This window comes from Hirundo rustica, chromosome 8 (assembly GCF_015227805.2).
Source record: "Hirundo rustica isolate bHirRus1 chromosome 8, bHirRus1.pri.v3, whole genome shotgun sequence".
Classification (NCBI taxonomy): domain Eukaryota; kingdom Metazoa; phylum Chordata; class Aves; order Passeriformes; family Hirundinidae; genus Hirundo; species Hirundo rustica.
The window spans coordinates 17405813-17686558 of record NC_053457.1 but is presented as its reverse complement, the minus strand read 5'-3'; the positions used below and the strand labels follow the sequence as shown (position 1 = coordinate 17686558).

At 41.7% G+C, this 280746-nt stretch overlaps 8 protein-coding genes and 1 long non-coding RNA gene across 26 annotated transcripts; 4 read left to right on the top strand and 5 right to left on the bottom strand.

The window, feature by feature from the left end:
- Positions 1-21900: 21900 nt before the first annotated feature.
- Positions 21901-32476, bottom strand: NPY4R2 (neuropeptide Y receptor Y4-2). The gene is made up of 2 exons (XM_058421556.1): positions 32354-32476; positions 21901-26799 (listed from the first exon to the last, which is right to left on the bottom strand). Exon 2 carries the CDS (start codon positions 26681-26683, stop codon positions 25550-25552), a length of 1134 nt encoding a protein of 377 aa, XP_058277539.1. The 5' UTR covers positions 26684-26799; positions 32354-32476; the 3' UTR covers positions 21901-25549.
- Positions 32477-36136: 3660 nt separating this feature from the next.
- LOC120755810 (beta-microseminoprotein-like) lies at positions 36137-41437 on the bottom strand. The gene is made up of 5 exons (XM_040071287.1): positions 41299-41437; positions 39875-39939; positions 39427-39517; positions 38621-38723; positions 36137-37518 (listed from the first exon to the last, which is right to left on the bottom strand). Exons 1-5 carry the CDS (start codon positions 41435-41437, stop codon positions 37386-37388), a joined length of 531 nt encoding a protein of 176 aa, XP_039927221.1. The 3' UTR covers positions 36137-37385.
- A 7687-nt stretch (positions 41438-49124) lies between these two features.
- On the bottom strand, positions 49125-52803 carry LOC120755809 (beta-microseminoprotein-like). The gene is made up of 4 exons (XM_040071286.1): positions 52771-52803; positions 51208-51316; positions 49952-50057; positions 49125-49254 (listed from the first exon to the last, which is right to left on the bottom strand). The coding sequence occupies exons 1-4, from the start codon at positions 52801-52803 to the stop codon at positions 49125-49127; spliced, it is 378 nt and encodes a 125-aa protein (XP_039927220.1).
- A 10141-nt stretch (positions 52804-62944) lies between these two features.
- Positions 62945-67085, bottom strand: LOC120755912 (beta-microseminoprotein-like). Its single transcript, XM_040071515.2, has 4 exons — positions 67015-67085; positions 64546-64645; positions 64049-64151; positions 62945-63186 (listed from the first exon to the last, which is right to left on the bottom strand). The coding sequence occupies exons 1-4, from the start codon at positions 67015-67017 to the stop codon at positions 63057-63059; spliced, it is 336 nt and encodes a 111-aa protein (XP_039927449.1). The 5' UTR covers positions 67018-67085; the 3' UTR covers positions 62945-63056.
- Positions 67086-69669: 2584 nt separating this feature from the next.
- LOC120756104 (uncharacterized) lies at positions 69670-78473 on the bottom strand. The gene is made up of 7 exons (XR_005702020.2): positions 78342-78473; positions 77825-78001; positions 72552-72669; positions 72087-72144; positions 71293-71392; positions 70797-70899; positions 69670-69934 (listed from the first exon to the last, which is right to left on the bottom strand). It is a non-coding gene; the product is annotated as an uncharacterized LOC120756104 (long non-coding RNA).
- Positions 78474-78761: 288 nt separating this feature from the next.
- Positions 78762-111997, top strand: WASHC2C (WASH complex subunit 2C). Of its 7 annotated transcripts, none has more exons than XM_040070732.1 (31): positions 78762-78811; positions 78890-78994; positions 79411-79575; positions 81061-81126; positions 81571-81744; positions 82414-82507; positions 82882-82940; positions 83735-83782; positions 84993-85097; positions 85620-85707; positions 86885-86953; positions 87308-87420; positions 88877-88949; positions 89670-89726; positions 91487-91651; positions 92261-92394; positions 94158-94250; positions 94756-94860; positions 95661-95777; positions 97171-97334; positions 97757-97868; positions 98619-98804; positions 99847-100026; positions 102286-102414; positions 102626-102721; positions 104584-104700; positions 106268-106330; positions 107013-107225; positions 108968-109558; positions 110189-110363; positions 111527-111997. In XM_040070732.1, exons 2-31 carry the CDS (start codon positions 78890-78892, stop codon positions 111661-111663), a joined length of 3993 nt encoding a protein of 1330 aa, XP_039926666.1. In that variant the 5' UTR covers positions 78762-78811; the 3' UTR covers positions 111664-111997. The 7 variants fall into 7 exon arrangements, with proteins under 7 accessions (XP_039926666.1, XP_039926665.1, XP_039926668.1 ...); XM_040070731.1 differs by having other exon boundaries at positions 99847-100032; XM_040070734.1 differs by lacking the exon at positions 89670-89726.
- A 2719-nt stretch (positions 111998-114716) lies between these two features.
- On the top strand, positions 114717-135752 carry ZFAND4 (zinc finger AN1-type containing 4). Of its 6 annotated transcripts, none has more exons than XM_058421636.1 (10): positions 114717-114789; positions 115722-116024; positions 123172-123247; positions 123351-123418; positions 123935-124121; positions 127635-127782; positions 128631-129812; positions 130438-130492; positions 132687-132804; positions 134915-135752. In XM_058421636.1, the coding sequence occupies exons 2-10, from the start codon at positions 115841-115843 to the stop codon at positions 135048-135050; spliced, it is 2154 nt and encodes a 717-aa protein (XP_058277619.1). In that variant the 5' UTR covers positions 114717-114789; positions 115722-115840; the 3' UTR covers positions 135051-135752. The 6 variants fall into 6 exon arrangements, with proteins under 6 accessions (XP_058277619.1, XP_039927797.1, XP_039927796.1 ...); XM_040071863.2 differs by lacking the exon at positions 114717-114789 and adding an exon at positions 114928-115016 and having other exon boundaries at positions 128631-129473; positions 132690-132804; XM_040071862.2 differs by lacking the exon at positions 114717-114789 and adding an exon at positions 114928-115016 and having other exon boundaries at positions 128631-129473.
- An 8837-nt stretch (positions 135753-144589) lies between these two features.
- MARCHF8 (membrane associated ring-CH-type finger 8) lies at positions 144590-240728 on the top strand. Of its 4 annotated transcripts, XR_005702049.1 has the most exons (9): positions 144590-144703; positions 166073-166251; positions 204890-204940; positions 214717-214796; positions 215128-215973; positions 217858-218038; positions 221708-221855; positions 224379-227219; positions 240689-240728. XR_005702049.1 is itself a non-coding variant. In XM_040072115.2 (8 exons), the coding sequence occupies exons 2-8, from the start codon at positions 166156-166158 to the stop codon at positions 224681-224683; spliced, it is 1707 nt and encodes a 568-aa protein (XP_039928049.1). In that variant the 5' UTR covers positions 144590-144703; positions 166073-166155; the 3' UTR covers positions 224684-229390. The 4 variants fall into 4 exon arrangements, 3 of the variants coding, with proteins under 3 accessions (XP_039928049.1, XP_039928052.1, XP_039928050.1); XM_040072115.2 differs by lacking the exon at positions 240689-240728 and having other exon boundaries at positions 224379-229390; XM_040072116.2 differs by lacking the exons at positions 144590-144703; positions 240689-240728 and adding an exon at positions 146676-146694 and having other exon boundaries at positions 224379-229390.
- On the top strand, positions 236754-263334 carry ALOX5 (arachidonate 5-lipoxygenase). Of its 4 annotated transcripts, none has more exons than XR_005702048.1 (14): positions 236754-236931; positions 240689-240887; positions 242620-242701; positions 244244-244366; positions 248017-248123; positions 251050-251222; positions 251973-252119; positions 252218-252421; positions 252631-252717; positions 254391-254569; positions 257227-257348; positions 258971-259185; positions 259492-259592; positions 261402-261433. XR_005702048.1 is itself a non-coding variant. In XM_040072112.2 (14 exons), the coding sequence occupies exons 1-14, from the start codon at positions 236782-236784 to the stop codon at positions 262882-262884; spliced, it is 2025 nt and encodes a 674-aa protein (XP_039928046.1). In that variant the 5' UTR covers positions 236754-236781; the 3' UTR covers positions 262885-263334. The 4 variants fall into 4 exon arrangements, 3 of the variants coding, with proteins under 3 accessions (XP_039928046.1, XP_039928048.1, XP_039928047.1); XM_040072112.2 differs by lacking the exon at positions 258971-259185 and adding an exon at positions 262705-263334 and having other exon boundaries at positions 261402-261572; XM_040072114.2 differs by lacking the exon at positions 258971-259185 and adding an exon at positions 262364-262603 and having other exon boundaries at positions 261402-261572.
- The last annotated feature ends 17412 nt before the right edge of the window (positions 263335-280746 follow it).

Sequence of the window (280746 nt, the reverse complement as noted above, 5' to 3'; positions counted from 1 at the left end):
GTAAAAGTTGAAGGCTGTGTGCCTAATTTCCTTCTTGCTTGTCTGTTGGCAAAGACCAGCAAGCTCAGGTCCCCACATCAATGTGGCCATGGGGGAATCAAAACTGGCATGGATGCTTTGGTTTTAGTGAACACAAGATGCTTTGCCCATGGGAGCAGATCTGTTTCTGCTTCTAGTGTCACAGTAACTTCTCAGCAGCCAGTGGGCTCCCTCCAAAATTGCTTCCAGCCCACAGGGTGCTGAGTGAAGCCCCAGCTGTGGACAGTGATATAGAGAGAACAGTCTGAGAAGTTTGAGAAGTTCAGGTCTGCCTTGACCACTGGTTAAAGCAATTGATCACACTTAAAGCAATCCTTTAAATGTGCAGTTACAAAAAGCCTTTCAGTAAATGTGTTCAGTAAAGGATCCGTTTCTGAACAGGTGAGTGAAATTTTTGGCTGAGGGGCGTTCACTTCCTTGCACTGCTGGGATTAGCAGGAATCAGTGCCATGAGTGTGGCAAAGGTCTTGGTGAGTCCCGGACACAGACAAGGCTCCTGCGGGCAGGGTATCAACACACCTCAAGTGAACAGGAAGAAGAGGAGGTTTCAGTCTCTGCCCCTTTAAGTGCTCGTCTTTTCAATGAAACCCCAGTCTCCCTCCTCCTCTCTCGGCTGAGCATCAAGGTGGGGGGTTCTTCTTTCAGTTTAAGCGGAACGTGGGCCGGCTACGGGCACCAAAGGACAGGAACTCGCACATCCCTTCCGCTGGTCAAAGCGCACCCCACTTGATTTTCCACAGTCACTAGTTCTAATCGACACCGATGTTCGGGCTTGCCTGTTTAGTTTCGGGTTGGTTTTTTTGAGTCGGTTCGGGCCTGCGAGTGCCTTGCGGGGGCTGCGGCCGCGGCCAAAGCCGTGCTTACACTCCCCTCTGCTGGGGGGACCGGCACCGCGCCTCCGGGGCATCCGGCACTCCGGGGCATCCCGGGCACACCGCGCATCCCGGGCACACCGGGGGATCCCGGGCACACCGCGCATCCCGGGCACACCGGGGTATCCCGGGCACACCGCGCATCCCGGGCACACCGGGGCATCCCGGGCACACCGCGCATCCCGGGCACACCGGGGGATCCCGGGCACACCGCGCATCCCGGGCACACCGGGGGATCCCGGGCACACCGCGCATCCCGGGCACACCGGGGGATCCCGGGCACACCGCGCATCCCGGGCACACCGGGGCATCCCGGGCACACCGGGGCATCCCGGGCACTCCGGGGCATCCCGGGCACACCGCGCATCCCGGGCATACCGGGGGATCCCGGGCACTCCGGGGCATCCCGGGCACACCGCGCATCCCGGGCACACCGGGGCATCCCGGGCACACCGGGGTATCCCGGGCACACCGCGCATCGCGGGCACACCGCGCATCCCGGGCACACCGGGGTATCCCGGGCACACCGCGCATCGCGGGCACACCGCGCATCCCGGGCACACCGCGCATCCCAGGCACACCGGGGCATCCCGGGCACACCGCGCGTCCCGGGCACTCCGGGGGATCCCGGGCATCCCGGGCACACCGGGGCGTCCCGGGCACACCGCGCATCCCGGGCACTCCGGGGGATCCCGGGCACTCCGGGGCATCCCGGGCACACCGCGCATCGCGGGCACACCACGCATCCCGGGCACACCGGGGTATCCCGGGCACACCGCGCATCGCGGGCACACCGCGCGTCCCGGGCACTCCGGGGGATCCCGGGCATCCCGGGCACACCGGGGCATCCCGGGCACACCGCGCGTCCCGGGCACTCCGGGGGATCCCGGGCATCCCGGGCACACCGGGGCGTCCCGGGCACACCGCGCATCCCGGGCACTCCGGGGGATCCCGGGCATCCCGGGGCATCCCGGGCACACCGCGCATCCCGGGCACACCGGGGCATCCCGGGCACACCGCGCATCCCGGGCACTCCGGGGCATCCCGGGCACTCCGGGGCGTCCCGGGCACGGCCTCCGCGGGAGCTAAGAGGAACGGGTGGGATTTTCCCTCCTTCCCCCCTTCGCTCTCTCTCCCAGCCGCCGCAAATCCTGGCGTTCCCTGCTCCTTTGGGGAGTCAGCTCAGGGGCTCTCAGCCCCCAGCCCTCGGCGTGGCTGCGGGCTCTGCAGCAAGGCACCCCTCCGACCAGAGTCGTGTGAGGAGGTTTTACTGAAAGTATGGCCCATTCTGGTGTGTTTGGGGTATTATTTTGGAAAGGCCAAATGGGAATTACAGTCCGCCTGAGCAGAGAGCAGGAGTGATTTACGCTGCTGCGCCCACAACACCTCTGTTTCCTGGAGCTGGACAGGCAGCGAGGGAAAAGCAATCCCAGATTGGAGGGACCTAAAGTCTGACTAGAAAAGCCTACTGAAAGTTCAGCTCTTCAAGCATATTCTAGTTCAGAGTTGTGTGACGATTTCACTAAAACATTTGTGTTTGTATGGCCCCAGAGCTCCCGTTGTTGTTATTGTTATCAGGTTTCTCAGGTCAGAGGTTGGCTTCTCTTGTTGCCCTGTGCTTAGCACAGTGGGTATGGATTAGAGCTGTTTCACTGTGATCCCAATTTATTAATAACAGCTTGGGAGATGTTAAGTGAGTTGCCAGAATGCTCACAGGAGATCAGTAGTAAAGCTGGAAAGGAGGAACAACCAAGGGAAGCTGATTCTATCACTGTAATTGCTGGGAAACAAAACAATTGTAAAACATCAATGAAGATTTAATTACATATTGATTGCTGCTAAAATGTTCCCTGGGTGAACAGGTGCTTTAATAAATCAGGATCAATTCCTAAGCTGTTCTAACCAGTCTTTTCTAAGTGCAAATATTGACTTAGGGCCTCTCTATTCATTCACAGTTTTATTAACATGATTTTATTGCACAAAAATCAAGATAAAATCTTGGCAAGGAAAAGGTAACAGGGGCAACGTAAAAAATGCCCGGGACTGGTGTAGGCCTTCTGCTGCCTGTGTGCCAGCCTTTTTCTTCCTCCCGTGCTGCAGAAAGACCCCTGTGCAGGGGGTCTCCAGGGACAGCACCAACGCCACTTTGGTGTCTCCCCCTGTGCCCTCAGGTGCAGCACACACAGCAGGAGCTGTGCCACCCCTCCGCCTCCTGGGGTGTGGCTGCATCAGCCCTCGGCTCCGCTCACACCCAGGTGTACACAGGAATAGCTGTCTCCAGCTGTTACCTCTGTCCCTGACACCTGGAAAACTAGCAGAAGTCCGTTCCAGATAGGATGCTAATGCACATGCTTCGTGTTTAACCCCTGAGAGTCCCTGTTCCAGAGAAAGCTGACCTCATTTAGTCTTGCTTAATTCTCCCAGAAACGCAGAGCAGATGTGGCCCGAAACCCAGGAGGCCAGCCACAGGCAAGCAGAGGCCCTGCTTCTTAAGAGGTGTGTCATCACTGTGACTTCTGGAGAGAAGAAAAGATTGCTTTGGCTTCACATGTATTCCTATTTTGCAACAGTTTGGAGTAATTTTTTGGATAAAATATGTTTAAGTGTTCAAACTGAAGTTAAAAGAACACTGTTCCTTCCGGTCAGGAAGTGGAAGAAAATAGCAGATATCTTAGGCAAAGTGGGAGATCTCTTTATCATCTCCTCATGTTAAGGAAAGTGTTCCAAAGGCAGGAAATAATCTGAGAAAGATGTTCCGTCTTCCTTTTTCCCTGCGGTTTCCTCCCCAGCGCGCAGAGCAGAGGCAAGCCTGGCTGCTGCAGGCTGTTGAAGTCCAGGGCTGGGGTGGGTCCGGGGCCAGAGCCCTGCCTGAGGCACCGGAGCTGACACTGGGGCACCTTTGAGGCTGCCCAGACAGCTTCTCTTCGGAGCTGAGGGTGGGGTCTCCAAAACACAGGAGAGCGCAGTGTGTGGCCCGGGAGAAGGGGAGGTGGGCTGTGCTAGCGGGGATGGCTCCACGGATTGTGCTGCGGGGGGCTCGGGGGGGGCTCAAGGGCAGAGCACCCTCCTTGCTGGGCAGATGGGAGCCTTCCTGAATGGAAACTGCTGATTATTTTGCATTCCTAAATTAAGAAGTTCATGGTAAATTAGTGTTGATGTATTAACGTAAAATGCTGCAGTGTTTAAATACTGCCTGCCACAGACATCCAGATGGGATAATGGAGTCTCCCAGTGTCATGGCTTATTGCCTGGCTATCTTGGAGCAGCCTGTTTTTCTGCCAAGGTGGCCATCTGATAATAAAACATACACCTTCCTCAGGGGTAATTGTGGGGAATCTCCTTTGCCGGGAAGGTAGCAGCAAACTGTAAGATGCTAAGATGGGAGTGTACCAAAGACCTGTCAGGCTTTCCTTCAGCTTCTGCCTTAAACCCAAATGCCTGAGCTGACTCCAAAGACTCTTCACTTCTTTAGTGTCTGAGGTCAATAACTGCAGAACATCCCCATGCCTGGGATGCTAAACAAGCAAGAGATGTTTTGTTTGACACAGTGCAGCAAGCTCTTCTCCTCAGACCACATGCAAACAAGGTCACTCCGATTCTCCCCTCGCTGCAAACATTATTGGCCTTGTAAATAATTATTGTTCAGTCTTCCGGTGTCATACATTTGAACCCAAAGAACTCATCCCTGAGGTTCCAAGAAGTTGCCAGTAGTTTTTGTTGTTCACTGAAAACCTTATATTAGGCTGCAGAAATGAATTAGTAATTAGGGGTTTGCCTCTGACTGTCCTCTGAGAAGACAGAAACAGCCAGTCCTGAGGACATGGGCTCCTGTCTGTTTGGAAAGAAGTATTACTTGTTCAAGCTGTGTTTCTGTTTCCCCAACATTCCCCCCTGTTACAAATCTCAGCCATGCTGGGTCGGTGTCGTGCCTTGGACTGGTTGGAGGCTTAGAGTTGGCATTTCTGCCTAGAAGTTGTGTGCCCAACACTGAAGAGTGTCACTGTATGGGAGTTCAAAGTTCACAGGGACTTTACCCCATAATACTTTGCATTCTTCCAGTTGCAAAGAATCACTTATGGTGATATTTGTGTGATATAGAAGTCATATGATACATCCAAGCATAGTCCTGAGAAACCTTTTCTGCATTTCTGGCTGGGTAAAAGTACTTATTACAAAAGAAACACAGATGTCTGTAGGTTCTGTTCATGCAGGGACCTAACATTTGGAGAAATAAATAGCTCTGGATCACACAGAGGAACCAGTACTGTTCTCTCTGTGGTAATGAAGAACAGGATATGTTGTAGGCACAATATTATTAATAAATAGTGAGCAATGCAATATGAATCTGTAATTCAATTTAGGATTTCAGCTGAAATTGCTCTTTGGAGTTATAGATGGCAGTGAGCTCTGAAATTGAATTACAGTCCAAACAGGAACTGAGTCATGTGTAGCAATGGTCTAGGGAAGCATAGAATCACAGTTAGCACTGGGCAAGATATTATTGGCAGTACTATATTCACAGGAAAATAAAGGCATTTGGTGGACATAAATGAAATTTAACTGAGCTTATGAATTGATGTCAGGCAGAAAAATGGGGGCGGGGGGGAATGAAAGTCAATATTTACATCTATTGATTTTAAAATGGCAACTTTATTTTTAAAGCTGATTCAAGCTGAAAAACAATTATTAAAAGGTTTCATTATTCTGAAGCTTAAACATGACATTTTGGAGGGAAAAATCTTAATATTTAGTTTGCCTGAGAACATCATTTTTACTTTCTGAAATATGTCCTAAATTTTTATTTTAGTTTAAGCCAGAGAACCACAGTTTCCCCCTCAGTGGCTCAGTTTAGCCACTGAGCTGAAAGGTCCCTTGTTATTTTAGCCAAAATAAAGGCTGATGTTTTTAAAAACAGAGAGAAGAGTCATTGTTTTAAATGTCCCTAGCAATCTTCTCTAACAGAAAAGATCAGTGTTGGGGGTCTAATTTCTTGGTTTAGATGGATCCCCAAAGGTTCAAACAAGAAACAGGAAAAGTGTAGCTACAGCTGATGTCCATTTCTAGCCTTGCCAGAACTGAAATAGATTTGCCTAGAGAGGTGTTGGAGGTCCCATCCCTGGGAACATCCCCAGGAGCATTCAGGTTGGATGGGGCTCTGAGAAACCTGATCTGGTGGAAGGTGCCCCTGCTCATTGCAAGGGGCCTGGACTGGATGACTTTTAAAGGTCCCTTCCAAACCATTCTATGATTCTGTGGTAAGTTCACTTGTTCCTCACTGCTTGTCCTCCTTCTGAATCAGGCCAGTTTTCTGCTTCGCAGACATGACAGCCCTGGATTTCTAAGCCACAGCTGTTACCCTGAGCTAACTGTAAAAGCCACGTAGAGATACATCTTTACTTCGTGGGATTCTCTGCAATGAGGCTAAATTTATTAATTTCAGGCAAGTGTTTAAAATCCATTATAGAAGCTGTTAAATAGATAGGATTTTCAAGCAGTAAAGCACAAGATGGGGTTCTTCTGAAGCACCAGGTATTGTCTACAGTTAAATTGGTGAGCCAGTCACACTAAGTCTATAGATTCTCTCTCTTTCTCCTTCATCTAGATCATCCTGTAAGAAATCCACAACCACAGTGATTGTCTCCTTTCCTGCCAGGCTGGAGGAAAGACTGGTCAGAAAAGGCAGGATACTGAAGACCAGGCTACCTTCAGAGAAGAGCTTGACCAGATCATGTCAATCAATCAAATCATGTCAAATCAGTGTATTTGCATTTGTAATAAATTTCCTAACAGCTGGCTCCCAAATAAAACTCTATCAGACAAAAACTTAGGACTGTGGCTTTGGGTTTTGGTGGAAGATAGGATGAGAAGTGTCTTTTTACACCAGCCACTAGGCATTGCAACTTTTTTCTGGTTTCCTGGTGAACTTTTCACATGGTTCTAATGACAGGTCATAACTACTTTGTTGAATGTTTTAGTGACAGTAAACACAGCAAAAATAATTGTCTAGAATACATTGTTCCTTAAAGCTCTCTCACTAGTTTAGGAAAATTGTGGCTAAAAACTGTGGCATTTGGATGACCTCTCTTTTTCTGTTCTCCAGCTAATGCTAACACTCAAATCTAGTATAAATAAAGGCAAACATTAGAGATAATAAACTCTCAAACTCAGTCACTGGTTTGTTTATAGCTAGGTTGGTACTTGAGGGATCCAGTGCAATTTAAGAGGCAATAAATTGAAACAAACTCACTTGTTTTGGAGGCTGTTTATGAACCCTTTTAATTTGGTGTCATATTTATTTGGGGAGAATTAGATTATCCTATTCATTAGATGCTGTGGCCAGTGATGAATGGAACAACATTCCACATCAATGGCATTAATTGAATCCTCGCAAGCACAGATAATACCACTGCAGGAAACAGGAGAAGATGGAAAAGTTCTCCAAAGTAGGTCTGCAAATACTGCAGGGATGAGGAGCGCTACTGGACAGCCAAGACAGTTGGAAGCAGTTGAATGCTTTTCATTTTTTTGTGAGACTACTTCAAGAGTAGTTAGGATCTCCGAGCATAGAGCTAAAATCGATCTCCTCGGTGTGATGGGCGCCACGTACACATCTGACACAGAACCAAGGAGGGAGTGCAGGTCTCCTAAGCTGCAGGCTTGTGCCATAGCTAAAGATTTTGCCCCAGGGGAGATGTATTTCAGAGTGAAACATAATCAAAAAGACTTACAGGCCTTTCAGCAAAACTGATTTAAAGCTTGGGTTTGTAAAAGTACCCAGATGATTTTCTCCCTAGCTCATCAATAATGCATGCTTGGGTCTGGTGAGGATTTCTAGGAAATGTGTCATTCTTCCCGGGAGCGTGTCCTATTGATAGAGCCATAAGCCACTGCCAATTAATCAAGGCATAATGCAGTGTTCAAAAATGAGCACGAGCTTTTCATGCCAGTCCTCTTTGATTCATGCCTCTGCTATGATTCATGCCAGTCCTTTTTCAGATGAGCAGCTGTTTGTTAGGAGCAAATTACTTTGTTGTCCATGAAAGGTGAAAACCAGCCTGAGTCATTGATGGGCTTTGGTGCAAAGAGAGTAGAAACTTCATCAAAATCTCAATTTCCTGCTTGCTTCCTACGGAAGAAACTTTGCTCTCTCACATCTCAGTGGCACATAGCAGTGAACAGTGCCAAACTGGGTTGAAGCAACAGTGCCCTGGATGTGTGGGATCCCCCCAAGACCACTGATATGACCAAAGAAGTCCCTGTATTACTGATGGATCCTTCCCATCACTGATGTGCTTCCAGTCAGCAGGCGAGGGGCAGGTGTCCTCAGCAGTGTGGACAGTTCTCCTGGGAAATTCAGGAACAGTAATGGGAGGAATTTCTCCTAAATGTTCTGGTCACATGCCCCAAACACTCTTGCTGGTAAAACGAGAGCAGCAGGGCAGCACATGTCAGGAATGGTGATTACTCATGCTTAGAAAAGGAGGTACCGGATCTGGCCACTGGGAATAATGGTGACTGAGTTCTCCCACAGCATGTCCTCTGCCACAGGCAGAGAGCTGAAGGCAGTAAGTGGTACCTCGTTTTACTGGAGCAGAAACACAGGGGAGTGACCAGTTCAGGGTCAGCAGTGGGACAGCAGGGATTAGGATGCTGCTCATCAGAGCCCCAGACAAATCACCCACCTGACAACTCCACATCTTCTCACTGCTTGTGCTGGGCTGTATTTTTTTGTCTGACCTGCACTCTCAATATTGCAGTCCTAAGAAAGTGCTCTCAGCCAAGGTCTCAAAGAGGTTAAAGCAGTAATATCCAGAGAGGGAGTAACAGGGGCATCTATAAAACAAACCATTTCAGAGCACTAATTTCATCAGCAAGCTAATTGCAAATGTTGTATCTAAGAACATTTCCAGCCATCTGCAGGAAGGGAATGTCACAGTGCTTGAAAGGCATCTTGTATTTATGACTGTGTCCTGCTGATACATAAATCTGGCACAGTGAGTTTTGGATATCATTATATTATATTTGGATTATCATGCAGAAGAAACATACCTTGCTTGGGAGGTATTTGCTTGGAGGTATTTACACACCACCTTTATTGTGGTATCTGGATAATTCCTTGTGAGTGTAAAATCCTGCTATATTTCACTTCTGTTTTTGAATATGGAGACTATTGCTAATCCCTACAGTAGGACTTGACTGTGCCTGTTGTCACACAGTAAAATTGTGATCCTGCAAGGAACAAAATTACATCTTTCTGGGTCCAAGGCTGATACTCTGCCAAATGTATTTCCCTCTTATTGTGGGTTCAGGTAAATATTTACAGTCTCAAACAACTTTCATCAGACTCGATCCTGAGGTGACGTGAGTGTCAAAGGGACCAAGAAAGGGTGTGTGTCTGTGTCCCATTCTGAGTAAGAGCAGCAGCAATATCAGGAAAGTGGAAGTTTGAGCTGTGCCTTTGCTCTTTGTAATCTGTGTAAGTTGAAATTCTCCTTTCCTAGAGCTGGTGATTGTGACAGGCACCAAATCTGCCCTGCTGGAAGGTAAATAATTTCTATAAAATAAACCAGAAAAAAATACCTATAAAATACAGGGCAAGATTCACTTTGTGGTACAGTTTGGGTTGGTTTTTGATGCTCCCTGAAACAAGCAATGATGTTTGAGCTCCAAAGGAACCTGCCACCCCATTGGATAGACAGTTTGCCTTTCAGTCTACTTGGAACCAGCTCTTGTGGGAACCGAGCTTTGATGTTTTGGCTGTCTCACATAGTTCTAAACCATCTGTATTTGTCACCAATGCTTTTCAGGAATTTAGTTTCAGTAAATTTAGTTGTGCTTACCTTTTTCCTCCTGTGCAAAAGTGACTTGTAAGGACGTGACATATGAAGCTACCTGATGAGGTGGGAATGTAACAAATGGCCTTCAAGCTCGCCCTTCCACTTACCTGTTCAATAGTTATCTGTCTGCATGCAGAGTGCAGATTTTGTGAGTTGTAAGCCAAATAACTCAGAATTTGACAGCAGCACAGGTCCTACATTTGAAGAGCCAGCAGCCTTTTAAACTGACTTTAGTGAACCAGTTTAATGAAGGACATTGTCCCACTAATCCTTGTTATAACACTTGTTATGACACTTCCCTCACCTGATGATCAGTGGAGACATTATATTGTGAAGTCTTAAAAATTTGTGCTGAGACTGACGTCTTACCAAGCATAACATTTCTGTCGTGAAGACAGGGTGAAGTTATTACATCCAGGCTTAAGGCTAAAAAATCCCAGGGGTCAAGACAGAACTTGCAATGTAGTTCTTAAAATATTACCCATTAGCGTCTAGAATAAACCGGTTGGAAACAAAAACCGCACTTCTGTTCCTTGACAATTTTAGCATGCAGCTATCAGTGAGACCTTGATGTCGTGTGTGAGGGGAATAGAAACCTTACCCCAGAAACAGCTCACTTGAGAAGCATTTACTAACATAACAGTCGGGGCTCCAATCCTGGTAGATGATTTGTCTGGACAGATTCAATGCCAGGACTGAGCACAGTGGGTTTTGTCAAAGTTCTCTTGGATTTCTGGGGTCCAGTTAACATGTTCTTGAGATCACAACCTATGGTTGGAGCAGAGAGCTGCACAAAACCTTCTTCTCCCATTGACTTTAGTAAGAGGTGTAGAAGCTAAGCACCTCAAATAAATGTATGTGTGTCAAGTGCTTGTCATAGCAAATAAACAGAAGTAGATGCTGAATCACAGCACTTTGAAGGGACACAGTTGGATCTCTCATTGCAGATTCTAGCAGATCACTGCCTGGGTCCTGCTTTTCCTATAGTCTGTGTTTTGCCTGCACCATAAACATACGCAACACAAGATCTGTACTTTGAAAAGCCTAGAGGATTCTCATGTGAATACAAGGACAAAGTCCTTTTCCCACTTTACAGTCTTGACCATGCTCTGAGAGCTGATCTTCTCTTGTTTGGGGGGTTGAGCCTCTCTTACTGTTTAGGGCAGAGGCTGGATGGTTGTGCAGTTTGAAGTTTTCTCCTTCTGCTCTGACACTGCTCTGACACAGACTATGTGATCTGAAGACCTTGCTCTTACCTGGGGACACCAGATGGTTTTTTTAACACCGATGCATTAATTAAGAGGATCTCAGAGTTGCAGTTGTGAGATTTGTGGTACTGGTGACATACAAACTGTGACTGGATCATAAACTCTGCATGTCTGTTTCTCCTCTCAGCAGAGATGACCCACAGAGACGACCCAAGAGGTGAAACAGGTTGAAGACAGTAAAAAGTGGCAGCACACACTCACTCAGTCTCCACGGGCAGAAGAGCAAAACCATGAACACAAACAAAGCTTTGCCACCTGGCTTAGCACCAGGCTTCCCAAAATCTGAACCCAGCTCACTGACAAAAAAAAAAAAAAAAAAAAAAAAAAAAAAAAAAAAAAAAAAAAAAAAAAAAAAATAGCCCAGTTTATGAAGGCTGAGGTCCCAATTCAGAGATAACATTTCTTCTAGTCTTCCATGCCCCTTTCCAAAGACAATCACTGCAGAAATAACATTTCTGTCACAGCAGTAGGAGGAACAGAACCCAGTTTTCCAAAGGTGTATGAAGCAGGCAGGAAAATTTACCTCAAATCATGAGGCTCTTATAATTTAACAGAAGGCCTGTTAAAGAAAACAGGCATTACTTCTTCTAGTGTAATAATGAAAATGTTAGCTTTTGTCCATCCTAAAAGAGTGCTATGGATACGACCAAACAAACTTTGACCTTTATACTGTGAGGCAAAACACTGTTTGGAGAAAAGAACAGCAGATTCACCTGATTAGTGGACAGCATTATTAAGGTTAATTCCAAATTATGAAAATTAGATCCTGAGTTAAGGACAAAATTCTCAGCAGTCATGGAATCACTTAGTAATTAAAATCTAAGCAGAACAGTAAGTGGGAAAGGAAGTTTTGACAGAACAAGGGTAATTTGTAATACAGATGCACTTCTGTTTGTAGAAAAAACAACCTGCTTGTTTGTGCCTGAGCTCACAGTTCAGAATGCCTCAGTGAAATGAAGAGTGGAATAACCTGCTAACTAAATGTACTTCAGGATGGTTCAAAATTGCCGAGACCAGGGCGGGGACAGAGCTTTGGCTCAGCTCCCACCATGATAATGAACTGGCAGAGTTTGCACAAGGGAACCCCTTTCCATTGACTCTGATGGTGCTCTGCCACTTCAGCTAAACATCTGCTTTTAATTTAACCAGATGTTAATTCCCTTAGGCTGGGCAAGTCCTTGCTGCCTGGAATGAAAGACTCTTCCAGCCTCCCCTGCTGGGGTAGCTCCACTTCATCTGCCATAACCTTTGCCCTACATTCAGGATTGTTAAAAGGTTTTATTACTGCTTGCAAAATATTGCACCACGTTTCACTGAAAGTAGATTTTCAAGAACACTGATTGCAGTTTATTGTGGACACCTGGGTATAAAATCACCACCTGTGGCATCAGGCCATGGAATAAGGTAACTTTGTGAAATGCTCTCTAAGATACCTGATTTAGGGAAGGAAAGGAGGGTCCCAGAAGACTTGTCCTTGGTTTTTTCCTGTTTAAGGAACTGGACATGAGGCTAACAGGTTAGTTGTTTGGGAAGATTACTCTGAAAAGAAGCAGGGATAGCTGCTAATTTAGAAAGTAGTTTAGCCTTTGCTACTGTAGTGCATTTCCCCATGGTGCTGCTATTGTTGGAGATCAAACTAGAAGTTCTTTAATGTGTTGTTAATGTTCTTTTGATTTGGGTTTATTTTGTTGGGATTTTTTTTTTTTTTTTTTTTTTTTTTTTTTTTTTTTTTTTTTTTAAGGTTGGTTTGGGGTTTTTTTAATACCCTATACTGAGACATTTATTACTTATAAAATTATTTGCCTTGTGATCTGGAAGCATCAAGGTATATTTCTAGTTGAAAAGAAAAAAATTCTGCTTTTACTAGAAGGGAAGAGGAAGTGATTGTTGTGCTGTTGTGAACTGCCTGAAGACTTATGTTAGTTCCTTAAAAAGGCCTCATGTTAGTTCCTTAGCCTAGGCTAATGATGTCTTGGGGAATCCTGCCTGCAGGTAGCTTCTGCAAATGTATTTATTGTTCTCTGTAATATGTCATTGCAGGACATACTAAGGCATGGAGAGTTTGTTACTTCAAGCAAGGCTGGAATTGAGATTGCAGCAGTCAGTCAGATATCACAACTACCTGGCAGCAGAGCACAGGACTTTAAGAGCTGGTTTACAGCCATCATCTGCTACAGCACCAGGTAAATTTATTCACTGGCTAACCCGGCATTTATTCTGAAGGGTTAACATGGTTAGAAAGTACCTCAATGAAAGCCTTTCAGTTTCAAGTCCAGACTTAGCTTGTTTTTGTCTTAACATCGCCTTTTTACCTCAACTGCTTTTATTTTTCCTAATTTAATTTGCCTGATGCAGGTACAAATGTCAATTGCATCCTGAACAGTGAGGCTCTTTTAATCATTGTAGGTGTATAGATTGGCTGTTTCTCTGATCCTAGTAATCTTACTTTGCAGCCTGGTCTGGTTTCTGTAGATATTTCCTCAGTGTGGGTCTCTGTGTTCTGCCTTACGTCCTCTAATAGAGTCACTCTTGGCAGTAATTGCAATTATGTTGGTCTACAACACATCCTCAGGTTGCATTTGCACTTCTGAGAACTGACTTGTGTTGGGAGCTTGCTGCAATGCTGAGAGGACAACACTGTCATCATCCTCCAGCAGCACCAGCACTCCTTGTTTTCTTCAAAGGGCCCGATTGCATTTTACAGTGGCACCTCAGAAATATCATAGATGGGCATCTCTCTTGATGTTGTGGAGAGCAGTGCCTCAGTGCAGCCTGTGCACTTTCATTATACATACTCCTGAGATTCTGCTCCTCAGTGTTATGGTGTGTAGCTTAAAAACTCTACATCCACACAATCTTGAACTGATATTGAATAATTAATAACGTAATGTCTCTATAGCCCTCAAATGCTCAGACGTGACAATGGCACGACAATAAGGAAAGATGTAGGGAATTGTTACATGTACGCTCTGGAATAATGGTTTGCGGTGGATTCACCAATTTTCCTGTCCAGTGATAATTTACCTTATGCTGATGACTGCTAATATTTATATTCATTCAGTTATTGTCAGCTGACACTTAGGGGTATGAGTTTCATGTCAACTCCTTGTTTCTGCTCTTTTGTCACTAGGAGGCCAAAAAAAGGGTAATTTTAGCAAGTAAATATCTTTGTTTATGTTTGTTTATTCAACCCGTATTACTTACTGGGAATTACTCAACATCTTCTCTGCGGTGCTGTGTAGGACAAACTAAAAATAATGAGGCTGTCCTACTCCACTGCGATCAAGAGAGGAACTAAGCCAGACGAATACAATTAGGCAAGCTGGAGCACGAACAGCATCCAAAATACACAACTGGAATTCCCTCTGGCACAGTCGTGCTCAAAAACATACCATACATTTGCAATAACTACAGAGGGTCAGGAGCTCAGCTTTACAGCTCATTGGAGAAAATTGACTTTTCACACTAGTTCTTCTACCAGACTCAATTTGGCTTCTTGTTCTGCACTCTCCTCGGTGTTTTAAGTTGATAAAAATTACATTGTGGCAATATAGGAATGAAATTATTTTCTTTTTTTTTTTCCTTCAGCACTTAGAAGGCAAAAGTTCAATGTGGGGTACTTTTCCTCCATTTAGTATGCAGCTTAAATGTTTGTTAGAAGCTTCTGTAAAACCCTCTCTTTGGTGAACTTGTGATAATGGGAAGCAATTGTAAATAGCACAGCAATTCTGCTAAGATCAGTCAAAATACTTCTTCCAAATTACATGCTGAGTACCTTCTGCTTTATCATAACATTGTCTGCATTGTCATATGGGGAAGAATTTTTCATTTTCGTGCTCTGAAAGCCTGTTTAGTTCTACTGCACATTGTTAAACAGATGTTGCATTTCGCCCAAGAGCTGGTTGTGTTTCAATACTGGATAAAGTGGTTCCTGTAAATAAGGCTTGCAAAATGCTTTCTGTCTGAACAGAACTATGGGCCAGTTTTTATTACATGCTATTATTATAATTATAGGATCTTTTGCTTAATCAGGATGTGCTTAATTAGGATAGCCATTTAATTGGGACATCTCCCAAGGAACCAATTTAGCTTAATGTTATTAGTACTATCTAATCAGGGCAACTTAGAAAAAAAAAATTTGTTTTTAAAAAATAGGACCCTAGCAAAAGAAAAGATAACCTGGTGTTTTGCTGGTGTAAGCGTCCTCTCCATTCCTCAAGGAAGTACAGGGACGATCTCCTCAAAGTAACACAAAACAAACACAGTCCTTTTGTTGTGAAGGTATCAGACATGACCTTCACTCCTGCTGTTGGCTGCCATCTCCTTGTACCAGAATACCCTGGCAAATGAGACCCATGAACTTCATATGGTACCCAATAGGGAAATAAATTTGCCAGATATAAATGGCAAAATGGAAACTGCTGCCACATGTTAAATCTTGAAGGTATTTGCAAGGATATGAAATAAAGCAACAAGTAACAGGTTTTGAAAGGAGAGTTGCTCAAACAGAAATTCCTAATAGTGTTGGTCATTGAGGTGTTTTATTCATATTTTAGTAAAAGAAAAAAAAAAAATCTATTTGTTCTATCTTGGGTTTTGGAGTTAGTATCATAGTGGTTATACATTCAACACTGTCCACTGAGATACCTCCACCACACAAAATCTACTGTTCTAAGAAAAGAGAATCACACAAGTTAGGTCTAAATTTCAATAAGTTCAAAGGCAGTATATTTGGTAATAAAATTTAAAACTCCACGGATGTCCGCAAGCTAGTGTGATCTTAGATCACACTAGATGGGCAGTATGAGCCAGCAGCTGAACTAGAGCTGAATTTTCAATATGAAATACTAGTGAGAAACTTGGACTGAAAGAAAACAAAGTAGTGGACAGAGTTTCAGGAGGTGTAAACCAGTCACATCCCATTGCAATTTCTGCAGACATACAATTGCTGCTGGTTTTCATGTGCTGAAGATTTTCGCTTAAGACAATGAGATGAAGCAGCAATACAATTTGCCTGTGCACGATGGTGGTGGCACTGGAACAAAGCTGGCTGGGGTGGTGGTGGAATTTCCATCCATGGAGGTATTAAAACCCCACCCAAACATAGTCCTGAGTATCTTGCTTGTGTCAGCCCTGCTTGAGCTCAGGGGCTGGACAAGGTAGCATGAAGAGGTCCCTTCCACCTTCAGCTGCTCTGTGTTTCTGTGAAGTTTCTGATCAGTCCCCTCAGAACAGGTGAAGTACAAATCCAGACACTGTGGGTTTTGTTTGGCAGAATGTTGACTTTAGTGGTAAAGCTCATCTAAGAAATCCCAGTCCCCAACATTCCCCTCTGCTTTTTTTCCCCCGTGTAAAGTCACTGTCTCTTTATTTGTGATGTTAAAATTCTTTACAGGGTCACTGCATTAACTAGATCAATGATTAGACAGAGTTAAAAATAACAGCCCGGGGTTTTAAAATAAGATTCATTTTTTTAAGTCTTATTTTTAAATGCATGTCAGTTCAGCTATGCAATTCCCAGCTCAGCTGGGATGTACTGTCACAGTCCACAGGATGATGAACAAGTGAGTGGGGGGAAAGCTGAGAAAAGACCAGCATAATGGAAAAATAGGAAAAGAATCCAGGAAAAGAGGATCTTTCAGGGGAAAAATAGGTACCAGGATCCATCAGGTATAATTGCACACTGACTTATGCCCTCTCTTGCAGAAAGCAGGACTATATGTTATCTGATGTTAACTAACTGAAAAAAATCAGACCTCTGTCTTCATATATATTGAGTCCTCTTCTTATGGAGATAGAGCGTACAAAACCTTTGCTTTCTTTAGGCGGAGCTGAAGAGGTCTAATGGTTAACCAAATAAGAATTAAAATTGCATGAAAGCGTATCTATCAAGTTCTGCACATGTAGGTGCTCCTCAGGGGCTGGGTGGTTCATTAGTACTACAGAGCCTGCAAGAAATAAACTCATTCAAACTAAGTTAATTATAAAATCAAGTTACTCCCCAAGAAGGGGAATAATTTTAATTGTTCCAGTTGTGTGACTGTCCATATTTATTCAGGTCACCTTATACATCCCCATCTCCTTTCCAGCGCTCATACCCCTGAGTCTATTCTGGACTGAGCATGCTGGAGCTGCAGTTTTCAGAGATTTAGGTATGGATAAGGTGGACGTGGATCATTGATTAGTGTGCTGGTGTAGGACTAGGTTCAACAGCTGCTCAGGTACAAGCTCCCTGTGTGACTTCAGCACGTCACTTTTGAGCTGAATTTAATACTAGATTTAGATGGAGCTTGGGCATCTATACTCCAAAAAAGGATCCTCAAAGCCCTGCCTCACCTTAGCCCTTTGCTTTGTGTCACTTCCCTGGTCCCGCTGAAATCCTGCTGTGACCATGTGGGAATTCTCTTGGTTTTTGTCACCACTGATGAGCCATTCACCTTCCAGTCCCTGCTGCTGCCAGCAGAGTGGGAGCTGCCCAGTCTGTGCCTCCCAAACCCCTGCTCCATCAGGTGTGCATCAGCAGCTTGGGCAAGGCCATGCCCTTCCCTGGCACTCTCGCTGGACTGCTGAGTAGCTGATGTATGGGCAGTGCCTGTAAGACCTCTCCTCGCTCCCCTGCACAGCTTCTGCAGCAGCAGAAAGCAGAAAGCTGTACTTGTAGCACATGTAGGCGAGCAAAATTATCTGCTCATGTCTTTGAGGTTCTGAAAAGAGAAAGGTAAGGTGTACACCTACTTAATTTGTTAGTGTATTCTGTTCTCAAAAGTTAGTTATCTGCACATCCCTGCTGTCTTGCGTGTTAAAGAGCAGGCCTGTGGCTGTGTCTGCACTGTGAGTGTGTGTGAACATCTATGCCTGTCCTTGGGGCGTGTAGGAAAACTTCCAGTGTAGGAAAACGTCCCAGCTCATGTGCTCCTGCAGATGGAAGTGAAGAGTAGCTGCCTACACTTAACTTCTGTGTATCATCATGGCACTGGGAGGCCTGGAGTTTATTGTAGGAGATGCTGCTGGCAGTTATTTACAATTGAAGCATATTAACAGAGGATGCAATGCAGGCATTCTTTCCCAACAAAGCAGTGATTCGTAAACCTCTATTAAAACAGTTGACACTGTTTTCCTGAATAGATATTATAAATGCTATTAAAAAGAAAAAAGCTTGATAAAGAATGGATGTTCCTGGAAGTTGGTACCACTTATTGACCCCATACCTCTTAGTAATTTGTACTTAGTTATAAAAAGATATATTAAACAGTGTTTGCTCTTAGTATAAAATAGGAGATTGCTGCTGATAGGTATGCTTAAAATAAGCACCAGAGTGGTTATTTTCATTCCCTGCATTAACAACAGACTATACAGACAAAATTGAATGCAGCCGGTCAAGCTGACGGCTGAATCATAGCAACAGCATCAATTGATTTGTTTCCAAGTCTAAAAAAAACTAATAAAGACTTTGCATGATCTCCTAGCTACAAGAGGATTATGGTTAATGTCTTAAACCTGCGCTTTAAGCACACCTACTCTCTCTGTGTGCTCAGATGTTGCCTATTATCTCTTTCAGGTAAATTCTATTTAAAAAAATTGATACTGAGCTAAGCTGGTTGAAACAAAGGCACGTTCTTTCTTATTAAACTAAAGAGAAGCTATCAGCAGCTTAGCCATACCATTAACCAGTCACAACAGTGCATTCATGTGAGCTTTGCAGTGTTTATCACTACAGTTCCTTTTTGGTCATTCTAGTGAAACTAATGTGTTGACCTAGGAAGTACTGCACTGTAGGAAATTTATACCAAACCATTCTTATTCCTCATGTAAGTTGAAGTAAACTTTTTTTTTCTTTTTACTGCATTCAGCCTGTTTGTGGAATGAGGGACTAATTTTTTGTCCTTATTAGCTGTTGTTTGAAATTTTTCATAATAAAAAAAAAAAAAAAATTTCTCAGGGATTTATTTTTAAAGTGCACTGTGTACATTTGTTCCACGGTCCAGATCCTGAGAAACTGTGTTTATGATAGATCTAATGTATATTTTAATTCTGGAATGCTTTGCATATTGTAGTTCTAACCAATTGTGGTTTGTGGAAAACTGATGAGTGAAAGTTATGAAGCACAAAACCTCAAATTGTCCTCACTTAAACCTTAACCTTTGCAAATCTGTAATGTAATATATTCATTTTGCAGTGCAAATAATTGAGCATATGCTGGATTAGGGTGTTGTTTGCAAATACTTTGCCTGCTGCTCTGAATACAGGTAGAACACTTTCTTTGATTCCAGACAATTCCTTGCTTCCTTCCTACAAACAATAAGATACTCCTTATTTAGGTGTGTCTGTAAGCAACTCACCCAGATGCTGAATGCAACTACAATGCCATGAAGCTTTTCCTTACGGTGCATGGAAAGCATATTCATCCTATCAAGAACTACCTTTCATAGACTGTTTCTGAGGCAGAGGAACAGTATTAGCAATTTGTAGGTTTAACAGAAGGCCTTTTTGTCTGTCCAAGGAGATGAGCTTGCCTGGATTGAGGCTGTGCATGCCTGTGCGCTGCGTCATTTGCCGTGTGGGACTTCTGAGGTGGCTTGGGGAAATATGGGTTATTATGAAAGGACATTGCGCAATCTGGGACCGTAGGGCTGTATCTCCCTGATGGATTTCAGCACAAGCTGAATTTGAAATGGGACTGGTGGTATTAGTTCATTTCACCAGCTTTAAAAACCTTTACCACAGTGATTTAAAATCCACAGTGCTAGCCAGTTTCTGCTATTTTTATAGCCTGGGAGCCTTCCCAAAACATAGCCCTGGGGGTGGGTACGTGTGCATTATGCTCCTGGAGCAGTCTTTGTATTTGTAAGTTTAAACAAAAGGCTCTGCTTGACTGTGTAAATCCCTTTGAGTTTAACATACATGCTGGGAAGGCCATAATTTTTCGGCTCTCTGCTGTGAATTCAGGGTCTTTCAGAAAGTGGTTACATTGGTCTTTGGGACATCAAGAACTTTTCTACAATCTATCTTTAATATAAAGCAAGATATGGTGCATGTAATTAATTTTAGTCATTGAGTCAGCCTATCAACCAGATGAATCAATGCTTGTTAGCTTACTAAAGGCATGGCATCAGACAAGTGCTTTTTACATGCAATAACCTCGTAGAAATGGAATCAAGACAAACACTTACGAATGACGAAGTAGTATCTGCCCACTAGCTCCCAACAGGGAGGACTCATATGCCCATAGACTGCATAAGGGACACAGTAGTTCATGGACTACTAGTAGTTCAAAGGACAGAATTTTTTATCTGGGAATTTAAGAACAAAACCTAGTCCTGTTTTAAAGAGTTACAGTGCAAGTTCCATGGTCTCTGTTAGCATACCTTTTGATTGAAAATCCATCTTTCTACTGTCAGTTTGCATCTCGTGATATTCCACTACAAGTACTTACTCATATTAGTATTATGCCATCGTTATATGTGTATCATGGCTATTTTTTTAGTATTGTATCTGGTAATCTGTGTTGCAATTTCTATTGAACAAAGTACTTTCTATCATATGTGATGAATACTATAGAACTATTTAACTGAGTATTGTTTTACAAAGGGGGGTAGGTCTCATCAACTAAAGTTCTAAAAATAAAAAACAAAAGGCAGTCATCTCTGGAATTAAATTTCTACACAAGTTTCCATTATAAAATCTCTGTGCTGCTACTGGGCTTATGCAAGTGTTTATTGGAAGGACAGCAAAATAATTCTGACTAAGGTCTAATGAGCATTGTCTGGCAGGAAAGGCATAGTACCGAAGTATAAATCTCAGGCTTATTCTACTTATGACTTTCTGAGTTCAAGAAGTGACTTTTTAGAGCAAACTGAGAAAGGGAGGGATGATCATAAAAGCTCTGTGAATTTTGATGCTCATACAATATAAACCCAGATTACACATCGTGCTAAGCATCAACAATTTACATTGAAATCAATACTGGTATGAAAATCAGGCCAGTGTTTGGTCAATAAGAAACCTAAAGAGAATGGCCTGTAAAATGAAATGCCGGGTGATCTTGTGAGAAGACACACAGGTCAATGCAAAAGGATCTCTGAAGTGACCCTCAGGTTATGACATCTTATTTCACAATAATTTCTCTCAGACTGCCAGTCCTCAGCTCTGTGTGAACTCTGTGTTTGCACACAGCAAACCTGCACTGCAGACGTGACTGATGGCTGTCACAGCATTGCTGCCAGCCACTGCAGCAGTTTATGCCACATGCCACCCGTGCAGGCAGGCAGATACTGCTATTGCACCCCTCCCCTGTATGTGCAAGTGTAATAAAACAAATCTGCTTATTGCATGATCTGCAGTCATTTCTAGTACCTTGGCTTACTTTCTGTCAAGCCAGGTAACCCAGGCCAGAGAAATTTACCCATCCTTTTAACCCAGTCAAACCATTTTATGAAGTTCAGTAAAATTTTGTTAAATGTCTCGCATTGGTTTTCATCCCAGAGTGTCAATTGCTTTCTGGCTGTGGTTCTGGTCAAGGGTTCAGGACACTGTGCCACGAAGGAGCCAGCTCACTGTGCAATCTGAAAAGTCTGTGAAAATTATTTGAGTTCTGGCATCAAAATATTCCAATGTTCCATGTTGAATTTTTGCCTGTCCTCCATTGTTGGGTGCACTGCACCATTGTCCTTCAGAATAATGTGTCAAATTATTAATCCTTCACGTATCAGTGGCTCTTATCATACCATACACTTGTTTTCTCTTGATAAACACTAGTTGAGGACTAAATCTTATGTATTTTATACCACGAAGAGTATAACATCATTTTACAGAAGCAGGCACAGAGTGACACAGACATTACTTTATTTGTTATTATACAATTCCCTGTAGTGTGCTACTTATATCACAGGAATAAGTTGTTCTCTTGCTCTGAAAACCTTGCTGTTCTTCTTATAATGTGTTATAAGAGGCAAGATTATGAAAAATGTTTTTAATAAAAGGCAGTGTAAGGTCTTAAAATTGTAGGAACTCATGATTTGGACAACTCCTGCCTATTTCTCCCACATCGCTTTTGTGACTCAGTAGCAGAACTTTAAAGAGTATACCAAAACCATCACTGTATACAATGAACACAAAAATGCTCAATGCTTCTTACACATTAACAGTATCTGTTATTTACAGATGGATAAGAGGTATGTGAGCTATTTCTGTTCTGTTACCTTCTGCTGGGACCAAAGAAACCGAGCCTCCCTTGGCTGCATAAAGCCTCAAAGTGACAAATAAAATGGCTCTTTCAACCATGCAGGCATAATTGCACCCAGCCTTGTGACTTTGCCTTCAAAGGGAACAGAGAGCAGTCGCTGCAGCACTTCTTGAGAAGGAGCTGGTGCAGTATCCTCTACTGCATCTGTGCACAGCAGCATAAGCCGTGGTGTATGCACAAAATGAAGAATTGGTACCTTTTTCTGTTACATATTCAGTCCTCTGGTACCTAGGTATATTTATTTTTCTGGGTTTTCTTTAAAGTTTATTTAGTTACTTTAGAAATTTTATGGGTTGAAAAGCATGTATCTCGGGATGGTAAGTAGATGGACAGGCTGCAGCTGGTTGGGAGTTCTGAGGATCTGCATTTTTGCAGTTAGATGTACGGGTGTAGTTTCGTGGCTTTTAGTGTTTAAACCCTGTAGTTTATCCAGTACAAAGTCAGTTAGCAATAAACAGTAGTTGACTCCAAACTTGACACTTTGCTTAATCACAAGAGGAAGATAACATCCGTTTGTGTTTGTCTGTGTTAGTGTAAAGTTGGATCTGCATGCTTGATATATCTACTTGTGCTCATGGAAACAAATGTCTGCGTGAATTACAGTTAAACAGAGAGTCAGATCTCGCTCATATTTCTGCCCTTTGCAGGAAGAACTCGGGTCTGACGCACAATGCCAGTGCATAGCTCTAGTGGCAGGTCTCTGATACACTGTGTGTGCTTTACCAAATGTTTTCACTCAGAACTAGTGACAAAGACATGTTCACGGAAGCGCTAATGCTAAAGGTAATTAATTAATTGTGTTTCCATTTAAGTCACTGGTGCTTGAAAAGTTAGATACCTAAGACCATGTATCAGGTAATTTTCTGTGCTCATGTTTAGCAGAGTACTCTTACAATAGTTTTACAGACACCTTATCTAGCTAAATGCTGGAATTCTAACAAGTGCAAAAAACAGGCAGGATTATTCAATTACTTAAATTGATTCTAAATGCAAAATAATGACAAAGATGAAACAGCATTTAAGCCCTGAAATAATATAACACAGTTTTGATATAACTCACACCGACTGGGAGGAGTTACTGTATTTTGTGCTACTCAGCATTCCATAGTGGTTTTGGCTACAGTAGCAAATTTCAAGATGCATCTAAGATAAAACAAGAGTCCTCTTGTTCCGTATTTCTAGTGGACTCGAGGTCCAGTCTAGAAATCACATTGCATGCAAACTAATCAAGAGAAGCAACTTCTCAGCATGGTATAGTAAATAAGAAAGAAAAAGAAAGCTGGAATCCATTTGAAAAAATAAAGAATGTCTTTCCATGTAGTTGAGCAAGATACAAAAGGTAATCACACATGAAGTCTCTGAGATATACAGGTTCAGGCCAGAATTACTGCATCAAACAAACCTCTGCTGTACGATTCTGCACACAAGATTTCAAGGGCAAACTTAAAATTTTACCACTGAAATCTCTGCACCAGCTCATGGCAAGGGCTTAACCTTTATTTCTGCCAGCTGGGGAGATGATCCCATACTTACTGATAGCTTTTCCTGCCTTATAACTTGGGGCTTAGCTCTTGTCCTCAGATACTCTGCTCAGCATCCATATTCCTGTCAGTTCACAGCATGGGAAGAAGTCTTTTCCTCACCTATCTTAATACCCATTTGTCTAATCAGAGATCTGCCAGCTAAGGAATTTCTAGTTGTTTGCATAACTATACACTGGATCTCTTCAGCTCCATGCAAACCTATTGACTTCAACAAGTAACCACCACTTATCTTGGTGCAATTCGTGGTGGAAATTACCTCAGCTGACCACCTAGTCCAGTCTTCTGCTAAGGTCAGTTTAGCAAATCAGGACAGAACATGCTTCAATGTTTCATTAGCATTGAACTGCTTGGTCTCCTTTTTGCACTTGTTTGCTTTGTTTTGTTTTAATCTGTACCTCAGCATGGCCTTCTTGGGCATGACTTGGTTTCTCAATAGTCACTGAGCAATTTCTCTGGCTCCAGAGGTTAAATGAGTTTTTAGTTTGTAGGTTTCATGAACAAAGGCTACAAATAACACGGTTGTGAAAAAATATGACCTTCATTTTAATAGAGCAATTGATAGGACTACCTATTTACATGTAGCTTGGCTTCAGGCTGACCGGGATTCCACCTGTGTACTTCCATTGACCTTCTATTGATTTGCTGGAATTTCAGCTTCACCTGTGCTGCTGATGCCAGTGAGTGGGACTGATATCTGACATCAGGTTTTATTTTTTAAGAAAACTGAAATTCTCCATGCACCTGCTTACTTCTTTGGAAGTGTATCCACTTTGGAAACACATGATTTCCACAAACAGATTTTCTTGCTAGTTCTGATCTTCTCAATTAGATACTTTGCAATTAAAGCACCAAGAAGGTGCTGAAGCATAATGTCACATTGCTACCAAGTCCTGGAACAACTCCTGCAATCTGGCCATCTTGTACCATCATGGCCTAAAGTTTTGCAGAGCTTTGTGATTGACAGCAGCAGGAACTACAAATTCAACCAGACTCATCTCCGTGTGAGTCTACAACTGTTTTTCATGTGCTTAAAAATAGTTCTTGGTATCATCTCAATGCATTTTGAGTTTAATCATTGAATAACATTTTCATTTGCTGCCATTCCTCATAAGTGACTGTCTTCTTTATATACCAGGGTCATTGTTCCTTGTCCCTACTTGCAGAGGCAATGACTATTCTCAAGCCTATGGCGTGAGTGAAGTTTCATAGAAACAGGCAGTTGGTTTATGTGAAGATCTGAAGGATTACTGTTGCTTACTGGGTTGTGAAAGGTGGAAAAGCAAAACAAAATTTGATATTTACAGATGTCTGTTCCACTGGTATGTCAGCTATGCATAAAAATCTTACTAATACTGAAAAACCGAGAGAGTCTTCTCCAATACTTTTGGCAGCCTGCAGTGCTGAAACTGAAAATCTGGTCTTCTGCTGCAGCCATGGTAGAGATACATGTTCTGTTGATGAACTCTCTGTTAGCCTCTGTGCAGCCACAGCTTAGTTACTGATCTTAGAGCAGCTGCTTATACATCAGCCCAGTCTCCTCAGTGTCCGCACCACTCACGGACACCAAAAACTTGTGCACCACAGCAGCAACCATGAACATTTACATTACTTTGCTTGTTCTTCCAAAAACCAGGTAGTGATGGGTTCCTGTTCACATCCCAGCTGTGGCATCACCAGTTGCTTTATATACCCACAGGTAATAATTGGTTGTGGTGTCAGTGCACCCCTCTGAAATGTTTTCTGCTCATTAGATAGAATTGTGCCTGCAGCTCAACATCAGCGACCCCTTGGAAATTTCAGTCTGCATGGTGGATAAAGGCAAATGATCATATTCTTCTATCGAGGCAGTGACCGAATTATGCTGGCAGCTCAGAATCAGTGACTTCACTTCTTTTTTGAAGTTGCTGTTTAGGAAACCATAGATAACAGGGTTGACACAGGTGGAAGCCATAGCTACCAGGTGGCACAATGAGAAGATCAGGTTGTGGTGGCAAGGCGAAATGATTTTGTAATTCCAGTCCACGATGGTGTTGAAAACATGCAATGGTAGCCAGCAAACAGCAAAAGCAGCGACCATGGATGCTAACAAAATGTTTATCCTTCTCAGCTGGACTGCTCGGTTGCTGTACTCACTCTTCTCAAACATGTCCTTTCTCTTCTGCAGGCGCAAGTAGATACGCAGGTAGCAAAGGATAATGAAGAACAGAGGGATGCAATATTGCAAGAGCAGTAAAGTGGTAGTATAGATAAGTTTGTGCTGCTCAGAAGGCCACGAGTTGATACATATTGCCTTATCAGTGGAAAAATTCATGAAGTGTGAGAGCTGCTCATACAACTCATTAGACAAGATAGATGTGGTCAGAAAGGGTAGGGACATGAGACATGCTAAAGTCCAAATCACTCCAATTCCGAGGTAGGCTTGGGAGGTATTTGGCCTCCAGCCAGTCGGGTTTATGATGAGCTGGTGTCTTTCCAGAGCGATAAGGACAAGGGAAAGGATTGACACGGTCACAGTTGTGCACTGAGTGAAAGAGGTCATTTTGCACATGACTTCTCCAAATATCCAGTAGTCCATCATGGTGTAAACAACAGTGAAAGGCAGGCAGACAAGACACATAAACAAGTCTGAAATTATTAAGTTGGAAATTAGGATATTGGTGACATTGGCCTTTTCCTTCTGCCTGGCAATGACAGCAATCAGGCAGATGTTTCCCACAATGCCCAGAACAGTCTCCAAGCTGTAAGAGGTGGCCAGAAAGACAGTAAGGTCAGTGATGTTCATGCACTGATTAGAAATGTTCAAAGGAAAGCTTCGGCTTGAGCTCCAGTTCTTGCTGATCAGGAAATGAAAAACATCATTAACAGTTCTTGTCTTATTCATCCTGAATCCCAAAATATTTATCCAAAAGGGTGGTAGTCAAACACAGTCTGAGTCTTCTGGAGCCAGCCTAAAAGCGTTATATCTGTTCTGTCTGGCTGTGGAAGGCCTGGGTACATCTGCAAAGGAAAGGGAAAGAAAAAAATATGTTTAGTTATGCTGTAAGAAATTAATCAAAAGGGTAAGGAGGGAGACAGGGAAGAAAATGCCAGGGATTCTGTGTATATTCTGCAGCTCTCTCTTACATAGTTTATTAGATCATAAAATGGAGCCCTCTGCTACACTGTGGTATGAATGTCTGTGCAACTGTATTGAGTTATGTTTACTCATTGTGAGGTTGTCCCATGGATTTAAGAATATCTTAACTTCATTATTTCACTCAGTGCAGTATCTTGAACATCACTAATGCAGTAGAGTGGTGATACAAGAAAATTGGATCAAAACCCACCCAGGGTTAAAATTGTGTACAATTCTGGTTTTGTGCAGTTCTGACCCAAAACTGGGCAGAGGACATTGTGAGGCTGCATTTACCTTCAGCTGAGCTAAATATCAATGTGCAAAGCAGGTCATATTAGGTACACAAAGCCAACATTAAGATATCTTCAGTGAAATGCATTTGTAATCGCAGCCAGAACTCACATTTGCGCGAGGCAATCACCATGCAAAAATTCAGGCTCATTCTCTGGAGAGATATCATGGGAAATTTTTTAAAAGTCTAAAATAATTCAAAATAATTTCAACATTTTCCAGCTTTTACACAGCTGTGATAGGTCATGGGAACTGCAGTCCAAATTTCTTGCTTCCTCATTCCGGATGAACTCCAGTGTCCACAAAGCATTGATGTTTCCCCTAATGTAACCATGACAGGGTTCATTAGAAATACAGTCCAGTTCCCTGATTTTGTCTTTAAGAGTGAATGATTTTGACAGTGCCTTTTAATTCCTTCTGGAAAGATTCTTATAGGTTCTCCCTCAGCGTAATTTTGTGCTTTTTTTACAAGTTTGTTGTAAAAGCATGTTCTATCTTCCAGATAGTGTTCCTGCAAAGACAGATAGGTCTGCTTCATAATCACTGCTGCAAGCCATGAGCTGGGACTTTCAGTGGGATTCAGGGAGCTGAACCCATGGAGTTAATTGGTGCTGCATACTCTTGGAAATCTCAGTCATGGGACTGCCTTAACTCTCCCAGATGATTCCTGTGAACCATAGCAAAGTCTGCTTTATAATCCTGACCCTCGAGTCCAAATCCTCTGTGTCCAGGAATCAAAGAAAAAACCCAGTCTGACTCTGGTGGGAGTTCTCATCATGCCAGAGGCAGTTCCATGCTGTACAAAGGCTTGTAGTATGAAAAGTAAATAAATACTTAGGGAATGGCACTATTTAACCACGGCATGACCCTTCCTCAATGATTAAATATCACTCAAACAACTTTATAGATGGGTGAAAAATGTCTCAGATTCAGAAAAAAAAACCCAACTGATCAAGGTATGAATACATAAATAACATGGTATAGTGAGCTTATCACTTTAACTGAGTAGCATTTATTGCTGAACAACTGCATGCCTAAAGATAACCAGTACTGTACAAAAAAGCACCCAATATCCTATATCTCTTTCTTTGCTTTGTCTTTCCCATTATGAATTTTATAGCTGCTAGAGATGTTGCCCCTCAGGAACTGTAGAAAGCAATAGTGTGCAGTAAATAAAAGGATGCTTTGGGATCATTGTCTTTCTTGATCAGCAAAAATAAATGAGTACAGTAAATTCTTTTCTTACTTTGCTAGACCTGTTGATTTATCTAACTGTATCTCTCTTTATCTTTCTGTCATCTATCCGACTCCATCTGAGGCAGTCAAGACAGTCACACAAGAAAAATATAGCAGCCCGTTCTTTCTCATAGTCCTTCATTTCCTCAGTAGTTTAAATCCTAACTAAGGAGGGGTAAAGAAAATTTTCCAAATTGAGTATATATGCATGACTCCTATCCACTCATTTTTGTGTTGCTGCCCAATCTATGTGAACAGATTGATACATTTTCTGGAAGAAGAAGAAGAGGCAACGGTGATATATGAATTCCATGTTCACATATGGGGAGAGTATGGTGGTTTGTTTCAGGGTGAAAATGGATATAGAATGAAAAGCCTTCAGCCAGCCCCATTGTTTTTAATGTTTGCTGGCCAGTGGAGATGCTGCAAGCGAAACAGAGCAAAGGGATCGGCAGCCTGCAATATTATTTTGTACCAGTCAGAAGAGATAAGTCCTGGCATTTGGACAGGACAAATAGATTTTGCTGTAAACAAAACACATGAGCTTTTTACTATGGTCCCAGCTTCATGTCCTTAGCTACAGTATCCTCAACAACGAACACATGGTTCTCTTTTGTTGCTTGAAAAATATGAAAATATGTGCAGTTATTACAAACATCTGTGTCCACAGAGTAAGCCCTCTCTAGGGTCCCAGACACTTTTGGACATGCTGAAGTATCAGTGAGAACTAATAATGCTGAAGGAGAAAAAAAAAAAGTGGAGCCACCTGAAAAGCAGAAGCCAGATCCCGCAGGTTTATGGAGCACACTTCCAAGAGAAATACCAAAGACTGAGCGTGGCTGTGTGTTTGTCACTGATGGTAAGTGGGGTGGGGATGAAGAACATCTCTGAAGGGTCGGCAATGTGTGCTGTTGGGTTAGGAGCTCCTCTCGTTGAGCACCTTGCATTCTGTAGCGTCCCCCAGCAGCTGACTGGCAGGAACTCCCTGGACATTCAGTCTTGGTACTGCCCAGAGGTAAATAAGGAATTATCACCCTCTTATCACAGATAAGGGGACTGTGAGAGGGAGATGGAACATGAGTTGTCCAGTGTCTCAAGGAAACCTGTGATGCACTGTGAGGTGATTTATTCAACCTGCCAACCTTGATGTCTTGGGAAAAGTCAATGCATAGGTCACTTATGTCTGTAGTGCTCTTTAACTCTTGTTCCAGCAACCATAATGTAAAAAGCAGTCCCAGAAAGACTGAAAAAAATAAATATTGCAGTGACCTAACACTTACACATCCTATTATGGTGTCCTTGGGTGGGGGATCCTCAAGGATAGTCACTCCCAAATGATGCATTTGACTTTCAAGGTGTTTGGTTGCCAGTCAGTTTATTGTAAACAAAGAGCCAGTAAAAAGCCATGTGTGCATATTCTGTTTAGATATTTGAATCAAAGGTGAGCTAATATAGGAAATCACCAGTGCAGTGGGAACAAGGGTGTTAGTCCCCTTATTGTATTGAAGGTTTGTTGATTACCCCGGAAAACACAGCAATAAGATTACGGTGTAAGAAAAAACAGCTTTCTTCTCCAGAAAGTGGAGCAATATTTACTTGGCTTGTAGGACTAAAAAATATATCTTCTAAATCAGTTTGTTGAGGGGGAAAGCTTTTTGCTTGTTTTTTGCTCATTTGTTTTCAAAGAAGAAAGAGGAATCCTGTTCAGAACTCTTAATGAATATTGGGAAAGAGTTCAGTAACAAAAACTTAGATGTTCAGCAGAGTTTCTTCTCTGATTAATGCAGCATGAGACAGGTTCTGTAAAAAGTAAGTGTCACAAAACTCTGCAGCAAATTAACAGGATACAGAAGGCAGAAGAGAATGAGCTTTCAGATTTAATCTTAGTGTAAGTTAAATTCCCCAGATACATCTTTTGCAGATATTTATCACTATTCTTTTGTGTTGGAAGCAAGGAAGAAGATCAGGCAAAGTTTGCAGGGTTTGTCTTGGTGAACAGCACAGTCTCCTAAACTTAGAAATATCACTCAGCTTGTCTCAAAAAAAAAAAAAAAGAAACCAAATTATCACTTGATTAACACTTGTCAGCTCAAAAGTCTTGCCTGTATTATCCTGTATTTCTCAGAAAAATTCAGGTATTATCCTGTATTTCTCAGAAAAATTCCTCAAAGGAAAGGGAATTCTGCAGAAATGAGTCAGAGAAGAAAATAAAGCCCTCAGTGGGTTTCAAGGAGACTGCTAGACCATAGGTAGCTTCAAGCAGTTAATGCATGACTGCTCTTTTGACAGATCTCTGGACTCAAAGACATCCTATGAAAACCCCTATAAAAACTTTTTTCCTGGAGGCAGGATAAAGCAAGGAACTGCTACAGATGCTGGGCTCTATGTGCCCACTGGAAAAGGGTGGGTCATTTCTGCAAAGCTGATGATGGTCATCCACTGCCTGTAATCATATAACAGTCTCCAGAGTTGTGATGGACAGTGGAAGCCAATTTCCACATCAGACAGTAGTCAAAGGAAAAAAACGTGTTTGCAGTGTCTGGCTTCATTATCTGGTAATTAGAAGCATTTGCTTATCTACCTTGAGCCCAACCAGTTGCTCAAACAACTGCTGCTTTCAGTCCATAAGACATTCTGAGAGAAGCAATTCCTAAAGATGTGGTGATTGTATCACTTATTTAAAGAGTTACAGCAATTACTGGGAGTAAAGCTGCCTGTTGTCTGCTAGGGAAAAAAAAAGGAGCAATGGAGAGGTTCAACAGAATGGCAGAATTCATATTACAGATATTAATTGAGGTAGTGGAGACTGACTGACAGTAGTGTCCCCTTTTGGCTGCCAATGACATTATCTCAGCAAAGCAGATTTGCCCTGTTTAGCAAAAACATATCACTGGGTTTGCACAGACATCACCCAACAGTGTTAAATCCATAAGGGATTCGGTACAGTGGAAGTTAATGATGGACTCTCCACTTCTCTTTAACTCTGTATTGCAAAAATATTGGGAGAAACTATCTTAGGTCATTGGAAAAGCTATATAGGATAAGACTTTCTAGAACCTGCATAATTAGGGTATAGAAAAACTTGTGCACTTTAACATGTTACAAGCCTATAACATAAAGGGTAGCATAAATATCCAGGAAAGTGAATTCTTTTTCCTCCTCTCACATCTGTATGTTTGCAGAGGGAAACCTTTTGGAGCTTATGAAATTCTGTGAGGTATTAATCTTCTCTGATCGTGTAGAAAGCAGGGAAGTTTTACAACACCATTTACTCCATCTTTTTATTTTCTGGTTAAATTCATAATAACCTTATCAAAGACATGGAGCCAGCTCACAAAAATAAAATGTGAATAGCAAATCAGAAGACTGGAGAACGGTAGTTAGTCCCGGATTTCTTAAGAGTAATGGCCTTTGTGACATGTTTGCTACCCAAGAGGAAAAAAAATACATTTTTACAAAAGTGATCTATACCAAAGGAAGTGGTGAATCTACAAAACATTGCAAAGGACACCTTAGCAGACAGTCAGTCAGGATATCTGGAGAGTGAGTGATGTGTTTTGTCCTGTCTGAAGCTGCAGTGGTTGTGTGAGGACTAAGAAATCGAATGGACTAGGAGATAAGAAGGGTTTTCCAGCAACCAGAGGCACACAGGAAGGTTCTTTCTGTCACAGTGCAGGGTGGCAGGGAGCACACTGAACTGCCCCCAGGAAGCTGCCATCTCCCTCTTGGACCCCAAAAGGTTGCAAAGCTTTGCTCAGTAGAGACAAGGGTTGGGCCTTTCATGACAAGTCAAAGAGTCTTCATTTATCAAACATAGTCATCTGCTATTTTAACAAAAACAGGTGGTAACTTTAATAAAGAGATGTGAGCTCTTGACAATCTGAAATAGATAATTTAGAAAATTCTTACCAGTTACTGATGGAGAGAATCACTGCTGTTGGTGCACATTTCTGTTCTGGAAGAAGGCAGAAATGTTGTAGGAGGGAAGTAAGATCTTCCGTGTCCTAGCAATCCAGGAGAGAAGCTCTGCTGGCTGTTTCCGTAGGTAATTTGGGTGGCATCTCTCTCCCTCTCCCCGTCTCTCTCCCACCCTCGGTCCTTCCCTCCCTTCGACTTAGCCAATGAAGTCTACGTTATGATTTTGGTCTGACTTTGAAGTTCTGGCTCCCTCTGCTGTTGTATAAATATACAAATTCTAGGGATACTTGGGAGGAATAACAACTTCAGAAAAGAGCTGTGAAGTATCTGAAACACAACATGCCCCCATGCTGCACATGAGTGTGATCTCAAGTGAAAACAAGGAGACAAAATACAGACCCAGCCTAATCCTGTTCTCCCTGCTGAGGCAAGATTTCTGTAGGGCTCCAAAGAGATTTTTGCCTCATACTTAAGAGGCCAGTACCAGTTTTATCAGATTTTCCATTCCATCACAGACAGGTGTTGAAATTTCCTTTTAGAAGGGTGCACACTACAAGTCCTTAGATTGTGAAAGGGGCAGAGGGACACTGTTACTCAGGAAAAGAATTCAGAAATTAAAGAGCACTGAGAAAGGTGGAAATAAAGGGGGGAGAGGGATCACAGATTTCTGTGATTTTTTTTCCCCTGGTCTTTCTCATCAAAAACCAAGGTAGAAATCAGAGTTGCAGACTTTTCTCTTGCATTGGTAAAATACACAAACAGAATATTTCCAACAGCTATACCAGAATAACCTATTTTTGGTCTTTTTATATAAAATGATTTTAATCTATGGTCAGCTATGTAATTAATCCAGTGGCCAATGCTGTTTTGGAGCCTTTCTAAAGTTGTGATAAGCAGCTGTAGCAAATAGGTATTTTTATTTGCAGGCATGTAGTATGTTAACAGAAATCAAATGTTTCAATATCAAGATAAGTGCAAGCTCATATGAACTAAACTAACAGTGAAAACAGTTTTTCATTTCTACTCTTCTTTCATTTTTTCTGGTAACAGCTGTTACAGATATGATCATCTGCTTCAGGAGCTTAGTGGACAGCTTTCATCATTAGAGGAATGATCACAGCAGAAGTAGGGATATAGGGTATTTGGGCATTTCTCATGTCCTATGGTGCAGAGAGCCATAAAACTGGAAAATATATAGTGAATGGTGTAAGCTAGACAGCTGTACACAGTTAATGATTTTTAAATCAGGAGTTACTTGAGCTGCTTCTTATTTTGTGTTACTTATTTTTTTTTCCAGCCTCCTTTCCAGAGGCTTTTTTTTACCAACTAGTCTGAACCAGCACCCCATATCCCAACATTTCCCCTTCACCCAGGCATCTCTGAAGGAGACGAGCTTTCTGATCTGGTGATGCAAAAGGACATGCAGGCTGTGCTCAGGATAAGAAAGCATCAGCCCACACAGTTCTTGAGCTTCTGGCCAGCTTTGCAGGAAGTAGAAGATTCTTCCGATCTTACTGGAGACAGAGAAGCTGGAATTATTTATCTGGCTGGCTTGTACACTTCTGTTTCTTCCTTAATTTATTTATCGTATGTTTATTTGTACTGCTGTTCAAAGCATTAAAGAAAGGGGAGGAAAACCATTAGGAAAAAGACAGGCCTTTTCCTGAGGGATATCTGGATTTGTGAAGCTGTTCTGCTCCCCTCAGCTGCAGCATTCCTTAGCCAGCCTTGCCTCCACACCTCCCAAACATTTAAAGATATATTGCGCCACTTTTATGCTCTCAATTCAGACGTTTGGGCAGAGCTTGCAAAGTAGCAAATAAACATCTGGTCTCTTCCTAAAGTCAGCTGTATCACTGTTCCTGAAACACTGCTCAGGGCTCTGCTGCCCAGGGATCAGGAAATGGCTTAGCCACCAGTATCTTGCTATGTCATCTGGGACTTGACAGATTTTTAGGATGAACTTCTCTAGCAAGGTTCTGACATTTGGGTGAGGTGAATGGGCCTGCATTAGAGTCCCGTTACACACGTGTTCTTTCCGCCTCATGCCCAAACTGCATGGTGAAAGTGCTCACCGTCAACAAGCTGATGTGGGGAGCAGCACTTGGGTCATTCCAAGCCTGCAGACGTTGTGAAGCTGGGATTTACATGTGTTCAGCAGCCACTGAGAGTAAGCCAAGAGGTGTGATGGGGCTGGAGCTGCCCAGCAGCATCTGTCCAGACGGTAGCACAGAAGGAATAACACTGCAGTTACCCTGGAGTAAGAACAGCAGCGTGACAAAGATGCTGATGCAAATTTCCTCAGGTGGGTCTGGGTTCAGCACCTTGCTGAAAGGGGTTCTGGTACTTGGGCTGGCTGGTTTGTATCTGTCCATGGTTCACTGCCAGGGGGGACTACTGAACCATAGTCTGTAGAGAGTCTCTACAGACTCGGTAGAGGTTCCCAGCCCGTTAAGGTTTGCAAAATGAACAAGAATATTTGTATGAGGGTGCATAATAATGAAAATCCCACATTGGGAAGCAGTGTGGAAGTACTGTAGTCCCAACTATTGCTACTCAAGTGCTGTCAGTGGAGCATTCCCATCTGCTGTTGACAGGGGATGGGGCAAAGAAACTATAGCTGGCATGGCATGGGGCTGTCCTAGTTCCCAGAGAGCAGTAAGAAGCCTTGTTCCCATTCTCCACCCACAGCACATGCTCCTGTTATGAAGAGGCACTGGAGAACTGTCCTGCTTGCTCTGCAGCTGGTTACAAAAACACCTGGACTCCATGGAGTCAACACATTTCAAGGGGGTACGGGTGCACACAGAAATAATCCTCTGCTCTGGCCAAAAAACTCCTTCCTGCAAGTGGTTATGGTGACAGGAGGCCTCTACCAACCAGCTTTCGCTGTGTTGCAGTTAAGTATTTCCCTGCAGCGCCAGGATTGTCACAGCAGTGGGATTACAGCTGTGTTCTGGATGCTCTGAGGGTCTCCTCCAGCATTCTTGTGTCAGATCTTCAGCCCTTGATGGAGCCCTGATCCTCTCTCTCCTTCTCTCCTCTGAGCATGAATTTTCAGAGGCCAGTTCTGCTACAGTACATTTAGCAAATCTAATTGTGTTCCAGCATCTGGAGTCCTGCTCTCTCTGGCACTGCTAAACAGTGAGCAAACAATATCCACAAAGAATAGTACTAGGCACTTGATGACAAAAGCATGTGGAGAAAATGTACCATGGAACAGTACATAGTCCATGTGTATGCTAAGTTTATCAGGGCTACATGGCATCCTTGTTTCACAGAAGTTTGGTTTGGCTTCATTTTCTCAGAATCTCTACCTCTTTCTGAAGCAGAATTGCTATTTCAACCATTATCAGCCCTCCTCAATTTGTTCATAATCTTCCTTCCATGGGGGGAGCTATGAGACTGATGTATCTTCACAGGAATTTTTCTGACCTGCTTAAATGATGTTCAAAAAAGTAGGCCTGTTACTCAGGGGTCCCTAGACAGGCCCTTAGAAATGAATCTAGCATTTAGGAAGCTGATAGCATGATCCCTTGTGAATACATCTGGATCCTCATCTACCTCCATATATATATGTATTATATACACAAAAATATATATGTATAAAGTTTTAGATAACTGGATTTAATCCTCTGATTCATCCTCCTCAAGTAGAGAAGTGAAGACCCCTCTGATGTCTTTTCCTCCCAGACTGGCCAGGTCATAACCAGGTGCAGCTATGTCCATGGCATTGGTCCCAAGAAGGCACAGGGGGATATCATCAAAGGGAGCTGTTCTAACTGACCCCGAGGCCCAAAGATTTAAGAAGATCAATTGTATTTCTCATTTTACCTGCTTCCTGGAATCATCTTATTGACTGCCATATAAGGTTTTTTTCTATAATTGGTAAGGTGTTTTCCTTATTATGTGCAGGCTTTCTGCTTGTATGTTCTCAGCATCACACTGATTAAATAGACCATGTGATTGTCGTTTTCCACAACAGGTACTGAAAGAAGTTGTTGTTTGCATCAGATGAAATGTTTAATTGTAGTAGACTTCAGGAAGGTAGAGGAAAGGCAGACGAAGAAAAGAGCTCTGACGCCATTGTTAAATAAACTGAACATACTCAAATTATTTATCTGGGCCTTTTAAGCTGTACAGCTCTCTTTTTATAATTGCTCTTAATAATGTATAAATAGATTTTATAGGATATTTCTCATATTAACTACTTTTATGGACTTTGTGCCAGGCACAGTGTGATGCTTAAAGTCTACCGGCTAAACATGATTTATAGTCTAGGTTTCCTATAAAAACAGCTTTCATGGGGCTGTTTGTCAGTAGACTTTGATCCAAACAACATTATTGCAGGAAATTCTATCCCAGTGTGGAAGGCTACAGAGCTATTTTTATGGCATTTCTTTGCAGTAGGCTGGACTCTCAGGCATGGGATTGCCATTTTTGTAATGTACCAGTCATCTCCTGGAGAGTATGTTTCCTTGTGCACCTGCACTAATGGACTGACCTACACAAGGCACCAAGGTGAGGGGAGGCTTTCAAAGGGCTGTTTTTCTGGTTTGTTTCATCCCATTCTTCTAGTACACGTGTCATTGGGGGAATGTCAATAAGTGTAATAACATAATGAATCCCTGTGACTGGCAACAATATCTGTAATGCCTGTTTAAGAGCTAGATGATTTCCAAATCAATAATTAGATTTACAAACATTTAAAGACAGAGTGAATTCTTCTGTTTTCAAGGAGACCAATCAGTCACTACAGTAATTTGATGTATGTGAAAATATATTTAATTCTGGATCCCAACAGGAAAAGACCCTGTGGTAAAGTTTAGTTACAAATGTGTGTAAGATAAACCACCTAGTGTCAGAAACAAGATAGATATGGCACAACTAGAGCTGTGAAAGGCACAAGGCAAGCTCATTTCTCTTGAAGCCATGCTGCTTGCTGCTTTCCTCTAAAGGAGAGATCCAGAGCGTATTCAGCTTCGGGGGTAGGTGTGAAAGAGGAGAAATGCATCACGTGGTCTTATCCAACTCCATTGTAGACGACTTTGCAACTTATCTCAGGATTGGTCCTCTTCACCACTCGGATGGAACAGCTTTTCTTGTGGAACAGGCCAACACAGTTCACTCTATCATATTTCTTGGGCATTAAAACTCTGTCATTGAGAAAGGCAAAGAGAAAATCAGCAGCTGAGGCATGATCTGAGAAGGATACTTACTGAGCTACAGCCATCCTGGAGCAACCATGGATTGACTTGGTCTGTGGATACACATAACAAGTACTATTGGTTATCACAGGAGGAATACAGAGCCCTGGTTGTGGCTGTTAACAGACGAAGTAATTTCCCAACACTTGCTCTTGTTTAAATGCAGCTCTTGCTGGTCATTCTGTTAGGGATTAGTATAAGTTCCCACACAAAGGCAAATACAGGTTAATTCTATCTTCCCCACTAAAACTAAAACTTGGTAATAAACAAATTAAAGAGTGCTGAATCATCTCAGCATGAATGACTCCCATCTGAGCCTCTTCTCAGCACAGGCCTACTCCTTCCCTCTTATGGCTGAGAAAAGCTGGGGATATTTCCCTCCAAAAGTTCCTTGGATTGTAGTCTACCTCACAGATCATTTATGGGACTCTCTCTCCCTCCCCTTAAAAAAGGATTTTTCTAGTCTTCTGGGGAGATAATCAGTTTGCATCACTATTCAGGAAGACACAGCTCTCCTTGATGAGTCACTGCCATCCATGGGGCAGAAACACACAAGAAAGAAAATTATCAACATGTATGTCCTATTTTGATAAGGGGGAAATGTGGGCTCTTGGCAACATGGCAAGGACGTTAGAATATCTGAATAGATGCTTGCAGGCAGGCCAGTGGTTTGGTGCAGAGCTACAGAAACCCACAGGTTCATGTGTTGTGGGGTGTTTAGGTATGTGGAGATAAGCTGGTGAATAAAAGGAGCAAGAAAACAGACGAGAAAGGGAATCACACACCCAGTTAGTGTCTCAATCAAAAGAAGGACTAGGTGATGAGGAAGAGCTGTGTGCTGGGAGCACCCTGTGTTTTATTATGTTCCTTCCCCAGAAAGTCTGTGATGGACCGATAATTCTGTTGGTCATGATTAGAGTTAACTGGGAAACAGGAAAGAGTTTTGCTCTCATGAGTATGGCATTTCAGTACATATTTTCCATGAAGTCTTTTAAGTCAGAATATTTCAACCAGTTTCTGAATAAACAAGCAATAATTTGGGTAAACTTACAAGCTGCAGCAAGTCATTGCACCCATCTTACACCTGCACTGGAAGCAATCTTCATTCTTCCACACCGCACCAAAAACATAGAGGTTTCTGTCAGAAAGGCACCCTGCACGTACAAACCAGAAAATAATAGTCAGTAAATCAACAGACGCAGACCACGGTCTTATGTTTGTGGACTAGTAATCAAAGCACTGATTTCTGTAGGGTCACACCAGGGAAGAGCCTAACCCTGTGCTTTGCTGAAAACATACCCTGTCTGCTCCTGCAGCGGGCATGAGTGTATGACACGGCATGATAAAATGTTACAACCACTTACCAGATCAGTATTATTCTGCTATTGCTATGAATCTGAAAAACACCTTGGCTAATGGCTACACAAGGATATTTCTGCCCTTTCTTATATTCAACACACAGGTTTTGATTTTATTTTCTTGTTCCTTCCTCCTCCCCAATTCTTATTATACTTCAACTTATACTACTAAACAGAATTTAAACAACAGCTGTGTTGTTTTTGCTTTGATTTTAGTGTCAGGTGCCCCCTTCAGATTAATCAATGCCACTTAAAAGTACATGGGTTTTTGCCACACAAGCAAGTACCTCAGTCATATTTCAGCCCAGAGTGCAATTATTGACTCTCGCAGTCCAGAGAGTCCAATCCACCTCTGAGTGGATTGATTCCTGAGTAAGCAGTTGTTTGGATCATTCCTTGGCAAAGAGCGTGTTATGCTATTCTAACATTTCTAAGAAAAGAAGCCTTTGAATCTCTGAATTAATGTTTTAGGGATGTATAATGTATTTGCCATTCTTACCATATTTTCTGGCTGGTCTAAGGTAACAGCGAGCAGGAACACATAGAGTTCTTGAGAAGAGAAGGATCAAGCAAAAAACAAGCAAGAATTTCTAGAAAGAAAACAAGGATTTTTTTTTTTTTTTTAGAATTAAGTGTTTTTTTTCAAAAGTCTAGCACAGGATTATGGATGAGTCCTACTATTCCAAATAAAATCAAATTTAAAAATACTTGCATAAAAAATACTACACACACACACACAAAGCTGGTAACTTACCATACTTGCATGGGCTGCTCACATATAATAATGAGGAGTAGTGTCTATTTATATACAGTGAGGAAACAATGGTCAGTGCAAAGGGAGGCCGTGTAAATGTGTTCCCAATGGACACTCTAACCTGTTCCAATCATCAATCAGAAGGTGGCACCTCAAAACTTCTTGCAATGGTTCATTTTGTGCACTGGCTTACCTTGGCATCTTGAACTCCATTGTGCTGGTGTAAATCTGAAGAAACTCCAGCAGATCCTCTGGCTGCTGTGCATCAGCACTGGTGTCAGTGGAGAAATCTGACCACCAGAAAGCAGAGCCTCCAGAACTGGCAGGCCGTCAAGGACCAGCAGGGAAAGGACACTATTGTTCAACTGACCTGCTACGAGGAGGTACACAACAGGTCATTCATACAGTGCAGTGGTGTGGAAAGTCCACTGTTCTCAGACTGATTTATTATATTTTCAATTATTTTATATGAGTCACATTACATCCATATTTAGCAGCCTGCAGGAACTAGCTGTAGTTATGTATCTCTCAGCTCTTGGAGCAAAGCCAGACCTGGGGACTAGAGGCAGATCAGCATGACCAGGTAACATCTTTTTGGCAGCAAAAACAAGATGAGATGTGCATTGTCTCAATCCAGAGGCAATACTAAGGACTGAGGAAGGCAAAGAAAGAAAAGGTTCCAGTTTTATTTCACAGTATCCATGTCCTGCCTCGAACACAGCTGGAATCAGACACCAAAGGCAGCGTTGTTTCTGCAACAGCAAAATGAGGACATTTCCTTCAATACATATCTTACCATAGATGTCCAGGTCTTTGTGACATTAGACTGTTAAAACACACAGTATGTGAGGCTGCCTCACAGAACCAGCCAGAAAAATTAGCACAGATCACTGTGGCTGCATTAGGGCTGCAGGGATGCAACACTTTACTGAATTGGAGCATAGACATTACAAATTTCAAAAGTTACCAGAGCATTCCCAGCCTAATGAGTTGCATTAATTCCATTAGCCTGGCTCTTTTAGCACACCTGGTTTTAATTAGGCACTTGATTGGTATGCCTGAACTCGTTAGCTTCCACTGATTGACAAACAGCTAGAGGAAACAAAGCTGCACTTTGGAAGTGGTTTTGGGAAAAAAGGGGCAATGGCACAACAAGTGTGGTCTTCTGAGGGATTTGGAATCAAGTAGCAATTGTGGAGGAAGTGGTCACTGTCTGTTTGACAGAAGATCTGAATTATGTAAGTTCCTTTTCTTTACTTGTTTGCATGAACTTAGCAAGATACTTTGGAGCTCCTGTTGTACTTTGCTTTTAGCTTTGTAGAGCAGCTGTCAAGCTTTGTATGAACCTTATGATTTTGGTAGATCACGCTCTCTGTGTGCAGTTCTGCTGCAGGAAACAGTTGTGGTGTCTAATGAAGTTTTTTGAGGAAATACTCTTTCTCTGGTAGTCTTTAAATATATTAATTTCTCTTTGAAGGGAATAAGTTGCTCAAAATAATTTGTTAGCAAAGGCAACAAGGTGAAAACATAACAAAGCTCTTATGCTACTATGAATTTGGTTTTATTTTAATTGAAACCAATTGATTAGGGTCTAGTGTAGCTAGAAGCCAGACTCACCTCTTCTCTGTCCCTGCTGTAACTCTTGACAAATATTGTGCTGTTCCTTGAAGAGAAAAATAGTGTTATAGTGGATAATGTCTCCAATAAGGATATAGTTGCAAGGAAACGTAACAAGCAATTCTGACTTGAAGGGCATGGTAGATTACAAATTATTCTCTGACTTAAAATTACTTTTTTAATTAGTTAGTTACTCTTTTCTCCTTGGAGAGAAATAACTGTATTAATAACTTCCATATAATTTTTGCTGTTTTTCAAGGAGGAAAATACATTTGTATATATAAAGTATACACATAAAATAGGAAACTGAAGTGTGACCGAGGCTATTGCTTCCAGAGGTGGCTGTCAGCTCTATCTCCTGAAACTGAAGCATATGTTAAAATATTCTGTGTGCATTATTTAAAAAAAAAAAAAAAAAAAAAAAAAAAAAAAAAAAAAAAAAAAAAAAAAAAAAACCCAGCTTAAATCATCTTGGCCAAACTGAGAACAAAAAACCCCAAATGCTTATGAAAGCCTGAAATATTGGGTGAGTTGTCTGTGGGATCTGAAGCAGAGAAGAGGCAGAATCTGACTCTGTCCATCTTCTTGCTGATCTGCTTGGACATTTCCTCTTGAGACAAACCAGGTTTTCCATGTCAAATGATTTAATAAAGGAGGAGAGAGGATTCTCTGTTGTCCGGATGTAGATGAAGTTGTCTTCTGTGGCTGCAATGTTAAGCACTTATCCTCTTTTGAGGGAAGGATAAGTTCTCTCAGCCTTGGTGATGGCTGAGAAGGCTGAGTACCTCTGAGCCATGGTGGTTATGCCAGTTTGCTGCTTTCCCTCTGCACCTTCTCGCTTGGGCTCTGTTGTGCTGGAAGTGCTCAAAGCCAAGTTCTTGACACACAGACTTAGCTCAAACAACATCCTTCACTGGCTTGTGGGGGAGCAGCAGCAGTTAATGTGCCTCCCGTGCTCCATCTGCGCAGCCATGAGAGGAACATCCAGCACCTCATTTCCCTGTTTGTCTCGCTCCTACGTCTGTCAGGGAAATTGCCAAAGTAAACTGGTCAAGCCATGCAGTGGTTTGGCTAAAACAGGGACTCAGAGAGTCAAAAAGGCTCAACTGCCAAAAGGGCAATTCTGCCCTGGGAAGATTTTGACAATTAGAAGGATCCTGTGTTTTCTCAGGAGAGTCCTGGAGTTGGAGGGACTGGGCTGCAATTCCCCCTCAGATCACAGGGGTGATGAGATGGTGGCTCCATGTCACCAAGGCTCTGACTAGGCTATCGACTCTATAATTTTAGTATAACTTGCTCACACTGAAAACATTTCTTCAGAAGACTTTAGTGGCTTTAGACATGATCTGCTGGATGTCTATTTCTTTACCCTGTGTTTCAAAACTACATTGATGTATTTCTTGGTTACTAAGCGCTATGGTAGGCCTCAAAATTGGGTTAAAGCACAAAAATAAATCTGACCTGACTTTAAAATGGTTCACATCAATCTGTTTTAGAGAAGTTAATAAGGGATGTTCTTGCTGGCTCTGACAACTGGCTGATTCCATTTTTTGCTGAACCCATGGGAGTGAGTCTTTAGGTAGGACCCTACCTAATGCTCAGGCAGCTCTTGGGAAATTAAATGAAACTTATTATTTTCCCCAAAACTGCTACCTGTGTGACCTGGCCCTTTTCAGTGAGAAGCTGGTTTGCTACTTTTTAGGGGTGCTGCAGCACCAGTCTGGCCACCGCTTGTGGTGGGTGATACTGTCTTCTCTCTGTACAAAGGACTCACGATTGACTTCCTGAAGCTTTTAGGTTATGTAAAAAGCACACTGCCCAAGTCCTTTCCCTAATGGCATTTTTAAAAGACATTTTTCTCTTAACTTTCACTTTCTTTCCCTATCAGTTCACACATTTACTGCTCTGGGGCATATGGGTCTTTTGTGTATGGTGGAGAAGAGTTATTTATTTTAAGTTTGAAGTATTTTAAGTTGTTTAGCCCATGTGCACGTTCCCCTTTGTCTTGCTTTGGCAGTGCCTTTGAACACCTTTTCTTTGAAACAAAAACGGAGTTCTCACACAAAACGCCTGATTTTTTCTTTAAATTGGTCAGCAAAATGGCACAATACAAGTTTACCTAAAAGAGAGGTGAACATTGCTTTTTCCTTCCTTCTGTGCTAAGACTACAGAGGGAGTAGTTTTGGTCTCAATCCACAAACTTATTTAGACCACAGATTCCCACTTGCCTTCAGCAGGAATTAGCCCTTGCTAATTAGATTGAGTCCAGAGCAGTTCCCTTTTATTTTGCTGGTCTTTCTGCACCCAGGAAATGTCTCTGCTCCTTTCTCATCCTGTCATGGAGATCACACTGCAAGGCCCAGGGAACAGGCACGTGTGTGTCAGAGCTGGCATGACATGAAGAGATAGTCAGGGGTGAAGGGATAAGGTAGCAAATTAAGCTTATTACCTTCAAATTTAAAGGGTGCTGCACTACTCCAATGCACATCAGTGAATTTTTAAAGTTGATGTTAAATATGGTTACTGGCATGGACTGTTGAAAGCCTCTACCAACAAGGCAGAGATTTTTCTTCAAATGATTAGGAATTTACTTCCAGGCACCTGCCTTCTCCATTCTTGGAAGGCAAGAAAAGTGCAACAGAAAAGGGGCAGTATAGACAGAAACAGAAGTAATAAAAAATGCAATTTGAAGTTCTGTAAGAAAAAATTTGTTGACAGAAGCTTTAAAGCATGAGATTGGTTCTACCAATGCCTCTACTATTAAGAAAACTTACGAAGTCATTTCAGTTTTCTTCCCAAACCAAATTAATCTCGTTACTATTTTTTTTCTGTGAAACAGAATTGTCTATTTAATAACTCATATTAAGCTTTCCCTTTTATTCCCAGTGATGTTTCCATAATCCACCATATCTGACTCAACTCTCACTGCTGTGCTCAAGGGGAAACTCCTGAGTTTGCTCTGTTACCAGTCAGAGGTGCTGGTGCATCTGTTCACTGAACAAAATTCTGAAGTAGTGCTGTTGCTAAGCTTTTATTCCTCTGTAGTGAGGATAATTCAGGCAAGCCAGTCTTTGTTCAGGTTCAAAAAGCATTTTTAAAACTACTCAGTCGCATTCATGATGTCTCCTGGGCTATAGAATAAGCTGGGTCTAAAATGCCACCTACATTCTAAACCTCAGTGAAGCAAAATTAAAATGAGATCAAGTCTTCCAGCTGGATCAGGATCTAGGTTTTTGTGCTCTCTGTACCTCCAACTTTTCCATTCACACCTTCCAGCACAGGAGCACTGTGACAAAGCTATGCTGTAATGCAGAGACTTGTGAATTTATAGTAGAGAAAAAAGAACAAGCAAATCCAAAACACTGGCAACAACAGAAAAAGAAAGTTTCAGAGCTGTCATACCTGTACATAAATAAGCTGTACCAATGTAGCTGGGTTGTAGTTACAACAGTCTGTTCAATCAAGCTCCTGGTACCTTTCACTAGGCTTGAACTGAAAAATTGAGTTCCTCTCTGAAGTTCTTGTCTGGTGTGCCACTTCCTGTCCCTGATACAATTTTGATTATTCTAACTTTTGAACCTTTTCTTACTGTAAAGAGATTGAGGAGTCCCCCATTTTAAACTGATACTCAGAAGAAAATTAAAGACCATGTTAATGACAGATATTGATTGCTCAACAGTGGTTCTATCCTAAAATCATAGGCCTGAGGCCAATCTTGTAGCCAGAGCAGACACTGAACTCCTGGGTGTTATGCTCACAAATGTCTGCCAGGATTTCTCATAATATTAGAATTGATCTCTTATCTAACCCATTTAGATAATTTCCTGTTAATATTAGAGGACAATACTTTCTATGCTTTGAATTATATTGTTCAATAGCCTCCTTTGCACAGCCAAATACAGGAAGGAACAAACAACTGAGCTGGGGGCGGGGGAAAAAAAAAGAGACTTGTGTTACATAATCCAGTTTATAACTTCAAGAGCCTAAAGAATTTTGAACCCATACTGCACCAAGTCAGACCCTTGCTCAGCTCTCCTTGACCATCAGCTTTGCTGTGCAGAACAGCATCCCTTTGTTCACGGGCAGGAGCAGGAGAGAACCCCTATAAAATAAGCTCTTGCAGCCCCCAGAAAGCCTCCCCTTTAATGCAGAAGCTGGGGGAGCTAAGGGATAGTGCTGTTAGGGGAGATCAAGCAAGTCCCAAACTAGGAACTGCAAAGGGGAGGCAATGTAATTCAGGGAGACACTAATGAACATAATCACTAGAGTCTAATGAGTCTGCAACTTGTCTCAAGGGTAGCACTCTTGCTACAGAGTCCCAAGCTGATTTTCAGCCCAGTCCAGCTCCCCTGTATTTCATACAGTAAACTGGAGTGACTTCTGCATTATACAGCTTAAGGAATGAACACTTTCAGTCTCTGTGCCAGTATAATTAGCTGCTAAACAAAGCTACTGGTTCCTGTCCCTGTAGATTCATCCCATCTTTAGCAGACCAGGGCACCCATGGGAAGAACCTCTTGAATTACAGTGGAAAAAATACTAGGCTATTTTGAAAGGAGTTATAATCTCATGATGGCAATGGACTGCAGTATATCAGTGGTCCTTAAGGGGGATCTACTGGAAGCATTAGCTGTTCAAAAGCAATGAAGCCCTGGAGAAGTGTAAAAGAGCTTGGGTCAGTGCTTGAGACCTCCTGAGATAAATAAAATGTGAAAACAGAATTTTGAGTATGGGAAAGAAAGTTAAAGCAACCCAGGCTTGCTGTGTGTTTTAGACTGGTCATATGACTTGTGTGTTCTACAGATTTATGTAAATACCTGTCATAAAGCAAATCAATTCCAATCAGTTTCACCCTTAAATAAATCACAGCTTGACCCAAGGAAACATGCATACAGCATTAGATTTGAACAGAAACTTTCAGGCTTTGAGAAGGTGCCAACACAAACTTTCCTGCATACCAACAGAAGAGTTAACTAAGAGTGAAATGAACAAACAAAATTCTTGTGCATTGAATTTATCTGAGATTTTAAAACTAGAAAGAGCAGAATGTGAACTGAAAATCTATGGTTTCTTTGGTATGCGTAATGTAAATGAGATATGCACTTTTCTTGTTTGAGCTGGACTTTTATTTTAAGATTGGGGCAAAAATCTTATTGGGCACAAAATACGAATGGGTACAAAGGTATTAAGCTTCAGGTGATAAGCATTATTTAACTTGCATTGGATTTATATGTGTGTTCTGGTGTTTGCTTTAAAAGCTTTGGTAGGCTAAGCACTAGATTTCATTTCTAGGACAACACCTTTCCAGTATCTAAAAGACTTTCCTTAAAAAGACTTCCTGTAAGAGGAGGTCCAGCCATCCAAAATTGCCTCTCTTTCTAGCAGGAAAGCTGTGCGATTTCAGGAGATGAAAGGGAAATTTGGGGTAAGAGAGCACACAAGCTGTTCTGCTCTGCCAGGGATAATTTGCCTCTCAAGGTTCTGCAAGGCCTCCTAAACATTTAACCTGACAGGATAGTGGAGGAAACTTCCCTGTGAATATTTTCTTTCAACTACGTTGAGGTAGTGATGTTATGATCTAAAAGATGTCATGCTGGGGGATGTATTCTCTAGATGGGGCTGTAGCTGTGAATGCTGAAGTAGAGAAATACCAAGGCAAAACATAACTTGGCAAAAGTGGGAAATTCAAAGCAGAGTTTTGTATGCTCTCTCTGTTTTCCCAGGTTTGAAGGTTTTGGTTTTTTCCCACAGCTAGGCTCCTTGCTATAGGAGGGACCCAGGTCCCTTCTGTGTTCCCGGTGTTCCAAAACTAGATGCAATAGGTAAAATTTTCTGTTTCCATGTTGAAACTTGGAGCAGACAAGAGGAGAGCAGGGTGCTCTATGAGGTGTTTTGGATTAGGCAGGAAATGAATCTTTCCTATTTCATCATAACAAACAGGGTAGATCCACATTTAAGAAGACTTGACAGATGGTGGAGAAAGGTGCTTGGGTGGATTTAAAATGGGATTAAATAGCTCTGGATTGTGTAGGAGTGCTGCTTCAGGCTGGCTTTTCTGGAATTTGGGTGCATATGTCTAGTTAGCCTTAGAAAAGGGAAATAAATCTTTGGTCACAACTTGCTTATGTCTTGGTGTTCTCTACGGGCTTGGCTTACAACTGCACTTGGAAGTCTGCTGCAGACAGAAAGACATCTATAGAATGGTTTGGGTTGGAAGGGACCTTTAGGGGTCATTTAGTCCAACCTTCCTGCCATGAGCAGGGATACCTTCCACTAAACCATGTTGCTCAAAGCCTTGTCCAACCTGGCATAAAACACTTCCAAGGATGATGCATCCACAAGTTCTCTGAGCAACCTGTCCCAGTGCCTCACTACCCTCATACTAAAGAATTTCTCCCTTGAGTAATCTGAATGTAACCTCTTTTATTTTAAAACCTTTACCCCTTGTCTTATCACTGCCTTCCCTGGTAAAACATCTCTCTATCCACACTGCTCCCTTTCTGTGTCACCTCCTATGGTGAAAATTAGAAAGAACAATCCCACAGTTGCAATGCACCAGGGTGCAGTAGTTCCTCAGAAATTACTTTCAAGTCCTCTAGTTTCAACCCTGAAGTGCTGCAGTCTGTGCCAGGCATGGTGCCATCAGAGGATGCCTTCAATTATACTTTCTCAGCACAGGCTTGCAAAGGGTAGTTAACATGTTCACTGCTCAGCTGCAGTGGGGACAGCTTCTCCCAGCAATGTCACTGAATGTGGATAGAATCACAGAACTGTTAGGGAGCTCTGAAGATTATCTAGTGAATCATGAAGTTAAAGCCCGTACAAGCTGATGTTTGCCTCTACGCTGCAGAGAGCAGGTCTGGGCACTGCTCATGAGGTATGTGCTCATTCCATAATTTGAAATGACAAGTTATGGAAGCATTGACATACTTTCTGTTGTGGAGGAATAGAACATGGAGATGTAGGACGCTCATAGTTACTTGTGGAAAGAGGCAATTGAATAAATGTGCTATAAAGATTATGAAGGAGTGCCCCAAATGAGAGCTCCTACTGGCAAGTGTATCCCCCTCAGTTACTGTTTGTGGTTTTGCTGAGCTGCTTCCCTGTCTGAGCCCAGGGCAGATCAGTCACTCCATGCAGACACAAATGTTGCCTCTAGCCCAATTTAAAACCTTTAATTTTTTAAGGGTTCATCTGAGTAAAAGACACTTTCTTTTACCCAAAGCTCAGGCTGAGGACTGGGTCTGCTATGCTGTCAATGTAGAGGAAGAATAGTACTGGGTTGCACTGGGTAGCTGGTAGACCTTGCAGTCCACAGCTTGGTCTCCAGGGAGCCATGTAGGATGGAAGACATTGTCATAGCAAACAGAGCATTCAGAAAGATTTTAAAGTAGCTTTTCATTTTTTCCTTTTTTTTTTTGTTTTTGTTTTCATCCCTAAAGAAGAAAATAAGTCCCATGAATTTCTGATGCTTTATTTGACTTTATTTTAGCTTTAAGGTACAGCTGTGCAGAGATTATAGTATATGCTCCTTGGCACTGAAATATGACCAGAGAATAATACAGATTAGCAGCTACCGAGAATGTTTTAAAATGTCACATTTGATGTCTGACCTCAATGAAGGAACAGGTCATTTCTTTGTTCGTGGTGGAGCATGGGGCAGAGAAACCAAGGAAGATTTTTGTGAGTAGATATTCCGTTTCAGTATATGTTGGATTTTATGAGTAGATTTCATTCAACAGCTGCATTTTAAATGTTTTTGAATTTGTGAGAGAGAACCATTAAAGCAATAAAAGGAAATATCCCCCCAATCCACCATTATTCTGTTACCCCACCCATGAATGGACCAGGCATTCTTTTGAGTGATCATCCTTCTCCACTACTTTATAAGAGCAAGTCTCCTTGTTGAAAATTTTTTCACATTTCTCTTCATCGTAGTCAACTGGTGTCATATAGCTGTGGTTGGGAAAAGAAAAAGAGGTGACAAGACCAAGAAGTAAGCAGCTTCCACTTCAGGTGGTATTTGTACCTTTGATATGAAGAAGCTTACTGAAGAGACTTTTGGGAGCAGAAAAGGAAAGTTGCACCAAGCTCCCAGTTCAAATGTTTCTAAGCCTGCAGTGTAAGCAGGATGAGAATTGTAGTTTTTCTGGTCTCATTTACACCCAAGAGATGTTTGTTTTGTTTACTTGCTATTCCAATACCACTGCTTCTTCTCTTCCCTCACAGTATGGAACTAATATTGCATGAGTAGTTCTGTATCACTATAGAAAAAATTACAGCTCAACTAAGTTCAGCTGCTTCTCACAGGAAAGTGAGGCAATGTGTGCTTTTTGGAAGACCTGGACTAGCATCAATAGAAATTTCTTAGAGTGTTTGCTCTTGAATCAGCAATTTGTCTGATGTTTTAGCCCCAAGAAGAATTAAATACTCTTTTTATTTTAAATCGAGAATTATTTGTTAAACACGATCTCTATTTTTCAGAGGAATTTCTTACATGTTCAGTGACGATGATGTTGGATTAATGCATAACTTTGTGATACGAAGTGAGGAAGAGAAGGGTTATGGTTATTTCTCAGGAACTCCAGTATGAAGGCAAGTGGTTTGTGCTGTATCACACAGGGGAAAAGCCCCACTCCTGCTCTGAACTCACCTAGTGCAGCAGCGAATTCCAGAGCTGGAACAGGAGCAATCATGACAGTTCTCGGTTCTCCATCTGGAATCAAATTCGTGGACCTTTCCTTCCTTGTCAAGGCAGCCTGAAAATGTGTTGTGTGAGCAGACTTCAGTGTCAGACCTATTGCAGTAACAGTTCTGTTGCATGTACGAAATGGGTGGGATGTTTGCTGACTGTTTGCATCCTAACATACTATCCCAATGCATGGAGAAGAGTGACCTGTGTCCCTCTGTCTCCTGAGGTTCTTGGCAGCATGGGGTTTCCTGGAGTAGTTCATCTTCAAGTATGGAACTTGAAACATCCAGCAGAAAAGACAATTAGACACAGACCTGGCCAGGATTAAAAAAGGCTTCGACTTTCCTATTAATGCCTTCTCTTGTTGACTCCTCCTTTAAAGCAAGACTACATCTGGCCAGAAAATTTTTCCCAGTCCACAAGAAGGCAAATATTGGATGTAAAGTTCCTGTTCAACAGTCACAGAATAGACCATAGGCCTCCTAAATAACTGATCTGGAAAGCAGAACTTTGTGAGAACAGAAGAAGAGAGAGTGGTGGGGCTTCTAGGTTCTGTCTTTGCCTATAAATGTTTTCCTTGGGGATGTTAACTCATTTCTTCAAGTAGTAGCACCAGCTTTCCCAGGTAAAATTGTATTTTAGACCACTTAGGGGGTTTTTTTTGTGTATTGGCACACAAAACTCTAGTTGTGTACAAAAAATAGCATGCTTCTCTTTTGGGAACTTATCTTCCTGCAGCTACATGCATCTGTAGACTGACAGACTAAAGGGATGCAGCCATTCTGCTTTTAAGAATTTGCTTTGGGTACAGAAACAAGACACGAGTAAATTGCATGGTTCTGAATACTTGTAAAACTGTTTCCAGTTTTATACTGACTGCACACACATACACGCAGGTCCTTCTCCCTTCTGGTTTCTAGATGTGATTCCATGGTAAAAATATGAGTTACTACTTCATGCAGATGGGTAAACTAAACTATGCTACTTTCCTGGAAAAAGATCATTTGTAATTTGGTCTGTGTGAAGCTCCCTAAAAAACTTTTTCTTTTTATAACGTATTATAATATTGCTCTGCATACCCCATTTCCCTCCCAATTCCCTTTGATTCCTCTCCACTGTTTCCACGTATTTCTAAATTGTGATGAATTGCACAGAATGGACAAATCAAGCAGTGATTCTGATGATGTCTGTCAAGTTGAGGGCAGTTGACTTCTTACCTACAACCACACCATTAGACATCCCTGGCTTGAATGGCGAAAGGAAACAAGAAGCATCAGACAGCGGCATGCTGATGGCAAGAGCAAGAAGGCAGGCCACGATGGTGTTCTGAACAAGAAAACAGAATTCATACCAATCCTTCAGTAACTATTAAGATGTCTTGATGATAAATAACAGGAAAATACATTGTGGTTTCAAATTAAAATCCAATTGTTGATGCCTTAAGTTTTAGCTTTCATATTTTTCAGATTCTGTACTGCATTAGTATATAACTCTGAACTTTGTATGAAGTGTTAGCAAGTTCTCTTCACAGTTTAATTAGTCAAAACCAGCTGGAGAACCAAGGACACCGTTGCAGCTTCAGGCCCATAAATTATAAACAGAAAATTGAGGAGAGCAGTCTGGGAAGATGGGGCTTCATAACCTGAAGCTGTTAATGTGTGACTGATAATTTTTATTCACATACAAGAACTGCTGCAGATTGCCTGACAAGCAAAATGTTGCGTGCTGTTAATGATAGTTAATGTCATTAACCCCAATATGTAAATAGACCAAAACTTATAAAAGTGTGAAAATGCGTGATCCATCGTCCATCTTGGGTGTAGCATTGGCCAGGCTCTTGTACTGCCCAAGGTGTGTCCTGTGAAGGCCTTTTAATAAATACCTACTTGATCCCTTTAACTCTGTTTAGCCTCTGTTCCAGCCTCTCAAGGCATCAGTCTTTTGCAGTTTAGACACTTTAACACACTTATCAGGAATACTGAACCATTTTGAAGAAACAGAGGCAGAGCATCACATGGGAGAGGAAAAAATGTCTGTCTTTCCAAGTTATTAAAATCAAGCACTGACTACTAGACAGAGATACTGTTTGTGAAAAATGTGTGTTCTATTCCATTCCACTCCCCATTAATTTTTCTTGTCCTTTTTTTTTCCTTTGTAGGGACTGGTCACCAATTATTTTTTTCACTAACCTCACTTATAGTTGCAAAAACTTCTTTAGTGCAGTCCAAAGAGCTACAGAATATTTTAACCTAGTATTGAAGGATTAGGAACAAGTAAATAACAATAGCTGAAGATGAATACTCGGGTCTTGGTCCTGTACCTTACTTGCAGGTGTCACGACATAGATAATTCTGTATTCTGTGACCTTTGTTAGTGGGTTTTTTTTTTTTTCTGAAAGTTCAGCAGAAGTTTCAATATTACTTTGAAATGTTTGAAGGGCTTCCTTAGAGGATATGAAGGAAATAAGTGCATGAATTCTAGGATGGAATTATCCGTGATTAATTGAAGATCTTGGTAAGAGAAGAAAGAAACCAGGAATAAACAATTGTATACACATATTGTGTCTAAGTGTGTGGTTTCAGAGTAGGATTGGTGACTTACAGAAAGAAGTCATTCCTGAGAGATTATAGGATGCAAATTTAGCATTTTATTTTGCAGAGGAGAGGTTAAACCCCACAAAATTGTAACAGAGTGACAAAGGAGTAAAAATCAAGATACCTTTTTTTTGAGTTTAGCGATGTGTTCAGATATTATCCAGAATTTTTACCCCAAGGTCTTACCTTCCTTTGCCTCTCTTTGATTCTTGCTCTCATAACACAGAATTTATACATTTGTAATTTTCTTAATGTGTCAAGTACTGAGATAAGTAATGCCTTTAAAATCTATAGCAACAGACCAAGGTCTTTTACAGTACAAGATGTAAGGACTCACCATTCTTGCAGAATTATGAGACTTGCAGTAGGGAGATGGCCTGTACAAAGCTCATCTTCTCAGAGATCTTATATAGAGAGGGAATTTGTGATAACAGCCCTTGAACAAATTGACCATGCATGTCTAGCACCAATGAAGTCTCTGCAAAATGACCTCATGGGGTGGACGTTATTAAGATAAGTCAATTACATACAGGAAGAAAGGTTTGTTCTAACAGACACTGGAGAAGTAGGTGTGGCTTTTGTGCCACACCAGATTTGGGAGGCAGTTACGGGAAGCACTTTTCAAGCCTAGAAGGAATATTTACCACTTGCCCTGAGAAAACCATTAGAGACATGGTGGTTGCACTCACAACAAAATTGCACGCTTAGTTTGAACCATCTAGGGTTTAAAACATGAGTCCTAGATAACCATTTTCTTCCTTATTCAGCTTTCTATCATGTAGAAGATCCATATGCTCAGGTCTTCTATGAAGAAATAGGCATTACATATATTTCTTTATTGAAATCAGCGGAGTTCACATCTCCCCTTTGAATCTCTCAGAAATACGTATGAAGCCAATTGAACAGCCTCATTGTGGTTTGGCATATTGTCAGTGTTTCAGACCGTGTTCATTTTCCAATTACAAGAGGAGGGAAAGGCACAGTAGGATAGCAAAGTATTACACCCTGATCCTAGGCCAAAGCTGCCTTGTGTGTGGGTTGCAGTGAAGATGGAGGGAGTTCAGAGTGTCCCTTCTCCCCTGCTCCTGAGCTCCTGACCAAATTAATATACATCTGTGAGATGCCTGAGGATGTGCCCTTTGTATACTGGCTCTTCATAACCTTTAAGTACTGAGAAGTAGCAATTTCCTCTAGGCTGACGATACTGTGGGAAGTAGCTTAGAATCCTGCTCAAGGGATTGGTTCCTCCACGTCCTTAAAGGTGATCTAGAACAAATGTTCCATTATATTTTGGAATAAAATGTCCATCAAATTGCACTGCAATTATTTTGTTAAAATTACTGAGCTATTTAATTCTTTTTTTTCTTGCGTGTTATGTGCTTGGCACACAACATTTTGCTTGTCAGGCAATCTGCAGCAGTTCTTGTATGTGAATAAAAATTATCAGTCACACAGAAATTTGTGAAGCAGGTATACTGGAGTGAAACTTACGGAATTTGTTACAGACAAAATGAAAGAAAAGACAACTTTCTGGGTTGGTGTTGAGTGACAAAGGATGCACTTGCTGCTCAACTCCGAAAAAAATTAAACATCCAACATGCTTGTGTATTTTCTTAACTTTCCTGACTGCTCAGCTGCTCCCAGTGCAGGACCTCCTCCTGTTTTCTAGGTGCAAGCTATGGAGGGAACTTGCAAACAGTTCTCTTTGGACCACAGCAGAGAGTGATCTGCCTGAGCCTGGGCAGTGTTAAGGGACAATTAAGAAGTCTTTTGTGTGATCTATGAATTCAGAGGAGCCCTAATGAAATGCTGTGATGCAGAAACCACTCACAGCAGCAAAATCTATGGGGATAGTCCATTCATGTATTGATTATTTGGGTCATTTGTGACCCACATAACAGCATATTTCTTCATGTTGTTCATGTATAAGATGATAGGTGCCTTGCTTGGGTGAGGAATGGGTTTTTCTACCAGATGTAGCTCTGTTGAAATCTTATGTTGGCTTCCCAACTGGTTCATTTCTTAGTAAAAACATTCTAAGAATATCATTGATCTGCCTACTTCTGTGCCTCCTTTCCACTTATCCTTTGGGCTAGAGTATTCTCTTTCTTCCCAAGGCAGAGAAAAGTCTTGGAGACTTTCTTGAAGATTTACCTTGCTATTTTACTCTAGTCCTTCTTCAGCTGGAGTTTCTGATTACATCTCACTGATACCAACAGAGATATCAGAGTAATGCAAGATGACCAACTCATTTTTTTCCTGTGTTTTTAAGTGCAAGGCAGTCAACAGAGAGAAATTATTTCAGAGCAGTAATGTTATTAGAACGGCCCAATAAACCAGCTAATACTTATGGGCAGTTCAAAGCTAGAAGAGGTGTGCTAAAATGGAAGCAGTTCAAGAATCTTGTTTCTTAAGCTAGCATTTCAGTACTACTCTCCCATTCTTGAGAGGGTTAAGCTTTCTGTGTGGGAGAGTAATTGCAGGACACACTACAGCAGTTTGTGTATCCAGTCACTTAGCCCTGTAGGTTGATTATCATCACTATTGAGAGGGGAAAAACAAGAAGAAGCATGAGGCATTTCAACTCACAGATCATAAGTAAACATGATTTTACAAATGAACTCTTCTTGACATTAAACTGACAATGCTACTATAATGTACTTTGGCTTTACTTTAATAAAAGTCTGTCACATTTGTCTGTGAGAAAGGATAACTATGTTAAAGAAAGGCAAACAACACTAAAATGTACAGTGCACTGTTTACACAAGAACATATTGTAAATGTGGTGGAAGGAAGTTTTATCTTGGTGGGGACACTTTTCTTAAGTCTGAGGTTCATACACCCACAAATCTCAAAGCCTAGGCCCTCAGATCTCTCCCAGGACAGGAATTATCAAAGAATTGTATTAATTTTATAGCAAGGTACACAGGCACTGCAAGGAATTTGTCCCAGGTAACAGATGGCAGAGCAGAAACTTGAATTGATATTTCAGTTCAAGATGGGAGACCCCACCTTGAGACAATATCATTTCTTCTCTTATCTGAACACACCTGTCTTCTTCCATGTGTAGCCAAGTCCCCATTCCTGAGTCCAATTTCAGTTTTAATTCAATGGCGTTTCAGTGGGATGAAAAACACTTAATTTTTTTATCTTGGTGCAAATGCATTTTTAAAACGCATGATAATTTCTCAGCTAGACTGGAAAATCCTGTCAGATCATGATCCCAGGAAGAAGGATCAGTGCTAAGTGAGGATCAACACAAAAGGATCTAAAGGGCCAACCACAAACACCCGGCCATTCTTGCAATGAGGAGATCTCCATCTCTGAAGTGCAGGTAGAACTGAGGGAGATGGCCACGGGTACCGTACCAGGGAGAACAAACATCCAGAGGCAGTAAATCAAAATGAATAGGAGAGGCAGATTCAGCAAAAAGTATCTCCAACTTATGAGAAATGCTAAATATCCTGCACTTCTACATTCCATCTCAAGCTGTGCAGTTAAAAAAAAAAAAAAAAAAAAAGTATTAGAAGTCTTCAGTGAACCAGAAAGATGACAGAAAAGTTTATTCCACAAATTAAAAAACCCACAGTGATCCCACTTGGAAGCTTGTTATCTTGACCCTGCAGCTGATTAAGCATTTTCACATATGTATGTTAAAAAGACCATTTGTGGAGCTGTGACTTAAAGAATTAGCTATAAGGAGGGGTGGCAGGTTGGAGCATTGCTGTAGTTCTGTCCACTAGTGCCTCTGGTTTTGTGGAACTTCCGTCGTGCAACAGCAGACCCTGCTCTGGCCATACTGGCATTGGGAGCATGCCTTTGGACCTCCAGGTGGTAGCAAATTATCTGGTCTTTCACCTCAAACACCAGCTGTCCACGCGTGCACAAAACGAAAGGAGGCTTAACTTCTATTTTATACCACCAGTTACTTAGTTCAGCATACTTCAGACTATTTTTGGGGAAATTCAGTTAATTTTGTGCCTATCCCACCGACACTGTACCTCAGCTCTATTTAGAGAGCATAAGCTTTTTTGCATTTTTAAAAACCTTTGAGTTACTGATTCTATGAAGACTAAATGCCACAGTTGGAAGTTATTGCTGCAGGACTCAGAACTGACTGGGATGGGAGGGCAACCACAGAATGCTTCAGCCAAATCCAAAGGATATCTTGGCTTTTGGGACCTCTTCTCTCTTTTCTTTGCTGTTTTCCTCTATAATGCGTAAAATCCTGCTTCCTGCCATTTCTTGTCCTAAACCCTTCCTGTCTAATTGAGATGGGCAAGAACAGAATACCATGAGAGATTTTGTGACTTGCACCTCTGACATGTTTCACCAGAATTACACTTGGGCTGTTTAGTTTGTAATAACATTATGCACTATGCAGTGTTGTGAAGAAGTAAGCCCAGGAAACCCTGCTATAAAACCCCCACAATGTCTTGGAATACTTCTTGAAAGTAATTTATCACTTTCTGAGAGCAACTTGAGCTAGGAGAATTGCTTAACCCCTCTTTGAGAAAGCAAAGTGGAGTGGCCTTCTGAAAGGGTAGAAAATGCAACAAACTTCATGTAATTTTTTTCACAAAATGACAGCTAGCATTTTATTTTTGAAATCCTTAAAATATGAACTATGCTGCAGATTAAATACATGTGTGGTATTGCCATGATTCTTTGATCATATACATGTCAACAGATCGAATTTAATTGCTGTAAAAACTAAAGAAACTGAAATTTGGACTTACTCTGACAATAATGGGTTGTTTCTAAGGAGCTTTTGTGTGGCATAACCTGTGGATATAAAAATGGCAAAAACTTATTCTCCGATGTCTTACCAACACAAAAATATTTCTCATTTGGAGAGGAAGTTTCGTTGGGATTTCTGAGGAAGTTATCAAAATTCAACAAGTTTTTCTTTAATCTCTTTGCTGTGGAGGATAGAAAACAGAACTAGTACCTCTCGCTCCCCTTCTGCCTGACATGTTTCATTAACTTTTGGCAGTATGTAAATAATAAAAATAATTCAAGAGAATAAGTGATGTATTAGCCTTCTTTCCTGCAGGTGGATAACCTCATGATTAAAAAATCCCAAACCAGTAAAAACTATCTGTGGCAATGTTGTTGAGCATTTCGTTCCTCAGAGCAAGGGAGATTAGACTCCTGCGCTTCGTTGCTAAATTAGTTTTATTTAGAGGGGAGAAAAACCAAAAAGCAGTTTTGGTATTGGCAGCGACTCTGGTAAAAGCAATACAATTGCACATTGAGACTAAAAAAAGTAATTTTTAAAACATTTATATGCAATTTCTGGGTGTCAGTAAACACAGTCTATTCCCTGGAGTCTACAGGATGAGGCTCTACTCTTCCTTCGCCTGGTAAACCCATCAGAATTAATTTTCTTCTCCAGAGTCAGCTCTTGTTTGTGCTGAGCTGTTCAGATTCTGCTTCAAGTACAAGTGGTGGAGGAGGTGCCCCTGCAGTGGAAGATGGGCTTCACCACCCACAGATGAATTCTGGAAGGATATGCTAATCACACAAATTAGCTGGTTCTTCCCAGACCCAGAACCTTAAAGAAATATTCACATGAGATTTAAAGCCTGTGTTAGATTTCTTTTTTTCTGGTCATTAATTCACACTTTTACTGGTGTTGTCAGCAAATCAAAAAATCTTCTTGCACTAAGAAAGCCATCTTCATCTGTAAGAAAACTAGCACCCAGATTCTACAGAAACTCTTGGATCTTACAGGAAATAAGGCTCTAATTTAAAAATAAATACAGTTCCAAAAAAGGAAAGTAGTAGAATGAAATCCTACATAACTTAAAAGTTAACTAAACATCTGTAAATCACTTAAAACAAAGAGTCTTAAAAATTAATATTAAAAATATGACCTTTTGATAGAAATGAGACACTCTGATTACACATCTTGTAAGCTGAATCAGGACAATTAGGAGGTTAGAAGCGAACCACTGAAGTGCTCTCTGTTATGAGATTTTCCCATGCCATCGTGCTTCTTTGTGATGGCAAAGCACCTGTAGGAAGGAGAGGAATTCCACAGTGCAGAGAGGTGTGGAGCAGGTGTTAGCCCACACGAAACTGAACGGAAAGACACTCCTTTGAGGGGTCATCCTTCTGCAGCACATCATAGTCACAGCGCTTTTTGTTGAAAACGACTTTACAGTTCTCTTTGTCGTAAGTAACGGGAGTAAAAAAGCTGTCGGTGGCAAATAGAAAGCAAATGTTAGCTTGAGAGCTTTCACTAGCTCTGGAACGTGGGTGAGAAAAGGCTCTCTTGTGCTCTTACAAACTCATTTATCCCCAGCAGTGGAAAGCTGTAATCATGCTACAGGCAATGATGGTACCAAGAAATTCAAACTTACAGGGAACAGCATTCCATTGAACCTTTCCCGCAGTAGCATTTGTGGCAATCTTCTGTCCTCTCAATGTGTCCAAAGGGATACACTTTTCCATTCATCATACAGCCTGCATAAGACAGCAGCAAAACAGAACATGTTCTGTAAGTTTCCACCTAAAGGCTGAAGGGTTTAAAATTTTCTTGAACCTTTTTGAAAACGTAATTTCAGGCAATAGGAAAGTGCAAGGTTTTGGGGTTTACTCTCTCAACTCCTGAGTGGCTCCATGTGCTCCAGCACCAATAGCAACCTACCAGCAATTGCAATAATATTGCTGCAACCATACACAGCCCAGGGGAAGACTTTGTTTTCCCCTACTTTGGGCAACTTGTTGCTGGAGCTCCCTATTTGTGCTTTTCCAATATCTTCCCCATCCCTTGTGGTTTGAGCCCTCCCTGGCAGTTCCACATGGAGCCAAGCTACCACAGAGCAATCAGGTCAGAGGATCTTCCTTGTTCATACCATTGTAAGGCCTCCCTGGAATTTGAAGTACAATAAAGCAGTATGCATCAGCCAGAGTCACTATGCTGCCAGTTGCAACAAGGAAAGCCAGAAAGCTCTTCTGTAGAGAGAAAGAAGCAGATGGTAATTCCTCCTATTTATAGGTCAACATATATTATAGAAACTACTGCCCCCTCTGTACAACCTATGCCATTCCTGAGATGCTCATCAAAGGCAGCTCTTGGTGTCTGTACCTTTGGATTACGTGAGCACAAATTACAGGAAAACTAGGTCATGGAACTTCTATCTATTTATCATTACCTAACTGTTGATTCAGATTCTGCAAACACCTTTGGAAGCTTGAAGAGCTGGAACAGGACACAATTTGAGGGATCAAAAGTGAAGAACAGAAAAAATTCACAGACAAAATATACCCTTTTTCCTTTGTAAAATGACTGTCTTTTTAACTGTACTTGACGTTTCTAAAGTTTAAAAACATGGTCCTAAATGTTTGCAAGATTCTGAGCATATTCACAAACATTTCTGAGGAAAGGATAACAGCAAGTGAAAGACTAAGAGGTAACTGTACAGTTTCCTGCAAAGAATTACAATGCAAATGACAAAATTCACAGTAATCTTCACAGAGGTGTCTTCCTGTCTTATCACCTTACAGGCTTGAAATACAATACAGCCACATTTTAAATGTGTAACTAGGTGATGCTCTTAAATGCTCACTTTTTGCAGTTTTAAAGCAAACACCTATCTGTATCCCCATTACAAAAAAAACCCCAAACCAATCTCAACCTTTGACTTACCATTGTGGAATGCTTGGCTTCCAAAGAGCTCTAAGTTTCCAGAGAAAGTTGAAGTGCTCTATGTGGAATCAGAGAGCAAATATTTTATGATGCCCTTATCTTGTGCAATTCAAGTCTGGTTGGGGCAGGGTGGGGGGGAAAGCCTACTCAATGCAAATGCAGTTATTTTGTAATATCCAAAGAAATCTCTGAAAGTTTTCCAGCTGGCAATGAGGAAATGTTCGATTTTGTAGAGTAGTGACCAGAGTAAATTTTTGAGTTCAGAACTTGTATTCCTTGGAAGCATTATGATTAGAACAATACCTTTCTGATGGAATACAAATATTGATAGCTGAGCTGTAGACAGTATTTTCCAGCTAGGTGATTTTTAGGTGGGGCAGAAATGCATGAGAAATACTTTCTGCTATCAGTGGGCTGGAACATGCTGAGCAGTGCATCAGGTATTAATAGCAAATGGAGCTTTTGCCAGATCTTTGCATACTCATGGTTAGTGCTGTGGTGTGCACTGAAATATAACCAAAGGTCCTCAGCTACTAGCAAGATCAAAACCTCTTAACACTGAGACCTTAGCTGAAGCTGGCTCCCATCACAACATCTCTCTTTCTCCTCCATCAAAATAAGATATAAAATAATAAACTAATTTTCATGAACCTTAGAAGAAAACTTTCCTCACTTAATTTTTGAGGCTGTGCTAGGAAAAAATTTGGAATTCTTTTATATTTCAATGTCATGTGTCACAGCTCCAGGCTACAACAAGCTGGATATTAATCTTGATGTCTGCACTTCTCAATGCTTCAAATTCATAAGTAATCAACCAGGAAACTCCAAGTTTTGTTACTTGTTAGCTTCTTTATTTTTACAAATAAAATTTAAATAAACCCATAAAATCTGAAAGCCAAATTTTCTCAAGAAGCAGTTCTGTGAGCTACTTATGTAGGGAAGCCTTTTCCTTGATCGCCATGCTCAAAATATTACCTTCCTAAGAAGCTGCAGCTGTTTTTTTTCTCTCTGAGCAGCACTATCCCTTCAGGTGCATCTGCTGAGGCTGTGTTCTGTATAATTTTGACATGAACTAGCATAAAACCAGAAAAGTCATTCAGGACAAATTTCAAAACTGTTCCTCTCCTGCAGAACACAAAAACCTTTTAGGCAAAACTTATTTAGAACGTTAAGCAAGATGAGAATGTTTGTTTTCACAAACTCCATTTAGAGGAATGATAGGATGGAATCAGTGAACAGAAGTCAAGATTTTTAAAAGGCGAATGCAAATGTCTCTGCTGGAGAAACCTGAGCTGTCTCTTTATTCTGGCCCCTCACATTTTTCATTTTTACAGGAACCAGTTGTACAGAAACACAGAGCTATTGACTGATACCCAGGCTGAAGCACAGACAACTTTAAAATGAAGTATGTAATACCTGTGCCTGCAAAATACCTGGCTTTTCTTTCCCCAAACCATGTTTCTTGCAGGTCTTAGAAACCTTAAAAAAAAGTTCATAAGCAAATTACCAAAGTCAGTGAAAATGCACCATATTTAATCTTCCTGATTTTAATAATGGCTCACAGAGCTTGAGATGGATTGTCTTGTGAAGGAAATAACCCTGCTGAATAAATGTACACTGACACTTGATTTGGGGACAAGTGAGGATCCCTGCACTAAGAATGCCCAGCTGTGTGTAACCTCATACTTTTACAAGACAACAGATTTGTTGTGATCGTGGAACTTCATCAAACAATCCAATTCTTTTGGAAGGTGTGTTTCTTCTCAAACCATGGAACAGATAACTACAGACTGTTGTAGCTTTTTAGTATCCAGTTCTGAAGTGGAGAGCTCCATGTAGAATCAGCATTTAACAGGGTTTTGTTTTGTTGTCTGGTCTCATATATGTGGGCAGATTTAGGACACTAGGCATTGCTAGGTGGGAGATTTGATTTCCAAGCCCTGCTTTGAAGCTGAACTTCATTCTCCTGCCAATGTGGGGAATTGTTGTACTGAAGAGACAGAAGGCATCTGCTTTATTAGTACCTCAAGCTCCGCTGCCGTGAGGAAGCGTGTCTCCAGGGGCTGATCTAGATCTCTTTTTCAGCGTGGATCAGAAACGCTAAAGCAGCACAGTGTGTGCAGACTTTGAAGATCAGGACTTGGCTGAAGACAAGTCTGAGCATCAGAGTTTAAAGTTTAACATTGCTTTAAACTTCAGGTCTGGTCAGAGCGGGTAATGGACTTGAGCAATCGCTGCCAATGTTGGCTGATGACATTGATGAAAAAAAGGGAAAAAAATGAGAGAAAGAGGATGATGATCTCTCATCCTCACTGATTTTTCTGAGGCGTTAGCAGGACAGGTCTTATCAAAAGTCCATGCACCCTGAATAGGAGCCATTCTACAGCATGTCCCAGATAGTTGCATCACTTCAAAATGGATTTTGGCACCTGGCTAGAAGAGAACCTGTGAAGCATGACAGCTGCTTGTGCCATGGTACTGGTGCACTGTGTGTCAGACTAGAGACCTAAATGCATTTCTTTCTCAAAGAAGGTGGCATTTCCACATGTCGCTGCAAACCACAAAACATCAATATGAAGCATTTAGGGAGATTTTATCTCAATTTATTGTAGTCAACAAATGCAGTATTGATCAGAATTACACACTCTAATTACGCATCTTGTAATCTGAATTAGGACAATTAAGAGATTAGAAGCAAGCCACTGAAGTGCTCTCTTTTACGAGATTTTTCCCATGCCATCGTGCTTCTCTGTGATGGCAAAGCATTTGTAGGAAGGAGAGGAATTCCACAGCGCAGAGAGGCTTGGAGCAGGTGTTAGCCCACACGAGAATAGACAAAACACTCCTTTGAGGGGTCATCCTTCTGCACCACGTCATAGTCACAGCGCTTTTTGTTGAAAATGACTTTACAGTTCTTTTTGTCATAAGCAACAGGAGTATGAAAGCTGTCAGTGGCAGAGAGAAAGCAAATGTTATCTTGAGAGCAATAAGTTTCAATACTTCAATCATTATAGCCGGAACTACTGCTGAGTGAGAGAGGTCTGAACTATGGCTAAGGGCAGCTGAGCTAGCTTGAGTTATCATACAACTGCAGCTTCCAGAGCCTCACATGATGCCCAGTGCACTGCACTGAGTAGATGTACCAGGATGTTCAGCACTAGCAAAGGGATTTCTAGCTCAGCACTCTGCAGTGTGACATAAGCATGGGCTTGGCATCGTTTCTCTTTTTTTCCTTCCTCATAATTTCCAGTTTGCATAGGATGTGGTGGCTGCTCCCTAATAGACTCTGCCACCTAAACAAAACAAATCAAAGATCATTGTCAAGGTATTTTGGGCCTTTGAGAAAGCTGGAGGAGGAAAGGAGAATGCTGGAGAGGTACTGGACAGCAGAGACTTGTCATTCTACATTCAGCCTATTCACTGGAGGAAAGCACCTCAGGAAAGGGATTCAGATCATCATCAGCTCTTTAGGGAAACTTCACTTAAGTCACCCCTCCCTATCCCCACTTTCCCAGCTAATGAAAGACTTAACTGCAGTGAAAGAGGGGTTCACAAGCTCCTTAAAAATTAAAGGCAAGCACCAACTGGATGGGCCTGGAAAGGCTTGTGTCCACTCCCAGTCAGCAGAAAATGAGTTAAGCACAGGAAGCTAAGGATCCAAACAATCACGAGTTCTATGTGGCTTTCACTACTTGTGACATGGATGAGAAAAGGCTCTCTTTTGCTCTTACAAACTCATTTATCCCCAGCAATGGAAAGCTGTAGTCATGCTACAGGCAATGACGGTACCAAGAAGTTCAAACTTACAGGGAACAGCATTCCATTGAACCTTCGCTGCAGCTGCATGTGAAGCAATCTTCTGTCCTCTCAATGTGTCCAAAGGGATACAGCCTTCCATTCAACATACAGCCTGCATAAGACAGCAGCAAAACAGAACATGTTCTCTAAGTTTCCACCTAAAGGCTGAAGAGTTAAAAAAATTCTTGAACCTTTCTGAAAATGTAATTTCAGGCAATAGGAAAGTGCAAGGTTTTGGGGTTTTACTCTCTCAACTCCTGAGTGGGCTCCATGTGCTCCAGCAGCAATAGCAACCTACCAGCAATTGCAATAATATTGCTGCAACCATACACAGCCCAGGGGAAGACTTTGTTTTCCCCTACTTTGGGCAACTTGTTGCTGGAGCTCTCTATTTGTGCTTTTCCAATGTCTTCCCCACCCCTTGTGGTTTGAGCCTTTCCTGGCAGCTCCACATGGAGCCAAGCTACCACAGAGCAATCAGGTCAGAGGATCTTCCTTGTTCTTACCATTTTTGGCCTCTCCTGGCTTGTGAAGTTTACTCCAGCAGTATGCATCAGCCAGAGTCACTATGATGCCCATTGCAACAAAGAAAGCCAGAAAGCTCTTCTGTAAAAGAAACACAGTGCTCATGTCATGCATTTTAAAACACACGGATTATCTCTGATTTCAAAAGCTGTCACTGAACCTGAATCAAAATTAGAAATAACCTTATGCATGCATGAAAATAGTGGAAAAGGACATTCCAGATATTTCCCTGCATTGATGACTTCTTCATTTAGGTGGAAGACACAAAATGGCATCATATTACCATGGCAGCATCATCACTCCCTGCCAAAATTTAGTCTCTATAAATCACACAAAACTTCAATAGTATTACAAACTTGAAAGCCCTGTCAAACGCTTGTCAGTGCTTTATTTATTGTCTTTGAGTCAGCTCTAGCTATTTCTCCAGCAAATCTTTGTAGAGCATCCCATTGCTTTACTTTTGGGAACAGCAATTGCTTCACATTTTGCGATGGAGAGGAGATCTCAGATCTAAATCTATTCCAGTGGCCTTTTTGACACAGGTGGCTGGTTAGAGAAGAGAGAGATAAATGTGTGTCTTTGGGCAAAATTCGAGTGCTGCACATTGTACTTAGCGACACCTGGCCCATCTTGTCAAACCATGCAGACACAGGTTGGGACTTAACACGGGACACAAGTCCTTTTGTCTACTGGGGGCAACAGCAGAGCATCTGGAAGAGGCCTTCAGATACGTCCCCTGGGACCTGCTGAACATCCAGGACTTTTTGGGAAAAGCCTGCATGACTTTGTAATGATTGTTTCCCTGGGGTAGAGGGATTGGAGAAGCAGGAGAGAGCACAGGTGTATTTTGATGGGTTGCTCCAGCTGAATAATTTAAAAGAAAAGTTTAGGAATAGCCAGAGACTGAGAAGCAATGGAGGAAGTTATTTAAATTTTCTTGATAGGACTTGCAGACTAACATGAAAGGATTTAATATGAGTAGATCTTTCCAAGTTACTGTTCTGAACTTCGGAAGCTATTGCTGAGGCTGTTGCTGCTTGAAACTGCGTTCAAAATAGCACTGAGGGGCTTGGCTCACTTGAATCACAATACCATAAGACATTGAAAGGTTCTGAGCCTCAGGCAGGAGGTGAGCCAAGGAGAAACTCCTCTGTCTGCTGTGGAAGAAACTTGTTATTTTAATCCTTGATGTCCAGCTTTCTTACGGGACTGAGTGCCGTTTACGGTGCCATGAAAGCAAGGAGGAGGACGGTTTATGGAGTGGTCTGGAAGGAGTTAATGCTCCATTTTCATTGTGGTTCTGTGGAGTTCCTGAGCCTTTAGGCTGGAATGGAGACAGCTGTCACGCTGAGAATCACAGCCAGAATGAGAGAAAGGGAAAGACAGAATCTCCCAAAGTGTGCTATTCTGTGGTGCCTGGGTCAAGTGTTTGCAACAACACAGGTAGTCCATGCCATGTCACTCACGTCTGAATAGGAAATACAAAAATCCTTCATTTCTTGTGCTGTCTTCTGTTATGTTTTATCATTTTTTCCTTCCAGCATTTTCCTTATCATGCTATTCCTGGAATTGACAGTCACATGAGTTTGGGTATGCTCCTCTCTCTAAAGATGGAGTTTTCGACCTTCAACCAAAACTAAACAGAAACATAAGGGGAAGCCCGTGGCGTTCAGTCAGGTGCCTGAAGGTGCTTTATGCTGCACCAGGCAAATGATTTGTCAGCTAAGTATCAGAAAGTTAGCAATAAAGCTTAGGCAAAGAAAGAAGCAGATGGTAATTCCTCCTATTTATGGATCAACATATATTATAGAAACTACTGCCCCCTCTGTACAACCTATGCCATTCCTGAGATGCTCATCAAAGGCAGCTCTTGGTGTCTGTACCTTTGGATTATGTGAGCACAAATTACAGGAAAACTAGGTCATGGAACATCTATCTATTTATCATTACCTAACTGTTGATTCAGATTCTGCAAACACCTTTGGAAGCTTGAAGAGCTGGAACAGGACACAATTTGAGGGATCAAAAGTGAAGAACAGAAAAAATTCACAGACAAAATATACCCTTTTTCCTTTGTAAAATGACTGTCTTTTTAACTGTACTTGACGTTTCTAAAGTTGAAAAACATGGTCTTAAATGTTTGCAAGATTCTGAGCATATTCACAAACATTTCTGAGGAAAGGATAACAGCAAGTGAAAGACTAAGAGGTAACTGTACAGTTTCCTGCAAAGAATTACAATGCAAATGACAAAATTCACAGTAATCTTCACAGAGGTGTCTTCCTGTCTTTGCATCTTACAGGCTTGAAATACAATACAGCCACATTTTAAATGTGTAACTAGGAGATGCACTTAAATGCTCACTTTTTGCAGTTTTAAAGCAAACACCTATCTGTATCCCCATTACAAAAAAAAAAAAAACCCCAAACCAATCTCAATCTTTGACTTACCATTGTGGAATGCTTGGCTTCCAAAGAGCTCTAAGTTTCCAGAGAAAGTTGAAGTGCTCTATGTGGAATCAGAGAGCAAATATTTTATGATGCCCTTATCTTGTGCAATTCAAGTCAAGGTAGGATTGGGGCAGGGGGGGTGAGCCTGCTCAATGCAAATACAATTATTTTGTAATATCCAAAGAAATCTCTGAAAGTTTTCCAGCTGGCAATGAGGAAATGTTCGATTTTGTAGAGTAGTGACCTGACTAAATTGTTGAGTTCAGAACTTGTATTCCTTGGAAGCATGATGTAATACAAATATTGATAGCTGAGCTGTAGACAGTATTTTCCAGCTAGGTGATTTTTAGGTGGGGCAGAAATGCATGAGAAATACTTTCTGCTATCAGTGGGCTGGAACATGCTGAGCAGTGCATCAGGTATTAATAGCAAATGGAGCTTTTGCCAGATCTTTGCATACTCATGGTTAGTGCTGTGGTGTGCACTGAAATATAACCAAAGGTCCTCAGCTACTAGCAAGATCAAAACCTCTTAACACTGAGACCTTAGCTGAAGCTGGCTCCCATCACAACATCTCTCTTTCTCCTCCATCAAAATAAGATATAAAATAATAAACTAATTTTCATGAACCTTAGAAGAAAACTTTCCTCACTTAATTTTTGAGGCTGTGCTAGGAAAAAATTTGGAATTCTTTTATATTTCAATGTCATGTGTCACAGCTCCAGGCTACAACAAGCTGGATATTAATCTTGATGTCTGCACTTCTCAATGCTTCAAATTCATAAGTAATCAACCAGGAAACTCCAAGTTTTGTTACTTGTTAGCTTCTTTATTTTTACAAATAAAATTTAAATAAACCCATAAATTCTGAAAACCAAATTTTCTCAAGAAGCAGTTCTGTGAGCTGCTTAGGTAGGGAAGCCTTTTCCTTGATCGCCATGCTCAAAATATTACCTTCCTAAGAAGCTGCAGCTGTTTTTTTCTCTCTGGGCAGCACTAATCCCTTCAGGTGCATCCGCTGAGGCTGTGTTCTGTATAATTTTGACATGAACTAGCATAAAACCAGAAAAGTCATTCAGGACAAATTTCAAAACTGTTCCTCTCCTGCAGAACACAAAAACCTTTTAGGCAAAACTTATTTAGAACGTTAAGCAAGATGAGAATGTTTGTTTTCACAAACTCCATTTAGAGGAATGATAGGATGGAATCAGTGAACAGGAGTCAAGATTTTTAAAAGGCGAATGCAAATGTCTCTGCTGGAGAAACCTGAGCTGTCTCTTTATTCTGGCCCCTCACATTTTTCATTTTTACAGGAACCAGTTGTACAGAAACACAGAGCTATTGACTGATACCCAGGCTGAAGTACAGACAACTTTAAAATGAAGTATGTAATACCTGTGCCTGCAAAATACCTGGCTTTTCTTTCTCCAAACCATGTTTCTTGCAGGCCTTAGAAACCTTAAAAAAAAAGTTCATAAGCAAATTACCAAAGCCAGTGAAAATGCACCATATTTAATCTTCCTGATTTTAATAATGGCTCACAGAGCTTGAGATGGATTGTCTTGTGAAGGAAATAACCCTGCTGAATAAATGTACACTGACACTTGATTTGGGGACAAGTGAGGATCCCTGCACTAAGAATGCCCAGCTGTGTGTAACCTCATACTTTTACAAGACAACAGATTTGTCGTGATCGTGGAACTTCATCAAACAATCCACTTCTTTTGGAAGGTGTGTTTCTTCTCAAACCATGGAACAGATAACTACAGACTGTTGTAGCTTTTTAGTATCCAGTTCTGAAGTGGAGAGCTCCATGTAGAATCAGCATTTAACAGGGTTTTGTTTTGTTGTCTGGTCTCATATATGTGGGCAGATTTAGGACACTAGGCATTGCTAGGTGGGAGATTTGATTTCCAAGCCCTGCTTTGAAGCTGAACTTCATTCTCCTGCCAATGTGGGGAATTGTTGTACTGAAGAGACAGAAGGCATCTGCTTTATTAGTACCTCAAGCTCCGCTGCCGTGAGGAAGCGTGTCTCCAGGGGCTGATCTAGATCTCTTTTTCAGCGTGGATCAGAAACGCTAAAGCAGCACAGTGTGTGCAGACTTTGAAGATCAGGACTTGGCTGAAGACAAGTCTGAGCATCAGAGTTTAAAGTTTAACATTGCTTTAAACTTCAGGTCTGGTCAGAGCGGGTAATGGACTTGAGCAATCGCTGCCAATGTTGGCTGATGACATTGATGAAAAAAAGGGAAAAAAATGAGAGAAAGAGGATGATGATCTCTCATCCTCACTGATTTTTCTGAGGCGTTAGCAGGACAGGTCTTATCAAAAGTCCATGCACCCTGAATAGGAGCCATTCTACAGCAATGCCCCAAATCCCACTTCAAAATGGATTTTGGCACCTGGCTAGAAGAGAACCTGTGAAGCATGACAGCTGCTTGTGCCATGGTACTGGTGCACTGTGTGTCAGACTAGAGACCTAAATGCATTTCTTTCTCAAAGAAGGTGGCATTTCCACATGTCGCTGCAAACCACAAAACATCAATATGAAGCATTTAGGGAGGTTTTATCTCAATTTATTGTAGTCAACAAATGCAGTAGTGACCAGAATTACACACTCTAATTACGCATCTTGTAATCTGAATTAGGACAATTAAGAGATTAGAAGCAAGCCACTGAAGTGCTCTCTTTTACGAGATTTTTCCCATGCCATCGTGCTTCTCTGTGATGGCAAAGCATCTGTAGGAAGGAGAGGAATTCCATAGCGCAGAGAGGCTTGGAGCAGGTGTTAGCCCACACGAGACTAGACAAAACACTCCTTTGAGGGGTCATCCTTCTGCACCACGTCATAGTCACAGTGCTTTTTGTTGAAAATGACTTTACAGTTCTGTTTATCGAAACCAACAGGAGTATGAAAGCTGTCAGTGGCAGAGAGAAAGCAAATGTTATCTTGAGAGCAGTAAGTTTCAATACTTCAATCATTATAGCCGGAACTACTGCTGAGTGAGAGAGGTCTGAACTATGGCTAAGGGCAGCTGAGCTAGCTTGAGTTATCATACAACTGCAGCTTCCAGAGCCTCACATGATGCCCAGTGCACTGCACTGAGTAGATGTACCAGGATGTTCAGCACTAGCAAAGGGATTTCTAGCTCAGCACTCTGCAGTGTGACATAAGCATGGGCTTGGCATCTTTTCTCTTTTTTTCCTTCCTCATAATTTCCAGTTTGCATAGGATGTGGTGGCTGCTCCCTAATAGACTCTGCCACCTAAACAAAACAAATCAAAGATCATTGTCAAGGTATTTTGGGTCTTTGAGAAAGCTGGAGGAGGAAAGGAGAATGCTGGAGAGGTACTGGACAGCAGAGACTTGTCATTCTACATTTAGCCTATTCACTGGAGGAAAGCACCTCAGGAAAGGGATTCAGATCATCATCAGCTCTTTAGGGAAACTTCACTTAAGTCACCCCTCCCTATCCCCACTTTCCCAGCTAATGAAAGACTTAACTGCAGTGAAAGAGGGGTTCACAGGCTCCTTAAAAATTAAAGGCAAGCACCAACTGGATGGGCCTGGAAAGGCTTGTGTCCACTCCCAGTCAGCAGAAAATGAGTTAAGCACAGGAAGCTAAGGATCCAAACAATCACGAGTTGCATGTGGCTTTCACTACTTGTGACATGGATAAGAAAAGGCTCTCTTGTGCTCTTACAAACTCATTTATCCCCAGCAATGGAAAGCTGTAGTCATGCTACAGGCAATGATGGTACCAAGAAGTTCAAACTTACAGGGAACAGCATTCCATTGAACCTTCGCTGCACCTGCATCTGAAGCAATCTTCTGTCCTCTCAATGTGTCCAAAGGGATACACTTTTCCATTCAACATACAGCCTGCATAAGACAGCAGCAAAACAGAACATGTTCTCTAAGTTTCCACCTAAAGGCTGAAGGGTTTAAAAATTTCTTGAACCTTTCTGAAAACGTAATTTCAGGCAATAGGAAAGTGCAAGGTTTTGGGGTTTACTCTCTCAACTCCTGAGTGGGCTCCATGTGCTGCAACAGCAATAGCAACCTACCAGCAATTGCAATAATATTGCTGCAACCATACACAGCCCAGGGGAAGACTTTGTTTTCCCCTGCTTTGGGCAACTTGTTGCTGGAGCTCTCTATTTGTGCTTTTCCAATGTCTTCCCCACCCCTTGTGGTTTGAGCCCTTCCTGGCAGCTCCACATGGAGCCAAGCTACCACAGAGCAATCAGGTTAGAGGATCTTCCTTGTTCATACCATTGTAAGGCCTCCCTGGATTTTGAAGTAGAGCAAAGCAGTATGCATCAGCCAGAGTCACTATGCTGCCAGTTGCAACAAGGAAAGCCAGAAAGCTCTTCTGTAGAGAGAAAGAAGCAGATGGTAATTCCTCCTATTTATAGGTCAACATATATTATAGAAACTACTGCCCCCTCTGTAGAACCTATGCCATTCCTGAGATGCTCATCAAAGGCAGCTCTTGGTGTCTGTACCTTTGGATTATGTGAGCACAAATTACAGGAAAACTAGGTCATGGAACATCTATCTATTTATCATTACCTAACTGTTGATTCAGATTCTGCAAACACCTTTGGAAGCTTGAAGAGCTGGAACAGGACACAATTTGAGGGATCAAAAGTGAAGAACAGAAAAAATTCACAGACAAAATATACCCTTTTTCCATTGTAAAATGACTGTCTTTTTAACTGTACTTGACGTTTCTAAAGTTGAAAAACATGGTCTTAAATGTTTGCAAGATTCTGAGCATATTCACAAACATTTCTGAGGAAAGGATAACAGCAAGTGAAAGACTAAGAGGTATCTGTACAGTTTCCTGCAAAGAATTACAATGCAAATGACAAAATTCACAGTAATCTTCACAGAGGTGTCTTCCTGTCTTATCACCTTACAGGCTTGAAATACAATACAGCCACATTTTAAATGTGTAACTAGGAGATGCTCTTAAATGCTCACTTTTTGCAGTTTTAAAGCAAACACCTATCTGTATCCCCATTACAAAAAAAACCCCAAACCAATCTCAATCTTTGACTTACCATTGTGGAATGCTTGGCTTCCAAAGAGCTCTAAGTTTCCAGAGAAAGCTGAAGTGCTCTATGAGGAATCAGAGAGCAAATATTTATGATGCCCTTATGTTATGCAATTCAAGATGGGCGTGTGGGGGGGAAAGCCTACTCAATGCAAATGCAATTATTTTGTGATCTCTGAAAATTTTCCAGCTGACAATGAGAAAATGTTTGTTTTTGTAGTGCACTGACCTGACTAAATTGTTGAGTTCAGAACTTGTATTCCTTGGAAGCATTATCATTAGAACAATACCTTTCTGATGGAATACAAATATTGATAGCTGAGCTGTAGACAGTATTATCCAGCTAGGTGATTTTTAGGTGGGGCAGAAATGCATGAGAAATACTTTCTGCTATCAGTGGGCTGGAACATGCTGAGCAGTGCATCAGGTATTAATAGCAAATGGAGCTTTTGCCAGATCTTTGCATACTCACGGTTAGTGCTGTGGTGGTGTGCACGGAAATATAACCAAAGGTCCTAGCAGGATCAAAACCTCTTAACACTGAGACCTTAGCTGAAGCTGGCTCCCATCACAACGTCTCTCTTTCTCCTCTACCAAAAAAAAAAAAAAAAAAACCACCCTCAAATCAAAACCCTGCTGTTACTCCTGTGGAACTCTTCTGGCTTTGACCCGAATAATCATAGTAGAGTATATGATCACTTTTAAATGTGCTCTTACCCAAGAAGTGATACAATTCAGAGTGCTAATCAAGTACTGTGCTTTCTCCTGCTCCTACAATCTCTTTGCAGAAAGTAATATCCACCTGTTGCCCTACCTACATTTAAAATACTTCCTTACAGATGCTGCCAAGCAATTTGAAACTCATTCCTGTGGGAGACTTATCATTGACTGTAGGAAATTTAGCCTATGATTATACTGTTTAGAGACTGAAAAAATAAGATGAATCATTTGGGACTATTTTTTTAGAGCAAATTAAGAGTAAATTTAGACTTATATGCTTTGCAATGGTGGCAAGAAAAGTTGTCATTTCTTTCCTATGCACTATGTATTGCTGCGTACTAATAATGACCAATTTGACCCAAAGAATTCAGCAGGAGCAAAAGAAATCAAAGTTCATCACAACAGGATTCCATTACCTCCCAGGAGGAAATGCTAAATCTCAAGTCCATGCAGATTTGATAATTTTCTAGTAAGAAATACATAATTAATGAAAAGTTCCTAAGCATTCAATTGGCCAAATAAACACCTGACTTTTGGTTTTTTTCTGATATAATCACTACATTTTGAAGCTTCAATTTAATGATAGTAATGTTTTCACTGAAAAAAAAGTGATATCCTTTCTCATCCTTTGCTTCTGGCATGGTAGATAACATAATACTTTATCATCCAGCTCTTCCTCTTGTCCGTGTTTACAGAGTATTGAGTCAGCTTAAAACCTTCCTCAGGTGAGTACAGCAGTTTTCATCTTCAGTTCTGTAACACAAATGTATTTTCATTCATGACACCCATTTCTGCAGAGTCTCCAACCTGACAGTACCTCATTTCAAACCTGAATGTAAAACAAAGTATAAAAGCATGTAAGTGTTGTGGAGAAGATCTCAGATACTATGAAGGACATAATGCCTTTCCTGTATATGTGTCCAGGCACCTCATAAGGTGTCTTAAGCACCATATTGTTCTAGATAAAAACCACTTGTTTTCCATCCCTAAATTCTTCTCAGGGGCACTGTTGTTAATACAAATTTTATGCTTTGAAGAGTTGTTAAAAAAATCTTATTCCTACAAAATGAAAAAACAAACAAACAAAATTATCTAAAGCTTGAACTAAGTAAGCACAGTTTATTTCACCATTAAGGTGACCAGACTTAGTTATTCTTTGGCACATTAAGTATTGTTTGCAAACTCTGTCAGTGATGATTGTGTATCTTTTCCCGGATCTCTTGATATAAGGCTTTCATATAAATGTAGAGAAACTGTGGGTGATGTGCACCATCCTGTGTCTTGTACCACTGTAAAAGCATTCCCTTCCTTTCACCTGCCATGTGCAGGCTTTGCTACCACCAGGTCACCCTGGGCTGAACAGGAAATTTTATGCCAGTCCTTTTGTGGCTTTTTGATAGAGGGCTCAAAGCAAGACTGGTTTTGCTTTCAAAGTGCTTGTTAGGCACAACACCTTATTCTTCTGCCAATGAATTCTTGCCAAAGATGCTGGAGCCTTGCCAGCTGTGCTGCAGATTGACTGCAGTAGGCGGAAACTTCTGGGTGCCCTTGAATCGTCTTCCTGAGGACACACAGATCTTGCTCTAAAAGACTTTAGACCTTTCCTGAAGTCTTAATTCTGGATACATCTGCAATGAATTCTTCTTTTCAATACACTTTTTTTCCAAGGATAATTGCTTCCATAGCACTGCACTGATTCCACCAAAGCATGCAGAGTTCTTAACAGAGGAAAGATGAAGAGGGCAGTGACAAGAGAAGGGGTAATGATTCTAAAGTGAAAGAGGGCATGTTTAGAATTGTTATTATAAAGAAATTCTTTACTGTAACAGACACTGGAATAGGTTGCCTAGAAAACTTGTGGGTGCCCCATCCCTGGAAGTGTTTTAAGGCCTGACTGGATGGGGCTTTGAAAAACCTGGCCTAGTGGAATGTGTACCTGCCAATGCCCAGAGTTTGGAACTAGATATCTTTAAGGTCCCTTTCAAACCAAGCCATTCTGTGATTTGGTGTTCATACTTTCCATCAAAAAGATATATCATGCAGATAAATATTTGCACTTTAACTCATGCAGATAACTAAACCTCCAATATGTTGGAAACGCAGTCTTTAGCTTAAATAGGTTTGAATCTACTGAAGAAAGCTGGAAAACTCCCATTAACTTCTGCAGCCTTCAAACTAGATCTTAGGGCTTGGGTCAAGCAAAGCACTTACGTATATCCTCAGTTTGAGCCCCCTGGCTAGTTCCACTGTTTGTAGTGCAGCACTCTATTCTCAAGCACACACTTGGTGAAAGGCTTTCCTGGGTCTAACCTGGGACACAAGTTCACAGTCAACCTGGCTCTATCTTGTTCTATCAACTGTGGTACCTCAATTAGTATGAGAAGTTTAATTTCTTGATCTGTTTACAGGAGTGGGAGGGTAGCACAGCTTCATTAGTTCTATGAGTTTAATGTTTCAAAGTTTTGCTAAAGATTAGAGCAGAAAACCTTTGGGACTGTGGTTCAGGACATTTTTCTATTTCTTCATTCTGATGTTGACTTGATGCATGATTTTGGGTGACTCCCCTGAGTGTGTCAGAGATTTCAAGTTACAGTGCTTATGATCTGAATAGAGGAATTCAGAAACCAGAGCCAACACAGAAGTCAAGTTCCCTATTCCTGACATAGTAGGTATTCCTACACCCCACCAAAGATCTCCAGAGTAATGCCTGTTCTCCAAGCCCAATGATTTTACCACCAGATATGATCTTTTCAGATCAAAGAAGGATCAAACCACAAACCAATGAAGTCATATGTCTAAGTCCAGGTTCTTTTATAGGGTTAGTTGTTTTGCTGTGAGTTTTGTTTTTCTCCCTTAATTTCTAGTTACCTGAACTGAATTTATAAGACTAGTTTTTTACTGCTTGCACAACTTATTGCAGAAAATCATTTGACTCAATATAGCAAGGTCTTTTTAGGTGACATGGGTAATCATAGTTGCTTATTTCTTATGAGTTATAATTAATTATTTATAAGAAACCTGATTTTGAGTTCCCTGAAATTAATAAATACACTAATAGGTAAGTGGTGTGTTCTATCATTGCATTAACCAGCAATGAGTACCTAGCAGAAGGTGAAGTTCCTCTGGTGGTTCCAGGCTCCTGTGCTGGTCCAGCGATAGCATATGTACACATTCCTAGCTACAGATACTGCTTTCTACACTGAATCTGAGGCATCTTCAAGCCCTTACATTGCTTGTCACTCCCAAGACTTTTTGCAGCCTGCAGAAAATGCAGATGCTGGGACTATCTCTTGGAATTCTGGAAATTGCAGGACTTGAACAACCACATCTCTGTGCCTCTATACCAAGACATACAGCACTACTGAGCATGAGAGCAAGGAGTGGCCAGGGAAATGTAGAACAATGCACAGATTGTATTGGGGTTCTTTCCCATGGGAGGCAGAAGCTTAACTTTAAATTGTAAATTGACTTTTTTATGTTTGCATCCTGTTCTAAGGTTATAAAAACATATTTTCTTCCTGTTAGCTATTGGGAAAGCTGGCTGTGGTATTCTCTTTACCTTGTAAATATTTTTAAGTTTAACAAAGTGCTAAGGCATAGCTTCAAGAATGGATGTCAGAGAACCCAGCCCTGTACAGTCTCACATGTTCTGGTTCCTAATCTGCAGATTAGTCCCTGATGACATATGTGATTTTTCAAACCTTTATGTCACATAATCATTTAGAGACTTCTAAGGGGAACAGCAGGTGATTTTTCTTGCAGCTGTCTTTTCTCCAAACTTCAAATGGAACCTGTCTAAGTTTCTCTCTGAAAGGAATTTTAGGATGAAATGCTTGTTGTAACCCTGTCTGTAATGTTTAGGACAGGACTTGTAGGAAGATTTTTGTTGTGCCATTCACAGTCCTCTTGGCTCAGAGACTGGTGTATCAAAAATAAATAGCTTCCCGTAAGGAACCATTCAGGTTCTATGTGGCTGTCATGCTGGGCTTTTTATGGAAACTGATCTGCAAGACCCCCAGACCTGAAACTGCCCAATGCTAAGATCCTACATTTTGCAGCATCAATGCACAAAGAGCACACAGAACTCATGTTTTATAATGCACAAATTTCTGTGAAAGTAGAGCTCTGCATTATCAATAAAGGGGATTCACACATCAGTGAATATGGAAAGTAATTAAAGGCAAGCTTTTCTGGTTGCTGGAATGTTGCAGAATGTGAAACTATGGCAAAACATTAAAAGGCTTTGAGAATAATTTTATAATAATCCCATCTGTGCTCTTTAACAATCTTGCTCAATAATAAATAATAACCTAGGCTAGTAATTTTCTACTTGTCCTTTCTTATTTCCTGCTTTATCAGTATGTTAAAATTCTTTGAATTCTACTAGGTTTGAAGGTCTGAGCCAGTTCAGTTAATGGTGTCTTGTCACAGAATTGCAGAAAAATAGAGTTGAAAGGAATATTATGATACTTTGCTTCTAGAAGTTTCTATGTCCCTTACCTAGCACTGTATTTCCAGTATCTGAATGTAGCCACTAGATAAATACATAAGAACTTGGAGGTCTTGCATGTTTTTTTCTTATTTAAGAACCCAAGTAAGATCAATCATTGCCCTGGTTCCTCATGAGTGGTATCAATGTACTCAAGTGCAATAAATAAATAAACTCCATGTGCTAATATAAAGGTCTGATTATTGAAAATGGATTATTTAGTTACCACCTGGAAGAACAGGTTATTTTATTGTAATTTCATTTCTCATGAATTCACTTGTAATAAAGACCATATGAAATACAGTAGTATGAAAGGCTTTTTAATCCATTGGAAAAAAATAGCAAGAAAAGGGGAAGTTAGTGGATGTGTTTAACCTCAAAAGGCCTAGGGATAATTGAATTCCAGTTTGGAGTTTTGCACTGTATATTTGTATATTCTCCTAGCACATCCTGGAATTCTGGTATGGATTTATTAAGGCTCATTCATTTTAAAACTAAGGTGATTTTACTTGGCTTAGGGTAAACCTTACACTTACTTCAGTAAGAAAAATAGGAGGAAAGGGTCGCTTTTTACTCGTAAGCCTGGGCATCAGCAGACACCGGTGCAGGGCTCCAGAGGGGAATGATGTGAAGCAGACGCTCCTGCCATCCTCGACCGTGTTCCCGCATAGCACAGGGCGTGCCGCGCACGCGTCCCCTGCAAGCCGCGTCCCCTGCAAGCCGTGTCCCTTACAAGCCGTGTCCCTTACAAGCCGTGTCCCCTGCAAGCTGTGGCCCTTACAAGCCGTGTCCCCTGCAAGCCGTGGCCCTTACAAGCCGTGTCCCCTGCAAGCCGTGTCCCCTGCAAGCCGTGGCCCTTACAAGCCGTGTCCCTTACAAGCCGTGTCCCCTCCAAGCCGTGTCCCCTGCAAGCCGTGTCCCTTACAAGCCGTGTCCCCTGCAAGCCGTGTCCCTTACAAGCCGTGTCCCTTACAAGCCGTGTCCCCTCCAAGCCGTGTCCCTTACAAGCCGTGTCCCCTACAAGCCGTGTCCCTTACAAGCCGTGTCCCTTACAAGCCGCGTCCCCTGCCAGCCGTATCCCCTCTCAGTGATGGGTGTCAGACCCTGGACACAGCTGCAGCGGCCAGACCCATCTCCCGCCGGGCTCCTCCTTCCGCGGGATTCCCGCGGCGAGGGTGGGACGAGATGGGACGGGACGGGATGCGGTGGGAAGGGGCGCGATGGGACGGGATGGGAGGGGACGAGACGGGATGCGGTGGGAAGGGTCAGGAGGGGTCGGGACGGGATGCGGTGGGAAGGGTCGGGACGGGACGGGAGGGGTCGGGACGGGATGCGGTGGGAAGGGTCGGGACGGGACGGGAGGGGTCGGGACGGGATGGGATGGGAGGGGAGGGGATGCGCTGGCTCCGCCCACCCGCCCGCGAGCGCCGCCTGGCGCCCCCTGGCGGCCCTGCGCGCGGCGGGCGGGGCGGGTCACGTGCCGGCGCTCAGCTGACGGCGGGGAGCGGCGGCGCGAGCCCAGGGTGAGCGGCGGGGCCGGGCCGGGCGCGGCGGCGGCGGCGGCGGCCGCGGGCCCGCTGCTCACCGTCCTTCTCCCGCAGATGAACGGGGACGCGGCGGAGCCGGCGCCGGTGTGGGAGCGGCCCTGGTCCCTGGACGAGATCCGTAAGGGCAGCCAGAACTGGTCCTTGGCCTCGGACGCCGGGGTGAGCGGTGCGGCCGGGACCGGGCCGGAGCCCGGCGCCGGAAGGGTGCGCGGGCCGCGGCCTCCCCGGGGCTTGGGGCCGTGTGCGGGGCGGTGCTGCCGCCCGCTGGGCGGGGAGCGGCCGGGGCTCTCGAGACGGACCGGCCGCGGGAAGAACGCAGCCCCCCGGGGCCCGGCCGCCCTCTCGTTCCTTTAACCCTCCGGTCCGGGCAGGAAGAGTGACATAGGAGCTGGCCCGGACGGAGATGCAGAGTGAAGTGGCAGAAACTTGGTCCTGTGTGTGTGCGTGGGAGTGTTTCAGTCTAACGTGCGTGTATTTTGGTCCTCAGTTGAAGTGTATCTTCTGCCTGTCTTACAAACGCGCCAAAAGGAGAGAGTTGGAGTGTGACTATTGCTTTCCTTTGTTGTTGTAAACAGCTTCTGCATTTTCTACAAGAGTTCTCACAGCAAACCATCTCCAGGACACACGAAATCAAAAAACAGGTGGATGGATTGATTAGTGAAACAAAAGCTACAGACTGTCGCCTTCATAATGTCTTCAATGACTTTCTTATGTTGTCCAACACACAGTTCATAGAGAACGTGAGTGTATTCTACTACAACATCAAACTTGTACTTCAGACATTGTCATTGTCTCTTAATGTAGTGTGGAGAAATGATTTAGCTTTCTGGCAAGTCTGATGCTGATTTAGAGATGAACTGACCTTTATTTGCATTCTGTTAAAGGATATCCTAATTCCCTTGTGTGTGATGCACTGTCCAATATTGGCAGGTTCCCTTTGCCTTTTCAGTGACACCTTCCTTCCTTGCTAATATGGTTTTGGTTTTAGAACTATTCCCGGAACTGGGTATTCTGGGATGTCTTGGTTTGTCTTCACAAGTTGCATGGATGTAGCATTTGTTTGCACGTACCTGTCTAAATATGAGAACTGTTACACAACGCTGTAAATTTGCCTAATGGTGTTATTTTACTCTAAAAGCATTTGGTATTAAAGGTGTTGGCCTGCAGTCCCCTTGGTGTGGTCATGACAAGCATATTTTCTGGTTGATGTTGTTACTTTATAGATATCTCTGTTTTGAAAAATAAAGCTAGACTTGAAAGCCTGTTGCAACACTGTATCATTAGAAGTATGTGTCTATTTAAGATGGAGAGCTTTAATAGGGTTTTAGATTTTTGGAGGTTTTTTTTTAGCGCTGTGAGTTTTATCAGGTGTTTTGTTTTGGTCAGCATTAGTTCAGGCCATATGTGTCTCATCATGGCATTATTATTGGAAAGATGGTGGCAGAAGAAAAGGTGGAAAACTGTATTTATATTCTGGGGCTTTTTGGTGGCAGTGGGTTTTTTTCAGAGCTGCAGTGTCTTTTCTGACCTAGCTTAGCTGTTCTGTATAATGATTATGCTGAGAACAGTTTGTACCAAATGTTTTAAATCTCATATGCTTACAGCTGTTTGTTCCGGAATTAAGGTGCACAGAAATAGGTCTTCATTTCTGATTCTCAGTTTAGTTAGTGAGAGATCTGTCTCTTCCCAGAGGATAACTGCACCTGGGTTTGAGATTTGGATTTAGGTTTGCCGGTTCCATGGAGATCTTTTATTCCCCTTTGTCTCCTTGTAGCTGGTCCTACAAAAGAGTGCTAAAAGAGCTTGATGTGAGGATCATCAGAATAAACTGAAGGTTGAGGGATGTTGTGAATCCTCTCTGTGAGTATGGAGGGATAGCTATTAAATGGCAGGAAACTAAAGGAAAGTAGACAGCTTCTAAGTAAACTATAGGTTTCACTCTGAAAGTGTCTCGAACAGCTTTATTTTGGAACGGTTAAAACAATGCATTTTTTATCATGTTCAGTTTCATCTGTTAGCAAGCTTGAATTACCTCTGTTACATTGAGAGGCTGCTGATGGTACCTTCAGTACCAATGCATGAAGGTACTTGACATCATCTATGGCTTCCTTTTTTTAATGTGTAATTAACTATATATCAATAGTGCATTTTGTGGTGGTACCCATCGTTTAGCCCCTGTAGTAGTACATTGTTCTTACATGAATGAATTTTGCTTGACTTTTCAGAGAGTATATGATGAAGAAGTGGAAGAGCCTATTCCCAAAGCTGATGTTGGAGACAAAACAGAGCAGGTAGTTCACTTCAGCTGCCCTGAGTGCTGTCAGTATGTTTGCAGCCATTGTCTGCCTTCTCATTTTCAAACTTGCTTTGCTTACATTTACAGCTTACAAAGCAATCTCCTTCCTTTCTCCCTGAAGTCTCTGTTGGATAGTGTATGTCACTCAGACGTAAAGCTGAGATATTGAAGGCTACTACAGTGTGGGATCATCTGTTAGGGTCTCCCCAGGCCCAGCAGACGAGACTTACTCATTGATTTTTTCAAGTGTTTATGCATCTCTGTTTCTGGAGCAATGGAAACTAATTAAGTAAAGAAAAAAAATCTGATTGTCCTTCTAATGCACATAGTGAAAAAGCTTTCACTGTGCTAATTTGAAATTAACATTTTGTATGTGTGTTGTGGTAAGGTTGAATCTTAAGTAAAATGCAATGAGCAAGTGTTTTTTCTGTTTCAAAAGGAAAAGACGCGGGAACAGAAAGAAGCTGATCTTATCCCTAAAATTCAAGAAGCAGTGAATTATGGGTTGCAGGTTCTGGACAGTGCATTTGAACAGCTAGACATCAAAGCAGGAAACTCTGACTCAGAAGAGGAAGAAAGTAACGAAAGAGTGGAACTGATACTTGAGCCAAAGGTACAGGAATTTGTTCTTGCTGGGTTTGTTTTGCTTTCTTGGACTTGCTCTTTGCTTCTATCAGCTGTATAACTGCCTTAGTGTGGAATTGATGTTGGCTAAACCTGTTATCTAGAAAAAGGATTTGAATTTGATGACTGCATCTGAAGAGCTGCTCTCTGCTGGGCTGCTCCTTGTGTAACCTGCTTGTCTTGCAGTTAGGTTAGCATTAAGGTATAGCACCCGAAAGGACGTTGGTTTAATGGAGTGAACTTCGAGGAAGAAGCCTCAGTTCTGTGTGGGAGTGGAACATACAAATTTCATGCTTTTTTAGGTACAAACCATATCTTTATGGGTGGTTTTTACTGTCCTGGTAATTAAAAATCCAAGGTCCGGGTTTTGGGAAAAGACTCATGCCTGTAGGTCTTTGAAAGGATTTTCTCTGTTAGACAGCACATAGAAAACAGGCTGGGACTACACAAGTAGAAGTAGCCACTTTTCTTTGACAGTGTTGAGAGGAATAAACCTCAGCTAGCCCACCCAGTTGTATGTTGACTTGAAGCATGTGTTTGGTGGGGTCTCTAAACAAGCTTGTATCTTCCTTGAATTAAAACAAGGGATGTAAGATCTCTGTCAGCCATGTAGGGCTGTTCGGAGATGTCAGAAAGACCTAATGTTGTCTCTTTCCAGGATCTCTATATTGACAGACCTTTACCTTACTTGATTGGCTCTCAGCAGTTTATGGAACAGGATGATGTTGGCCTTGGAGATCTCTCTAGTGAAGGTATGTGCTGGCATGACCGTTTATTTCTGTGCAAGTAATCAGTTCCTAATCCAAGATCTTTGGCTGTTTTAAATAACCACTTTGGTTATCCTGTGTACTGTTCTTGCATGTTTAGATGTAGGCTGTAATTAGCTGGGGAAAAACATGTTCATCATGCTGTAACAACCACTTTTGCAAAGCAGTAACTTCTCAGTTACTTGTGCTTTGTCTATTAGAAATCCAAAGTGTTAAAATTTCATCAGTTTTCAAAGAAGCTCCTTCAAACCACTCTCCACCCACCTGAATTTTAGTTTTCTTCAGAGTCGTTAGGTTGCTTAAATGGTGAATACATTGTTCTGTGTCTGTCCTTAACATTTTGTTTCCTTTTATATTAGAAGGATCAGTAGATAGTGATCGTGGAAGTGTAATTGACAGTGAAGAGAAGGATGAGGAGGTGAGTGGCAACTACCAACTGCTTTGCACAAGCATTCCTTTCATGTGAGGCCATTAACTACCTTGCTTTTTGATGTTGGCTCTCAAATACTACTGCACGATGTTTGTTCCCTGTGTTGGATGTGATGGATATTCTTTCTGGGTTTGTTCTTAATGCAGTGGTTTCCTCTGCAGCTTTGCAGAGGAACATTTATGTGGTATTGACTCTAGCTGTTATTAAAGTAGAATACTTCAAACTGAAGTGTTTTATTCCACTCTAACTTAATTTTGTGAAGCAAATCAGATTCTTATCAAGAACTGCATTTATGGAGAACAAATCTGTTGTAAATTATTACAGTTAAAAAGAATGGGATGGAGACTGACAGAAACAAGTTTAAAGCTTTAAGTAATGCACCTCCAGGCTTTGCCTCATAAATCTGCTGCATTGGAATATCCATTTCTGATATGTGTTGCCTGCTTTGGCTGAGATGTCTCTGCTTTGTAATTGTGCTATGAAAGCAATCCCCTTCTCCTAAGGTTTTTGCTTTTGGTGTCTTTGCTCACTTAAAGTGAAATTCCTTTTCATTTGCTTGGATGCAGTCACAATGGAGCCTTGTTGTCTTTGCCAAATTAATGACTTTCAAGTGAGCTTCTTTCATAAAGATGGTCAGCAGTGGGGGAACAGTATCTTGGTCAGATCATGGTGAGGTGATCTGAATGTCCAAACTTCAGCAAGTTCAGAGTTTCTGAGCCCTCTTTGTTAACCACTGGTTGAAGTAATGTGTGATAATTGTCTCTGGGTCTCTTGTGTTACAGGAATCAGACGACGAATTTGGAAACCCTAGCGAAGATGACCAAAAGACGGTACGGTTAAACTCTCTGGTAACAAACCTGAAAGACTTTATACTTGTCGTACAGTGGGCATGCATGAAAGAGGAGATGAGAGCTCTAGAGAGTTGACTATTAGCAACTTTATGAGGCCTGGTTTTTTTAACTTTTTATGGGATGGTCCTGGCCAGATGGCACCATGTTCTGAGAATGAACCTGGGTTGGGCTTAAAGACATGCTTGCAAGCTGTCATTAAATACAGAGCCTTTGTGGGATGGCATTGCCTGATAAGTGTTTTCCTCAGGAATTACTTGGGAGATACGAGAGTTCAAAGAATCTACCCCAGGAAAACTAGACTTCTGTGGGTTGATTTGGTTTATAATTAGAATTCTAATCTTTCCGTGCAGGAGGCAAGGAACAGTACAGTTTGTGTGTGACATGAAATCAAATATGTGAATAGTATTAGATATTAGAACAGTATATCCATTTGGATAATGAATGAGAAAGGAAATGTTGAGATGGAAAAATTCAAGCCTGACTTTAGTAATTGGTTTCAGAAGAAGGAATCTTAACCATATTTAGATGTGCCATTAAAAAAGACTTCTCTGTGGGGATCCTCAATCTGGCATGACTTAATGTCCAAAGAGCAATGTTGTGAAAGCAACCCTTATTTAATGTACTTATTTAAAAAACAGTATTGCAAAAGCACTCAGATGTTACTTTAAGCTTAGGTAGCTTTGTATGCCTGATGTATTTTAAGATGAGCAAGTATCTTTGGGTTGTTGGTGATTTAGTTCAATTCTGGCCCCTTGCTTGTGCAAACCCCCAGCTCTCATCCAGTTCACTTCATCTTTTTCACCCTCTTACTGCTGTGACTGAAACCAGGATGAGAGCATGTAGTATCTGTCATTCTGCTGTCCACCCTAAGGACAGTGCAAGATGATATAATTTTTTACTAATTGGTCACAATGTTAAGACTAAATACCAGGTTTTTCGTTTGTGTATGGTAGTGGTGCACACCTTGTGAGGGGAGCCTTTGTGTCCTCAGTTGCAGCATTCAGTAGCACAGGGTTGGGGTGTGCTAGAGAATGCAGCAACTTGCTTGGAGCTAGAAGCACTCCTTCCTTACCTTTCAAAAACTGAGAAGTACTCCAAACTTGCTGTAAGTTCGATTTGAATATTTTATTAAAGCAGATGTAGCTTTGTGCTTGTTTTGTATGCAAACAGGATATTGATTGTTTCTTAGAGGATAGCCCAGATGAGTGATGAAGATGATGATGATGGCTGTGATCTCTTTGACTCTGAAAAAGAGGAGGATGAGGATGGAGACTTAGATGAAAGCACAAAGCCTGTGAGTAACTGTTGCCTTCCTGGAGTGGGAGATTTGACTTCTTGTATGAAAAATCTGCCCTTAGAGGGATTATAATGGTAGCTCTCAAATATCTGGAATCCTGTAGGAAGTGCCTCCAGAAATCCTGAGTAGTCTTTTTACATGATTGTTCAGGTGTTAGCCCTTTAAGTTCAGGGATCCTTGCACCTTAAGCAAGTATCAAAGCTGTCTTTCAAGAACATTAAGAAGTTGATTGTTGCATTTTTGTGAGGTAAAGACCTTTTGTTTTTCCTGCTTACAATGCAAGGTGACATTAAAAATAACGTGTTCATCAGATCTAGAAATTCTGAGGGTTTTTTTTAATTCTTGATGCACACCTAATTTCTGCTTTCTTAAGAGAAAGCTGTATTGCTTCTTCTGAGAGCTTCAGGCAAATCTAGACAAGATATTGTGAAGTGAGGCTATAGAGTACCGTATTTATAATTGCAATTGCTAACTGGGTCTTATATAAGAAATATGCTGTTATTTGTCCCTGCTGCTCAGAAAAAGAAGAGACCAACATCATTTGCAGATGAGCTGGCAGCCCGAATCAAAGGAGAAGTGCCAGTCAGACAGGACGAAGAGCGTTCGTGTGAGTTACCTCAAAACCTCCCAGGTTTTGAAAAGCGCTTGTGCCCTAATGGGGGACTCGTGAAAGTGTGGGACGGGAGACTGTGGGTAACAATACAGGAAGTTGCACAGATCTGCTACTTGAACGTGTATTAGGTAAAAGCATGACAAGAGGAATTGCAGACACTGTTTTGTGCTCTGAGAAACTCTTTGGCCATAAGTCAGAGGACTGAATTGGAATTCACTGAGAGTTATAGTGGAAAACACACTGCTTTCGGGTGAGACAGGTCACTCTCAAAACACACACATTATTGGTTTTCTCTCCAATCTGATCATCCCTCTGCATGTTTGACCACATATGCTTCCTTCTGTTTGAAGTAAATATGTGGAAGCCACTTGGTCGCTGTGGTCTTTCTGTGACCTCTACAGTGGAAAACACCGCAGGCAGTAGATTGGTGTTTTCATGTGGTGTGGATTGTTTTTCTTTGTGGCTTAAATATACTGTTTTGAGGAAGTTTTCCTTGCTACTGTTACTCATGATATTTTAGACTAAATAATGCATTTACTTTTGTATTGCTTTCAAAGGGAGAAACCTCTCAAGTGTTTATTCTTGTAGCAAAGCAGCAGTTAAAAATAGCTGGCTGAAATTCACATAGCAAGGGCTTATGAGGCTGTTGTTCACCTGTAATGTTGAGAAGATGAACAGACAAGAGCTCTGTGTGTGTGTTCTTGCACAGCTGAAACAATCAAACTAGGTCTGCTGATACCAAGAGTATAAAACCTACCAACTTACCCTGTTCAGTTACAGGGAACTCTTCCAGTCATTGAAGTAACCTTGTAGCTTTTGGTAGCTGAATGAAGACAATAATAAATCAGGAGTTTGAAGTGCTGAGAGGTTCTGCAAAGGTGTGGAATCTGTACTGTCTGGAATGCTGTGTTGCTTTTTGTCATCTCAGGTGACACTAGTCTGCATGTGGACAACTGTGTTGAACCCCTAGCACCTGACAGAATGATTCTATTACAATTTTAGGTACTAGTTTTAGAAACTGTATTTCATAGAATTGCTTCATCAGGCTGATTCATATGAAAGCACTGGGGTCAGCTTGGTTTGCTATGTTTTTAGGTCCTTTTGGCCATAGATTGATCTCAGACTGTGAGTAAATGTTGACTAGTTTTTCATTGAAACTTTCTTCTTAAAGCTCTGTCATCAGAGACCAAAACAAGGAAAACCCCAAAAGAGAAGAAGGAAGTTAGAGTTCCATCTGATGGTAGGATATCCTCCTCTCTTGTTTGTGAATTTTGGGCTAGACTGTAAGATACCACTTAAATCATGGCCTCTGCCATAGAAGCTGGGTGGGATATCAGTGAGCATGCTTCAGTGTGAATGTGTAAACAAATCTAGGTTGTGATGTGCACGTAAATGAGGCTGGAAACACACTCAGTCACCTTTAACGTCGCCTTCTGGAGCAACTACGCAACCCAATCTGTCTTCAGCAGCTTCTCTCTGTGTCATGTTTATGAGAGCAGATGGAACCAAAGCAATCTTTATTTTGGTTGTCTCTAATTCCCTTTCCTGAAACTTGATCAGTCTTACCAAAGCTCATGGCTCTTGTACTTTCTAGATGAAGATGATGACATCTTCAAGCCTCCTAAACTGACTGATGAGGACTTCACACCGTTTGGTTCAAGGGGTGGCCTCTTCAGTGGTGGAACAGGCCTCTTTGATGATGAAGAGGTGAGAATCCTGCAGATTGTAGAAACTGAGTGTTTTCCCCTTTTAAAAACAAAACAAAAGATCCCTGGAAATTCCCACCTCTGCAAGACAGAGGACAAACAGCATTTTGTTGCTTGGTAATATTCAAATGCACACAGAGTTCAGGTAGTTCTGTCCAATGCTTCCCATTCTAATACAGCCTTTATTGAAAAAATGTTGGGGTTTTTTGTTTTTTGGGTTTTGTTTTGTTGTTGTTGTTGTTTTTGTTTGTTTGTTTTGTTGTTGTTTTGGGGGGTTTTTTGTGGTTTTTTTGTTTTGTTTTTTTGGTTTTGTTTTGTTTTTTTTTGTTTTTTAAGTGGCAGACAGTAGCTTAAAAAGAATATTAATAAAAATAATCTGATAGTGCAAACCAGCTTTATGTCAGTGCAAATTTGGATGAAGCCATCACTGGTTAACTTTTGGTGACTTATTACTAAGACTAGTTTTGTCATCTGTGTAGACACAGGACAGCCAAGCAGATCTGTCTGTGATTGCTGCCTGCCTGCATACACCTGTTCTTGGTTTTCTGTTATCTAAAGTTAAACTTCTCAGAAGGGTGACTTAGCTTCACTTTACTTGTGCATTGGAGGAGGCTGTGCTGTACCAGCAGGAAGACACAGCAGGGCAACAGGCAAATAATAACTGACAAATGGGCAATTGATCCCTGGCATCTCTGCCACACCCCTGCGATCCCGTACTCTTTCTGAAGTGTTTTGCCTTCCTTCTACAAAGTTTTATACAAAGACCATGCATTTTGAGTCTCCAGGTAGTCAACGTCTAATACCCAATTCACTTAAGAGAGAGGCTTTCAAGAAATTAAGTGGTCAGTACTCAAAAAATCTGGAAATTTCCTGGAAATCCAGGCTGTGATTGTTGGAGATTGGTACAGGGTAGTGCAGCCTGAACACAAGAACAGCTGTGGGAGTGTCCTACAATGCTTTTGAGCTGTAATATATTTGTTTCTCAGCACAATTATGACATCCTAACATCTTTTTAGTAGCAGTGTAAATAATTCGTTTTATTTTCATGAAATTCAGGAGTGTCCTTATGCTTGTCCAGACCTGAATTTTTCCCTCAAACCTTACTGTATAAACTTCAGTAGGAAAGCTTAGAAGGGTATAATCAGAACCTAACCAGCTGTAGATTAATTAGTGTAAGTCCTTGAAGATGTGCAAATAAAAGGTCATTCCTTCTCTCCAGGAGATAGACTAGTGATCAGTAAATTAAATTTTAGAAGAGAGCTGCTTTTCTGAATGTTAACACTTGAATACCTAGGTTTAAGTCTGTATTTGCAGACATCCTTTTCAGAAGGGAGTGGTGATTACCTCCTCTGTCTTGGCTTAGAAGTGGACATTCAGTATGGAAAAATCAGCATCTGTAATTTCCTACAAAAACAAATTCACCACTTCCCCTCCTTTGCATTTCCATCTATGATCAGAGTGATCTTTTTGCTGAAGCACCAAGAGGAGAAGAATCGAAAGAGAGAGAGGAGCGAATCCCAGTAAGTGAAGGTAAGAATCAACAGTTGCCTCCTGTAGTCTTGTCTGTGCTGTGATTTATTACTCCTAGCAGCTAGAGTGTTTGTTCCCAAACTAGAAAGTCTTCAAAGAGAACAAGTGTGTTGAATTTTACGCATCTTTGCTATGATCTTACACACACCTACTCTCCTAGAGCTGAAAGGATGTCCATACTGCTGTTGGCAGAGCTCTCTATGTTTGCTGGGTTCCTGCTTCTCAACTTTGCAGGATCCAGTTGTGGGTTTGAGGGGAGCAGAAATTTCTTCTTGCAGATTAATTAACATGAGTTTTCCACTAGGTGGATATCTAGCCGTTTAAGGACTCTGAGCACATATTCTGTATTGCAGAACTTTTACTGAAGCACTCTATTTGATGAATAGGAGACTAAGTAATTTTGAATGTATTGTATTAAAGTTGTTTTGAGTGTGTGAATGTGAACTGTTGCAAATAATGCTGTATGTAAACATGTAATGTGCTTATAAACTTCAGTATAGTAGAGCTGTTATGTGGAGTTTAAATGGAAAAAAATAGAGTGTTACATATATTTGCAGAAGTCCAGAAATTTAAGGACAATGTGTAAAGAGTTCTGAGCTGTTAAGAAAGAAAAAGCAGCTCAGACAACTTCTTGGATTCCTGTTTCTGTGGTAGAGTTCTGACGGCTTTGACAGCATAAAATAAGTGCATCCATTTGTATTGTACTTCCTATGATTTCAGCATCCTCTACAAAGTCCTTAAAGAAAGTTCCTGCAGGTGCAGTATTTCTGTTTCCAGGTATGATTTATTCAATAGCCAATTGCTTTACGCACAAAATGCTCTTTTCTTTAAAACCTACTGCCGAGGTTTTAAAGAAAAAACTTTCCAAATACAGCAGCACTGCATTGCTTGATCATATGCTTAATGACAAGTACAGATGCTTCTACCATGCTAAGCCTAAACTGCAGCATGTTTTATGGATAATCAAAGATTCTGGAGGAGCTCTGAAGGTAGGTGTCAATGATGGCAGATATTAGCAACTGTCAGCTTCGAGTGTTGTGCTCTGAATGTGTGTCACTTCAACTGATATTTTACAGCTTAATTCTGTTGTGCATGCAGTCACAGCTTCCACCTGTACTCTGAGAAGGAAGTGCATTTTGATCTTTCACATTTGATCATATTCCCTTGGGTTAGGAGAAGAACAGTTTAAACATCAAGTTCTTATGTTTAGATCAGTCTTGTTTTTCTGGTTTTGATTTGGAGGATCTGCATACGTGGGGAAGAACCAGATCAGTAACTTGGAGCTAAAAGTAGAAAAGAATTGGACTAAGATCTGTTTCATATCAGAATTCAAGGTGATCAATGAAAAGGAACGTGTCACCAGTCTTGTTGAATTTACTGACAAAGATTTCTCTCAGTGGGCAGGCTCTTCATTTGATTGAGGTACCTGAATTTTAAGTTTTGGGCTTTATTAATAAAGGCCTATTTTAAGACTGGCTTCAGTAAACTGAGCCCTCAGTCAGCATATTTTTTAGAGTAGGAAGTACACAAATACAGACTTCCTACTCCGGGGTCAAAAATATATGTCAACAGTAGGACTTCTACATAATTGTAAAATTCAGTAACAGAGTTTAAAACAACAGATTGATGTATGGGATTTTTTTATCCTTTCTTCTTTCATGGAGGTACTATGTGTAAGCAGGGAGTTTAGTCTTTAGTTGCTCCCTCTCAATAACCTGTAGACAGGTCACCAGAGAAAAGCCAAGATTGAGGCTCCTTTGCTATTCCAGTGAACACTTTGTTTTGGAGCTCAGTAATCTTTAATAAATAACCAAATTTTGTGGCTGTATTCCTGTCAGGCCTGAGGCACTTTTTCATTGCATAATACACTTTTTTTCTTTTAAATAAGAACCTGCTGCTGATCAAAATTTATGCAGTCGGCTGACTTAACTAAATACCAGTTGTTCTACTTTCTGCCAAACTGTCATTTAAGTATCTCCCCACCTCTGTCTCATTTTCAAGCATCTACACATGAGAAGCAAAAAGACAGGCTTAGAAGTGTTTGTAGATGATCACACACTTACCACTGGGGCTGGACATTTCCACAGCAGATGCAGAGGGAGCAGTTGCTCTGGCTGGCTCTAATTGATCGCTGTCACATCTGGCATGTGCAGGGATCTTGTGGCCAAACCCAGCCACAGTGGAGTGGTGTACTAGTTATTAGAGTAGGATTCTGGTTTGGGAAGTCCATAGGGGCAACAGTGTGGGACTACTGAGTCCTCTAGCTTCAACACAGAGCCTGGCTGCTGTTCCTAGGGAAGATGAGAAGGTTTGAGGAAGAAGTAGCTGCAGTGAAAGTGAAGGGTTGTCTGTTGTGACTTGGCTTTATCAGAATTGTGTCCAGCTAATGCTTTCAATGTGGCACTGTTGCAGGAGCACCTTAAAAGTTGCTGAGATGGAAACTGTACCTGATGTCACTTACTATGGCACAAGGTCAGCTTTTTAGTAACTCTGGTAATGTTATATTGATTTTTGTTCTGCCCCCATCTGACCTGCAGGAGGAAGTGATGTGTTTAGTTCCACTGTAACCGGGGAAAAAGACAAGAAATCTGCAACACAGAGCACAGAAAAAACTAAACAACGTGGGAAAGTTGTTCTATTTGATAATGATGATGATGATGATGACTTCTTTGTGGAAGCAACTAAAAAGCCTCCAGAGCCAGGTACGTCTACATTTGTGGTGAAAGGTTAAACACTGAAGGTCATCAAAATTCAAACTGGTAGGAATCAATTAGTTATAAAATTCAAAACTTCATCACTGCTACTTTCACTTGGGTTTTGAGGGGTTGTGGTTTTGGTTGGTTTTTGCTGTTCTGTTGTAGAGGAATTTTTTTGTCATTGGTATTTCTTTTCATCAGAGTGGTGTGGGGCTGCTTGCTTTGTATATGCTCTCCCCTGAGTTTTCTCTCTTAGGATGCTCCTCTGCTACTAGGGCAGTATGTAGACTTGAATCAGGGAATTGGTACAGGCTTTATTCACACAGCCTTGAATCTTTGTGCCCAGCATTCCCTATTGGCAGGGTCTAGGTCTGTGCTAAGCCAATACTTAGCCAATACACTGCTTTTAGAGGTGCCAGCTGAGTCAGCTGCTTGACTGCATATTCTGTCACCAGTGCTTTCAGGTAAGTGGTGTTTCACTTTGAGAGCTTGTCTGGCTTTTTCTCTCTAGACTCCTGATGTTGATCATGGTTAAACAGTATGGTACCTTTTGAGACTCTTATCTTCTCTTGTTCTGTATTCCTCATTCCCTGTTTGTTTGGTCTCTTTATGTAGTCAAGTCCACAGCTGACCTATTTGATGATGATGATGAAGGTGACTTGTTCCAGGAGAAACCTGCCATTCCTTCTGTGGTTGCTGGCACAACTAAAGAAACAGAAAGCCATAGGGAGGCAACCATGGGAAAAAAGGTAATGGCATATAAGTGGATTATATGGCTGAGGTTTTAGGGAAAAGTTTCTAGTGCAGCTGAAGTAGTCTTTCCATATACAGCACTATGAAAGTGGCATATTTATGAAATAGAACTAGGTTCACAGGGTCTTCCATAATTTAGTGCTTCAGTGGTCCGTCAATGCCTTTTACCTTTTAAACTTGGGGTTTATTTAAGGTTTTATTTGCGTGGGCAGTGATTGAAAGAATCTTAATAAGGCAGGATTGAAATGAGAGCAAAATGAAAAGCCTCTTATAATAAAAACTGTTTATGAATTTTATGGCTGAAATGAAACCAGCCTGAGTTACGAACCTTCAGTGTCACAGTTCTGTGCTGCAGAGACTTTCTGCTCTTACACCAGCTACTGACAGCAACTTAACTGGTAACCCATAGCTTGGGTGTATTATGGGAGAGGAGGATGGGTGTCACAGTTCTGCCTAAGCATATACAAACTTGGAGTGTTTAGAAAACTGGGAGCTGAGAACTCCTCTAAGTTGTAGAAAGCTTTGAATGTGGCGCTGAGCACATATGTAGAGAGTTACCAGAACCTCCTAATACCCACTCCACTTTCAGAACAGTGCCTTGAGGAAAGTAGTAAAGCTCTTTGTTTCTAGTAGATACTTATTTTATCCTTTATGCTTATTTTATCCATTCTGTCTAATGAGTATTTGAACATAATTAGCTGCAGTGACTCTTCTCCCCTCTGGACTGAGAGCTACAGTGCTGGAGATGTCTAATGCAAGTTGCTGTAGCACTTTCTCTATAATTTTCCTATGAGAAGCACCTAAGCACACGGGCCGAAGCCAATTTCTAATTCTGCTGCAGTGCCAGAGTATCAGTGAAGCAGGAGCAATGATGGGAGGGATCTCACAGCACTTGCCTTTCCTGGAGAAGAGGATGAGAATTGATTCAGCAGCATCCCTTTGCTCAGTCAGGAAGAGAGGGCTGTTTTATACTCCAGGCTTTATGACAGTAGCGCTTGGGTCTGGGATTGTTCTAAGTTTAATGGTAATATAGCTGGTGGCAGGCTGGGGCTGTGCTGTGATAATGCAGGAAATGATGGCTGGCACAAACAGCCCTTGTTCTTTATGAAGCACGGCTTGTTCAAAAACATTTTCCTTTAGCTCACGAGGCTTGGCATGAGTTGCTGCATACATTCTTCTGCTGAGAGGGATGGTGTGGCAGAGGAGGCCTGTGCTAAGACCTGCAAGTCACTTGTGCATAGCACATGAGTTTTGGACTTCAGCCCACGGGTGACAAGCCTGGGTTCCATCCTTTCAACTGCTGCAATTTTGCCATCAGCCTGCCTCTTAGCAGGGGTCTATCATGGTTTAGGAAAGGTACTTCCCAGTTTAGTGCCCCCACTGCAACCACTCTCTCCCTGGGGAGGGCAAAAGAGGGGAATTGAAAGCACAAAAGGTAAAGATCAGGGGTTGAGATAAAACCAATTTACTTGAAACAGAAATGAGATGAGAAAGCAAACAGCAACAGCAGCAATACTAATGACAGAAGGTACTAAAAAGAGGCAAATGATGCCTCTGCCAGCTGAGCTGACTCAGAGAGAGGACTTCTTGGAAGAGATTCCCTTCCCCCTGTCCCCACCAATGACATGAGGTAGTATAAAATAACTTTGGGGTCCTGGCCATGCCCCCTCCTGGCTACTGCAAAAAAAAGTGTCCTGGATGAGTCAGCCCTTACTGAATCTAAATGGGTGCTGATGCATTATCTTTGTTTGTCCTGAAGAGTCAACCATCTTTGGGTGAGGACTTCAAGCCTCTATCTGAAACACCTCCAAGAAAACAGAGGGGCCTTTTCTCTGATGAGGAGGATTCTGAAGTGAGTATTTCTTTGAGAAATCCCTACAGAAATACTTGGGATCTCAGTCATCCTGACTTCAGTCCACTTGTATCTGGGGACTCTTTATGAATTTTGTATGATTGGGAAATCTGGCATCCACGCACATACTCATACATGTTCTGAAAGTTCCTCTTGCTCCAAGAGTGAAAGCTCTGTGCTTGTTTTCCCTATCTTCAGGGAGTTAAACATTAGTAGTACACAGAGGCATAAATTAAAAGCCTGAAGACAGGAAGGAGTAGCAAATGAAGAGTAAGAATCATTAAAGGCTGCATATGTTTCATTTTGGCTTTCAGCTAGCAGTTAATCTGCAAAGATGAGGAAAATCCATGTGCAGTTACAAGTGATTGGTTCATCAGATAAGGCATCCACTACTTCGTAGGCATTCTAAACATTTTTTCATAAGGAAAAACATTAATGTCCCCTTTAGAGTTCTTAAAACATATAGCTTTGCTTTTGCCAAGTGACATTTCTTTGGTTTGCACAGGATTTGTTTTCATCAAGTAAACCTGTGAAGTCCAAAGCTACATTTCTCCCCACCAGCAAGTCCATGTCAAAAGCTCCACTTTCTTTGTTTGATGATGATGAAGAGGTAAGTGCACTTCCTGGTACTGCCTGTGTGTGTGGGAACCCACCTGCACAGGTTGTTGCAAGTGCAACAGAAAATATTCAGAAATTTACAACACTGGGCTTGCAAATGGAGCACTAAATTGATCTTGCATTGTGCAGCAGTTCTGAGCCTGTGGACAGCACTGTGGAGGAGAGTGGGAGTGGGGAGTCTTGCAAGTTCTTGAGGTCTTTTAAGTAGCTTGCAGTCAGTGCATTTCACCTCTGGACCTAAACATGAAGGATGTTATCCCTCTGATAGGACTAGAGAACACTGAGCAGTAGAACAAATATGAGCTTCAAGGAGCTGTTTTATCCTAAACCTGTACTACCTGTCACATGGACAACTTCTCGCTTCTCTTGTCATGGTTTCCACCCAGTGGCAGTAGTGGCAGCTCACTTAATACCTGTCCTCAGAATAAGATTAATTCTCTACTTCATTATATGGGTTAGAAACAGTGTCCCATTGTGCTGGCTGCTGCACTGCAGAATTGCTGAGTGGTGGTTTTTGGCTGTTGGTCACATCTTGTGGTGAAGAATCTGTGGGCCAGAATCAGGCTATGTGCTTACAGGCTTCTGGTCTATCAAATGCTGTCTGTAGAATTCCTTGTACCAGAATATGGTGTTAAACTTGAAATTGTCTTCAAAAGACACCATTTCTATATCCTGCTTATATGAGAAGTGGATGGCAACAGTATGTTATGTGCTGATGATTTCTCAATGAGCTTTTCATTGGGGCTTTGGCTTTTGATTTTTTTATAATGTTATATTTTATTTTGTTTTAAGGATCTCTTTGGTGTGAGACCTGCTAAGAAGCACCAGGAAAAGGCCCCAGAAGAGAGAGCAAAACAGTCAGGGCCTCTCAAGAAAGCTTCCAGCTTATTGTTCAGCAGTGATGAGGAGGTACTGAGGAGTGAGATTTGGTTGAAAGTGGTTACTAGGCTTTGTGCTAAGCAAAGCATGAAACATTTGAGAAGGGAACCACAGACCAACTCTGCTGTGTCCACATGCAATGCCTACCCCAATTCTTTGACTTGTTTGCAACTAAGCAAGCTGATCCTTGATCCAGATTTTAACAGGATCTAGGTAATAGAAGTCACGTGGAAGAGAAAATCGTTATTTTCAATGTAATTTATAGAAATTTTGATAGCAAATGGAGACTGTTGCCAACAAACCTGACTTAATAACAGTGAAAGGGAAAAATAAGTTCTTACTGCTTTACTGCTTTAAATTGTGTAAGGAAAGTTTAGCAGTTCTACATAGATATGTGTTGAGGTTTTCTTTGTTTTGAAGTGAGTTTCTTTTGTATGTGGTTTAGTTTCTTGGAATTTGTATTTGCTTAAGTTTCGGTGGTTTTTTCCTTTGTTTGGCTGTTTTGGTTTTTTAAATCTAGGGATGGGAAAATAATAGATAAATAATAAGACTGCCCATTGAGCAGCCCTCTTCTAGGGATGGGCTAGGTATTGTCCTTCATCTTAAATGAGAGCCACAGACAGTAAAGTAGATTAAAAACTTAAAAATTAAAAACTTGTCTGGAAACCTCTGAATTAGCTCATATGAATAGAATCCAGACTCTTAGTCCTGCTGCCTCTCAAAATTACTCTGTTGCATAGACTATTACTTATCCTGTAATTGCTTGTTTAGTAGACAGCAGTAGTATCTTTAGATGCATTTTTATCTTAATGTAGAATAAACCAAGTTCAAACTTTGTCACGCCTGTAGTCCCTTTCACAAAGAGGACAAAGGTGGGAAACTGGGAAAAATCACTTGAAATGCTAGGAACAGCGAAACAAACAAGGCAGAAGTATCTTGTTTAGTGTGTAGACTTGAATAAATGGTAGCTGTGGGAGGAGGTGTGTGCCTGGGGGAGAAGTACTGTGAAGGAACTAAGTGCAGCATTGAGCACTCTAGTAATACGTCTGGGGTGTACGTGTGGTAGGGTTTTTTTCTTTTTTCTTGTTTTTACCTAAACATCAAACTTGCTAAGTGGCTCCAGTCAGGTTCTACTGAGTGACCCTACTCTTGTGACACTGCAGTTGACACTGACCTCAGTTGTCAAGAGCAGCTGTAACAAAGTGTGTCTAGCGTATTTTGCTGGATCAGTACTGTGTGCCAAAAGGTGACCAGGCCCTCTGCAAAGCCTGAGCAATGTCAGATTACAGTGGCTTAAATGCAGGCAGCTAAGTAAACTAGTAGAGAGATGAAAGGACTGCCAAGATGATGAAATGTTCCTTATAGACAAGACTGCAACGTGGCTTTGAACAAGACAAAAGAAAACTTGTTCCTTCTTTTTAAGGAACATTGGAATGTCTCCAAGCCAGCTAAACCTCCTTCTGAAGATGGCCAAAAAGAAGACCCTGCAAAACCAGCTAGCACTGTCAGTCAGGCCAAAGATGTGAAGACAACAAGCCTCTTTGAGGAAGAGGATGAGGAGGATTTATTTGCAATCACTAAAGAGAGGTGAAAGTCCTGGGAGGGGAGTGGGAAGGCATTTATTCAGAACAGCCCAGTAGTCCTTTCAAAACCAGACCCAGGCATATTGCAAGTGTTGGTTCCAGGTACTGTTGCTGAGGAGGAAGGAGGGGTGTGTGAGTAGGAAGGGCAGTGCTGGGCTGTTTTCTTTCTGTGGTGGGTCATCCTCCTTGCCACCACTGAACTGGCCTTTCCATTTCTATGCCAGTGATATAAACTCCTTTTTTTATCTCTGCTTCTGCAGAAAGCTTTGCAGACAAGAAAGAGGGTGTTAGAATTGTTGGGACAATGAGGAAGCCAAGTGCTGTATCTGGGAACACTTGCTGCAAATGATGGTCCTAAGTGATGCTTTTAAACAGATGCAGTGCATGGCCACTAAATCTCCCACTTTCTTCTCTTTCTCACTGCAGCCAAAGAAAGCCACAGAAGCCATCACTGTTATTCGAAGATGATGATATTAATGGAGAATCATTCTTCAGCTCCCAATCAATGCTACTTCCTTCAGCTGCTAAGGCTGCAGTGGTAATTCCCCATTCTTTTAAAACTAACATGGAACACTTAGTATTTTTACAGTCTATTTTCATTGTTAGGTACTGAATATAAGTCTAACTTGTTTTACACAATGGCAACTCTAGCAAATTGGGAATGGGAACACTTGGAATGGGAAGTCTGAACTCTTAAATGTACAGTATTACTGCTATTAGCCTAATAGAGACTTCAAAATTTTCTTGAAAACTTACCCTAAATTTGTTTGGTTTATGCTAAAGGCCCTTCCTAAGGATGTTTTGAAAGCTCTCAACCATTAAATAACACTAAAAGGAGCAAACAACTTACTGCTGACTCAGTAGCCTGGGTTAACCTTTCGTGTTACCCTACCCAAGATGATTCAGATGTGTAAACAGGCTTCTTACTGGCTCTCCCTTTCATACCATCCTCTCACTTACAAGTTTAGCCCATGATGTATTGCCTGTCTGGTTGTGCTTTGGAATTGAGAGTAGGAGATGCAAGGGTTTAATAGAGCTGTATCTGTAGTGAGGATTGTTGCATGTGTGCTTCCTGGCACTCTTCAACCAGATTCAAAATCTCATAATACTGGAAATTAAGAGTCAAAAACCAGAATGTCCCATGGGAGGAAAACAGCAGAAGTCACATGTATTGCCAGTGTCCTAGATGTCTGCAGTAGGCAAACTGAGATTCTGCTATCCCATGCAGCCTATGCTTTTTATATATAACCACCAATTCTGTGTTGCCAACATTCTCCTAATTTTGCAGGAGAAAGTAAAACCAGCACAAGCACCACCTACCTTTAATGAAGAAGAAAAGGAGGAAAAAGAAGATCTGCCAGATAAAACAGTGAAGTCTAACGAGGTACAAGATACACTGTGGTGTTCAGAAGAGCCTGGAACAGCCCCTGTGCCTCGAGGAACAGATGTTGCAGGGCAGCAAACAAAGGAAAAGGTGAGAGATTTTCTTACATTAATCTGAAGTTTGGTAAAGATTCAGTTAAAAAAAAAAAAAAAACCAGCCAAAAAACACAATCAGACAGTGCTGCCCTGGCACAGAAATGTATTTCTGGATTGGAGGAAAGAGTAACTCTGTCTCCGTTTAGCAAAATCACTTGTCAGTCAAACAGCAAATTGATTAAATGGCATTTAAAAGTTGTTTCCTAACTGATTCCCTGGAGAGGGATTGGGATTTTTTGGGGGGAAAGAGGTAGGCACAATCTGGTTTTCCTCCAGAGTGAGTTGGGTAATCTTCATTTACATGAACAGAGCTTTCCCTTAAAACATAGCCTGTATTAATATATAGATTTTTCTTCAAGCTCAGTAATTTTGTTTCACCATAATGTGTGATGGTTTACAAAGTAATAAATGTTCTTATGGTCTTCAGGATTGTGAATTTCTGCTGGACAATACTGTTACAGAACAGTATTGATGAGTATTGAATGTATTACTGCAGAAGCTTCAGCAGAACTGATCTTGGGCATAGTCTTACTGAGTAATTGTTGAGGAATTACCAGCTGATGAATTTCCATTGTAGTTCTTACTCTTCACACTTTTCCTGAGCACATTTAGGGTTCTGGTAGTGCTGTTCACTCTAAAGTACCCCAAGCGGTATGAGCTAGGTAACTCAGAGGTAGTGGCAAAGCTGATTAGTGCAACCTTGTGGTGCACATGCAACCTGACATAGAGATGAGGAGAAAACCTTATGCAGGAAGCTGCTTATCAATAGTGGCACAGGGTAGGGTAGAGGAGGAAATTTGTCTTCCTTTCAGAGCTGGAATGTGTGTTCTTTTCTTTGACAACTGTCTCTTGCTAATCTGCTTATTGATATTCTGTCTGCTTTGGAAAAATTATTTGAATACAGTTGCCTGCTTGGTAATGATTGCAGAACTCTGATCACTACTGGTATTTAACCAAGAAAGCTTAGCAGGATTTTTGGGCAAACCTGAAATAAACAACAGGCTGATTTTTTTTGGTTTTTTTCTTCTTTGATGGAGCCTTTTGCAGTAATATCTTCAGAGCCAGCTGGCAGTTCAGATCTGTTTGCAACATCACCACCAGCTCTGGAGAAAGATGTGAGGAGCCAAGCTAAGAAAGTGTTAAGCTTATTTGAGGAGGAAGAGGAGGAGAGACTGGAAGATGATGGCATAAAAAATACACAGAAAGGAGTTGGTGTGGTGAGTGTAAGGAAGTTCTTGAACACTGGGAAATGGTATTTCCATCTCTACTTTTCTAGGCAAGGTCTTGTTTTTACCTTCCCCTCTCTTCATGTCATGTAGGCTGATGTTTCTCAATTTCTAACCTTCCAGATTCTTCAGTGAGAAATTATTCCTGCTCTTCCCTGTGATCCTGAATCCTTTTGTAAATTTTCCTGTTCCTCTAACTTGAAAGCATTTTACTGCATGCTAATATGAAAAAAAAATTCTATACAGATATTTCGGTGCAGCTACTTGATTTTTGCTTTACGGAACTGACTCTTCAATTATTCCTCAAAGTCAAAGATACTAGGAAGTAAAAGGATGTGGAGTTTTAAACCTTGTGGTTTATCCCTGTTTGTTTATATTGTTACAGTTTGCTTGCTGGATATATGCCTTCAGATTTAGATTCAGTAATAATTACCTTAATTCTATGTTTAGTTCTGTTTTGCAAGTATGTGTGTTCATTTTTTAAAAAAGCTTCCAGCTACCATATTATTAGTCTGGTTTTCTGATATAGTGTATACCATCAAGAGGTGGACTTGGAATTTTCAGTTGCAATATTCTTGTTTCTACTTGATGCAAATCTACTGAAATTTTTTCTGTAAGTTGGAAGTAGTGTCACAAGGTACATACTATGTACTACAGTGTACACAAGGTTTTGTCATCTTAGTGTGACCGTGTAAAGTAAGCAGCCAATCCGAAAGCCCTTGGAACTGAATGAAATAGAAAACTGTTGGAGAAAAATCAGTGTTTAGAGCAGCTTCTGAGTTAAAATGCATTGTTAGCTTGGACCCTTGTTCACTACCTCTGAATGAATACTGCATTTGGTTTTTTGTGGGGAGCACACTGGGAGATGATTGAAAGAAGCCACGTCTGTCCTATGAGTTTGGAAAAATAGAAGTCAATTCAAATATTTCCTTTAAAGCTCTCATCTGTCAGCTTATAGTAGTCACAAAGTGATTAAGGTACTGAAATGCAAAAATCAGAACGGTAATTTATGAACTTAACATTTTTGACAGACAAATCTGAAAGGTGCTACTACTTTTTTTTGCTTATTTCAACTTAATATGTGTTTTGTGTGTGGATAATTCTAAATATGTATTAGGTTTTCACATATCTGGGCATAAACAGCAGTTCTAGCGCTCTAAAAATGTGACCTGGTTTTGATACGAAATTAAAGCTGGTGCACAGAGAGGCTGAGAATGTAATAACGAAATTACAGTAATAAAAATCATAGAAGAGAGTGTATGGATGAAAAATGGTGTGCCAGAAATTAAATTCAGGTAGTCCTTTGCGGTTCCTGGAGACTTGAATAGGAATGGGAGAATCAGGCTTTATTCTTATGATGACCAGTCTTGCTGCCTGGATTTTGTGTCTGATGTCATGGTACTGGACATCCAGTCATGCTCTGAAGAGGCATCCTTTAATTTGATTTGTTTTAATAGAGACTGATGAGTGGTGAAACATAGATATGGGCCTTTACCTGGACATTTAAGTGGGCCCTTTGCAAGCCAGACCTGGGTGCCTACAATGACCACAATCACACATTTTTTTTGGTGTTCGAGGAGCTGATACTCATTACTTTGCCAGGTAATGGAGGGCTTATAGTGTGATACATACAACTTCAATGTTACCCACAGCAGCAAATTTGAAAGTAAAGTTCTTGCCAAAGGCAGTATGTTGCATTCTTTCTTGTGGGTGTTTGCTTGCTTTCACAGAAGAACAGGGAGTCTAGCAACAATAATAGCTTTACAGGCCTTATGCTTAAAAAAAAAATTCTATTTTTCTATTCTTCTTTGAAAATATCACTTAAGAAGTCAACTAAGAGATTCTCTTCCTTTCACTACTATGTCCTGTAGGTTTAACTCAAATTTTTGAGGCATAAAAGTCTGGAATATAAACCTTACTGTACAGTCATGATAACATACTGAAAACATTTTTTTTCCCTTTGAAGGAAGCTTCACAAGTAAATAATAGCAGCTGGATCTTAGATCAACAGACACAGATACTGTGGTGAATGTCTTTTCATTAAATTGAAATGCAAATACAAATATTTACATTGTAAGTTTTGCAAATTTGGTCAAAATAAAACATAACCAGCAGTTAAAGCTGTGTTTTTGTTACCACTGCAGAGCTGTAGTGTAGCCTCAGGGGAATTGTAACCTGCCTTATCATGAGGAAATAGCCTCCTCACGGAGGGAGTTTCTCACTGTGTGGACCTTTCTCCTCTCTTTCCAGGCTTCTGAGAAAAGTACTCGGCCCAAGAGCACTGGGGTCTTTCAAGACGAAGAGCTTCTCTTCAGTCACAAGCTTCAGAAGGACAATGACCCAGATGTTGACCTCTTTGCCAGCCCCAAGAAGTCAGTGGTGAGTTCAAAGCCCTTCTCTGAACCTCCTATTCAAAAACAGTCTTGAAGGTGTTCTCTGCACTGGTGTTCCTTGCTTGGACACAGCTTAGAAGTCACTGATTTCCAGAAAGGGCCAAATGCTAATGTCAGTTATTATTCTGGCATCATGGGCTGAAAGAGATGTGCTTTGCATCTGTAACACGTCTTTTCTTTATCTTTCATTTCTTTAGTCTGCAAACCATATCCTGAAGCCATCACCTGGAGGAGGGCTTTTTGGGGATGATGATGAGGATGATCTCTTCAGTACTGCTAAAACAAACATTCCGGTACCTGTTTTTCTATTGTAAATGGCTTATATAAAAGAGATTGGAAAGAAGTGTACGGGAGGGATTTTTCTCCATTTGTATACCCACAAGAAATAAAGTGACTTTTCAAATTTTTTGAGAGAATGGAAATGGTCATTGTGACCCTGAAGACATAGGGAGCAAACAGATGCATTGGGTCTCCTAATGTTGGAATGAGAGAATTGGATTCTATTTATTTTTGTGCACCACTGGGACTGGCTTGGGTGTAAGAGAACACACCTGAGCAGAAATCATAGTAGAGTTTTGTTTAATTGCTTAACTTGCTAATATTACTTGGCTGTGCTTTATGCATGACTGATGAGCTGTGCTCTGTGAGTTGTGTAATTCAAGTTTCTGCAGGTTGGTTTGATCTCAGGTAATGATGCAGTATTAAAATCCTCATGGTCACCTGATAGCTTTTAAAGGGTGAGTAGCTGCAGTAATGAACTAGACTGTGTTGCAGGTGGTCTGAGGTCAAAGTCCTAACATACATTCTAAACTGCTAATTTTAAATGTAGTTATCTTAATTAAATTGAAACTTTTGCTTTAGTTTATATTCATGTCCATAACTGCAAGTTAGGCTAGGAAATGGGCAATAGTGCCTGGAAACATTTTCTTTGAGGACTCTGGATGGGGTGGTCTTAAGTAATTAGTGCTTGGGAGACTATATATGGAGCCTGGTTGCTTGAAAACATAAAAATAGCACTGTTCCTTAGCTAGTGTTGTGCTCCTATTGTCTCTGCTGTTTTGTTGATGAGGAAATAGTATGCATTTGAAAGTTTATTGAAATGCTCATTATTAATTGTTAGCACAGACAGCAAAGGTTGAGGTAGACTAAAGGAATGGAGGAATGGAAGCTCGTTGCTTTGCAGAGCCATAAGCCAGTGCCTATTGTTGTAGTGAGTTGACCTTGGCAGGATGCCAGACACTCACCAAAGCTCCTCTCTCACTCTCCTCTGCAGCTGGACAGGAGAGAGAAAATATAACAAAGTTATATTTTATATAAATGAGCTGAGATAAAGACTGGGAGAGATCATTCACAAAATAAACAGGAAAAACAGACTTGAATTAGACACATTAATTGAATTTATTTCTAGCAAAATCAGAGTGGAATAATGAGAAGTAAAATAAGACCTTAAAAACACTTTTCCCCCACCCGTCTCTCTTTCCCAGCTCCACCTCCTACCCCCAGTGGTACAGGGAGATGGGGGTTAAGGTCAGTTCATCACACCTTGTTTCTGCCACTGCTCAGAGAGGGGAGTCCTTCCCCTGTTCCAGAATGGGGTCCTTCCCACGGGAGACAGTTCTGCATGCATTTCCCCAGCCTAAGTCAATCCCATAGGCAATTGTTCTCCAGAAACTGCTGCAGTGTGGGTCACTCTTCCATGGGGTGCAGTCCTTTGGGCATAGCCTGTGCCAACCTAAGTCTCCCACAGGGTCACAAATCCTACCAGGAAACCCGCTCCAGTGTGGGCTCCTCTCCCACAGTTCTGCAGGTCCCTGCCAGGACCCAGGCCTCCCATGGGTTCACAGCCTCCCCTCAGGTAACCACCTACTCTGGCCTGGGTCTCCTCCACAGGCTATGGAATCTCTGTACCCTTTTGGAGAAAGCTTCTACCAGTTTCTCACAAAAGCCACCCCAACACCATTACCAACACCTGGCCATGCAAACCAAATACAACTATGCACAGCAGGATCAAAAGATGTGACTAGTTTTCTGTTCAATTAAAAAGATTTTTTAAATTTTTGCTTGTGTTTCTTTTGGGGTGGGTTTTTTTTTTTTTGGATCTGCGCACCATGCTTTTTACCCCATTCATGTTGACTTATTTCCATAATGCTTCCAGAAAATGGCTGAGAAGAAAACTCTTCAGACCAGTATTGGCCCTTCTTCAGTGACCAGTAACCAGGAAAATGCTTTAAGTGCCAAGCAAGATGATACTCTGAAGGCATCAACTACAGAGGCAAGTACTTAAATCTTGTGCCTTGAACAGCATTCAAAGAAAAAGGAGATATATCATCCTGTTTTAAGTGTCTTGGAAAGATGAAAACCAATGCCAGGATTCACTGGCTGCCAGGCAGCAATGCATGGCCAAACTTAGCTTATCAGCAGGTGCACTGTTACTAGCAACAAGTTTAAATATTATTGATGTTTTATTCATTGTACACGCAATTTAAAAAGTGAAATGGCAGTGAAGAGCTACACCCTAGGTCCAGCTATACTGAAAATGAGTTGTTTCTTCTCTGAAGTGCCAGTGTCTGTAGGGGTGAATGTGATCTTTAAAGGTAGCCTTTCTCAGAAAGGAGATCAGGGCATGCAGCACAGTTTAGACTCTCGTCTTGGAGTCTTTATGGTGAATAAACAAGACTCCTGTCTTTAATCTTGCAGAATTAAGAGTCTCTGGGAGAAGTGATCTGGCCCAGAGTTCTGGCCTGTCCCTCACCAGCACTGCTTGATGGCTTTTCATGTGTAGGAGATTAGATTTTTGTTGTAGGGAGTGGGAGTTGTTTTTCTCGCCTGGGCTGAAGAACACAGAGCAGCCTCTAGGGCTAGTAATTAGCACGACTTCCCTTTTTGTGAAGTGTTCCTTGAAATGTAGAACCAGAGTCATCTTCCTGGTTTTTGTAGCTGCAGACAGCCTGCTGTAGGAATGGTGTCAGCCTATCTGAGGTTAAGCTGAACACCACAGGCAATTAAGTGGAGAACAATCTCCTCAGATACTAGGATACCCTGTCATGCTATCAAGCCCTTCAAACTAGTGTCTTAACCCTTGCAAACCCTCAGTCACTTCATCCTAGCTGAAGGAGTTCTTACTGCCCAGTCTTACCAACAGCAGTATTGCCTAGTTCACAGAACCATGCAGACTACAAACTTCTGGAGAGCAAGCCCTTGAAACATGCACCTTAGCTGATTGGATTAGTTCCTTGAGTCCTAGGATTCACCCAAGTCTTCAGACCAAACAGCTGCTCTTGCCCTTTTAGCCTAGTTTTCTTTCCAGCACTACTGGGCTGTTCTTTTTAGAAGAACACTCACTTCTCTGAAGCTGTTTGCATTGAAGTCAGTGGAACAATTTTGAGGCCCTCTTGGCTTCCATGTAGGCTTCATTGAAGTCTGTAGCCCAGTTACAGCCAGTCACAAAGAGAAAAGTTAGATCATTACCCGGCAATGTGGCTTCAAAGGATTTTAGGGGACAGAATAAGTAAAGAGAGAAAAAATAGCAGTCCTGATTTGATTTGATTTGACTAGCAGTGGCAGTGACCTGGAGAAGATGAATGTTGTTCAGTTACCCTGGCAGAGTATAATATTGGGTAGAAAGACGGGTGAATGAAACGTGATAATGAAGACGGGGCCGTGGCATGTGGGAAACTGAAACTGAAAACTTAGTGACTATAGCTCTAATGGTAGAATGTGATAGCAGGGTATCTTCAGAAGAAATTGGTAAGCACTTAGCTGTTTTCTATACATATATTAAAATGAAAACTATGGTTGGATTGATAACAACTTGTTTAATACAATGTAATTTTGTGCAGAAATCTACAGGTCCTGTTCCCATTAAAACCAAAGAGCCTTCATCTCGGATTGGAAAGCTACAAGTAATTAACTTTACTGGCATTTTAACTTTCAAAAAAAACCCCAGACAATCTTCCTTGCCTCACTGATGGCTTTCCCTGAACCAAAATCTTATCGCTTCCTTATCTTATTCTTGCAACATTATTATTTTTTTCAGATGGCATATTTTTGATTGCTTTTTCTGTGTTGCATGTTTAATATTATTTCCTCCTTCTGTTTCAGTTCTGACTCTAAGCAGCACTATTTACTCATATTGGGGGGGCAGAGGGTGGGCTCCTCTTTGAACTGCTGTTGTTTTTAGCACTATTAAGTATGTTTAGGGACTCTCAGGGGGGACTGTGGTCATATCCCTGTTCTGACACAAAATGACTAATGACTGTATCACAGTACCATTCAAAGTCAGACCCGCTGTCTCCTCAGACAGAATATTGAACTACGTAGGTGTTTGGTCTGGCATAACTTGACCCTGCTGTTCCTGAAGCTCTTACACAGAATAACAGTGTTGACCACTCCACAGTTTTAGTGAGACAGAGCTTGTGGGAGACACAGAAGTTCTTCGGTCTGAGAAAAACCAGGCACTTTAGAAGTAGAACTTGAATACCCAAATACACTAGTTCTTGCACCTTCTCTGGAGCCATGCTTGCTCTGTAGCAGTTAGTTATGCGATCTCTTTTTGTGTGTATGTTTTTGTTGTCTGTTTTGTAGGCCAACTTAGCTATTAACCCTTCAGCCTTACTACCTGGTGCAATGCCTAAGGTTTCCAATGTCAAGTCCCCCTTACCAGTGCTGGACACTCCATTACATGAGCCCAAGGAGGTACAGAGCAGTGAAGCCTTCTCTGCTGCAGGAAGCAATGAAGAACTCGGCGTAAGCTTTGATCAGCCCATGCAAGCAGACACCTTGCACAACGCCAATAAGGTAACCTTGGTATTCAGGACAGGAGGAAGGGGGATTAAAAACACAGTCTGTCCTCATGCAGGAGTTTGTTTTGGTATGCAAGTTCTGCGAACAGTATGTTTTATCTGAATCTAAATGGGAATGTGAAAATCTAATCCCTTCTCACTTCTGTGGATCACTGAAGAGAAAGTCTAGCTTAGCACCTATACTTAGCTCAGTAAGGGGCTTATGCATATACCTGGTTCCTTTTAAAGTGAATGTGTACGTTTTCAAAATACTGCATTTCCCCTATTGGTTGAAATTAGTGTTAGCATAACATCTTGTCCTATCCCAGGAGACACCAACCTAAAAAAAGTTTAAAAAGACATCTTTCTAGGCTTACTATAAAACAGGCTACAGGCAGCTGCTTTGACAAGCTATCCAAAACACATCACTGCTGTAGGTTGACCTTTACCTCCCCTGTGGATAAAAATGTCATGCTGTCCTGAACTGTAACTCTCAATTCTTTTTCAAAGAAAACTTTTGTTTTCACACAAAGGAAAACAAAAAGAAGCGTTACAGCTTTTGATGTGGCAAATCTCTGCCTCCTGTTTTTCACTTATACTTTCTACTTCATGGTCTGCAAAAGGCATATTCTAATTAAAGAGACTTAGTAGTTCTTTAAAAAGATGGAAGTGTCAGCCACGTAGTTAAGATTTCATCTAGGTGCCTGTGATTTTATAAGTCTGTGGGGTTTCCTGAGAGCAGCAATTTGAGTAAGATAACTTAAAATCTTAACTTTGATTCTTTCTTCCTTTAACGCTGATGAGGCTGTTCATTACTAGATGAGCAGTGGAGATGACTTGGCAGGATTCAGCAGCTGTCACCACAACAGCTGACTTGACCCCGTAGTGACAAATGGGTTTGAAGTTTGTACATCAACCTGGTGCATTACTGTGTAGGCACAGTTGTTTCCAACAGCAGCGTGTTCCAACAGACAAAGCTCTCTATTGTGATACTTTTAAATAGGGTTGCAAAGAATAGAGTGCCCGTAGCTGCATGTTATCAACCTTGAATGTTCATTTTAGTTCAGTGATGATGCATGTTTTGTTGCAGAAGTAATCTGAGAAGAAGCGTCTTGGTAACTATACAGTGAATGCTTTTTGTGGCTCAGGTTAGATATTGTAATGTTGGCATATCATCAGCCTTTCAAGTTTGAGTGTTAATATATCCAGACAAATGCACTTTTTTCCAACCGCTGGAACAAAGCAACCTGCCCAGCATTCTGCCTGCCCTTTCAAAGAACAGTGGATGGAGCAATTAACAAAGGCGAAGAAGAGGGTATAGTGATCCATTTCCTACCCATGTAAATACTCCTGTCCATGTGGGACAGGGGAGAGGCCATAATGGAAGCTTGCAGGGGGCTCCCTTAAAAGCAGCAATTAGCTGCAATAGGCTATGCATAAAATGAAATTGCATGGAAAATATAATTAGTTATGGCTTAAACTGCACTGCAAAAGCCCCTAGATTAGCAGGATAACAGGCTGACTAATGTATTACCTAAAGCCAAGGGGCTAGAGTGGCTTGCTGACCTGTTGTGACTCTATTTGCGAATGCCGTTGCTTTTGTACGCCTGTTCCACTGCTGTGGAATGACTAAGGGCAGCAAAACAGAAATCCTGGGTTATATTTCTGAATTTTCCTCCAAACTACTCCAAACGTGAATGTCCTGTGGGGCTTTTTCCTTATGTATGATCCTGATTTGCTTTTCCTCCTTCCCTACAGACCAGGATCAGGGTTCCAGGGAAGCGCAGACCCCCTAGCAGAAAGGCGCGCCGTCTGGCCGCTCAAGAGGCTGAAGTGAGCGAGGAGGTGGACACTACTAAAGAGTCACACTTGTCTCTACCAAAACAGACATCAGCAGTTGTGAACATAAAGGAGCCTCTTGCTGCTGAAGTAGAGTCCAAGGAAAATGGCTTTCTCTCTAGCTTGTCTCTACCAGCTCACAGCAGTGTTTTGTCTGCTGGGACAAACAAACTCCTTCCTCCAGAATCCACAGAAAATGAAGATGATCTGTTTGAATCTGAAGACCTTTTTGCCAGCAGCTCAACATCCAGACCAGCTGCACAACCGAAGTTGAAGGAGGGAATGCCAGACAAACCCATCAAGGGCAAGGAGAAAAAGCCTGATCTGGGTGATCAGGACAGCAATGATCTCTTCCAGCCGGTACAACAAAAATCTTCAATAAAAAGCAGCCCTATACCTTTTTTGGAGGAAGAGGAAGATTCTCTCTTCACCTCTCAGAAAACTGGAAAAAAGGAATTGAAATCTGCTATCCACCAAGCAGTTGACCCTACTGCCCAAGATATCTTTGAGGTAATGGCTGAACCTGCCACGTTGCTTTTTTGTTCCCCAGAGCCATTTGCAGACCCCTCTCATTTAGGCTTAATGGAGGCAGCTGAATAGGATGGGGTGTGCAGAATAAGGGGGTGAAGTAATCTCTCAGTCCTGCTCCACTGCTGGGATATAGAAACTCTTTCTTTGGTTGTTCAGCCCCTAACTAGCAGCAGTGGTTTAAAAGGTGGAGCCTTAACACAGAGCAGGCATGCACTGAATGTGGTGTGATAACATAGCTTTTTCAGAATAATAAGGTATTTGGTTCTTCTTTGTTAACTGTCTGTTCAATTCCCACCTGCTAAATAATGCTTTAAAAAAGGAATCAAAGTGGTGGGCTGGGCACTTGATACAGGCCTCTGTGTGCTGTACTTGACTTGTGTCCAATCCGCTGCTAAGGCACTTCTGCCAAGTCCTCCATGAGGAAAAGGGTCTCAAACTTCCTGCTAGTTAGGTTGGCAAAGACCACTCAGGTCATTAGGCTCAGCCTTTATCTGATCAGCCCGGGAAACCCAAGTCTTCTAAACGTCTCAGCTGCAGTGTACAGATAATGTGACTATTCTCTTTAAGTGTGTTGTGGATTGATGAGATCTTTCTATGTTTTTCTCCAAGGATGATATATTTGCTACTGAGGCAATTAAGCCAATGACCAAAATGAAAGAGAAAATGCCAGAAACTAACCTGTTTGATGATAACATTGATATTTTTGCGGATCTAACTGCAAAACCAAAAGAAAAGAAGACCAAGAAGAAGGTGGAACAAAAATCTATATTTGATGATGATATGGGTAAGTGTATGTATAAGTAAAAATCTTGCTCCTAGTCTTGTAATATTGTCCTGAGCTGCATTTGTCTAAGATGTTTTAGAACCCTTTGCTTTCTTTTCCTTTTCAACTGCTCTGAAATCTCTGGTCATCTTTGGATTTTAACCTTGGATTGTAGAACAAGCATGGCATTTAAGTAGTTCAGGAGAGAGTATAAAATTGTTCAGAGAAAAAGTTTAATTCCTGTCGGGAATTACTCCAGACAAGTTTCTAAGAGACTGATCTCACATTGGTATTGCTCTGAGGCAGATTCTGCATTTCAATTTGCACAGCTTTTTGCATTGTACTTTCAGATGAAAAGGCAACCCCTCAGCATGTGTTTGGTAGCAGTTTCATCTCTTTCATGAGCACAGTCCTAAACACAAGCAGTTCTAGCCACAGCAAGAATTGCAGGACTGAGAACTGCAGCTGTCACAGGCTGTGTTGGATGATTTAATTTCTATGTATTGTTGTCCTCTGCCTTAATGGCAGTGAAATATCACACTTTGTGGTCCTATTTATTCACAACAGATATGCTTGTATTGAGGAAGGTGATGGGAGGCCTTGATTCAAGACTGCAGACAGCCTTTTTGAATATTCATCAGGATGGTGATTATAGCTGTGCGCCTCCTTGCATCTTAGCAATGGTCTGTTCTCAGGGGATTTATATTATGTTCTTACTGTGCTGTAGATTAGACTCATGGTTAGTGAATATCACCACAGTAGTTGCTAGCAACTACCATCTTTTCCTTTTCTGATTTTTTTTTTTTTTTTAGCAACAACATCACAGCTCTTGGATCTCTCAGGTTCCTCAGATAAGAGATAGAAAAGAGGGATGCTATCTGGCAGTTGAATGGTAGAACGTATTGTGGAGCTTTAATTTATTAGTACTTTACAAATGCTTATGAGAGCCTGAACGTGTTCTAAAATACAAGTATTATGCTGTCTACTGAGAGGAAAAAAAAAAATCTCAGAGCTAACAGCTCCTACGTATGTCCTTAAAAATGCATCCAAGTAGCAGGAGAGCATTTGTTTATCACAGAATGTCCTTGGCAGTCAACGCTATGTGATGGAGTCTCTTGTGTACAATGTGGCTTCTGTTCAGAAGTGACTTCTCATTAAAATCTTTTTTTTGTTCCCCTCTTTAGATGATATCTTCTCTAGCAGCCAAGTCAAGATACCTACTCCTAAAACCAGATCTTCCCAAGCAGCCTCAGATGCAAAATCTGAAAGCAAGATCCTGAGCACATTTGACGACCCGCTGAATGCCTTTGGAGGCCAGTAGTCAAGGGGATGTTTGCAGAGAAGCAACCTTCCTTAGCCCTGTCCAGTACTAATACTCTGGATTCTCTAATTCAGTAGAGCTGGAATGAGATGGACATATTTAAATGAGATTATCCATTTAAAATGGTTCGTATTCTCTTGTGCTAGTCTAATTCTGCTAAATTATATATTTTTTAAAAATACAGTAACCTCCTGCTATCATGTTTCCATGGTGCCGAGATGAATACAGCCTGTGCAATACCTGCAATGAAGTAATCTATTATATAGTTTGTTTTATTAAACAGATCTATAGATAAAATAATTGATAAATAGTAAATGGAGCCTGTTAAATTCGATCTGTCTGCATGTCTTAGTTTCCTCTTTACCTCTTGCTTAGAATGTCTGCATCATGACTTGAAAGGAACCAAAACCACTACTATGCCTTGTTCTGGGTCAGCTGCCACCTTCTGAGCTAATGGGAGGGTAAGGCTGGGTTCAGCATCAGGTACAGCTTCTCTTACAGAATGAAGCAGTTAGGAAATCTCAGAGCAGGACTTGACATCAGCTCGAATGAGGTATTTCATACAGGCAGCTAATGTGGGCTATAAAAATAATAATGGCTAATGCTTCTCTGCCAGGGAGAGTGTATAACAGGCACCGAGTGGTCCATGAAGACAACAGAAACCTAACAATGTCGTCTTCTGTTCAAGTTGTAGGCCATTAAATGAGATTTTTCACCTGCATGGAGCGGCCAGAGTTTTGCAAATAAGTTTCCACAAAGTCCATCTGTACAGAGCACACTTGGTCACTTCCAGGCTAACAAGCTTATCTACATACTCTATGCAAAGACTCTTCTGTGCATAAAGGCTTGCTGTCTGCTTTCCCTTCTCATCCATAAAAGTGTAAGCTGTATACAGGAGGTTGCTTCTATGGAATCCCTCTGACTGTTAGATGTATTTGGTTTAAATTTGCTTCCTGTATTTTCTAGATTCCCTTCTGGAACAGATGCCATTAATCATACTTGATACCGAACGGTAGATGCTTACTCTCCTGCATGTATCCAAGTAGAGCAAATGCATAAATGCAGGAGGATCCAACATTTATTTTATTGTACAAATAACGGCCTGCAATTCTGAGTAGATTCACTGTTTTTATGATAGTGACTTCTTATCTCGGACTCTTAAGACTGTTCTGCTGTGAATTTAAAGCATGTGCTCAGAGGACTTCTTTGAGATCAACTACTACTTGCACTGAAGTCCTCATTCTGAGACATCTGCTTCAGTCTCTTTTTTTCTCAAGTTGGATTTCCTTTACCAGGCACAGTAAATACTACTGCTGAAACATCTAGCACTAATGAGGGTAAAGCAGAAGGAAAGGTTGGAAGGGATAAAGGAGAAACATGATGTATTGATTTGCACCATAGGTGGGCCTGGCAATGATTCATGTTAAGTGGGGGTAAGCTGGGAGTAGCAGCTTGAAAAAGAGTGTGGGGGCTATCTGCAAATGGATGGCTGCAGTGAAAGCACTTGAACTTTATTTATAGGCATTACATCTGCTGCATATGCCTCATACATGATTTGGATTGCTTCTTTACTCCTTTCTTCTGTGCTTAGAAGGGCTTCAAAGATATGATGGAGAAAAGAAGAAAAAGGTGGTGAATTCTTGTTTCTTTTCTATATCTTCTTTTTGGCACTTGACATTAATAACTTCTGTTAGCATTGCAGAGAAGGCTGTTCACAAGCTAAGGACCCTGAGGGCCAAAAGCTCTTGAAGCAGGAGGAAAAAAAGCTCCTACCTTAGTGTTTCTTAAACTTTCATGTGAAAGCTCAGCAGAGAAGAGCTCTTTCATAGTGCAGGTTTCTATGGTTGTAGATCCAGAACCTTTCTTCCCACCTAGTCCTTCTAAACTGGCAGACAGTGAGTCTTTGTGCCTGTCCCCGTGTCTCTTCACATCTTAAAATGTGTGGTCCTCAATTTTAACAGACAGAGCCAGGGCTAGGCGCTTCACTTCTAGGAGGGCTTGGTCTGAGTGGTGACTTTTTGAACTGGGTTTTGGCTAGAGGGTTTGGGTTTGAGTTGCGTTGGTTTTTTGGTGATTTGGGGGTTTTTGTATGTTGGTTTACTTTTCAGGTTTGATGGTTTTTTTTGGTTTTTTGTTTGGTTGGTTGGTTAGTTTTGTTTTGTTGGGGTTTTTTTGTTTGTTTGTTTGTTTGTTTTTGGTGTTTTGGTTTTTTCTGGGATGGGCAGAACTGAGGGCTCAGTATTACAGTATCCAGAACCTCTGACAGGTTCTCATACTTGCTACATGCTTCTCAAAAAGCCACACTTTTAACTGGGCCTGAAACCTAACAGCGAGTCAGGGTAGGTCTTGTGTATTTTTAAACCTAAATGGAAAGTAAAGTGGTTAATGTAATTACCACCTGCTAATAGGATAAGCGTGTTTTCTCTAGCCTGTGATCATCCAAGGGCCCCGCTGCTTCTGCAACTTGCCCTGGCACCTCACGCTGAAACGGGAGCACAATCGAGCGCTGCCCTTCAGTGAGGGTGCCGCAGAGCAGCGCCTGGCCCCTGCCAGGGCCGGGAACAGCGGGGCGGCAGCGCACGCCGGAGTGGGCCCGCCCCTGCCTGCCGGGCCCAGCGCCGCGCTCCGACACAGCGGCACTGCCGGGGAGCCTGTCCGCCTGAGCGCAGGGTCTCGCTGCCGGCTCCGCGGGTTGGCCCTGAGCAAAGGCCGGCGGTGCTACGGCCGGGGCGAGCCGCCGGAGCCACTTTAGCTTTCATCTGCCCTAGTCGCCTCCCCGGCCTCGCCGCACTCCGTGTCCCAGGAGGCAGCGCCGCCGCCGTCACGTGTCCGCCGGTATAGCTGGGGGCGTTGCACAGACTCACAGAGCCGTTTGGGGCGGAAAGGACCTGAAAGCCCATCTCGTTCCCCTCCGGCCCTGAGAAGGGACACCTCCCACGGGACCGGACTGCCCGAATCCCCATCCAGCCCGGCCTCCGGCACTCCCAGGGATGGGCGAGTGTATCCGGGTCCTTCCCGGCGCACGCGCCGCCGCTCCGCGTCTTAACGACCACAACAAGCGGCCCGGCGGGCGCCCGCCCCTGAGGCACCGCGAGCCCCGCCCCCCGGAGGCGCCGATTGGCCGAGGTTCGTGAGAGCGGGCCTCCCATTGGTCCGCGGGAGGATCTGTCACAGGGCGGGGCAGCGCGGGGGCTGCCGGGCGGCACCTCCCGCTCCTGCCCTCCCGGCGTCTCCGGCTGCGCTCCCGGTCCGTGCGTCCCGCCGGGCCCGGCCGGCTCCGGCAGCTGCGGCGGGCGGGGCGGCGCGGGGGGAGAGGAACCCTGTCTCCCCCCGAGCGGGCCCGGCGGCGGCAGGTGAGGTGAGACCCCGCCTTCGCTCGGCGGGTTCCGGGCCCTCGGGAGCGCCGCTCCTGCCGGGGGGTCCTGCGGCGGCAGCGCCGAGGGCGGCGGGGCGGAGACGCCGTGCTCGGACCGCTCCGGGCCCGGCCGCGCAGGCGAGGCGCGTGTCCCGGGAGGAAGCGGGGGCCGGGGCAGTGGTGGCGGGGCCCGCGGCCAGCCCCGGGTGCGGGGACGCCCCGAGGCGCGGCGGGGACGGGGCAGCTGATCGCTCGCCGTCCTTTGTTCGCGGGCGCTCCGCTCGGTTGCCGGGGTCCGGCCCCCCTCCGGTGCGGAGCTGGACCCCGCTGGCGACAGCACGGCTGAGCTGCCTCCAACTGCCTTTCCTCCTGAGCCTGGAGCAGTCCCTGTTCTTACGCCTTTCTGGAGTTTTTCTCTAGCTCTGACACTGCGGAGGGCTCAGCTCTTGTCAGGAGGTATTGGGCGTCCGGTTGTCATGTCGCTTGTGGAAACAAAAATAACAAAGGTGGTAGGTTGTGTCTGGAATGCTGACTGACACTAGAACCCTCAAACTACAACGTTGGTAATAGAATTTGTGGTTATCTTGCCCTACCTAGGTAATAACTCAATGTTTCTTAACAACCGTTTTAAGTAAACTAAATTTAAATTCTCTTTAGCGGTTACATTTAGATGTTGTCAGAATTATATTTGTTTGCTTTATAGGTGAAAAATCCTAAAGATGAACAGCAATGCACTACACGTGTCTTCAAAGCTGCCTTGGCTAGAAGTGGAATGTAGTTTCCTGACAGATCTTCTTACAAGGAAGTTATAAATCCTTTCTAATGGCCAACAAGAAAGAGCCTCCTTTTTTTAATAAAGATAATATGGGACCATTTCACTACAAACTTCCTTTCTATGAAACTATGGAGCTCTTCATTGAAACGCTTACAGGAACCTGCTTTGAACTGCGAGTTTCCCCCTTTGAAACAGTTATTTCTGTGAAAGCTAAAATTCAAAGACTGGAAGGTACTATTCTCTCTTATTTCAGTGTAAACTTTATTACTTTAGAAGAAATCCTGTTTTAAAAATCATAATTGCTAAAATCAAACCACAAAACTTAAATGTCATGTTTGGCAGTATGTATAAAAACTAGGTGCTTAGTTTATGGCTTAGGTTTAATTGAAGTTGACTTGTTTTTCTGTTCTTTCCATTTTCTAAAAGTTCGTGGCTTAGGCTTCATTGGAATTGGTGTGTTTGCTCTTCTAGTGGGTTGGTTGGGGTTTTTCTCATATATACAATTATTAAGGTTAGTCATAAAAAGTCTGTGGATTCTGTGACCCAAGGTGTATGTTAACTAGCAAGGTTGTAAATTTCAGCCATGCAATACATGTATATTGTAACTGAGCATACTTTAAATTTGCTGCTGTGTTTGTTGCTGTTTAGGTTAGTCGGTTTATGGTTTTTTTATGATACTGCAGTCACAAGAGCAGCTGCAGTGCAGGCAAATCCCAAAGGCAGCTTTAAGTTACTGATCTGAATTTTGTTTGGGTGAGTGATCTTTTGCTGATAGATATCTGGCTGAGCAATGCTTTGTCTTAAAGCGATAAACTTGACACGTTTTGCAAAGTGAGAATCTCCTGTAAGTTACGAGGCCAGTCCTGATGCTTTTGCAAGAAGAATAGGTGTAGGTTAGTCCCCTCCTACCTAATTTCCTCTGTGGTGAGGATGACCTTGCATGAAAGAATGTGATTTGAAATATTTATATAGTAACAGTTTAAGCATCTCATCCTCCATCCTATTTTTCACTTTGGAGGGGTTAAATAACTGTACAGCTGTAGAAGGTGAGAGTATCAGAGTTGCTAATTAAAAAAAAAAAAAGGGATCCTCTACTTCGCTAATATACCTGTATATTAGTGTTTTTCATCCAACTGCGTGGAGCCCATCCTCTGGGAGATGTAATATAATGCTGTAGACTGGAGCCTAAGATACTCTCCTCCTCTTATGGAAATCTGCTCTAGTGGATGGAAAAAACCCCAGGCAGCTGGCACAAGTCTTAAAACACACAAGCATTGCAGCAACAGAGGGGCTATTTACTAGTAAGACCCACACAGCAGAAGCTCCACCGTGCAGATGACTGGAGCTTGCATCCGTGTAGGTACAATAGTGCAGCTGTGTGGATGGGCTTTTGTTTGCTGTGGACAATTAATTGCAAGTCAGAGAATGCTCCTGGAGGCGAGAGGTGAAACAAGAAAAGGAGAGGGGTTTTCCGACCTATAACTGAATATAGGTGTAGGAGACATGGGTAGAACGCTGACTAACAGTGAATTAAAAGGTAGCATAGGCAGTAGAGAACAGAAGAAGGCAAGCTATCTGGGCAGTGTCAGTGATGGAGTGAGCTTTAAAGGATACGTGAAGAGATCAGTGGGAGATGTGAGGAAGAGGGATTTGAATTCCTTGTAGTCCAAAGTGTGAGACTGAATAGCCATACTCAGTTATACCTACAGCTTACAAAAGTATTCTCATTTATTAGAAGAACAGCTCAGTAATGAAGTTACAATAATGCTTATTTGGAATTTTGTTTGCATGTTGTAGTTCATAGAATAGTAAGGTAATTATGGCTTGCCTGCCTGCTGTATAGAGTTAATAATAAGTAAATTTCATTAAACATGTAAGGCAAGTTCACTAGTGCTTATCATTGAATTGTAAGAAGTCAATTGAAATACTTTGATACTCCATAGCAGAATTAAAATATTTGTACTGTTCTGATTAATGATGTGTGGGAGGCAGAGTGAAAACAAATAGATCAGTTGTGTGGATGAAACGTACATAATGACAAATTAATTTTATGTTGCATTTGGGGTTGGTATTTCATGTAAAATTAACAATTTTTCAGTGACAAAGTTCCTATTATAGTGCACAAGTTTGAGAAGTAAATTACCCAGATGGAGCGAAAATTCAGAAGTAATTTTGCTGTGATTTAGCATGGAAAAGAGAAAGCTTACATCTGTTCCTGTTTCTGCTGCTGGTTTTCACTTTTTATTATTGTATCGTGTCAGCTTTTGTGGGGTGTGAATCTCTCTTATTTAGTTTGCAGTTTGATTGGAGAATGCCTCCTACAGTGCTGGAAGACTACATGAGGTCCCTAGTTATGCATATTTTCTACATTTGGATGTTAGTGACAATAGTATGTAAGCAAAGAAAAAGAAGTTGGAAAAAACGAGCTGAAACTTGAAAGCTCCAAGAAAAAAATCTAGAATTTTGTCAGAATTTAACAAATTGTTGAAATATTACCAATGCATCTAATTGTAAGAGTCCGGTAGTAAAATTAAAATTAGATAGTAAATTAAAAATTAAAATACTAAAATTAAAACAAGACAAACTGATCTTTGTCAACAGCTGGAAAATCAATAGCTGTAGAATGTCTTCACCATAATAAAAAAGCATCATATGGATGGCATGTTAGGAATTTTGTCTGTTTCAGATATTGTTTGTCATTCTTGATGCCTGCTAGTGATCTGATACGGAAAGGCTTTGTTTAGACAGCTGTACTAGGCATTGGTACCTTACTAAGATAAGAGCTCTCCATGTTTTCAGCTGTGTGTTTTCAGTGGTTTTAGTCAGTAAAGAATATACATAAAAACATACAGGTTCTAAAGCATCTGAAATTTCAATGCAAGTCCTCTACTTATAAATAGAAATTATAGCATACCTGATGTGTGTTTGGATCAGATCCAGGCATTTGTCCTCAAATATGTTCTATGTGAAGTGAGCAGGAGATTTGTTACAGTGTTGATTTTGGAGCCCAGGGGTAAATCAATCCTGTCTGATTCACTGACTGAGCCCTTTACAATGGTTTACCTGGGGAGAAGGAGCTCCCTTTGTCTCTGCTGGTGGCATAAAAGCTGGAATACACGCACAATGCTGCTAGCAGGGCTACCTACTCCCTTGGTTTTACTTGTTAATCAGTGTTGATGGACATGGATAGGTTGGTATCTCAATTTCAAGTTGGCATGAAAGACTAAGCTTTAACACGAGTAGTATTTAAAGAAATCAGGATTTCATTGAAAGAGGAAATAATCAGGTTTTTTAAACTGAGGTCTGTCTTTGCTCTCTCCATTGCACCAGTCCTTGTAGCTGCTGGCCTGGGCAGAGTTTAGTATTCATTCAGAAACACCGATTATTACACTCTTTTATAGACAGAGCATTCAGGTAGTATATTTGTAGAAGTGGTTAATTCATCTGTTAAAGAACCACGGATAATACCTGTAAGCATGTTTGTTGGGAAAGACAGAATTGAGTCTCAAGGAAGGAGGTGGCCTTTGGGCTTTGGTGGTGGTACTGATGGTATTACTGTTATTAGCTTGCAGGAATTAATTTGAATTCTTTGATTTGGAGTATTAGGACATTCATTTACATAGTTAGCTTTAAAATAAAAAAACAGCTTGGTCATGGTTTGTTCAGTGAGTACTTGCAGCTGAATTTTACGATCTGTGTACATGGAAACATTGACCTTTTTAGATGAAAATTTAGATGTTCTGTTGTTCTTGTATTTTTGTAAAGAGGAAAAAGAGAACTAGCTTTCACAGTACATCTTGACTTCAGTGTTTAGTAGGTGTTCCCTTGTGTTCAGGAGGGAGCTACAGATGAAGCAATAATTTTGTTGTATATGTGTGTACTCACTTCATCACGTGACTTATTTTTCTTTTTGCTGTCATTATTTTGCTGCCTGTGTACAGCAGCTTCTTATTAAAGAAAAGGAACTAGCAGAATGTCAAGCAGACTTCATATGGATGTTGTAATTTCTTTCAATATTCTTTGAATTCAGAGCATGTCATACTGATGTTTATTACTATTTGCGTTAGAGAAAATAGCTGTGCTTCTGCCAGGACTGGAGTAAGTGGATTGCACAAATGTCATGAATTTTTAACAGAACCAATCCTGCTTTTTTCTGTTTATTACTTTCTCTCTACATCTTCTATTTGCTTTATGCCTGTTTACTGTGCTGATAGAGAAGTTCATGAAGCATTTTTTAAGCTTGTGCCTTGTCTGAGCTGGGGAAACATTTCTGTGAGTGCAAGACTGCTCAGAGCGGATGGCTGTCCTGAGCAGCATCTGGAAGCTGTAAAGTTAGATCACCTTTGTCAGGAAATTTTGCTGGCCTGCATTCAGTTACTGGTGATTTGCTGTCTTCAGTCTGTTCTTAATCAGTCCCTTGGACAAAGAATAGGTCAGTACTGACTCTATTTACGCTGCCACAGTTAAGTCGTTCAAGTGAAAGCTGGGGGCTTTAACAATTAGGAAAAGGCTTCTGCTGCTCTAAGTTGTGGGCTTTTGTACCTCTTACTAATGTAGCCAGTTTGTGGGGGAAAAAAGACTGTTAGCCCAGCCTCGCTGTAAACAGAGGCTCCAGCAATTTCAACATTGAATGAAAGATAGTGCAGTTTGAATTTTGACAGTGAAATGTGTGTGGCGTTTTTAAACATAGGAACTTTATACCCACAACATAAAATCAAAGTTTTTTCTGAAATCTACAGGGATTTTTTTTCCTGTCTCAGGCTTGACCAAGTCAGTTTCTTGGTGAACCTACTTAGCATGCCGAAGAGTAGGGGAGGGAAGCATGAGGCTGTATGTGACATGCTGATTCAGACAGGACTGGGTAGCTGCTTCTCTCCTGTCCTTCCCTCATTTTAGAAGGTCATGTTGTCAGTGCACCTGCAGCCATTTCAATAGGTAGTCTGCAGACTCTTCTATCCTCCTGTAGCATCACCTGGCCAGTTCTTTTCCATTTGAGTATTGAGATGTAGCTTATTGCTTTGCTTACCTCTCAGTACTGATTTGGGGCAGGCCAGTGATACCATCAAGTGCTGCTTAGGGAGAGGATATAGTGGAGGGGTATCTCACAGTTCCCGTTATTGTTGGCAGTTGTACATGCTGATCTCATGTGCAAATATCTCCTCAAAAAGTCCTCATTATAACACAGAAAAGGAACAGCCAACACGTATTTTGCTGCCTCTGAAGCTATAAAGCACGTGCTACTTCCTCAGTGTATAAATACAGAATTCTAAGAAAGCAGTATAAAAAGGAATAAGTAATAAAGATGTGTCTGTTTCCAATTACAGCAGAGTATCCTCTTTTTATCTGTTCTTTTGATCAAAAATACATTGTCACTGTTGAATGAGCAAAGCCATGTTTCACTCCAGTACTGCCAGCTGCAAGCCAGCCTTTTTAACAAATACGCTCTCAGTTTATCAAAGTAATTGGAAATTGCTCCTTGGAGGCTGCTGAAACCATAACAAATGCAGACAGTAATCAGATTGTTTATAATCAGAAGGGTGCAAAACAACACAAAAACTTTAATGTAGACTCACTGGCTATTGCCAGCTTGTTCTTTTGCTTACAGTGCTGACTTGAAACATAACCAATAACCAGCTATTAAATAGCTGGCTGTGTAGTAGCAATTATGTTAGTCTACTGTATGAATACATTCTTCTTATAAATGTCCTGTGGACTTTAGATGATAAAAGATTCCTGCTACATGCAGTCAAGTGAAGTAAAGTTCTGTTGGTCATTCAGAACAGGGAGGATCTGGATATGAACCACGGTGAGAAAAAAAAATTGTCATCGTCTGTGAAGCCTAAAGAAAAACAATGACAGTTCCTCCCAAGTGCACTCCCTCTTCTGCACAGGGATGTCTTCTACTTGACTGTTAAATGTGCTTGGACTTGAACCAGGATCTTGTCCCCTTTTCTTCCTTGCCAGTGATGGATGTTGGGAGCTTTGTGCCCTTACTCTATCTAAGAAGAGGCTACTTGGCTGATCTCCTTGCCACAGCTTGCTAAGCATTCTCACAAGCCTTCAAAAACTCAGATGCTTAGGTGTTCCTTTCCTGCCAGATGTATTTAGGGGAGTCTTACTGTGTAGCATTGCCACTTGTATTTCCTTTTAAGTATGTGAATATGCAATGAATAAAACTGTAGGATAAGATTATTTAAATGTAACTTTTAGGAAAATACCTTTATAGGTTTTGTTTCTTAGTATGAGAAGTAGTGTTTAGAATTTTTGAAAAAGTAGTTCTTGGTCTCCATAGATATACCTTTCAATTAATACTTGTCGTGAATGCACAGTGAGATTTTAAATTACCTGGGTTTCACTAGACGAGTTGAACTTCTTTTTGATGCTGGAGGGAAGATGCGTTTCTTTTGGTGGTCTGAGATGTCTCATTCTTTCATAACTGTCTTCATTTTTATTCTATCCAAAATTCAGAATGTGATAGCATTCCAGTAAAAATGTGTGAAGACCTCAAGTTGTACCAGCTTTTGCTTATAATTTTTAATGTGTGCTACATCTGTATCTAACTGAGTTGACTATGCAGGCAGAAATTGTGTAGAATTTAGATTCTATTTGTGTAGAATATGGATTCTTAATAAGGAACAGATATTCAGTATGTTTACTTTCTTATAACAAAAAATAGCCAAATCATCCCAGAACTTGAGTTGAAAGTGAGTATTACTGGATATTAGTAATAACATTTTGATAGCCTAAAGAAACACCCAGAATGAAACAGAAGTGTTTGTAGGATGAAGTTTAATTAATTGCTGTGGTACTAAACTGTACATGCCAACTTTGAAGTCCCAAACCAAGCAGGGATAAAAACACATAAATTTGCACTTCTTGCTGCTCTAATAGAACTGCCACCAGTCACCTTAATGTGACTATGTCTGTGCTGTGAGTAATGCAAAATATCAGTCTGTGGTTAAATTATTCAGCAGTTTTGTAGATAGAAGTTTTTATCTTGTTTTTCCTGTCAGTAGACATAAAGTTCTCAAGTTCAGATAAAAGGAAAAAATCTCCCTTATCTGATGACTAGAAAAAGAGCAAGTATTCAATAAACCTGAAGCAGTTGAACATTTCTACACACCTTCTGCTGAGCCAAAAGACTGAACTTTGTGTGAGCTAAAGCCTTCTGAAAATCTTTGGTTTTAATAATTATTTGGAGGTTAGATGTCATGGCTGAAGACTGCTCAAGTGCTTGTCCTTGTCCTGCTTCTTCTCTTCTTTCTCCTGTGATCCAGTTTCAGTCCATCAACGCCCACATTCTTTGAAAACTGAAACTTGTCAGAAGCCCTCTTGCCAAGCTCCAATTTTAAGTAATTTGTTTGTTTCTTTTGTTTAGGTATTCCTGTCTCTCAGCAGCACTTAATTTGGAATAATATGGAACTGAAGGATGACTATTGTTTGAATGATTATAAGTAAGTATAGAATAAAATTATGTTTCTGATTGATGTTTCTAAACAGTAGTTAGCACGAACAACAGAAAATGCTGTAAAAATTTTATTTTACTGTTATTTGCAGCATTTCAGAAGGCTGCACTCTGAAGTTGGTTCTGGCTATGCGAGGTGGACCCGTTAACACCAGAAGAGGTAGGTGTTAAGGAAGTAAAAGTGGTTTTCATGCTACATCTTAAAATTGTAAAGAGCTTCTCTAAGTAAGCATTTTACAATCAGACTTCTGTTCCAAATTAATTGGAAAAACACTTAAAAAAGGGAGGAGGGGTTTCCTCATCTTACTTAGCTTATCAAGTGCACTTTGTTTACTTTTAGATGAGGTATATTTGTATGTACAGAATCATCAAGTCATAAAATCAGCAACTCTTCACTTGAAGAAATAATTATCCTGGAATGTCATTATACAAATGATTTTTGAAATACGGTCGATAAGAATCAGGCATTGCTAGAGTCAGACAATAAACTTGGTTATGTGGATCGTCTGTATAGGAGTGAAAATGAAGAAATTCCCTTGATAATTTTCATGTGGGAAAAAACTCAACATACCCTCTAGGCTGGGAATTCCTGTTGTAAACTGAGCTGAGCTCTCAGAGGTGATCAAAACAGCAATCATAATATTTTGCTTTTATTTTGATTTTTTGATCTTTTTAGTTCCCATGAAAGATCCTATCAGAGAAATGGCTGAGTACATGGATCCTGCTAGGGACAAGATCTGGGAGAAAGGGCCACCCAACAAACAAGTTACCTTCTTAGTGTATCGAGAAGGAGATCGGTTGAATTTCTTCCGTGTGGTTGACCGGGGCGATGGCACTTTAACACCACTGTCTGAATCTCTGAGGTAAAGTTGGTTTTAATCTTTATATTATTCTTGAAAAGTGGGTTGCTGTGTAATTTTAAGCTGTATCTGTTGCTTTTTTTCAAAGGACTGTCTGGCATACTGCAAGAATTATTCCCTAAGGGCTATTAAATTGTTGTAACTGTCTAACAGCACAGTAGTGCTTTGTGGTCAGTGATTGTGCTGATGGTTCTCTTATCACCGTGTGCATTAATATAGTGAGATGAAACTGTCTTCATACTTCAGGCAATTCTCAGCATTCCACCCCTTTCTGAAAAGGAACATGTTGCAGGAGAGTCAAATCAATATTTTATTAGATATTAAAAACTTCCATTAAGCACTTTCTCTAACATCTTAAGACATTTATTTAGCTTTGTAAACATTTCCCTGTTCACATAATAATTTATTTTTTTTCCTATGGGTGTAACATAATGATTCGTCAAGAAGATAGTAAATTGGCAGTGCAAAATCCTGTGGGGTTTTTAGTTTGTTGTTTGGGGGGTGCTTGGTTTGAAGGGAGGAGTGGTTTTGTTGTGCTTCTTCTGGGGTGGGAATTTTTTTGGTTTTGTATGGATTTATGTTGGGAGATTTTTCTGTGTTTTATGTCCTAAATTTTTAATGTATTGGAGTAATTACCAATACAGCCAGATTTTGGAAGTAATTAGGCCTCAGGTTAGCTGTTGTTGAGGTGCCAAGCTTGTGTCAATTGCTGTCAGAATCCAGTGATCTTATCAGGAGGACAGGTGTAACACTTTACCTACTACATTGTAATTGTAAACAGTTTGGTGATTTTTTCCTAAAACTATCAAAATTGATATCTATTAAAATTATTGTATGCTATTTTTATACTGCAGCTTTTGAGTTGGGTAGGTACTTTTATCCTCACAAGAACTTAATATTTGTACAGCTGTGAGGAAAGGAGTCCCTTTTCTGGGAATTAGCTGTGTTTTCTCCAAGTCTCAAGCTGCTTTAAGTGTCTATTCTTGTTTCTGTTTGCAGAGGGAAAGCAAGATCTTTGTACTGGGTTTATATTCAGTTTGTATTCAGAGTGATACTCTTAAAAATTTTTATAAGACATCCATACTTAAAAACCACTGACTGAAAGAAATACCAGAGTTGAATTCCCACACTGTTATGCAGGGCAGAAAGACCTATTGTTTGATATACAAGGAAGAGAAAAAAGATACAAATATTTTAGATCTTTGATTTTATCTTTCAACCCCTGTACTCTTACAGTAAATAGCCACATATGATATTGTCTGAAATAGGTTAAAAAAGCGTAATTGGTTAAGAACTGAGAACCTGGCTGCTGCACTGAGCTAGATGCACTTCTGGAAAGATGAACAGACTGGTGTAATTCTCGTTCTTGCTGCTACCCTGCCTGTTACCATTTTGTTCCTATTTAACCTCTGGCTGGAGTGAACTTCGAAACCCATTCACAAAGCTGGCACTGTGGATGCTACACTGTGAGTTAGTGCAAGGAGTTGTCATAAGGAGCTTGAAATTTCATTTTTCAGTAGAATGGGCTCCCTGGTATCTGCCTACATGTTCAAATTTGTGTGTGTGTGTGTGTTGATTTTTTTTTTTTCCCCTCACCATTTAAAACTAGTTTAGGTGGTGGCCAGAGAGTCTTTGTACTTCTCCATTTGGTAATCCTAACCTAGGATTACCTAGATATTTAATAGATATTTTATTGAGATTGGCTAAACATTGCGAATTGTCTCTGGGTTAGAATAGTGTTGAAGTTGTGGTGGAAGACTGGCAGACACTGGTGCCAAAAGGGTTTCAGCAAGCTAATAATTTTTGAGACATGCATTTTACAAGGAAGAGCTCAGGAAAGCTGACACCTATAGACAAAGTAAACTTAAAATTTGCTCATTGTAAAATGGGCAGAAAATATCATTAATATCAAAACACCCTGTCCAACTTCTATAATCTTACTATCACATTAAAGCAAACAATCCTTTTGTCACTCCGTTTTTTTTTTTTTTTTTTTTGGTCTGTGTTTTTGGCCCCTATTTGTCGGAAGATGGAACAAAAAGATAATTATTTTTGCATTAAAAAAATCAAAAACCAACCAAACATGACAGACACCAGTTTGCTTTCTGTCCTTACCTAGCAGGAAGGGACGTTCAACAAATCCTTTTGACTTGGTGATGTAAACCTTTGTAAAGATATTTTGAAATGATTTTTTAGTGTTGGGTTTTTACCAGAAGTATGTATGTGTGATATGCATACTGACTGTCACCACAGGGAATTATTCTGGTTTTGGTAAGAAATGACTGGTCTGTTTTGCTCATTCTTGATTTGCATTTGCTGCTCTCTTGCTCTTCACACTGTCTCCCAGTTGTGCTGCCTTTGGAATTCTGTTACATTTTAGGCACTGTACTTGGAGAGTCAGTCAAAAAAAAAAAAAAATGCTGGCTTTAAAGGCAGCAGGATATTTCCAAGAATCAGGTAAGATGCCAGCTCTAATTAGTGATACTTTCTTTTTGGTACTGACTTCCACATGACTTTTAGTTCTTCCTTGATCTCTTTTGGACAGTAGAAACTTGAGCTAAATCTACTAAGACATTTGTGTGAACACGGGAAATTATAGGAATTGCCTGATTTTTGTGATTTCTAGATGCTGACAAGCTAATGGAAGAATTAAAACACTCTTTAAAATGTACTACGTACAGTGTTGAAAATGCATCAGTTTGTAATCAATTGGACGGTCCTAATGGTTCTTCATTTCACTGTCAAATGTTGAATGTGTTACCAATCAATGCTTCATTGTTTTATAGGAAAAACAAGTTAGATGGTGATTTTTAAAACCTTGAGGTTTTGCGTTCTATTAGAATGCAGAATGGAAGCAGGAAATGTCATGCTATAAGCTTCCAGTGACTACTGACTTAAAAGATTTTGTCTTGGGACTAGCAATTCTAATCTCTTTATTTTTTTTTCCAAATGTGAGACTCTTTGGAATTTTTGGAAACCTAAACTGATCTTTTTTTTTTCTTTTTTTCTTTTTTTTTTTTTTTTTTTATTTTGAAAAGGAGAAATAGAATATCACATCCACATGGGTGACCCCTCCATTTCCATTTATGGTGAGAACACCCCTCAGGATGGATAGAAATTTGGACTTTTCCTTCCATGCCAGTGTCTGGTTAATTGGAAAACTGATCAGCTTGTTGTCTGAGTCACACACTTAACAGCTTTGGCCATATCTTCAGGAGACATTTGTGGAACTGGATATCCCCTCTGTGGGGAAAATATATAGTGAGTGTGAACCACCTCTATATAACAACTTCCCAGAAGCGTGGCTATGTTCAGATTTCAGCAACATCACTTTGTCCTAATAAGGGATGCTTATGTGGCTAAATGGATTTGAGCTATCTTTGCATACAGTTTTACATAATGTTTTGTCAACAGATCAACTACGGATATGACTTCCTAGTTGTGAGAATACTCTACATGAAAACGTAATTAAATTACTTCATTAGACGGTGAATACAAACTTTCTTTTATTTTCAGCGGTGGTTCAGTTTATAATTTATATGCTGATGATGAAGATGAGACAGAGGCATCACCTTCTGGCCAACAGATTATTGAGAATTCAATTACTATGAATAAAATGAAACTGCTCAAGGCAAAGATGGAGAACATGAATCTGAGTAAAAAGGTGAAATTTTGATTTCAATTTTTCTGTCATAAAATGGATTGGGCTTTCCTTGTGCTGACTTTTCTAAAAAGCGGATCAGATACTCTGCCATATTGAGAAGTGTATGTTATCATGGGTAGATGATTTCTCAACTATTATTTTTGTAAATACTATTGTATAAACATTCTGCTGAGGGGCATTGGCATTCCTTGGACCTACCAGCCCTCATTCAAAGAATTCATTACTACTACTGGATTTATTTGTAAGGGTAGATTTTGTGGGGTGGGTGGATTTCATGGTTTTGTTTGGGTTTTTTTTCTACCAGTATTTTAAGTAGTATTGTTTTGCAGTACTGCTCTGGTAAAAGTCAATGTTTCTCTTAAAATAAAATTTCATTAGATACACTGTAACTGAAAATCCTATTAAGTGAAATATGGGAATGATATTATCTTGAAAATAAAACATTAAACTGGTATTCATGTGTGACCAGGTTACCTAGATGTAATGAAGAGATTATACTTCCTTAGATTTTTTTGTTGTGTTTGAGAAGTGAAGCTCCTCTGGATAACCTGGATGGCATTCTGGCTTCCTTTTTCTGTTTCTCTGATACTTCACCTATTTATTGAAAACATTTCCTGATTATAATCTTTGATTTTATTACTCGGATATTGAGATGAAGTCTTGATGGCTAGTAACACATGAGGGAGTAGAAAGAATGATCTAGTCTCTGCTGTCCTTACACTGTCTGAATGCCTCAGAATATATTTTCAGTCAGGTCTTTTGGGTGCAACTGGAATTCAAATACTAATTGTTGTTGTATCTGTGTTTTTTTTGATTTTGGTTGGGTTTTTTTTGTTTTTTTTTAATAGCCTAAGAAAACTGTCAAAGTGAAGCCTCGCCCTCCCATGACTCCTCGGCCATATAGTGGCTCGGTGGCTGCTGCTCGTCACCGCTTTCTCAGAGTGCTCCCCCACATCGGACAGCCGTGCCTACCTCCTCCTGGGAATTTGCATCAGTCGGAATCTCCCCAGAACGCACTTTCAGCACTGGCTACCTTGGCCACTGCTGGTAGAACAATGCCATCCGCGGCTAATCACTTCCTTAAGGAAGATGACACCTGGCAGAGCAACTCTTGGTCTCAGCCAGTCAATAGCATCAGGTTACCACCGAAAATATCTCGCGTTGAACTAGAAAATGCAAAACTACCTACAAATAGTATTCTGACTCCTGTTTCATCCCTGCCTGCAAATCCAGAAAAAGCATCTGAGAATGCGACCTCAGCAGGTGAGGAGGATGCTGTTTTGTTTCCAAATCTAACAAACGTGGAACTGTATGGAACAGAAGAAGAACATCTACCTGAGCCGGATGCTTTTGCTTTTTTAACAGAAGCAAGCACTGCTGAACAGTGTAGTGAGATATATGACATAGGAAAGGTGAACCCAGAGCTTGAGCTGCCTGATGGAGACAAAGATTCCAAGGTTGTAGAGCAGCATAGAAAACCTGTTGGCAAAGTGCTGAGCACTGCAGCAATGGAGACTGGCCTTCTCAGTACTCGTGAATTAAGTCCTCAGAAAAATCTGCTTTTGTCTCCCCTCCGGTATTCAGCGCAAGTGGCACATCACAGTACTCTGAAACCACAAGCACAGCCCAGATGCTTTGAGGCTGGTAACTTGAGATCTGCGGCCTCCCCAAACATGCTTCGATCGTTGGAAGTACGTAGTATAGCAGACTCCTCTTTTTCTAGGACCACTAGATTTTGTAGTGTGAAAGTAGAGCCACTTGGCAAAAGACCTGATGTGATTTCTAAAGCAGAGGTTAGGGACATCACAGATGTGGCTAGCAAGGCATCCAAAGAACCTGTGAGTTCTGTAAGTAACGTGGGATTTCTGGCTTCGCTGGCCCGAAGCACAAACAGGGAAAGTTTACAGAGTTCCTGTGGGAATGACAGGTTTCGGACTTCTGGTATTGCACTACCTACAAACCTGCAGCATTTTCAGGAAGACAGCTTTAGGAAAACTGCTCATCCAAATGAAGCTGCTGAATATATTCTAGTGAGTATGCACGTGTCCGAAGAAATCAAAGTTTTCCTGGTTTTGTGATACTGATGTTAGAAAACTACTGTGTGTGTGTGTGTCTTGTCAGGAGAGGCAGATGGGCTGCGGGAGGTGTATTTAAATCCCTGACTGTCTTAAACTGCTTCCTGAATGGCTGATGGTATATAAACTGCCTGTTTATCTAAACAGGTCCTAGAAGTAATTTTTCTTTAAGATTAAAGTGGTTGTTCAGTTCACAACTGAGATTACAAGTTACTGTAGTGATAAGAGCTATGAGCTCCTGTGTTAGGACTGTCATCTGGTTTCTGCTGATCACTAATTGTCATTTATTCCGAAGTGTGCCCAGTGGCTGGCACCATATGTGCCAAGCTTCTGCTCTCTAATGTACGTTGTTGTTTTGGTGTATTTTGAAGTGTGGGGAGATGTATTAAATAGCCAGTGAGGGTAAGGCTTTATATTGCAGAATTGTAACTTTGTGTGAAGGAGTGGTCTTGCACTTTTCGTGGGTAGATTGATAAAACATTGATACCAAATAAGTTGATGCCAAACTACCTACGTTTTCATTTAATTTCCATCTGCTAGTAATTTCCTTGTGGAATTTATTTTTTTTTTTTTTTTTTAGTCTGCACATGGGCTTGGAATGAATGGAAGTGTGGCAGCTGTAGGGAAAAGAGTAGGTAAGTAACTTAAATAATAATTAAAGATAACTCCTTAATCTTTCCTGATATATCACACATAGAGAGGACAAAAATAATTTGTCTTTGTAAGGCATTTCTCTTCTAGAGTCCTTGCTGTATTACACTTCTATAGCATAGTTAATCCTTTAATTTTTAAGCAATTCTTAAACATGCAGATGGCATCCAGATCTTAGGTGGACCATAACTGCAACTTTCTTTGCTTTTTTAATACTTTGTGAGTCCTGCATATTATCTGCAGATCTAAATGTGAGTTTCTGTGCTGAAGTATCAAAACTATCAGTTCTGTGAATACTTCTGAGACTACTATAATTAGAGCCAAATTTATCAATAGCATTATCTTTAGTACAGAAAAAGTGGGGAGGAAGCAATAAGGGCATGGGTGCTGCAGAACACTGATATATTGCAGATTTTTCACTGTTTTTTGGGCTGATCATCGTTCTTTCCACCTTGGTCTTGGTTACTGTGGAGTGCTTAACATTTGACACCTACTGAAAAAGGATGTGTTATTCATAGATGTATTGCTTTTGTGATTAATTCTGATGAGAGGAAAGGAATTGTCTAAATCAATGCTTTTAAAGCTCTTAAGACAGTGAGCTGAGGATTTTCAGCACATTTACATTTGCTTCTATGTCTCTTTGACTTGCAGTTAGCAATTTTACTTTTCTTTTTGTATGACCTTAGGAAGAGGTAGTTGTATATTCCAGATCCAGGTATAGAAAATAAGCCAGACAGTAGATGTTCAAATGGCAGCTGCAAGAGAAAAAAAATATGTAATTGTAATGTCGGGGCAAAAGCTGCTAAAAGCGTGGGCTGTGCCTTTGTTTCACAGCTGTGGGTGCGGCTTTGACTTGGCAGTCAGTAAACAGGTCTGTCCTTTGCTGCTCCAGAGGTGATGGATACCCTGAGAGCCTTGTCTGCATGATGGGGAAGCCTGCTAACCCCTGAGTCACCTTGGGTAGGACTGTGAAGAAGACACTCCTCTGGTAAATCTTACATCGGACAAAAGTGGATTTTCCAGAAGATGCCAGATATGAGTTAGTGTGGTCATAGCATGCAGGCTCTTGAGAGAGATGTGGCTGGTAATGATCTGTTGTATAACTGGCCAGGGGACAGATCACTTTTCACTGCAGTTGCTGTAAGGATGTAAATGTGAAGACAGGTGTATTGTTTTTTCTGTTCAAGGAGGTCTTCTGTCTCTATCACAAACTGGGCTAACTGATGTTTCTGAATTGTGTGCTTTTAGGTGATAAAATAGTTAGTGTGGACAAATGTTGCCTGGAAGTTTCAATGCTAAATAGGAATGGGGTGGGAGTGGTTGGTAGTGATGACTGTGATGTGTAGTGACTGCCTGGTGCTACTAATGAGTGTAGTCTGCTGCATTTCAACTAAGAAATGACTGTTGGGATTAAAGGTGTGCTGGACAAAAAAATACTTGTGAACTCATGAGATAACTTTTTGGGAACATCTTGACAATATGGCAGTTGAAACACTGAAAGCATGTTTGAGAGGATGCATTGCTCACTTTACTCATCCAGACGTGGGAAATATGCTTAAGCAAGTTGTGAACAAAGAACTTAACTTCTGCAGAGGGGAGGGAGAAGAAGAAAGGAGAAGCCTTTTCTTTACATGATCTTCAGTTAATAAAGCAACAGCCAAGAGTTACATGGCAAAAAGTAAAAGGAAAGTAAAATTTTAAGTATAGAAATTTTACAAACATCTGCTAAGTGCCATATGTAAACATACAGCTAAGTGAAGGCCTGTAGTCTAATACTAAATTTTGTTGCTATTATAGAGTACCAGCAAGATTTTAAAATGTTGCAGTACTTACTTGGCAGACTAGTATACTGAATATATTGGCTGCTAGGTACTGGATTGCCCAGTTGATTCTTTATAAAGCCATTGTGCACAGTGCTTTCCCAGTGACACTGTGTGTTCATTTTACACCTGGGAACACCATTAAGAGATGTGTTTCTTGATCTGTAACTTCTTGCTCATGTGAACTTTTAAGTTCAAAATAACAGTTCTGCCCATTGTGATGCCTCTTTCAAAGGTGTTCATAGGCTAAGGTGTGTTTCCTGTTTTCGCTTTCAGGGTTTATTTTTTTTCAAAAGATAACATGTAACCAGTTTGCGAATAAGTTAAAATGTCTTTGCTGTCTTTTTACTTCTGAAAGCAGGTGAAACAACCCATCTTCCACCTGTGAATGGCTTAATTCAAGCAAAAAAGAAAATTTCAAAGCACTGCTTTCTTTGTGGCAAGAAAACTGGATTGGCAACCAGCTATGAGTGCAGGTAGGCTGAGTATATAACCAGATGTTACTTAAAATTGATAGCTGAGTTAACTAAAAAATTTTCTTTGCTGCGTGGTATTCCTTAAGCATAGCAAATCAAAAGGCAACCTTCAAAAAAGATGCAATTCTCAGTTCAGCATCACTGCAGGAATTAGAACTCAGGAATGTTACCCCTGTTCTGCTCTTGAGGTGTATGTTCTTCCAGGAAGGTCAAGAAATAGAAGGTAACAGAATGGAAGATACCAGGAAATGAACAAGATACACAGTGATATTTTATTCTGGTGGGAGGAGAACTTGCTGCAGATACATGTTCTGCAAAGTTTCTCATCAATACCTTTAACAACTTGAAGAAAACCCAGGTTTGGTGTAGTTTCTCAGAAATCTCCTTCAGATTTTTCCCTCTTGCAGCACATCTTCACAGTTTCTGAATTTATACAAATTTGTATTTGACAGATTTTTGATTTTATGTCTGTTCAGTTTTTTGCAAGACTTCAGTCACCTTTGAGCATTTAGAGCATCTCAAACACAGAACACCAGAGTGCTGGTCCCCCAGATCATTACTTCCAGACAACACTGTGAGTGACCTGGTACTTGGTGGTGGTCTTGGGAAACTGTAAACAAAAGGAACAGAAAATCGCCAGACAAACGATAAAAACACCACCACCAACGACAAAAATCACAGAAAAAAAAAAGACCTGCTCTCTCTGTTAATCTTAGTTTTCAAAGTATTTTTTCCCCACAAGATTATTTTTTTCTTAGTATTGTTTCCTATGAGGTAGTCTGAGTTGGGAACCGCTGCACTGCGAGGGCTGTATTTGGAGCAGATCTTGGTTCATGCCAGCAACAGCAAAATGAAAAAGAACTTCTGCCACTGGGGAATCATATAGAGAATTTCAGGGTGAATTTCAGTCTTCCTACTGACTCTTTAGTCTCTGATTTTGAAACAGTTTTGGACATTACTCATTTTCCTGATGAGCAAATAGCTGCAAGCTCTTCTAAAAGTAACTAAGCATCTTGCTTAAGGTTAAAAAATGATGGGGGAAATGGCTCATCTCCAAAAAGGGCATTTGTTTGGGTTTCAAAAGGAGCAGCCATAGGACCTTTTACTAGAAAGCAGCATAAAACAAATGGAGAATACAGTCATAGGAGAAAAGTTGTGATTACAGGACCAAGAATCAAAGAAAAGCAAATTTATTTCCAGGCACACAAAGCCTCAGGAACAGCTGCAGAGTTTATTATGAACTCAGATAGATAAATAAATAGGGGATTGTAGTGTAATAGTGAGTTTGATGGGTAATGTTTAATCCATTCAATAGAATTCTGATTTTGAGTGGTATGTTTTACTGTCAAGAAGCATCTCTATCAAATAATCAGGCAACAGCACACCAGTATGAGTCTCCAGGTAAAGCACTTTTCCAGATCATATACAACATCCAAAGTATGCTTTTCTCCTGGTAAGACTCTTAGCTGCAGAACTGTCAAGTTTGTAGCAAAAATCATGAACTTAACTCATCAAAATTACTACTGATAATGGATAGATGAACCCTTCTGAAGTCCTGCAGGAAGTTGTGTTCCCTGTTGTTTTCCTGATGTCTTAACAGCTGACTAAATCTGTATTTAATAATCTTAAATGGCTTATTTGAGTTTATGCCAGGCAGAAGTTGTGCTGAAAACAACTGTTTTGATTGTCTGAGTGATGTCATGGTTTTGAATTAAAATGCATTATGTGGATATCACTTGAGGGAATTGCTGTACATGGCTTTGTCCTTTGAATTCTACCGACTAATATTGTGTGAAGTCCTTAAAAAAAGAAAGTAAAACAAAGCTCATAATTCTTAATTTATAAGTGTATTTGATCCTTGCTAGCTGGTTCCTGGAGGACTGATCTTGCTTGGCTTCTCAGCTGAAGAGACAGGGTTGGGTCAAAACTAAAACATTCAGTGTGAAAAATGTCATTTTGTGTACCCCACCAGTCAATGTTATAAGTCAAGGATGATAACAATTCAAACAGCTCTGTCATTTAAGACATGATTAAGCAAAATGGCTCCCAGCATGTCAAAGCATTAAAAGCTTCTAAAAGCTTGTAACTTGTAATGTTCTTGATTCTTCAGATGTGGAAACAATTTCTGTGCAACACACCGCTATGCAGAGACTCACACCTGCACCTACGACTACAAGAGTACGGGACGGAGGTATTTACAGGAGACCAATCCCATCATTAGTGCACCAAAGCTTCCCAAAATTTGACATGGTTGTGCTGCATGTGGCCACTCTGCTGTTGAAGAATTGTAATGAATTGAGAGAAGCACTTGCTTAAACTGCATAATTTTGCCATGCTCCGTATTTAAAGATTTGCCAAGTAACAAAAGCACATGAGGATGCATCGAAGAATAATGTGAACACTACTGCAGTTAAAACTTTTCTTCTTGAGCGAATGAAAGGTTAAAAATTAGTTTCTAAAAACTTACACTATGATTTAACTGTTACTGCACGTGTTGTGTTTTATATTTGGAAAAGCTATTTCACTAGACAAGTCTTTAAAGATGCACTTTACTAACTTTACTGTATAACCAGAGTTGAGGGGGTGTTGTAATGAGAGTGTCATGTAATGTCTTCTGTACTCTTGTTTTTGTCCATTGTGTGGTATCTTCTAAGTTATTTCACTAGAAAGATCCTCCTCCCTCCCCTTTCTTCAAACAGCCTGTTTTGAGATCTTAAGGGGATAGTGTGTTCCACCCCTGTTGCATTCTGATTGATATTCGTACATTGTGTGTCCATTCTGAAAATTACATATCAATCACATTTTCTTAAAATACTGCTGTTTATATGACAAGTTTGTTTTTCAATAGAAAGTTCCCTGTTTGTTGCCATTAAATATAAGAAACAACTTATTTTAACTTTTTTTGTAATCCTAGATTTTTTTAAGACTTCACAACTTGCTTTGTTAAGATGTTGAATGCTGTTACTGGAAGAAATTCTAATAAATATTAAATTTTATTCTTGTTTATGCTGTCATAAATTCACAGAATAACTTTCCTCTTACAATGTGTTCCTAAATTAAAAGTTGGGCTCTGTTGGGAGGGTATATTTATGTGGGGTTGGTTTTTTTTTCCCCACAAGTGCTGGCTCATATCTGTTCATACTGAAGGTGATGGGAAGAATTCCCACCAACTTCATTAAGAATAGTGTGACCAGCACTGTGTGCTTTAAATAACCCTGAAGTCTTACAGGTGTACTAGCAAAGGCAAAACACGCCCAACAAATGGCGTGTACTAACCTGTCTCACCCTCCAGCTGATACAGCATAAAGGCAGTTCAGTAAATGCATGAAACACCTCTAATGATTATGTAGCCACTGCAGAAATTGGTTTTGGAGGAATATACATACTGAAAGACTTTCTTTTTTCATTTCCCTAATGCTTGTGAAATATTTTTATAAGCATAAGTTGCATGAAGTGTTCCAGTATAAAGAGATAAAAAAAAACCTACGACAAGCCACCAAAACAAAAGAAATCCCCCCACATTGTATCTAGGAAATCAGATGTCGTGGTCCTTGTCTTGTCAGAGTCCTCAGCTACTTAGTTGTTGTGATACTAAAATGATCTATGCTGCGTTGCATTCAAAGGGTAGCAGCTTATGAGAATTACAGTCAAAAGGTGGATGAAAAAAGAAGATGGATCACTGAAAGAAGGAGAAGTAACTGGAAGAATCTCATCCTTGGAGGAAATCCATTTTGTGTAGTCCACTTGAAACTTCTTAAACCTGAAGTTTTCAGAGTGACAAACTTGGAAAAAAATGTTCACAATCATTCTTCTGAGCATTGATAAGATAAAAATGTCCTTCCTTGTGTGTGACTTCTTTGCTTGTTATTACTGGAGGAAGTTCCCGTGATAGGATGAACATGTTGTTACTGAGCCATGCTATGTACCATGAACTGCCTGGAGTTTTTTTCATCTCTTCATGGGACAGTGTTGGATACCAAAGGAAAAGAATAAGGAACATGACAAATGTACAAGTGTTTTCCCAGCAATTACACACAGCTCAGCAAAGTTCTAAAGACAGGGGTATTGTACTTTTTGTAGGTACAGTAGGGATTTGGTAAAAAGTAGAATTAATGTAGTCTGTGATCACTTAATCTGATTTTGCATAAGTATAATTGTCAGGAAATTGTTTTGCAGTGTGTTGGAATGGCCATACTCAAATCTTATTACAACTGAGTAATAGATATGTGGTAAGAATTCTCTGAGTCACATCTCAGTTTTGACTCTCTGCATATGCACTAATGTGCTTCTGCACTAATAATTTCCCTGTGTGTAGCTTCTCATAATTTTTATTATACCTCATTTTAATTATACATACAGATACTTCTTGTTCAGAACTACACTGGTTTTGTTCTCATGAAATGTTACAGGCATTAATTTTCAACCAGTAATGCAGCCACAAGAGCACTTTAATTTGAAATTAACTGTTTCAGTCATTAGTTCAGATGCTATTGGCTTCTACCAAGTCCTGTGTTAGTTTCTGCTGTGGATTAATTGCTGTTTACTGTGTAAACTTAACGTGGATGGTTTGGGTATTAGTGTACCATGTTGCTATGCATCTGGTGAAGACAAATGTTTGGCTTTTGTGTGTTCAGGTAGTTAGATGGTTGTATTATAAAAAAGTTTACATATGGAAGTTGAACAGCAAAACCAGGGTGATCTCTTGTTGGATGATATCCAGGATTCTTGTGTCAAATTGATAGGCACCACAGAGGTGTCAGAAATGGTTTTGGATCTTGAATTAAATACTTCCTTTCTCTGGAATCTGTAGAAAGCCCATGGTGATAATAATCTATCTGCTTGCAATTTCTGTCTGTTCAGTTTGCAGTCCCCTGGGATGTAATTGCAGTGGTGCCTTCTGCTCACAGGCTTCAGCTGTAAACAGGCTAGAACTGTTAATTCATACTACAAAGTATAAAATGGAAGTTTTTCTAGGTGTTTTTTGTTGTTGTTGTTGTTGTTTTGTTTGGGGTTTTTTGTGGGGTTTGTTTGTTTGTTGGGTTGTGGGGTTTTTTTGCATATGATGAATTAGACATTTTGCTTTCTTTTCAAGTAGTTCAGCTTTCATTATGGGACACCACCTTTTGGGTGTAAATTGTGCATTTGGCCTTGCTTCTGCCTGTAAGGAGTCGTTTCCACCTGCAGCTTTTTGTGTTCTTTTTCCAATCTTTATGCAAAATCAGGTTCATCTTGAGATGTATTCGACAGTTTTTCTGGTATTTACATTAGCACTGAGCCACAGTTGCTTACATAAGAACATTTATGTAGCTGAGAACCACATCTGGAAGCGTAATCCACATTTCTCCTGCAGGGGGGCTTTGTGGCAGGTTTTTCTGGATTTCTCTTGCATTTGCTTTGTGTCTGAAGCTGCAGAGAAGCAGCTCCAGGGGGCAGCAGAGGCATTTAAAAATGGCAAAATGTCTGGGGGTTTGTCCAGTAACGAGATTTATGGGGGGGGGCGGGAAAAAAGTGTGATTATTTGTTTGTGACCCTTACTCAGTCCACTCTGAACAGATCTAAAGAGATCAGCAAGAGGGTACATTCCTTTTCCTAATTTCAAAGGTTTTTAAAAAATCAGAATGGAAGAGTACCTTAAAAGCTTGTTTCATGCTGGGTTTCATGATATAATTTTTTAGGTAATCTTAATGCACTGAAGACTAGACAGCCCTCCTCTCTTCCTTCCCACTAACCCTGCAAAGATGGATTTCAGAGGTGTCTCTTAGCCAAGCTATGTTGGATGGTTTGTTTAGCTATGTTAATCAGATATGTCCAGTAAAAATACAGCATGTCTCCATAACTTCTTTCTTTAAAATGACCAGTGTTGCTGGTTTTTTCTTACAGATGCGGGATAAGGATATGAAAATAGAAATTCAGTGGTGTGTGAAGAATGTATGCCTGTAACTGCAAAGTGACCACTCCTTACTATCTGTCTTGCCTAACCTTGCAGTTCAAAATGCTTTACAATTTGTCAGTGGCAGAAATTTATTTCTAAACCACACTTTAAGTCTGTTTCAATCCTTTTTAATCCAATCTTCAGAAAGACTGATTACTATATACCATATATACAGGAAGTATATATATATAGCTCCATAATAATTAGATTCTGATCACATCTGGATGGTGAATTATTGCTGAAATTAGGTATTCTGCCCAGCACCAGAAATTCAAAACAGTACCTAATCACAAAAATAGTATTATTTACATGGTATGTGATTTAGAGTGTTAATGAGCAGGAAATGAAAACACTGACGTTTTCTAAAAGGAAGAATTTGGGGGTTTCAAAATACCCTTCTTTCTCTCTGTGAGGGGTTTTTTAGCAAATGCATATGATTTTTTAAAAAGTGAATAATTTTTTCTCCCTTCTATTCATAATTTTAATGTGCATTTCTTTTTTTTTTTTTTTACTCGAACTAATGAGTCTGAGATTTATTTTGCCTGAATCTTGTACTTAAGTGCTGGACCCGTTGCCCATAATGGGCCTTATTTGCTAAAAACCTGCACAGGCTGATGCCAAGTTACAACACAGATATATAATGAAATACCTTTGGTTTTTAACATGGTCTTGAGACTGAGAGTTGAGTAACAGGATTTCTTCTTAGCATCTCCTATTGTGCCAGCGATCATAGGTAGTTTGTTTTGGGGAGACAAAGGACTCATCAAAATGGACTTGATTAGCCTGAGATCCATCCAGCCCCCCATCTGTCTCTGGGAATAGGAAGTAACAGGCACTTCGGAAGGTACAAAAATTCCCTAACCAAGTATTCAGGACACTGGATCTTCCCTCCTATGCTAATAACTAGGCTGAATTGTGAAGAACTTGCTATCTCAGTGTACAGTATGGTATTAATTTGGAGGTCCATAAAGGTCTAAAACTATTTTTGAATCTTAATAGATACATAGTTTTACTTATTTAAATGTGTAATGTGAAAAGAATTTTCTTTCACTGCAGTTTAGAATTTCCTACCATTTTAAAATTGAAATTCATTTGGTCTAGTGTTAGGAGAAAGTGAGAACAGTGTCTCCTGAATATTCAGTATGTTCTGTCTTTGAATCACATCCCCTCTTACTCATCTTTTTTATGGAAGCAATTCACTGTCTTTGCTATTACAGAGTCTTAATTATGCTTGCTGTCCTCCAAATCTCCTCTAATTTTGCATTATACTTTGTCATCTGCAGTTCTCTGGTTCCCATTCTCCTGTATTGTGTATTCAGCTATAAGCTGCTCAAGGTATCGTTACAATGGAAGCCTCTAAAACTGTGATTAAAATAATACCAGGTGAAATATTCCCAGGGCTCTTCCAAGGAGGTCCATAGAAATGCTTAGTATCATTAATAAGTCTTCATCTAGTCTGGACAGGATGTAAATAGCATTTGTTGAGAGTATGACGAAAAATGTAGGAAAGAACTTTAAGGGGAACATGTGGCTGAGTTCAGCAGAATAGCTGTGCTGCTTATGAGGAAGATGATGTATGGGGTTTGTTACACAGAACCAGACTGCCTATTTTTATGCCTTCACCACATCTGCATGTCGGTTGCATGCAATCTGTGAATTGCAGTGGAGAGAGCCAAAGCTGGGTATTGGCTGCTGAGAGGTAGGCTCGGAAAATGTCATTCCTCCTCTGCATGTTTGGGTATGGGATAGATTAATTTCTATACATTCCCTAATGGTCTGAGTAACAAATGCGAAAGTGAAGCGAACTGCCAGATCCTTTTTCCAAATTTTTATCAGCAGAGAAAGAAGAAAGCTTAATTTTTTTCTCTGTCTTCCAAAGCAGGGGAAGAACATGGTTGAGCATGAGACCCAATTGCAGTACCACCTGACTTCTGGGGAAGCATTACTTGTCCCTGAGCTTCTTTTTTTTTTCTAGTAGTGCATATTCTGCCTTGAATAAGAATTAAATTGACTGTGATACAAAGAAAGGACCAAGGTACTTTCTGCTCTTTTTTCATTTTGATACTAAATGGCAATGACTTGCAGCGCTGTAAGCTTTAATCGTGTGACACCTTAACATTGTGGATTGGATTTCTCTAGAGCCAGTTCACCCATACCCAGATGACTAGCTTTACCTAGACAGATCACCTCGAAAGGTCAGTTTGTTGTATTTGCCAACCTTTAGTTTTGAGGCTCAGAAAGGAGAAAATAACCTCTGAAAGCTTCTACAGAGGATAGTGCCTTTGAGGCCTGGTTAGGCTTTATTACTCCAAAAGCTTATCTGCTCTGTGACAGATTCAAAGCTGTATCCAATCTTGTCAGTCTTCAAAGGCAGCCTGACATGACTGCTGAAGAGTGGCTGAAGTCTGCCGGGGTGTGTTGTCATATGCCTGTTTGTCACACACCATGCCAGCCTAGGGCTGGCTACAGCCTCTGCTGCATCCACAGCCTACCAGGGTCTTACAGCACCGGACTGGCAGAAAGGTTACGGTTGGCTTTGCAGGCAGGAATGCTCTTTTCTCCTGCTGTTTTCCATGGGAGACTTTATTGGCTCATGGCCATTCTGTCCCACAGACGGGTTGCAAATCATCATAGTGATTTTCGAAGGCCGGGTTTTAGCGAAATGTATTTACTAGAGTACTGATTTGTATCTTGCATCTGAGACTGAAGAAAGTTTGATAAATTTTGGGCACTTTGAAAACAACATTTGTTCATGTGTCTCCAAATCACCTTCTTGGTGCTATGGCAGTGTTTTTGTTAAAGGTGATTTAACCTTAGAAATGTGGTGCCTCTTGATTCCTCAATCAGTTAGGAAGGACGTAAACTTTATATGTATTTCCTTTCATCTTTCTACTATTTCCGTCAGTTCTGTTCACCTTCCCTAATGACTCCACTTTTCCCTTCTCCTAATAGAATCTGTTTTATTCACCTAGCACAGGCAGAAACCAGCAGAACAACAGCACAGGAAGGAACGAACCCTCGGCTCACCTTCAGTAAAACATACGGTCATCAGAGAACCTTTGGAGAAATATCACTCTTTTTTTGGCCAGTAATGTGCATACAAGAGAGTGAACAGATGGGAGAACACACAGCTCAGGATCTGCAGGTTGAGGGAACCAGAGGAACTGAGCTGGCTTGGAGAAAAACTAGACCCAAACACAGTGGAATTAAAAAGTAATCCCTGAAATACTGTGTAGTTGCTATGGATACCTGCAGGTGCTCCGACCAAAACTGTAGACTAAAAAGATAATTTATAATTATCTGGGGAAAATGAATTGTACTTTTCTGCATAATTACTGTATGTATTGTAATAATTAAGGACCAAAAAAGGACACAGTTATACAACAGTATTACTATGCAGGTTTTCTGCCCCACACCACTTTCCAGGTCTTTGTGCTAAAAGGAGTAAAAGTATTTCTAAAAAGCATAGACTTATAACCATATGGTAAATCTGTGCTGCTTCTAGAGAGGATTGGAGTCCCTTGAGCATAGAGGTAATTTTGTTTTGTCTTTTTTAAATAAGTTCAATAAAATTGTGTTTATTGTTGTTGGCAAGTAAGGCCATGTGTGTGGTCACAGTCCAGACCTTGTGTGCAGGGCATCGGGGCAACTCTCTGCAGATCAATCAGATCTTCAGCTAAGTTTTACATGCATTTCTAGGCACACATTCCCAAACTATGTTTTTTCTGAGCTAGAGCTATTCAGTTAGCAAAATGGAACTGTTCTGTTCCGTTCCCATAGTTTTTTAAAACCTTCTATCTTCTACTCAGCTTTCAAACAGCAACACTAGCTGGAAGAATTTAATATTTCCATTTGACTAATGGACTTTAGCTTAAGTTTATTCATTCTTTCCTATGTTTTAAATTAGCTGCAAGTTTGAAGGAGGACATGTACAATAACTTAGGTTTGCTTTTTCTACTGTGGGCTGTGAGGCATTCAGGGTGTTCTACAGAAGTGCTTGCCCTTCAGTATTGAGGCTTTAGTCTCAGCTCTGCAGTCCTCTATTCAGGAGGCTGTTGCTGAGAATTTAAGCCAAGAACATGTTAAAATACTAGACAAGCTTTCCAGGGAAACAGAGACCATGGAGTAATAATTGCAAAACACAGGGAAAGCTTAGATCCTCAAAGTGGTTTATTGCAGTGGCTTTCATTTCAGGCCTAATCCTGGGTTATTCTACTTTGCCTGGGAAACCTCTGCTCTGTGCGACTATTTTTCTGTGTAAGATCTGCTTCTATTCCAGTTGTGTCTATAGGCCCTTTTCCTAGTCTGGTACACAGCACTGAGTGGTGAGCTGGGCTGTTCCCAAAGTGGAATGCAATCCTAACCTGAAAAACAATTAAAAAACCCAAACAGACCACACAACAAAATGGATTGAGAGAATGAAGGAAGCAAAGAAGCTTAAGAAATCGCAGTGGCCTCTAGGTGAGCCAGCAGTACTGGTTCTCTTTACAAACCTATACAGGCTATCAAGAGGACAATTTGCATACCCTATTTTATAAAGGCATACAATCTAACTTTAACTTCAAACTACATAGGACTAAATTGGAGTTCTACACACCCTCTCCTCTTCCCAAGAGCACACACCATAGACCCTGGGTGGTGCTTCTCCCACTTTCACTGCATGGGGTGCTGGGTACTAACTCTGCAATGTAATGACATATTTCAGCCCAGCTTCTCTGTGCTCTGCAAACCTGATATAATGTCATTTTTCTGTAGGGGGTGGTCTCTGCATGAAAAGGTTACCTTACTCATTTTATGCTTCTTGCACTGTTCTCGATGGGTAAATGTAATCTCCCTGGAGCCCTGTACATTGTTGTGAAAAAGTGCAGACTCAGAAAATGAAAATTTCAACTTAGGTTTAATGAATGAATTTTCATGCCAGATCAGGAGGTTTCCTTGTTTTCTGTTTTATTCTCTGAATATCTGCTTTCGTGTCTATGCTCCACTGACAGAAACTGTTCAGTGAAGCTGCCTCTTTTCTTGTTATTTTCACTTATTCCCAAGTGGGACGGACATCATGTCTGAACACAGAAAACTCTCACTTATTCTCATAAAACTAACTTTGCTTTTCCCCCTGTAAAATTCACCTCAATAGTACAGTGCACTTATTTCAGCATATATCAGGAGACAGATAACTTTGGGAAGAAAAAATTAAAGATCCTGCTTGCATAACAAAAGTGTAAAATAGCAACAGGGTATGGCACCCAGATACAGGTACGGGGCAAACTCGAAGCTTTCTGTTAACGTATTCTTACTGATAAATCAACACGCGCAGGTGCGCGATGAATACAGAACACCTTACGACGATGGCTGTAAGACATATCCAGGCTTTCAGCATACACACATTTTAAAAAAGTTAAATGGCACCCCGTGAAGTCAAGACGTTTTATTCTACGTACTGAAGGGCGAGCCATTCCACCCCGGGCAATAGCGACAGCAGCACCCGCGCCTGCGGCCGCGGCAGGCAGCGCCGAGCGCGGAGCTCAGGACAGCGGGAGCGCACTCGCTCCGCCGCCGATGGTGGCCTCCCGGTCCCCGCCAGTCCCGCCCCCGCCCGGCCCCCGGCGCGCAGGTGGCAGGGGCGCGTTCCCGGCGGGAGGCGCCGAGCGGGGCCGCGGGGGCGGCTCCGGCGGCAGGCGATCGGGCGCAGGGACGGCCGCGTCCCGCCGCGGAGCGCCCGCCTCGCCTGCCCGTGCTGCTCCGGGCCATGGCGGCGGGGGCGGGCCGGGGCGGGGCGGCGCGCTGACAGGCAGCCCGGCCCGGGGAGCCGCGGTAAACAGGAGCCGGGGGAGAGCCGGGGGAGACCGGCCTCGCGGGAGCCTCCCAGCCCCGCGGCCCGCCGCCTCCCGGCCCCGGGCATGGGCAGCAGCGGCCGCCGCAGCCGGAGGAGGAGCCGCCGGCCCGGGCCCTGTGCGGGGCACCGCCAAGGTAGGCTCGGCCGCCGCCCTGGCCGCGGGCAGCCGCCGCTTCCTCGGCGGGGGCCGAGCCGGGTCCGGCGCCCCTCCGGCGCCGCGAGGCCGGGCACCGAGGCCGGGCCCGGGGCGGGCTGGGGCCGGGGCCGCCTGCCCCGGGGTCGCTGCCCCGCGGCCGCCGCTCGTCCCGGCCCCGCCGGCGGCACCTCGCCCCGCCGGGTCCGGCAGGTGAGGCGCTCCTGGGCCAGCGGCAGGCGGCCCGGCCCGGCCCGGCCCGGCTCGGCTCGGTTCCCCTGGGACCCCGCAGCGACGCGTTGGCCGGGGCAGGGGCAGCGCGGGCGCTGGGGCGGGCGCTCCACGCGGGGCGTTCAGGGCTGCTCCTCTGTCGGAGCTGGGGAAGCGGCTCCTAATTCCCTGGTAAGAGGCTTTCCCACCTCCGCCGTCTTTGTCTGCACAGCCTCAGCTGCTGCTGCTGGAAGCATTAGTGTTGCTGGGGGGAAACCGAGAGCGGATCAGCTGTGGGAAAGGGACCGTGTTTGCGCCAGCTGTCCCGATAGGAGGGGGACGCGAATTCGCCTTCCGTGAGCAGCGTGGAACAGAGAATACGCCGGCGAGAAAACAGTGCACAAGATGTGCTGCTCACAACGTGTTCGTAAGGAATCGTGAAGTTTCACGGCAGACTAAGAAATAGTCAGAATTCCTTTATGCTTCCTGGAGCTGTTTGGCAGGCAAAGTAATGCTCGAGTTCTTCTAAACTGTAACACTTTAACTTCCCCTCATTTTAGTACGCTAAAAGTGCAAGCAAAGCGAGAATTTCAATGTGCCCATGCCAGATCAGTTGGTCTCGAACTGCAGTGTGAGAGGGGACGCGGCTCAGCTCTGCAGTTGGCAAAGGACTGATCTACTTCCGAGCATCGCAGATCTGTGAAATAACCCAGCAGCATAAACACAGGAGGGACAATTTAGCTAGAGCTTGAGTGGAGGTGGAAAGAGATACTGGAAGGAAGATGTGGGTGGGAGAGAGCCGGTCTGACAGTAACACTTCAGCTGAAGCAGCAGCAATCATTATGAATTTGTGCTTCTAAAATCGGTTTGGAGTGGTGTCAGATGAGGCTGAGATTGATCTAGCAACAGTCCTAGTCAAACATTTTCAAAGTTTTCTTTGAAAAACACTATTTATTAGGCCTAAGATACTTTGTTTGAAATCTGTCAACACTGATCAGTTTCCATTGAGCCTGTCTAAGCACCAGGATTGCTGGAAACGTCAGTGTTCCTGTCTCGAGGGTTTGCCCTAGCACCTGGAATAATACCTGCTGGGGGTGTGAGCGGCTTCTCAGCTGCAGCCCGAACTGTTTGGTGCCAGGCTCTCCTCAGAGCAACCTTGTAGCTGCTCGGAGAAAGTGAGACTTGATTCTGCTGCGGCTGCTGAAAATGGTAGGGTGGCTGAAGTCTGAACAACTGCCCTTTTGCTGGGAACTTTGTGTAACTTAGGTCTTATGTAAACTTAAGAAATTAACAGTTTGCTGAATATTTGTTGTTATGGTGTTCGGTTTTCTGTTATTTTGTTTGTTTGTTTGTTTTTAATTTGGCTTTCAGCTAGCCCTAGCCAGCAGTTCTGCTTATAGATAAAATAGTTAAAAAGAAGTGATTTTCTGTTTTGGGGTGTCACATTGGAAGGAAAACTGCATGCTTTTCATGCCTCAGTGTATGGATAAGGAGCTAGAATTGTTGGAGATGTTCAGGTGAGGTCTAATGCTAGAAAATGCATGTGTTTCCAGGCTGCTTTTGTGCAGTCTTAACTGTTATGAGGATACATTAATTCAGCATGTTGGACAAACTTTTTATATTTTCCGGATGAATTTTTTTGTTGTTGTTTTTTGGGGTTTCTTGCTTTGTTTTGTTTTTTTCTTAATTTAAACTTCTGTTATTTTAGACCCAACATTTTGAGCGAGCAACTCTCCCATGTTCAAGGGTGAAAGGACTTCCCAGTTGCTGAGGCTGTCACAGGTACTTTAGGCAATGTACCAAAGTGTCTGACAGACTGATTTCCTTACTGCTCTTCCAAACACTGACATTACTGGGGAAGGCAGGGCACTGCAGGAATGTGACAGCTTCCAGTAATAATGCTGCTCAAGGAAGGAATCGAAGGTGGTTGTTACAAGCCCTTAATTGATCCTGCTGCATAAATATAAGCAGTCTCCTGCTATGGGTCTTTTCTGCTATATACCTCAGTCAGCCCTAGTGGGCCTGACTGACAGCCAGCTTCAGAAAATGTGAATAATAGAGTGTACATGGCTATCTGCCAGGAAAAAATGGAAACAGGCATGAGGTCTCTTCTTTTTTTTCCTAATTGTATTTTATTTTGTTTTGCTCTTGTTCTGCCTTTCTGCCTTCCCCCAAAAATATAAGAAACTCTTGATCCTGTAGAAGTGTTTAACTAGCATTCTTTAAGAGCCTGTAGATGCACCATAAAAAATTAACAGCCATTGAAAGAAGGAACTTCCAGGAACCCTGAACAACATTGTGTTTGGGTTGTCTGTGTGTGGCAGACGAATAGTGAATAGCAAAACTGTAGAAGGCTATAAGGAATGAAAAACTTGAAGTCTGGGAAAAACTTCCCTTCAAGGGCATAAGGTATTAGAGGGGAAATCTTCCTGGGGGATGAGTTATCCATTTACTGCTTGTGCCAGTTCTTGGGAGCATCTAGTGCTAGCTGCTGCAGGAACTGTGTGAACCATGTAAATCGCACATCTAATTCACTGTATTAATTTCCATAGTGAGACAGAACTCATGCAGGGTTTGCTGGGACAGTTTTTGCTGACTTGTGGATTGACTGCAAAGATCTGGTGGCAGCTTGATGTAGCATAGCAGAGCTGGCATTACTCTTGCTGGGTGGGCTTTGGTCACTGTGAATTTTCACAGCTCCAGATTGTTGAAATGCTCTTCACTGAGATAGGGTCAGTTTTACCAGTTCTGTTTGGATTTTGCTAAAAACTTCCCAAAAGAACACATAATTTCTAAACCAGATTATTTTTCACTACTTCCCACAATGTTTTTGTGGTATTTTATCAAGGTATCCACATTCATGTGAAGCATTAAAAAACCAAATAATGGATTACATAGTGTTTATTGATTCTGAGGCAGGTAAATGGACAAGAGCCCTTGGAAGCCTGGTCCTTTTGCAATTAAAGGTATGGTTTAAGAGCTTTTTTACTGTTAAATGTAACTCATCACCAGACAGGCAGACAGTTCATCAACAGCAAGAGATCTCAACCATCAGCAGTTTCTAGTGCTTGCAGTTTCTTTTCCCCAGGGACTGAGAAGGAAGGCTGGCCTTTATTATATGTTCTGCTGGTTGTCTTGTTTGAGCTGATGTTGATCAAAGGTGTTTGTAAATTACTTTTAAATTTCTCTGTCTTATAAAGTGAGCACCAATCTGGAGCTCACATTTGGTACCTGCAGGCAAGTGCGGGGGCTTAGTAGCAAATCTTGAATTTGACCTGGCAAAATGTCATGGTTGATTGGATTCAACTGAAAACAGTGTTGGAAATTTTAGATGAAATGCACGTATATTAACTATGTGTAATGAGTGGAAAATAGTGAAAGGTTCTAGAAAGTGCGGCTGAGATTTTCCATAGTTATATGAAATAAAGGTAGTAGATGAGCACTTAATCCCTGGAGACTCATTTAAAGATCCCAGCTGTAAACCTTGCAAAATACGTAGCCAAAATTCATATGGAATATAAATACTATACATTTTGAGGGTAGGCAAATCCTATGTGTCAGTTGGGTATGCCCTGATACCTGCCCTTCTAAGGGCATCAAGACTGAGTAGATGTCACCAGTCCATATTGCAGGTGAGGCTGCAGATGAACAACAGCACCAGAGTTTCTCCTTGGGAAATAAGACATTGCAACTTAAGAATGTCATTTAACAGGTCACTCCTACCTCAGCTAAGCCTGAGTTTGTCTCCCAGTTTGGCCATGGCTTCAGTAAGATCATGTATTTATGCACCATCTGGGATGAGAGGTTCATGACAAGGAATAAAAATGTTGTCAGCTGTTCTTTCCTGAGCTGGTAGCTTGACTTCTGTCATGTCCTCAACATAGGACGAGAAACCTCCCTTGAATTAAAGGGTCAGTTGGTTAATCAGGGAAGGAAAGGAAGATAGAAGGTGACAAACTCTAAGGTGACAAATGAAAAAAGAAGAAAAAAAGGACAGAGTTCAAGTTTACACATAAAGTTGCTATTTTTTTTTTTTTTTTAGTATACTAATCCTTTGTGCCTCTTTTCTCTCAAATGTCTTTATTTTTAAAAAGCTTTTTGGTTCCTCTTTAGTGTATGTACTGAGCGTGCAAGGAATAGTATCTGCAGGTAAAAAAACCCCAGTGCTTCTGAATAAATAGCTAGGCTTCCCCTGGGTCTGATCTGCAGATTCTAATGACCAGAATAATTTGTCAGTCAGACTTACTTACTGGTAATAACTCTCTGCCATTGTGCAGTTTGAGGAAGGGAGTTGTGCTTCTGTTCTTGTTGCTAGAGTTAAGTTTGAAGTTCTGCTTTCTCATTACACAAGAATTTCCATGGGCACACCACATGTGTGGGGGTCCACACATTGCCGTGACTCCTAGGACTGAAACTAGAAACTGGCTTCTAGACATGGGGTATGGGTGAATTTTGCCTCTAGAGGACCATTTGAGTACCATTAACTGAAGGAAGCAACAAATTCACTCTGAACTACCTGCCCTGTGGCACCAGTTAATTACTGAGGAAGTATTCAGTCAGATCTTCTACTGTAAGCACTTGTCTTGGCAGTGGACCTGGCCTTTGCTTTCCTGGGAGAGGGAAGGTGATGTCACAGGATTATTAGTGGGAACCCCTCATCTCGAAATCACTGCGGGATTTACAAAAGGGATGTCTCTGTTTAATGTCACCCGTAAAAGTCTCCTAAAGCATTTCTTTGTTGAAGAGACTCCTTCAAAACCAATGGGAGCTGAAGCAAGACAAAGCCTTCTCTGCCTATCTATATTTGCTTTCCCTGTCACTGGCTCCTTGGCTCATCCAGGACAGAGGATTAATCTCTCTGATCCCTCTATTTCTAGTTGTAAAAGCACAGTGTGCTGTTGAGGGTGATTCACTACTATGCCAATCCTTGTTATAATCTCTTGTAACTACGAATGCCTCAGTCAGAAGAGAAGGGCTAATGGAAAAATGTGGCATATTTCTGTGCATGTATTTTTTTTTCTATGCACGTATAAATATTTATGGGGTGATTGATGGATTAGAGAACAGGAAGTGATGCAATACAGGGCTCTGCCATGGTTTCATAACATGGGCCACATTATAGCAAGAAATTCTTGCAAATGACTGCTTGCCCTGAGTGCAGTTTTGTCTCCTTCTTGCACGTTTTCCATGGCCTCCTTCATCAGACCACCCTTAAGGGGTTTGCATTTACCAGGGTGATGAACTCTGCTACAATAGATAGAAAGTGAAAGTTGGCAGTGGCTTTTTGGTTCATCATACATAAGCCTGGTGAAGTCTGGCATACTGGAGGAATGTGAAGAGTGTGTGGTAATAGTTTACCATAAGTGATGACAGAGCAGGAAACATGCATGGGAGCAGTCTGGCTCTTTCTGAAGTTTACAGTAGGCTTTGATTTTTCATTCCTTTCTAGTAACTTAACATGAGTTCCCCTTGCAGTTCTGCATCCAAAATGTCCTTTTGACTGTGATTATTGTTAGAGCTTTTAGGATAATCATCTTGAGCTGGCCTTCCAAATCTGAACTGGAAGTGCCAGGACTAGGAAGGACAGTTGTTGTCAGTGATTTTTCTCTAGCACAATCTGTGACCACTGATTTACAATGAAGCGGCTTCCATAAAATGTGTCCATATGTGTATATATGTAAGTGCATGCATATAATCCACAAAAGCAGGTGGGCTGAAGATTTGCTACTACTTGACATTGCAGGTGATCTCTAGAGGAAAGGATTTTTTCACCAAACATGATAAATGCATACTGAACTACATGCTGTCTTGTTTCAACGAGAAGAAAAAGATCTGCTTCGCTTTTAAAAGAAGAGGAAATTCGCTTGTAGCTAAAGTGGGGTTTTTTTGTGAGAGACAGGAAATATGAGTATTTTTTCCTATTTCTGGCCTGTTTTCCAGTTTTGTTTACTTCACCTATGCACACCTTAGTTTCCTGCAACTCATTTGTCCTCTGTATAATTGTATTTGTAAGGTTCTTGGATTTAAAAAAAAAAAAAAAAAAATTAACATGTTCTCTAAGGGGAAGTGTGCTTATGCAATCACACTGCCAGTAACTTCTGAACTTGTTGGCTAAATGTCACATAATTGCTGGAACGTCAGATTTTGCAGAAAGAATGGAATATAAATTACAATGTCACAGCTGAGAACTGCAGCCTCACCCTGTACCAAAGCCCATGGGGATGGCACTTTTTAAACATGAGAGGCCACATGGGTGAGTGGCAGCTATGAAATGTACAGCCGCAGGATACCAAATGCAGGATCTCAGACTGTGCTAATCCTTCTGCTGTGAAATGGCCTTCTTCCACTGCAAGGCCTTCTGAAGGCTTAGGAGAAATTTAAAGTATTGTTACTAAATTAGAGCTGGCATGAGGCAGCAGACTCTTCACAAAATTAATGTTTGGTAACATAAGGGGGTGCAGGGAGGAGAGATACCCTTGTGAAATTACATGATTCTTGTCAGGCAGGCTTGATCTTGGGAATTAGCAAAAAACAGTAGCAGGTTCAGTTAAAATATGGAGGGGAGTTTTAACTTTGCTCTTGGCATAATAAAGCAGAAGCCAATAAACACAAGATCAGATTTCAGTCTTCTAAACATATTTGTGTTCTTAGGCAGTATTTTCCTATTGAAGCCTTGAAATATCTTCTTGTTTTGGAGCATGAAAACTGTATATTGCCTCTTAGCAGTTCCTTTGTATGAGGCATGTATGTTGTTTCTGTGATTATTTTGACAGCGATGTTCAGCTGTTTTGTACCCTTCATCTTAAGGTCAGACCTGCCAGGGGAGGATAACTCTGACTGAGACTGCTCAAGTTGAGAATTTCTGATGTTGCAGAAATCCTCACCAATCATCACAGAATTGCAAGGCTTGAAAGGTCTCTGTATTGTTCTGTGTGAGCTGCTACACGCTTTGGCAGGGTGTGAAAGGGTCCTGCTCTAGTACACCCACAGAGCTCTGCAGTTCCTGAGACCTTTCAGAGATGAGTTTCTTTTTATGATGTGCCATCCTGGAAGTGTAGGAAAACTGCACTGTGATGTTTTCCAGGCAAATCATAGAGAACCTGTGGCACTCTTGTATTTTTCAAATGGCAAGAAATTCAAAATTACTATTCTTTGACCTTTCCTAATCCATCTGATTACTTTCTTAAATGAAATATGAGGCTTTGTTTCTAATGAGGCGGTGTGCAAGTGATCTATTAGAACTGCAGCTACAAAGCAGCAGGAGATGGCCCTGCCAGAGCCCTGTGCCTCCTATGAACTCAGCCTAAGTGCTCCTTGCGTTTTACCCCAGCTCAGTAAGGCTGCATTTAGGTGCTGCTAGTGAAGTGTGGAAGCATCTGCTTTATATATCTACGTACCAAATACAGCAGGGTAAGTCTGACATATGCTTTACAGTCTTTTGGTGGTGTTTTTCTTTCCAGGATCTGCTATGGTCAGTGTTTGGTGTTTTGGGGACCCTGAGGTGCCTGTATCTGCCCCAGACCTAGGTTTTTATTTACTGCTGGTGTTGATATCAGCTTCTTCAACTGCAAGGCAAGGATCCCAGCTCAGATGCTGTTGAACATGTGTGATTCAAGATAGGATTTCTCACTCACTTTTCCTTTGTTAGTGATACCCAGCAAACATAGCATCATGTGGTCCAGCAGCCTGAGAGCAAAGAACTCAGGGTCAGTTCCTTATATAGAGAGGGCATTAGATACATCATGCATTTTATTCTTGGCTGTGATCTTTCATTGTGTCTTGTTAGATATTTGTTATGGTTGTTTGCTTTCTGTCTACTGGAGCTCTACTTGTCAGTTTGGACACGTGTTAAGTCTGTCTCATCCATCTTTGATTGCCTACTGGGAAGGTTTTTAGTTGGCATGTTCTCAATACGCAGAACTATAGGTGCTTTGCAGAGACTTGGTAGGGCTGTGATGCCCGGCAGGCATTGTGCTGGTTGGCTGTTTGTCAGCTGTCTTTTCAAGTCCTCATTAGCTGCTGTGTTAAGGCTCTCTGCTCTGAGACCTGCATGTGTTTGGCTTAGCCTGTCTTTACTGTCTGTGCCTCGTGCAGGGTTTGTTAGAGGAGGCTGCAGGGATGGTTCTGCTTCAGAGTAGATGCTCTGCTCAAGGCAGGTGTGTTTTCCAGTTGCATCCTGATGCTCTGGTGTTATCTCACTTTCCACATGACACTACAAAGCATACACTTTTCCCTTGTCACAGTTTGCATTGTTGCTTCTATGAATGAGGGAAGAGGAACTCAGAGAGCTGATCAAAGCAACTCACTGAGTGATTGCCTTTGAGCTATATCCTGTGTGGCTCATGGGCAGGTCTTTGTGGTTGATGTAATCTAACTAATGCATCTGAGAGACATCTGAGCCAGGAATTGGGAATTTAATAAGATGATGAAACTGTTGGGTTTCACAACTGAAAGTAATTCCTGTCAGCAGGGGATGGGAGTGGAAGGCAACTTGACTGTACATACCAAGGCCAGTAACATGGACACACTGCAGCACAGGCCTGCTTTTCTGAGATGTTCTTTATTCTCTGTGTCCAGTTTTCCCTCTAAATCCAGGAGAGTTGGCAAGTTTCTGAGCCAAGGGTTCTGTGGGCCTTTTTTTATTTCCTTTATTGTAATGTGCCAAATAATAAGAAAATCACTAGCAGGCTATGCCATGCTTTAACATTGTGAGCAATAAAACAGGGTGCTATGCTCTCTCTGGGCCTTCTATGACCCCTTCTAGAAAAGATGCCACTCCAGCATGACAGCTTGCAGAAGGATGGGTTATTCAAGCTTGTAAATGCCTTCACCGCTCGTGTGTGAAGATGGCTGTGCCTTTCCAGATTTATTCATCTCCCCTCGCCATTCTTTCTAGGCTTTGAATGAGAAACTTGAAGATGTTAAGAAGTACCTTCTTGGTTGTATGATAGCTACTCTGTCTCTGCTGATAGATGATGGCTTTTGAAGAGACACTAAATGTTGTATTGGAAATTCGTGTGTAAAAGGTAGTCTTAGAAAAAACAGTAACTAATTTGCAACTGAGTGCAGCTCCAGCTCAATCAGATAATTGCTAAAAATAATCTACCTTCTAATTCCACTGGTGATCTCTAATTAGAGAAGTCTTCTAATTCATAACCTGCATATAGGACAAGATCGGAGACTGAAGTGGTTTTGCAAGTCGGGAAAGTCTGGACAGAATCAGTGTTTGGGGAAGTAATTTTAAGGGGAGACCAGGTGTTCTGACATTGATGGTAGTAACTTTGCCCTGCATTTATGCTCAGCCTTTGCCCCAGCTAAATGCTGTAGGGTGCAGATTTTCCAGCAGTGTCTTCTTTTTTAGGCAAAGATGCCCTCCTTGTTGGGCATCTGCTTCCTATGGATTTTATTTTTCCTTTAAAGAAACCCACACCTACCCCAGAACACCCAATCCATGAACACAGAAAGGAGCATTATATGTGTGCTATATTGTTGTTTCCTGCGTAAAGCTGTTAGGTTGAGCATTTTAAGACAACTGTGTGGCTTTGCTGCTGAAGCAGCACAGCAAGGAAAAGGGAGCCTTTTCAACTTAGGTATTTCACATCTCCTAAGATTGGGATCTGAATATGTTTTAGCTCTTGTTGATTTCATTTCTCAAGTTCAGTGATTCTGTCATCTGTAGTGAGACAGTGAGAGACCAGCTGGCCTTGCTGAGATGTGGAACTTCTGTTAACTCTGCAGGAAATGTAGGAGATGTGAGCTTGTACCAGATAATTTCTTCGTAAGGTGATGGTAATGTTGCCAGATCATGCCATTCACTGAATAGCATGTGTCCCTGAAAAGCAAGGAGTGTAACTTCCTCTGAGCTCAAGGCTTTATGCCTCTTTCAGAGAGCATGGCCCATGGAGAAGGGCTGTGCCAGGCACAAGGTCACTTGTGACGCAGAGGGAACCATGCCTGTTCCTAGGCACAGCACTGCTTCTGGTAGTGCCCAGAGACTTGGTTCCTCTAAGAGGAAAGCAGTAGTGTTTTGGTCACCTGGGGGTTCCTGACACTTCAGAAATAACAGAAGACTTCCTTAGTCTTTATATACCTTGTGAACATCTTGATGTGCTGTACAGCCCATGTGTGGGAGCCTGTGCTAAAGATGGGACTATCTAGAATGGAACAAGCCAACTGTTTTAAGTCGACAGAAAACAGGAGATTTTTGTCTTGACTTTTTAACATCTGCTACATTGGGGATAGGAGGCAGTTTTCTTTTTTCAATTGAGAAAGAAAAAACAAACTTGCATTTGCCATTTAAAATGATTAATAGAGAAATACGTCATTATCTCTCCATTAGCCTAATTCGACAGATGTTCAAATTATTTGTCTGGAGTTATTTTTCATCTGCTCTTTGGGAGAGCAAATGTCCCTGAATATTATCGTCATTGTAGGTACTTAGAGAAGAAAACCATAAAGTCAGCTGGTATGGGTCCTGAAAAACATGGAGGAGAGTAGGGTGGAGTTATGTGGGTTTTCCTCTCTGCAGCAAAGGGCACTGCTGATGTAAAATTCAACATGTTGATGCTTGCCTCGTCATCCAGCAGAAGATTTTCCACAACGACTTACTGATATTTTAGCTTGATAAATAAATAAAGTTTTTCTTCTAGCTTTCAATTTCAACAGATAACTGATAAAAACTATTGTTTCTTCCAGGTTCTGTCTTTGTGAGTGTTTCAGGTTTTGCAGTAGTGCTTATATGCACCAGAGTTGCATTGGCCTTGTTTAGCACACTTGGATCATCTCAGTGGTTCCTGTTTAAACTAATTTAAAGCAAAGACCATCTGCTTGGGAAAAAAGACAGAAAAGCCACTTCTAAATGTGATTGGGTTGAGGAACATGACATGTCAATTGGTATGAGTGATGTCGCCATGCTCCTGAATTTTATTTCCCTGTTTGGAGAACTTAATATAGCAGCTTCTTTTACTGCCTTGTAGATATATAACAGCATCCCAGTATCCATTCCATTGTATTGCGTCAGCTATCACCAGACTCCTTCAAAACCTTTTGTCCCACAGAATTTTGCTATCTGATGGCTTGGGCCTCCCCTCACCCTTACTAGACACTTGGAGATTGCTTTGAAATGCATGCTGGAATAAAAACAGGTAATCATTTAAGAGTAGGTCAAAAGAGCACTGCAAGTCAGCCTCTTCTCCAGCAGCAAGAAACAGACCTTTGCAGTTCTAAGTGTTTCTCATTAGTAAGCACAATTTTTCTGTACCTGGGTACTTCACTCTATCTCAGTAGCTTTCTGCAGCTGGCTGTAATTTGGCTGGCAGTGTGCAGCTAGTAGATGATAGCTGGATTTTACTGCTGTAGTTCTGGTGATGGATTTGCTTTAGTAGGATTCTGTACAGGTCTTGTAAGTGCAGAGGAATGGACTGCTGAAGTTTTGTGCTGTTTCTCTAAAATGCTCATAAAATCTCTAAACTTCTAAATACTTTTAGAAATGAAGAGACTAATATTGAATGGGACAGAAAGGGTCAACACTTGATGCTGAATTGAGAACAAGGACAATGGTGAGGATGCAACTGCTGGATGCTGTTTTCTTGTCTGTGGAAGAAGGCAGTGCTTTAAAAGAATCCACAGTCATGTATTCATCTCATGATTGCATCCAGTGGCTATTTTAGGTACAGTGGGGATGAATGGTCCTTTATAGACTGTGGTAAGGAATGCCTTGTCTGTGGGTTTCTATAATGCCAGTCCCATCTTTTTGGGTGGCACAGAGCACTGTTGTGAGGGAAGGATGGTCAGAACCAACACACACGTGCCAGCACGTTCGTGTGAAATAACACCGTCATGAAGGGAAACTCTGCGGGTTCTCTGCTGCTGCCAGCGCGGGCCGGTGTCAGCTCTGGCACAGGGGGTTGGGCTGAGACTGTTTGTCAGCCCTCTGAAATCAGTTGCCTGGCCTTTAAACTACATCAAGAACACTCAAAATATGATAGACACGTGCAACCTTTTTAACCCAACAAATGCCATGATAAGGTTGCAACTGGAAGAGGCTGTCTTGTTCTGGCACTGGAAGGGATTCGGTTTTGTTCACAGACCTGGGCTCTGTCTGTGGGCTTTATACAGCTTTACTTTTTAATGATAATGCTATGACGCAGAGATTCTTAAACTCTTCATAGCATATTTTCATGTTGAAGTTGCACAGAAGTGTCTAAACCAAAGAACTCCAATGATGTGCCTTCTTGAACCACAGCCAGTGAGCACACCTCTGTATTGGTGATACTTGGAATAAAGATGGGCAGCAATGTCAGTGCAGCTGTGGTCTCCACTCCCCCAGCACGTTGTTCTACCTGGAGGACAAGTTCTCATGCAGGTCACAGTATTGGTCCTTCCCACATTCCCTTTTGCACGGGGGATTCTTGGACGTGGCAAATATACAGGGAAGGTATCAGAATGAAAAAAGATGGAAGTATAAAGCCTTTAAGGAAACATACTATGCCTGAGTATATTTCCCAGTAAAAATTTGTCACTGGAGTCTGTTATACTTTATTGACTCATGGTATTTCCCTGTATTTAAAATGTATTTAGGATTTTTAAATTTGGGGGATAGCAAATGACTTCTGGTAGTGAGTTTGACATGAGAAATCAGGTTACTTTAAAATGTGGGAATTTATTGTTGAAATCAAGCTCATCGGTGTCATGCAAGTCAGCAGAAGAATCAGGTACAGGATGCTTGGTACATTGCTCTTTTTGCTCTTCATTTGAACTTCTGAAGACCCTGGTTTTACCCTCTCCAGTTGCTTTGGGCAAGTCCTAAAGAATGTGGTTTATAGGTGTTTCTTCAGAGTTTAAAGGTTTGTCATAGTGATCCAGAAATCTAAATTTTATTAAGGCTTCCTCAGCAAAAACATGTTGTAACTTAAAACTATAAAGAGTTACCTGACATTTAACTCATAAATCATTCAAAAGAAATACATTCTTATGTGCTTGGCTTTGGAAGTTTCTTACTCACCCGAAGACAAAGAATGAATGATTTCACATTTCTCCAAGACACAGAATCATATAATCAATAGTACATTTTTTTTACTCTGCCTTAAGAGGAATGTTTTGCCTGGTAGCAGTTAAAGAATAGTGAAGAGTGTTGATTAGGTGCCTGTAAATAAATGGCTTTTACAACTGTTCGTCTCTGATGTAATGGAAAATAAGTTATGTAGCACAGAATTTTCCTAAAAATGCATTGTTGTTATCTCTGTACAATATAGAATGTGAGCAATGTCCTCACCAAACAATGGTGAGATTGTTCTTTCATCACTGTCTTGCATTGTAAATATTTACACTGTTTGAGAAACCCAGGCTTTTGTTGTCATCAATGTAAGTGTATGCATTTTTTAATAATCTTTACTAATTTTGAAGATAAAAATAGAGAGCAATTTTTCCTTGGATTTCAGAACTGATTTAGAGTTTTGTGTACCACCGGATTATAATAGAGAATGGGAAGGGATCATAAATTATCTATGGATGTTACATTGTATCACGTGGACTTGTGTACTAGGCTAGAAATTTACCTGCAAGTAATTGGTGCAAATTTCTCTCTCTGGTCTATACACGTATAAGTACATCTCTTCTTCCACTGGATTATAATCTTCATTACATTTTCTTTTAAGAAGTATCAGTTGTCACATGGAGTGCTTTGCCAAATCATCATCATCATGTGGGCTTTTTTTCCCAATAGATTTGCAGTTGTTCTAGAGATCTGGAGTGCTGCCTTGCCCTTGACATCACTTGCTGTCTCTCTGAGGCATGTCACAGTTTTGTGGATTTTGGGGTTTGCACATGAGAAGCGGGGAGAGGAGTGTTTTTTGTATTCAGTAGCTGTACTGTGGACCCTTCTGTGTGATTGCAGGATGATCTGCAATTGCAGTCAACCAGCTGCAGCAGTCTTGGTGGACCAGTCTGTGTTCACACTATGTTGGAATCCATGTGGGCTACTGCTGTGCTTTACTTTTGGACATGCAGTGAAGAAGTAAGACAGCTTTTCTCAAAAACTGTAGGAATGGGCATAATACTGTGGCACGTTCTTCTCTGACAATGATTATTACAATGAAAAAAATCTTCATCCGTATCTTTTAGGAAAATATAAAGTTGTGTGATTAAGACATCCTGATTCTTGATCTGCAGGGCGGCTTCCGTGCCAAATTGGAGGGAAGAATGCCTCTTCTGGAGAGGGGCATTAGTTTCTCAGGAAGCCAGTCTCTCCTCATTCTTCAAGTTGATGGGATCATGGCTAAAAGTGATAAGGCAAGCCCCAAACAGGCTGTGATGTCATGTCCTGCTTGCAGCAAAGCTGTAAAGACTCAGAGCTGTGAGTGTGATTCGTGTGCTGGACTTGCTCCGTTCAGAAGTATGTCAGGACAGGAAGGTTTCTTTAATGTGAAGGGGTGGGGAGAAATGGTGGCAATTTTGCCTCAATTGAGGCAAAAGAGTGAATGGCACCCTCTTATGCAAATAGATTTGGGAATTCAACAGAGCAGGTAGAGGAACTTGCTGGCTGAGAGAACAGGAGCCCTGGCTGTGACCTCTTCCCGGCCTCCACCATTAGAACCTTCCAATGTAGAGAGTGAAACTCTTGCTTTACTTCTTTTTCTTTTTGCTTGTTGTAGTTAGAGACTGTCCCAGGGGTTATTGCTGATGTTATTATGTTATCAAAAAATATACAAAGGGAGTAACTTAAAAATGTCTGTGAACCGGGAAAGCACTGATGCTAAAGAAGTTTTGCATCCGTAGCAGAAGCTTACTGCCCCAGCTGTGTGTGGAGCAGCTGGTGCTTTGTTTTTCCACAGGACATCAGGAATGATCAGTGATGCTTCTGATGCGGGTAAATTGCTATTAGTAGCTGAAGCAGACAAAAGTAATTTCTTTGTTTCTCAGGGGACTGTAATGACTGTACTATTGTGTTATTGTAACAGAGGGAAGTGACATTTGTTTTCCTGAATGCTATCAAGCTGGTTCATAATTGCATTTATCAGCTGATTTGATTTGAAGGGAACAGTTTTTAAGGAACTTGTTTTTCAGAGGTCCAGATGCCATTCAGCTTCCATTGAAATCATGGGAAGGGGTTGCTAGGAGCTATGGGACAGTTATTTATTGAGACTGTAGTTTAACTGCTTGCTTGTCTGGTTGTATTATATTTGTAAAAATAATCATATTCTTATTTTGAGAGGAGTTAGCCAGAGATGGCAGATTCTTCTGTTTCTCTGTAGGTTATGTGTAGTCTACACATGTATATTCCTGTTTATTGAGAAGCTTTCAAAGGGAAGATGGGAAACTTGCAGAAGAATCTCTTGTCCCCTTTCTAAGCCTTTCTTCTGATTTCAACTACTCAATAACATGATTTAAAAATATATTCAAACTTTAAGCCATGAAGCTGATTAGTTTGGGGACATTAGCAGGTGGAGGAAAGGAGGAACTGAGATAATAAAGGGAGAAGTTACAGCTAAGCTAGTAAACAGTGCAAGATATATGGGCAGACTCAGAGCTGTAAATAGCAATAATCCAGAATTATATCTGCCTGGTCTGAATACAAGGATTCTTTTCAGGGTTAGTACAACATTAGAAGTGAAATGTGAAAGGTACTGAAGGAAAGGAAGTGTTAGTTCCTCTCCTTTAAGCTCTCTTGATTAGATCTGTTTGTGAAGTTAACAAATGCATGTGAAGTGCATGAGGCTTGATACCATCTCTTAAATAATGCTGTTTAACAAGGTACTGATTAAGCTACAATAAACTAAAATGAAACACAGATGCAGGATCCTCTTTTTGAAAATGCACATCTGTCATCTCTAGAAGAGGATTACATAAGGTACATTAGTAGGGGAAGAGTCCGAACAAGCTCAGAATGACATAAATAAAAGCTTCAAACTGCAGCAAACACAAGCTGATAGGATTGGAAATATTTGCAAATATGGGAAATGTAGTGTACAGAAAGTAGGCATAAGATATATCTATCTGAAATGTCAAAGTAGCTAGGAAAAGTTTAGATGCACGGAGGAATTTGCTGAATTCATTGGGTGAGGGCTTCTGTTACCTTCAGAACAATGACAAAAACACAAAACCAAAGGAGTTTTTTAAATGGAGCCTTGAGATTGAAGATTTGGAATCTGTATTTTATGCTGGAGGTCTTAATGTGCATTAATGGATTATATCAAGTCTTATGAGAAAGTAAGCCACCTGATGCAGCTGTTACACCATCTAGCAGCAGTCAAATTTTTGGGGGGAGTTTCTTTTCCTTTTTGGGTTGATCAGGTTTTGTGCTGCATAGAGGGGAAGTTTTAGAAGGCCAAATTACATGGCAGCGATCCACAAAGTCTTGGAGCAGAATTTTCAGCCTGCATCTGGAAGTGCCCTGCAGTCTACAGACTGATTTATTCCATGGCAGGATTGTCACAGCGGTGGATGGTACTTCAGTGTCTGCATTATGTGGACATCAGTGATCTGTTGATTTATTTTTAACTCGTCTACCCTGCAACAGATTGTCAGAGCACTGACATAGGTGATGCTGCTCACCATCATTACTGGGGTGAAGAGAAGGGTAAGAAACCTTGGGGCAAACCAGAACAACTCACAGGTGAAATTCTTTCCAATTCCCTTCTGTTAGTAACTATCATCTTCCTTCTACCACAGGTTCCAGGGCATATCTTTCATGCACATAAAGATATATTCTTTTAATCCAGAATACTTATTGTACTTTAAACAGGAAAGCAATTGACCTATTTGATTGCTGTATTTTTTCCTCTTCTGAGTAATACATTTTTACACACCTACATGCATCCTTGCGATGCATTTCTTTTGGTAAGGCCTGTGTACATCTGCAGCCAGTGCCACTACAGCTCCAGAGCTTCTATTGAAGTTTTCCAGCAACTCTTTGTAGAAAGGGAATATGGTAGACTTTCTGAAGTATAAATCACCTAATAAAATCTGCTGTTCAGATAGCACGTTTGTAGACTCTTTAGGTACCAAATCACAGACAGGAAATCATGATATGTGCTTACTTGCCCCATTCCAGCTGTGACTCTTTGGCAAAGAGTAGTTTAGCCTTCATTTTGGAACATGTACTGGGCAGAGGGCTGCAATAGGTCGCAGGTGAGGGAGGACTTCTGTCTTAGTTCTTTCAGTGCCATTTGACACTCCAATCCAGCAAGTTACAGATCATTTGGGTCATCTCATATTCCTGCTGTCAGTTGGGAAAGTGAGATCTTGACAGGGTGGACGATTAAAATGGGAATTCAAGTGGTTTCCACCTACTTCTGTTATACTGAGGGTTCCTGTTGTTGTTGTCCCTTCTCATTGTTGAGTGCTACATCTGGTGCAGGTAGTTCAGATCACAAGATGCAGATTGAGCTCTGGGTGGAAGCCTGAGACATGAGGCCATGAATTGCCAGCCTCTTGGATAACAAAGGACATGAAAATAAGTGGTGCCAGTGTGAATGGACACTAGGAGACACAGCAGCAGGGGACTCAGGAGGAAGAGCAAGATTTGTGTGCAGGTAGGCTGATGGGATAAAAGCCCAGGGGATCCTTTGTTTAGGGTACTCCTTGAAAGAACCAGCTTAGGCTGTTTCTGCATTACTGCACTGTGAATAAATGGTTTTGTGGAACAAAACCTCTGAGACACTGCCATGGGAAACATGGGATGGAAGCAGTAAGGAAACCTGGTCTGACTGTGTGAGTGGGGTGTACAGGGAGTCAAGCAGGGGTCCCTGGGCTCACAGGAGCCACCTGCTTTGAGGGAGCTTCAGTCCCAGCAGTGAAAGTCTCCTGTTGTGAGTGTGACTGCCAGAGAGTCACGTGGATGGTCAGACTGGAAGGTTTCCTTAACACCAAGTACTTCATGCTGATAACCCAGAAGAACCTAATTTTGTGCTTCTGTCAGATGTTCTGTTGAGGGGAATGCCCCAGCCACCAGGCCCAAGACACGTGCATGCTTTTCCTTCCTTTTGTACTTGTCAACTACCTTGAGAGGCTGTGGTCCTGTTTTCTCTGAATCTGACTGATTTTGCTGCAGCTTTGTGGTTCTAGCAACATAGTGAGGGCTCAAGTGGTTTGGTTCCAGGTGTCTGCATTTTGTTTTTTGCCTGTCCTGCAGAAAGCTAAACTGGACTACCTGAGTGGGTGAAATCTTAGCTTCACTGAGTTAAGATCAGTTGGGGTCTCTGCAGCCAGGATTTTGACCTGTTTTTAATGGCATTTGTGTCTGAAGACTCTCTGCAATGGCAGTATGCCTGGGGTCCATCTTTTAGGAGCCAGTGTGGCTGTAAGTAAGAGCAACAGCTGAGCTTCAAGCTGTCCTCTGTCTTGGCGTTCCCATGTGCCCCAGCCAGCGTTGCAGGAAGTTATGAACCAAATAGAACACAGTGAGGGAGGAAGCTGAGCCCTTACCTGCCACCTCCTGGGAAAGTGTACTCTGCTGTAGTATGGAGATGCTGTAGTATTGAGGAATTCTCATTTTGTGTGAGGTATGGCCTAAACATCTAATTGGAATCCTGAAGAGAAGGGACTAGCTAGGAGCAGTTTCCTTGCCTTAGCATTTCTTTCTTTTTGGCAGGCCCCCAGTTTGACGTGCTTCAAACTGGGATCCCACTTCCCAGGTGCCCAACTCCTCACCTTTGGATCAGGTAGAACATGGAATTAATTTAGCTGTGCGATGTCCTGTGGAACTTGTCACAACTTGCTTTGTGTTGGCTTTGAGTGGCACTGCTTTTCTGGCATCCTTGTCTGTCTGTACTCAGTACTGCAGATGGTCTGTTCATTCACGTAACCTTATCCTTTAATTAGCACTGTGGAGTTAAAGTACTTTAGGTTGGTACAGACAGAGTTTGAGTTGTGTGCATTATTAGGGACCCAGCAGATTGGGGATGTGACAGGGTGGCATCTGGGTTGGGTTTACAGCTTTCTCTAAGCCACCCTTGAACAAAGGCAGGCTTTATTAGAGCGTCTGCCAGGCTTCTTTACCAGAGCAGGGCTGTTTCACATCATTTTTGAATATGTTGGGTTATATCTGCTGTTTGAGCTCTTTCAAAGAATTCTAACACGTGCTGACCTTGTAGTACCTGCAGAAAAAACTGGTTTGACTTGTTTGCCGTCATCAGAGAGGGTTAACTGTGTTTTCCAATAATTTTCCTTGTTCTCTTTATAGTCATAACATGTCCTTGCCTGCAAGCCCAGAACCTTTTTTGAGGGGGGACACAGGGCAGAACTCCTTCCCTTTTGCTGTTATCGCTGGCAGTAGTACAGAACATATTACCTGGCATCTTTTCATTGAAGCTTAATGTTCTCTGGATTTCCCTTCTCTATGTTTTCTTGGGAAAATACCTTCCCTTCCTGGCTTGATGATTGTGGTTTGATAATCCCATCTCAGCCCATGTTTATAGTCCCTCTGGCTTGGCTCTTTTAGAGCTCTAAGCAGGTGTGGGGAGGATCTGAGGAGGTTCTGTGTTTTCTCTTTATGCTGGGATTCAATAACGCTGGTAAATCTCATGTTTACATTTGTCCTTCAGCAAGGAAGTATCTTTGTTGCTAGTTTATGCATACTGATCTATTTTACTTTTAAAGTAAGTGATGCCTGAAAGTTACGGAGGCGTTGCCTTTAAAGCTCTCATGCATGCTTTGTTGATGCTCTGTCTTGGCCTCTATGGGAGTAATATAAATCCTGCCCACGTGTCAGTAAAGCTCTTGAACTTGGCTGAGTGCTCGAACAGGCAAACAGCATCCTGCAGCAGATGGAGTGTGTGATTGGGATGCAGCAGGCCTTGCATGCAGTTTTGGTTTTGTTTATAATTTGCTCTATGACCTTTGATAATTCTTTCCCCCTCAGTGAAAAGAGGGTAGTGAGCCATCATTCTCCATAAGAAGTGCCTTGGAACTTACAACTCGTTTTTTCTATTTTTCAATCAAAACCAATCAAATGTGTTCATTTTACACAACTGCAGCATTCCTGTGGAGTCTGTTGGAAATAGGCCAAGCTTTCTAGGTTTTTGATTCCACGAAAGATGCTGAATTTTCTGGTTCTATCTTCAAAACTTCCAATTAAATGTTAAATAAAAAATAAATGCTGTATAAGTTGGGGGTATGTACTAAGTGCTAAGCTATAGTGCTTCCACATTATTAAACAGCATAATACATAGGGCATTTATCTAGTGTCTGTTTTCTGCTTTTTTCAGATTCAAAACCAGCCAAACAAAAAGTTGGTATGTCATGGAAACAGAAGAACAGTGCATCATTCAGTTGCCCTGTTTAATATAGTCCCTGCTGTGTTAATTCCCTTCTAATCTGTTCTTCAAACACAATTGATTGTGTCTCATTTGTGGCAAGTTACATTCCAAATAAACGCTCCATGATATTACATGTTTTACATTAAATAAAAAGCTTTTTAACTTCACTAATCTAATAAAAGGTATGGTTAATTATGCCTGCCTTTCAGATGAGCACTGCCAATTTTGGCTAATTTATGACTATCACTGTCTTTCCTATGTGAAATGCTTCCCTGTTATATTGGTAAAAGAAGGATAAAGTATATGTAGTCCATCCAGTGAATTCACAATCCCTAGTGAGGGATTTTGATTATATTAATCTCTAATAGTCTTAGGAAAGGAACAGCTCATGTTATCATCTTTGAACTGACAGTGGTACAGGTTTATGTGAATGACAAGAGCCAAGTGCAGGCTGTTGTCTGTTTTTAGCCAAAGCTACAGCATTCACTCTGTTTTAGGATGACTCCTGAGGCAGTTCGATCCCGTATGGGGGGTTGGCAGTTTAGGAAACTTACCTGTATGAGCTTTGTTCTCTGCACCTCCAGGTATCACGCTCAGCTTGGAGAGCTGCTCTTCCTCCTTCTCCCTTGCCAAGCAAACTCAAGCATGATCCCTGCCCTCTAGCTCTGCTCTCAGAACGCTTTCAGAACTGGCTGTGAATTTATTGGTTCATTTTGCGCTAATAGTGCTCTGACCTGTCTAGTTAAAATTCTTTGAAAATTCTGTGTCCCTTCTCACCCAGCAAGTGCAACAAAATCCAGAGAAAATAAGACCTATGTTTCGGTCCAGTGGATGACATAGCTTTGGTTAAGAAATTATTGCCTTTCAAGCTACTTTAACATCATCTAATATTTTTATTTTTTTAGTTGCAAGGCCTTACAATGGCACAGAATGAGCACTGCATTCAAGCCTCCTTCCTGTAAATGATAGGACCAAACAAGGCGGTGTGATGAACATGCCACTGCATCAAATCTCTGTCATTCCAGCTCAGGATGTCACCTCTTCCAGAGTCTCCAGGAGCAAGACCAAAGAAAAAGAGGAACAGGTACTGTCAGATATGCTTGATTTTCACAGGAAATTATGAAAGTATAAAATGATAGGGGTTACCAAATCAGACCTGATTTTCTTCCAAAGCCCCAACTCCTTCCATTACTGCTGCTCTTAGTGAGGATGAATGCTACCAAATTACCTACTTATTCTTAAAGCAGTAATTAATTAGGCTGGCACATTGCAGCCTTTGCTTGCCAGAACTAGGCAAGAAGTTACTATCACAGAAGAGATGCTCTAAATCCGTAAAGCACTTTGTCTCAGGAGTCTGCTGGAATCTGTCGCTCCCCACGTGTCACATATCGTTACTGTCTGGGCAGCTCCCTAGGTAAGAGAGCTCTGCTGTTTCCTCCCTTTGGTGCTCTCCCATGTAGTAACTGTATGTGCTGAGAGTGAAACAGCTGCTTTGTCAAAGTCAGGGCAGTGCTGGGAATTTACTGCCCTGCTCTGGGGCAGTGGAGATGAGGCAGATCAGAAAAACCTGTGCCTCTAACCATGCAGTGGGCCCAGAAGTAAGAGTCCCAACTCTCCTTCTAAACATGTTTTTCATTTCCAACACAGTGACTTTGGTGTTAACAAATATCCCCTGTGTTTCCTTCATCATAACTAGTTGAAATGTTGATTATCTTTCCCCTTGCTGGGTTGCTGTTGTATTTTCAGGCCTTAGCACATTAGAAACAGAACAGAATACTTTTTCAAATATGTGCAGTGTTGAAGAGGAAGTGGGACCATGCAAGCAATAAATGAGGCTAAGTTGGAAACACTTTGTGTTTCCCAAGTCTTGTCTTTCCTGTCTCCATCAGCATATTCATTCATCCCTAGGTGTCCTGCATTCTGCCAAAACTGCATCTGGAACAGCTGGAGCACTGGGTGGGCTGTCAGCTGCACTGACACAGTGGCTGCTCCTGGCTACCTGGCTCTTAGGCGCCCTTCCTTGCTCCTGCTTCTGGCGTTAATCATAAATGCTGGATCTTACAATGAGCTGGAGGGCAATCAAGTTGTTAATGTGCTGACTTTGACCAATCCAGTTAAATTTTCATATTGCATCAGTTAAGATGTTCAAGGATACTTTATGACTATAAAGAGTCCATGTGAAGTCTTGGATGCAGTCAAGACCCATTGGGCAAGACTGAGTTTTCCTCATATTTAAAGAATATAGTGAAGGGGAGATGGCATACAAGAGAAGAAGAATTTCTAGATTATCCATGCCATATTTTTAATCAGATTTTAGTTTCAAAATGCCTGTTTTCTGTTGAGATAGCAGTTCCAAGATAAAGAGCAGCAATGGAGCTGAACATGATGCTGTGTTGGGCAAATCTGCTGAGCAGTTGCAGGTAGCTGTGCCCTAGGTAATATCTACTGTACAAGACATTGATACTAGGAAACAAAAAAGGTGTTTCAGTACAAGGTCAGCGTAACTTCAATACTTTCCTATTTTAGTTGCTTAAGATCCCATTAGACAACATAGGTCACAGTTATTTCTTTGTTGTTGTTGGCCTAGACACAGTTCTTATGTCTTCAAAAACGTAAAATAGTTTGTGAGAAAAATGTGCAACATTTCACAGCTTGATTCAAGTACCATGATTATCTTACCTTACCTTTATTATATAATAAGAATAGTAAATTACTTACTTTTTCTGTGCAGGAACAGTAAGCAACTCAATCAAATGTGTGCACTGTGGTCTTAAAATATTTTGAGTTGTACAAAGCCACTTGACAATCTGAACAAAATCAAACCACAAACCACAATCAAAACCAATAGTACTATTTCACAGATAAACATGTAGGTTTGCTTTGTAGTACCAAGCTTCTTAGACCAAGTGCATTTCCAGGTGTGCACTTTATAGATTGAGCAGACTCATGTACGTGTCTCCCCTGTTTATTAACAAGCTGTGGCTCAAGCCAAGGTGAATAAAGGTAGAGTGTCATCTAGCAGATGAAATTTTGTCTTGCTTTCATTTTCGCTATTTCAAACCAGACCTTTGGCTTGTTGGTACCTACATCCTGCACTGTAAGAAGTCCTTTGGAGGAAAGGCTCAAGAAGCACAGCAGCAGAAAAGGAAGGACCATGGTGCCTAGTAAGAGAACTTCCACCAGTCTCAGAAAAATCAGTGTTTTTCCCATTCCCCAGAACATGCTTTACGTTCTGCTGTGTTTGTGTTTATGGATGTGCTTAGTTATCCACATTTATAGTAGAGCTGCAGAGGAAGAATTCTCAGTCTGAACAGTACAGATCTCGTACTGTTTCTTCTCTTCTATGCTTCTGGTCAAGCTGTAGCTCTTGTATTTCAGGTTAAGGCTTGGTTTTATTCTATTTTTTCTTGCTACAAGAGGAAATTTTCTGGATTACTGATTTGTGACTAAGTGAAAAACAGCAAGAAATGCTTACTACCTTTATAATTACAGTCCAGTTTCTTGTATTGAGTGACGTATAATACCTAGACATGCTTCGTGACAGCTTAAATTGTAGACTCAATACCTGGTGGAAGACTGGCAAAGATCATATTGAATTTAAAGAAGTGTTAAGAGGAAAGACTTTTGCCTGCCATTTGTGGTCTGTGTCCTCAGTGATAACCTACACATAACAGAGCCTGGTAGATTCAGGTTAATGTAATTTTCAACATATAAAACAGTTGAAATCTGAGGTTAGCAGCAGTATTTAATGAAACTTTGTCCATTTCCCCAGTAAAAATGGAAGGTCATAAAGGGATTATTACTCTTGCACTTAACTCAGATGAACTGATAGCTTTAAGGGCTATTAATAAACCATCATTAGCTTCTTACTTACCCTTCACTAGGAATAGCTTCATGCTTACCTGATTTAAGGGAGAGTCACTCTACTGTGTGTGAGAAGCTACAACCCCCCTTCCCCTGTTTGGTGGGCAGTATGCTGGCAGCAGTGTTTCCTAATGCATGCAAAATAAACAGCTCTCAGGACTTGATGGGAAACAAGGAAATGATGCTGGCATGTGATTGAGGTGTTGTTCTGGCTTTCTTATAGCATTGTCTTTTTGTGGGCTTTCTGCCTTCCTCACAGCAGACTGATGTCTACTACAAGTTGTTAGTGTTACTGCAGTGAGTGAAGCTCCCCCAGCAATAGCTTTTCACTGCTCTTCTCAAGCTGTGCATCAACCGTGGCCTCCCATGCTATGATCTCTGCAGATCTCGTAAGCAGATCAGAGATGGGTGGGATCAGTGATTGAAGGAGAGATCATGAGATGTTGGTGCAAGTCATTTTTGGGCACAGTACTGTCTCTTCTCAGTAGCCTCAATCTAGGAATCAATACTGAGTTGTCATCAAAGATCACACAGCATTTATCATAGACGCAGATCAATGTTCTAGTCAGATTTAAACTTGCTGATTCCAGTTGATCAGCTGAAACTCCCTTCTGTTCACTTGTTTTCTAAATGCTGTGTAGTCTTACTGGCTGCTATGTGCTCAGCAGAGGTGCTGTGATTGTCCCTGACAATCAGGTACTTCTCAAAGCTGTCATCTGGAAGATACTGAGTGCCTAATTTGTCTGGAAGAAACTATGGTGAGAGAAGCACATTGTGATGCATCTTGATAAAGTTGTTCTGCCTTTTTAATGATCTGCATCTTGTAACAGGAAAGGCACTATGGCATATTGATTCAAATAAGCCACGTCTTACTGGAAAAGCAGGACTTGGGGGGAAAAAAGCAGTTGATGCATTTGCAAGAGTTTGTAGTCATAGATGAGTATTCTTAAGGTAAAGGTGTGTGCTTTGTTGTTGAATCTAGAGTGACACTTTGAGAGCTGGTTTTAAGGTACAGAAGCACGCTGTGACTTTTTCCATTCACTTCTTGGACTTTGAGCTGTGTATGAGTTCTCTGAGTGGCTGAATTTGGTCCAAATACTCAGGCTTTGTAAGGCTCTGTGTGTGTGTGTTTGGTTTTGCTTGCCCATTAAATTAAATCATTCATTAAGCAGCCAAGCTGTAAATCCTTTGAGAGGTTTACCCCTTATTTTTTTTGTACTGCGATTTGTGTGTTTATGTGTAGCTATGTCATACATTAACATGGGGCTTGGCATTTTTCCTTTTTGAAGTTTGCTTTGTATAGAAACTGGCTAACTATGGAAGGATTTTTGTCTGAGTATTCTTTATCTCTTCTGTGAGAAACAAAATTTACTTCTCCTGCTGTACTTGGTGTAGGCATAGGCTTGGAGTTGGTGGGAATTGTGAAGACCTTTCCTGACAATTCAAATCTTGGTTTTCACTTAGTGTGTTTTTTCAATGGATCATAAAGCATTTCTCAGAAAAAGTTATACTTTCTACTCTTCCTGCCCCTTGCCTGTTTAAGGGCTTTCTTCTACTGTCCCATATGTTCCTGGCAAGAGTATGACTTATCTTGCCTTTGGTGTGGTACCTGGAAAACTGTCAAGAGGCACACAGAGTGTAGCCAGGCCTAAATTAAGCCAAGTCTGTAATTTGGGATTTGTTTTTGTCTTACCACCCTGTGAGATGGTATTGGGCAAGTCCTTTGGGTTCCTGTGCTGTCCTGACTCCCATCTGTGAAAGAGGGCTGGCACTGCTGACTAGCCTTGTAGAGGACTTCAGGTGCATGGATAAAAGCTGAGAAGCTGGAAGCCTTTGTCACTAGGTCCTTTGAGATGTCTGCTTTGCCAGAGGCCCAATCTGCAGACACTTGTGCTGATGGCCCAAAGCCCTGCTGCAGAACGTGGTGGGCATGGGGTATGTGGAGAGCAGAGGGGTCGTCCTCCTGTAGTTGAATATTGCTCGATCTTGGTTGTGGTGAATGCAAAATGTGACTTTCCTGAATTTCTTCTGCTCTTACTGTGCTTGAGTGCAGGATGAGAAGCTGGTCCTCTCGAGCCCTACTCTTGGAAACTAGCACATGTTGCTTCCCAGGAAACCCCAATGAAGTGGGAAGAGAGGAGGCAGGAAGTGGGAGGGAGGGGATGGGATGGGAGGGAGCAGCTCCCGCTTGGGCAATCCTAACAAAAAAGTCAGATCACGCTGTTTGATTCTGCATTGTGTTTGTTTTGGAGTGTGTACAGCATGTGTGTGTGAGGAAAGTAGCAGATGGCTGCTGAGTGGGGATGAATTACAAAAGGCAAAGTGTGGGAAGTGGTTTCTGAAAGGGTTTTGAGGGAAAAGGGGAGAAAACTCTTTCTTTTAAAAATTCAGTAAACGTTACAAAAGCTAACAGAAGTTGATACAGCAGCAGAATTTTAGGTAGTGATTCTTCAGAGAAGAAGCTTTGGCAGTTTCAGATTTTGCAGTTTGTTTATAATCACTCATTTGTTTACAATCTCTGTTTTGACTTTACTTATTGCATGTGAACTCCTTACTTTGATGTCTGAGACCAGAAACTTAGAGTTAATGATTACGATCTCTAGCTGCTGTATTAACCTGAATTTTAAACCACCTCTCTGTTATTAACAGAATCTCTGTCTGGCTTTTATTAGCAGCTCACTTAAATAAGCTGGGAGTCATTCTTCAAAAAATACCATATTCTGAAAGAAGTGCCGATGCTGTTTAATTACATGATAGTCATGTATGCTTTGGTGTGTTTTGCAGGTCTGTTAATGTTTCTGGTGTATGTTAATGTCCAACAATTTTCCATAAAGGGAGCCCTAGATGTGAGCTCGTGACTCGGGAGTTTATATTATTTTTATTGCCTGGCAGAAGCATGCTTGTTTGTTTGCCTTCTAATGAGACGTGTGTGTCATTCATGAACCCACAGTGATGTATATGTGCATATAAATACCTTTGTTGCTGAAATCACCACAGCTTCACAAAGATATTAGTCAAGATTTGCTTGTAGTGCGCAGTGATTTTCATCATCCATTGGCTATACTGTGTCTTTCAGGTGAGGCTGTCAGAGTCCGGCGAACTGATTTTTAAAGTTCATTGTTTATTAAATGTAATTTCTGTAAATGAGACATCGTAGAAGTACAGATATTTTTTCCTCCTGTAGGATGTTTTGCCTCATGTATTGGTGCATAATTAATTACTTTGTTGATTTGATCTTTCAGACAGATGTGTTTCTTTGTCTGGTGAAATAAAGTAGGCTGGATTTTGGGTTGTTTTTTAGGGTGCTTTGTTTTGGGTTGTTTTGAAAGAAGAATGAAGACTAACAATTCTGCCAGGGAGGCATGGTGTAGTACCCTTAATGTGCTTGAATCTCAGGGAGTTTTAAAACTGTATCTAGTTTTAAGCTGCTGATTCCCCTTAAACCCTGCACCTCAGTGGTTTACAGTTAAAACTTCAGCAAAATTATATAGATGCTTAGCTTTGCACCTTGAACTTAGCTAATTCTACTTGGCCCTTATGCCATGTATGAAAAATTCTTGACAGGGGCAGGGAAAGTTTTTCTTCAGAAATTGCTCCTCCCTGCTTTGCTGCAATCTAAGCTCTTAGGAATACAGCCTTCTGAGTCAATAGTCTTCACACCTGGAAACAAAATCCACCTTTGGGATTCATTTAGCTTCTCTTGGTACCAGAAGTGATGGTCTCTCATCTGCTTCTAAACATGTTTCTCTCTGGCAGATGACATAGCTCTTGTTTTAGGAAATTTCTTATGTAGATTTTTTGCATGTCAGCCACAAGTCAAAGCATACTTTTATTACTGAGCAAGCCCATATGTGTATTCTGTGAGGTCAGTGGTTGTAATTCAGAATTTCATTTTTTAGCAGTCAAGAATTAAATTTCAAAAACAAAGGAAGGAGCGGAATCACACATTTGTCAAGGTTTTTCATTTGTAGCCTAGTCCTCTCTTCCTGTAAATAAACACTACTTTGATGTTGAAAATGAGTAAAAATGGCCTGTTATAATGTTTTCATTTGCTTCAATGTAGACTGCATCTAATTCCTTGCACCTGGACTGCAGGTGGCTGTTAGTGTCAAGTTTGTCCTTGAGTCTGCAGCATTTTACTTCACCCCGTGCTAAGTGAGCACTGCACGTTTTCACCATGTTCTTTAAGGGTGCAGCATTTCTTGTGTTCCTGGAGGCAGGAATCTGAGGCTGTGTCACCAACTGCTTTGCACACATGTTGTACATCCTTCAGGGTAACTGGAACTGGGTGTGTTTAGCACAGATATTCATATGCTCAGATTCTGTGAGTGTGGAAGCAATTTTTGGTATATTTTTTACATCGGAACATTTTTAGTAATAAGCTTGCATCTTATGGTTAGGTTTTTCGGAGACCTTAAAGTAATGAAATGGGGTGTACATCTAAATTTTTTGTATCACCTACTGAGGTCTGTATCAAAGCTAGATTTGGAGTCACAGATTTCCAGTGTGCCTCAGTGCCTTGAAAGATAATTGCACTTCCTACTCTTTGGTACTTACACCTTGGAAAATCATTGCTGTACATCTCACAGACATAGATTTCTGGCTATCTTTATCTAAAAAGTCACTCAGGTTTTTTTTCCTAACTCTAAAGTCAAATTCACTCTCTAGTGTATAGTTGTGTTTATTAGTTAAGTGTATTGTATGTAATATCTAATGTGATAATAATGGATTGGCATCAACGTCTTAAAGGAAGTATGAGATTATCCTTTTCCTAGAATTTAGAGAGAGGAGCCTAAAAACAGATCTTTTAAAAGTTTAAAAGAGGCTGATCTTGGTGGTTTTGAATATCACCTATCAATTGACTTATTTTTCCTGTAAAGTGGTGAGGGAGCAGTCTTGTAACACATTGATTGCTTCTCCTGAATACAAAATGGCAAAATCATAAGTGTTTTAGCCAGCTGTGACTAGATGAACAAACCCCATGCCAGTTGTAAAATTTCTCCTGGCAATCTTCTGCCTGCCTGTTTCTAGTAATATTCCCAAACAGTAGATGCAGGAGGAGGTTGTTCAGATTGAAACGTGTGGTTTTGATTGATCCCAGAGAATACAAGAGTTGTTTGGGCTTGGTTTCCCTCCAGTATTCTTAGGTATGTTTACTGTTACTCAGATGGCTGAAAGCACGTCATTTAGGTAAAGATTGCAAGGTAGCCTTGCATGCAATGAAGTGAAACATTTGCTAATTTTTGCATCTTAATTTCTCTGAGCGGGTTAACTTAACAACAGTTAAGCAACTATGTTCCGCATGAAATGCTGGAATGTGATGTCCTCTTTGGCTGAGACACTGGAGTTACAGAAACATCCACAGGCAGATTTGTGGTACTGACCTGTAAACAGAGGGGATTCTGTTTTCCTACTCCACAGTTGGGATGTTTAGGAAAAGCAAAACACAGCTACTGCACACCTGTAAATTTAAACCATAGCTATTAAGTTAAATAGTGACAAGGGAAGCACTAGGGTACTTCATGGGAACATTAGCAAATTAGGACCACTGGGTACTGCTAGTGCTAATTTGTGCTTAATCTAAGAAAATATACTATTACTGCTGGGAATAGGACTGAGCTGGTTCTCTTCTGTGACTAATAAGAACAACTTGACTATTTGGCTTATAATTGCTACAAATCAGCAAGCGAAAAAAATAAATCTGTATCACTATACAATGGTGAAGTTCATGCAGAAGGGGAACAGGCATGGTGGAGTACAGATTAAAGTTTTTTAAAAACACCTGCTTTTTATGTTTTTAATATGTAAATCAGAACATACATACTTGTATGTGTGTGTATATATATAAAATTTTTAGACACTGGTAATAAAGGGCTGATTGTCCTAATTCTTAGCTGGAGTCAGCATAAAAATAGCACCTCCCACCCTCAAAACCCTTTCCTGTCAATGTGGTTGAAAATTACTTTCCTATTGAATGATTCCTTTGATGTTTGTGATACTGAAGGCCAGCAGGGGTGGCCACATCTGACTTGGAATTACCTGTGTTATGTTGCATGTAGCTGCCCCTGTACATTGAACCTGTAACTCATGGTATTTGTAAGTGGCATTTTAGCTACTAGCCTTGATTTGAAGATGAAGAGTAAAGCTTCTGTCGTAGTTTGTTTCCATGTCAGCAGCATCACAGTGCACAGAAACCATGGCTTCACTCACTAGTTGCTAGAGACTCTTTCTTGACTAATTGGAACAGACTCTTAAATGGTGTTTGGACCATGTGTTGAAAACAAATGAGTTAATTCACTTTATCTAAAAATTTACAAGTAAAATTCTGGAATCTCACCCAATAATGCGTTTCCTTCAGTGCTGTAAATAGGGCAGGGGGAATGCGGGATGGAAAGATTTCCTTTTGGGGCCTCTCTTGTCCTGTTTGAAAGTAAAGGTTGGGAGACTGGAAAACCAAGTGTCTTAATTCCAAGGGAAGCTGTGCTGCTCTTGCTGGTAGGATTTCAGTGGCTTTCCAGTTTTTGTCCTCGCTCGGTTCTCCAATGCTACCTTGGCATTTCAGAGAGAAAACTGAAAACTCTGCTTGCTCTAATGAAAGGGTGAAAGGCGTTGATCCTGTCCTCAAACCCCATTCAGGTTCTCATTTCCACTTGTCACTGCTCTACAGATTTCTACATCTAATCCTCTGCTGTACTTCTGCTTTATAAGCTGAAACCCATATAATTTGCAATCACAGCCTGTGTCATTTTGGTAAAAATAAAAGGCAGTTTTAGTACTGTGGGTTTTTTTCCCTAAACCAGTTTCACATGCTCTGTATCTATGAAGTGTCTGTAAGCCTCAATAGCCTGCTAAGCTTTGTGTCACTTTAAATATTACTGGCAGAGAGTTTCCTATGTTATTTTTTAAAATTAATTTAATTATTATTATTATTGAAAACATTGACTGATGCCTGGCTTAGCACCAATCTTGTGGAAACAGCAGCGATGTCTTCATTTGATAAGGCCAACATCAAATCTGTCATCAGTCAGATCTTCACCACTGAACTTGTTTTATATCAGTATCATTTGTTCCATTTTTAGATGGAAACATTTGAGAAGAGAAATAGAAGGAAACACTCCACTATATCAGACATAGTAAAGGTGGGAGTTCTACTGAGCTGAAAAGACCTTTAGGAATATGTTAATAGGAAACAACAGACTGGCAATAAAACCCCAGCCAGCAGATGAGGTGAGCATGGTTGCAGTAAGGCAGCACTTCCTCCCAATCACATCCTGAGCACAGCTGCTTTAAGGGATGTTTCTTCTGCAAGAGTTAGTGGGGGGAATATCAAGAGTGGGTAATGTACCCAGGTATGAGAGTTTAATTTACAGTGTTTGTTCTGTGTGTTTTGGAGCCTGAACAACTAATGCCATTCTGAAAGATGCAATCTAATGGTTACTAGAATGAACTGACTGAAGTGTATAGGAGCTTGCAGTTTCCATTGGAAACTGGGCCATTCCCATGAATGCAGGTGAGGAGAGACAACCTGTATGTCTGGCCTGTGTTGTCCCCTTGAAACTTCAGTTCTAGCTGTATCATGTTCACACCAGACTGCTTAACCCTAGGGTATTTCCCCTTATCATTTACAAACCTTTGTTTCTTCTTGAACATAGCTACAACAGAGATGTTGAGTAGACTGTAGATACATTTCCATGCTGAGCATGACTGGTGGCAGCTGCTTATCTCCTGAAAGCATTCCCAGTTTTAGCCTCTGTCTAGCCCTGCTCTGCTTCCAAACTGCCAAGAATCCTCATGCTGCCCCCAGGAGCAATCAGGAACATGTATAGATTGTGAAAGATCTCCAGATCCAAATATTTGCTCTAAGAGTTCTCATATCTAGGTCTAAATATTTAGCGGCTTGGTTACTTTCAGTCATACCTTTGTAACACAAGCCCACCTGTAAACATCTAAAAAATAATTAATAACTACTATAGCCCAGTAGCCCCCTATTCCTTAAAAGCTTCTCTTTGACCTCTCTCTACCTGTGGTGCTACAGCTGCTTATTTAAAGGAACTACTTTAAAAGGGCCATCCCTCAGCACGTCATCCATTAAAACCCAGGTATGTTTCCTCTCATGCCCTCTGAAATGTACTCTCATGGTTTATCCTCTTCAGGAAAACCTTCTCTGTGGTCTCACTGCTCACACATATCCCACCAGGAACTCGGTGGCAGGCTCTGTTGCTCCCATGCCATCTGTCCCAAGAATGATGGAGGGGTACCCAACCGGAACACAAGTACTTTGTTAAAGTCCTTTTTTAACATGGACTTCTCTCTGCCTACCTGTAGTAAACCTGAGGCACACCCAGGTCTCTGGACTGCAGAGTGAAGGAAGGCAGATGACATCAACCCATTTTTATAGCCCTGCTAGTTTTCAGTGCAATCATGAGGATAGAAATAACTTAAGTCTGATGTTCTGGTTCATAACCAGAATTTTTGGGGGTGTTTAACACAGAGCCTTGACCTTATGCCTGTTTGTATTCCTTCTGACGAATTCTTGCATATTTGGGTAGGTTTTAGCTGTTTTGATTTTTGAATCTGATGGGTTGTTTTTTTGGGGTGAGGCTTTCTTGGGTGGTTATTTTTTTTCCCCTGCTGTTGTTTTGACGGTTTTTTTTGGAGAAACTTTTGAGGAAGCTCATACAGTTCCTCTTTATAGCAAAGTTCTGGGTTTTACTTTTTCCTCTTAGATTTCTCAAATGTTTATGAAAGTGACTTAACTAGTTCCTGCCTGTGCAGTTTTTCTTGGGGAGAACTTGTGTGCAGTCCACTGGTCTTAACTCAGTTCTATTTTATGAGGCCAAAAAGCAAAACAAAGAACTAAAAATGTAGATGTGAGGGGGAAGAAAAGCATTACCGAGCTCTATATACCACTTAACTTGTTTGGCCATTTCATTTCATGTTCATCCATCCAGTTTTTGATAGTTTGAATTGGGTTTTGTGGATTTGAGTTGTTGGTGGGTTTTGTTTTATTTTTTTTTCCGTAGTCAGTCTTCTAATGCTTTTTTGAAAAATTCTTCAGATCCTACTGTTATACCCCACTCTTGATTAATAATTGCAACAGTAACACCCACAGTACTTGGGTAAGCAGCTCTTAATTGCCTTGCAGCATTGTGAATTGACTGTGGCAGTATTTGAGTTAGACACAGGCATCAACAAACGTCAGCTCCTACCAACAGCTACTGCTTTCTGCCTTTTCCATAGAAGCATGGGTTAGAAGAGTGGCTGTGAAATTTGTTAACACTTGGTACAGTTTGGAGACTGACAATAATTTAATTAAAAACTACTATAAAATCTTCACTACTTTTTTTCTGCTGTTAAATTCACGTGCACTTGGAGAAACGTCTGCGGGATCAAAGTCCGTTAGCTTGTTCGGAGTGTTCCTGATCGCTGAAACACCCTTCAGCCTTGTTTGGAAGAATCTGGGGTGTCAGTGGATCTGCACAGCCTGCAGTGTTTCACAAGCCAGAAAACAGCAGAGCAGTGCTTGCACAAGCATAATTATGGGAATGCACAGACAGGAAACACTGCCTGGATTTAACATCTCCTTATGCCATCTTTCCCCATTACGCTTTTTGCCGTTCAAGTTGGTTCTCCCGTCCTTCAACCCTCCTTTGAGGTTAGACCTGGTAAACATCCATCAGCTGTTCCCAGGCAGTACCAGCTGAGATGACAGCAAACAAGGTGCTTGGACATGCAGAAACTCCAGAGAGAATAACCAACTGAAAATGTGAGGTGAATTGCCCCTGGGATGTGACTTTCCTGTGGCCAGGGAAGGACCATAAGTGCTCATCCACTAAGTGTGTATCTGCTGCTTGAGGTGTGCTGCAGAGAAATTGCCCGCTTTGCTGCTGTTGTTTTACTCATCAGGGGATAACTAATCTCTTTGTACTGCACGTTTTAATTCAGAATAGTTGGGGTTTTGTTCACCCAGACATCAAAGAAGTTCTGATTGGCAGCTCAGAAATTTGTGTAAGATCTGAAAGGAGGATTTATTGGAAATGAGCAGATGGTCTAGTAGAGAATTTCCCCAGGAGGTTGCAGTTATTTAAAAATGGGAGAAACTAAATAGACTGTACAAAATTTGACTGTAAAATTAACTGGCCAGCCAGTCGCTAAATGCTTAACCAAAATTATTCAACTTGGCTCCTAGCATAAGCATGTAATGAAGTGATATGTCTGTGAGTTTACTCCACACACGTTATTTCAAGTTTCACCTAATAAGTGCACTTGAAAGATGATTTTGCTCAGCACTGTTCTTGCTGTGCTGAGGCCTTTCCTGCATCTCTTCTTTCACACTGGCAACGTGATTGTTCAGGCATGCAGGAGAATGCTACAAAATGTTGTTAATATTAAATGAAATGTAAAGCTGTTCGGCTGAATGCCTTTAAACTGTTCTTTTTTACTTCACAAGCATAATACTTAACATATTGGTTAGATTGCAGTATTTGAAAATATTCATTATTTGAGAAAAAAAAAAAAAAGAAGCAGCAACTTGCTTTATTTTTGGATGCAATATTCATGAGGATGTTAACTCTTGATAGTCAAATGTCACGTGTTCCTTTAAACAATCCGTGAACTCAAGTCACTTCACTGTTGTTTGCCACATGGCTTTACACTTTCAGTATTCTTGTTTCCAATGTGTTTTTTTTCCTGAAGCTCTGATGCAAAGAAATTGGAGATTTTGTATAGTAGTGGGTGTCTATAAATGGAAAAGCAGTTTTTTAGTGTAAATCCCATGATTTCAAATGAACGGATGGATTCAGTTGAGCTCATTATTCTTTAAAAAGTTAGGAAAACACTTTTTTTTTTTAATTAAATCTCTATGAAGCACCCTTTTTAGAAGGCAGATAAGCTTTAATTCTCTTGTTGTGTTTTAAGTTGAATATGCAGTGGAGAGAATGGTCTGAGAAATGGTCTGCAATAAAAAAATGTGTTTAATTATTGTCATGCTCATCTGTTTATGTTCTGGTTTGCTTCTCCCAGAAACTTACACATTTATCTTTACACATAAACTTACACTTACACATAACTTACACATAACACTTGGTGTCATGGGGGCTCTACTGTGGGCCACGGGTACACACACTTCTGCTGAGAGTTCACTGGTGTAACACTGGTGCAGAGTGTAATTACACCATATTTCTCTTCCAGCTTGTTGTGTCTGCATTATTCTTTGTAATGGTAGTAATACACCTATTGAATTTAGAAACCAGCCTTCATAACCTTTCATCCAACTTCCTGAAGATACTAAGAGGAATAGGGTAAATATCCAAAGGATTATGTGACATTTTTAACTGAGCTTAGATAACGTGCTTCCCTTTTTAAAAGCCTTAGAAATGTGTGTTTATGGCATGTTTTTTGCCCTCCCCTTCATCAATTCATGTCCATTAGTCTCAGAGTTACAGCCTTTGGAAAGAAAATTCTCAGAATTCAACACTGTCTTCCAGATATGAAAGAAAACATCTGGGTAGTGAATCCACAGGAGCCCAAGTTCAGCTAAGGCAGAAGTTTTGTTTGCTGACAAGGTGTAGTATCCCTTTTGGCTTCCTTTGCCGAGACAGCAGCTCTCTCTCTGTGAAGTAGTTCTGCATCTGTCACGTGCAGCCTGATTCCTTACCTGGGGTACTAGGCTGGATTTATGTAGAGCCCCTGCTTTCTCACTGTAGGAAAACCTGCTAATTCTCTGGAAGCCTCTTGGTTCCCACTTTTAAAATCATAATGGAGGAGCCTGAAGGAAGACATTAAGACATTTAAATGTTAAGATACTTTGCCTCCTTGAGGTTTGTTTATCTGTAGGATATTGGTAAGTGAAATATTTCCATGGCCTTTGTTGTAAAGCTGATGATGCTTGTGTGGATATGATTTTGGATTGGAGTTTTTGTGTTTTAAAAGGAGTATTCTGTGGTGGGGGAGGGAGCAACACTGAATTACTGAGTGCACAGGATATGGGACCAGCTGTGTTGGATGAGGCAAAAGGTCTGTCCTAGTTCAGGGTGTTGTCCTTGACCTTGAGTAAGAAGGAGAATATGAGAAACGAAATATGTTCGCAGCAATCTTTGCCACCACATTTATACCATGTAACTTTGTAGTAAAACTGCCTTTTGAATAGGGTGCAGTCCTCTGAAAACTTCAGTTTAAAAGTGGATGTGGAAAGAGCTAATGAGGGTAAAATGATGGAATTGGTTTGTAAAGAAAGTGTGGTTGAGGGAAAGGCATTCTCCTGTGCCTTGTGGTGAGTGTATCACATTCCTGAGGTCACAGGGTATCACAGTGAAAGCACAACAATGAATATAACTGTCTGGATAATGTCATCTAGAGAGATAGAAGTTTGGTAAGTTTGTAAACTTCGATCCATGCAGGAGGACTGCCTTTAGCAGAGGCGAAAGAGGAGTCCTTCTGAAGTAACAAGCAGTCACAAATGAGCTTCAGTTGACGCTGCTATTTTGAATATCCCTTTCTGTTTCTGGTCTCTGATAGCTTCACCTTTTCTCTCTCATCTTTTGTGTGAATTGGAGGTAGAAAGCAGGGATTGTCTGTTTAGTTTTGATGTGACCTGAGACATGTGATTTCAGAGCTGTCTAAGAGAATTAAGTTATGCCCAAACTGAAGAGGCATGGTTCAGAATTTAGAAAGCTGCATGAACTCTCTCACTGTAAATCATAGAATCATTTAGTCTGGAAAAGACTTCAGTATCATTGTGTCTAGTGATTAACCTAGCACTTCCAAGTCCATCGCTAAAACACAGCCCTAAGCACTACGTCTACATCTTTTAAATACCTCCAGGAATGATGACTCAATCACTTCCCTGGGCAGCCTGTTCCAACACTGAGCAACCTTTCCGGTGAAGAAACTTTTCCAAATAATCTAAACCTCTTCTGGTGCGATTTGAGGCCACTTCTTCTGGCCCTAACTCTTGTTGCTTGGGAGACTGACAAGCCACATTTCCTTTGCAGGAAGCTAATGGCTTTTGAGAGCCTTGTCAGTTGTGTTTGGACAGCAGTGTCACACGGATCGCAGTGGCTAACTGATACAGAAATGCCAAATAACTTGATGTGTATCTAACAATGAAATCAAAACAAAATAATTCTGAGAAATAGACCCAAATCTACAAGTAATATTTGCCTATTGCAGTAACTGAGTTTGCAAATAAATTACCTGCAAATTACTCTTCTGTTTGTTTGCTCTTTGGAAGAATACCTGAAATTATTTTTGTAGTTGGCTTGGAAAATTTTACTGACACAATAAAATGTATTGCTTAAGAGAATAAGCATGTGAACTTATCTACCATGTTAATCCACCCACTAAGTTCTCCTGAACAATATTTTTTACTGTAAACAGTCAACTGAATTCACCAGCTGTAGTAAGGATTTTTTTTTTTTTTCCCACCTTCTTTGTACAGTATTTTCTGGTCAGTCACATTCTTTTGCTGTCTTCCGTGTCTATCTTTACACAGCTTCTCTTGCATCACAACCCTAAAGAGAAATTAATTACTAAGCAACTGAATTTACAAGTGTTGTCCCAGAGACAAGGTTCTGTGCTGATCATGCCTTCTTTGACTTGTAGCTGTGTACATTTTTTATTAAAGAAAAAAGAAAATCACTAACTCTATTTGACTAATGAGGAAAGAAAATGGATCTGGAAGGGTCATCCTTCTTGCTCTTTGGACATTTGGAGAATTGTTATGCTTCATAGCACAAAAATTGCTAAGGATTGCTTTGGGGAAGCAGAGAGAGGTGGACATCAGCTGCTGCAAGGAATAGAGCATGATCATTGCTCTCATGCATTATTCATCACAAGCTCTTTTCACTCTAATCAGCTGCAGGAAGTAGTTAGTCTAGTTTAAGCTACACTAGTATTTATATTTAGGCGACTTAAACAAGCCCGGGCAAGTACTGCACCAACTCTTTCTATTCATCTGCAGCCAAATGTAGGGCAGACTGCAGCTCTGCTTACACCCCTCTGCCTCTTTAGTCTGAAGAACAGGAGTCATGCAACCAGGAAGAGCTGCACTGAGGATACTCACGTGCATTCATGCTGGAAAATGAGGCTTCAGGTAGGAGAATGTCTTTTCAGCAGAGGGATGCTGTTGAGCCCTGCAAGATGAATGTGTGTCAGGGCAGCCCCTGTCAAGGAAGGCTGCTGGAGAGGTTCCTCGTTAGAGTGCTACCTGAATGATCTCTTCTAGTGTCACACTTTGTTCAGTTTTACTTATGAAGATGCCTTATTTTCTTTTACTGTGTTTCCTTCATTCACACTGACATTCTTCTAAAGGTGCTGGGGTTTAAAAACAGGGAGACAACTTGCTGGTTTTTGGAAAATGTTGTTTTTCTTTAAGGTGGCTTTTTAATTTTATTGGTTATTAGCACTTCTGGGGAAGGTAACCTTAAGAGATTCTGTTAAAACACAGCTGGATGTGATAAGCCTTAAGCTCCAATGTGTCCTTTCAGAGGGTCTGTGTTTGAAAGGCTGCAATATTTGCTACTTTTTTTATTTTGCTGAATAAAGACACTTGTAAATAGGAGCTTCTGTTCTCAAAGCATATCTGTATTTTTTAATGTTACCAGTTGCTCTGAAAGAAATCTAGTCCATTTCTGCAAGCTTGGTATGTTTAAATTATTAGGGCGCTAGCAATGCTGTTAATTCAGTTTTAGACAAAGGTGATTTTGCAAAACCTTATGGAACAATAACAAAGGGTCTTTGTTCTGTTCTGTGAGCGTTATTTGCTGTGTAATGTGTGGGTTTGCGCATATGTGCGAGAGGGCAATACACAAACACATAATCTCATTTGGCAAGAATGTTCAAATGTTATTTGCTTTGTTTGTCTGAAGTGTGTTTGTGCGTGTGTGCTGCTTCTGGCTGCAAACTGCGCTGGGCCAGGTTTATGTCCTGCCTACTGGAGACCTGCTTGAGCTTTGGGGAGGATGGCATTTATCTATCTGTTTGTTTATTGATTTATTTTAGTGGGTTGACAAAACTTGAGAGTGCAAAGATCAAGAGTCCTTGCTAGAAAGCCAGGACAAAATGGTGCTTTGCTATGCAGATGAGTTATTTTCTTTTCAAAACGGTAGCTTGAAGTTAGGATTTAGTAAATAAGCATTGCTGGTGGAAGCAAAAATTGTCAGCTTTATGTGAAATCCTCCAGGAGATTAATAGTCATGTGTTTTTGGTGGAGCTTAAATGTATGCTGCCTGCCAGTATGTTGTCTTCCAAGATGACTTGACCGCCTTAATAAAATCTGCGTGTACCCAAGGTTGTGTTATTTAGTGACATTTCTCTTTTGCTTTTTAACAGTTGGGAATTACAAGATTTTGTCCCACACATTATCAGTCTCTGGCTTTAGGGGGGGGACACATGTATACTTTTGGTAGTCCTAAGTAACTTGAAATGTTGACTCTGAAAACTTGTTTTGACTTTAGTGAAAGTTCTTCAAATTTGTATATGCTGTGCATTCATTGCTTTCCTACTTGAATTTTGCAGATGCTTCAGTGTTTGCCATAAGATAGAGAGATGGCAGTCTAATATTCTTTTACAACTGAATGTATGACCTTTCAATGTGTAAGATCGTTGTTTCATGGAAGCTAGCTAGAAGAATTCTTTATCTGATTTTATTAGACTTAAGAGGTCCTGTGACCAGGTCCTTAATTTCTCTAAGAGTGAGAAAAATATTTTGACTGAACAGAACACTTCAGGCATTACTTAGAGATACTGGAAGGTGAATGATTGTACTGAACATTATATATTAAAAAAAAAAAAAAAAAAAATTGTTATTTGTTATTTTTCTGTAGATCTGTGAAGAGCTGGAATCAAACCAGAAGAGGAAACAACATACCCTCTATTCAGGCTGTGACAAGCAGCAGGGCTGAGACTTATTTGATAAAACTCCTTACCAGTTTCGTCTCCTATCTCAGTGTCTCTTTGTAATGGAATATAAAGGCTTCTAGTGGAAGAATCAGAAATACAATTAAAATATTCCCTATTTAACAGCAGCAAGAAATGTTACAAACTGAAATTAAGAGTATGCTTATATTGGTTTTAAAGCAGTGAATGGAAGAGGAGTTAATAGTTCTGTGATATAAAGGCAGCATCATATTGTAATAGCATTTAAATTAAATCCATCTGTGATGTCCTTGGGAAAAGTAGTAGAAAACAGGGAAGACTCCCTCTTCTGCCAGCAGCAGGGACAGTGACTGCCTTCCTCCCATGGGTGTGCCTGGGAGGAGAAACAGTGGTGGGGCTGCAGAAGGGAGGGTCCTCTGCACCTCCCTGAGGATGGACGCCATGCCGGGCTGGAGATCTCTGCACCTGGCTCTGGTGGAGGAGGGCAAAGGGGTATCATCATCTCCTGGTGCTTCAGCCTCAAATCCGTAACGGGTTTGGCCACTTCACCGTGGGCATGTCTTGGCCACTGGTGACAAGGGAGAGTCAGTAAGAGAAGGGACAGAGGCTGTTTCCCCCCCACCACACCTCTCCAAACTTCCACATCTCATTGTCCAAAGGGTACAGGATGCTCTGATATCTGAGCAGAAACAACTGAAATGCTGTTGCACATTTCTTCCTGTCTGGGAATAACTGCAGGATGGGAAGAAATACAGTAGGGATGTGACCTTCTATAAGGTTTGGTGGAGTCAGGGATAGCAGGCAATCATGTGCATCTCCATGATTGACTGCAACTTGAGTGAGTCAGGACATGACTGTCAATACAGACAAGCCCAGTCTAAAAGCTGAAAAAGCACACCAGTGCAGAGATGTGCCAAGCTGCAACTGCTCCTCTCTGAGCAAGCCTTGGGCAAAAGGCTGAGGGATTTGCTGTCTTGGCACAGCTCAGGTTTGGTCCAGTTTATTTGTGCATTCATATCAAAGTAACAGCAAGTGAACAGACTGAAGGTAAAGTAGCATTTTAATGTTTTACATACAACAAATGATCGTAACTGCAGTTTGCTTTGGAGCTACCTGGCTATGTATGTGACTTTTAGCGGTGTTTAGAGAACAATCCTGAAGTGATTGCAGACACACACAACATCCAAGCTTAAAGCTAACAGAAAGGCATTTCAACACCATTTGTAAATGTTGGCATACAGATGCTGATGACCTTGGACTGAGATATAAAATCATGAATACGGATAGGCCAGTTAAAGCTCTTCAAATCAGACCACCTCTGCACTGGACTCTGCAGAGAACTTTAGCCACTCTGCCTTTCCTGTGCTTCTGGAGGAGTTTGTGTGAAGCTAGTGAAGCCTGGCAGGTTGAAAACACTTTGAAAATGGAGGTCAGGAAGAAAGCAACAGTTGCAGTCTGGGATTTTGGGGAATTTGGCTTTGTCATTTTTATAGTGTCATCCTAAGATGCCTTTGTCTGATTGCATCTCTGCACTATAGGTATTTGAGGCACTAGTGGCATTTCTTTTTTCCTGTTCTCTTCCTGTCATGTATTGCTCTTTTTCTGATTTGCTGATTTTTTTACTAAATTCAGTTTCTGGAGAGAATCATCTCCTGTACGGGAGTAGAAAATAATGTCTTCTCGAACCCTTCAGCACTAAAAGCATATCTCATGAATGCTGGTTAATCGGAATGCTGATTAATCCAGAAAACTGACTCAAAGAGCCTCTTACACTCATGATAGGCGGAGTACTAAAGTTGTCAGCAAAGTTAAGACTGTAGCTGGAATTGAGAACATAGGAACTGCTGTACCAGGTTGGACTAAAGCACCTTGAAGCAATGTGCAACAAGAGATGCTTAGGGAGTAGTAAAAAAAGAGGCATGTAGTTCTGTGATACATCAAAAGTTGGCATATCATCATCCATATAATGGTGCCTCCCCAATATGTTGGAAGATGGCACAGATAGTCAAGAGTGATTTGACAGAGAATTGTCTCTGTCATATGCAGCACGACCACAAATGTTACAGCTACCCAGCTGTACCTTCTGTATTTGTTAATAACACTTTGCATGCCACATAACTCCTTCACTGTGAGTTATGTCAAAGGATTGCAAAGAATTTGGGAAGTGCAGGAGTCCTGTCAGCTGCAGTAGAAATGAGCCAGCCTCAGAGGGGAAACCCTCCTCCTGCATGACAATCTTAGAAGAGCGTTTGGGGAAGGTCCGAAATAGGCAATTGTCGATAGTTCAGTCTTGCATTGAGTTACTGAAAAAAACAAGACACACATTAAAGAAATAGGAGAAATCTTTTCTGTATGATCTTTAACATTCATAAATCTGTAAAGAACAGAGAGGATTTCAGATTATGCTGTTCTTCCCACCTCCTCTGCTTTTTGATGTCTTTTTGTGACCTGCTCTCCTTCCCTTTCTTGTTTCTACTTGATGTGTTTTCGACATTGGGATTTAATTTTTGTTAAATTTCACTTCATCTAGATATATTGCTTTCACTTACAGAATCTTTCCACTTTTTGCTAAAGTTACTGATTTCTTTCTTACGGTTGCATTTCCTAAAAATACTCTTTTGTGATGTGTCTTGGATTCCATGTTCCTTTGTTAGCAACGTCCCTTTTCTGTGCAGCTCTCTACGGAGGAGAGGAGTGGCTTGAGAGCTGTTTCACAGAAAAGGATTGGGGTGCTGGTTGACAGCTGGATGAATATGAGCCAACAGTGGGTCAAGATGGCCAAGAAGGCCATACCCTGAACTTTGTCTCCTGCTTGGCAGGAATTTTTCATCGGAGTGCTTGCTTTACGAGCCTGGCTGTCAGGAAATCCGAACAGCTCAACTCAAGCCTTTCATTTTACAGCTAGACAAAGCATATCCACCAGTGCTGTTTCTTCTAAGTTCTCTTATTTTGATGTACTGCAGACACCAGAAGATGTCTGTAAAGTTGTTCAGAAGTGCTTAAAAATATAGGATGTACTCCAAAGAGATTATTGGCTTGGAGAAGGTGAGGTTGTGTTAGAAGAGCACTGCAGGAGGCTGATATTCCCATTTCTTCAGTTAAGCAATTCAGGGCCGAAAGACTACTTAGATTATTTCCCCACCACACTCTTCCCCCTTGTCCCATCCATTTTTTTTTTCTATTTTGCCTTTTGGCAAAGGACACAATGACTTCAGCCTGTTGGCTAAGTGATAACATCGCCATGCCCCCTCCCCGCCCCCCGAAGCCTCATTTGGTGGAAAAAAAACCACTGTAATTTTCAGTCCCGGTAAAGAAAAACAAAACAACAACAACAAAAAAATTAATGAAAAACCAAACCAACCACAAACCACCAAAACCACAAAAAAAAAAAAAAAAAAAAAAAAAAAAAACCACCAAAAACAAACACCACCACCTAAATCATTATCCTCACCTCTCCAGGGAAAAAAAAAAACAAAAACAAAAAAACAAACAAACAAACAAAAAACCCCAACAAAAATAACCTACTAAAACATACTGTTAATTCTTTCTGAGGTGCACCATGTTCAAAAGCAAAATCTAAACATTAATACTGAAACAATGAGTATGTTAAAATAAATAGTAATTTTGTGATCTCTGCATGGAGCATTCCCCTGCATCTGTCCTGCACGTAACTGAAAGTTATGTAGATAAAGGTTTCCTGTTTTTTCTTAATCTTACTCAAATTTTTTTTTAAGTAACGCTTGAAATGTGTATTTTTTAAGATTTGTTTCCTCTGTTGCAGTTACCAGGCAGTGCTGCTGATTTGTTTTTATCATGTATTTTGGTGTGCTCAGCTTCCGTGACTAGGGATGTATGCACTTGTTTTATAAATTTTAAGCTAATTTCATAATTTTGAATCTTGAGTAAGGGGTGGGGGGGGAGTGTATAGGAGCTCATTGAAATTGAATTGTTGTTGTTTAAAAAGTGGTGAACATTTTGAATTCTGAATATTAGAGCTAATAATGCTTTGAGTGGCAATTTGGTGATGAACTGGCAAATTCCTAGACAGTCCTTAAACTAGATCGTAGCGAAGACTGTGGAGATATATGATTTTTTTAAAATTATTTTTAGAAAGGGAATCTGAAGCTCTTCAGTGATAGAATTTGGCAGTTCAAAAAAGAGGAGAGTGTTGGGAGAATGAAGAAATGTCTTTAAAATGTTCTTCCAGAGACTGGTTTCTGCACCTTCTGATAGGCAGCTGAGATGTTGCTAACATGGCTTTTTGTGTTTCTCTTGTCTGGGGATCTTTTTTTTCCCTTTTTCTTACTTAATGTCAAGTTCCCAGCTTAGCCTAATGTAACAGGAGGCAATGTCAAAACCAATGGATTTAAGCTCCCTTATGATGGCTGTGTTGGTTGTTTGGTTGGTCTCCATATTGAGGCATTCTGTGGTTACTACACACTGTTATTTCTTTCTCTTGATATTAAGTTAATAGTTGAACAGTTTTTACCATTCCATATGGTTTCTGTTAACTACTAATTTTGTTGCTGTTACTTGTCTTCAGTTTCTCACTTGCTGTCTAATGGAAAAGCAGTGTTTTATGACTCACTGGGGTATTTATTTTATATCAATTGACATTCAGTGGTTAATATAAGGATGTTGAGATGTAACAACACTCTTCCCCAAGGAAGTATTTGTCTGTCTCAAAGGGGTCAGATTAGTTTGAAGAACCAGATGTAATACCTTAGGCTATTTGAGGCACCAGCTCTGCTTTCAAATCCAGGCTGGGCGATCTTGGTTAAAGTAATAATCCCTGTGTTTTCTGTGTGCATTGTTCAGGAACTCTGCTTCTGCTATTTTACTCTTTTTTAAATACTTCCCTCTCCCATAATTGTGGCCCTGCACCCACACTGGTCTTTGTGAGAGTACTAACTGTGTGTTGTTCTGGCTAAAAATATCCCTTGTTTCAAGTGAAATTAGTCTCCTGACTTCTGTTGGCTTTTCATTTCCCAGGTTACAATTAAGGGCCAGAGTAGGAGTTGACTTAGTGATCATCGGTGCTGCAGTCTGGTGTAGTTATCACAGTTGGACAGAAACTCTTGAATTAAGAAACATGAGCTTAGCTGCATTCAGTATCCCTGAAATGGCTTTGTGTACAAAGCTTGGGAGCTGCTGGTTTCTAAGGGACAGTGATTTATAACTGTCCCTGTTGTTTTTCATCAGCTTTAAGGTAGTGACAAGTAATTATGACAATACCTTATCATTGCCACATCAGCTTTTCAAATGAAAGCATTTTCCCAATTAAAAGACATTTCCTCACTGCTTTCTTATTGCAAGGGTAGGAGAGCTGTAAGCCTAAGCTGTACTTTGAAGGCGTATGATTTACTAAAATACCTGTATTTAAATGGCAAACACACAGTAGACAGACAAAAGAAAAGAAACCTCTCTGTCCATAAAGCTTGTTTTGATAGGCAAGCTTTCACTGACTGTGTGAGGTACGGAGTTTTGTGTTGGTGTTTTGCACCATGGTTTTCATGACATACCTGTGGCATTTAAACAAATTACAACCCTATTGAAGCTCTTAACTAGGCATTGAGCATTTTCTCTTCTGCAAAAATGCTGTATTAAATGTAAAGAGGATTTGAAGAGTGGTTCCAGGACCAAGCCAATTTCGCAGTAAGGTTGCTTTAACCTACACAGTGTGGTTTAAAAAGAAGAGGACACCACTCCTCCTAATATACTGTAAGCACCGGTGATGTAGCTCACTACAAGAAGCCATTTCTATAAACCTTTCTTCTCTGTCTCCTTCAGCTGTACTGGAGCAAAGCTCTTTTACAGGCAAGATTGAGACTATCTCCTGGTTATCTGGCATAAAATATATAACTGTCCTGTGTGGGGAGGAACAGGCTTAGGACAATGTATGTGATAATGCAAGAAAGGCAGTCTTTTTAAAAAACAAACAGAACAGAGACTAAACTCATATTGAAAAACCAAGATAGTTAAATGCAGTGATAATCTGGCCCAAATTTTTGTCTTTTATTTCAGTCTTTTGATCAAGAAACTGTGTATCCTACAAAATTATAATAATGTTAGGGCAGATGACAACTGGAAGAAACACAGTCGTGGGGGCTGAGGTTCTTCTGTGAAAGGATTTCTGGGATGCAGCAGTTGTAGGATGGATGTTTTAACAGTCTCATTTCTGCAGCACATTTATCTCAAAGTCAAGTAAAGTACAACAGGGACAAGAATATTCCTTGGTTGGGTACAGTTTGAAAGGAACTCTGCATTCTCCTTTGCTGTCTGATAGTCTCTCCCTAGTCCATGAAAAAGCTTGTGAATTAGGCTCTTCAGACTAGTTTTTCTTGATGCTTCAAACCATTAATGGTTTGTGCAAATTGTCATCAGAGGACCAACATTTCTCATCTGAAATTCAAAAAGAAATGTAAGAGACATCCTGTTATTAGAAAAAAAAGCAAACAAAAAATTAGGGGTAGAGGAGGATTATTTATATTTTTTCTTCCTCAGCTGTATTGCAGATTATATTGCTTATTACTTGGTCTGTCTTCCTTTCCCTTTTTTGCTCTTTGGCTTTTTATTTAAAAGAGTTTTCACTTTTGCCATGCCATGCCATGTAGCAGCTGCTTTTGATTTGCAGAAGCACAAGTAGAAGCCTTCTCACATGTCTGACTCCAGGGAAGATGTTAACATGCTTTTCACTGAAAGGAAATGAAGGGTGAACACAAGTACATCCGAGATGAAAACAGAGCAACTGCAATAGCAAGAAGTATGAATTTAACAAGAAGGAAACATGAGCTCCTGATCAGCAGTGGGAAGAGAATCTGCTCATTGTAATGTGAGCATTTTTGCAAGTTGTCTTCTTCTTTACCGTTTTTAGATGTGAACCACTTGCACCTGTCAGCACTTTTCAGAGGCGATCTCTGACTCTGTCCCATACTTTTCAGCGGTGCTTTGGGAAGATTTAGTGTCCAAGGCCATGAAGGTCTGACTACAGAAAGTGCACCTCTTAGTTCCTCAGCCCTTCCTCAGTGGTTAGCCTAACTTGTCTTCTTTGCTGTTGTCTGCGGTACAAATGAAATCAACTACCTTGTCATTAACACTGAGGTGACACTTGAAGGATTTCTCTTTTGAGAGGGTTTCTTAGTCTTAGTTTACTATAGCCCTTGATTTTACCCTGTCTAGTGCACGTTCTTTCCATTAAATGGAAACAAAATGTAGTTTGTGAGGTTCTTTTTTGTAACATAGATGTATATATGTCTCTGTATGGATTTTCATGCATTTGATATAAATATGCCTGACAGTCTTCCTACTCCAGTAAAACCTCCAGTTTTTACACCAGTATCCTTCCTTCTTAGTGCCTTTTGTTGATTGCTGTAGTCATCTTTTCTTGTGTTGAGTTACAAGATTTCTGAATCAGTTCCAGCCTTTTGCCATGTGTTGTATTGCTGAGCAGTACACAGCCCTGCTCCTGAATTCTCTTCTTTCTTGAAAGCATCAGTTGAATTTGGCACAGTATTCTGATTTTTAATTACATCCAGACAGAATGTTCCAGTCGTTCTAGGCCCTCCAGTATTTGTAACTCTTGTATACTGAGATTATTCCATATCTTTCTTTGGAATAAAACCACCCTATCTGTAAGTATTTGTTAGAAGGGTATGTTGAACTGGAAGCCAAATCTAATGCCCCACTTCTGAGGAGTGTTAGAGCTGGCAGAGAAATTAAATCCTTCTGGATTTAAAAATTATTGCAATCCTTTTTTCTAAAGCTTACAGGAGCTCCCCTTTGCACCCAGGATTAGATTTTATGAATATGACTATATTTCTATCCATTCTAGATTCTTGATATGGAAGTTACCCTCTTTTGTATAACATCCCAAATTCTGTTTCTTACATTGAATTAAAAAATATTTCCAAGTTACTGTAGGGGTGGCGAAGGATACAGTGAAAGACAATAAAGATAACAGCAGAAAGACAGGAGAAATGGGCTGGTTCATATGGGAAGAGCAGTATCTTAAGAAGAATCAAGAGTGATAAAAGGCACAAGTAAAGAGAAAGTGCAGGTGTGATGTGAGTTAAGATGGTGCTGGGGACAGTGGTGGTGGCTGAAGATGCACTTGTGGTCACTGGTTCATTGGTTCTCACTGTATCTCCTCTTCTGAAGGATACAAAGCAATGCTTTCTTAAAGGCACTGTTTATATGTGGGCTTTGCTGGTTCCACCCTGTCACTTTGGGAAGCAGCTCTTGTTTTAATCTCCATAAGCCTCTAGTCTCTCACCAAAAAATGTCCCTCCTGAAACCTAATCCTCTTACTTCAGTTACACTGCTATGCTCCAGTTATGCCCATGTGCTTGGGAGCACAGGCAGCAGGGTTTCTGAGTGTGCCAAAGGTTGGAAAAACTTAAATATCTGAGCACCTAAAGGAAGCCCTAACTTTTTTGAGACAAGCTTGTAGATCTCCTATGCTCTGGGGCCTCATTTGCAAAAAAAAAGAAACCACCAAAAAATTGCAAACAAAACAAACAAAAACAAAACCCCACCACAAAACAAACAAAAAAACTCCAAAACAAAATAAAACAAATTAGGCATCTTTGAACAGATATGAGTTTGCATCACCCTCAATTTGCTTGCTTCCATGTACAGGGGAATGAGGACGTTGTGAGCACCTTCTGCATGCTCATGGACCACATGCTTAGAGAACTAAAGGTCATTTTACAGCCACGGAAGTGCAGTGACAATTTGTGATGAAATTTACAATTTGTCTGTGGTGGAGACAAACAGAAAAGTTTCAGGGGAGAAATGAGATTGGTGGAGTGAAATACATCACTCTGACTTTAAGGAAGCAGTTTCTAAGAAGTAGTCAATGTTTTGCCAGGTGGTAGTTTCTGGGAGGCAGCTCTTAAAGCATATCCTGAAGTCTGATACTCCATGTGAAAATCAATGCCCTGACAAGATCCAGCTTGGACATTTACATTCTACAACCAAGAAGAATGGAGGGGAGAGCTCTCGCTCATGTTCTCCTTGCTTTGGCATGGCTTCACTGTACGTGAAACTCATCCTGTGCAAGGCACACACACCGTTCGGCCACGTGCCTGTAACAGGACACAGCTGCTGGCTGTGACACAGAGCAACACTGCATACAACAGTAGTACAAACAGGGGTGAATTTCACTCAGGGCAGCATCATTTCCTTGTGCCTCAGGTTTCTTCTCTGCCAAGTAACTGCCACATTAGCCTGCTTCAGGATACTGATATCAAGCTCAGGCGTGTGTTTTGCAAGAGGCTGTAAATTGCGAACTGGCCTCATCATATCTCTTTTACAGGTATCATCTTGTTCTGCTCTTATTTTTGAGCTGCTCCCTAGTGCTGTTCAACACTGGGAAACTGCAGTGTTTCATCTGGAGGGGGAATACTGTTTTGGAGGAAAGGTGCTATATTAGAAAGCATGTGCACTGTGCACCAAAGTTTCAATCCTGTAGTACAACCTAATTTTCAGTGATAATGTGGGTGTTACCCAAATACTTTAATGTACTAAGAGAGGTTCTTCCAATTTTACATCCTCTTTTTAATGTCGTTCGTTCTGTCATTTTGGGTACTAGCAGCAGATGGTGTTCAGGAACCTGTCAAGAAAAATATCAGCTTTTTTGAGCATTTGCATAGAAAATTGGCCACTTGTTCCTTTGAACTCTTGCTTTCGTTATTTACTCTCTGTTATGCTACTTTATTCTTAGCTGCAGGGTAAGACTGCCTGTTTCATTACTTTGGGATTCTAAAGCTTGGAGTTTTAAGTGACTGGAAGAGGTTTGTCCCAGCAACTTTTCACTGGACATGAGATTTTTTTCTTCACTTCCACACACTAAACAAGGGAAGCTACAGGGAGCGTGTACAAAGACTTTTTCCAGACCTGATACTTAAATATCTCTATCTCCCTTTTTGGACAATTATTAAAAATTGAACTGTAAGGGTAATAGGAAACTGTCCTAACCGCAGGGTGAACTATTGTCTTTTGATCAGTTGTAAGTGCATTTTCATTTGGGATGACTCCCGTTGTTCATGATTCTTGTTTTATTGCAGGAATCCCTGCTCACCAATCTGAGGTCTTGCCTGACCTAAGGGATCGTTTAATCTCATCTATAAATTTCCTCCTGGATGCCTGTGAAAACACAGTGGCATCTGTGACTTCCTCAAAGGGAAGCACGTATGTGTGGAATGGGAAGGGAAACAGAGTTAAAATGCAACAGATGATAAACGTATCTTAGCTTTTCCTTGGAAATTCACATCAGTCTCACTCATGTTTGGTTACTGTTTGTATTGAAACACAGCAACTGTGAATTTTAAATTTAGGGGAGTCTGAACTCAGGCGGCAGTGTTCTGGTTTGAGTCTTTGTACATTTAGGTCTCTGTGTGTCAGAGCACAGTCCAGTTGTTCATGCAGCTCACATCCTTATCCCATGGTACTGTCTGATCATTCTCACAGCCTGCACTTGCAAGATGCAGCTCAGCAGCATCTAATCCTCCGCCCTGTGCTCCCGCCTTTTTCCACAGTGCTTGTTGTGAGAAGTCATCTGTTTTGTCTTTTAGAGAATGGTTTGCATTTCTTTTTTCTTGCTGGATGCCTTCTGAAAGGCCCCTTTAAAACTAAAATCTAAGGGAGGATTTTGACATTTTGTAATGTCAGATAAGCAATACTGCTTGCCTGGGATTTGGCTTTTAAGAAGAATGGATTTACAGAGCAGTAGTTACTTTTCTTCAATCTCCAGGAAGATACCTGAGCAGTCATTTCAAAGTGAAAGTATGGTACTTACATTCAAGGGTAACTTTTTTTTTTGTATTTTTAAAACTGAGAAGAATCAGAAATAGGTTTGGGGCAGGGGGTGTGTGGACTGAGAAGTTTCAGTTCTGGGTCAGCACTTTGATGTAAAAGGATCAGTAAGCATGTGGTTGGTGTGATGCTCCAGGTATAAAAGCTTGCAAACTGAGGATCGTACCCCCAAAGGGAATCTTCTCTGCTGGATTCTAGTACCAGTGGTGAGGCCCTTCTTTCATTGTTTCAGCTTTTCACTCAATTACAGGTGTAAAGGCTAAGAGAAAACAAACTCCCTTAAAGGTATGGTTATATGTGTTTGCAGCAAGTATAAGAAAATGCCTTTAATTATCTAGTGGCTCTTTGTGATTTTTTAAAGGTACTTCAAAAAATACAAAATTATGTATTTTAATAATATGTATTGTTTTCTATACCAGCTGCAGATTTCACAGATAGCCAGTGATTTCTGCAGATAGCGAATGTGTGGAGCAGTGAGCATAGAACAGATAGAAACTGGGTTTTTAAAATCTAGCTTTTGTGGGGGTCAATTCAAAGGCAATTTGACAAAAGTCAAATTGTATTAGTTAATACACTTTTCCTGATAACTTTGATGCAATTTCCTGTGACACAAAAAGTCCTCACTCAAAGCTTGAGATAAATAAAGAACAGGAGATGTAATGTGAATATGAGACTTATTTATAACCCTTTCCCCTTGGGAAGGAAACTTTACAAAATGCTGTGTCAGTGCAGGAATGCAGCACTGTCCCCAGTAGGTCAGCCAGCACATTCCACAGCTGCAGTTCATTTTCTGTTTCATAGGAATAAATGAGTGAGGCAAAAGAACCCAAAGAAGTGAATTGCTTAATACTACTTGCATAATATCAGTACTTTAGAGCTGATGCATGTGTGTTTCCATAAAAAACTCTGAGGCCAAGTAGGATTTCACTGGAGCATAAGAGTTGCAGAAAGAAAATTAGTAAATGTCTTCAGTTAAGTGGAAGAGCTTCTGTTTCAATAGGCTAATGGCCCAGAGATTTTATTTTAGCAGAAAATGCAGGCGTTCCTGGGACTGTGGTGGTAAATTTAGTTCTTAGGCAGCTGCTGGCATTCAGCTCATTCAGACACACAGAAACCTCAGCCCTCCTTATTAGACAGTGTGTGTGCTGAGTTTCCCAAATGGGTGAAGAGCAGTGCTCTCCTGGAAGGCTTCTTCTCTTCAGCTGGTAGGATTTTTAAGTCACCCATCCAATTGCCTCAGACAGTCTTCTGTCTTCTGGGTTTTTAGGTTTTGACGTTGCCCACATGGAGCATCCCGTTTTCAGCTACAAGCACCATACTGTATTCACACCACCTGCTCAAAAAAACATCTTTTTTTCTTTTTACTTTGTGTTGGCCTGCAGGTTGACTGGCTCTGCTGTGGTGGGTAATCCCTCCTTAATTTAGCCACCAGAGCTTCATTGGCTTCAGTGTTGCACTATGTAAGCACTGCGCAGCTGTCCCTTCCTGCACAGGGATTCTTTAGGATGTAGATGTTCTTTTGCTTCTCCCAGCTGAATGCGTAGTAAATGTAGATTTCCATGTACACATCTTTCTAGCTGACTTTTAGTGCAATTTTTTCATCTCCGTTTCTCATGCCTTAAGGCAAATTAGTATTTTTAAAACTACCTACTACCACTTGTAGCTACTGAAATACTTTTGTTGTGGTCAGAGTGTTGGTAGTGGCTCAGTCAGAGTCTTTGAGCCACCAGTGTGCCCTGTTGGCCAAGGAGTACATTTAGAGTGTGTTAAACCCTGTGTGCTTTTTCAGCCTCTAGCACTGTGCAAATCACAGAATTTCTTGGTCAGTGAGAAATGGCTGTCTTGAGTCACTGTTGTTTACGCACAACTGTGAGCAAACAGAATGGTCCTGACAGAGAGATGTCTCAAAGCAGGAGATATCATACCTTGGGTTCTTCAGCTCTGAATTTTTGCAGGAAGCCCTGAAATCCACAATTGCAGAAGATGTCCTGCTGAGGCAGGCTGTGGGAGCGTGTGGTTAACAGTGGCATAGGAGGCTGGGGATGCAGCCGGGTGTTTCAGAGCACTGCCTTACCAGGTTCTTGCCATGCACTGGTGATGTAGTAGTGCAGTGATTTTTAAATGTTCACAGCACCAAACAGTGCAAAACACCAGTGGGTGCCCTTGAATGATGCTGTGCCCAGGAGTGGTCTTCTCCCTAGTCCCAGGTAGCCCACTCTGGGCTCACACTAGTTGGCTGCATCCCATAACATCAGGTGAGGCCCTGTGTGAGATCAACTGTGCTTCCTTGACAAAATGATATAAAATGCTCTTGGGTTACTGGTTAGGGTAGCCTGCTGCATCTCAAGAGTTTTTTGCCATTTCTGGTATGAGGGTATGAGTTTTGGGGAAAGAGAAGGTAGTTGGCTGTATGCAAGCTTTCTCTAGTTTTGTAGGTTTTTTTCCCAGGTGGAACAGGGGAGTGGGATTTTTTAATTAAAAAAGCTTAAAAGTTTGTAAATGTGGGCATTACCCCATGTATGTTTTTAAATTTCTTTGTGATTTATAGTCAGTCAATATGTTTGGAATTTTCTGGATAATTAGTCAGGAACTCTGAAGAGTCATTTAATATCAATCTTTATTAGCGCATTTATGATTTAAAAGATTCTCATTTTGCAGTTCCAATGCTCTATCTTTTAAATGAAAAGTACCTTTTCCCTTAGGTGTGAATAATTTTTTTACCAGAGTAGTGTTTTCTTTAAGGATGCGTGAATATGTTGCTTTTCTTAGACACTCTTCTTAGTGAATTCTCTGAATTTACAAACAAATGCTGCTAGAAATAGAACATAATAGAACATGATAAAAGCCCTCCAGAGCATCACGATTTAGAATCTTACAAGGATCTTGCTTTACCCAGTGTTTGGCTCAGTAAGTTTAATGGCATCTATAGGCCCTAGTTGATCATTTACCTAAATTTCTGTGATCGTTCAACACTGAGTTTGAAATGCTTCAGGCAGAATATTTTGCTGACTGCACTGATAAAAATGCGAAGGTAAAATTTCAGGACGAAGCAAGCTGGTCTGTACTGATTAGGTATTGCTAAATAGATATAATATCTACAAGTGCTCTCTCAAGAGTTCTTTTGTCATGTGCTTTTAGCCATATCATGTTAAATGTTAACAAAAATACCCTGAACACTTTCCCAGCATCATTTGGAAAGTGATTTCTCTAAAGTCTCTAGGGAACATTGTTTGCCCTTATGATCCGAGCAGTCAGAAACAGGCTAATGAGGAATCATGTTACATCATGATGTAAAGGGATGAAAAGAAGGTCAAATCCTTGAGCAATATAGAAACAACTTGAAGTATCAAGCTTTCTTTCGGCAGTGGACAGTTTTCTAGTGTTATTCTGAATCTGATTTTAGATTCAGGAGGCCTTTGTGACCTTGGCTAAGAGATTAATTGGTAATTCACTGTTTTATCAGTACACTTTGGTGGTATGAGTTGAAGATAAAAGCAGCTTTGTGGACCATGTTAGATGAGCAGAGGCAGTAATCTGGGCCCGTGTGTCAGGCACGAGTTGCAGCTGCTGCCCTGCCCGAGGAGCAAAACCAAAACACAGCCTGATCGTGCCATGTTTTGGGGTTCACAGCAAGCACTGCACCTGCAGGGACCTGCAGACACCGGGAGAGGCCAGCTCTTCTGAGAGGCTCTGCAGGCAGCTTGAGACAGTCCAAGTTACCAGTTGCCTAGAGGGTTTTTTAATCTCTGAATGTTTAAAATAGTCAATTGATTTGGCATATTGACATGTTTAGTGTACCATGAGAATTCCAGCAGTTGCATTAAATGCAATTATATTGTAAAAGATAGAATGTTATTCCTTTTAATGTGTTTGTAATTGCAGACTTCCTCAGCGCCTGTCTCTTTCTTTCCGCTGTTAAATACACAAAATGGTTTGAAATGGCATTTTCACTGTAAGCTTAATGTGTACTGCTTCCATTATCAAGAAAGGTGTATATTTTTGGATCATGTCTTTTGTAGTTCATATTATTTTTTTCCCTGAGGGAAGGATTCATTTTTTTGTGTTGCATCGCAGAAAGTCGTGCGTCAATTTCACACAGGTTGTCTGGCAACAGCAAGATAAGCGCATTGGTGTAACATCTTAGGTGCCAAACTTTGTAGTCTACTTTCTTGGTCTGAAATTGGGCACATGGCACGTGCATGTAAAAAGTGTGCAAACTGAGAAGATTTTAGTGAAAGGTACCAGACTGATGGTCTTGTACAGCAATAAAAATTTGCACTTCCACATGAGGCAGCCTCAGTGTCATTCTGTGTTCCATTCTGTAATTCTCATCACATCTAAGAATGAGAAATTCTGTATGAATCAAAGTAGTTGTTATTTATTCATTCTCTTCTTCGAAGTTTTTTAAGTAAAGTGACCATTTATCCAGATGACTTCATTAAAATTCATTGACATGAATTGTTGATAACAGTAAGTGATTTTGCTTGATACCAATCTCTTGCTTAATCTGTAATTGTAAAATGCAATTATAATGCACAAAATGAAATTAAAATGCCTTTCAGAGTCCACATAGAAAACCACAAGTTGGCAGTGCTCTAGCCAGTCTGACCTGGTTTGTTTTTGTGTCTCTTTTGGGCACGTTAGTATTTGCCTTGTAGGGATCTCTGTCTGTGGCACTGCAGTCACACCGTACTCAAAGTCTCTGCTCTTTGTTACTGAGATTTTAGATGGAGAACACCTATCTTCAGATGAAGCTCTTAACCCATGTTATCACATAAGATAATGTAACACAGAAATTGTACTGCAAAATGGGGAATATAGTGCCCTGTCAGGTCACTGGTGTGTTAAAGAATTAAGACTTCAAGAAGCAAGCCTGTGCTAGGTTCACACATAGCCATTGGTGTCTTGAGGACAAAGGAGTACCATCCTCTGGTGCCCTCTGTCCTTTCCCAGATGGAAAGAGAATGAAAGTCATCTTGCTAACCCTCTGGGATCTGCAGGTTCTTCTGCAGGTCCATGAGCAGAGGTAAAGATGGGTTTAGCATTAATCATTCTTAGCACTGGACTGAGGTGTGTAGTCAAAGATGTCACCAGAAGGCAGTTGCACAAGCTATGAAACTGATTCCTCTGTGGTCTTCTATTTACCTGCCTTAATGACTGGAACCCAGAGTGTTGGAAATACTCCAAATTATTTTACTGATATATTTTTTACCATTCACGTGGCCAAGATATTTAAGTTGTATTTCTTTAGGGTGCCCGCTTGCTGATGTTGCAGTAAGTCTACAGCTAGGTTTGGAGAGAGGTCAGTTTGATACAGTGGTGTTCTATGTGGACAAGAGCAGCTATGGCTGCTCTGGTTCTCTTTGTAGGAGCTGATGTATTGTGGTTCACAGGAATTCTGAGTTTGGCTGTGTGAGTTATGTAGCTGCTGTGGTTAGTGGAAAATGGATATATTGCAGTAGGGAAGCAAGGGTAAAATAACTTGAAATGCTGCATATATGAAAGACTGAGGTAGAAGGAAGGACAGAAGGGAGTTATCTTCTAGATATCTGAACTGAAAAGGCCTTGAGAGGTGCAGAGCCCTGAAGATAGGCAGATGTGAGCTGAAGTAATTGCTGAAGCAAGAAGGCAGCTCTGTCTCTCACAGTTGGGAGAAAATTCAAGGGAGAGATAGAAAAAGAAAGGAAAACTGGGAAGAGGATTCTGGCAGCTGAAAGCAAGTACATCCAGAGGACTGAGTAGCAATTTTTCTGGTTTTCAGTCATTCTTCTAGAGCCACGCTAGCTGCTGTGGACTTCAGAGTGTCAACTGCCAGTGAATGGCTCAGGAGAAGTGACAAGTTGCACTTGGTAATTTTTTCCTGTCTGGATGGGGTTTGTTTGTTTTTAAACACCTGCCAGGTGGTTCTAGTTGAGGAGGATGACTTCAAAAGGCAAGATTCCCATTATTCCATACATAAAGATTGAATTGCTAAAGGAGAGTGACACTAACTGGGGATAATTGTAGGGTCCTTCCGTGCAGATGTTGCGTTTGTGTAGATCTTTCATGCAAAGCCTAATGCTTTTGCATGAGGGAAGGAGAGCTTGTTTGGAGCTGCAATTACCAACCAGAATATGTCTTACTGTGCAGTGGAAACATACTAGAAATACTCTCTGAAGGTTTTTATTTGTTGGGAGTGATAGTACCATGAAAGCTTAGCCTTGCCATTCCCATGTCACTGTTAATTTGTGAATAATTCTAAAAGATCCCAAGATTAATGTACTGGTGGTGGATATAGAGTGAAAAGTGAGATGTGTTTGTTTGCCTTTACAATAATTTTTATCTGTTTAATGTTTCTTTTCCTCATTAACTGTGCCTGCTATTAAAATCTACTGTAGTGAATTTCCTGGTGATGTTACGGATGTACCTGTTTTGTGTGGCTAAGAAACAGAGATGTTAAAAAGCACTTAGGTTCTAGAGGTCCATTAGGAATATCACAGATTCCTAAATATATGTGGGCATGCTCTCTTTAGTCCTTAAGGGAATATTTTTCAAGACTGATTTTTTGTTTTAAAATGGTCACTTTTTCAACAACAAAACCAATTGTTTGCAGTCATCTGCTGACTGAAACCTCTGATAGGTATGTTTCCAACTGTATATGAATAAAGATGAAGTATGCATGTGATCTGTCTCTTGGAGGCTTCTGGCATCTATCAGATAAAATCAGTTCTGGGAGCAGAGGCAGAGAGACGAGTTTCTGTGGCAGCAGCTAAAAGTCTGTTTACTCTGCAGCATCTACTGTGTTGTGCAAATACAGATCTTGTCTTCCAGCCTGTCATGCCTACTGAATTTTATTACATCCTTTTCAACACCGGTGCCTAACTTCAGTCATGCTCCCTTGCAAGCATCTTCTTCAGCTAGACAGGAGGTTTTGGGGGGGACATTGAGTTAACATGAAGAAACCTCTGCTCTCTTTCATTTCATCCTTGTCTTTGACACCTTGGGCTGGATTTGAGACTCTCACCTGTCTTGCTTCAGGGAGACTTCTCTTCACCCAAGGGTTTCACTCTCCCTTGTCACATGTAGCCTTGCTCTGTTTGCTTCCCACGCATCCCTAGAAGGCCAAGCACAGCCTGCTTCCCCCACACCTCACACATATGCAGTGGCAAGTCTTTGTGCTTGCCAACGTGTGTTGGTCTCTTTGTCTTAGCTTGAGAACATGTTCCTGGCCCTTTTTTCTTCCTCCTGTCTCCTGTAGCTTCAATGAACTCTTTTTTTGTCCTGTTGCTATGGTTATACTGCCTTTGATGAAATCAGCTGGGCTCTCCCTTACGATTGGAGCCAGTTCTTAGCTGTACAGGTTCTGGCACTAGTCCTGTCCAACATTAGTCGTTGCATAAGCATTTATGTCCATATTTGTGAGGGTCTTTGTGTGTTCCAGGAAAACTGTTACCTATGTAACAAAAGCTCATAGTCATCTTAAAAGTCAAACTCAGCTTTGCAGTGTACAGATCTGGCATTCTGATACTTGTCAATTTTTATTTTGACCATCGGTAAAACTAGCATATGGTGTTCCTTAACCACTTCTTCCCTTTTCTTCGGAAATACTATTTTACTGTCTTCTGGGTACTTGGATTCATGCAGGAAATTTCAGAAAACTGTATTTGCTTCCTCATGTTTTTAATAAAGGAAATAACAATTTTTATCTGTCAACTGACATAGTGGCCAGGACTGTGTTGAGAGGCAGCTGATGGTGTAAGGAAGGGGCACCCTGCTTTTGTAAGCACATCCTAAAGTTTTATGCCTTGGCTTCTCTTTTCTCTTCAAAAAGCTTTGAAGTTGTTGTGGAGGATGCTGTAGGAAGAAGTATCTGGGAGTACAGGGATGTCAAAAGTATGAGTGTGGCATCTGAATGCTCAGCCAGGCTGACTTCGTGTGGGCTTTAGTCTTTGAAGGGTCACTTGAATTGTAGCAAACCATAGGCAGGAGGTCTAAGACCAGTGTGCTGACCTAGGACTAACTGCAGTTGACTGACAGGGAATTTTTCATGTTCCAGTTTGTTACAGATGTAGGACTTCTGATCTCAATTTCTGTCTGATCAATCACTGCCCAGAAGACTAGAAGAGTGTGCTGTTAATCAAAGTGTGTCTGTTAAGTTAAATTCTCTTCAGGAATAAATGGGAAAGAGTTTGTTTCCTAACAAAAAGATGCATTTCTAGAAGCCCTTACATAGCATAGAGACCACAGGAAAAAGTACTAACTTTGCCTTTTTGTCAGAAGGTTTAAATCTCTCTCTTGCATCCCAGCTTTACAAACTTAGAGGAATGTAGATTTGTAACTGAATGTTACAACTTGCTCTGTTTGTAGTACTTGTTTAGGAAAAAGTATTTTTCATTGGATTTTATTCAGAAAAGTTTTTGCAAAGCAATTTCTAGACTCTTCCAAGTGAAGCAACTGTGTCCGGTTACAGTTACAGTAAACTGATGTTCCAAAACCAGACATCCTTAAAGGACAAAATAGCTAGCTGAAACCTACAGTTAATTTTTGAAGGAGATAAGATTGTCATCCTTATGCATCAGGGTCTGCACGCTGAAAAGTGAATAACAGATACAGTCATCACTAATTTCATTCTTGAGAATTGCAGTTTCCACATTTCCGTCTTGTGTGATACATCCAGTTTATTTCCAAGTTCTGTATTAAAAGGAAGTTCCTCAATAATTCTGCCCTGTATCCTGAAGTGATGTGCATGTGGTTATTCACAATTGTTTCCAGACATCACTATGATATTTTTGGTTTTCATTGAGCAAGAGCTTTCAGCTTTAGTGGTTGGATGTTTGCCTTTAAATGAATATGAAGCAGGTCTTCATGATACTGAGAAGTATCCTTTCCAAAACAGATGCCGTCTGAGTAAAGGGCTTTACACTACCCTCAGAAAAAATAAATAATTGTTTTAGTATTTGTCAGTTTGTACACATGTTGTCTGTGTGATTTTCTGCAAGGTACTATCTTGTTAAACAAACAAAGCAATTCAGTGATTATTGCAAATAAGGCTGATGTCAATAGAAGCAACATCCTTAAAAGCCCCAGCTGTAAGACTTTCTCCATGGAATTTGGTTTCTAATGCCAACTTTTAAATATTTTGATAACTGTGAGTTGCTGCTGCAGTGATCCTATTCTTGCTCTTTCAGAATGAGAAGGCTTTGGGGCATTCCGTGAGCCGCTCTAGTAACATCTCAAAGGTATGTTGCTCAATGTAACTCAGTCTTTGATAAACTTGGGGATACTGGGATTTCTTTCATTTCAAAGTTGGGTGATACATGCGATGATGTGACCAGTAGAAAATGCTTTTTATGCCTGTCATTGATAGTCACACCTGAAACATTAGAACTGTGGTGTTTTGCAACTCTCTTTACAGGTCAAATGAAATGGAAGCTACGGTAGGTTTTCTCTTTCACACTGTCAGCCTCCTTAGCTTGATAGGAGCAAGATAGATGACAGATGCCTGAGATCTTATCTTGAAGGGAAAGTGGCTCCAAAAACATCACTTAAGTATGTTTTATAAGATCAAGCTGTGTAAGATACGTGTAGCTGTGCATCCCATAATATATGTAGGATATGTGGTTAAATGGTATTCTACTGTTACTTCAATGCCGAATTTTTTTTAAGTGTCATGAGCTTGTTATCAGGACGTGACTATGTAAGTATTTTTAAATGTTTGATTTTTCAGACCCTGGTCATGTAAGGCAAGCATGATGCTCCTCCCATTGTAGTCAGCATAGCCCGAGGGCACATCCAAAGCATAATTGCAGTGTTATGCCATTAGGAGAAAGGTATCTTCTGTCCAAGATAATTATTGCAATACATACTCTACTTCTGCATTGCAGATATGATTTTTTTATTAGCCGTAAGCCTGACAACGTTTTGCTTACACAAGTACAGTTGCTTAAAGCCTCCATGCAAGCAAGGCTGTGCTGGTTGTACAGTACTTTTCATGGGGTGCATAAGCTTCAACTCTTTGTTGCAACAGGTTAAGTGGCTGCTTGTAGTTACTTTTAATTAAAGACTGAGTCATTATAGCTGCAACATAATAAGTATTGTGAGTACTTCTGGATCTAGGGGATTGTTCATGACTATCTCCAGCAGAGGAGACTGTATATAAACCATATAAATAAACCATACAAATATAATAAATAAACCATATGAAATACAATACGTGGTTTATATGGGCACAAACAACTTTCACTTTGGAGCCGAAAGACAGGATTACTGTCAGGGCAGCGCAACTGCCCAATGCACAAGGTATTGACCAAGCTGTGGTTGTTGTTATCATGGATTTACAACAGGTAATTTTTCATTTGGCATCAGAAAATGTGCCTTCATATAAGGGGTTTTGAAATAAGAACTGGGTGAGTATAAATTCTCACGGGGGTTTTTCTAAAATGGAACTGTGCTTGATCCTTTTTAGCCTGGTTCTTACCTTCTTAGGGATCCTTAATTGGATTTTCAGGTTTTGTTCAGCAGAGATAGTAGTTTTGCCATTAAGTATCATTTCCCAGAGTGTCTCGAATCACCACAAGCATTTTGGCAGCAGCACTTTGGTACCCCTGTGAATCTGCACAGTTCATTCTTAATTCATCAAGAGCTGATAGTGTGGCAGTGCTGTGGGAAGGACCTTGCACTCTGGCAAAGCTCTCCCTGGGAGTGCTGGCAAGTGAGACATCAATATTTACATTCATCTTGAAATGCTGAAACGTTCAACATGACTGCTATGTGTTGCAAAAGTCAAAGTTCTCGAGGAGATCGAAAGTCAGTCTTGCCAATTTAATGGAGGAGACTTTTTGGTTGCAAAGTGAGTTTCCCGGAGGTGTTGATTCTTACTGCTCCTGTATCACCTCTGTCTGATCCATTCCATGCACCTTCTCCCCTCTGGAGGTAAGTTCAAACAAGGGCAGAGAGTGAAAGTCCGTCAGTGAAATCAGCCCTTGATTTGCCTACATGTCTGAATGCTGCCTTGTGCATCCAGGCAGTTCAGTGCTAGACTGCAACAATTATTTTGTGGTTGACAGGTGTTTTGGCTGTTGCAAGCACTTCCAAGTGGCAAATCAGGAAAGATTATAGTAGTGGAGTGGTGCATGGAAGCTTAAGTACATGGAAACTTTTCTTTAGTTGTGAGTTTTAATAGGAAAGCGCCCTTTTTTCTATTGTTCAGAATACCATAGCAACCTGGCCAGTAAGGCAGATTGGATAGGTGTAAAGGAATTAGTATGGAAATGCTTGGCTGTCTGTCTAGCCCTTTCTGAAATCCACAGAACTTGTTGATCCTACACCATTTTAAGAGCAGCTTTACAACCAAAATTGGGTTAAATCAATTACATGCTGCATTTCCAGATGTGTTGAAGTGTGTGTGTGTTTGTCTGTACAGAAATAATGGTCATGCTTTCTGCAACTGACTGTTTCAGCCATTGTTTTTCCACCCAAATCTCATTTACAGCACAGCAACATAGCAAATGTGCTACAAATTCTTGGCACTGACGCTTGATTCAAGCCTTACTGGTGCTGATATGTCATTACAAACCCGCTGTGATTATTACTGTGTATCTTTCCACTGCTCTCAGTTGCAGTGTGCAATTTGAGTGGAAGGGATTGAGTCAGAACTCAGCCTTTAGCCAAGAGAGGATGCTGTGTTACTTATTGTGACCAAGGGAAAAAGCAATGTTCATGGGCTAAAAGTGATGAGGGAGAGAGGCAGACAGATGGTGCTACTGAAAACATAATTGGCTGGTAGAGGTAACAAGACCTCTCTGAATATAGACCCCCGGTGTCGGGGCCAGGTGGAGCTGTCCCTGGGGAGAAAGGGGCAAAAAGGCAGTTCTCCAAGAGGCAGATGCTAAGAGAGGCAGAAGAGATGCTAGTACATGTGGCCAAGCCAAGAAAAAGCAATCACCTGGATACTTGGCTAGGGATGGAGGCCAGAAAGAGCAGAAAAAGGAGCAGGGAATAAGATGTAGGAGGATCTTCATATGGTGTCACGAGGCTGTGTGCAGTATGTTGCACACTGGGGGATGTGGCGTTCCTCCAGGGCCCTCTTTGCTTTTTCGGTATATATACTTCAAACATTCCTTTTAAATCTGCTATGTGTGAAACACTTAAATTTCTGAAATCTATTAAATTTGTTTTGAAATTAAAAAAAAAAAAAAAAAATGAAGGCAGATTTAATGGATTTAGTCATGGGACTTTAACACAGCCCATTTTCCCCAGCTTGCCCTGTTCAGACACATAAACAGCACTGATGCTGATTGAAACAACCCCAGTTGCACAAAGGACTACAGCCCAGATCCACAACTTGGCTGTTTACCCTAAGCCAGCGTTTTTTCCAAGCAGCCACTAATTGATGCGAAGTGCCTTCATCATACAAGCCCCACAGAGAAATAACTAAATTTTATAGAAGCTTCATCCTCTAAATATAGTAGAAAGACCTTAACACACAGCTAGTCACTGGTAACAGCTAAAAGTTGGATTTTCACAGTAGTGGTAATTCATGGCCTCAGTTTATAGATAAAGGAATTGTGCTTACAAGCAGAGGAAATGAGGTCACTTAAAAAGCTGGTCTATAAACAGTAATTCTCAAATTAGTGGTATTGTTTACCTTTAAAGTGTCTGATATATCCTGAAACTGTGATGTCTGGAAATACCTTCAGGTCATCTGTGTGCTGTTCTTGTCATCTGATTGCCTGGGAGGGTTGATTCTAATGTAAAGGGGAAGCACTTTGTAGTCTTATTTTCATGGCCCTCCAAGGGATAAGCTTTGAAAATGTTAATACTGGGATCACAGTAAAGGAGTCAAAAGTGAACTCCTTAAAAAATGTAAATGCTTTGTCTTTTCTGAAGGCCTGTATAGTTTTATCTTTTGAGCAGAAGCATGCTGTAAAGTATTAGATTATTCTTAGGCTGAATAGCAGCCAGTGCAGACACAAAGTGGTAGCCTAAGCTTGCTATGAAATTTAAAATCCATTTAGGCTGTTCATCAGCTTGGAACAGATTTAGAAAAGCATATGAATACACACGTCCACTGTTGCCTGAAGCTTTAATGGATTCAGTGAGCATTTGTCTGCAGAAAAGTAGTCTAGGTTTTTCAGTTGCAGAGGTTAGCTATCCTATAGTCTATCAGATGACCAAGCTTACTGAAAAGAACTGTTTCTCAGTGGTGTTCTGTTCAGGTACATGAGCCCGGGGGTAGGGAAACACAAGTTGATTAAAAAACCCTTCTACTGAGTTACTGGGGAAAGGAAAAGACATGAAAAATTGTATAGTGTGAGGATGAAAGTATACTCTTTCCCCAAGTACAACAGCAAGTAATCTCATGCTGGAGCACAGTGCAGTCGTGTTTGTAAGGAATGTGATAAGTCTCCCTGTGCTGTGATAAATTCCCTCTCCTTGGGCTGGATTCTTTCTTCATATAGGTATGAGGGCACCCCATTAAGGAGGAGCCTGTAGGGGTTTCTTTTCCTCTTTTGTTCCCTCAGTCCATTCCAGGTATTTTGAGGAAGATTTTTAAAGACAAAAAGCCATATATAGTTTTTCCTTCTTCTCCTTATAGAACCAGTGCAGTTGTTCCTGAGTTTAGTCAACATTAATCCTCTGTTACAGGCAGGTTGCATTATTCTTTTGGCAGATTTTGGAGGGATAGATAGCCTCCTTTCTCTAGTATTTTTAGCTCTGGAATCTCTAGAGAAAGTTCCTGACAGAATCCTCCTTTTGATTTCTTTAGAAATAATAAGGGAAAGCTGACTTTAGCTGTGCTTCTGGTTGTTAGACACAGTTTTAATTACAGTCATATACACTATATAAAGTAAGGAAGAAAGTTCTTCCAGCAGCTGACTGCTGGTTCCTATCAAATTGTTGCCAAAATTACATGGTGGAGTTGATTGTCCTGAAATTTTCAGATGCCTTTCTCATATCTCCCCTACGTATTTTTAACCACTCTCCATTTTAATAATTTATCTTATCCCTCTCTAAAGACACTTGATTTTAATATGCACTGGAAGTCAATGTGGTATGAATCTGGTAGGGAGAAATTACTGGAGAAGTTCAGAAGTTGCTGGAGGTTGATCCTGCTATGTTGGTATAAAAGCTTTCAAAAGCAGCCTGTCAGCAGGGCTGTCTGCCCGTCACATCCCTCCGGCTGTCCGTGGGTGGCCTGTTCAGCCTATCTCAGGTGTCAGGTTTGTACAGTTTGGTCTTGCACTGCTGCCTTGGCATGTTGGCACCACTGGGGGCCTCCTTTGGCACGTGTGAAATGACAACCACGTCTGCTCTACCGGTGAACTTCAGAGACTGTTCAACTGCAGTGCACTTGAGCAAGAGCTGTCAGCCAACACGTACCTGGAATACAGGACTCGCTGAAAGTACTCAGGAGTGCATAAAATAAAGGCAAGCCCGTAATCAAAATGCCAGGGTGAAATCTGAGTTGTGCAGTGTTTTGCTCTTTGCTCTATTGCTAAATTTGTATTTGCCTGAAGCTCCTTGTTCTGAAGTTCCTTCCAACAAAAGAATTAAAAGAGAGCTTCTTTTCACTCTTTGTCTGCACAAAAGAGAGTTGTGTTCTATTATTAAATGTGCATAGTTCTTAGTGTGTTAGTTCCAGGTCCTTAGCTGAGACTTCTAGATGTTTTATAGCACAAGGAGTAGGGTCACAGTATTCCTAATATGTTTCTATTCATGTTCCTAATCATGTGGCACTTAGAATGACAAAGTTTGCATGTGTGGGGGAAAAACTTTTGTTTCCTTTAGACTTCCAATCCGTTGAAAAATTCTACAGGAGTTGCTTCTAATTTTTTACCTTTAATGAATAATTTAATAAAGTTTCTAGAATGTGACAGGCCCTGTTCTTTAAAATGAGATGTAATTGCTATTACTGAAGTGCAGACTGGAGTAGGACAACAAGAAGTGTCATCTCAGATAAGCAGGTTGTCTTGAAATATACCCAAGCCATTGGCATGTTCACTATGGCTCACCACAAAGATGCCTTTATTTTCTTAGGGAGGGGGGGGTTTTTTGGGTTTTGGTGTGCAGCATGTAATCAAAAGGCTGAGTTCTCTCACCAGTAGATAGCACTGTTCATGTGGAGGCAGAATGAGAACATACATGTGTATATATGCATGGACACCTGCATATATGCATAAAAAAAATGTGTATGTTCCTGCTGGCAACTCCTGCAAGAACTGTAGGAATCGCAGGAATTGTTACCTTCAAAATTGCTGTGATTGTCTGAATACCAGTGCAGAAGGCCATGCTGTGACCTCAGTGAATTGCGTTAGATGGGAATGTCAATATACACAATTAACTAACTACTGACCTTTAGTACGGAGCTATTTTAGGCAACCAGTCGGGCTGTACAGAGTAACTTACCAGCACATGGCTCCAAGGCTCGTCACTGGAGGTGATGTTCCTCCGTGTGAAGGGCATGACAGTCCACAGAGTTTCAGCAACTGATTATGGGGTTAGAAGGGTCAAATTCAGGCTGTCAAGGCTTAGGCTACATGTTGCATATGAACATGGCAGAAACCTTCTATGAGAAGGAATTTTCTAAAACCTACTACTGCTGTTTCCATTAAAATAGCCAGTTTGGCCAAAGATGCTGCAGTAAGGGTGGTGTGTGCCAGAACCTATAGAGTGGAGAAGGCTTTGACTGCTTATTTTCCCAGCCTCTTCAGAGCAGAGCTCTGTGTGGGAGCAGCATCAGAGCTCCAAGATAGCTGGATCTGCCTGTTTCATTCATCCATCACCACCTCTTCTTTGCCCTGTTCTGTCCCAAGGCTGCCTGTATTCTTTTCTGTGGCACCTCTGTGCCTGAAAGCTGCTGTGTCTGAGTCAGTAGACCCAGGTGAGCTGGGAGGACTGGCCAGCAGCAGCACTGTGTAACCCTCCTAGATCCAGCAAAACTTGGTACTTAGGCTTTTGGCAGCAGCTTGCATCTTAATGTGCTCTTGTTGGGCAATTGTGCTTCATTGTTAGAGACTCCTTGCTGTCATTGAGTGACGTTCCTGGGAAGCGACTGGCACTAAAGCAGTGTTGTACCTCACCTCACTATCCCACTCTTTGAGCTGCAATGCAGCTCTGTAAAGTTTCATGAGCAAAACTGTGGGATGAAAGGAAGACAGACTGAGTGACTGGACCATTGAACCATGTCTTTTGGTGGTAGCCACAGCTTGCATTCGTTTGAACCAAGGGTGAGGCATAACTTCCTCCAGTGATTTGTTGTTCCTTTTTGTGGTGCCTATCCAAGTGTGCTAATTTCTGTTCATATTTTGGCTGCACTTTCATTGTGTATGAAAATAGAGAAAAGTACCTTTTGTTCTGAAGCAGAAAGATGGGTGGGAAAGGAAATGTGCCTCAGATGCTGAGTTTCTGCAAGTCACCCTGAACAGTACTGGCATCTAGAAACAGAATACTTAAGCTTGAAATGCAAATGAAATGCCACAATTTCTTTTTTGTCCCAGCCTTTTGATTTCCCAAGTGGTAAGACTTTTAACACTGTTGGTACCAGACAATTTGATCAAGAAACCAGTAACATGGTTTTGGAAGGGAAATTTTGGATCATTGATTCTAGTTCATCTGCAATTAGACTGTCACATCATACATTCTGCTGTCCTTTTTTAGAAGAGTTCATTGCTAAACTGAAGCATCTGAGAGATTGGATTCATTGTTAGCAGGTTACCTTCTGTGATTTGCTCATAACATAAAACCTGAGACAGATTTATTAATTGATATGTGACTTCACTTCCAACAATATATGGCTCTGTCTCCATGGCAGAATGCAGCATGCTGTTTTACTGGTTTAAATGTTCGTTTTTAGAAGATTGCTTAGTATGTCTTTTAAACTATTTTATTATTTAAGTTTTATTAATTTCATTTGCAGAGTGAAACAGTTTATCAGTAAATTAGTGTCAGATCTTGCATTAAATTGTCAGACTTTGAGGTGAAACGAAAGTTACTGCACAAACCCTTATAAAAGATAGGATATGAAGTTAAGTGTACCTGCTTTTAGGAGAGGTTAAGCATGAAAGACAAAACAAATTTCCAACAAATCCCTGAATTCACATCACTGCATGATCAGAATGCTATATCATTAGTATGTGCAAGTGATGCCAAATGTAAAGAACCGTAGTTTTCAGGATAAAGCCAGTAATTGATCTTTGTCTTTAATTCATTTTTTCACAATCGTTACATAGTTCAGTTTGCTTTCTGGCACAAGGTTATTCTGCTGGGTTTTATTCTATACATGTACCCAGCTTTGGGTAAGATAGGAGATAAGTTACAGTGTCTTACTAAGGGTTAAGAGGTGTTTGTCTGAGTCTTGGCTGAGCCATGCTTTTGATTCCTGCAGACCCAGCTGTAAATGGATACCTGTTTTTTCAGTGTCTGTGCACCTGAGGTATCCTAATGTGAGGGCAGATACATTGCTGTCTATAGTGCTGTTGACTAGAGAAGGAAAACCTTAACTGATTAGTTGTGTGACAAGGAAGGTGATTGTTTTATCTGAATTTATAAAGTAGCATGTGTATGTACCTTCTCTCACAAAGAAATAAGAGTATTATGTGTGATAAGGAACCTCGGTTTTGCTATGACAGTACAAAAGCATGTGGCAGCCTTGTTTAAATATACAATAGGGGCTTTTAATAAATTAAGTGTAGAATTGATGAGTTCCAAGACACATGCAGTGTGTGTTGCAGCATGATCAAAGCAGTGATGACTGAGCAGCTCTGATGTCTGAAGCTGAAGCACAGGGCTGGGCACAGCATGCTTCTGTGGCTACACACCTTTTGTCACCTGAGATCTCCCTTGTCTGGCTGTCTGCAGTTACCTGACCAATGTCTCTGCTGGCAGTGCTGGTTTCTGTGTAGCCCTGTGTGGCATTGACATTTCTATTGGTTTGCTGATTGCATTGTTCTTTTTTGGGTTTCAGGCTTTGCTGTGCAGATCAAAAGAGCTGTAAGCCTTTGTTTGAATTCTGAAGTGCAACAGTGTTTTGCAGCAGTGGGTGAGCAGTGCAGCCTGTCTAGCATCTATGGGACATGAGAGACCCAGGTTAAAAGATTCTCTATTATGAGGTTATTAATGCAGGTCTTCTCTTCACCAAAATCTCCAGGAAGAGTTGAGAAGTTTGTCCAAGTGACGTGCAGAATGCAGCAGCAGAAAAGGTCTTTAATAACAGCCAGTGGAGTCACAGCTGAGACAATGCTCATTCTTAGCACATTGACTTTAGATTTGTTTATTAAGTGTTAAATGTGCTAAGAGCTTCACTTTATGTTTCTGAGTTCATTCAGCTAATCCTTAATTCTTCAGTTATTCTATTTCTCACTGTGCTCTTGTTGTGACTTACAAATACGATTGCTGCCACACCTCCTCCCCAGGCAGATGGAAGATGCTGTTCATCCTGTTCAAGTAAGAGCAGGATGAAACGCCTCACAAAGTACCAAAAGTACTTCAGGTAATGGTCTGGTTGGCAGATGGGGCTCATGTGCATGTGCTAGTAAGGAATATAAGTGCTCAGGTTGTGTTAGAGTTACTGAATTACTGAAGGTTCTGTTTTGTGAAGAAAATCCCAAGCCTCTAATATCTTTCCATCATTGTTGGAGGAAGGATTAGATACTACATGATAGCTAAATTCCAGCTAGTTTATACATACACTTCCATCTAATTATTCTAATTACTGTAGCATTCCTCATTTCATGAGCTATTGTTCTGTGCAATGTTTGACAGCTGGCAGGTTCTACTCCAGAGATGTCTGCATTTGACCTTGGGGTAAAACATTTCTGTTCTGATCACTACTTCTCCAGGGATGAGACTCTGACCTTTCTCAAGTTTAACAGTGAAGTCACTTTCTTACAACTAGTCCTTGAGTATCTGCTGTAGAGTGTCTGACTCCATATGCTAAGTTTCATCCTGAAGATGATTGCTCTGCATACTGACTCCTGACTTGAGGGTTTTTTTGTTTGTTTTAATTTCACTGCAGGCTGGAAGTCCAACCTCTGTCTCTGCCCCACATAGCTTCTCTCGGACTTCTGTTACACCATCCAACCAGGACATCTGCAGGTAAAGTGTGCCATTTGCATGGTTACAGTGAAGCTCAGGCGAGGTTCAGATTAAGGAAAAACAAAACTGAAAAAGTGTGTTTATGGGGAAGTAAATGATGTGGGCTTCCTACTTGAAGCATCCCATTTGTTTGACTCGACTGCTGTCTAACACTGCTCTGTTAAATCCTACTGACTGTTTGGCCCTGCTATGTTTGCCATTCCCACACTAGCTGTAATTCTCATTTCCTCACTTTTAATTATACACGTTCTCTTTTTTAATTGTTTGTTTTTTTGTTTTGTTTGTTTTTTTTTTTACTTTCTGTGCTTTTATTCCACTGTTCTGCATGCAGTTCCAGTGCAGTGTTTTCTGAGTGTTGTCATCACAGTCCAGTGCAGTCTGCTGTTGTCTTGAAAAATCCGCACTGCCAGAGCCCTCTGACACAAGGGGTCACTGTGACAGTAATCTGTCAGGACACGTTACGTGCAGCAAAGAGAAACTCCCGTGGGCAGGATCGGGGCCAGGCACTCAGGTCTGCTAAAACTGTAAAGCCCACCCGCGCTTTGAAATTCTCCAAGTCCCTCAATGACGTGGACCAGAAGGCGCAGAGCACGAGCGAGTGCTTTGATTACGTGGAGCGAACACGCTCAGAAGGCAAACTGACCCCGAATCAAGAGCAGTGTTTGAGGATTAACAAATTTCATCTTAAAGAGAGGAAACCGCTGAATCTCAGGCCTCTTTCTTTTAGCAATTCTAAGCACTCCTTTATCCCTTCCCTTTCCAACTACTCAAGTGCATCGGGAGGAGCAGAGAACCACAGCGCTGTACATATCCCCCTGCTGGAGGACAAGGTGGACCATGACTCCTCAAGGAGCAAAAAACTGTTGCGTTACCTTTTTTCCTTCTCCCACACCTCCAGCATCAGCAGCCTGCATAAATTTCATGAACTGGAGAGCTATTCCAGTCACTTCCAAGCTGACAAATCCTCCAGCATGCTGGTGGAAAGCACGGACTTCTGCTCTGATGATATGGGAGATGATGACGTCTTTGAGGACAGCACCTCAGTGAAACTCAAAACAAAAGAGCAGCGGGCACCGCTCTGTTCAGTTGAGAAGGACAGTGACCTTGACTGCCCTTCCCCTCTCTCAGAAAAGTTGCCCCCTCTGTCCCCTGTGTCCACATCGGGGGATACCTGCAGGTTGGTTTACCAGAGAACCGCCCTCCCATGTGCAGTGGTGACTGTTCTGCTTTCCCCTGCCTTTGTGCTGTTTCTGTCTCTTCATTTAGCCTGTCGCCTTGCTAATACAGTATGTGTGATTTGAAGCATGCAGCCTTCTCTATGCACTCCTGCACCCCTCTGATGCACTTAACAAGGCTACTAAGCAAAATAATTTCTTTTGGAGTCATAAATTCTCCTAAAATTTATTTCAGGTTTGGGGTTCTGAGATAATATTTTTCTCTTATCAGTGCCCAAACTGGGAATACGATCAGAGACTCAGCTACGCATCATAAAGGTCAAGCTGAACACGTCTTAGCTTTTAATGAGCAATGTTTTGTCCTGAAAGCACTGCTGGTTTGGACAGAGGGTGGGAATCAGGAGAAAACAGATTGCTTGAAAATTGCTTGTGATCAGATCAATATAGCCTTAGATTTTTCCCCCCTCAGTTTGCATCCCACCACACTTTTTTATCTGTTACAGGTTTCCTGGTTGTCTTGGTCAAGGGGGACCTGAGTGCTGGTTGTTAGTGGTAGACCTGTGTGATGTCCGTAGTGTGAGGTTCAAAAATGATGAGCGTCCTTATTCCAGCTTCAGAGGATTAATAATGTGCACAGGTGGTAGGAACAAGATCTGGACTGTCTTCATGGTGACTTGTCTGCAGGTTTGCCCAGTCTCACATCCAAATTGTGGCTGAGGGGCAAGAGTCATCAAGTTCAGGAGCAAATGTCCAATCCCTCTACCTAGCATTTTATTATCCCAGTCTTTCTCCTCCCTAACAGCACTTCCTAAAGCTGGCTTTATTTATTACTTGCCAACATTATTTTATTCCCCCACTCATTACCACCATATCTAGTTCTGTACTGGCTTATCATCAACAAGATGCTGTTGTAATCCACCCACACCTTCATTTCCACTTGCCAGCTATCAGCAAGGTCACAAGAGGCAAGATGCTACACATCAGTAAGAGATTTCAGCAATTGACAGGGATGGCAGCAGGCCAGAACCTATTTCACATATGCTTAGTAACTTGTATTCATTCCCTGAGCTCCTCACCATCCCCCTTTCAATTCATGACCTCTTCCACATGGTTAGAAGGACTTCACAATGTTTGATGCTACCCAAGGGTTGTGTATAAATTGAATCTGGAATCAAATGTCAGCAGCTGGTAGTAACATTTTATCAGATGTCTTTGCTGTTTGCACAGTTAGGCTGTAAGGAAAATAGGGAATTTTGCAGAACCGATGCTTCCTTAGCAAGAGTTGGAGAAGCAAAACCATTTAGAGTAAGCGTGTTTTGGGGTTCAGATTCAGTGCTGTAATTTTGCATTGTGAATCTGCCTCTTAGCAATTTGCATTGAAATTAATCACTTGTGTAAAATCCAGGCTGTCTAAATTAGTTGTTCATGATTCTGGGGTAGACTGTTTCACCATTGGTATTAGAATTTTTTAATCTTCTATTTCAGACCGTAGTACATGAGTAGCTGTACCTCTCTGTACATATTTTGTCTTGGGAAGTGCTGTCTGATCTGTTTAATTGCTATTTGCAGTTAAGTGCTATTGGTCTGGGTGAAATGTTGTCATTTCTTGCTCCATTTTTTCTTTCAGGTGCTGCATTTCTGTCAGGCTCTATTTGTGTGCCTCATCTGTGAGAAAGCAGCTGTCTGTGCTTAATTATTTTGTGCCTGTGTACGTGCTTGTGCAGCAATTGAGTTGTTTAGTTTTAGCTCCTTTGTGCAACACATTCCTTTGATTTACGTCTCGGGATCCTCAGTGAACATCCATGTGTGATCACAGATATTACACGGCTCTTCCACATCCTTTCTGCTTCCTCTTCTCCTAATGAGCAGCTTTGCTTCTGATTCAGGATATGTCACTGTGAAGGAGATGATGAGAGCCCTTTGATTACCCCCTGTCACTGTACGGGAAGTCTTCATTTTGTGCACCAGGCCTGCCTGCAGCAATGGATCAAGAGCTCGGATACGCGATGCTGCGAGCTGTGCAAGTATGAGTTCATCATGGAGACAAAACTGAAGCCTTTGAGAAAGGTAGGCACAGGACCTGCTTCCCCAAGGACAGGCTTTGTTAAACAGAGATCCACTCTGGAGCAGGCTGTGTCCGCAAGCCTGCAGCACCTAATGTGTATTTATTAAGGGTTTTGTGCTTCCTCAGTATGTCTGGTCAGTCTTGTATAGGTAGAAAAGGATTTGAATTAACACTCACCCTAGCAAATTCAACATCCCTGAAATCCAGCTCTGATAATAGCTGTTATAGCCCAGCAGCTTTCTGTGTCTAAATGTGTAAATATATATGTGATTTTTTTTCCTTAGATTTTAGAGCACAAAACTCTACAGTTGTCAACATTTGTTTTTAACATGGAGCTTTGTATTACTGTTACTGCTTTAGTTTGTGGCTCTAAGATCCACATAGCTTTGAAGTCCTCTACAAAATATGAGGGTTTCACATTAAGTTTACTTTAAATCACACTTCTTAAATATAATTTAGTTAAAATTTGTGGTTTTTCTTTTCTTTTTAAAGGATCAAATTTATTTAGTGAAAATAATACATTGTAAGTAGAAGGTGTTTACATTTTCACCTTTTCTTAGGCTATGAATGACTAGGTTTTAGTACTTCGAGGTTGCTGTGTTTTTGAACCTGTATTTTGTTTTATAGATAAGTATCTTTCATAAGTCTGGTGTCTTAAAGTATGGGTGCTAAGATCAGTTTTGTGCTTCTGTCCTCGTTTTGTTCCCCCATGTCCTCTGAGCTTTCAAGGTCAGTTGTCCTTACATCAGGATTTTGAGATGGAAGTCACTGGTATTCTTAGCACAGACAAGCCTTGCCATATCTACCAAAGTGGAAGAGGTTAATAACAATAACCTCAGTCTGGAACTAGATTAAATGAGAAACATTAAATCATAAAACATAAAAAGTTATGATCTTGCAGGGTGAGAAGTTTGGACTGCAGCTATCTAAAAACTGGTATGAGAACTTGTCCAAATCCTAAAAGTAACTGCTAACAGAAAATAGAGCAAATTTCAAACGCTTCTTATTTTTTCAGAGAGACGTACTGTCTGCAAAGTGTATAGCTTAGCATGTCCAGTGGATAGGATGTCCTTTGCTTATGACTGTGGGGGATCATTGCCTTGTAAACACTGCAGATTTTGGCTTGGTAGCCCCTTGGCACCAAGTGTAGTTGTTTCTGTGCTGCACTATTGGTCATCATAAGCTCTGTTGTCTGCACAGACAATACTTTGCACAGCCCAACCATAGGACAGGAAAGAAATTACTCTAGAGAATCCAAAGGAAGAAGAGTTGCTGTAGTTGTCAGTTGGCTGCTGGTTTTTTTTCCTCTGCTCACTCTGCCTGAAGTGGGTGGGGAACATTTTCTGAATATTTGTGTCCTGTGGGGAAAGAAAATGTTGTGCACCTTCAGAAATGAGTCACTCAGCATCATTATTATATTTGAACAGGTCATCTGTGGGAAGCAGACAAGTTGCCAGAAGGTAGGGATAGAGCCATAAATAAAAAGAGTTTGCCTCTCAGATACATCTAGAGTCCTTTTAGTGGTTCAGCTGCAGCAAAAAGATAAGATGCCTCTGTGTCTTCAACTCAGCCCTCATGGCAGCCTTTCAGTCTGGAGGAAACAGTCTGGAACTGGTGAATATCATCAGGATGGGACAAATAATGGGGCTTCTCCTTGTCTGTGGGTTAGAAATGGAATTAAACTTCCTTGGCATCTTAAGGTCGTATTGCAGCATTGGGCTTTTCAAACACTAAGTTACTAAGGGGAGAGGGTGAGAACAAAATGTGCCATGGCTCAAATGAAGATGAGGGCAGACAAGAGTAAAATTTCAATTAAAAAAAGAGACATTAAATCTAAATTTTCTGCCATTGGGGTTTTTTGTTTGTTTGTTTGTTTTAACAAGACTTGAAAAGTCCAGAACTGCTGACTATTTTAAGTGGGAAATGCCACATGCTGTGTCATCGGAATAATACAGCAGGGACCTACAGATTTGAATTTCCTCTCTGGGCTAGTGTGCAATTTGCAGAATATTTTCTCTTTTGCTTTGCAGTCATCTCTCTTGAAGCAGTGAGGTGGTGCAAGCTGTTTTTGTGACTGTGGAGCCAGCAGTTCACAGGAGGTATTGTCCAGCAGAGGAGCCCAAGCTGTGGAACAGAAAAGAGAATTATAAATTAATCAAAACACAGGTCCTCCTGGCTCAGTAAAAGCATTTGCAAATAGATCTAACATGGTTGCTTTTTGGCAAAATAATTTGATTAATTTGTACTTTCTGTCAAAAGACAATACCTTTGTATAGAAACAAAAGCAATTTTCTATTTAACATACAAAGGGAATGTTTTGTCCAAACTTTTTCTGAAATGATTGAAAAAATACAGCTTTCTAGTACAATGAGTCTAGCATGTCATTCCTGGAAGTATTCAATTCTTGTGCTATGATGAGGTTTGGATGCCCACATAACTGGAAATGTGGCTTGTGCTGGACAAGGAGATGTCTGTTGGCAGCATTGGCAGCACAGAGATAATCACAAAGTCTCTGTCTCATGTTTCAACCGTTCTCATTTTTGTGGCAGTGGAAGCAATAATTCAACATAATGGATGATTTCAAACATACTATTCAGGTCATCCTCACCCCTTTCCACATTAGGCCTCCTTTTGAAGTCCTCTTTTTCTACAAGTTATTCTATGAGACATCAAATGCACATTTTTATGCATGAGATGTTTATATGTCCCAGCATGTATTTTGTGAAAGTGTGAGAAAAGCCCATTGTAATTCTCTTCCAAGCAGATATGCTGAGGGATGTGTGTCCCACATGCAAAAACTTTCGTCATATATATATAGGAAAAATTACAGAAAATAAATTTAAAATACAGCTTCTTGGTGTCCCAGCTATGTCTGGCATATTAGAAGCATCTGTAATAATTGTCTAGTTTCCTTGTATCTTTCTGCAAGTACATTAGCCTGATTTTGTGGTTTTGTTTTGGGCTATATAAGCATTATTGATAGATGCAGAACTGGGGATTTAATTTGCTGCATTCTTTCACTTAGAAAAGCTGTCACCCTCGTTCTACTGTATATTCCTAGGGCATGTGTATGTAAGTGCACTTGAAACACTGAAAGTAAAGTGTGAGTGTCGCTGCTCTAAGTGGTGTTAAATACATGTGAAGGTTGAATGAAACCCCCAGAGGCAGGAGGTGAGAGCTGAACAGCCACGGGACTCAGAGCTCACCAGGGGCTGTCTGGTCAGTTGAATCATGTGCCACTTGCACTGTTGTGTTGAATGCCCCCCTGAGCAAGGGTTCCCACTCCAGCTCAGGATACTCAGCTGCAGCTGTGGGTACATGCTGTCCAGTGGGGAGCACAGGCAGGAGCAGCACTGCTTGGGCCCCTCTCTGCTGGAGCTGCCCCTGTGCTGGTAAGCAGGGTGTGATGACATTGTGCTGAGGCACCAGCTGGGAGCTGAGCACTCCAGTCCCCTCTGGCACCAGGATGGCTCCTGTCACAGCAGGGTGAGCTGCCTGCCGTCACACACATGCTGTGACCAAAGCAGTGATGCCATCTGACTTTTAAAATCCTTGTTAGGAGGAAACTGGTCTCCTGCCTGGTTTTTGTTCTTATCAATGTTCTCTTTTCATACTCTCCAGTTACTACAATAAACTCCTAATCTCTTGCTTGGTTCCTGGTTTCTTGCCAGTGGGAGAAGTTGCAGATGACAGCCAGTGAGAGGAGGAAGATCATGTGCTCTGTAACATTCCATATCATTGCCATCACCTGCGTTGTGTGGTCTCTCTATGTCCTGATAGACAGGACTGCTGAAGAGATTAAACAGGGACAAACTACCGGTATGTTCCTTGCTTATCTTCCCGCTTATTCTCTTGGAATAATCATTTATCCCGATTGCAGAGAGGATGTGGAATGTGTGAAACTTAAACTAGTCAGCTTTACTCTGGGGATGGATTGGTTTAAAAAGCACAGTGCTAAAATTATTCAGTTAAATCAGTAAATTAACCAGTGAATTAATTTTTGGGTACTTTTTAAATCTATTTCAGGTCAATTTAGTTTGCACTTGTGAAATGCATGGATGTGAGAGCTAATCCACTGTAGCCAGACACAAAGTTGCACTGCCTCAGCAAATTTAGGTCTAAATTTGCAGATAAGGATGTAAGCATTTGTTTGCTGCTATGACTACCTTTAAACTGGGCAGAACTGGAACAGTTTTAAAAAAGAGAAGAAGTAAGAGGAACCTAAATTCAAATCTTTGAGGTAAATCAAGAGGGTTTTCTTTCTGCCCAGTCATATGTGGGGTGGGTTTTTCATCAGTGAGAGCCACATTAGGCTGGAAGAACTTTTATATGAGTGATTGCACTTGAAACAGAAGAAATTCAAGTTGAATATTAGGACTCCAGTTTGCACAGCTGAGGTAAGATGCATTGCAGTTTTACCAGGGGCTGCCAGCCCAATGCACAGGTACCTTAACTCCTTGAACAGAAGATTTTCTTTAGTATGTCAGCAGTAAACATACCAAGCTGAAATGTGTTTACTCAGTATGCTGGGCTGCAGATTTGCAGCTGTCACAAAACTGTTCCTCAGGCAGCTGAGCCTAAAGGTGGGGACAGAATGGATGGAAGCTGTTAGAAGGCAAGCTCTCCTTGCTTACAGAGCACTGCAGGCCAGCTAGGCATGCAGGTGGAAAATGGTTTGCTGGTGATTAACAGTGTCCTTTGGGGAGGTAGTTGAGCATTAATAAACCTGTAAATCCACAGAGCTGTTACAGTCTCTTCAGAGCAGAATCCCTTGAAATTAAAAAGTTATCCTCTCATTTCTCATTTAGGCTATAGTTGGATTGTTCATGACTTCAGTCAGAAAACTGCTTTCAGTGAAATCCCTTAGTTTCTGTTCCATCCAACCCCATTTCTTCCATGAACAGTGAACATTATTGGCCTTTCAAAAGTGTAAGGTTTTTCATATGATAATGAAAAGGATGTGTTTTCAAAGATTTAATGTCTCCAGGTTATTTTAACCAGTAAATATTAGATGAGCATAACTAGGAGGAAGGATGTGAATATTTAGTACGTATTATAGTGCTTTATTTGCTCCTTTCATTTGGATTCTAAATCCAGGGAGTGCTGTAATGAGCTGGGGGATGCAGGAAGTGTGTGTGGATATATATTATATATTCATGTCCACACAGGGGCAAGCATGTGCTAGCACTGCCTACAGACAGCATGAGACAGCTCAGCTTTGAATCAGAGGGTCAGGCATGAATCACAGGTGGGATTTCATCAGTAGTAGGGCTGCAATGTCCTTTGTATTTTGGAACTAAAATATTTTCATTCCTCCCACACTACCATACATTTCCAAAACAACAGCAGCCTGTATCTTGGTTAAAGCTTTGAAGAGTTGGAAAGATACAATTTTATTCTCTGAAAAACCTGATAATGGGTGATTCAGCGTAGTTTCATAGCCATCTTGTGATGGCACTTATTTTAAAGAGGCTGGGTGAATACAGGACCTATGTAAGCAGAATATGTATAAAATGAATAGTTTTTAATTTAAAATTGGTTGATAGAAATGTAACAAGATCCACTGTCTAAATGTTCAAGCTAGACAAATTTAGGCAGATTGATGGTGGTAATTTTTTAAGGACAGAGGGCAAGCTTGGAAGGCTTCAGCATCTCCAGCACTTGTAGTTTTGTAACAGAGGAGGTGCTCTAGTTCAGATTCAAGTTACTGGGTGTGATGCAGATAAAGTTTTCCTCATCTGCAAAACAAACATGTCTCGCTATATGGTAACAATCATTCCTTTATGTCTCCATGTGCTGTGTGATCACAGAGTGGAACAGACTTGTTGGGTCACTGGGTTGAGTCTCTGCTATGAGGAGGAAACCATACCATAGAATCCCTTTCATAATTTGATCCAGTCTTGGTTTAAAAACAGGTGTAAAAGGACCTAAGCATATTGACTCTGTGATTGTACTGCATCAAGGCTCAGACACAGAAAATCAGTTGTTTTGGTTTTTTCTCTGGTGAGGAAGAATGTGATATGTGAAGCAGAAGTCTATGTGTTTGACTTGAAGAGGGAAAAAAAAAGCCAGACAGGAAAAATTGCAAAATAACAATAGTTTGCATGACCCAAACTCTGTGGCAGTTTCCTTACAGTACATTTTTGAATGATCCAGTTTAGTCCAGCTAAAGAAAGTCTGGCTATAGTAAATTATGCTACTTACATAAAGTTTGGAAACCCACCAAGACCTTTATACAAAAATGCCCTCCTGGAGAGATAGTAGGATAATTTCCAGGGCCTGCTGCTTGACTGGCAGTCTCTGAGATGAATTTAATTCTTCTTTTTATTTTCTTTCTTCCAGGTATTCTAGAGTGGCCATTTTGGACTAAGCTGGTAGTTGTGGCTATTGGTTTCACTGGAGGACTTCTGTTCATGTATGTACAATGCAAGGTGTACGTACAGCTGTGGAAGAGACTTAAAGCTTATAACCGAGTAATATATGTACAAAACTGTCCAGAAACTAGTAAAAAGAATATTTTTGAAAAACCTGCACTAATGGAGCCAAACTTCGAAAGTAAAGAAATGTTTGGGGTTCACCATTCAGACACAAACTCTTCGCATTACACAGAGCCAGAAGACTGTGCTGCAGAAATCCTTCATGTCTGATTGTTGGGTGGAAGGGGTGTTTCTGTATGTCCTTGAAGATTTGAATATCATTGTTTACTGCAAACTGCTCTACCTTTTTAAAATCAGCAAACAGCTGAGGGCTGGCGGATGAATTTTTTACGTTTGTTTTTTTTTTGTTGGAATTTTTTAAAATCCCTTAGGCATATCTGTCAATGTCATCATGGTTGCATACCTCTCAACATTTTGTGTCTCGTACTGGCTGATCAAAGAGCCACAGGATATTGGGTAGAATGAGCCTTGGGTTTGGTATCAAGGAAGCCGCTAGTGAGCTGTCATCAACTTCATGGAGTCTGTTACTTTAGAACATAACTCTTAAGTGATTCTGGAGGATGTGTAGTGTGGGGTTGCTTGGTTGGTATGTTCTTTACGTGTGATGAAGGAGCTTGTCCCAGACAGTGAGAGAAATGAGAGAGAGTCTAATCTACCACTAACACTGCCACTAACATTGTGTCTTAGGCAGCAGGTGTAAAATTTTGCTTTACATATTGCGATGAGACTTAAAAAGCATATAGCACTTTTAAAATTCTTTATTTTGTGATATGTATGTCAAATGAGAATGAAACTTGAAAGAATGTGTCATTTTTGAAACATTTCTTCATTCTTTACCCCATCTCTTCTTCTGGAACATAAACCTCTTGCCTTATGAAAAAAAAAATTTAAAAAAATTCAGCCTGTGATTTCCAACACATGCCCATATTATCTTACTAAACATAACACTAAAAAACTCTGCCTCTTTGAGTTTCCTTTGAGGAGCAGTTTTCTTCAAAGGATATTGCACTTGTGACTTGTGTATGAGGAGTAGTGGATGTGTACAATGTTTGTTTTCAGTGGTTTCAGTGCTCTGTGTTGGGGATTGGTTTTGATGTTTTTTTTCCCAACAGGTCAGACCATCAACACACCTGCACATATACACCTGATGTAACTTTTATTCCAGACCATTGGCAAAGGGTTTCTTGCAATATTGATAAAAATGTGAGCTGTTATAGAAAAAAGGAAACTTAGTCAATACAGCTGAAACTGGCTTTCTTTCTTTAGTGCTGTGTCATGTGTGAATTACCCAAGAATTTGATGTTGTCAGAGGAGATGCTGACATCCAAGTGTAGGAAGTAAATATCACATTAAGTGGATAAATTTAAAAATACCTGCCTGATGTGATGCACTGTGTGGTCAGAGAATAGTATATGTCTGTGCTTTTGAGTTCGGGACTGGCTTTTAATCGGTCAGCTTTCATGCAAAGTGAGGGACAGTTTTAAATTCTGTTTGCCAGGCTTTAGACAGAGTTTTCCAAAGCCTGGGATGTCTGCAGTTGATTTGTTTGTCCAGTCTGTTTCACTGCACCACTGTCCAGCTTTAAGCCCTCATTTAACCAAAGTCTCAGTGTGACTGGAGCAGAAACAAAGCCCCACAAAAAGTCAGCACGAGGCCTCTGCATTTGAAAGCTTTCTCTACCTGAGCCCTGTCTAAATCTCTGTAAAGTCAATGATGAAAAATGGCTGGTTTTAGTAGGAGTTGCCTGGACTTCTCAGGTAAAAGTTTCTGTTTGCTTGTTGAGATAGTGAACTAAATTCTGAGCTCTAGTTCAAATTTCACTTAGTATTTTTGAAGTACAACTTCGGGTACATTCTTTTCATAGTAAAAGCAGCTGTTTTAAAACTTCTTAAAAGTATAATAGTAAGAGATCAGGGATTTTTTTTTTCCTTAAAATGTAATATTAACTTATTTCTAAATCAGTATTTCAATAGAAGGCAGAGAAGGGACTCTGGTAAGAGAACACTCATCTCAGTGGTTTCTAGAAGCTGTTAGAGGAAAAGCACATGTGCCTCTGTCACTTCATGCTTGAAGCTTACTGTGATATTCATGAACAACACGGTACCTTGTTCTTGAGGTGTGTTAAAACATCCAGACCTCTGGGCAGTCCTGGTAAAGCTGCACTGGCATGGATTTGTGTACTGTACTAGCTGTCAGGATGTCCTGTGCTTAAGTGATACAGGCAGACAAACCCTGCATACCCTGCTAGTATCAGGGCAGTCTTTGTGACCATGCACATGCAGAGTTAGTTGCCTGTGCCTGCCATAACTTGAAGTGCAATTACTCAAGACCTTTCCTGAACTCTGCTGTGGGTGATCCCCTTCTATTATGAGAACGCAGATAATACACTGTCTCGTTTCGTTTTCTCTTTTGTTCTGTGAAAGACTCACTAGATAAACTCAGGTGGCTTAAGTATCAGGTCTTGCACACGTTCATGATGTTCTTCTGAAATGCCCAAGTGCACAAGGCCTGCCCGTCTGCGAGATGCTCACGTTACAGCTGCAAGGTGCACAGAATCAGCTGCCGAGCGATGCTGTGCGTGTTCTCATCCCATCTGTGGCCAGTGGGTGAAATGAAGATGGACAAGTCCTGGTATGAAACCTGGCTGCTCTCCAGCTCACGCCTGAGAGGCTCCGTTGTGGGAGCAATGTTCTGACATCGCCGATACAGCGTACCGTAACTTGCTGGTTCTGCTGCAGTCACTGTTGTACGTGATTCTGGGTGAAACATTGCAAAATCTCATTTGCTGTTTTGGAAGCTGCATGTGGAATGTGCCAGGTAGTGTTCAGTGTATTCAGGGTACTGGAGGTTTTTTGCAGTGCCCCTGAGTATCTTAACTTGTAAGGAAAAATCATCTCCAGCAAAATCACTTGGGGAGAAAGATTTGTGAATGAAAATGTTTTAGCCAGTGTTGCTGCTAACAATTCCCTTTCCCAGCAGGTCTTTTCTTAATGAAAATTAAGGCCTATTATTTAAACTCTTCATACTGCTTAGGAATGCTTATACCAGGAAAGGCTGCAGAAGAGATCCATCTGTCAGGGGGTTTCATTTATGCTGGTCACATTTCTCGTGCTGATTGTTGCTTGGTGTTAATGGTGGGCTTTTGGAGTTGCAGTTCTCTGCTTCTGCATGGTGCCATCAAATGTTTGAGAAGGCTGAATGGTGCTTTTTTTTCTTCTTTCTCCTCAAGAAGATACTGCTGACTTTTTTCAGCTTCCAGGTATTAGGCACTGATGCCAGCTCAGGTGAGCTCTGTCCTTTCTGTTCAGATGTCAGTAAGGGGAACAACCACCCCTGTTAGATCAGGCTTTCCAGTACTTCCTTCTGGCAGCTTTTGAAATGACTGAAATGGAAGCCTGGTCCTTGTACCTTGGCCAAAGCTAGCTTGGGTTACACTGCGGCTTTCCTGAGACCAGAATTTAAGTAGGAGGGAGCACAGGCTTAATGCCATCTACCACAATCCTTTCCCTGGATTGTCAGAGCCTTTGCTGATATGTCCAATGCCCCAGATAACTGACCCCAATCTACTGATGGCACTCCTGTCCAGAAAGACACCATCTGGGCCAAGGAAATTCCCCTGCTGTGTCACATTTGATGAATCTGCCCGGTCGTGAACATGTGTGATGTTAGAAATACAGCTGTGTGCTGCAGAAGGCTGATCCCATGTAAGAGCTGAGGAGATACTAAATTTCTGTGAATTCTCAGGACTTTTTTCAACTGTTAGCCTGTATTTTTGGGAGTGACAGTGGTGTTTAAAATGTGTTCTGAAGAGATGCCCAGACCTTGGGAGAGCTCCCTCTGGTTGAGTATCATCGGGATTGGCTTTGCTTCAGCAAGGAGGCATTCAATGAAGATTGAATGAGCCTGTGAGAGGTTAGAGAAGTACTGGGCCTCTGTGCTGTACCTGGGAATTCCTGGGAAGCAGTTTTAACTCTGTTCAAGCCAACCCCCTGCACTGATCAGAGCATGAGTCCCACTTAGTGCTGTAAGGAAGGCGGCTGCCATTCAAGGGAAACCTTTGAAGTGATGCACGGATGTGGCCAGGCACAGGAGCTGGTTGCTTCTGCCCTGTGTGTGGCAGAGTACGTATCTATTGCCAGGTGGGAACCAGGTCCAAATTTCTCCTAAAGCTGATGTGTGTTAAGATCTAGATTTCTGTTGAGGTCTGCTCTGGAGATTGGCCAGCAATGGAAGGGTGGAGGTCAGTTACTCTGGTTGAGTCCCTCTGAGATATAGGCAAAACAGGGCAAATACAAAAGCAAAGATATTGCTGGCTGGATTTCCTTAGTGTTATATTAGATACGCAAAGAAAAATTTTAAGTGGGACCTTTTATTTTGTGATTATTTTTTAGATTTGAGATATTGCGGTGTCTGTATATTCCAATGAAGTACTGAAAGCACTTGTCTTTGTGTAGAAGATAACTGTTTAAAAATTGCAGCTAATCTTGTATTTAGGTAAAACATTTTTAGATGGGTAATTGTATAATGTTGGAGAACTTTACACTGGCATGTGTTGTATAGTTTATACAAGACACTTCATACTTCTGCAGAATTTTTTAGTTATTAAATTTCTAGTAACTTAATGTATAGTTTTGTATCCTTTCATGTATGTTCATTTTCTCAGTATTACCACTTGCAGTTATTTTTAGTTTCTTAAACTGTAATTGGTTATTTGTGTGTGATACACAGGGTTATTGACTGCAGCAATAAAGTGTTTCTATAAAAAAAACAGAAAAACCCAAATCCATTATAGTATCCATTTTGTTTGAAAAAGCATGGGGAGAAAAATTGATCTCTCCAGTAGTAAGATTATCAAAACACAGAACTTGATGGCTCTTCAGTGCAGCAGACCAGTGCAGAGTTAGCACCCCATGACAATTTGATGACAAAATGATCCATAATGATAAAGGCATTGCAACCATCGGAATAATTTGGCAACTCCTTTGATGCAAGTGCTTTGGCCTCAAATGCAGGAATCATAGGGAGAATTTTACAGCTTCTGCTATGCAGGAGGTGGGGAGAGAAGATTCTCATGGGCCTTAAAACCTGACCTTCTGGAATCAATGCTGCATGGGGCGTCAAATGCTTCATGTCTGAAGTCACGTTCTCACATGCATCTGTGTAGAGGTGAAGAGCAGAAGATGCTCATTGCTATGATAATCCTCTAGGAAGAATATTAATTTTGTATACAGAAGAGGAAATTTTTAGCAGTTTCACTAGAATACATTTCTAGCATGAGTAGAGAACTTACAAAGGCAAACACAACAGAGAGCAAAGACCTGGAGAGTTGTGTCTGTAACAGACACAAGGGGGCTCAAAGAAAAGCTTTTCTTTTCTGTTTAAGTAGTAATTAGTTTTTAATTTTCTTTTAGGTAAGGAAGGGAAGGAAATATTAAATCTGCAACCCTGAAGAGGTGTCTTCCATACAAAACACATGGAATTGTTTCATTAGTAAAGAAAGTCTGGCTGTAGTAAATTAAGCTACTTACATAAAGTTTGGAAATCCACCAAGAGCTCTATACAAAAATACCCTCCTGGAGAGATGGCAGGATAATTTCCAGGGCCTGCTGTTTGACTGGCAGTCTCTGGGATGAAAAGCTGATAAATGCTTTAAGAACAGAGCCCACAAAGCCATCTGGCTGCCGGTTAAAGTGTTCCTTGTCTTGGGCTCAGGCATCTCAAGTTAATTATAAATTAACTTACTTCCTCTTATAAACCTTATTTTCATCCGAAAGGGTATTACTGTCACTGTGTGAAGTGTGTCCATCTCTGAGGCAGAGAACAGCACTGGCTCAGCAGCATATGGCACGGCTGTGACTCCAGGAACAGGATTTTTGATCTGGTCCCCAGGAACTGGAGCTGTCTGGTGAGTGGTTACTGGCATCTGGCTGGCAGGACCAGCAGGACTTGCCTCTTGGAGCAGGGCAGAAGGAGGCAGTTGGGAAGCAGAAGGGAAGCATTTTGCAAGGTCCATGAGTGCCCTATGGAGGCTACAAAGGTGTCAGAAGATGCAGCTCCAGCTGCTGATTCTGATTCCAAGTCCTCTTTCAAGAGCCAGGCTTGTGCCTGTACTGCTGCTCAGCCCCCTGCACTGCTGCGGGAATTGGCTATCTTCCATCCCACTTCCCTGTGGACCAGTCTCCTGGCAGCCACCCCTCCATTTCAGATTTCTCTATCCCCAGTGTGTTACCCATCTCATGCTGTGCTTGTCCTTTTCCCTTCAGTCTACTTGTGCACCCCAAATTTCCTTCCTCTTGCCCCCTTCCTCACTTGCCTTTGGGCCAGGCTGGCTGTGAGGGTTGTGCTGGCTGTGAGGGATGTACCAAATTGCAGGCAATGTGTGGTTGATGGGAATGACCATAGAAGTACCCAAAAACAACACTGCAAATTAAAGGTCAATGTCCCTTGTGATCCCAGGTTTTTCTGTAAATCCTTTAGGCTCCAGTCTCTGATGCACAGGATGCTCTCTGACATTTTGACATTGTATTGTGTACCACGAAACAGCAGAAGAGGATGATTTTTCACTGCTTTGGGATGGATTTATAGCATAAGAAAATCAGGCAAGAATAGCTCAATACGGAACAAGAACTGAACAGAGGAAAATTCAGTTCATCTTGGCTAGATGGAGAAAGGAGACAGAGGAAGTTTAAAAAAAAAATATCAAAAGGGCCTTGGGCAAAGGCAATGGGGAGTAAATTCAGTGCATTATACTGGGTAGAGTAATTGGAAATTAAATATTGCTCAGGCAGGGTCGAGTGATAGCAAACTTTAGGAATACTCTTTAAAGTGCATTCTAGGAAGAGGCAAGAATGGTGTCAGAGGAACTGATATCTGAAAATAGAGAGTAGACTTTGAGAGTATTGGGGAGATAAATGAAGTTATCTCAAAGGCTTTAACATCAGAGAAAGGTTTGAAATAACTGAATAAAACACCAGAAAGCTGTAAAGAGCCGAATGGGTGTGTTCAGGGTGTGCTCATTAAATCCTGAAGCTTCAAGGAATTAGGCTTGCAAATCCTAACATTTTTAGACTTCGCTAAAACAGACCTCCCAGTCAATTTTGCTGGCACTGCCTTTCTGTGCTGGGTTCTGATTCTGTCTCAAAGGCCACCTGCAAACAAGGCAGGCCAAGCAGGCTTAGGAGAATGCCTCACTGTTAGAGCTGCAGGGTCTGGTGCTGGGACAGCAGGTTCCTTTGTCATGGGAAACAGTTACCCTTGTGGTTGGGAAAAGACAGGAAATGTCTTGGGCTGGTGACTTGATCCCAGCTGCAAGGGCACAGCAGTCTTGGAGAGTGTGTCATACGTCATATCTGCTTTACTCCTGAGCATCCCAAAATAACTCACCAAGTATGGTTGCCCTCTTTCTACAGATAAACTGAGATCTCTAGAGCCTGCCTTGCCACTTACTTTGCTCTCATGTTTACCTTCTTGCTCTGAAAGTGCTGTATTAAAAGAGAACTGATTCTACTAATGGGATTACCTAAACCAGTATTTCCTCATGCCAGCAAGTTGGTTTGTTTAATTCCAAAACTGCTTTCAGGACTGTTAAATTCATGGCAACATATAAGCAGCTGATGTACACCAGAGAAATCAGATGTGAATTAAATCAAACCGTTCCATTGAGCAACCTTCTTGCAGCCCCGGACCATATCAAGCTGTGGTAGAAGTTAGAGGTATTATTTCAAGGATGAATTTGGACCTGCCTGATGTTGCACAAGCCTTATCAGGACTCTACCTTTGCTGCTTGGGCTTAGGAATTTTGCAGCAGTTTTCAGTCTCCCACTGCTGTTCAGTTTTGCAGCTGTCAAAAGTGTGCAGCACAAAATGAGCAGCCACTAATGCAGCTGTATCCCTTTTGTTTGCCTTGTCTGTGGCTTACGTTTCCCACGCCTTTGCTCTCCCCTCATCTTCAGCAGTGTTACATCATGGCCTCAGTAATGGTTGGGGAGGGGGAGCCTGAAAGCACATTGTTTTCTCTCTGCCTCCCTCCTCTCGTTAAGTGCCAGAGCTGCACAGCTACATCTGCAGAGGAAGGAGAGGATCTGCACATTTTGGGGGAAGTGATGAGGTCAGGCAGTTCCGGATCCCATGGTCCTCAGGGCTGAGGGAGGTGTCCAACATCATGTTAACTGGGGTGAGGGACCCAAGGATCACCAGCTCCTAAAGAGGGTAGGAAGTTCATGGGGATAGAGACTCTCAGCCCCTTGCAACCTGGATGGTCCCTTGCAGAAAAGGTATAAAAATTCTATATTAAGGGTTATTATAACAGCCCTGTTGGGGCTTGTGAGAGATTCAACTGGTGCCAGAATCGCCACTGCCTGGATGGGAGAGCAAGGACACTGTGCTGAGCTTTGCAAACCTAGAGTTCATTACTGGGCACTGAGGTGGGACAGATGCAGTTCTACAAACGTGGAGGTTTTTTTCCTCCCCATTCTGGTGGAGTAAAGTGCAATTAGCACCCATATGTTCTCAGATATTAAGCTCATGCCCCTTAGATTATTTATGTAGTTTGGAAGTTTCTGTAGGCTCTGCTGCTCCTGTCATTTGTTAATTGCAGCATTGTATCATTGCTCCCTACCCCAATCCTTATTAACCTAATTCAGGAGAGCCATCTGCCTACCCCAACTGCCTGTAACCTCAGGAGGGCTGTAAGATACATGACATCTTCACAGAACAACCTTGTTTCTCACAGGCACTGCATGAAGGTACAGAGGGACAGCAGCTGACTTCTGCTGTGAGTTTCCATGCAGTAAATCTGAGGGCTGTTTAGGCAAAGGGGAGCTGTGAGTAAGGAGCAGCAGAGTAGATGTGCCCCTTGCAGGCAGCTGTCCTGCCCTGCACTAACAGCCCGACCAGAACAGCAGCTGCTCGTGCTTTAAGGACCCAGTTTCCCAGCTGCCTGCTTGTGGCTGCACAGATCCTGCTGCCTCAGTGAAACCCTCTCCAAGGGAGGAGTGAGGTGTTTGTGCACAGCTGGTGCAGGGAACAATTCCTGCTTCCCCAGGGAAAGGGTTGGAGGGGTGTAAGCCTGGGCTGGTGGTGACCACAGTGTCGTCTCCTTATGAGTGAAATAATGTACTCTCGGGATAAAATAGCTGGGTTTGGGTTTTGTGTATCCTGCATTTTGTCTAGCAGGATTTTGACAAAGCGTTTGAAATTATGCTAAAAGTAAAAGTTATCAATAACTTTTTTTATGTGGACCTCATGATAAAAGAAGTGCTAAAAGAACGGACTTAAAAAGAGACATAGTTGTGAAAAGGCTCGTGAGACACAACAAATGCATTCCTACAACTTTCCTACAACTTTCCTGTACGGGACTGAGCTTATCTAGTATTTTTTAATGCATTTTTAAGAGGAGTTGTAACACTATAGGGAGACTCCCAGTCACATTTTTGTACAGAAGAGCCTCAAACCGTGTGAAAACAGAACTCATTACTCAGGGGAACAGAATTGTGTTCAAATGCTGCATCAGAGCTGAAATGCAAAAAAAACCCATGGAAACCAGCTGATCAAGATTTGAACACCACTTTGTTCCATATTTGCAGTGAAAATGAAGGTGTCTAGAAAGAGGCCTGAGATATGACAAATCTGTTTCTGAAGCACTTGATATGCTAAAAGGGTTTCAGGTATCTTTCAATGAAGGTTATGAACCTAAATTTAGAAACTTTAGGACTAACAGCTCTTATGCAAAAAGGAAATGGAACTGTGAGTTCTTCGAAATCTCATGTAAAAGGAAGGGGAAAGCAAGGAAGATCTTACTGGGTTTGTGGTGCACTTCTATGTGGTAACATTTTCCGTGGAAGTGATCACAGTGCAGTAGCAAGAATCCCTTGCTTAAATCTCAGGAGGAGTAATCAGACCTCCAGGCTGGGATTCTGCAGCTACCTCAGGTGGGCCATGCAAGGGCTGGCCATTTTGCACTTCTGTTTGTTATTTAAACAGTAGCAGCAGACTAGAAATTAATGCTGAGTACTTTTGAATCTTTTCTATGTCTATATATAAAAACATGTCCTGAATGTAGGAGAACCTTGAAATCTGAGTCGCAATACAGGAAATGCTTGAGTTTGTACTTGACCTGAAGAGACATAGGAGACCTTCCCTGACTCTTCTGGGTGAGCATAGCCCAGCATCTTCATGCCTCTGCAAAACAGAAACAAGATCCTTCAAGGGCAGCACAGGCTGTCCCTGTTGTCCCCATTGTTGTGTGGCCACAACATGTAAGTGATTTAAAACATAAGACAGGCCACAGCCTATCTTGGGAAGGATATCCATAACCCATAAACATATCTTACGATGTTGCTCAGCGGTCCGAGGGGCACAAGGCACTATCCAAGTGGACTCGCCAGAACAGAAACAGGCACAGCCAGCAACAGCTTCCAGCTGTTGGCTTTAATTGCCTGCTTCTGTGTTTGAAGGTTGCTGCCTCGCCTGTGGACTGAGTGCCTCATACTGAAAGTGCCACCAAAGTATGATTTGATTAGTTACCATCATACACTAATTAATCCAGCACAGAACCTCAGCTCTAAGTGTACCACAAGTCGAGCACTCCACAGGTGGTTTTAATTGAGCTTATTATGCTTGTTTATCACTAGAGGTTCACAAGAGCCAGAAACCAGCTGGGCCTGACTGCAAAGAGGTGAGGAGCTGGGTTTGATCACAGAGCAATGATGAAAGGACACTGAGATGTGCAAAAGCTCAGCTCGTCTCAACACAGTATCGTGCAGCTGCCACTGCCAGCAGCATGGAGGAAGATTATCAGTGAGGTAACAGGGGTGGCAGCACGTAGTGTTTGTTTGCTTGATGAGATACTAGAGAACAGTATTAGTGGTCTCGGTGTCAAAGTGCCAAGTGTGCAGTGTCACTGCTATGGCTTTTTCTCTGGGCAAGTTGGAATCTGGAGGAAGCGCAGACAGCTCTTCTGTTCATAATGTCAGCATTTGATGGTAGCAGGTGCTTGGTGTGCTCAGGGTAGAGAGCATGAAATGAGGTGTTTAGAGGGCTTTCTGCAAATGGGGAGCTGGTTCTGTATGCACAGTTCTGATGTGCAGACACACTGGCATTTGGTGTTACACACAGTAAAGCAAAGGCAGCAGGGTGTTTCCAAAGCTTAGAGGAATACAGGGAATAAATAAAACATGGGCACATACAGGGGTCTAGCCCTGAGGAAAGCGTGAGCTGCACACAGATTGGCACATTTGGTGAATAGAATGAGGTTGGAGTATGGTGTGAGTCACCATCCCTGGGAATATTCAAAAAATGTGGATATGGCACTTGAGGATTTAGTTTAATGATGAATTTGAGTGGACGTGATGATCTTAAAGGTGTTTTCCAAGATTAACAATTCTGTGGTGCTATGATAGAGTGAATAAATTTGGATGAGGAAGAGAGTGGGATATTTACAGTGTGTAGTAGTGTCAGTGTAGTGTGAGTGTAAGGAGCACACAGGAGACTCTGTGCCTGCACACTGGGGCGGTTTGGAAGTGAGGTTAGAGTGTAGCGCAGTTTAAGATGAAATCCTGTAAGTGTAGAGGTGGTGAGGCACACGGGGCTGTGCCGGTGTCAGCTGTGCTTGGCAGGATCAGGAATACCGTGTGGAGCACCGTGCTGCAGAGCCGAGAGCTCCGGACGCTGTGTAGAATTGTGAAACTGTGGAAGGTTGTCAAGAGGAAAGTAGAGCGTGGAGGGCTGTGTAAATCATGCTGGCGTGGAGCCGGTGCCAAAAGGAAGGGCAGGGGCACGGAGAGGGCTGAGTGCAGGGTGAGGGGCTGGGCTGGAGAGCACCATGAGGGGCTGCTGTGCCAGGACAGGGGCTCGGGGCAGGGCTGGAACTCGGGGTGCGGGGCTGCTGTGCCAGGACAGGGGCTCGGGGCAGGGCTGGAATTCAGGGTGAGGGGCTGCTGTGCCAGGACAGGGGCTCGGGGCAGGGCTGGAATTCAGGGTGAGGGGCTGCTGTGCCAGGACAGGGGCTCGGGGCAGGGCTGGAACTCGGGGTGCGGGGCTGCTGTGCCGGGACAGGGGCTCGGGGCAGGGCTGGAATTCAGGGTGAGGGGCTGCAGTGCCAGGACAGGGGCTCGGGGAGGCGGCCGGGGCGGAGGCAGGGCGGCAGGGGCGGTTTGGGGTAGGTGTGCCAGGCTGGGGAAGGGGCGGGCAGCGCCGAGCCGCCCTGCGCGGTGCCGGAGGAGGCGGCGGCGCTTGGCAGGGTCCGGGCGAGGGCAGGAACGCGGCTCAGCAGCTCCGGCGGGGCCGAGCCGAGCCGAGCCGCGGGGACCATGCCGTCCTACACCGTCACGGTGGCCACGGGTACACAGTGGTTCGCGGGCACCGACGACTACGTGTACCTGACCCTGCAGGGCACGGACGGCTGCAGCGAGAGGCACCTCCTGGACAAGCCCTTCTACAACGACTTCGAGCGCGGCGCGGTGAGTCCCGCGGGCACCGCGCACCATCCGCGCTGCCCCGAGCCGCCGTGCCGCGGACGGCGGAGCATCAGCGGCACCTCGGCCGCCCCCTGTCCCGTGCCCCGAGGGGTTGGGCAGGGCTGCACTTTCTTTTAGCTCTCGTCTCCGTGTGCCGGTGCTCTCGGAGCGGGACACCGAGTCCGAGGTACCCGCTGCCCTCCCCGGCCGCCCGTCATCCGCATCCCTGCCCTAGGAGCTAGCTCTGGCTGTGGTCCGTAAAGATGGGGCCTTTTGCTTCTGGCTTACAGCGGGCTTTCAGATCTCCTCGCACTTTCTTTACAAATACTAAAAAGAAATTATGCGTTTCCTGTTGATAGCTTATGTTTAGGGTCAGTATTTACTCACAGTCAGAGCCCTGTTATCTCCAAAGAATTAAACAAAGAGATAAGAGCATCTAGTGGGAATTACAATGCCTGCCAGGAGAAAGTATAGGTCAACGTCAATAAAAGCTGAGAAACAGCATGAATGTGTGAGAATGAAGTTGTGGCTGGGCTATCAGCTGTGCTCTTCTTCTTAACCCAGATTCTGCTGTTTGCTCTGCCCTGTCCTCTCTGCTCCTGTCACTGTATTTAGATTATCCAAATGTAATTGCTTGTACTCTGAACACTGGTTTAGAATTTTTTGCTTATTGTCTGCTCTGAAAGTAATAGACTTTTTTTTTCCCCCTTTCCTAAATGTGTATTTTACCTGGAAACCAAATTCATAGTTTCTAGAAGGTCTGCTGAGATAGAAACAACTTTGAAAGTTTTAAAAAGATATTCAGAAGTTTGGAAGTTAGACCTACCACATCTACAAATGGGTCTTCAGTGTCACAGTGCTGATGCTGATGCTTTGCCTTGAGGTGTGTTTTATCAACCGTGTGGTTCTCAGCCTGAATTAGGTTCGTGGTCTGTTCTGTGTTAAACATCATAAGTGTGACACACTTAACAGAAGTCAGCATTTTGAGTAGGTGATGATAGCATGTGTGGCTGTGGTTCCCCAGATATTTACCAGCCACTGCTACTGAAGTTAATTTTCTTTCATGACTTTCATTAGCTTGGGACCTTGTTACCTGAATCTCCCCAATGGACATCCAGTCATTGTTTCTCTCTTATTTGCTGAATAGTCACATACTTTAGGCAGAACTGAACAACATTAGCAAGAGAGGTTGAAGGAGACATTTGACTGTGCATCAGACTTTAGGGTTAGGGCACTCTCTCAGAAGGGCTGAGCCCTGCCCAGCTGAGGAGATCACCACCAGGGTTTTATTGACCAGGCAATCTGCTCTTATTCCTGGGCTGCAAAAGAGGGTTTCAGGTGGCTCTGATGGAGAGCCTGGGAGTATTCTGAGCATTCAATTGAACTGGATCCTGTCACAGGGAGAAAATGCCACGAGGGGAGCATTCAGTATCTGCCCAGCAGCAAGCAGCGAGCTGCTGTGGGACCAGGTCCAGCAGGAGCAGTGATATATCCACTGGGTGAGGGAGCAATGAACAGAGGGCGTGGGTGTTAGTACCTGACAGTTTTTCAGCGTGTATTTATTGTGGGCCATCAGAATTAGTCTGTGTGCTGTAAAGTGTCTGTCTCACTGGAGACTTGCAGTACAATGTGCTAAGTGTTGGTTTTGAGGATGTTTTCTTGGGGAATGCAGCATGTTTTTCCAGGCACCTGTTCAGGTTACATTGTGCACAAAACATTGTGTCTTAATAATATGTTATGCAAGGGGAAAAGGAAAGAAAAGAAAAATACCAAAACAGAACCAGAAAACTAAAACTGAAGCAGGCCAGATTTTGAGTTTGGTTGGCTTGCAAAATGTAGCGATTGTTTTCACAGTTCTGCCTTTAGTGTTTATTTCAATACCGTCTTTATAATTTTTTCTGCAAAGCAATTCAATTGTTAATCCATTTCTAAATCACATATCACTTTTTAATGGATGAGCAGAATTTTGCAGTATTATTTTGTAATTTGTTGTCTACTTTCCGGGTATGGGCTTTTTTTCCCTAAATGTTGGGCCAGGCTCTGTAGTTCCGTTATCCTCAAGATGTCTTCATTTGCATTATTGCAAATTGGGCATATTACTAGATGTGATTAAAGAAGGCAGATCTGAGTAGGAGATTTGCATGGCAGATGTTGACTGAGGGAAAAGTATGTGGAAAAGCCTGAAGGAATTTGCACAATGGTAGCTCAGTTGTACTTTTTCTGACTTACTTCAAGTTCCCAGACACAGGCAATGCTGAAAGTCATAATTTCTTTTCTTTCCATAGTGTCTTTTGAGTAAATTCCTCTGGTGCTGAGTGATTTCAAAGTTTTATGGTGTCTCTCAGTTCTCTCTTTCCTTCCGGTTCCCTTTTCATCTGCTTTTTTGCTTCTGTTGAAAGAAAAGTACTAACATGTATTTCCAGAAAGGAAATATGGCTCTCTCCACTTAGAGCTTTGTGCTTATAGAAAGAGGAGTTGTCAGTGCCATCCTTTTTGCAATATAAGAATGGTCAGTAAGAATCTCCCCTCAGAAAGAGAGAAGACTCAGTTTTTGTGTGAAATTAAACTTCTTGAACAGGATGATACAGGAGTTTAGACACTCCAATAATCTTCATTACTTCTGTTCTCTCACTCTGCCCTCAAACCATTTAAAAGCTCCTTGCATCTCTGGCTCACCATGCAGCCACACTGGTGTTTGCCAAGGGACCTTGTGCAACAAATGTCATAGAAACCTTGAGCAAATAAGTGTCAGTTCTTACCTGCACCTTGTACGTTCTCTGGAACCTGACACACCTTTACAGTATTAGCAAAATTGTCATCTGAAGTGAGCCCATGGCAGCGCTGGCTTGGAGACAGCAGAAGCTGTGTGAGGTTCCAGGAGGGAGCCCTCCCTTTCACAACTGCCATTAAAATTGGAATTGTGATGGTCATAAAAAGTTTAAAAACCTCCAGGATCATTTAGCTTAATTGCATGTCCTTTTTGCATTACATAAACAGTAACTAGGGCTGTTTTAATACAGGCATGTAGGTTGTTACCAGAGGAATAAGTTTCTTTTGAAAGTTGGCTGTCAATGTGACATTTCTACCAGCTCCTTGGATCTGGTTCATATTGCTCTTTAATGTAAATCTTATGTGTACATATCTCTAGGTGTGACACTGTACTTAAATTCCTTTGTACATCTGAGCCCTACGAACATAAAATGTATAGTTGTCCAAATTTTAGCTGTACAAACATGAAACATACCTCTGTCTTCATTTTAAAAAGGGAGAATTGAAGAAGACCAGGGAGCAAAAGACAAAGTGGATTTAGGTGATCTGGATACTGTCCTTAGTCTGAAGCACACATAACTAACACACAGAGGTCTTTAAATTCCTAGTCCAATGTTTTAATCTCTTTAACGTCTTTCCACTCCAGCTGCATGAGTAGATGTGCCTTAGCAGTACCTCCTTCACCTGTTGCTAGGAGAGTTGTGAATAATTTCATGGCCTGCATGTTTTTTCTGAGACTTGCAAACATTTCAAGGATTAATACTGTTTTTAGGTTGCATCCAAAAATGTTTCTCAATTTCTGGAGTGTTTTGCATGTTACTGTTTGGTCTTTTTTTCATCTTTCTGTTGCACTGCAGTCCAGTAATAGGACTTCCTTTTTTCACCCACAAGAAGCTGGAAAGCTGTGTGAGGAAAGACTAGGTGTGCCTGGGTAGTGCTGGTGGTGCTTCCTGCATCTGCAGTGGATCACTGGCTGTATTCTGCTCTGCAGGTTGACTCCTATGATGTGACTGTGGAAGAAGACCTTGGAGAAATTCAGCTAATAAAAATCGAGAAACGAAAATACTGGTACCAGGATGACTGGTACCTTAAGTATATCACTGTTAAAACACCAGTGGGTGACTATTTGGAGTTCCCATGTTACCGCTGGATTACAGATGAAAAGGAGGTTGTCCTTCGAGATGGAAGAGGTGAGAGCTATTAGAAACCAGATTTCCTGCAGAACACCTGGAATTCTTCCATCTCTCCTTCCCAGTTTTCCATGTACCTCCCAATCTTCTCTCTCTGATGAAGATCCACTGCCAGTCCCCTGCTGCATCCTGGAGAATGGGCTTTCCCTACTGGGAATACTTCCTGAGCGGCTCGTTGGGCTAGGCACTGGCAGTGGGGTTGGATACTTTGGGAAGAACATACAAGGAAGAGTCCTAACTTTGGCTTGTTACACTGTCCTTGAATTTGAAGGCTGACCCTAATGCCAAATATTTGACTGCTCCACATCCCCATTGCTGGAAGCTGTTTTGCTCTAATTAGAATTAGCGCTCCCTGTTTGTTTCATACTAAGCTCCTAAGTGGCCCATGATTAATTGCCTGCAAATTATCTTGTTTTCATGAGAGTGAAATAAAGTCCCAAAGTTGCTCAGCAGGTACAAACTGAAACAGCAGCTTACTTTTCATTCATTCTCTTTGCATGCTGTCAAGTCCAGACAAGGCAGGGTGATGGATTTGACTGCTCCAAGTAATGGTGACCAACTGAGAAAAGCGTTTTAAGTGTCTCTGACACCTGCTTGCTGTGACCAGGGTTTGGGCAGACATTTGTCACTGGTGGTTGCTTTTTCCCCTCTCTGGTACCTGGGGTAGGTTGGCTGCTGTGGGGTTCTGCAGCATGAAAACAGCTGAAACAAGTGTGATGAAATAAGTGGTAGGAAATAAGTGTTCATATTCCCCTTACATTTTTGGCTACTCCTGGCTGGGGCATTTTGTGTTTGAAGTCTTTCGTCCTGTAGTGACAACTATGTGTGAGTTTATTTTTGGTCTTTCCATTTTTCATAATTTGCTTTATAATGGTACCACTTCCATGGAAGGCAGCTTTGCATGGCTTTCAGAATATGGTGAGGTAGAGGGCAAGAGCAAGTGAAACTCTCTTGGTAACTTGAACACAACCACCTGGAAACCATTAGCTGTATATGTTATCAGCTGTGTTATGTCTGATATTTCCAACCCCAAACAGCTTTTGTCATGAAACTCCTACTGGTTTTATCTGTCTCCACATTTGTGTATGTAAAGTGAGTCTCATACCTTGCCCTTCCTCTGTTCACTAAGGAAGTCCTTGTGTTATTTGATGTTGTGTTGAATTCATGGTCAGAAGAGCAAAATGTCTGGAACTGAAGTCTCATTGTTTTTTCTTTTTATTCTCATGACTGGAAGATGTGATTATTGCCCCAGGCTGACAGGGGAGAGCATTGCTCAAGGACAAAAGCTTGGAGATGTTTCCTGGAGATGTCTTTTAGCAGAGAAGATAAGCTGGAAGAATGTTATGGGGTTTTTTATTGATGGAAATTCCCCTAGATACTGAACTGTAAAATTAGTTCCCATGCTGCTCTTCAGACCATTAAACCCTAGATATGTACAGCAAGTGTCTACACTAGAAATCCAGGGTTATATACAGTTGGGGCAGATGTTCCTAGCTTAAGCTGATTTCCCCCTGTAAGCACCAAGTCAGGAGCTTATCTTCTTCCACAAATTCTCTAAGGACCTGTGTTTCTACTCAAAAGTACTAAATTGGATCATGTAAGCATTTCCTGCAGAAACTTTGTAAAAGTGTAGATCAGAAGTTCAAAGCTTTGAAAACTTTGCTGTCCTTCTCAACACCTGGGCAGTGATAGGTAGAGGAACCTCATAAACATGTCTCTTTTCCATGTTAAGCAAAGCTCCCCCGAGATGACAAGACTCAGATTCTCAAGCAGCACAGACGCAAAGAGCTCGAATCCCGTCAGAAAATGTACCGGTGAGTTTCCCACTGCTCCAGGGACTGTCCTCATCAGAGTTTGGCAGAGTATATTCGCATTATCACATACCTCTGGTTACTCAACTGCTGAATAAGAGAAAGCCTGAGTAACATGGCAATATCTGGTTTTTACTTAGATGGAGTTCATTGTAAAGCAATGATCATCCTGGTGCAAGTGGCATTATGAGATGCTTACCTCAGATAAGCCTATCTGGAAGACTTAAGTGGGAATTCACTGATACAGCCTCTGTGTGGGCCCTCTGGCACACCACTGTGCTTTCAAGGGAAATCGTCAAGGAGGATTTGAAGGCATGTTTCATTTGCCTGTTACAAGCAGTATTACAGTTTTAGAACATGATCTGAACTTGTCAGCTTCTCCTGCAGATTTTTGGCTACTGCACCAAGCAAGCTTGAGTTGTTTCCTGTGCCAGGGTGCAGTGAAAACCTGGTCCTGTTTGAGTGAACAGGAATGTGCTAACAGAGCACAGTTGTGATATATAAAAAACTCACATATGTGTATTATACATATATATTTCATATATATATATATTATAGATATATATTATGCTGCCATAGACACTTTTTCCTAGTCAGTGTCAGGATGAGAAAATTCTGTCTTTTCTCAGAGGGTAACTCCAGAAGGCATTAGAAACTGCTTTTGCTAGAGACGTGCTCTGTTAAAAGTTTCTTGCACTTGTATCTCCTTATCGAGAGAGAAAGGGTCAGGGCAAAGGGTCTATTCAGAATTGATGGATTGAGGCTTGGTGTACGTGTTGTTTATTTCATTTATTTCACAAGAAAGGCTGTTCCCTACAAATTACGGGAAACAGAGCAGAGGAAAATATGGTTCAAAAAGAGGTGTGCCACAAAATTTTATTTACATATGCAAGACGGAAGGCAAAACCATTTGTAATTTCAGGAAAATAGCTACTTAAAATTCTGATATCTGATATCATAGCTGATAGTACACAATGCAGTCTGTGTGTAGCAGGCAATTTGGAAATACCATTGACATAGTATTCTTTGCAATGCTCTTTCTTTTGTTTTGAAATAAAAATGGGACAAAGAATGTGTGCCATGACCACTAGGAGGTTGAACAGTTGAATCAAAACTCCTGGAGAGTACCTTTTGAAGGAATCTAAATACATGCCTGAGTAGTTTTAGCTGCCGTGTCTCAGTTCTGCAGAAGTGCTGTCCCAAGAATGAGCGTGCATTGGGCAGCTGTCTCTCTGTCCCCTCCCCTCATAATACATTTAAAACTACTGCCAGTTTCAATCAAATGTGGCAAGTGTGTAGAAATATCACAGATATTGAGTTACTTCAGGCTTTGTGAAGGTAGGTGGACAAGTAGATGTCTTTCAGTCTACTTCAGGATTCTGTGGGGTACTGGTAGGTATTGATGTACTGTAAATCACTTATTTTGGCCTGAGTCTGACACAAAATTCCTTTAAAGCAGTGTGTCACCAAAACAGTAGAGATAAGGACACAGTTCCCATGCTGATAAGGTTATACGGTTAATCAAACCCCCTCTTATTTTCTCAGCTGGAAGGAGTGGCATCCGGGCTTTCCCCTGAGCATCGATGCCCATTCTCACAGTGAACTGCCTCGTGACATCCAGTTTGACAATGAGAAGGGAATTGACTTCATTCTGAACTACACAAAAGCGTGAGTGTTTGTGGGACTTCAGGAGTTGGCAGAATCTCTTTTGGGGCAGGGTAAGGATCTGATCACCTTTTAGGTTTCATTGAATCTCAAAATTGGATTATTTTCTCCAAGCGCTGGATCAGCAGCCAATCAAAGTAGGAAAGTACTAGTGATCAATGTTTAAGTTTTTCACCCTGGGAACTGACTGAGCCTCTACATTCTTGTTAGCCATGGTTTTGGCTGCCAGCAGGTGGAGGGGACACTGGTGAAGAGTATCAGCAGGACTACAGGCACCTGAGACCTTGAGCTTTCCACGCAGCTCTCAGCATTGCCCCTGGAGATACTTTTCTCCTCTGTTGGCAATAATGAAATCTTTTGATTGCAGACGTAAAGAAGATTGTTATCAATGCACCCTTGGCATCCTGTTGGAGAAAAATCTCTTCTGAACAGCTCATTAGTTATCCACACCCAAGTATAATCTGCCTGGGGCAGCCAGGTTACTGTCCACCCACTTGCACATGTCATGTCATTGATGAAAACATTGGATGGCCGTTGGATGAGCCTGAATAATCAATCCTGCAGAGCTCTGGAGTAGTACAGAGTCAGTGAGCCAGATGGGACCTCCCTGACCTGTGAGTCTCCTTCTGTGCTGTCTCAAATATCACACGGTCTCAGATATCCCACCATACTATCAGGTGGTGGAATAGTCTGACATGAGACAAGACTGGTCCTTACATATCAGAGTATTCTGGGTATTCTTTTTATTCATTTTTGCAGCTGAATTTCACTACCAACACAGGGTCAAATCAGCATGGTGTTAGCCAGTGCAAAACAGCTGTTTCCCAGCTCATATAGAGGATCTGAGTGATGCAGGTGCAACAGCACCTAAATGCCAGATTTGAGAGGTTTGCCATTAGGAGACATAAGCAGTTTGGGGGCTGCATTCCCCTTCCAGCAGTCCCATCCTGCCAGGCTGTGGCATGTTGTCAGAGGTCCTGAGTCGCTGCCAAGTGAAACTTGGAAGTGGCTCAACAGAGTGCAGGGACATCTATCTTTGTCACTGGCTGTAAGGGGCCCTCCCCATGAAATAGGAACCTGAAACTGTACTGCTGACAGCCAGCCATTCTGGGTAACTGCTGTGACGCAAAACAAATTCTTCCAAGCAAAGCCAACGCTTCATGTCTGGCAAATTTGGCTGAAAAATCTAGACCTATGTTTCTGGTCAAGTGAATTGTGAAAATCTTTGGAGAAGAGTTTGATAGCCCTTATCTAGCTACCCTGATGTGCTTCGGGATCTTGGAACAAGTGTTTGCAGGAATGGAGTGGAGAAACATGGGGGAAGGTGTGGGGCCTGTCTTCAGTGTGGGTGTAGTAGGAAGGAAGACAGAGAGGTGTGTCTGGAAACCCAAAGGCAGGTGTGGAGCTGCAAAGTGTAGCAGTGGGCAAGGAGCACTTTTAAGGGAATATGTGAGAGCTGGGAGAGTTATATGAGACATAGGGAGTAGTGGAAGAGGGGAGGAAAAGCCCTTTTTCTTGAGACATGCAAAAATGAACTTAAAGGGAGATGGGTCTCAGATATTCTTTATGCTGTTGCGAGGCTGGGTCTTTAGATGCTATTGACAGTGGATAACTCTGTAAGTTTAAAGGATTAATTGTGTGTAGGTGGAGATAATCCTGAAGGTGTCTGCTGCTGACGTGCCCTACACTATCTAGCAAATGGAAACTCTCAGCCTGGATTCGGTGCCAGAAATGCAGCCTTGTGTAGCTATTTTGGACCAGTGTTGCATTTGGGCACATGAAGTTCTACAAGCAACTCTGACTTTTGGTTTGTTTTTTTGTTTTTTGGGGGGGTTTTTTTGGGTTTTTTTTTTCTCTTGCTCTGGTTTCTAGTGCGTGCCAGAGACTTCCAAGTACTTGATTTCTTGAGGAAGATAGATTTTTGTTTTCTAGGTCCTTTGGAATTTTTTCCCAAGACAGGGAATGTGAAGCACTTCCTCCTTTTGGAAATAATCTTCCAAAACATCTGAGAATGGATGTGTGCCTGGCATTCATCAGGTCACACAGCAGGTTTGTGATCCCAGGTGCTGTGCCTATGGCTTGGTTTGATCAGTAGCCCCAGGTAGGAAGAGCATCTTGGGCAGGGGAGGAGCAGTCTATATCTGCTTATATGTCAAATGCTTTCTAATCTTAGAGCAGTTCTGAAGGAAGGCAGAGGTTCTACAGGACCTTTAGTGGAAACTCTCAAATGAGTCAGTCTTAAATAACTCTTCTCAAGCTACTGAATTATGTTTTTTAAAATAATTTAACCTTCTGATGGTGGTTGTGCTGCCTCTTGAAGCTCATTTGTGATTCAGATACCTGGTCCCTATCCAGAAGGCCCTGCCCAGAAGTTACCCTTGCTTTGATCCTTCTACAATAATTCTGTGTCCCTGTCAGGTGTGAAAAGACCTCACCTGTTCAAACCTAGATAGTTGTGTCACTTGTACTTCCAAACTTGCCTCCAGGCACCTCTTACCCTTGACTGCCATCTGCAGCAGCTGAAGCAGCCCACTCTACACGCACTCTGTCTGGGCTTGGTGCAGAAGCAGCCCCTTTGTCTGTGTGGTGGTCATGTTGGTCTAGAACCCTCCTTCCAGATAATTACTGCCTGTTTCTCCAGGCTTTTGGTCCTCTCCAGCCAGTTCTGATCCAGTCTTTTCTATACATTTGCTGATTAGAAATCCAGTCTCCTGGGATTCTCCTCAAATTCTTTTTGGGAGGCTTTCATGCAACACTGTGACTTTACTTTGTTGTCTGTCCTGCATATCTTCGTGTGCTGTGTGCACTTTTATTAGTGTGTTTGAAGTGTTAGTGGGAAGCCAGCTTTCTTTTTCAAATTCATTATTTGCTTTCTAGTCAATGTAAATGATTTCCATCTAATAACAGCAGTTTAGCATTTATGCAATAATTTAGGAGTTGTCATTTCATGTAAAAGGAACTTGCTTGGCTCTGCTGTATTTGATGAATTAGCAGATAGTCAGACATTTCTGGCTCCCAGCACGCTGTGTTCACATGATGTCTGCAACCAAGAGCCTTGGTTTCTGAGGTTATATGTGAGCATCAAGTTTATCCAGCAGCTCAAGTAAATAGAAAGCTCTCAAAAACTCAGGCCTCATGCTTTTGGGATCCAACCTGGCTTTGGTCATGTAGATACTTACAGTGCATGTGGGGTTTTTTTAGGAATAGTGTCTGACTGATCCTGGTTTCTTTATCTTCTGACTTTGCGCCCCTCTCTCAGTCCCTTTGTGTCACCATACCACTTTCTGAACTGGTGTTAGTAATGCTCTCAGCACTCCCAGCAGATGCTAACCACTGGCAGTGTGTGAAGCACTGGCTTTTCTGACTGCAGTTTTTATAGGTCCCAAAGCACTGCCACTGTAGGCTGCTGAGAACAATTCTAGAATGGAGTTCTGTAAATGCAATAGCAGAAGTTGGGCCTTTGATGTGCCTTTCAGTCTTGTGTGTAAAGGTACAGCCTGCAATATTAATTCTGTGGGGTGACTAATCCCACATTCCATTACTAAAAGTTTATTGTGTTTAGATACATAAAAACATGGAAAATAATAAGAATGGGTATTGAGAAAGCTGGAGATTTTTTTTTTCAGATATGTTTTGTTTTGGTTTATTTTTAGGATGGAGAATCTTTATGTCAACCGTTTCATGCACATGTTCCAGTCCTCCTGGAGTGATTTTGCAGATTTTGAGAGGATCTTTGTCAGAATCAGCAACACAATCTCTGGTGAGTTTATCAGCATTTGCTCGTGTTTGCGTCATAGAGTGACTAATTTGTTGTCTTGTTTGATCATCTGATTAGGATGGATGTGGCTGATCTGCTCTTCTGCTCTCTGATAAATAAACTGTAATCTCAGACTGCTGATCCCACCATCAACCCACAAGACTTAAAAACAAACCTATGATCTCACAAGGAACTAGAATTACTGGGAATTGATCGGTGACATTCTCTGTCCTGAGCTGTCCTGGAGGTCAGGGCAGCTGGGCGTCATGGTCCCTTTTGACTTTTAGAAATTATTTTCAAGTATGTTCAAGTTCCACAAGACAGATTTTCCTAAGTGTTTTGCATCTAAACCTATAGATAACTTAGTGGGAGTGCTTTTCAGACCATAGGAGCTGCTAAGGCATTTTTGAAAGTTTGATTGTCTGTGTTCCACTTCATCTGAATACACAGAAAATCTCCAGAAAGGGAAATCTGGTAACGTTCTCTGTCAAGGGCAAGTACGAGGGTGACGACTCTGGTCTCTGACGCAGTCAAGATCAAAGGCTGTTGCCTGATATCCCCAGCCCTGTGCTCAGGTGCATTGCTGCTAAAAGTCCTTCTTTCTCAACCCTGTTGCAACATGGGGAGGGCGCCAGTGCCTTGGTTCTGCTGTCATAAGACCTCTACCTTTGACAGACCTGTAGCTCTTCTCAGTTGGTTTTCTTGGGCCATTTGTGTCAGTGACTTGGGGCAGCTCAAATGTTTTTCAGGGGTAAATTTTTCTGCACAGGGGTTATTTTGACAGAAGTCATTCCAGATAGGAAAGCCTCTGCTGTTAGGCCAGCAGATCTGGGGGTGGGTTACAAAGAGCTGGGAATGACCTGGAAACTGTAACTTCTCCGCCTGGTCCTGGTGCAGGATAAGTCATCAGATCACGACCCAAGGAAGCATGCTTCTTACTGGAAATTAATGTGAGCTAGACCTGAAAAAGCTTGTGGCATTTGTCCAAAATGTCACTTATCAAAAATGTGTCAGAAATCATTATGCATATTGCATTAAGTATCCTCCTGTGCTTGCCATTTCATACTCACGTCTTCTTACTAGAAAACAAAAATGCCTAAGAGCATGAATTTCAGGGATGTTCAGTTTCTTCAGTATCTTTCATTCTGTTAAAAAGTCCATTCATGTAGTAGTGACATATCAAAGACAAAATGCTGCTTTTCTTTAACCCTTTTCAATACATAAATCTTAAAGGTTGCCTTAAAACCCAGTAAAAAGAATTGCAGACAGGCAGGGGTTTTGAAGTTCATGGTGCCGTTTCTGTAGAGATGGACTGAGGAGCTTCCAATTTGTGAGCCAGGCTTAACCTTCTGGTATCATCCATGGTTACTTTGTCTTTCTGTATTATTGGGTACAATGGATGCACAGCTACGTTAAATTGGTAAATGTGTGACTCCTTGAATGTGTGTGAATAGGGTGTTTAGACTCTGCAAACAAGAAATGGTTTTCCCTCCTTCTCTGAAGTTTTACTCTACTTCAGGCTGCCTAGGGATCAATTCACAGAATTAAGAGCAATTATGCTTTTCTTGGATATAAACCCAAGCACACAAGGTGACGGAAGTATTAAAAACTAATTACAGCAATTTATTACTTTTAGTAAGATTGCTTCTTAAACATAAGAATTTCAACATAAAAATTAGATATGATCTTCAATTAATTTCATTGATAATATTTCCATACTCATGAGGGAAGCTCCAATTCTGTGACATTTAAACATTAAGCATTGGTCTCAGTTATGTTCACACAGATCTCAGTTTGCGTTTTTGCAAGACCTAGCAGAAACAGGAGAAGGTGGTTCAAGGCATTTTTCAGTCATGCAGTTTCTGTCCAAGGTGCTGAGTAATTTTTTTCTTGGTACAGAATTCAGATACAGCTCCAGACTCATTAGGCAGTTGATGGAGATGATGGAGATAATGTAAATGTCATTTTGTATAAACTTAACTTTTTTCCAGTTTATGAAAAAGCATTGTGGGGGTTGAGACTTTTTTTTTTTTTTTTTTTAATTTTCATTGCATTCCCTTGGGGCCTATATTTTTAATCCTTTTAACCCTTTTTAGAAAAATCTATTGCTTTCAGAAAAAGTCCCGCCTTGTTTAAAACTAGCCAGTAATGAAAAACTTCACTACCTTCATTTTTCCCCTGAAGACACCAATGGGAGTTTTCATATTAATTGAAGTGACAACATGACATTACAAAACAGAACACTGCAACTACAAAAAATATCCAGTAGTACTTCATGTGTAATAATAAAGAGATGGAGTATCCAAAACTAGAATTTTATTGAGATGTTAATCTGGGTTTGTATCAGCAATTGAAAAATAAATAAAGGGAAAACAAGTCAAACAAGCAGAAAAACAAATGAGGAGTTTTACTGAATCAGGGTCCACACCCTCCCCAAAATTTCCCTCACCGAGTTCTAGCTAAAAGAACTGTTCCAGCCACTGCTGTTCTCTCCCTACACATGTTGATGTGTATTTCCCTTCTGCTTGTGCTGCCCATTTTTTAACTTAGCCCTCTGTACTGTATGCCCTTTGGATTTGAAGAGAGGGATTTAAAAACTTCATGGAAGACCTGAGAAGGTGGTTTACAGATGAAGAGAGTATTCTGCATAAAGTGGACTACTTTACTCCTCATTGCTCCTGTACATGGAGAAACAAATTATCATCAATTTAATTCTTCTCAGTGTGAGAAACAAGGATTAAATTTTCCATTTAACTTCAGTGATTTTTCTTAAAGATCTGTCACCTTTTGAATCCTTTTCTTGCTACATTCTGTATCCAAAGTTGCAGTGCAGTATAATGAAAAGGTGAGGGGGAAAGGAGAAACCCTACAATTCACTAGATATTGATGCTGCACACATACTGATGCTGTAGGCTTGTTTTTCCTTTAGAATATGTGATGCAACACTGGAGGGAAGATTTTATGTTTGGTTACCAGTTCCTGAATGGATGCAATCCTGTGCTGATCCGGAGATGCACAGAGATACCCAAGAAGCTGCCTGTGACCATGGATATGGTAGAATGCAGTCTGGAGAGGAACCTGACACTGGAGGAGGAAGTGAAGGTATGGTTCTGGGTCAGGCTGGGCTCCACCTGTTCCTTCCCACATCCTCTAATCTCCAGAGTCTGTTCTTACTGCCTTCAGGCGCATCTCTCTTCAGAATGTGTGATCAGTCATGGCAAAGCTGTTTGTCTCTGCAGACTGGCAGTGCTCCTGTTGGCTTTTCTCCTGCTGTCCTGGAGCTGCAGGCTATCCATGCCTGTCTCCAGGTCCAGAGGAAGAGCTGTAACCAGGAAATGAACAGTCCTTTTTCACTGGTTTTCTTTGAAAGGTTAGGGATTGACTGAATGCCTCAGAGGGGAAGCTGACTCTTCCTTTCCTGGTAGGGTCTTACCCACTAACATGCTGAAGGAGTGTTGACGAGGGTGGTGCCTTGCTTTTGTTTGTGCAATTAGCACAGGGTTCCCTTCAGCTGGCAGTGCTTGCTTGCATCTGAGAGTCACTGCATGAGTACCAAATACATAGATGCTCTTTGCTGAAAGGCTCACCGCCAGATTCTGCACACACAAGTCAGGTAGTCTGTGCAATGTACTTGCTGTCCCAATGGCTCAGTTCCTGAGCTGCCATGAGCAAGGGTGGGCCAGGCATTGCCTGTAATCACCAGGCTCAAGTCAGTCTCTGGCCAAGGCTTCCCATTCCTTTCTTCCAAGCTGCTTGCATAGCATTAAAACACATCATGCTTCTCTTTTTTGTTGTTGTTGTTTTGGGGGGTTTTTTTGTGTTTTTTATTTATTTTTTTTTCCCCCCCCACAGCAAGGAAACATTTTCATTGTGGACTATGAGCTGCTTGATGGCGTGGATGCCAATAAAACAGACCCATGCACAGTACAGTACTTGGCTGCACCCATCTGTCTGCTGTATAAGAATCTGGAGAAAAAAATTGTACCCATTGCAATCCAGGTGGGCTTGCTGTCAGGGTCTTTAGAGGGTCACACTGTTTGTTGTCTTATTTAAAACGTGAAGGACTTAGGGTTTCATACCCTTCTTATATCTTTCAGCTTGGTCAAAAGCCTGGACCAGACAATCCCATCTTCCTTCCTTCAGATGCCACCTATGACTGGCTGCTAGCTAAAATTTGGGTCCGCTCGTCTGATTTCCACATCCACCAGACAGTGACCCATCTCTTACGGACACACTTAGTCTCAGAGGTGTTCAGCATAGCAATGTTCCGGCAGCTGCCTGCTGTACATCCCCTCTTCAAGGTTAGTTCTTGCATGTGGGCCGGGGTGGTTATCACATCAGTTGGACAGACCAGAAGGAAGTTCAGGTGATCGTTCAGCTGAAATCGTTTAGCTGTCTGTCGTGCTAGGTAAGATACAGCTAAGCCACCAGGACTTCAAACTTTACATCTGGCTGCTGTTGAATTCAATCTGAGAATTTTCCTTCTTTCATTGTTTGTTTCATTTCGCAGCTCTTGGTGCCACATATGCGGTTCACAATAGCCATCAATACCAAAGCCCGAGAACAGCTGATCTGTGAGTGTGGACTTTTTGACAAGGTAGGTAAACTCTTTGTGAATCTTCATTGTTCATGTCAGTTAGCATTACTCGTGGTTCTTTGTTGTTCATGGTTCCATATGTACATATCCTTTAATCGTCACATACTGCCTTATCCCCTGACCTTTCAGTTGAAGGGCAAACATAAATAATACCGAGAAACAGGCACACAGAACTGATGCTGTGTCGTGCTAAAGATGATCTCTTTTACCTCTGAGTAGCCAAATCAGAACTCACCAATGTCAGTCAGCATCTCCCTCACTGCCCACGTGCCTTTGGGTTATAATGTAGGAGTGCACATAAGTTCCTGCGTACGTATCCACATAGTTAAGCCCCCGACTTCTTTTAAATACTGTTATTCATTTCTGAGCAAAGGGATTTGTGATTGCAAATGGAAATTTTCATCACAGAAAGACATGTAGGTAAGACAGATTTCCAAGACCACAAAGAGTGTGTTTGGATTCCAGACTGTCTTCCTGAGTTGCCATAAGCAGCAGACCTGCTAGGGCTGAATCTCAGCTTCATCTGAGTCAGTGGAACATAGGTGTATGGCGTACCCCTATCAATGATTTGGGTGAGGGCTGGCATGCATCCTCAATAAGTTCACAGATGACATCAAGCTCGATGGGAGAAATGGAATGCTGCATCTAGGAACTGCAACAGCTTGGCACACAGCAGTCTCTGTGACAACATGCTAGGAGCGTGCTATGGAGGTTTGGGGAGCTTTCAGAAGCCCTTTCAAAGAGGGAGCCTGTGTTTCAAGACACCTCTGTCCTCTTGACACCACTGACACCAGGCCAAAAATAGCTTCTTTGCTTCGGAATTTTTCACCCAAGCAGAATTGAGGGGTTAAATGCGAACTCCTTTCCTTGTTGTCTGTACTCCACTGCTGACTGTGGAGACTTTGCATCCCTTCAAACACAAGTGTCCTCTCCATACCCCGTGCACATGGGATGAGTGTGTGGGTAAGACCTGCCAGAAAAGATCTGGAGTGCCAGAATTTGTTGGTTCCAATGCAGACAAACAATGAGCCAGAGGACAGTAAATATAAGGTCACCTGCCACAACACTGTATCATATGCTAGAAAAGCAACTTTTGGGAACTCTTGCACTGTGATTATCTGAAGAGTTTTGCAGTGCTGTCTGTTGTGGACATGCTGTGTTTTTCAAATGTAACATATACTGAAACCCTGGCCACTCCTCGTAAGTGGCAACCCAGCAGGATTGATCTCCTGGCATTATTTCCAGGGTGTCTAAGGGTAGCCTGCATGCCTAAAAACTTGCTCCTAAACTACTCTGTAGCACCACTGCCAGTTTAACTTAAGCCCTCTTCTAACACACTCAGGGCTGCCTTCCTTCACACCTGCACTGGTTCTGGAGCACAGGACAGCAGGGAGTGCCAAGCTTTGATGTTGCTGTACTTTATTTGTGTATTCCAGTATAAACAGTACCTATGGTGCAAATGTGGGTATTAACAGTGATTCGTGGGAGAGGGGTGAAATCCCTGAAGTCAAAATGCGCAGTTCCAGTAGACCTCTGCGGTTTGGTACTTTGTGTGGAGATGTGGTTTCTCCTTGAAAAAAACATTCACCAGCATTCTGCATCCCATCTCCAGCAAATTTTTAAAGCCATTCTTGACACAAAGGGAACATAATCTCCTGCTGTTCTTCCTGCAGGCAAATGCTACGGGTGGAGGAGGACATGTACAAATGGTGCAGAAAGCAATGAAGGACCTGACTTACAGTTCCCTCTGCTTCCCTGAGGAGATCAAAGCTAAAGGAATGGACAGCAAAGAGGATATCCCCTACTACTATTACCGGGATGATGGCATTAAGGTCTGGGAGGCTATAAAGAGGTAAAAGACCATAGTTCTAGATATTGGCTAATAAAATCAAAGAGACACTGACCTGATTTTTTTTTCCTGCTCACTTTGATTTTCATCACATCTTGTAAACAATATCTGGGCTGGTTAGTCACGTAGTGCCTTTTTCATCCAGTATATTTCATCTGAGGAGAAATATTTAGTCAAGCATACATTCTTGAAAGAGTGTTATTTCCTGCTTTTTTCAGTGCTGTTTTCTTGCATTCTGCATTTCAGATGACCCTTTACAAGTATGTATTCCTCTACAGGATTTCACAGAAATTTAGTGAGTTGGAATTCAGCCTGCAAAAGGAATTTAGTTACCTTTTTTTTAGCTATGCACAAGCCAAGAGAGAGCTCAGTTCTCTGAGCCAGCCACGTGAGCTCATCAGGGTTCTTGTGGACTGAAAATATAAGGTTAGCTTCCATGACAGCTCTCTTTTGAAACTCAGAAAATTTGGTATAAACTGATTGGAACAAAGCCTTTCTTAAAATGACTTAAAATTGCAAAGTCTGAGTTTAATCATGAAGGGCAGCAATTCTGAGTAAGGAGAGATACTGCAAGGCTGCTCAGCCACATAAACCTGGCTCCTTTTCAGGTCTGAAACACTGCTTTGGATGATTTATATGGTTTTTATTCTGCAGTGGCATTTAATTTAACAAACAACATATTTTTGAATGGCATAAGTTGCTTACCAAATCTGCAGCTGTTTCTGATCACATGACTTTCAGAAAGCATGTTCATTAAAAATCAGATCTTTTGTGTACACAAAATAGGGGTTTTATGATGGAAGCATAATGTTGGAAGTTCTGGGGACATCTTTGTCTCCTGTGTTTTCTCTGTGTTTTGACAAGGGCTTATCTTGCAATATTTCCTGCAATTGTGATTGCCAATTTGAGAGAAAAGGAAGTTGTAACTTTGCAGTGGTTGTTTTCTTCATGTAGTCCATTTTTTTTTTGTCCTCCCTCTCTTTCCTGTGTTTTCTTTGTGGATTGATATACACCTTTCAAATACCAGGTAGTACTTAGTCAGTTTGACTGTTTGTGGATGTTAACCTTGCTGGAGGATGATGTTAGACTGCCTCAAACTTGGCTGAGAGTTGTGAATCATTTGTTTATAAATGGTGTGGGCATTTTGAGTGTGTGAGATCCTGACCTGTGAGCCCATGGTCATGCATGTGTCTACTCACCAGGAATCTCCTACACTCTGCAGGAGTATCAGTCTTCACTTTTTTGATGAAACAGTTTCTATCCCCAGCATTGCTTCACATGCTGTAGATGGCCTAGACCTAAGGAAGCTGATAAGGTTGTTCCCATAGAAACAATGAATCTCACACAGCAGATTTGTAAAGTCCCCTAGTCCTCTTCCTATTTCTGATCTAACTGCAGATAGATACACCAACCAAAGTTACTTCAGCCCAAAACGGCTCACCCACACTTCATATACTAATTTCTATTTGTATGGAAGGGGGTCTGAAATACTGCCATTTTTTGAGAGGAGGATCCCCTTCTTGTATCACCTGGCACCAGTGCCAAATGCATGGAGACAGAGGTCATGGAGAGCAGTTTTCTCTCTGCATGTTGCAAAGTTTTTGTTTTGTTTTCCTTTCATTTCCTCTGGAAGCTAAAATTACTTAAACATTAGGTGTTTATGCAGTTATTTTCTTCCTCAATGACAACTCTTGAATGGCTGTTAGGAACCACATTGGTAGATTTGTAAAAGTCTCCAATTTGCAATAAATTTACAAAATGTATAAATTTATATTTTATTAAGGGATAAATCTCTGTTGGATAACAATTCTTAATCCCATCAGTCAGCCTCTACAGTTGAGTGTTTCACCCTGTGGGTTGTTGTCAAAATATTTAACAAGAGATTTAACATGGTACCTGCAGAGCTAACAGAATACCTCAGCACAGCTTCATTAAATCATTCAGTCATGAACTGCAGTTCTTCAGGATATCAGGATTACCTATTTTCACTGTTTTCGAAACTACTTCTGTTATCTTAGTGTTTTAAGAGCCTTTTTTCAGAGGTGGGCTAGCTGGGGAAGCTTTTATAGGAAGAGGCATCTTGAGGAGAGGAAGTGAACAGGAAGGAGATGTCTGCTCTAAACTGTGGGAATAGGAAACAACTCTGGACCTCTTCTTCACAGGAGAAGATTCCTGGGCCATTTCAGTATTTCACAAAAATGACGTCCAGTGGGAGGGATCAACTACTGGCATTCAGGAGCAGCCTTGGGAAGGGTACTTGGTATCACAGTTTGGGAACCCCACTGCCTGGTATGGGAGCCACATGGATATGCAAGAGGGAGTCTGTATGGAGTGAGGAAAGGATGTAGATGGGATGATAGAGGTCTGTGCAGGAGCAAACCCTCAAATAAAAGAATAAAGTGCGCAGGATTTTTTCAGGGGTTGCAGTGTGGTCCAGGATCTTTTTGCTGGGGGAAGAAGTGATGCTGCAGTCCTAAATGAATCAGTTATTTCTGTTCATTCCTACTGCTTGTAGGAAGGAGATATGAGAGTTTTGAGACCTTCTCTTGCCCTTCTCTCTTTTTTCGTGTAGCATCTGCAAGGTCAGAAGATCATCTTCTGGAACAGCGGACTGGCATTCTCCTTTTCATTTTGTTTTGTTCATTTGTTCCTGTCTGCAGTTTCGCAGAGGATGTAATTCACATCTACTATGAGAGTGACGAGGTGGTGTGTGAGGACGTGGAACTCCAGGCCTTTGTCAAAGACATTTACGTCTATGGAATGAGGGGTGTGAAGGCCTCAGGTAAGGTGTGAGCCCAGCCAGGTCTGCAGCGTGTCCAGTCCCTGCAGACAGCAGTGCTGAGTGCACAGCACAAGTTACAGACTCTCTCTCTTCTTTGCCTGAAGATGCTCAGTTTTATTGTGGGACCCTGGCCCAGGCCATCTTTCAGGAGACAGCTCCTTCCTTTGACACAGACTCTCATAAGCAGCTTGTGCAACCCTCTCATCTCTCTATGCTGGGGACAGGTCCTTTGATTTTGTCTGCTCATGCTTTAAGCATTAGGGGGCATGTCTGTGTGTATTGGAACCACCAGGCAGACTGACAGAAATCAAGGAGCAGTGAGGCCCCTTGAATCCTCTCCTCCAAACCTCACACCAAATAAGAACATCTAAGAACCTCCCCAGGAGTATATTGCTGTGTTTCACATTTGTTCAGCATTTGTGTCATCACTGAACTATTTTACTCTCTTCAAGGAAAGATATTCATAACTATTTCCAATAAATACTTTCCTTTGCTCTCTCTTCTCACTTCCTCTCTTGCAAACCATTACTTGGCCATGAGAACTCTCATCCATAACATGGCTCAGTTCGCCCACCTGAGTAAATACTCCCCTTTCGTTCCCTAAACATGTTGCTTTTCTCTTCCACTCACATTTTTTCCAAGCAGATTTTCAGGAATTTATAGAGGTGGCTGGGGATTCTTCCTATTGTCTGGTCTGATTTAGATCTGTCAACACTTGTTGGCCAGTGACTTAGGGCAGATGGCTCTGGTGTTGCATGCACACATTGGAGTGCCAGATGTCCAGGCAAAACTGTGATGTTTCCAGTCATTATGTTCTAGTGGATAAAAGGCTTCTGGGTTCTATCTGCCTGGACAAACAAAGGTTCATTTTTGTTTGTCTAGTTGTCTCTTAGCAAAAGCTTAGAAATGTTGTTCCTCCTGGTAGGAGCTTCATGCTTGACCTAAGCATCTTGATATGGGACCAAGTACTGAGCCTTTGCAGGGCTGCAGCTGGGGTGGGATGCTACAAGCACCACAGGTGGGAGGACTGCCACTACAGATGGGAAAAACCTACCAGGCTTGCAGCATCTCTTTCTGCCCTGCTGCTGCTCCAGGCATTGTATAGTAGAGAAGAGAGACTTGGTGGGGTCTGTAAAGAGTGAGATGAGGCTAAATGAGGGAGGCTGCAGCACCTGTTTCTTCCCTTGGAGGGCTGCTGTGATTGGGAGAATTCCAAACTCCTTTAGAGATGAGCACAGTGTACTTAGAATAGCAGGACATAGGAGGGGATGGTGCATCCTCTCCTCTTGGGTTTGGTAGCTGACCAGAGGTACCTCTTCCCTCTCGCTGAGTTCACATCTGCACCAGGTTAGTGGTGGAGATGTGAAGCAGCTCACACAGGCAGCCTGGGCAGGGGCAGCTTGCTGGGACCTGTGGTCACACTGGGCTGGGACAGGAGGTACAGCACAGGACTATGATTTTGTGAGGATAGGAGTGATACAGGCCTGGGGTTGCTTTGGTTGCAAAATATTTCCCTAGTCCCTGAGTAATCTGGTTTTTTCTTTATATGACTCTGATTACTCTCCTTCAGAGACAGCTTAATGCAACTATTTGTGTTCCTCATTCTGTTGTTTGTCTTTCAGAAGTTCTCATTTCCTCACTTCCCGTTTCAGCGAATAAACTCTCCCTGCACTCTTTCTTGCAATACACTTGATTGCTGAACCTCAGACCTTTATAAATACAAGCACATGGTCGCTTCCTCCCTGGCATGAACTTTCCCTGCTTGCACTGCAGACTGAAGAAAAATGGAGCATCTGAGGTCCCTGTCCTGGGGGCTCTGGGAGTTCCTCGCTGCAGGGTAGGTAGGACAGGGACACAGTTTTTTAAAGGTATAATTATGCTTTGTCCCTCCCTTATGGAACATCACATACTTTGCAAACAGTGGCGATGCCTCACAGACTTTTATGAGGTAAGGCTGTTTTTACAGCTGCACAGCCAAGGCACAGAGAATTTGAGGAGCTCCTGTTAGACCACACAGCAAGATTCATAGAATGCCCTGCTCTTCAGTGGCTGCTTCATGGCCCTCTAACCCGTGTTTTTTAATTACTGCTGGGTGGCAGGGTTACTTCATTGCTGGGTTAAGCTTTTCTTCTCTCTCATTTAGGGTTCCCTAAGATGATCAGGACACGAGAGACACTAGCAGAATATCTCACAGTGATCATGTTCACTACCTCGGCTCAACATGCAGCTGTGAATTTTGGTCAGGTAGGAATTTGTGGGAAGACTGTTCTTCTTTCTGGGCTGCGAGGTACATCTACCAGGGCAGGGTCTGAGAAGCATTTTTTAGTAGATGTACAGAATTACATTACTTTTTCTGGTCAAAATAACTGAAGAAACATCTGCAAATCCCTGTGAAGTCTGTGGAAACTGAAGTAATTTGGAAGCTGAGAAAGGCACTTCAAGTCCTACATTAAGTACCAAAAATCAGATTAGGGGTTCTAACTCATATTTTAGTTTTATTGATTTTATTACAGGAATAATTTTTTAAGCATTTAAATGGCATTGATGCTCATTTCTTGAGTTTACAAACCAAGTAGCAACTTTGAGCTTCCTCTGTGATGTTTGATGTGTCACATACTGATAACCTGTTATCCCTGCCTGCCTTGACTGAGGTGTCTGCCCTGAAACTATAGCAACAAATATACCTTTCAAATGCTGTTTCTTTCAACACCAAGGCATTTTGGAAAGCAGATTGAACAGCCAGAAGCAAATCACTTTGTCAGTCACAGAGCTTTTCAACTGAGTGGGTGGTCAGTCACTGGAGCAGGCTCCCCAGGGAAGTGGTCACAGTTCCAAGCCTGTCAGATTTCAAGGAGCATTTGGATGATGCTCTTAGTATAATGGTTTAGTTTTAGGTATTTCTGCAAGGAGCAGGGAGCTGGATTTGATGACCCTTATAGATCCCTTCCAGCTTGAGATATTCTATGACTTTATGAGCTTTTTTTTTTTTTGCATGTTCTCACTTCAGGCATAGGTGGTCTCTGAGATAACGATCTCAGTGATAAGCAGAGAGACCATCTTTCTTGTGGTGGTTATTCCCAAATACCCTACATCACTTTCTGTGCTGACCCTCCTGTCCACCCCTGCAGCTCGGGAGCCTGGAGAAGGTCTGGAACCTGGTGTCTAATGAACTCACACTATTGCTGTGACATGTCCATGACCAAGGACCTCTGCAATTGTTCCCTTCTAACTGGTCTTGACAACTCGCAGTGCCCCCCTCAGAAAATCCTGTCTGTTCAAGTACCACCAAGAAACCATCTCTTAATTTGGCATACAGAGGATATGCAGCCCATCAGTAAAAGGATCTTCAGCCATGGAACCCAAAGGCAGAGAGGGCTGAGGGGAGAAGGAGGAGGTGGCTGTGCACTTCCCTTCAGGCAGAGCAGGGGATATAGATGAGGGTAACGAAAAAGTGCTTGGGAAAGAAAGAGGTCTGGTAACTGCAGCATCTTAGATGGTGGCAAAACTCAGGGTCATATCTGAGGCAAAATGAGACATCAGCATCTCACAGCAGTGCACCAGGCTGGAAGTGACTACGAGTTCCCAGTCTGCTGCTCACCATGGCCATATCTGCATGCCATTTTCCATGCTTCTTGATGAACCAGCATGCTTTACCTCTGTTAGTATATGACCACGTGGGCATTCACTGTGGATATGTTCTTGGAGGAAATTTTGCAGAAAAGAGAAGCCGGAGTGAAGGCAATTGCCTCAGGTAGTCAGAAAGGAATTTTGTTTAATAGAATATTTAAGGCCTTAGTCTGCTGAATTCGGGCTCTGTGGCACATGCCTGTGGTTAGCAGAATAAATACTCCCATTTAGATTATCCAACTCTCTCTCTTGTGAGTTCCTGAGCAAAACAGTAAGGACTTCCTTACTGTCCTCTAGAGCATCTCCCTGTCCTTAGTATCTTCTCTTTCGGAGGGGCTCATATTACAGAAGCAAACTCCTGATTTTGTTTGGTATGTTCCTAAACACCAGCATGTTTTCACTTTGGTCTCTTGTTCTGTTGTGCAGTATGACTGGTGTTCCTGGATTCCCAATGCCCCACCAACAATGCGCTGCCCTCCTCCAACAGAAAAGGGGACAGTCACCATCGAGCAAATTGTGGAGAGCCTGCCAGACAGGGGACGTTCTTGTTGGCATCTTGGAGCTGTCTGGGCCTTGAGCCAATTTCAGGACAAAGAAGTAAGTCAGCCTCCCTGCTCTAGGTGCTGGAGACGTGAGACCATGAGGGCCATGGCAAGACTGCACAGAATCACGAGAATCACGAGACTGTCAGCTGCAGGCCAGCTCTGAGCAAGAAGTTGTATTTTTTACTCTGAGGCTGTCTCAGCCATAATCAAAGTTTATAAGCTTGAGCATGGCATTGCTGAATAAGGATGCTGGTGTGGGAGACAGAGGGCTGCAGAGGCATAAGGGTTTTCTCCATTCCTTGTCCCTGCAGTGCTGGGGAAGAAGGTACAGCAGCACTGTGTCCCCATGTCCCATTCCGTTGGAAAATGTGCTCCCGTGCCACGTGCACTACAGCTGTGGCGGGAGTGAAAACAAAACAAGCCTACAGAAGGCTTTGCAGGCATGGTCTGTAGCCAATCCCCTTATAGAAAATGAGGTTGTAGGTACCTGCTGGTTTCACAAAAGGATTCTGAAGAATGTGTTTTGAAATCCTTAAATAGAAAATGTGGACAGAGGGTACTTTAAATTCAGTTTCTCTATAGGAAGAAAGCAGTACTAGCAGAAAAGCTTGTACTGTGGGGAAATAGTTCCCCAAGTTCCCAGAGCAATGCCAGTGTGCATATTGGCAGTGCACTTTTCAGAGCCTCTTAGAGTCCAGGCTGACTAAAGCAACTGTCATATTGAACTCTGAAGGACAGCTATAAGTCAACAGAATCTTCCACTGTCACTGAATGAAGTATTCATCTTCCTTTTAAATCTCTGGCTGTGAATTCCCCTCTCATGCTATCCTTTTTTTCTAGCAGCACAGATGTTTGTGTGGCTATACAGAGATCTGGCATGGGAAGCTCATCTGACTGACCACTGGCCTGAATAAAAGTGCATGGTTTTCAGTGGATGGGGTCTCTTTAGGTCAATGAGTGCCATGGAGACACCTGAACCAGTACCACAGAAGGATGCAGCAGGGATGGAAAGAAGCAGCCAGCAATAGAGGGAAGGTGTAGGCTGGCTTAAATACTGATAATACTATTTTAATAGAAACATTTGTGAGGTGAGGCTCTGCGTGGTGTTCTGCCAAATGGCATAATGTTGAAACAGAATTGCCTTTGCTTTCTCAAAGCATGATTTCTTGGTGTTTTTCACTTAGCTGTTCCTGGGTGTGTACCCAGATGAACACTTCGTGGAGAGGCCGGTGAAAGAGGCTATGGCAAAATTCCGCAAGAATTTGGATGAGATTGTCAACACCATCACCGAGCGCAACAAGAACAAAAAGCTTCCTTACTACTACCTTTCCCCAGATCGTATTCCCAACAGTGTTGCTGTTTGAGAGCATAGCCAGGAGAGTTTGAAGGCCTGTAAAGCTAATGATGTTTTTCTGTCATATGCTTCTTCAATTAGCTTTTCAGAAATGGATAAGAAACTCACCTTCTCCATCAGAGCTTGCTTAAGTATATTTGAACTTTCAAAATAAATTTGGTTATAGCCAATCTTGCAAACAAAGTCTAACTGACAACCCTCTAGGTCAAATTTGGTACAGATTTATTTTTCCAGGATTTTTAAACTAATCTTAGAATCAATAGACAAGTTTCTGTTATCTTTCCCTCTCCTTGTGAAAACAATGTAATCACAGATTCACTTACTTACTGGAAATAGTATCATGAGCAATAAGCAAGTCACATTTTAAAATCCTTCCTGTTTTAAATAGGTGACACTGGTGACATAAAAAAATAAAATATTTAAAGTTTAAGGATTGTTTTGAGTCTGATTAATGTCAAATATTTTCTCCGCCATCACGAATATCCTAATCAGGATGAAAGTAGAAGCAGGAAATTTTCTTGACATAGCTGATGGGGTTTTATCTCTTTTTTTACCAAGTTCATGTGACATCAAAGAAGATGAAAATTTTGTACCTACTTATATCTAAGTATTTTCTACATAAAACTGGGAATGTTTGTTTTAGCCTCTGCCAGCAGAGTTTGATGTCATTCGCATGTAGGGACAAATGTTCTACTTAAGGCCGTGTCAGCAAGTAGAGACCTAGGAGCGCTTATGCTCAGTTTCTATTTCATTGTCTAGGCTGCTGGGGTTTGTGCACAATTTCTTCTGTTTTGTGGGGACTGAAGAGGCTACTTTGTGTCATGGAAAAAATTGTGGAGAAGGCTTAAGTGACATCTTCTAAGAGGAATCTTTAGATTCAGCCAATTAAGCATGACTGGCATGTTCCATCTTAGTTATAAACCACTGTGTTTTGTCTGTTTTGTTTAGAGGTGTTTATGTTCAAACATTTGGGCTTTGGTAAAAGTTGAGGAAGTCACTGAGAAAAGCAAAATTGAGGTTTGTAAAATTTAAGAGTTGTGGTTTTGCTGATTAGAATTTGGGTTTATTTTTCTGAGAATTTGTTCCTTGTACTTGATCTGCCAGCATACAGTGTGTTTTCTCAATAGATAAGAAAGTTTCTTGTACTAATAAAATAAAACTGAACAACTTCTATTTCCTAATCCAGCATTTAATGCTGTATGTCTCAAAAACCTTGTAGGAATAAACAAAACGTGCTGTGTAGAGAAATGAAACTTATGTCATTGAGAAATTCAGTTATTTTTATCATTCATATGTGATTTGGAAAAAGAGTACTACTAAAATATACATCCTTTCATATGAAACAGGTGTGAAAACTGATTTTAGACCCTTTATAGCAGACTGATTCCTGTTTTTTAACCCCAACCAAAGACTTTGAGAAAAATGTGGAAGGTAAGACCATTTCCTATTATTGAGGTAGTACATTTATGATTTGTGCATCATACTCTCACTGCAGCCCACGAGAAGTGATGAGTGTAGAAGCAGAGTAATGTAACATGGAATAGGACCAAGGAATCAGAGACAGCTTGTGAGCCCACTGCCTTGAAAAATGCAACTTAAATGCAACAAGCAAGATATCCAGCATACCAGCTCTAACTTTTGTCTTTCTGCTATGTACAGAGAATGTCCTCTTGCTTCAGATTTCATATGATAATTATTTGCAAGTCGAGTTTAGAAAACAAAATATGGAAGGAGACTGGTGGATGTTCTCTCACGTCTGTGCACTCTGCTGTAGCCTGTGGACCTGGGATGCAAGTACAGTTGATGGGAGGTTTGGGGAATTAAATGTGTAGCTTTGAAAACTGCCATTAGCATCCAATTCAATGGCAGAAAAGGCTGTGGAAAGAAGTAAAGAGGTAAAAGTATTACTGGCACCAGTAAAGAGGCAAATACTTGCAAATAGTAAAGTGCTTACTCTTCCAGGGGGTCTGGGTGCACACTCCCATCTTCCTTTTCAGCTTGTCTCCATCTATCAGAAAGTCATCTCCCTGTGCATGGGCCATGGGTTCCTTCCTCACATCTTCAGCTGTGACTCGCTCAGAGGTGTCTCCAAAGTCATGGTACTAAGGTACAGTACCCACTTGCAGGTTCCTTCCTAGGTGGAAATCAGCTGTCAGTGCTCTCTGGAGTGTGTTGTGCACTCAGCTTGTGATAGACATTAGAGCTTGATGTGCATCAGCCCAGCTCTGCCAGGGTTTGACAGCCGGTAACTTGTGTCTTGGCTGTTGATACTGGCCAATCCAAAGGAATGTAGCCTGACTCTTCAACTCAGTCTCCTTTGCTGGAAAATCAATTGCAGTGGTTCTCAGCTGGCTGGAAGATTGAACTAGTTTCAGGAAGCTGGTTCAGGAAGTCCTGCCAGCATGTCTGAACCTGCTTTCATCTTTTTGCAGGGTGAGTTTACCTCTATAAACTACTTTTGAGATGGCCCCTTTCCCAACCCCCAAAACATACCTTCCAATAATATGATTCTCACTGCCCCTGAAAACAAAGCCCCCATACTTCTTAGTCACCCCGCATGAAGTAAGCTACCCTTTTCCCATCAATCCCCATTTTTACATGTGGGGAAATGAAATAAGAGCAATGACATTCAGTAGATCAGCTCTCATTTGAGGTTCTTCCTTGATAGAGAGAACGTGAGAAAGTTGTGTATCTGAGGCACGCTAGTTTATCCTTCTAGAGAGCAGACAACAGGTTCAGGCTTGTCTACTCAGGATTACTTGCTCTGTTGCATGTTGAGCAGAACATAAAATAAACCCCCAAAGATCTGTTTCTAACCAGCAAGCTTCAACCAGCAACTGCCCTTTTCTGCTACAGTAATAGCGACACTGTATCTAGGAAGAAATTGAAATCACGACTATCACAGCGAGATAGTATCACAAAGGTGTCGTTTGCTTTATTTCTGCTCTAAAGAGGCATAAATATTGCACAACCCAATGTGGCTGGTACATTTAGAGGTTAACTGAGTCATGGGTTTTTATGGCCAGAAGACTGGGGTTTGATTGCTTAGACTGATCTCAGCATAACACAGGCATTTGGATTTCCCTGAAGCATTTCCCTCTTCAAACTCAGTGCAGGGGTGCTTAATCTAGGAATCATCTGTGAACATATCCACGTGTGATGTACCAAAACATGATTCAGCCTGGTGCTTGTACGCTTGTCTCACTAGTGCATCCCTCATGCTGTGGGTTTGAAATAAATGGTGCGATTCTAGTTCAGTGTGCATTCTAGCTTCACATCTTGCAACAGATGGCATGCTTCTTGCAGCAGCCTTGTGTGACTGAAGGTCCTTTGCTGACCATGTTCCCTACTATATGCTTCCCCTTTCTTTTGATAAACTGAATAATTTCCTGAGTCTTTTGCTGTAAGACTTACTTTAAACCTCTTATCTGTTATCACTGTGTGCACAGCGTGTGGGCAGATGACAATGATGATTAAATGGCTATTTCAGTCATTATTTCATAGGCTGCATTTCCTTGTGCTTGCAACTGTGTGTGTAGTTTTTTCACAGATTTTTGTCACAAACCACACAGCAAATTGTGTTATTGAACAACTTTTCTGTTTGTACATATGCAAGCAGTGGGCAATGCCTTCAGGGAGTAAAAGAAATATAAAGTGAGTTGTTCAAATAGTTCCTTCTAAGAGTTGAGTGTGGACCTGGACTTTAGCAGGTCTCTACCAAGTTTCAAATTCAGCATACTGTATATCCAGCAGCCTTTTAACTTTAGATTTGCAGTGTTTAAAATCCAGCACTTGGTGATTAGGCTCAATCTCTAATAACATAGCTGGGTTATTGAAGAATCATTGAGTAGTTTGAGTTGGAAGAGACCTTAAAGATCATCTAGTTCTAATCCCCTGCCATGGAGGGTTCTGCCATGCAATGCTAGAAATAATGAACTCGTATTTAATTTAATCAGGGTTTGCTCTAACATTAATTCAGAATTTTGGCTACCTGCATAGAGCAGAATACAGCAGAGGTTTCTGGGGAGCCTGGCCGGCCAGTTCCACGGAGCTGTGCAAGATACAGCAGAGGAAGGCCTTCAACTCAGTGCAATTACCACAGTCTGTGTCAGCAGTGGGAATTGAGCTGAGAACATCCTTTAATACAGGACACTGAAGAAGCATTTCTTTCCCAATTTGGTACTTGTTTGTAGAGCTCTTCCTTCATCTTCAGTACCTTGTCTGAGCACCTCCCTCACATCATGAAGTGACTAATGTCATGGGCAAACTAACAGCTGTCAGGTGTCAATCCTCCCTCTCCACTTGCTGCCTGTTCAGGATCTCTTTCAGGAGAAATCCCCATAGGTAAGCAGTGTGTTGGTCTTCCTGCAGACTTGGCAGCAGAGCCTCTGAGTCCTCTTGTCTCTGTGGGAACTACAGCAGTGTAAGAGCCACCTTCTCTGGGGGAGCCAAAGCATTGGATGATTCTCATCTCATTTAAATGGCTGTAGGTACTTTATAATGCAGTGTTCTCTGGTTACAGACTGCTGCTCTCAGATGGATGTTTTGTTTCATTTCACCAAGAAGCTGAGCTGTACCATTTGTCTCAGAGATACTGCAATCATGACAGCTCTGTTTCCTATTTTCTACTTGATACTGCCTGAGGGCAGTATCAAATACAGACTCCAACCTTTATGTTCTTTCTGGTTATAGGGTCAGATGTACATGACATAATAAGACAGCTCTCGCTCAGCTGTGAGGAAAATATTATAGGGGTGATTGTTAAAGCCAGTTGGTAACGTTTCAGATCTGCCAACTTTATAAATATCTTTTTTGCATGTTCTAGGGAGCAGTGTCTGTGGCACTGTCTGCTGCCACTCATCTACTGATGTTTAGCAGCCATCAATCTTTAACAGTAATCAATAATCAGCATTATTGATAATAATCCTAATAATTGTAGGATAATCTGTCTGAGGAGATGTTTACTGAAAAGCAGACATGCATGGTGACAAAGCCCACCTGATAATCTGATGATCAGGTGTCACAAAGTGTTCTAGTAAAGCTTTGAACAGTCTGGCTTTGTCTGGTGCTTGCCTGGTCACCGCTGAGCTTCAAACGGTAGAAAAGCTGTGTTTGGTCAGGCCTAAAACAAACAGATCTGGTTTTCCTGGCCCTGTGGAAACAGGTCAAAGGCAGAGTTTCTACCCTCCTGTGTTTGTGGGGAGTATGAAAGTGTTGCCTGATTTTCACTTGGCCACTGCATTTGACCCAACATAAGCGTGCCCATTAACAGGCTTCATAGTGGACTGCAGAAAATCAGATGCGATTTTGGCATGAAGAAAAATGGTTTTTTACATTTTAACCTACAAGCAATGGATTTACACCACTGGAATCCTACTTAAGCCTGGGTTGCATCAGTATATTCAAGCTGTTTCAGCAGCAGCATTTCACAGCAGGTATTCTTGTTTGGGGAATAAAAGGCCATCTGGAAGCCTTCTCCTTCCCAGGAGCTGTACTGCTGAAACATTATTTTTCTAGCATCATTAGAGCTCAAAGGCTAATAAGCACTACATGATTTAAAAGTGGGGGTATTGATACTTCTGTCTGCATAGATGGAAGTGAGTAGAAATAATCAATAAGCATGGCCAACATTTAGTTATGTTTCTTATCCCTTTGTTTTACAGGGCTAACTTGGCAGCAAAGATATGAACAGTTCTCTTAAAGTATTCATGAGAAATGATTCTGGAAAGAAAACTTTCTTAGCAGTATTTGTGTCTCAAAAGGAAATCAACAGTTGTAGTAATAGAAGGATGCAGGAGGCTTTGCAAAATACATGTACTGGAAGCAGAGGGTCTGAAGAGAGCAGTGACAGAGCAGGTTTGAGCTGCATTTGGGTGATCCACAGAAAGGTCTGAGGTTTTGCTGAAGTAATGGATCATATTCAGATGTACAAATTGATCAAAGCAGCTAATGACAAAATGTCTTTCTGTAAGGTTTTTTGAGTTCTACAGGTGGAGATCCAGAAAGTAAGTTTAGGAATAAGCTAGCAGCTCACCCACAGTCTGGATGAGTTCTGGAGGAAAGTTCTTGGCTCTGTTTATGTGAAAAATCTCCCAGAACAGGAGTTACCAATCACGAAAAGGGAATCTGTGCTTCAGCATTTGACCCAGTGTGTAGAAAACTGCTGAAGGAGACTCAGTGGGACTGACCACATGTGCTGGGTCAACACTAAGAATTCAAGACTTTATAAACTCTGACATCTTTTCAGTTCTTGAAAGACCTCAGAAATTATGTGAATCATAGTATCATAGAATATCCTGAGTTGTTAGGACCCACAAGGCTCACTGAGTCCAAGTCCTGGCCCTGCACAGGACAACCCCATGACTCACACCATGTGCATGAGAACATTGTCCAGTTACTTCTTGAATATATAAATATATAATAAAGATATATAAAAACAAGAATACAAGGTGTCACAAGCAGGCTGTTGTGTGAAGGCTTCAGCTGCTTTCAGAAATATGCAGTGCAACCTCACTGCATGGGCTAAACTTCCCTGTTTACATTTCCTTCACCTTTGGCAGAACATGCTGTGCTGGAAATGGGAGCACCACAGAGAGGAGGAGGGAGCTTGTCCTTTTGGTGGGATATTGCTCTGAACAAGTAACTGGGGAGACTTTTGCAAGAACCATGTATGACTTGGCACTGGTAGAGAGATAACCACACTTTATTTAAAAAATCTGAAGGTTGATAAAGGGCAATGAGGGATAAATTAGGAGCAACTTTTTGGACACCTATGCTGATATATCAGCATACAGCTTGTATGTATATGAAGAGAAATAGGCTTATTGATATGTTTGCCTGGCTGCTTCTTCAGGCAATTTCAAGAAAAGTGATTCACACAACATACTTCCAGTGAAGCATGAAAACACTGTTGAGTGAAACAGTGCTTTGGTTTGGTTTCATACCAATTTATCTCTTTTAAAACTTTATCTGCTTTATCAATATAATTACTTAAATGCTGCAGTCAAAATCATGTCAAGGGTCTGTAGCTAAAGAGAGAAAAATTCAAATAAGGAGGACTGGTGACTGATTTATCATCACTGGCAATTTTTGAACTCTTGAAAGATTATGCTGGCAGTCTAAGAAGCAAAAATTCATTGTGCTTTAGAGATGATCACATCAAACTGCCTTAGTTTATGGTTTCATCATTTATAAATGCACATTTTAACAGGAGAACCCAGTTTTAGAGGAGTCAGGAAAATACGGAAAAATCCTTGAACAACTGGAAAAAATGTTATGGGTCTAGTTACATATCTGCAGGTTTTCTGTCATACTTATTGTGGTTTTGTTTATTACTTTCGGTCTCGTTTGATTTGCCAAAGTTCCTCCGTCTCTAGGCCTTCCATGATAAATGTTTTAACTATGAGTAAATTCACTGGGAAAAAAGTGCATGTAAAACCAGGTTTCCTGTTAGTAACATGCATGGTGCAAGTAATGAATGGTATTGTCACACTGAACCTTCTTAAGCCAATAACGTTTCAGAATATATTTTGGATGTACTTTTGGTTTTCCAAATCTTGGGCCACTTAAACCTGGAAAATGTCACTTGTTTGTTCTTAATGCAAAGTTAAATCACCAAACTGTTCTTTTACTCTTTTTCTTATTCAGTCATTCACATAGCCAATTAAATTCATAGGACGAGCAAATGCAACTTTTTTTTCGCTGCAAAGAATGTAATTATCCAGTCCTTCCTTTAAAGTCAGCTTTTTATTTTTAATATTACCTTTTCTTCTCCAAGGTTATTGAAGGAGGAGCTTGGCTGTTTATTGCCAACAGGTAAGATTCTGTCCTTTTCTTCAGAAATATGATAGCATCTTGCCACTAACGGTGTTGATTTTCAGGCTCTGAGAATGACTCACAACTGCTTGTGTGAGTTGGTGTCGCCCAGATTGAGCCAAATGACCAAGGTTGCCCTTCTCACACAACAGCATGAGAACATCCTGACAGTAAAAGAAATCATGAGCTGGTTCCCCGTGCCCCCTGTGCTGGTGAGGGCAGCAGGAGTATTTGTGAGAGCTCTGTGTCCCCAGGCATGCAGACAGGGAGGGGAGGTAAGAGAGGGCAGATGTGATGCAGCTGTGGGAGAGTTTTGACTTCAAGGCTCTGGCTGTGAGCCAGTGAAGAAAACCAGAGAGCAATACCTGACACAAGTATGATGTGAATCCTGACACAAATCGCATGCCATTAATACTGTGAGTCTTCCATGTGCTGTCACTGCTGTTGTCCTGCAGTCCTGGAACCCAGCTTCTTTCAGGTGGAGGGTGGTTTGGTTTGGAAGCAGCTTTGTGATTGTGTTTAGCTAGTCCACTGTGCTCTGGGAGGCCATCGGGATGGCTGAGGAAAGGAAACTCTCTCTCATAGCAAAATTATGAGATCAGAATTTTCTACAGTGTTTTATGACGGATTTATGAAGTGAGAGTTGTGGTGGCCATGACCTCTCAAATTCCAGGTGTGGGTTTTTGTGGAGGATGGGAAGAAGAGCTGGAATTCTCGGAGGGGTCATCATGGGGCAGGCACGTCCCTGGGGAAGTGCCACAGTGTGGGGCAGGCAGGGAGAGGTACCTGTGGTGCAGCTCCTTCCATCTGGGGCAGGGCACCTGAAGCGCAGAGGGAAAGGATGCCGGGGGGGCTCAGAGCACAAGCTTTGAGAGTGGGAATGGTCCTGGCATAGGTGAGGGTCACAGAGGGAGGAGCTGGGACAAGTATCATGAGAGATGAGTGAAATTGAAGTGCTGCCCAAAGCTGAGCAGCAAGAGAAGTTGAAATGAGGAGAAGCAGAGATAGCAAAGGAGAGTTCTGGAGAACTGCTGGAGCCTCCACGGGGCCTTGCAGGGTTGTGGGGACACTGCCCTGGCTCTTGATTCATAAGTAGTCAGATGTTCTTGTCACTGTTGCCCTTTGCTACTGCTCCACTTTGTTCAAATTTTTTTAGAAACTTCTTGTTCTTTGTCTGTTGCACTGTTAATATTTACCACCTAGTAAACAGAGTGTTCTGGCATCTCACTACAGGATTTCTAAGAAAGCATGAGTAAACATGGAGATAGGATTTTCCTCTTTGGTTGAGTTTTACTTCTGAGAGCACTAAGGTCCCACTTCTTTATCTCTCAGCAATTTGTGCAGTTGTCCCTAGTGATCCCTGCTGGTCTGCTTTGCTCTGGAATCAGCACTGAGCTCAGATTCAGATTTTCAAGGAACTTATGTTTTCACCTGGACATGTCTGATATTCCCCTGGTACAGTGATTTTCTAGTTTTAATCACACAGTCATGGCTTTACATGTCTGACTGCTATTGACTTTGTCCCTCACTTAGTGGTTATCAGTATAAAAAACACTGAGTCATTTTGTTTAGACACCACTCCCATGCCTTGGGCGGGTATAGCAATTTTTCTTGATGAGTAGTCAACAGGTTCCATTATCTGAGATGATAAAATATGTTGATGGCATTTGCTGAAGTTGTCCCAGCACTTCATGCAACTACAAGCACATAAAAGACTCTCCTCCTTTCTCAGCCACAGCAGAAACACCAGAGCAGCAGTTTCTGGAGCGAGGTGCTACAGGGAGACCCCCATGGTGGTAAAGGCAGTCCCACAGCAGCAGTGGGGCCCTGAGGTATCAGCGTGGGGTCTTCAGGGCTAACACAAGCTCTGTGGCTGCAGGAGTGCTGTCAGGCACATCATGTCGCCAACCAGTCAGTCCCTAAGCTCTGTCCTTACCTGCATCTCCAGAGTTTTGCAATTGAAATCTTCTGCCATTCTCTTTGTGCATCTTTTGATAGCAACAAGTGCACAAGCATTAGTGTGTGTGGTGGCAGAAACAAGAGATTATAGGAAACATCAAGTTTAAATTCACTCATTTTATAAAGTCTGTGTTTGTGCAGACCCCTTGCAAAAACAACGGTCAGAACAAAGCAGGGAGAGAAAGGTCAATTATCTTGACTCTGAAAGCAGAGATGGAAACTGAACAGCAACAGGATATCCTCTCTCCTGCATTCTCCTGTTCTGATCAGAAATTATTAAGAAACCAGCCAGGCAGCAGAAAATGTCCATTTCTCAAAATAAGATAGTACCAGTTAACGAGTATTCTCCAAATCACGGTATGATTTGGTTTGGTTTTCTTTGCTTTGTTTTGGGAGTGTGAGGGTATTGTTTGTTCTGTTTTGGGTTGGGTTGTTGGTTGTTTTTTTGGGCATAGGGTTTTTTTGCCAGAGAGCACCTACCAGCCTTTCAATGGTCTGTTACTAATGACACTATTTCCAGACCCTGTTCCACACTACTTCTCTTCTGGCAAGGAGAACACATCAGTGGTGGGCAGGAACCCAGTCACTAACTATAAACAATCTTTGCAGCCATACCAAAAGGATTTTGGTTTTGTTCACTTTTAAACAGCACTTTTGATGTTAATATATCAGTACATGGCCTTTGGGAATAAAAATAGGCAATTTTCTTTGCTGAAACGTAATTGTGATAACAAACAGTTTGGGGTTTGGGGGGTTTGAGTTTGTGTGTTTGTGTGTCGCTGAGTGTTTGTTGGTTTGGGGATTTTTTTTTTTTTCAAGAATTTCTTGGTGGATTTGGATGAAAACTGGGCTAAAAAACAGTATTAATTTCTTGATGAAGAGATAAAATTTTGTCCCCCCATTTCATCAATTCTGTCATTATGTGAATAACATCCTAAATTGTACAGCAACACACAGCTGGAAAAGCGTGTGGAAGTGTAAGAAGAACCAGCCACCAACCCAGGGCCAGACCAATGTTCCAAAGTCTGTCTGGCAGTAGCTGGGAATGCACGGGATGTGAATGTGTGTGTCACACACTTCTGGCTGCTTGCAACATGTTCTATTGACAGTCAGAGAATCAAAAAGGTGGCGTTTGGGGAGACAGGACAAGGCTCTCCTCACCCCTCCAGGCACAGTCCTAGATGGGGACAAGGACACCGTAGCAGGAATTTCAGCTGTGTAACTCTTGCTGGGATTTGCTGGTTCCTTCATGAGATTAAGGGTGTCATTCTTAGGCTGGACAGGAGACAGAGTTGTTTTGGCAGGCAGCACTGAGAGCCAGCCTAAAGGAGAAATTGCTGTCTGACATGCTCGTTTATGAGCAGCCTGTAACGTGGAAAAGAAGTCTGGATCTCAGATGTTAAAACACCTGAGCAGACATCCAGCTTCTTGGGGCACAAAATGATCAATCTCTCAGTACAATCACCCTGTCAAGGAGCATATGACTTTCGGCACAAGCTCTAAATGAACATCACCCAGGTTTGTCCAAACGTCTGTAGGTGATCTGCAGGTTGTGCATATCCCAGTGCTGCAGGCTCAGGTGTGTCAGATATGCTCTCCCTCCACTGTGCAATCACATTGCACCTGAACATTTGTTGTACCGCACATTGCCATCACTGAGGCAAATAATGTGCCTGGCCAGAGGCTGGAAAGAAAGAAGATCCACAGAGCACCTGAGGGAGCAGTGCATTTGCAGTACCTCCCCTTCTCCAGCACAAAACTTGCTTAGCAGCCATCTGGAGAAATCACTTTTTTTCTCCATGACAGTGTGAACTCCTCCCTGGACTTGGGACAAGCCAGCCAGCAGTAGAAAAGTAGTGGAGGAATGTCCCCTTGAATGTGGAGCCTGTTATTTAATTTTTTTGAGCTATAAGAGAAGGCCTTTTTGTTGGTGGTGGTGGTGGTGGTTTTGTTTTGGGGTTTTTTTTCTGCCTTGAAGGGTTGAGAGAAAAAAGGAAAGACATGAAAGAAACAACATATGAAGACAGGAATTAATATTACCTTTTTGACCCACCCCAAATTTACTTAACCCAGCCCACAGACATAAGGAACTTATCATTCATATTATCACACCGATAGAGTGAGACTATATATACATGATTCCAGTAGATTCAAATTTCCTTATATATCAATAAAAATTAAATTAAAAAACAATGGCTGAAGCAAGTAGTTTAGAATCCTTTGTAAATTGGTATTCCATGGCTAGACATTATCCAGCTAGCTGTATTTATTTTTATAAATATATGCTTTATCTCATTTAAATTTGTCACTTTCAACTGCTCTTTATATTAGCCAAGATTTATGTCCCCTTGAGGCAGAAGGGGAAGCACCTCAGAAGTGTCTCGTTGATCTTTGTACATCCCTTTCTTTCCCGTAGCACAGTGTGTCTTTCCATGGAATTAAATGGGACCCTGTGCCAGTATCTCCCTCCTGCTTCCTCCTCTGCAGGCCACAGTCCCCTGCAGGGTCTCCGAAGTGGGGTCACAGCCCTGCTTCCAGGGGTTGCTGCTCACAGGCTGAGCCCTCCTCCTGTCTTTATTCTGCCACCTATTTTCTTTTAACTCTGTGTACCTGCTACCCCCAGATAGCTCTTGCTTGCTGCCCAGGTTTTTGTGCTGAGGCTTCCTGCTAGCAGCACTCTGAGACCTCTGCATTTGACCAGTCTCCTATGGGAAATGACAGCAATCCATGGTGCTTGGAGCTGGTTTTCTGGACTCATATTTTGCCTAGTGTCTTCTCTTTTCTTGGCCTCCAAGTACACAGTCTGTGAGACCTTCAAAGTTCAGGACCTGTGTTTTAGGGGTTGGACCGATGATTTTCCGCATCAATAGCCTTTTTTCCCTCCAGGCAGCAGTCTACAAATGATATTCAAATGGATCTGTGGAAAGCAGGATTACTCTGCCTTCAGGACAGGCACAAACCTCTCATTAGGATTGATTCAGTATCCAGGCTAGGGAAATCTCTTTATTTCATAAGAAGAGGGTGACAGTGATCTTTTTTTTCTTTTTTTCTTTATCAATTTTTCCTTTATCAATTTTTCCTTTTTTAAGACTGAAACATTTCTAGGCAGGCTTTGCCATCACATGATCTATAGGTACTCCCAGGTAGGTAGGTACACCTGGATCAAATAATAAATGATAATCCAACCTTAATACCTTTTAGTCCAATGAGTCAACGTACCTTACATGAAAGGTGCAGTGAAAAAGGTCATGGAACACAGAAAGAGGTTATGGAAGTTTATTTTTGGTGAAACCTAGTTACAAAGTCTGATGTTGGAACCTCTCAGGTGATGTCTGGATTAACTGAGTTCATTAAGAAACATTTAACCAACCTATTTGCACTGATAAACCAAATATCCTTCTTGCCAAGCCCTTATGAAATTTAGATAAGCTACACCGCTCACTTTCAACCCATTGCTGCTTGCGTCCCTCCAGGAAAACAGAATCTGTTCATCGGCTACCTAGATACTGCTTCTGAGTTCATGAAAGTTCCTAATCGTCGTGGGATGCAGGCAACAAATGATGCCATGGCTCAACATGCACGGCCAGAGCATTTCATGGCTGATTTTCACTGTGATGAGCAGACAGTGGAAGACACTCTAGAAACCCTGCAATTTCTCCCTCTGTCACCATGTAGCTGCTGTAGCCCCTCACACAGGGATTGATGGGGTCTTAGGCCAAGGCAAGTCCTCCCTGTCCCACCTGTCTCTGTCCTTGTCCTCCTGCAGCACCACTATATACTCACCAGCTTGGCACTGACTTCTGCAGAGGAAGGTCCCTCTCAGGCAGTGCCCTCCACACTGTCCTGGGATTTCTGCATTTCTCTTGGACTGTCAGATGGTAAACATGCTTCTCCTGCTTCCCTGCATCTTCTGGTACAGCTCTTTCTCAAGTTATTCTACATTTCTTTGCTTACCAATTAGAGTAGGGAAACATGATTTTCACTTTTGCTGCTTGTAATTTGGCATGTTTTAGGAGAAAAGCCCAACTGACAGACACCAATACCTGTAAACCTGGAGTTTAAATTGTTGCTAGTTGCTAGTTTCTTCTCTTAATTAAAAAACTAACCTCTCAAACAAGAAAATACGTAAATCCATCAAAGGGAACTGCTCTGGCAGGGTGGGCTGATGGGATTCACCAATGGTGTGTTCTCCTGAAGACATCTGTATGGTACTGCACTAGGGACCCCTCACATGGTGCTGTGGAAACTTCTGTAGCCTGACTATGGACACAGCCAACAGGGAGATGGTGTCACCAAGGTGAGGATTCCTCCTCCGCCACCACCCCTCTGCTAGAATGGCCCAGCGCTGGCTGTGCCACTCTGTCGGGGTCACCTCTTGGGGTTGCTGTTTCTTTGATTTCTTCCTTTATCTTCTCAAGCCACTCTTCTACCTCTGTGCTTCTATCTCTGGCAGGACTGAAAAGCGTGATGAAGGTATACATTTTATCACCTGGTGTCAGCATCAGTTACTGGGGTTTTTTGGTGTTTTAAATGCATGGTTTATCATATGTTTCCATTATCATGGTAGTTATGTGATACCATGAAGTGTTAACAAAGGTTTTGTTACTTGATGAGTACTGATTCTTCTTGAATTTTAAATTATTTGGCGAGTTTTTCTGTTATAATTTTTCTTTATAATATGCACTGTTTTCAGACCATACAGACTACCAGCAAATTATATGCTCCCATGATTTTTTGTGATGATGATAAACAATTCTCTAAAGTTGTAAATTGCTTCTAGTTAAGGCCCTAGCCCAAGTTTGAGCAAGTCTGTGCTCAAATCTTGTTCGTCTTGCAGTTTCCCTGCTCAGCCTCAGGAAAGGCATGGTGGGCACTCTGCCCTGTGATGACGCTGTTACAGCTGGGGACAGCTGATAATGTTGCCCCTTTGCTTCTTTATCTCCCAGAGCACAGACCTTTTGGATGACCTGCTGTACTCCACAGTGGTTCTGCAGCTGGTCAGGAGGAGCTCAACTGCCCATGCAGGTGGCTGAGAGCAGCACTCTTAGGAAATCTGCTAAGCTCACGCACCCTCTTTGAAACTGGCAGCCTTCACTTCTGTGCCTCTTTTTAGCATGTATAGCATCTGGCTGACTTTTCCCATTTCCTGACTCTTTTTTTTTTTTTTTTTTTCTTTTTTCCCCAGACTTGAGGAAGTGCACGTTCTTTCTTTATGCTGATCACAGTCTAGAACTAAGCACATTTACTGAGAGACTTTACTGAGATGGGGTATTGCAGCAACACAGTGATTTACTGTTGGTGGAGTCTCAGCACAGGTCAAGGAAAGGCTGTTATCAGCTTCGTTTCCTTGCCCTTCTGATTACTAAAAAGCAGTTTGCCGTGTATTGCGAATGACTGATGAACTTCATTGACTTCATCCTTTTCCAGCTGAGTTATGTTTTGGGTCTAGTGAGTTCATACATAAATATTTAACCAAGTTTTTTATCTAGCTGGTCAACTATAATTTCTGTGACCTGAAAACAAATAATTTGGTTTGTATCTTATCTCTAGTACAATGTGTAGCATTTTACAAATATGGGTGTTACACAAATTGTTGAAGATATCACTGAACCTTAATACTTGCTGACCATGGCAGATCCTTTGTCAAATTGCTGCCATATTGTAATTTCTACATGGCACTAAGGAAAGTCCTGTCTGAAAGCAGTGAAACTTTAGTAGCTAAGATGTTTCTATTCACAGCAGAACAGGCAAGATGATTTCCACAGGCTACGCTGCCACCTTGCTGTCCTGGTTTTGGATGGGAAGGGTTAATTTTCTGCATAGTAGCTGGTAAGGGGTCGTATTTTGAATTTGTGCTGGAAACAGTGTTCAGGCATGTTTTAGTGATTGTTGAGCAGTGCTTGAACAGCCTCAAGGTCTTTTCTAATGCTCCTACCTCTCAGTCAGCAAATATGTTGGGATAGCACAAGAAGGTGTGAGGAGACACAGCTGGGACAGCTGATCCCAACTGTTCAAAGGGATATTTCATACCATATGGCAACATGATTAATGCATAAATCAGAGAGAAATAGGCTGAAGGCCACTGCTCAGCAGTGACTGGGCATCAGTTGGTTGGTAGTGAGCAATTGTTTTTAGTTTCCATAACTTGTCTTTCTTGAGTTTAATTTTTATCATTTCTTCTTCTTATCTTCTTCTTCTTCTTCTTCTTCTTCTCTTCTTCATCTTCTTCTTCATCATCATCATTTATTTCAATTATTAGAATGTTCTTAAGTCTACCCATGGGTTTTCCTCACTTGTTATGTTCCACTTCCGTTCCATCCAGCTGGAGAGGGAGAGGGAGTAGGCAGCTGTGTGGTGCTCAGTTGTCAGCTGGGGTTAAACTATCTCAATGAAAATGTTCAGTGAAAGGTCACATTTTAATGTAAGGACATAGAAACCCTAAGATGGATGTGCTGGATGATGATAACAGTCAAGGCAGCCCAGAATTCTGTCCAACTCCAACACTAGCTTAAAAATTAGTTCCCAAGGAACAGAAAAAACCCGAACATGGCTGCCACAGAGGAATATTCTTTCAGACAGCTTCAGCCTCCAGTGATTCTTGAGCTATGAGTGGTATCTTTGTGTTTGAGTACTCTCAGTGGATTTTGGTCCCATGAATTGGCCTGGTTACTTTTTGGACACATACCTCTTGAAAAACGGTGTTCCACAGCCCAAGGACACGGTGTGTGAAAAGCCACCTCCTTTGGCTTATTTGAAAATACAGAAAGAAACAAATACCAAAAGTTGTTACATTTATTTGTGCCTGGTGCCAAGGAACAGATGCTGGCTAATAGTCCGTACCCAGCGTTCCAGTGCGTAAACTCTAGATTTTTCTCTAAATGATGAGGGAGCAACTTGGAAGAACAAAAATGATAAAATTTCCTGGTCAAGATAAAGACAGTTAAACAAAGGAAGGAAATAAAATAAACAAGTGATGCAAAGACTCACCACTAAAATGCTCATTATCACAGTCTCTGAATTGCTGCATTGGGGAAACAATTCCCCAGTTTCCATTGCCAAGCATGATGTTAGACACGGATTATCTCTTTGGTCAGTTTGGGTTGGTTGTCCCAGCTGTGTCCACTCCCAATCCCTTGCTATCCCCCAGCCTGCTACTTGGGTTGGGGGCAGAGGGAGCAACCAAGAAAGCCTCAGTGCTGTGCAAGCATTGCTCAGCGGTAGCTAAAACACTGGTGTGTCCTCAACACTGTCACAAATCTAAATCAGGGCACCACACCAGCTGCTGTGAGGGAGCCAGATCCAGTGTGTCTGAGCAGGCTGTGAATACACTTGAAGGAGCTGTTCCCGGGAGAAGGAGGTGTCTGTTTTCTCACAGACCTAATTTGGAGGACAACAGAAACAAGTAAATGAAGTGCAAGTCCCAGATTAAAGGCTAGGTGTAAACACAGGACGAAATCCCAGGAGCCGGCCCATATGTGCTGCTAGGCAGCCCCAGCAAAGCAACAGCCTCCAGAAGGCATTCAAAGGAAAGCCTGGAATTTGAAATCGACTGGTGCATACAGCACCTGTCAATTTGAGCTTGAATTTGCAGGTGGAGCTAGAGCATGGTGCCAATTTACAACAAGACCAGAGGTCCCCCAGCATCTGCCTTCCTACCGCACCGGGAAGAAAGCTCAGAAGAAAGCAGTCTGTTAGGTGCTTCCTGTGAATGGGAACTATATCAGGACGTGTCTTTCAGACCCAGATAAGCCTTTCATACTAAAATAGCCTTTCACACTCAAATAATCCCTGTCTTTCTGTCATCAGAGGTGACCCAAGACCTTTGGCAGATAAATCTCTCCCCAGTTAACTCATGGATCCCTCCAAGCAGCTCTGGCTTTATTCCCAACACCATTTTGAAAGCCTCCAGGGATTACATGTGTAATTAGATAAATAATAAAAAAGCCATGTCCGGATGTGGGACGATGCTGCAAGCAAAGCCCTGCTTTTCCAGTGCATTAGGCTTCACAGCTGTTGTTCACCCTCGGCGTGAACAATAGAGGAATGCAAGGTATTTTATCTACAAAAGTAAAGGAAAAGAAAATGCAAACTAGAGTTT

Excerpts from the sequence above, each read along its gene's own strand:
- WASHC2C (XM_040070731.1), top strand. The coding sequence starts at position 78,890 with ATGAACGGGGACGCGGCGGAGCCGGCGCCGGTGTGGGAGCGGCCCTGG. Across the intron at positions 86,954-87,307 it reads AGTTAGAGTTCCATCTGATG|ATGAAGATGATGACATCTTC; the intron begins GTAGGATATCCT and ends TGTACTTTCTAG. Across the intron at positions 107,226-108,967 it reads CCTTGCACAACGCCAATAAG|ACCAGGATCAGGGTTCCAGG; the intron begins GTAACCTTGGTA and ends CCTTCCCTACAG.
- LOC120755809 (XM_040071286.1), bottom strand. The coding sequence starts at position 52,803 with ATGAGAGCAAGAATCAAAGAGAGGCAAAGGAAG. Across the intron at positions 50,058-51,207 it reads GTCTAATGGTGTGGTTGTAG|GCTGCCTTGACAAGGAAGGA; the intron begins GTAAGAAGTCAA and ends ACACATTTTCAG. Across the intron at positions 49,255-49,951 it reads GGAATTCGCTGCTGCACTAG|CTATATGACACCAGTTGACT; the intron begins GTGAGTTCAGAG and ends TCCCAACCACAG.
- NPY4R2 (XM_058421556.1), bottom strand. The coding sequence starts at position 26,683 with ATGAATAAGACAAGAACTGTTAATGATGTTTTTCATTTCCTGATCAGC.
- LOC120755912 (XM_040071515.2), bottom strand. Across the intron at positions 64,152-64,545 it reads GCCAGGAGAGGCCAAAAATG|GCTGTATGTTGAATGGAAGG; the intron begins GTAAGAACAAGG and ends TGTCTTATGCAG. Across the intron at positions 63,187-64,048 it reads TCAATGGAATGCTGTTCCCT|CTTTCATACTCCTGTTGCTT; the intron begins GTAAGTTTGAAC and ends TGCCACTGACAG.
- LOC120755810 (XM_040071287.1), bottom strand. The coding sequence starts at position 41,437 with ATGCCCTTCAAGTCAGAATTGCTTGTTACGTTTCCTTGCAACTATATC. Across the intron at positions 39,940-41,298 it reads ACAGCAGGGACAGAGAAGAG|CAGCCAGAGGATCTGCTGGA; the intron begins GTGAGTCTGGCT and ends GCTGATGCACAG. Across the intron at positions 37,519-38,620 it reads GCAATGACTTGCTGCAGCTT|AGTTTTAATGCCCAAGAAAT; the intron begins GTAAGTTTACCC and ends TCTCAATGACAG.
- ALOX5 (XM_040072112.2), top strand. The coding sequence starts at position 236,782 with ATGCCGTCCTACACCGTCACGGTGGCCACGGGTACACAGTGGTTCGCG. Across the intron at positions 244,367-248,016 it reads ATTCTGAACTACACAAAAGC|GATGGAGAATCTTTATGTCA; the intron begins GTGAGTGTTTGT and ends GTTTATTTTTAG. Across the intron at positions 261,573-262,704 it reads GCCAATTTCAGGACAAAGAA|CTGTTCCTGGGTGTGTACCC; the intron begins GTAAGTCAGCCT and ends TTTTTCACTTAG.
- ZFAND4 (XM_058421636.1), top strand. The coding sequence starts at position 115,841 with ATGGCCAACAAGAAAGAGCCTCCTTTTTTTAATAAAGATAATATGGGA. Across the intron at positions 127,783-128,630 it reads ACATGAATCTGAGTAAAAAG|CCTAAGAAAACTGTCAAAGT; the intron begins GTGAAATTTTGA and ends TTTTTTTAATAG. Across the intron at positions 132,805-134,914 it reads GCAACCAGCTATGAGTGCAG|ATGTGGAAACAATTTCTGTG; the intron begins GTAGGCTGAGTA and ends TTGATTCTTCAG.
- MARCHF8 (XM_040072115.2), top strand. The coding sequence starts at position 166,156 with ATGAACATGCCACTGCATCAAATCTCTGTCATTCCAGCTCAGGATGTC. Across the intron at positions 214,797-215,127 it reads TCCAACCAGGACATCTGCAG|TTCCAGTGCAGTGTTTTCTG; the intron begins GTAAAGTGTGCC and ends TTCTGCATGCAG. Across the intron at positions 218,039-221,707 it reads AACTGAAGCCTTTGAGAAAG|TGGGAGAAGTTGCAGATGAC; the intron begins GTAGGCACAGGA and ends GTTTCTTGCCAG.